Source organism: Sorex fumeus, unplaced genomic scaffold (genome assembly GCF_029834395.1).
Source record: "Sorex fumeus unplaced genomic scaffold, SorFum_2.1 ptg000061l, whole genome shotgun sequence".
NCBI lineage: Eukaryota > Metazoa > Chordata > Mammalia > Eulipotyphla > Soricidae > Sorex > Sorex fumeus.
The window spans coordinates 27,135,633-27,423,990 of NW_026606118.1; the positions used below are offsets into that span (position 1 = coordinate 27,135,633).

The window sequence follows — 288,358 nt, forward strand, 5'->3', positions numbered from 1 at the left end:
TAAAGAATTCCTATATTTACATTAATATAAAGCAATATACTCAAATATACTGGAGAAAGACTTCTTTCAACTATTTGCTTTCCACTTATATATTATAGGGTGACAATTAAAACTGCCTTTGCATGAGACTTTTTTAGAAGAAACTCAGTGATGGTGAAAAAGAAAATTAGGGCTGAAAATAATAGAGATAACTAACCCAAACTTCGTTTCCAGAAGAGAAATTGAAGACTAGAGAAGTGAAGTGATTTGCTTAGGGTACAGAATTTGTAGTCAAGATTCCAGGTTTGTTGGGTTCCACAGCACCTTTTTACTTCATCACAGGTAGAGGACATTGAAATAATTCACTAAGTTCACTAAGGGGATACTCTGGATATTAATTTTGTCATAAAAAATTAAATTATAATTTTTTAATTTCTCTTTTTGGTTGGTTTGTTTTGGAACAAACTCAGCAGCACTTGGGGACTATTCCTGGCAATGCTCGGGGGACAATGTGGCATAAGTTGATTGGGGCCTCCTTCACGCCAAGCAAGGGCTCAGCCTGTTGAGCTGTCTCTCAAGCTCATAAATTATAATATAATTTTATTAGCTTTAGTTAAACTGCATAATAGATTATTATGAAGTGATCCTCACTATTGTCTGGTTAGTGTTCTTCATTATGCATAGTTAGAACAACTATTTTCTTGTGATGAGAACTTTTAAGATGTACTTTCTAAGAAACTTAAATGTACGTATAGTGTTTTAAACTGAACCTACCATTTGCTAAATATTACATTCTCAGGACTTATTTTAGAACTAGAAGTTTGTTCTATTTGATCATCTTTTTGATCACTGTTACCCACTTTCCCCTTTTCCTGAGGAGCTGGCTCATTTGTGAGATACTGAGTTTGAGTCCTGGCACCTTAAAACAAAACAACAAAACCTCCACAAGTACAGAGAGGAGAAAAGGTGTCAGGAAATTTTTCCTGACATCCATTCACGCAGAGTCTCCTGCCCCTGTGCCTGACTGTCCTCGCCGGGGCCCCTTGGACGGGAGCGGGTTGAGTTTCCTCCCCCTTCCCGACCAGGGCTCCGGCAGCTGAAGACCTCCAGAACCAGCCACCACCATGCTGAGACCACTCTCAACACGCATGAAAGTACCAGCAGAGGAACAAAGGCATGCGGGTCCCGGGACTGAGATCTCCAAGTCTACTTGGATCGGAGCTGAGCGTCCTCCACCCAGATCCTCCAAATTCCAGTAGGCAGGGGTCACACCCACCAACTGGCCCCCTGGCGCCGTGTAATCCCCTCAAGGGCCAAGACTCAGAGACAATAAAACCCAGCTCCTGGAAGCGCGGCTGCATTTGCAGCTGCGTGACATTTTATTATCTCATTCCTACTTTGGACAAACTGGCAGGCTACCGAATGTAACCTGCCCACATGGCAGAGTCTGGCAAACTCCCCGTGGCGTATCCAATATGCCAAATACCAGTAACAATGATGGGTCTCATTCTCCTAACTCTGAAAGAGCCTTGAATATGGCACTTTTTAAAAAATCTCAGGGCTAGTATGAAGGAGACGTTACTGGGGCCTGCTCAAGGCAATCGACGAATAACAGGATGGTCGTGATCGTGATTCATTCACGCATGGCTTAATTTTCACTGTGTTACTGTATCACTGTCATCCTGTTGTTCGTCAATTTACTTGAGCAGGTGCCAGTAACATCTCTATTCGTCCCAGTCCTGAGATTTTAGCAGCCTCTCCTTACTCGTCTTTCCCAATAATTGGAGGCTCTTTCAGGGTCAGGGGAGTGAGGCCCGTTATAGTTACTGGTTTTGGCATATCGAATACAGCACAGGTAGCTTGCCAGGCTCTGCCTGTGTGGCTAGGATACTCTCGGTAGCTTGCCAGGCACTCCGAGAGGATATATATATATATATATATATATATATATATATTTCTCTCTATGATCTGTTGCCTACTGTCTGAATTTCAGCAAACATGTTGTGGTAGTTATAGATTTATTTTTAAATCTTTATTTTTTTTTTCAGATTTCACATGTATGCTTATCATGTTTAGAGTACATATAGGTTGAATTCTCTCTCTCTCCCCCTCTTTTTTTGTTTTTTTTGGAGGGGGGGTACCTGGTGCTCAGGGCTTACTCTTGGCTCTGCACTCATGAATCACTCCTGATGGGGCTTGGGGGACAACTGAACCCTGGTTGGCCCACAGGCAAGGTCCACAGGTAAGGGTAGGGCAAATAATATGCTCTATCCACCGTATTCTTTCTCTAGGCACCCATCTGTAGGGTGTTTTTTTTTCCCCCAACACTTAGTGGTACTCAGGGTTCATTCCTGGTTCTGAACTCAGGGATCACTCCTGGAAGTGTTTGGGAACCATATGCAATGCCTGGGATTGAACCATAGTTTGTTACATGCAAAGCAAATGCCTCAACTCCTGTCTATTTCTTCAGTCCCTGTTTTATTATTATCATTTTTTTAAAAAGCAGAAGCAGTAAAAATTCTGAGATACATTTTTTCTTAGACATAATTTATTTATTTATTTAAAAAAATTTTATTGAATCACCGTGAGATAGTTACAGCCTTTCATGTTTGGGTTACAATCACAGAATGATCAAACACCCATCCCTCCACCAGTGTACATTTCCCACCACCAATATCCCCGGTATAACCTCCCCTTTCCCACCCTCCCCCTGCCTCCATGGCAGAAAATATTCCCTACACTCTCTCTCTACTTTTGGGCATTATGATTTGCAATGCAGATACTGAGAGGTTATCATGTTTGGTCCATTATCTACTTTCAGCACACACTGAGATATATTTTTGAAACTATAAGTTTGGAATGTATGTGAATTGGAATAGTTGAATTTGGAGTTTAGGAAAGAAGACAAGGCCATGAATGATGGTGAGAACTCATTTTCAGAGAGATAGTAATTAAGACAACGACTTAGTAAGGTCACCAAAATAATGTGTGCCTGGAGCGGCAGGAAAGAGTGAGAGGCCAGTAAAATAGAAAAGGATTCATAATGTATGGTGTCCGAGGGAAGCAAATACTTCTAAAAGGACGGAGCAGTGGTCTGAGAGCTATTGTATGATCAAGTAAGATAGTGAATGAGATTTAGTCTTAGATCAGATTGGGTTCTTTGTTGTTATGGTAACAAAAGTGGGTGTCATTGGTCATTGGGAGAGAAAGGCCCAAATGGAATATGTTGGCTGAAAAACCAAATCCTGGTGGCATTATAGTACCAAAAGATGTTTCCCTGAATCCCTGGGAATTCAGACCCAAGGAGTATTGGATCTGTGTGCCTGTGTGACAGATCAGGAGCACTTCTGTGCCCCCCAAGCCAAAAGAGTGGGCTTAATTCACATCAGGTTCACCTCATGCATCTGCTTTCTAGGCAGCGTAGTTCTGAGTGGTGGAGTTTGTCAGGGGAAATAGGTCAGATTTCAATCTGGTCTGAGGTGTCCAGTTTTGGTTCAGTTTTGTAGGTGGGTGCTGCTGGCATGGTTGAACATAGAGGACCCCTTCACATGCCTGGGGCCAGACCCTTACTAGCCTCCCAATCCTGTTTTTGGGACCCAGCCTCAAAGGATTCAGAAATATTTCACAATTCTTTTTTAGTGATTACTGATGTCCTGAGATAATGAAGCTATTTTGCTGGAAAGGGGAGTAAAGAAATGAGACAGTAGCTGCAAAAAAAAGGAAGCCAAGAGTAGTGTATTAAATCAGAATAGGTTAATGATGCTGGAGAAAACTAAATCTTTCTAGCCATCAGCCCTTAACAATTCCATCCACTTCTAGGAATTATTCCTAAAGAAAGGAATGATTACTTGAAGGTAAGTACTTTTGAAAGATGTGTTAACACATTTTGGATGTTTTTCCTAATTAACAACTGGAAGTGAAGGCCACAACATGAGTGGAATGTAAAATACTGCATCAGGACTTCCAAGATTGTTGATTCCTTCTGTTACAATGGGGAGAACACAACTGATTTTCAACCAGGGTCACCATCTACCTGCATTTTCTCCATTTGCTCCGCTGACTCCACCCATCCCAAAGTTGTGACTGCTACAGTCACCGGGTGTCAATTATCCTGTAGTGTGTGAAGCTTCCTCGGTGGTTCTTGTCTTGTGCCCTGAGCAGCTGAACCCACTTGACCTGAGCTGGAGTAACTGGATTAGGAAGCAGATGAATGATTACATGTGATTGTTGAATATTAGAAGTGTTGGGGGTAGGGTAGAGTATTTGTCTTGCACATGGCCAACCCGGGTTTGATTTCCAGCATCGCATATGGTTCCCTGAGCATTGCCAGGAGCAATTCCTGAGTGCAAAGCCAGGAGTAACCCCTGTGTATCACCGGGTGTGACCCAAAAAGCAAAAAAAAAAAAGTGCTGGGGATCTTCAATTTAAAGTATAGTGATGTTTTGTGGTCAGAAATATGTCATAGGAACTTCATTCTTGTTTCTATCAATTAGCCTATGGTGAAATTTTTTCATTATACATTATTTCTCTTAAAGCTGTCATTTTTTTAGAACTTATCTGTATCAATGAGGACTTCCTATATTGCCTGAAAATATATCCCATTAATTTTATTAATTGTAATGACTTAATTTTTAATTGACTTAAAAAATAACTCCCAACTTATGAGAAAAAAATCTAAACCTTCTCACTGTATATTAAGAACTTGTTAGAAAAACTGCACATTTGTCATAAATTTTTATGTCTGCATATAGAAAAAAAATCAGTAGTAAAGGTATTTTTTCTAAGTGGTGTTTGTTTATGGGAATATGGTTCTTCTTTTTGCTGACTAACAATTCATAATTTTTTACAAATAGATATTATATAAGACAGAATAATTTCCAAGCTTTTCTCATCCTTAAAGACCCACATAAATATTATAGTTATATATAGTTATGGTTATAACCTATAATTTCCTGCCTTCCAATCAAATTAGGAATGAATCACAATTTCCTCTCAATTTCTAGCATATACTTGATTGCTAATGTTATAGCATTTGTTAGTCAGCTTTGTGTTGTTTTTAATATGATTTAGGAGATTGTGAGTTGACTTTAGAGAACTCAGGGAAGAGCTGCATGAGAAGATCTCTGGGTGATATCCGATGCTCAAGGATGTGCTTTCCTTAGAGAGCCGCTGGTCTGACTGGAATGTAACGGAATTCTCTCTATTCAGCCTGCGGAGTCGATATGCACAATATTCGCTCTGTCACTTGCCGGCGTGTGCATTTCACCATTGGAGTTAATGATAGAGAAAAAGTCCCTGAAAACTCATGGTCAGGAATGACTCAAGTAAAGTAGAGATGTATATAAATGACCCCTTTTTTCACATTTAATTTCTAAACTGGTAAATACATTTGAATTGCAGCGAACTGGTCAGTGTACTGTCTCATGATGCTATTATACGAATTACATGAGCTTCTATTTGATTAGGAGGACTGCAAAGCTCCCCAGGACACAGGCAGCACTGTGACTAATCACTGCCCGTAACTGAGTCCCATGGAGACCCGAGGGTCAGCTGAGGGTCAGCACATCTAGTTTCTGATTTTGCTTATTTTTTGTTATTGTTTTTTTTTTGTTGTTTTTTGCTTGTTTTTTATTTTTGTGCCATACCCACCAGTGCTCAGGAGCCACTCCTGCCTCTGGTGCTCAGGAATGACCCCTTGCTATGTTCAGGGAACTGCATGTGGTACTGGGAGTTGAACCAGGTCCCTAGATGCAAGCAAAGTGTTTGACTAAATCCACTGGCAATATTGTCTGAAGGAAAACAATATTCTAGAATGTTTTATTTATATTTTAAGTTTTCTTGGGGTGGCAAACTTGGCGATACTCAGGGATTACTCTTGACTCTGTGCCCAGGAAGCACTCCTGGCAATTTTTGGGGGGGACCATATGGGATGCTGGTGACTGAACCCAGGATGGCTGCATTTAAAGCAGGCACCCTACCCTCTGTACTATCACTCCAGTCCATCTAGAATATTTTATTTTAACCAACCAGGAGCGATAGCACAGCGGGTAGGGCGTTTGCCTTACAAGCGGCCAACATGGCCGACCCGAGTTCGATTCCTCCGCCCCTGTCGGAGAGCCCGGCAAGCTACCGAGAGTATTCGATATGCCAGACACAGTAACAATAAAGTCTCCAATGGAGACGTTACTGGGCCCGCTCGAGCAAATCGACGATCAACGGGAGGGCCTTTACCTTTACCTTTTAACCAACCAGGAATGATCATTTTTCAAATCGAAAAACTAAGAGTACTTATTTATTTATTTTTAAAAATTAAATTTGTTTTATTTATTTTTAGTCAGCGTGAAAGGACAAAGTTGTTCATGATTAGGTTTCAGCGTACAATGTTACAGTACTAATCCCATCACTGGCCTCTACTTCCCTCTACCAATGTCTGCTCCTCCCCCCGCAAATTGCCTTCCTCTCAGCAGTCTGCTTCTACTAGAGGATCATTTTTTTTTTATATAAATAAGAGACAAACTAAGTGTACTTATCAAACTAGAGGTTTAGGTAAAAAAAAAAATTGTTTCTTTTTGGACTTCACCTGTGCTACTGGGAGGATCATGCAGTGTCAAGAACCGAACCCAGGCCTCACGCTAGCAAAAGTGCTCACCAGCTCTTTGTCTTAGGTCCCCAGCATAAGATTTTCCAAAGCATTCTGAAGGGTCCGTGATGTGGCTCAGAGCCCAGGAGTAGAACAGTGGAGGGCCTTGGATGACACAGGGCTCGGGTGGTACCACGCATACGAAGTGGCTCCTGTATACACAGTGTGCACTCTAGGACTTGAACTCTCTTTCTGGTCTTAGTCTGTGTGATTGTTGTTGTTTAAGTGTTCCACATGTAATGCAAATCCATGACTTTCTTTGGTCATTGGTGATAGATTTTTGAATATGTTCATCATGTTATAATCAATTTTCCCTCCTAAATACAAAGACCTTGGATCACCTTTCCCCTATTCCCTAATTTGAATGAACTTTTGAATTTGAATGTATTTTAATTCTGTTTTTTTTTCTTTTCTTTTAAATCTGTAGACTTGGTTTCTCTAAGTTGTTTTAGCTATATGGGGATGAGTGACGGGGGGAAAAAGAGCTAATAGTAAAGAATTTACTCATATTTCTTTAATTGCCCTGACTTCACCTTAATTTTAAATTTGCATTTGTGTTGTACATTTGTGGTAATGAATAAATATTATTTCATTCATATTAGTCCACAGTTTGATTTTTTTTTACGGGGTCGGGGATGTGTGAACTTTTGGGATCACATCCAGCTCAAAGTTTATTCCTGACTCTCTCTCAAAAGGAACCCCTGGTGGTGCTCTGGAAACCATAGGTCCATATGTGATGCCAGGGATGAAATCCCAGGTGGGCTGCATCCAAAGCAAGTTCTTTAACCCTTGACTGTAGTGTGGGAGAACAGTGAGATCGATTTTATCAACAGTGACAGATATAGCTACTCTTCTTGATTAGGGGAATATACTGGGTCCTTTCTCAGTAGTTAGGTTTGGTGAATGTGGAAACTGTATACTCTGGAGTATTCCTGTTGAAATACAGAGGGGCCTGGCTTTAATAGTAAGCTCATGGCCCAATTTATCCAGATGAAAGGCTTTGAATTGAAATGTGCATTATTTATCACTCCTATTCTTTGACAGTCAGGCAGGATACTGTTTATTTAATTTGGCTACATTGGATTTAAGATGCCAGCTTTAATCTGGATTCCCATTTTAAAGTTTCACTTTTTAAAAAATAGCGTATCTCAAGAGTTTGATGAGACCTACATTTTAATTCCTGCCTTTATATTTTGCTTGTACTTTGAACTTGTTTATAAAGCTTTTTACTGCTAGTTTTCCTTGAAAATTTCTTGTTATTATTACAAGAAACTACTAATGAGATGAAATTTGAAACCGTTTTATCTCTCAGTCTCTGAATTATAAAGTACTGGAGCTTGGTGAATTCTTTAGTTGTAGTTGTGAATTCTAAGTTCAGAGCCCCCAATTTTATTTATTTTATTGTTTCATATTTTGGGGTCATGCCTCTAGTCCTGGTTTATTCCTGGTTCTGTGCTCAGAGATTACTCCTGGAACTGCTTGGGGGACCATATCTGGTGGTATGGACCAAACCTGAGTCAATGGCTTTGCAAGGCCAGCCCCTTATCCACGCATTATCTCTCCAGCCCAAAGAGTCTCAAAATTAAAAATTGCCACCAAGTAAATGGTGTAGATCTTTCCAAATTGGTAATATTTTTGTGTTGTTCATTGAGCAAGCATTTCTGAAAATAGATCTTTAGTTGAAACTAAGAATGATAGTAAATAAAATTGCAAGAAGAAAACAAAGGGCAATTATTTTATGATTTTAGGTTTGGCAAAGATTCTTTAGATAAGTTACAAGTCATGAAACATTAAAAATTGAAAGTGACATTATTGACCGTAAGACTTAAATTTTTTTTCTTTTTTTAATAGCTTTATTTATTTATTCTTTCTTCTTATGTTTATTTATTGAATCACTGTGGGAAAGGTTACTAAGCTTTCAGGTTTAAGTCTCGGTCATACAATGATCAAACACCTCTCCCTTCACCAGTACTCATTTTTCCCCACCAAGAGTCCCAATATACCCCCCTGCCACTCCTCCCAATGCCTGTGAGGCAGATGATTTCCACTTAACTCTTCTTTACATTGATTACATTTATTATTTCAACAAAAGATGCACCATTATTGTTTAGAATTCCCCCCTCCCCCAACAATCAGAGTTGCTGAAAAGGCATTGTGAAATACTTTGTTTTCTATAGCTTGTTATGAGAATCATATGATGATTTTAGATTTCTGCAAAGAGCCAGATAATTACAAAATGGGTTTCTGTACATCTGGTGTTACGGCTGTACCGGAGAGCCGCTCGTGGGGGGCAACTCGTGACCTCAGTAGGGCGTGAAGGAGGAGCCACTACTGGCCCCCTTCCCATGAGACTGCAGTTGCCCCATCACCGCTGGCTCATACCTGGCTTTCCTATAAGCTCTGAGGCGGTGGCCACCTTGCTGCCAGGGAAAAAAAGGCGGAAGGAACTGGTGGAGGGATGGGTACTTGATCATTGTATAACTGAAACCCAAGCACAAAAATTTGTAAGTCTATAACTGCACCCCGTGGTGTTTCACTAATAAAAATTAAAAAAAAAAAAGAACCTGGGTAAATTGAAAAAAAAAAAAGAAATTTGTAAGTCTGTAATTGTACCTCACAGCAAACTAAAAAATATATGAATTTTCCTTGGAGTGCAGATATTGGCAGGAATATGGACCTGCCTGAATTATCAGACTAGCTGGATGCAAAATTGTATTACCATTTAGGAAAACAAAATCACATATTTTGGTTTCATAACTATTTATTAGGGCTGGAGTGATAGCACAGCGGGTAGTGCATTTGTCTTGCACGCGACCCACCCGGCCGACCCGAGTTTGATTCCTCCGCCCCTCTTGGAGATCCTGGCAAGCTACTGAAAGTATCTTGCCTGCACGGAAAAGCCTGGCAAGTTACCTGTGATGTATTTGATATGCTAAACACAGTAGCAACAAGTCTCACAATGGAGATGTTACTGGGCCCGCTTGAGCAAATCTATGAACAACGGAAGGACAGTGCTACAGTGCTACTACTATTTATTATCTATTTCAGTAGTTGTACAATATTTTTTAAGGTGAAACTTGGGGCTGGAGAGATAGTACAGCTGGTCAGGCACTTGTCTTGCACTTAGCTAACCAAGGCTTCTATCACTCCCATATAAGCACCACCAGGAGCGATTCCTGAGTGCAGAGCCAGGAGTAACACTCATCACCAAGTGTGGCCCAAAAACCAAACAAAAAGTGAAACCTGACAATCCAGGAATACATCTTCTAAATATTTATACAAGATCTATGAAAATACATATTCACAAAAAATGATTGTTCACAGTAGTTTTATTCATAAAAGTCCCTATTGGGAACAAGGTAGGTATATATGAAATAATAACTGGCAAACATGTTATAGCAGTAGATCTGTATACAAACAATACTCAGAAATTTAAAGAAATTAGTTACCCAAAGGTCTGACATGGGTTAATCTATGGCAGCCATTTCCTTCCATTTCCTGTCAGTGTGACCCCAGTTCTCCCCTCATTTAACCGGTCATCTGTCTACAGGGAGTGAGAAGGTGAAAGAAGTATGGAGAGAGTGGCCAGTGACCTAGACAATGGAGGGGAGCACTTCATGAAGAGTTTCAGCTGCAATTGTTCTCTGCTTTCTTGGATGTATGAGACTTGTTCTGTTTTAGCGTACGTGCTCCTTTGCCTCCTTGGCTCTCTCTGTAGAATTTATGGATATTTTCCTAGTCAAATCTGAGTGGGAAAGAGAAGACAAGAAGTTGTAACAGTTCTTGGAAGCTGGGCCCTCTCATTGGCATATACTCCACTGCTTGCTACAGGGCACGGTTCCACCTGGATCCAGTTGCTAAACTTATTTTTAAAGTTTAAGGCCTCTTTCAGCTCTGCTAGATTCTCAGAGGCCCTCTGTGGTCTTTTGCTTTATTTTGACTGCCGGTCCCCTTTTATCAGAGGACAGCTGTCACTGTCACTGTTCTCCCATTGTTCATTGATTTGCCCGAGCAAGCCCAGTAACACCGTGAGACTTGTTACTGTGTTTGGCGTATCGAATATGTTATGGGTAGCTTGCCAGGCTTTGCCGTGCAGGCAAGATACTCTTGGTAGCTTGCTGGGCTCTCTGAGAGGGGTGGAGGAATTGAACTCGGGTCGGCCATGTTGGCCGCGTGCAAGGCAAACACTCTACCCACTGTGCTATTGATAGCACTATAAAAATTACTGAAGTGTTCCCCCCATACCTGCCTGCCCCTGAGCATGTGCTGTGGGATTGCTATACTGGCAAAGATCTGGTCACACATTGTGCAGAAGTCACCATTCAAGGCTAAGTTGGGTTTCCGGTTGCCTTGATAGAAGTACTCAAGTCTCTTGGGCAGTGTGAGCTAGAAAGCCTGTAGAAGAGAGATTCCTGTTTTCATTAGAAAACTTCATGATTAAAAGAACCTTTAAAATTAATCTCAGATTCAAATTTTGGTACCCTGTGACTACAGTTGTTTTCTGCTTTCCTGGATGTATGAGACTGGTACTGTTGTAATGCATGTGCTCCTTTGCCCCCTAGTAAAGGCCATTCTTACCCATGGGAAAGACTGTGGAATTGCAAAATGGGACTTTGGCTTCTGTCTAATGTATTTGTATATACCTTTATAAAGCAACTTTAATGATTTGGATTGATTTTTATCTCGTATTTCAATCTGATAACAAAATTATAAAGGTTCTGAAAAACATGTTATCAGCTCAGTAGCTGATAATAAATTTATAAAAATATTTTGGGAAAAAAGAAAAAGAAATAAGGTCTCAAACAAAACAAAACCTTATAGGGAGAAAACTTTCACATATGGACCTTTTTCAAGTTTCTGAGTTTCTGATGTGACTCCTGTATTTTTTAAGACAACCTATGGGTATGTTCACTTATTATATGATAGTGAATGTGACCACCACATTTTTTCCAAGGGAACGTTTCCCTCCCACTTTATTTAAACACCATGGTTTGCAAAGTTGTTCACAATGATTTGTTACAGGCATTCAATATTCAACACCAATCCCACCACTACTCCCCTTCCCTCCACCATTGCCTGCCCTCAAGCCTGCCCCCTGGAGCAGGTCCACAATAATTTATTTTATATTGCTTGTTACCGTTAAATGGCCAATAGAATGATCAAAAAGTTATTTCTGTAGAAGAAAATTTGTGAAATTTGTTGAATCTCACCAAGTGGAGATTCAACAAATGGGGACATTAAGTCCTTGTCTAAGGTTTAACTAAGCTACTGTTGTAAGTTAAGCCTCTGTGTTAATGTTTTTGTTAGTTAACATTGGTTCGCTTCTGCATTCCATCCTGTCCAATCTAGTATGTTACTAATGGGATGTCAGTATTGTAGAGTTTGGGCATGTGACTCCAAAAAATCCAATAAAATTTCACTGGTCAGTTAATTGGCAATTAAATTTATAACTGGTCATGGCTCCTGGGTCATTTGGAAGTATGAGATAGTACAGTGAGGTCATCTCCCCTCCCCCCCAACTTTAAGAATTCCTGAAGTTTTCAGCAACAAACACCTGTGTGTACCTGAAGTTTTCAGCAGATTAGGTTCTCTGTGACACTCAGTCCTGAGGTGGTGTCTGGCCAGAGACATCACAGCCACTTGGGGTTGTGGGAATGACTGCTGGGGTGGGAGGTGACTGGCCTCAGTCCCCCTCCAAAATTACCCAGAGGTTCAACGTTTGAGGTAACATTTATTACAGGTGACTTATCTATGACTTCATTACAAAAAGAGTATTTAATTTTTTTATTTTATAAAGTAGTTCACAATATTTGCTTACATTTAATATTCAAACACCAATCCCACCACCATTAGACCTTCCCACCACCATATTTCAAATGCTTCCACCCTGAACCCCAATCCCTGCCCCAAAGCAGAACTGAAATAATATATTTTATATTGTTTGTTATGAAAAACTGCTGAGAATGCTAGAAAAAAGTATCCATAGAGGAAAGAGTGTGAGGATTGTTTTATTTCACCTAGGGGCCATTAAACCCTTCTATAAGAGATCACTAACATGTTGTTAAAGGTTGAGCCTTGTGGGTATTTTTTTTCATAAATATATCTGTAAAAAAATTGTTTTTCCCTCTAAGATTGGTTGCCTCCTACTTTTAACCCTGTCAGATGTGGTGCAGTAATCTGTAATATGGGTAGAGTATGTGGTTTGAAGTATCTTGGCTGCACAGTCCAGGAATAGATGCACTTGTCGGTGATGCTCGGCCCGAGCGTGGGGAGAGTGGTCATGAGTGTGGCAGCAGCTGAGTTGTGGAAGTTTTCAGCATAACTGGGACTGGGTCCCTTGGGACGGGGAGGGCTCTCACCTGTCCCCTCTGGGGTGCCGCCAGTGAAGCAGCCTGGCGCCAGGTCTGGCGGCATGGTTATATTGAGCGTCGTGTTGCTCCACAAAAAGAATTTTAAAGTTGTTCAAAAATAAAGGCAATATAAAATGAAAGCCCAAGGGATGGAGGTTACTAGGGTGTTGCAGTGAAAAAGTTGTTCCCACATGGTGGAAAATGATAAACTGCTTTCAGATCTGGACTTGAATTCTTAACCATTTTCTAGCTGGCCAGAGAAAAGTCAGAGAAAAGTCATCTCAGTACAGTGTCTTGTCATAAGAAGACATGAGTGGAAACTGCCTGGCCAGACAGTTGAGAGTGAGTGGTGTTAGGAAATGCACAACGTTGCATGGTGTGTGGGTTTGCTCTTTACTCTCCATTTAGCTTTGTGAGCCTCCATTTAGCTTAGAGTTTGCGGGAGACTAAAGAAAAACTAAACAACAACAACAAAATTAAGTGCCCACATTTAAAAAAAAAAAGTCAATATCTAATACAAGATCAGATCATTGTTCTCAAAGATTTTGGTTTTGAATTCCGGAATAAACTGGCCTCATGGTTCCTTATGTAAGAAAAAAATGAGTGATATAATGGGTGTCTACCATTGATATAGATTTATGGATGATAAATTTGGCAATTTCTCATATCGACCCTCTTTAAAAGCTGAGGGCATAACATTAAATCTTAATTCGGTGAAGCCATTTCTAAAGGAAGCTGAGATAATTTGGTTGGAATACATTGCTTCTCAACAGCCTAACCTAATGGAGAAATAAAATTAGAAATTCTGAAGTTGTGGACATTTAAAATGACCTTTAAAAAGACTGTACTGAACAATAACTCCCTCAAGCTCTTTATATACTGCAGCTATTCATCCTTTGACATATGATGTACAAATATTTCCAGAGATATTCTTTCTGTGACAGATTAGACAAAGTAGTAGAGAATTCCTGGTTTGTTGTCTACTTTCCAAATTGAGGAGCATGTTAAATTTCAGTTAGAAGTCAGTAAATATAAAGCTACAATTCCCCCTTGTCTGTTCAGTTAGCCATTCATTTGGTGTGTAACCCAAGTAACAAACCTCTCCTCTGAAGTGAAGTTACCCGGTAGGTTAAATATTTGAACACCTGCTATCTATTTCTGGGTTTCTACCTAACTTCTCCTAATTTACGACCAAACTTGGAGCATTTTAAGTTAGATTATACATTAGAGTCTTAGAAAAGGGTTTTAGGAGTCAGAGCAATAATACAGTGAGTAAGGCATTTGCTTTGCATGCAGCTGACCTGGGTTTGATTTCGGGCATTCCATATGGTCCCTCAAGCACCACCAGGAGTAAGTCCTGAGTGCAGAGCCTGGAATAAGCACTGAAGAATCCCAGGTGTGCCACCCCGACACCCCCACCACCAAAAAAAGGAGGGGTGTGGGGAGAGAAAAAGAGAAGGATTTCAGTGCAAGACTAAACATGTTAGAATAATTTTTAGTGTTCTAAAGGCTCTTTATATCAATATCCTTTTGCAAGTTTGTCAAAATGCTGATTCCTGAGCTCTTGCATCATTCTTTTTTTCCATTTTATATATGTTTTATTTATTTCTTTTTTCTTTTTTTAAATTAATTTTTATTAGTGAAACACCATGAGGTACAGTTGTAGACTTACAAATTTTTGTGCTTGGGTTTTGATTATACAATGATCAAATACCCATCCCTCCACTAGTGCCCATTTTCCACCACCATGGATCCCAGTATCACTCCCACCCCCACCCCCACCCCCATCCCACCCTACCTCTGTGGCAGGGTATTCCCTTTTGTTTTCTCTCTCCTTTTGGGTGTTGTGGTCTTTTGCATCATTCTTACTGGGTCAGAATTTCTATGACAAAATCTGGGTGGCTACCTGCAAGTGTGATAATTCAATGGTTCTATGAATCTTAAATTATGAGACTGGATGGAGGCAAGCTAAGTGCAGGTAGAAGTGAGCTAAAATGAGAAGAGTGTAGGTGAAAGTGGTATGTTTCTGATAGAAGCTGAGTCACACTTTTGTCCTGAAACACTATTTTTCTAGAAACATATTATTACAATATTAGCATTTGAAGTATATCTTTAATTTGCACAGAAAACAATACCAAAGTTAAAAGACTCTAGGTTTGAAATGCAATTATCATAAAAAGATACCTATTTGATGAAGGGAAACTAGGTCTGTGCAAGTAAGCACTATGTACATAGATATATCAAAATAGGATGCTGCATATGTACATAATACCAAACAAGCTTAATTTATTTAGGGTGTGGGGGGCCACGCATGGCAGTGCTTAGGGATAGGTTCTGGCTCTGTGCTCAGGGAGCACTCTTGGCTCCACATATGATGCTGGGATTGAACCAAGGCGAGCTGCATGAAGGCAGGTGCCTTACCTGTTATGCTATCACTCTGACCCTTTAGTTTGACCTTAAAAGAAATCAGGGAACACTCACAATTATAATTTGATAGAACTGTTGAGTTTGATTAGAATCCTAGGAGAATGGAAGCTGGTTTGCTTGCTGACGTGCAGTGGGGTAATTGCATGCACTGGTGAAAGGGAGGGAACAGGCCTAAGTTCACCTGGAAGCAAATAGAAGAGGCCATGGGATCATATGTGGGGGTGGGGATACACAGATTCAATTTAGTAGCCCCAGTGGGACACGTAGTAGAGAGAGCTAGTCTCCCTCCATCAACAAAGCTCCCACCTTTAGGAGAGTTGGGGCAAATTCCTTTCTGACATTTGACTTTGGAAGTCTTATCAATTGATGGCTCTATTTCCATATTTGTGAAGATAACTTTGGGTTTATTTTTTCATTTCATTTCATCATCCTGTTATTCGTTGATTGCCTCGAGCAGGCCCCAGTAACGTCTCTTTCATCCTAGCCCTGAGATTATATTCAAGGCTCTTTAGGAGAATGAGACCCATCATTGTTACTGGTATTTGGCATATTTGGTACGCCATGGGGAGTTTGCCAGACTCTGCCCTGTGGGCAGGCTACATTCGATAGCCTGCAAGTTTGTCCAAAGTAGGAATGAGATAATAAGTGTCATAAAAAGATGTCCTGATAAGATGTCGCACAGCGCAAATGCGGCCGCGCAGTTCCGGGAGCTGAACTTTATAGTCTCTGAGTCTTGGCCGTTGATGGGATTACACGGCGCCAGGGGGCCAGGTGGTGGGTGTGACCCCCGCCTACTGGAATTTGGAGGATCTGGGTGGAGGATGCTCGACTCCAATCCGAGTAGGCTTGGAGATCTCGGCCCCAGAACCCGCGTGGATTTTTTTTTAATTTATTTATTTATTGAATCACCATGGGAAAGGTTACAAAGCTTTCAGGTTTAGGTCTCAGTCATGCAAATATCAAGCACATTTCCCTTTACCAAAACTTATTTTTTACCATGAAGAACCCCAATAAAACCCCACCCCCCACCCCTCCCAGTCCCTGTGGGGCAGATGAATTCTAGTTAACACTCTATCTGCTTTGATTAGATTCATTGTTTCAATAAAAGATTCACCACTATTATTTAGAGTTTACCCCCCCCCCCCAAATCAGACATGCTGACAAAGCATTGTGAAGTGATTTGCTTTCTACAGCTGGGTTCAAGAATTATATGTTGGTTTTGGATTTCTGCTATTTTACTTATTGACCCTGGAAGTATTTCTACTGAAAGTCAGATAGTTAAGAAATTGGTTTCTGTGCTCTGGAGTCGTGGCCGTGCTGGAGAGCCATTAGTGGGGGGCAACTGGTGGCCTCAGTAGGGCGTGAAGGGCGGACCGAAACGCCCCCCTTCCCATGAGGTTTTAGTCGCCCCCAGTCCCCCCGCTCATACCTGCTGTCCACAAGGCTCCCATGCGGCCACCATCTTTCTTTCCAGAGAGGAGAGGATGACTGGGGCAACACCCTTTCCCCTCCGGACAGACCTGATGGCCTGGATTAACGCATAGTCCGTTCAATTTTCTGCTCCAAGCTGCCGGGTTCTGCATTAAATCCTTGTGCTTCTGGGGCCATGGCCGTGCTGGAGAGCCGCTCGCGGGGGGCAACTGGTGACCTCGGTAGGGCGTGAAGGACGAACCGGAACGCCCCCCTTCCCATGAGGTTTTAGTCGCCCCCACACCCCCGGCTCATACCTGCTGTCCACAAGGCTCCCATGCGGCCGCCATCTTTCTTTCCAGAGAGGAGAAGGCGACTGGGGCAACACCCTTTCTCCTCCGGACAGACCTGATGGCCTGGATTAACGCATAGTCCGTTCACTTTTCTGCTCCAAGCTGCCGGGTTCTGCATTAAGTCCTTGTGCTTCTGGGGCCGTGGCCGTGCTGGAGAGCTGCTCGTGGAGGGCAACTGGTGACCAACAGCCCGCCCCCCAGCGCCATATTTACAGCATTCAGCCGAAGAGAAGGACAACATGGAGGGTGGGATCCACAGAACCCGCGTGGATTTGTCCCTCTGCCAGTACCTTCATGTCTGCGGAGAGTGGTCTCAGCATGGTGGTGGCTGGTCCTGGAGGTCTTCGGCTGCCGGAGCCCTGGTCGGGGCGGGGAGGAAAGCTCAACCCGCTCCCCTCCAAGGGGCCCTGGTGAGGAACAGCCAGGCGCGGGGGCAGAAGACTGCACTGTTCTTTGGGTTTATAGGGACAGTTAATTCCCTCACTCCTCATTCCAGTTGGCTCAAGAAAACACACACACACACACACACAAACACACACACACACACATGCAAACACACACACATACATGGGCCAGAGCCATAGTGTACATCTCATAGGGCACTTGTCTTGTATGCAGCAGACCCAGGTTTGATCCTCGGCATGCCATATGATGCCTGAGCACTGCCAGGAGTGATTCCTGAGCATCGAGCCAGGAGTAACTCCTGAGCACCACCGTGTGGGGACCAATGCCACACCCCCACACATCAAATTCACCTTCAAACTAAAAATCCCAAACCCCACATGCATCAGAAGTTTTAGATTTTTCACTACAAAGCAGGTAATAAGCCTTAGTCAGTCCATCTGGTAGTGTATGAAAATTTAACTTTCTTTTCTCTGGCTTAACCAAAAAGTCTGAGTTTCCACTTGGTGACTCATGGTGGTTCACACTGCTGTTTGTGCACCACGCCATGGCTAGAGGTGTGGGAATGTTTCTGTTATCCTCTTCCAAGTCCAAGGACTGGAGCTTGGAACCTGGCCATATGGCCAGCCTGTGGCCATAACAGTATAAGGACAATGCCAACTTTCTCTAATCTCTTACAATTTTCCTAATGCAGGAATCCTCTCTGACCCCTACATTTTCTATGCTGAATCTTTTCTCCTTTCCTTGGAATTTAGTTCTAGTCTAAGTGATAAAGTCCTCTCCCTTCTTATTCCTATCTAGAATTATGATATGCTCTCTATACCATTAACATTTTATTTCAAAACCCACCACTAAGCAAGCATATTTGTGTTAATAAATATATGAATAATATATAAATAAATATGTAAAAATGCATATATATGCATGTATACTATTTTGGATTATTAGAGCCAGAGAGTCTAACCAGCCACCTGACTTGGAGAAAGGTATGAAAACATCCTAGAGGAGATAAGAAGATAGGTCAATATCTCAAATATTTTTTCCATGAGGTTATACCTAATTTTGCATTTGAGGAAATATTTGTATTACTGGAAGGTGGTCTGATGGCATACATTTGCAATCCTTATTTGTCTGTTTGGTTGTTTATTTTTGGGGCAACACTACACCTACTGGTGCTCAGGGGTTACTTATGGTTTAATGCTCAGGGGTCACTCCTGGCAGTGCTCAGGAAACCATGTGTGATAGGAATCAAGGTCTGCTGCATGCAAAGCATGAGATCCAGCCCTTCCACATACCTGGCTCTGCGTGCAAAGCATGTAACTGGCCCCTTTCACAGTCTCTGGATCAGGTCCTTGAAGTCTTTAAGTGATTTTTCTTGATTAGTGGCCAATCAGAATTATTCTGATAATTATTGATCCTTTGCTTGTTTATGCTTCTTTATTTACATTTGATTGCCTGGAACAGTATGAGTTGATAATAAGGCAATACATACAGTGTTCAGTGAGTGCTGGGGAGGGCAGAAGACAGGTGCCTGGCAGGCGAGACTTGTAAGAAGCTGGCGGAGAGACCTAGAAAGTAAGAAACGCTATTTTCATCTCCATGCTGGGCTGTCATTCCCAAAGATTTTTTGACATTTCCCCACAAGAATAAGAGCTCAGTTAGAATTACCAACTGAACAATGTAAAATTTAACTCTCTAAATCTGTCACAGGGGTACTACCTTCTGTGTCAAGAGTACTTAGAACAAATGTCAGCTATGTTTAGTTTTCCAGATGCCCAGTTTTAATGGTTTTGATGGGAGAGGTCAGTAATAATATATATTCTGTCCACTTCTGTACTCACTTTTCCCCCCAAGGCAAGTTATAACAAAGCCACCTGCATCAAAGCATTTTACATCTATTTTATATTCTGGAAGCATTTTTTCTGCTAAAGATGAGGAAGAAGATATTATTATACTTTCTTACATCATTTGTACTAGTTATACTGATAGCTCAACACAGTCAGTAATGAAGATACTGATGTAAAGAAGACTAGGAATACTTACCAAACTCAGGTGATGTTTAGGTTTTGGGTTCTCAGCTTCAAACTTGTGAAGTTAATCATGTTAAAATAATACTTTTCCATGATATAGAAATGGCTTAAAATGTTTCTAGGATTTAATTATGTTGCTGTCATCCTTGAGCATGAATGAGATCATTTATTTCTCTGACAATAAGATACTTTGCACAACCATGTCAAGTTTTCAGGGCAGACCCAGGGCACTGATCACTTGATTTTTTAAATAGGAATCTATAAATAACAACAACAGGTTGAAGATAAAGATATGCTTACCATGCTCTTTCAAAGGACTGAGACAACAGAACTGCTGATCAGTATGAGAAAGCCACAATATTGCATTAGTGTTCGATCGTATTTTCTCTTGCTTATTGAACTTACCTTTAAACCAGGTGGGAATGAGAATTTTTGTTTTTTTAAAAAAATTTATTAAAAGAATGTGAAATTTTTGAGGGGGGCAGTGGGGGGGGGGAGGGATACTATCCATGGTGGTGGAAAATGGGCACTGGTGGAGGGATGGGTATTTGATCATTGTATAACCGAAACCCAAGCACAAAAATTTGTAAATCGACAATTATATCTCATAGTGTTTCACTAATAAAAAAAAGAAAAAAAAGAATATGAAATTTAAAATAGATTACTTCTAAAAGTAGGGAATAAACAAAAAAATTATTAAAAGAATGTGAATTTTTTTTTTTTGCTTTTTGGGTCACACTAAGCGATGCTCAAGGGTTATTCCTGGCTCTGCACTCAGGAATTACTCCTGGCGGTGCTTGGGGAACCATATGGGATGCTGGGGATCGAACTCAGGTCGGCCGTGTGTGAGGCAAGCGCCCTACCCACTGTGCTATCGCTCCGGCCCCGAATGTGAAATTTTTAATGAGTGATATAAAATATTCACCAAAGCTAAATTATAATAATTTGGTTTTGGCCATAAACCAAATTAGTTGAATCATATCAGTTCTCCACAGAAATTCAGGCTTACTAATTCATAATTACTGAATATTAATAATGGGAAAAATTGGCCACTGACCTATAAATCATTTCTAAAATATTTAATTAAAGATACCTACCTTCCAATTGCTGACACCTCCATCTAAGATTGGCAAAAAATATTAAACTTTCTGCATTGTGGTATATATATGGACATAAATGTCAATGCTGTGTATACATTAGAACTCAAGTATGATTTATCTTGCAAAGGAGTGGTGCTATTTGTGGCAGGGGTTATCCTCCAATGTGTTTATTAGGCAACACCATTTACAAAGAGCCCTCCAACATCGGGGAATGTTATCTTCAACAACCCTTTGAGTTAAGACTTTATGTGATTTAACAGAGTAGGAACTCTGAGTTGTGAATTTAAGGGCGATTTGGTTTTCCCACTCCCAGGAAGGTGGGGATAGGAGCTCTGATTGGACCTTGATTAAGGTCGGCAGCTTTCTCATTCATTCTCAACTGTCTCTATGTATGAACCTAGATGGTCTCTATGTTTGTGAGTTTTTTTAAGCTTTAACAAATTTCAAAAAACTGAATCACTGTGAGGTACAAAGTTGTTCATGATTGGGTTTCAGTCATACAATGTTCCAACCCTTCACCAGTGTACATTTCCCACCACCATTGTTCCCACTTTCCTTCCCACCCAATGCCCAAGCTTGTGATGCTTTTGTAAAAGGTAAGTTAGTGTCTGTTTTAGTTATATTTTCTTGTGTTAGAGAAATGATGGAATGTTAGTCATGTAACCAGAAGGTATGCTAGAATGTTATCATGATGTATGTAGAGTCTTTACACATTTCAGTTTTTTGGGCATTTTGTATATCTTTTTCCAGTGGTCATGTAGCTGGTTTTCATGATTTGGGCATTAATTCCTAGTGTTATTCTATGAGTAAGTGTTTGAAGCCATCCATATAAAAACTTTAGTAAGTAGGGTCAAGGATATGGCTCAATGGCAAAGTGCATGCTTTGCATGCATGAGTCTTGGGTTTGATTCCCAGCAAAGCCCCTGACTCAAATTCCCAAAACAAAGAAAATCCACATGAAGATTATGAACTTACAAGCAGCTTTTTCCCCCCAAATATTACTTTTGAATAAATGACTGATCCTACTAATTGAGGGGTATAATAATATATGAATAAAAGGTAAGTTTTTAAGATAAATGAGTTACATCAATATTTACTGATATGTATTGAATATCTATTTTTTTTTGCTTTTTGGGTCACACCTGGCAATACACAGGGGTTGCTCCTGGCTCTGCACTCAGGAGTTACTCCTGGCAGTGCATGGGGTGCTGGGAATTGAACCCGGGTCGGCCGCGTGCAAGGCAAATGCCCTACCCGCTGTGCTATCTCTCCAGTCCCGAATATCTATTCTTATGAAGAAAAATATTTAAAAATAGCCCACATATTCCAAAAGAAAAACATGTTTTCAAGACATGGGTCAAATGTCAGAAAATGTCTCTTTTTCAAAGTCAGAAGGGTCCCTTCTCTTTCAGATATGAAGTGGGAAGAATTTAGTTATTCTGGTAGAATTCTATAAACTACAGAGTATTTAATAAGTCATTTTGATACATTTAGTAAAAAAATTGTTTCAGATAGATTTTTTTAATGCAGTTGAATCTTTATTCTACAACACAAGCAACATAAATACAATATCTTTTAAAATATTTTCTCTTTAGGATTTTCATTTTCACCTTAGATAAAATGTACACAAAATACACTTGCAAGCTTGCTCACAGAGACCGAGTAACCAACCAGCACACAGATTCTATTATTTAAAACAGTTATATCCACGTATAAAGGAGGGCTGTTTTTAAAACAAAATTGACCAGACTGACTAAAAAAAACAAAACAAATATTGTACTTCCTTGACAAGCCTTTGGGGTAAACAAAACGCTTCAAGGCTCCTGGTGAATGGGGTTGTAGGATAACTTTTGCATTCCATAGATAAAATGGGATACTAATGCAAATCATTATGGCTATGCCAAGTTTCACTTATTTATAATGTTCAATGAAAACAAGTCAATTCTTTGGCTTAATGCAAGAAAGTCAAAAAGGGCCCTTACTACCCAGTGGCTTTATTTAGTGTTTGGGAGAAGGTAGTAGGGGAATTGTTTATAATGTAATTTATTGAGATTGACTTTTCTTTTTTAAAAAACATAGGAAAATAATAATCTTGTGGCATGTTTAGGGCAATACACCTCATTCTAGCTCCCTCATCCCACTCTCGTCAACCTGAACAAACCAATAGACAAAACCCAAGAAAATCAGTCTTTCACTCTGGGTACCTACTCCTGCCCTGATCACGGCAGACTGGATATTCGAGTACAGGGTAGCAGTAGAAGTACAGCCCAAACATCAAATGCACTCACCTTTATCTAGTTTTGCCTATGTAGCATAAACCAATTTTTATGAGCAACAACCACTTTCAACACAACCTGGGTGAAAGAACTTTAGAGGGAGGAGTACAAAGTAGCTTCGATATAAGCATGAGGTCGCCATGGATGGCCACTGGTGGCTGGTAGTATCGGAGGCCTGAGCCTCCCTCACATATAGAGAAGAAAATATAATCGTTTTTATGTTAGCTTAAGAAAAAGAGAGAGATTTGCTTTAGATTTCCTCCTCCTCCTTTTGGCACTGGTTGGTAAAACAAATTAAAAAATAGTCCTGGAGGTTAATTTTTAGTTTTAAAATTAACTATTAAGAAAACCCAATAAACATATATTCTAAGAAACAATTATGGTAAACAAAAGTGAAATTTAAAAAAATGAATTATTTCTGCCCACAGAGGCAAGTATGTATTCTTGATACTACTAACATTTTTATATATATTCTGATCTTGCTAATTCCAGTAAACAAGTCTACTGCTTTCTAGTCACAGCAATCTGAATAAATTTAAGTGACATCAAGGTACCTAAGAAATCTTCAGAGAAACTTTATTAAAGAAATAAGAATTATGTGTGATATAGTTTATTCTCTGGGATGATTTAAGATATTTAATTTTTAATCTTGATTTATTCCCTCTATGATTCTTATATTTTAATAGAAAAAGAATTTCCAAAGTGGATTAACTGAAAAAGGAGTTCAAAAAGGAGTTTAAAGATAAGCTAAGGCTCTATATTTAATACAAATTTACTGCATTTCCATGTAGTATTGATGGACTTTTACATTTCTCCCATCATTTGGAAGGTGAGATAATGATCATGATCTACAATGTGTAGTATGAGCAAAACCACAATAGATTTACTAAAAAGTCTTTAAAAGAGGCACATATACTGCTTAAAGGAGAGTTGGTTCAGTTTATGAATTTCCATGAAGTCATTTGGTAGACACTTTACAGATGTATAGGAGATTGAAATTTCGACTAATATATATCATAGAGTTAGGTGAAAGATGAAGGCATATCAAGTAGTATATCATCCTAGTGTGCTGATATTTGGGTGACACATAGGGAATATAAAACTACTGGCATGGGAGCAATTACTCAAAAAATGTCTGGGAGTCAGGAGCCAAGAATGTATCACAGTCAACATGAAAACATCCCATCAAAACTCTATGGACAGAAAAAACTCAAACACCACATACTTAAATTTAAAATCACCTTGGTACAAGTTGAGGGGTCAACGTGATATAAATAATCATCCATAAAATCAGTTATCGCTAAATACAAAGAGGAGAAGCTTACATTGATCTCATTGTTCCATAGAACTTGTACATTCATTGTCTTCTAAAACCAATTGTTATAGTATGATAAACCTGGAAACTGAGAAGACTGTGCAATAGTGAATTGCTGAATTGCTGTAGTGAATCCAAGCCCAAGCTGACTGCCCAAGGTCGAGTTTTTCTTTAGTGCTTGACGAGTTAGGCTGATCTTAAATATTGTAGTTGGAGAAGATTTCAAGGCAGTAGTTCTCAAAGTGTGATCCTCAAATAAAGCACTGCTGATCTCACCTTGCCAATTGTTAGAAATGCCCTTTTCCAGACCTGTTGACTCAAACTCTGGGTTTGGGCCCAGCAATCTGTGTTTTAACCAGCTTTCTAGGTGATTCTGTGTGTGACAGTTTGAGAACCACTGTTCTGAAGTCAAAAGATACTAGACAACCATGACTTAAGCCTTCATAATAAGAATGAACAGTTGAAACAATTCTTGGTGATTGAAAAGGCTGGAAAGGCTACACCGGCATAGGACCTACCAGCATCTGACTGAAGTTTGATCATTAAAATGTCAGTGTTTCCTCCCTGGAAATGCTTTCCAATATCCACAGAGAGGGGAATAGTTTGTATGGAGCTAGCGCTGTGAAATTTCATTTTTTTCAATTAGTAAGTGATGCCACTGTTTGTAAGGTGACCCAGCTTAAACTGTTCCCAACTGAGTTTCTCCTAGACTTAACCCAAAGGATATTTTTTGTGGGGGTCGATCTTCCCTGAAATAATAGTTGTGTTTAGTACATCTAAATGGTGCTCCAGTCTGAAATTTTGTTACTTCCACATAAAATAGAAACGACAATACAGAGGAAGGGGGTATCACAAAACTAATTTCCTTAGATTGCTCCAGCAATGGGGGAAAGAGCACTTCATTTTTAATTGAGGCATAACTATGGATTCCTTGCCAATTTTATACATCCTGCCCAATGCCAAGCTCATTTTCAATAAAAACTGCTTAAAATAGACTCTTGATTTGTTTTTAAGGCCACACTACATCTCACTAAGATTGTTTAAGGGGTATTTATGCATCTATAAGTTCTTCTGTAACTGTTTTACTCAAGTTGGATGTTCCTTCTGCCAGTTCTTGTCTACAAAGTGAATGGATGTATCTAGGTGTTATGATGCATGTTCTCTATGAATACTGACCGGATGCCCTCATACCTGGATCTGTCCTCCCAGCTGCTTCCTCTTCAGAGGATGTGTGTTTTGGAAACCAGTCATTATTTATTCTGTCTAGCCTCAAACTTTGATGGTGACCTATGAATTTAGTACTATATACTTGCAAGGGAGCAAGGAGAGGCACTGTTGGCTACAGGGCACTTTATTCTGAGTGGTTAAATGATAACTGAAAGAAGTTTACAAATCTGTTCATATCCTTCTGGACCTAGGCACAACAGTAGGGTATGAACAAGATTATTCAATAATTTCCTCCGAATTTGAAGAGTTTCATAAATTACCTCTGAGGGTCTGCTTTAAGTATAACGTTAAGATTGTTTCCTCTATTATTTGCAAACATCCAAAATATTACATAATCTTTCATCTTTCTATGGCTAAACATTATCTTTTTCTGGATTTAAAGTCCTATTAAAAAAAGTTCCCAATATTATAGACCTGGGATATCCATCAAACACTGTCAATTTATTTAACAGTTTCGTTTCTTGAAATACTAAAATATTTTCTCCATGAACTCGGGCAGGGTACAGAAAGAATAGGCATCTTAATTCAGGAATTCCTCTTTCAACACTACCTTTGTCACTTCCTGACTCTCTTGGGCTGGTTCTTCACCTTTCTGTGTTCTCATTAGAGAAAGAGGATACTACCTGTTTCAAAGGTTACCGTTAGGAAAATAAGGGAGGCAACATCCACTGTGGCACTCAACATATGTCACCTCCTCGTAGTTGTTTGCAACCTCTTGCTTTGATGCACCCAAAGAGTTTCATTCTGTTTAGTTTGATGGTTCTGACTGGAACAGATTTTCCTTCCTGAGAAAGCTTTCCTATATCCAAGGTATTGTGATACATTGGGTAAATCATAACTGCATGCCAACTTCATCAAGTTCAGGTAATTTGATTTTCTCCACTCTCTTAAAATTTTCTTTAAAAAAAAAAGCCTAGTGATATTATGATATTGTATCAAGACATTTCACTTTAAAAGTACTTTTTAATTCTGTTAACATTCTGTTATGTAGACTTAGGTGAGGAGTGACAAACTCTCATGGAAAGGAACAGAGGTCTGTCCTCAGTGGTACTTCAAATATTCTTTATTCTGAATTCCCCTCTCCTATTATTTCCCTTCGGAAATGTAAAAGTCTGCATTTCTTCTTCTTTTTTCTTGTGTATGCCATACCTGGTGATGCTCAGGGGTTATTCCTGACTCTGCATTCAGGAGTAACTCCTGGCAGTACTCAGGGGACCATATGGGATGCCAGGGTTTGGATCCGGGTCTGCTGGATGCAAAGCAAGCGCCCTATCTGCTCTATTATGGTTCCAGCCCCACGCCTGCATTTCTTTGATACCAGAACATTCTGTCATCTACACTTGTCAACTGGTGTGGAGACTAGATAGTCTGCTACCTGAAAGGGTATTTAGAGAAAAATATATTTCTTTGTGAGCTGCTACTGATGTGAGCACCTTTCTTGGTCAATCATTCAAAAGCCTAACAACAATAAGAGGCGCTCGATCTTTAGTTTCTTATCAATACAGAAGGCTGGAAAATAAGGAGAGAGAACAAGATGGTGTGACAGCAACCTGAGCATCTTTAGCAACTGAACAGCAGTTGCAAGAGTTCTGAGAACCTATGAATAATATGCCATCCCTCCATCCAACCTATATCCCTCTGGGCAGGGAGGAAGCTGATGAAGAGTGGTATGTTTGACTTGGTTGTTGAGCTGGGTATTTTATGACGCTTTAACTTATCCAGGTATGTCTTTCCTGGTGCACACTTTTACCAAGGTATAAGAAAACAGGAGTACAGCTAAATCTTAGGGTAGCATACTTTTGGCAGTAAATACAAGCAACTAAAACTAATGTGCAAAATTGCATTCCGCTTACACCTGTAAACATGCGGTAATAACTAACTACAAAGGCTGTCTTAACCTTGGTCTGACTGTTGCCACAGAGTGGACAGTGAGGAGAAAAATCCCTGACACCTCCAGATTGTGGGATGAAGAGAAAGAGAGGGAAAGGTCAAAACCGAGGCACCAGCAAGAGGGAGGGACCAACTTGGGCAGTGACCACTGGTTTGCCAAGTCTTCTACTGGTCTCCCTCTCTTCTCTACTCCTGGAGAGATTAATTTTTTAGAGATTATTGACATTAAGCAATTTCTTTGTGACCACTGCAGGTACCTTTGGGATGTATTATTGTGACCAAGTTGAGTTTCTTACTGAAATTTGATAGGGATGTGGGGGACAGAGTATGTTGGGAATGACAGTGGGTTAAAACCACTATTGATCTAACTGTGGTCTAGAGTAGTTTTTCTTGACTTTTACCCCACCATAAACATCCTCCAATGTTTTTGCTTCCTGTGGCACCCTGTCATGCTGACTGGCCCCCTAGTCTTGTGCTGAGGCTCATCATTTACACGATTTTCACCATGGTCCCCTTGAAATAGCTATAAGAGCCACAAGGGGCCATATAGCTCCTGGTTGATATAAACAACAGAGGGTGGGAAGGGAAACCTTGTATAGAATTGTAGATAAAGAGCTGTGTTCATTCTCTATTTTTAATACTGGGACTCAGGCTAGCAATAGAGACAGAGTTTATTTTCATAAACTACTCTGGGATCCTATCATAAAACATCCATGGGAGAATTCCAAGGAATTAACTCCCAGGATATGACATTCATAACTTATGACTATCCCATTTTATACTTTATAAAAACATTGTTACATGTATGTATAATGCATATGTAATGTTTTGTAATGACTCTGATTCCATACTTTGCCTTCTGTTCCCCACTCCAGTATATATGGTGACATAGTCACAGACAAGGAATCCACTTTCAGAAAAAGAAACGAAGCAGAGTGAGCCTGCTTCTGTCAAAATATATACCTGACATTCAGTTTCATTTTGCAAGGTAGAAAACGTAGCTCATTGCTTTCCCAAAGGTTTGTCAAATAAGTAAGCTGTTTCTAAACTTGAATTATTGTCTAATGAGTAAAAAAAAATGATCAAGGTAAACAGCATTTTAAGTTACTATAAAAGAGTCTTCTGGATTCTGTGGTAATCTCTAGTTCACTAGATACTGAATGACAACATTCTAGCTTTCAAATTGCCTGTCAGAGAACTCTGCTTCCTGGTTAGGACCAATTTCATCTTAGTCTCACAAGATATAATTATACATGTATCAAGAGTTTTATGTTAGGTATTTCTGAAGAGAAAATGGACATATACCAACACTGAACAGAGCTGTTAGTTTTTATTCCTCGATTCAATACTGAAGGGGTGATAATTCTTTTTAAAGGATAATGGATTTTAATCTAAGGCCTGGAAAAATTTTATGTAAATCATAGCAAATAAGTCTGTTCTCTAGAATGTATGCGGTGGGCCAGATTGAGGAATCTCAAGCATCATCATTTAAGAAATACTATAAATAATAAAAGGTTTCACACTAATTTTCTAACAATAGTTAGGAAAATAAATACCCACTTAAAATAGTGGTATGAATAAAAACACTGTAGACCCAGGGTAAATATCTTTGCCAGAGAGAAGAAATATTTCAAATCGATAAAAAAGTCCCTATATTATTCTATGTTCTCTTCCCTTTTAGTATTTCTTTGGAGACCAAAGCTCATCAAACTGACACCATTGTTTAATGACTGCTGTATAATATTTGAAAAATGATTAGAAATGACTCTGTTATACTATTTTCCCACCCTTTCCAGGTGTCTCCCTCCCCACTTCCCTGAGAAATCTGCTCACTAAGTGATCTCTGAGTTCCTTTCTTCCAAAAGTGTCTATATAATAGGAGTTGCATCTTAATATTTCATTTTTTAAAAAAAATCAAATGTTATACCTTATGTTTGGATAACTGTGGAGCATAGAACTGTCTGTGTAACAAGGGACTAAGGCACCATTTTTTCTTTCCCTTTCCTTTTTGGCCTTGGGAACAAAAGCAAAAACTGATGGAGCAGCCAGAGCAGCCCACCAGCCACCTCTTGGCAATATCCATATCAGCCAATATCAGCAGGTACTGTTTGTCAAAAGCTGCCATGCCAAAGACTTAAAACCTTGCCACAAAAGCATTTTCTTCCTTTGGAAATAGGGAAATAAAGGCACAACAGTACCTTAAACAAGAAAGTTGGTGAATACCAACCAGAAAATCTTGACAACTTAGGAACAATTTTCTAATGTTCCACCATACTTTACAGAGGAACTCATTCCTTTTCGAATTGATGCCTAAGAACTGATTTTCCCAGTTAGATTTCTTTCCTGTCAAACCCATAATCATAACATAAATTTGCCCTCAATGAATACTATCTGGGACTAGATGTCAGAGTATTTGTATATCAGCTTGACTTACTAGAAGACATTTCTTTACTGACTGCATTCTTTGTGGGAAAATTTAAAAAAAAAAACAATCATGGATCAATGTTGTGTCTTTAAAGGAATATTCCTGAAGTGACCCATTTGGGGACAATAACTTCAGGCAAAAGTCCAGGCAAATGAAGTTAAAGGGCTGGAAATGTGTCAAGGAATGTAGGCTCTTCTGAAGTAATGTGCAAGATCAGAATGTCGTGTATATCATCTAGATACCAGCCCAGTATCCAGCATGGCCCCCACGCTGAATGGGTAGGGAGGGGCGGATGGAGCATCACTGGTTTGAGTGGAACGGATGGTGGAGAGAATGTGATCAGATGGGCTGCAGGTATACTTGAACCCTCACAGTCATAATTTCCAGCAACGGGAGTCTTCTTACACAATGATGTCATAGACCCGACCCACGCGGCCCAGCCATTCTCTCACAGCCTGGCGAACCCGGATATCAGTCACGTGACAGGTCAGCTGGCTGATGCACGGGAACACAGCTGGCTGCAGGGCCATGAAGGTCGGATCTGGGAGGATCTGAATCTGATTGAGAACTGTTAGCACCATGTTGGTCCATGCCTAGGAGAAAAATTTAAGAACTATTAGTGGCTTTCTCCTGTGGATTTATTGGAATTCTCAGATGTTAATTCTTTTTTTTAATCCTTTTTTTAATTTAATCATTTTTTTTATTAGTGAAACACCATGAGGTACATTTATAGACTTATAAATTTTTGTGCTTGGGTTTCAGTTATACAATGATCAAGTACCCATCCCTCCACCAGTGCCCATCCTCCCCCACCACGGGTCCTAGCATCCCTCCCCCTCCCATCCCCCCCCATTCCCCCCATCCCCCCCTTCCCACCCTGCCGCTGTGGGAGGGCATTCCCCCTTGTTCTCTCTCTCTTCTTTTGGGTACTGTGTTTTGCCAGAGAGGCATTGAGTGGCAATCATGTTTGGTCTATAGACTACTTTTAGCATGTCTCTCCCACCCTGGGAGGGTCTTCACAACACCCTTTATTTGGTGCTCTCTTCTCTAGCAGATGTTAATTCTAAGCTCTGTCAATCTACTGAATATTTTTTTTAAGGCAAGGGGTGGAAACAGATTAATCTTTACTAGCTTTTTGTCCCTATAAATGAATTGTTATTTGACATTCATATACATAAGGACTTAATCATATAGTATTAGGAGCACCTTAATCTCAACCTTTACAAACTAAAAAAATAATCTTATTTATTCCTCAGATTCTTTTACATTATTTTTTTCCCTGGGGACTGGGTGATGCTTCTGATGGTCTCGGTGCTGGGTATTGAATGTGGGGCTCCTGCAGGCAAAGTACATCCTTAGCTTCCAGATTCCTGAAAATTTATGTGCCTCCTCATCAGGAGATTTCTATAGGCCTTATGATACTTTTTATTAGCAGTCTTCATAATGTGCATAAGAGATCTACCTTAATTTAGGATAGCTTTAACAAGCAAATCTCCAAAACATGAAAGAGTAATTTATATATGTTGTCAAGATCTGTTAAAAATAAGCATTCAGGGCCAGAGTGATAGTACAGCGGGTAGGGTGTTTGCCTTGCATGCAGCTGACCCGGGTTCAATTGTCAGCATTCTACATGGTCCCCTGAGCACCGCCAGGACTAATTCCTGAGTGAAGTGCCAGGAGTAACCACTGAGCATTGCTGGTGTAACCCAAAAAAGCAAAAAAAAAAAAAAAAAAAAAAAAAGGAAAAATATTTATCTCAGTTTGCATGCTTCTACAAATCCAATATAAGATGATTTTTGTGGCTTCTGAATGCAGGTTAGCTCTATGTTCATGAGATTTTAGTGGACGCTTGCAAGTTTCTAAGAATATATTCCTTCACAAGGCTACAGTATTCTAGAAACCAGAACCTTCTAACATGCCAACAAGAGCCTACAAGTTTTTGTTTTGAGGCCACACCTAGTGCCTGGGGGACCATGTGTCCCAGTTCTCTTGAGCTATTTTTCCAGTCCATGAACACACAATTTAAGATTATTTAAAAAAAAAAGATGATTTTTTGGGTTGGGGAGATGGCCAGAGGGTTGGGCCACATACTTTGCAAGTACAAGCCCATCCCCACCATCATCCAGAAGCCAGTGTCCCCCTGAGCACCATTAGGAGCCACTAAAAACACTGCTGGGTGTGGTTCCAAACTCACAAAGTCCACATTATTTTGAAGAGGTCCTTGACTTTCATTCTGCTTTTTCCATCTTTTCTCAAATTGAGCAAAATTATGCTTTTTCTTCTCAGGCTCATTTTTTCTTTTTGATGAGCCATAGCTAATTATTAACAATATGAAGGAATAAAAAAAAAGCTCTCTAAAGTACAAGAATTTTTTTATGCTCATGATGGGTTAAAAAAAAACATGAGCGAAAGAAAGACAATTCATAGTAATACACACTTTTCCTATTTTCATTATATAGTTATCTGTTAAAGAAAACAACTCTAGGATTCCCCAGTGCTTTCTTCAGATCATGGACTCCATGCTAGTTAACAGTTTATCCATTTGGGGTCCAAACAATAGATGAGGCACTTTCCTTGAAAGAGGCTGACCTGGGTTCAACCCTCAGAACCACCAGGAGTCATCCCTAAGCACAGAACCAGGAGTAAGTCCTGAGCACCACCAGATGTTGTCCCAAAACAAAACAAGAAACTTATTTTTTTAAAAAAATCTTTGTGTGTCTGGGTCACACCTGCAGTGCCCATAAGTGATCTGCGCTCAGGAGTGCCCCGCTGTGGTGCTTTGGAGACCACATATGATGTTGGTGATTCCAGACGTGGTCTCAGGGCTACAAAGCAAACACGTTGCCCCCTATATTATCTCTCCAGCCCCACAGGTCTATACATCTGTAATGGGCTTCCTATTAGTCAAGTGGGCTCTGAACTCTTTTTTTTTTTTTTTTTGCTTTTCGGGTCACACCTAGCGATGCACAGGGGTTACTCCTGGCTCTGCACTCTGGAATTACTCCTGGCGGTGCTGGGGGGGGGCAGGCTGGCGGGGGCAGGGAGTGGGAACCATATGGGATGCTGGTTATCAAACCTGGGTCAGCCGCATGCAAGGCAAATGCCCTATCCGCTGTGCTATCGCTCCAGCCCCTGGGCTCTGAATTCTTAACAACATGTCATGACCCATGAAAACAATTCCTGAAATTAATTGAGAAGAAAGAAAAATCAACTTTACCCAGAGCCACTGCTATGGACAGAGCCCGTTCTCTTAGGCTGGGGGATGTCCTGTGACCGTGGGACAAAGCCGGCTACTGTCTTCCACTGGGGTCTACCCAACCTGTGCATGACTGCTCTGAGAGAGGCCCTGGCAGAGTCCCCTGACCCCTGCCAGGCTCCCCCTGCCAGCCTGCCGGCACCCACCTGGATCTGCGCCTCGGCATCTCTCACCGACACGCTCAGGGAGCTGCCGGTGGAGCCCGAGCGCGGCCTCTTGTCCTGGCGCAGCAGCTCGGGGCCGGCGCTGAACGAGTGTCGCATCTGGCCCTGGTCCATCAAGTGCTGGGGCCGCTGCAACAGCGGCGAATCGGGTCCCCGCGGGCCACCGAGCGCGGGCTCCCCCTTCTTCTCCGCCTTGGCCTCCTTGGGGAAGGCGGGCAGGTTGTGCTGCTGCTGCTGCTGCTGCTTCCTCTTCTTGTACTCGGTCATGAGCTTGGAGATGGTCTTGTCGGCTGCCATGGTGCAGATCTTGTTGCCCGCGTTCTCCCACCACTCCTTCTTGCGCCCGGGCTCCTTCCTGTCGCCACCCTTGGGGCTGGGCGGCAGCAGCAGCAGGTCCCCGCGCAGGCTCAGCGCGTCGCCCAGGTGTTCCCGCAGCTGGCTGCGCTCGTCCTCGGACGGGGTGTCCTTGCCCGAGAAGCCCCCGGTGGAGGGCGTGGGCGACTCGGACTGGAAGGAGGGCAGGATGAAGAAGGGGTCGCTCTTGAAGAGCGGCGCGTCGTCCAGGCTGCTCTCCAGGTCCAGGTGCATCTGGATGTAGTGGTTGCACAGCTCCATGCACAGCTTGTGCAGCCGCTTGACCAGCCAGGCCCAGTCGGCGTTGCTCACGGGCTGCACGCTGAGCGAGGGCAGCCGCGCCCGCCACTGCCGCTGCTCCTTGCCCCGCGGGGGGCTCACCTGCGCCGTCTCCTCGAAGATGTCCTCGTCCTCCGACGAGCACGGCTGCGACGAGTCGCTGCTGCGCTCCTCGTCCTCGAAGAGCACCTTCTTCACCTGCTCGGCCGTGATGGTCTCCTGGTTGGTGAGCACGGCGCACACGAGCGCGTGGAAGTAGATGTTGAAGCTCATAGCCGACTGGCGGTACAGGTTGGCGGCGCCCCCGATGCCCGACACCTTCTTCAGCAGGCACTTGAGGCCCGGGCTGGTGTCGAACTCGCGCGCCGTGCGGTAGGAGTCCAGCAGCAGGTCGAAGATGACGGCCAGGTTCTGCATGGAGATGTAGCGGAGGAAGCCGGCCAGCTTGGCGTCGGGGCCCGGCAGGCTCTTGTCCTCGCCCGGGGACGGGCCTTTCACGAACTCCTCCAGCAGGATGTCGTAGAGGTTCTGCAGGAGCACTTGGTGGGAGAGGAGGCTCACCACGATTTCCCGGAAGGACACACTGCCAATGCAAAGAGAGGGGCCGGTGAGGGGGCTGCTCCTACCTTAGGCTTTAGGTGTGATAGTTTCTAACTGTAAATCCTCTGGACAGAGAGCCCCCCCCCCCCCCTTGCTTTAGGCTTAAGTGAAAAATAATGTGACAATAGCAAAGAGCCATATTCTAGAAAGCAATAACAAGGTAAAATTTCTGTTTATAGATATGTAACTTTAAAAAAAAGTGAAAGAAGTCCTGTATTATTATTGTTGTTGCTATTATTATTATTATTTGCTTTTTGAGTCACACCCAGCGATGCTCAGAAGTTGCTCCTGGCTCTGCACTCAGGAATTACTCCTGGCAGTGCTTGGGGGACCATATGGGATGTCCCGGATCAAACCTGGGTTCACCATGTGCAACACAAACGCCCTTCCCACTGTACTATCGCTCCAGCCCTAGATATCTAACTCTTAGACTGATAGAAGGCAAGATTTGGAGCAAGCAAAATTAATGAATCTGTTTTCAGTAAATTACACTCAACTCTTTCATGCTTTCTCTCAGCATGCCCTTTACCATGAGAACATGCTTTGTGTATTTGAGGTCCTGAGTTCATTCCCAGGCACGACCAAAGAAAATCAATCTTGACTGTATAAAGAATCATAACAAGTGGGTGTGTGTGACTGACACTGAGTTGATGAATTTATAGTTTAAAGTCTAATCCTTAAGCCCTAATAAGCTTAAGATTACTTGGATTGAGCCAGGGAGATAGCTCATGGGGGTACATGCCTGTTATGCAGATGCCCCAAGTTTAACCCCGGGTACTACACTAGTTCCATCAGTACTGCTTAGGAATCGTCCCCAAATGATTATGTGGATTGTGTAATGGTAGGGGTTTTCTGTTTCTTTCCTTCCTTCTCTCCATCACTTCCTTTCCTCCCTTCCTTCCTTCCTCTTTTTCTGTCTTCTTGGTTTTTAGGCCACACCCCGCTGTGCTCAGGACTCCTAGCTCTGCATTCAGGGATCACTCCTGGCAATCTCAGGTGTGGAGTTTTTAAGGTTTTCAAGATTTTAAAAACAAAGCCCAAATTTCTTTGTATTTAAGTGCGGCAGTTTTTTTCAGTCAAGTGTAGGGTGTACACACGAGAGCATGTTGGAACCTGGAGCAATAGTACAGTGTGTAGGGTGTTTGCCTGGCATTTGACTGACCAGGATTTGATCCCCAGCATCTCATGTGGTGTCCTAAGACCACCAGAATTATTCCTAAATGCAGAACCAGGAGTAATCCCTGGTTGTGGCCCCAAAGCCAAAACAAAACAAAACAAAACAAAAACAAAAACCCAATGAAAAACAACAAACCCAAGAAACCACTAAGTAAGCTTACAGAAGATGATACCTTGTCCAATCTTGACATCTTAGAAAGCAAGTAGCATAGTAATACGAGGTGATCCTAATTTTCTTTGCTTATAAGTTCAGCTTATTTTCCCTGTTTCAACCTTTTCCCTGTTACTTCAAAAATCATGAAAACAGTGTTGTAAATTACAGGGCCTACATTTTAAAAATTCCAGTAAGAATAGTTGAAAGTTAGACATTTGAAAATAGGATGGAGCTGGAGCAATGTTTTCCTTGCATGCGTCTGACCCAGATTCAAAACCCAGCATCCCTGATTCATTCTCAGGCCCCCCCAAAGCCCTCTAGTAATAAACCCTGAGCACTACCTAAGAGTACCACCAGGTGTGGCCCTAAAACCAATAAATAAATGAAATGAAATTGAAACTAGGAAAAGAATTGAGTGGCCAACACTGAAAAAGGAGAAAAGGGTAAACTAGCAAGGTTCTGTTCATGTAGTACTGGATATGAAATCTGGGCCTGCCACAGGCAAAGCCTACACTCAGTTGTTGGGCTCCCTCCCTAGCCCAAAGTTCCATTTCTGAAGTTGGATGCAATTTCATTAGTTACTTTAGTTTCTATTCATGCTTTTTAGTTTTTCAACCCTTCACATGCTTTTTAAACATTTTTTTTTTATTTTTGGGCCTCACCTGGCAATGCTCAGGGATTACTCCTGGTTCTGCATTTAGGAATAATCCTGGTGGTCTTAGGAGACCACATAAGATGCTGGAGATCGAATCCTGGTCAGTCAAATGCCAGGCAAACACCCTACACACTGTACTATTGCTCCAGGCTCCAACATGCTCTCGTGTGTACACCCTACACTTGACTGAAAAAAAAATCAGTACCTGGAAATTCACCCCAATGCTCATATGAATTAAACTATTTTACTAACCAGCTGAATTTTTGGAAGAAGACATTCCACTTTTTCCTTTAATATGGAAAAGATTTGGGAATGTGGATGTAGCTCATGGATGCAGTGCAGGCTTTGTATTGCAGAGATTCTAAGTTTGGTCCTCAATACCAAACCCCAGGAAAAAAGAATTCTGGCTTTCCCCTTCACAGTTGTGTCTGCTAAGTGATCCAGCCTCTTCCAGGGAATGGAATATAAGTCCATGCAATTTACAATCTCAAGTGCTTCAGTTGTGTTTGAAAACGGGGATTTCAACTCTAGAAACAATAGCCGGTGACAGGATGAAAGTTTTAGAAGAGGGCAAGGGTCTGGTGAGGTAGTACATGAGTTAAAGTAACCTGCCTTTATATCCCACAGAGGCAGGGGGGGATGGGGGGATGGGGGTGGGGGGGATATTATCCATAGTGGTGGAAAATGGGCACTGGTGGAGGGATGGGTATCTGATCATTGTATAATCAAACCCAAGCACAAAAAATTGTAAATCTACAACTGTACCTCATGGTGTTTCACTAATAAAAAATAAATTAATTAATTAAAAAATCAAAGAGAAAAAAAAAAAAGTAACCTGCCTTGCAGTGGCTAACCCTGATTCAACTCCTGATACCCCATGGTTGCCTGAGATAATCTCTGGGCCTCCTGATAACAGTTTGGGGGATCCCCATTTCCCCAAAAGAAAATAAAAAAGAGCAAGTTTCTTGTGGCAGGATACAAATATTTTTGTCTTTAAGAAATAGATTTTTGGGTCACACCAGTGGTACTCAGGGATCACTCCTGGTGGGCTCAGAGATCAAACCCAGGTTGGTCACATTCAAGGCAATGCCCTACCTGCTGTACTAGGGTGCCAATCTCTGTTTTTGTCTTTTGAAAGCTGTATTTTTTACTAATATGAGTCATGCCTCAAATTAGGTGTGTGTGTGTGTGTGAGAGAGAGAGAGAGAGAGAGATATGCCAAGTATAAAACCCAACTCTAGCTATTTCTGAAAGATTCTATGAATCTCTCTATCATCATACCCAAGTTGTCTAGCCCACAGTACCACACGATGTGACCATATTTGAGGGAAAACTCCAAAGCACTGATGGCTAAGATGAAGTCATTACAGTGCTCCCTATTCCAATATGGCTATTATCCTTATAACAAGAGACTAGGACACAAAGTAAAGGCCATGTGAAGACATCCACATAGAAGCCAAGGAGAGAGTCCTTAGAAGCAACCAAATGGACTGACTTTCAGCCACCACAAGTGTGAGAAACTTTAATGCTCTTTTTTTTCTGTCTCTTTGTACTTTGGATGGGCAGCTCCTGGCAACTCAAAACATGTGAAATGTGTGGGAAGCTAGTTACAAGACTAAGGGATTTCTATGAAAAACCATTGCTAAGTGGCCCCATAAATGTTTGTGGGATTCTCAGTCAAAGCTTGAACGGTTTTGAATCGAAGTAAGAACCAGGACCCCTTAAGCTTTCCTAGGTACAAGTTCCCTGAGCACCACTTGGCTTCATAGCAGACCTTTTCTTGGTGTGTCCATTTGGCTTCTCGTCAGGAGGAAGCTCAATAATGAGCTGACAGGACTGAGCATGATCAAAGTTGTTTGGAGTCTTGGGTGAACACTGGGTGTCCAACATAAATACCTGCACAGGGAAACAGAAGCACAGTTGAGAGCTTGTCCATTCGTCACCTGATTCCACCAGGAATTAGCTGGATGGCCCTGGGCAAGTTGCTTATTCTTTCCAGTCATATACTCCCTTAGAGAATGAAGACACTTAAGGGTTCTTACCTGGTATGTTTGTTGAAGGAATTAAATAAATTGGAATTTTTGTAAATTAGAAAGCTTTAGAACTGAAGAAATAGTACAGCGGGTAAGACGCTTGCCTTGCATATGGCTTACCGGAGTTTGATTGCTGGCACCAGATATGATCTCCTGAACCTGCCAGGAGTGATCTCTGAGCACAGAGCCAGGAGTAAGCCCTGAGCACTGCTGGGTGTGGCCCCCCAAACAAACAAAAAAGTAGAACTGAGGAATAAAAATATTCTACAAATGTGAGCTGCACCATAATACAAACAACACTACGATGTCTACCCCATGACAATTCATTCCACTGCAAATAGCAAATACTGATGTTTAATATTACTTACATTTAATATTGATTAAGAGTAAGAAAAGTAGGGCTATGTGTAAAGTGATATGCTCTGGTTTTGACAGAATGTCTGTTGGGTATCATATTCTAGCTAACTCAAGTCTGAGAAATTATTTGGCTTCTGAGGTAGCCATGCTACTCTAGTCAACAGTGGGAGAAATGACTAAGCAAACAGCAGCCTCTTCCTAGGTCTCTGATTCAGATGATTTCATTTTACATGAATTAATTTTTCTTCACTGTTCCCCTTTGGGGGGAGGGGGGGTGAGAGACAGAGAGAGAGACAGACAAAAAGACAGACAGACAGATATACAGACAGAGAGCACTCAAAGAGCAGGGGCCCATGCCTGGCACACACAGGGCCCTGGCTTTGATCCTCGGTACCCCATGGCCTCTGGCTACTACTGGGTAGCCCTAGAGGCACCTATGAAAAAGAATCTACTAACTTACCTTTGGAAGTATTAAAAAGTTTTTTGTTTGTTTGGGGGCCACACTGATGTTATATTCAAGGCTAACTCCTGGCTCTATACTCAGGGATCACTCCTGATGGGACTCAGGGGACTGTGTGGGATGCCAGGAATCGAACCTGGGTTGGTTGCATGCAAAGACAAGATCCCTGACAGTGTACTATCTCTCCAGACCATTCCTAAGTATTTTGAAGAAATCTCTTTCTTCCCTAGTCATGTAAGCATGATTCAGATTGACTAACACCGGAAGGACAATAGAGACAAGGGCCAGGATGATCACTGTGTGGTTTGGAAGCCTGACTCATGTGTTAAGGGAAAAGACATTTGGATGGAGAAGAGACCACTAAATCAATGATGGTTGGAGGAATTACTCGGGGTGGGAGATGTATAGAAAGTAGACTAAGGACCAAACATGATGGCCTCTCAGTATCTGTATTGCAAACCATAATGCCCAAAAGTAGAGAGAAAGAAGGAAAGTGCCTGTCATAGAGGCAAGAACATTGGTGGTAGAAATGTGAACTGGTGGAGGGATTGGTGTTCGATCATTGTATGACTGAAACTCAATCATGAAAGTTTTGTAACTGTATCTCATGATGATTCAATAAAAAAAATTAAGAAAAGAATGACTCAGATTGTTATTATCATCTTAAGGGTGACGACAGGCGGGAGAGACGGGATTGAGGAAGAATGAGGTAAAAAGTAAGGAGTGAAAGGTTTTCGAAATCATCTCTGCACTGCTCCCTGAATGATCGATTTCTGAGGAGGAGTCCAGTGATTTTTCTTAACCTTGCTATGACTTAAGAGACCACTGCAGGTAGGTGTGGGACTCCTTATCAGGGGATGATTATGCTCTTGGCTTCTATGTGACGGTTCCAGACCAGAATTATTGCTGTGAGGACCCACCATGTCAAGCTCTTCACTTCAGCTTCATATCATTTCTTTTTGTGGTAATGTGAGGGTTAGACAGCAGGGTTTGCTTGACTCTCCCTGTCCCCTTGAAATTAAGCAATGCCTTCTCTTGATGTATCATTATAATGATGAGAAAGTTAAAAACCTGAGTAGGTAAGCACAGGTAACCAGGAAGGCACCCAGAGGCGGGAGTCTGAGTGGCCCATTCTGGGAACCAGGCAGAGATGAATAGGTGATAAAACTGACCAGAACAGAATGGCCCAAACCCACCTGTTGCCAAGTGGAAAGAGAAGTGGGGGTCATTGAATCAACTGGTAAATTAATAAATGTCTACAGGACCTAAAACAATGTATCCACCACAGAGTTTCCCAGCAACAAGATTCTTCCACCAAGTCCCACCCGTGGGACTGTCACCCCCCATCGCTCAAAGTCCCTCAGTGGATTGTTTCTACCCAAACAATCAAAAACACCATTCTTGTGCCTTTCTTCTCTTTGTTTCACCATTGTCAGAAAACTCCCATAAAAAGTGCTCTGTGCCCCTTCATGGGGTTGCAACTTCAGGCGATTGCCTCGTTGGATGGAAGTTAAATAATTAAAACTCCTTGCTTTCGCACCTAAAGATGTTTTTGGTGTGATTGATTAAGTGAATTTATTTATAAAATTCTGCCCCTGCCTCTAAGTACTGCAGTGGTACATGCCAGTGGGATAAGCCGTATCCCCAAGAACAGATCTACTATGTTCTGGAATGTTACAGATCTGGGGGTGGAAGAGTCTGGGCTTCAGCAAGCCCTTGAGAAACCAACTGGCCAGGAAACTCCACTGATGCATACCAGTGACTGAGCCCTCTGTGTTGGCCGTCACTAGATTGGGGACAGCAGGTGTCATTACAAAGCTAAGCAGATTCTTATCGCAAATGATCCTTTTGCATCTAATCCTCAACTCACCTTGTTTTTCTAAATTTGATGTAGTTTGATAGTATGTAGACATTTATAAAAGCTTAACATTTTAAACACGTACCACAAACAGATGCTTTTACAAAACAGTAAACCCATCAATGCTTCCTGAATTTTAGTCCTTTCTTGTATTTTCAAATGATCCTTTTCCATATAATCCCCAACTCACCTTGTTTTTCTAAATTTGATGTAGTCTGATAGTACGTAGACATTTATAAAAGCCTCTTAATATTTTAAACACGTACCACAAACAGATGCTTTTATAAAATAGTGGTTAAACCCATCTATGCTTCCAGAATTTTAGTCCTTTTTGTATTTTCACAACTATGAATAACGTTGCTATCTTTGTGGGGGTCATACCCAATAGTTTTCAGGTATAACCCTCAAGTAGTGCCAGGAATTTGAATTAGGATCAGCCAAAGCAGCCCCATGCAAGGCAGATGCCTTATCTCCAGCTACCACATTTTTCTTCATACAACTATATGAGGATTTTGAGACTCTGCTTAACGATACTGCTGATGAAAACTCCAGGCAGGCTTTATTTTTTTAAATTTGTTTTTAATTAATTCTTTTTCCAAGCAGGATGCTTAAAAGGCATGCTGGTATGTCAACAACGTGTTTGGATGCATATCAAAGCCTGTGTTGGTGCTCTAAGGTCTTCTGTGATTCAGTAATTGATTGAGTCCAAAGGAACACTAGGTGGCTTCTGTATGCTTTGTTTTAGGAATAGCAAGACAAATATATGGAATATACTCTCTGCTGCTTGCAAGGAACTCATATGGTTTCTGGCCTGAATCTCAAAGAGAAAAAGCCAGTGATGGTTGCTCCATTAGTAAGTACATTTTAATGCTAATGGTGACATTCAACACCAGTATATTAAATAAGTTGTAAATGTGAAGCTCTGGGCTTCACATTTGTAATGTGAATGTGTAAGAATGTGTAAGCACACACTTCGAATAAAGTTGTGTGAAGACAGAAAAAGGGCAGTGATCCAAGTTGATCTGAGCACCAGAGGATGCAACAAACAGCATCCTTGTCCCTATCCTGTCTTGTGTTTTCACGATTATGAGTAACACGGCTATTTTTGTGGGGGTCATCCCCAACAGGACTCAGGTGTGTAACCCCCAAATTATGCCAGGAATTTGAACTCGGGTCAGCCAAAGCTGCTCCATGCATCCATACCCTGAGGTGACATATCAACATGCCTTTTAAGACATCCTGCTTAGAAAAAAGAATTAAATTAATTAAAAAGAAAGATATAAAAACCAGTTCCCGGAACCGACATCTTATTATGACATCTTATTATCTCATTCCTACTTTGGACAAACTGGCAGGCTACCGAATGTAGCCTGCCCACACGGCAGAGTCTGGCAAACTCCCTGTGGAGTACCCAATATGCCAAATACCAGTAACAATGATGGGTCTCATTCTCCTAAAGAGCCTTGAATATAATCTCAGGGCTAGGATGAAGGAGATGTTACTGGGGCCTGCTCGAGGCAATCGACGATTAACAGGATGATTTGTGATTTGTGATTTGTGAAAAAGAAAGGTGGAAAAGGGAAAACTGTTGACTGTGATACACATTTATTCCTGGTAAGGCACAGTATGGCAAAAGACATCAGAACCAGTAGATATCTGTCCTCCCAAAGGGAATGAAGGCAGTTTGGTGATGCCAAACCTACAGGTAGCACTGTAGCACTGTCCTCCCGTTGTTCATCGATTTGCTCGAGCAGGTCCAGTAACGTCTCCATTTTGAGACTTGTTGTTACTGGGTTTGCATATTGAATACATCACGAGTAACTTGCCAGGCTTTGCCCTGTGGGCGGGATACTCTCAGTAGCTTGCAGGGCTCTCCGAGAGGGGCGGAGGAATCGAACCCGGCTCAGCCAGGCTGGCTGCATGCAAGGCAAATGCCCTACCGCTGTGCTATCGCTCCAGCCCAATCTATAGGTACACCCAGTGATATCTTGAGATACGGCTCCAGTGTATCGTGGGCTGCTAGAATCCCCTGGGACCAAAGTGCCAGCCCTTACCTGTTGAGCCATGGCTCGGATGCGCCAGTACTCGGCCTCGGCACTGGGGGAGGAGGAGGGCGCAGCCACCCTCACCTGGCAGCCTTCGCCACTGAAGCTCTCAGTGCCACTGTGGAAGCAACCCAGCAGATCCTGGGGAAGAAACACAGAAGGGGTCAGTGAGGGCATCCAGGGTCTGGGTTGCAGGTCCTGCCTTGGACTTGAGTATCTGACCAATGCATCGCTTTAGCCACTATTTCATTCTCTTTGAGGTTACCTGCCTGCACTGAGCAGGAAGTCAGAGTCCACTCTCTGGCTTCACTGAGGAGGGTGAGCTCCTTCTGCCCTGACCCTCCTCTTGGACACGCACCTTCACTGGCTTGAGTGTGGCGGTAAAGGCGTCCTGCAGGGCACAGCACGCGAGTCTCCACATCTCCTCCGTGAACACTGGGCCCGCTGTCACGAGGACATACCTGTCCCAAAGAAACAAGGACAGAAGTCTCCATTCGGCCCCCAACTAAAGCTAGGCCTGCAGATACCCAGGCATCGAGAGATTTCAAAGGTTCCTTAGAACGCCTCCATATTACTCTTGCCTTTAATCCCTAGGTCAAGATATGGTCTTCTTGACAATTTTAATATAGAAGTATCAGAGGATTTGTATTATAACTAGGCCAGATACCTACACTTTAAGGCTGACATGCAAGGTTTTACATGCTCTGTACTAATATTCCACTACTCTACAAATGAAACCATGCAAACCTCTTTGGTCATTCATATTTTTATCTCCAGGCCTTTGTTTGTTTCTATCAAAAGCTAACCCCCTCAGGGGTCAGGGAGATAGCTCAAAGGGCTGCAAGGCTTGATCCAGGTCCCTGAGCATTGCTGGGGAGGGCCCCCCTTTCCACTTTGGGGAAATCTGACCATTTGCTACTACTACAAAAAGTCTTTGCTTATTACCCTACTCTGCTAGCTGTCTTGGCATCTCTCATTTTTCATATTACTGTTACATCCTTTAGAATAGGCTATACATTTTTTGAGGGGCATAGGACTTGGGTATCTTCTGGTATAGCGGAGTGTCTTGCAGAATGCCTTACACAAGGTATATTTGTTGTGTGAACCATGAAATGAAGAATTATTAGTACGGTCAATTTTTTTTGCTTATTAAAAAAATTTCAAGAAGATTGCTACCATGTAGGATAATTTAATCCACCCTGGATTTCATCATAAAAACACCAGTTTTGTGGCATTGTCTCTCACCTGATGCAGGAGCAGCCCACTCTGGAGATGGTTTCCGTGGGCTTGGCCACACAAGCCACCAATAACTCAAAGAGGTCCTTCAGCATGGTGTTGATCATGCTCTCATACCTGATGTCTATAGAGAGAGTAACATGAACATTTCTTCAAGTACTGCCAGAGAGTGGGTGGAAATGGTATTACAGGAACTCCCTTCCCACAAAAAAGGAAGTCTGATTAATAAAATAAACTCTCGGGAAAAAAATCAAGCAATAAATATAGCCATATTAGAAAAAAAACATTCTAGGGACTAGAGAAATTGCTGAAGAGGATTTAGATGCTTGACTTGAATTCCACCCTGGTTTGATTCCCAGCACTACATATTGTCCACCCAAGCATTGCCTGGGGTGGCCCCTAAGTACTGTTAGGTGCGCTTCCCACCCCCCCCAAAAATGCCCTATTAAAAAATGTTCTTAGAAAGGAGGTAAAGTGGTATACTTTTAGTAACAGTATTGTAAACTATAGTGCCTAAAAGGAAACTAAGAGAGAGAGAGAGAGAGAGAGAGAGAGAGAGAGAGAGAGAGAGAGAGAAGAAAAGTGTCTGCATAGGGGGAAGGCACGTGGGAGGGAAAAACTGGAGACATTGGTGGTAGAAAATGTCATTGGTGGAAGGGATGGGTGTTGGAATATTGTATGACTGAAACCCAACCATGAACAACTTTGTAACTGTATATTTCACAGTGATTCAATAAAAAAAATCTTAAAATGATCTTGAATACTGTTTTTGTTTGATTTTAGGCCGCATCCATTAGTTCTGAGGATCGCTCCTAGCAGAGCAGGAGGGCCATATGTGGTACTAGGGACCAAACCCAGGGTGGCTGTGTGGAAGGCAAGTGTGCAACCTACTACATTATCACTTTGGCCCTGGATTTCTTTTCTTTTTTTTTTTTTTTTTACAATTTTAGTTTACTCATTTCAAGATACATCAAAATTAAATGTGTGACTCACTTTTGAGTATTGTACATTTTTACACGTTTAAAGTACATGTTTACATCTACTTAAGCAGAACAGAACATTATATAAGAGCCTGAATACAAGTCAGTAAAAACATTTAAATTCTATTAAAAGGGGAAAATAGCTGACTGTTTTCGTTTGACTGAGTCAAATGAAATAGAACTGAATGCCTTTCATAAGAAAAACTATTTTTTTTCGTAAACTGAATCACAGTGAGATACACATTACAAAATTGTTCATGATTGGGTTTCAGTCATAAGATGTTCCAACACCCATCTCTTCACCAGTGTACATCATTAATGTCCCCAATTTCACTCCCCCTTGCCACCCCTGCCTCTATAGCAGCCACTTTTCTACTGTCTCTTTCTCTCTGTCTCTATCTGTCTCTGTCTCTCTCACTCTCTTTCCTTTTGGGCATTATGGCACAAAACTTTCTTGTCTTGCTCCCACAGGGACCTTTATAGTCTGCCTTTTGTCTAGATACTGAAAAAAGCCTGGACTGAAAAAAGTGTGACCTCCCCAAACTATATTATCTGGTCCCAATTTGAGAAATGCATCTGCATTCTTCCCCCAAATTCCTGGTGATGCCAGAGTCTGTTTTCAGTAGAACCCTTCAGGGTCCCATTCTGTGTAAGCAATGACCTGTTACTAGGCCTTCGGGTATAGTTTTCACCTACATGGAGAAAACCCCACTAGCTTTCAAATTTGCAAAATGTTCTTACTAAACTTAGCAGAGATCATTTCTTATTTCTGCCTTTTGGGGCTTCCCCTTGGGTTCAACATTCTCATTAGTTTCACTAACCTCTCCACCCAGAGGGGCCTCTTATTCCTCTTCTCTCTTTATATCTCTTGACTCCTTTCTCTTTCCTTTATAACCCTTACAAGAAGCAGTGATATTTCTTCTGCTCTCCAATTTGCAGCTCTGCCCGTGGCAAGACCCAGGAAAAACAATCTATATTCATAAGTGCTGCACGGGTTGTAAAGCTGACACAGTTGCCCTGTTCTGGCTGACTCTGTTGGAGGACGTCAGCTTACTATCCTGCCCTTCAGGCTTTCGAATCTTTTTAAAAGTGCCACACTTCGACTGTTCCCTTTATCTCTAACCTGTTAAACAACTCCTTGCCCACAACTTAGACAATTTCTAAAACCTTGCTTCTCTATTTAGCTTCCCATGGGAAGCAGGTTACAGGCCACACTTCTCCCAACAGACCTGCAGGCTGTGCATCATTTCTTCTTTTTATTTCCTACACACCTGAGTTTCAAGTATTGAAGGGATAGTCAAGACACTGCCAATGGGGGCCAGAGCAACAGTACAGCATATAGGGTGTTTGCCTTGCATATAGCCAACCAGGGTTCAAAACCCAGCATCCTATATGGTCCCCTGAGCATCAACAGGAGTGATTCCTGAGTGCAGAGCCAGGAATAACCCGAGTATCACCTGGTATGATCCAAAAAGGAAAAAAAGAGATGGTGCCATTGCTTCCTCCTGTGCACACCTATCATACATCTTAGATGTTTTAAATCATGCATTTAAAGTTGTTGTCTTGGGGTCATACCTGGCAGTGCTTGGGGGACGATGCTGAGGATTGAACTCGGCTCTCCTGATAGCTCTTCAGCCCACTGTCCTTTTTCTCACGCCCTCATACATTTATTTAAAAGTAGTGTATCAGATAGTTTGTGGGTATCAATTTTCTTTTTGGTGATCTACTATGTTATTCTATTTTAATCTTTCCTAGGACCAGTTCCTACTCTGACAATTTGCATTCGCTATTTACTAAGCCATTTGTTTCATTTTTAAATACTTGGAACTCATTTTTGATACCAATGTAAAAATATAAAAATAGCAAGTGAAAAAATTGGAGCGACAATACCAGGAGAGGAAATTATGACCTGTTGCCATGTTAGACAACGGTGCCTTGGGGTGAGAGCTACCTGAGTGGATGAAGCTCTGAATGTGCTCTACCACCAGCTCACAGGACAGGCCGATGGCATGCTTGAAGTTAGCAGAGGCCACGTCCCAGTAGGAATGGTCTTTGTGACTCCGACGGAGCCAAAGGGACATCACAGGCAGGAGAAGATGAACCACTGCATAGATACCAAACCCTGGGCCTGAAAAAGAAAAGTCAGCATTAGATTTCTGCTTTCTCCTGGGACAAAAGGGACTCACCCTGTGCATTTGTCAAGGTCTCGTTCTGAGAAGATGAAAGGAAGGTCTTACCACAAGGGCAACGACATGGACTTCAGTGAAATTTTTCTTTTGTTTGTGCACTGGTTATGCAATATACAGCATATGTTTTATTCATGCACAGATATTCAAATACAAATAAAACTGAAGTATCACTCTATCAATTCTTTAGTTCTTAAAAATAGGTAGATTCACACATACACCTAACACCCTTACTTTCTTGCTATCACACATACTGTTTACGTCAGTGGTAGACCAGACAAGCCCTTCTGACATGGGGCTAATGGCATGTGAAATCTGGTCAAAGAAGGGGACTGGAATTATGGAATAAGGCTAAGCAAAGCCAACTGGCTCATGGAGATTCTGATACCACACCCATGGCTTGACTACTGTGGGGCTCCAACACACTAAACCAACTGGCTAAAACAAATGATTTGCAAATAGATGAGTGTGGAGACATTCTAACAGGGCATGCCTTACCCGTCACTGCATCACAACCATGTAACACAAATTTATTCAGCATCTATTTTATGCATGAAGTTCCATGCTAAATTTAGGGTTATAGCAGTGAAACAGGTAGACATACATATACATGCTTTTCTGTAAATAGTAATCTGTACAACAACTTCCTTAAATATACACAGAGAAATATTTACCAGGTGTTTTAGTAACATCTCTCAACAGCTCAAAGAGTAAATCCAAGGTTGGCGGTTGGTGTTGACGGGGACAGTTGGAAACAGCTGCTGTGAGCTGTTCCAGCAGGATGATCCAGACTTCTATTAAGCCTGAAAACCATAAAACAGATCCCATGCAATCAAACAAAACAAAACACAGAATGATCATAAGGTCAAACCAAATATCACATGGAAAGAGTTCTATAAATTGCTTTGAATGTGAGATATTTCCCAGTTTGTAGCCCAAGAGGCCTAGAAACATGAACAGATTGAGATTTACATGTTTGGTGAGGTCTAGAAAAATAATGCTCAAAACTGTGCTTGGAGACTAATTGCAGCACTGGGGATTCAGCCCAGGTTAGCCACATGCTAGGCAAGCATCCTACCTGCTGTACTATCTCTCTGGACCCCTCAAATTCTTCCCAATTCTCCATCAGGAAGAGAGGGAGGTGGTATGAAAATTCTCCTATGTGGACTGGCTGTCAGATTTCTTGGTAGCTGTTGATAGCAAAAGTGTCTAACCACATTTTAGATGATCTTTTAGAAACATTGTTTTCTCCAATCTACACATCACAAAATTGTCATTTTAAGAATTTTCTTTTTGCTTTTTTTTGGGTCACACCTGGTGATGCTCAGGGGTTACTCCTGGCTCATGCACTCAGGAATCACTCCTGGTGGTGCTTGGGGGACCATATGGGATGCTGGGACTCTAACCTGTATTGGCCATGTTGGCTGCGTGCAAGGCAAACACCCTACCTGCTGTGCTATCGCTCTAGTCTCAATTTTAAGAATTTTTATGTGCACAACTCAATAACATTAATTACATGTATAATCCATTAAAAGTTCTCCCTTCTCCCTTTATTACTTTGACACTTGATAACTGCTAATCTATGAATTTGCCTGTTCTAGATCTCTCTTATCAATGGCATTTGCTTCTTTGTGTCTTATATATCTCCCTTAGCACATTACTTACAGTGCAGTGTCTATTAAAATTTCACTCCTTTTTATGGATAAATACTATTCCATTGCATGTATTTACACCACATTTTGTCCATTTACCCGTGGATGTGGTGCTGGAGACTGAACACAGAGCTCCTATGTGCAAAGTATATGCTCCAGCCCACTGAACTGTTTCCCAGCCCTGTTGGGGTTTTTTGAAGTTGGAACAGTTCAAAACAACAATCAGTTTTCCACAGAGACGGTGCCATTTTACATTCCTTTGAGGGTGCTCTCCACATCCAGGACAACACTTGTTCTTTTCCATTTTTCTTTCTAAATTATATTTATCCAAGTAGGTATAAACTGGAATTTCATTATCGGCTGGACTGGTGATAAAAGATACTGGGCAGCTTTGCATGTTGTTTGTGGCCAACTGTGGATCATCTTTTGAGGATTGTCTACTCAGGTCTGTTGACCATTTAAAACTTGGGCTGTTTATCTTTTTGCTGTTGAATGTCAGGAATTATTTACATTCTGATTCTTAAAACCTAACTGGATACATGATTTACAGATAGGTTTTCTCATTCATTAGTCTGTCTTTTCACTTGATGTCTTTCAGTACACAAAAGTTTCTCATTTTGATGAAATTTGTTAACTTGTTTTTTCTTTTGTTTCTAAAGCAAGAAAGTCTTTGTACTTCTTAGTGCATCAGTTTTTCAAGGGTACAGTGTCCATCTCCAGTTTCTTTTTATGCAATTCACCATTATTTTTTATTTATGTGTTTATGCCGTGGCTTGCAGTTCTGGTACCATTTTAATCCTATACTTATACAATTCACTCCTCATACCATGAGAAGTGGTGAGATACACAGTAGACACAGATTTATTTGCTCAGAGAATACCCGTCTTTCTTATTGCTCTTTTTCTGAGTCTTGTTTTAAAAACAAAACCCTAAGTTTTAGTGTAAGCTAAGTGGAAAGCAAGGGACCTTGTTTGTGCTCCAAACAATCCCAATTGCTGTTATTTACACCAGCAATATATGAGCCAACTTTCCTGCTCATCACTGTCCTCTGAAAAGTGTGTACAGAAGCAGAAAAGGATCCTCATATTTCATATAAAGGAGTCTAGAGGAGACTACGAGTTCGATTCCTCCGCCCCTCTCGGAGAGCCCGGCAAGCTACCGAGAGTATTCGATATGCCAGACACAGTAACAACAAAGTCTCCAATGGAGACGTTACTGGGCCCGCTCGAGCAAATCGACGATCAACGGGAGGGCCTTTACCTTACCTTTACCTAGAGGAGACTATACACAAGTTAGCATGTCTTCGTTTTTAACACTTCTAATTTACCTTGAATCAACAGTGATAGGAGGCAGAATTTTTATAAAGTAGTTCACAATATTTGATTATGCTTAATATTCGAACACCAATCCCACCATCATTACACCTTCCCACCACCATATTTTGGATGTTTCCATCCCGAACCCGAGCCCCTGCCCCAAAGCAGAACCGAGATAATTTATTTTGTATTGTTTGTTATGAATAATCCCCTGAAAATGCTCAAAAAAAAAAAACCTCTCCTTAGGGGAGAGTGTGTGAAGATTACTGTATTTCAAAAAATGGGCTGGAGCAATAGCACAGTGGGTAGGGTGTTTGCCTTGCATGCGCCAACCTGGGTTCGATTCCTCTGTCCTTCTCGGAGAACCTGGCAAGCTACCAAGAGTATCCTGCCCGCACGGCAGAGCCTGGCAAGCTCCCCATGGCATATTCAATATGCCAAAAACAGTAACAACAAGTCTCACAATGAAGATGTTACTGGTGCCCGCTTGAGCAAATTGATGAACAATGGGAAGACAGTGCTACAGTGCTACTTTATAAAAATAAAATTAAAAAAAAAAAAAACCACTGGTTTAAATTATGTAGCGCACTTCATTCTTACCTAACTAATAAACTGGAACCTCTGGCAGTATTCAACCATTTCTAGGATTTTAATTGTCTTTAGTTGTGTTATGGTGTTTTTTTTTTTTTTCTGTTTGGCCATACTTGGCAGGGCTTATCCCTGGTTCTGTGCTCAAAGATCAGTCTTGGTGGGACTTGGACATATGTTGTCATGCATCAAAACCAAGTCAGCTGCATGCATGGCAAAGTACCTTACCCTTTTTACTATTTTTACTTTTTTCTTACAGGGCCTCTGGGTTTTTTTTCTTACAGTTCTTCCTTACTAGTCTGAATTAAGCAAGCTTTTACTAATTATGATCCTTAAGGAAAAACTAAATCTTCCAAACACTCTCACAAATCGCCTTGTAACAGAAAAATCAAAGAAATAAACAAAAAAAAATTAAATTTTTAAAAAAGTTTTTTAAAAAAAGTCCTCTACAACAGTGCAAAGCCCCTTTATGCCGAGGTATTAGATTTCTTCAAGGATATAATTTTTATCCATTTCTTAGATCTAGAAGCATGTCAGAGAAGAGCCAGTAAGTACTGGTCCACAGTACCCCTCCTGAAAACTATCCCAGTTAGGAGACAGGAAATTGCACGGGAACTAATTTGAAAGTCTTTAAAGTTATTCCTTTAATGAGTCTACAGCCATCCTAGTCACAAATAGATTCTCTCTTTAGCAATGGTATAATTTCCCCAGCCTCTAACCAAATAGTCTTGTAGGAAGTAATTATGAACGGATTCTATTTCCTAGGAGAGATGGAGACAATCACTAACCACGCTGAGTGCCCAGGAACCCGCATTCCAACATGCTAAATCAAGAGAATTCAAAGTTTGTAGCCGCATGGAGTAGAATCTACAGATGGAAGATCTCGTGATGGAAGCAATCCTTTAAAAAGGATGGGTCTGAAGGCATCAGTTGTAAAATGGGCTTTGCAGGGAGCCCCTGGAAACTTCAATGACTTTAGTTAGAATCACAAACAATAACAACATAAATGGTTGAGTGTTAATATCATTACTATTACTATTTTGCTTTTTGGGCCATACCTGGTGGTGCACTGGGGTAACTCCTGGCTCTGCACTCAGGGATAGCTCTTGGTGGTGCATGGGGGAACCATATGGGATGGTAGGATCGAATCCAGGTTGGCCGTGTGCAAGGCAAGCACCCTACCTATTGTACTATGGCCTGGCCAGGGTTGAGCATTCTTGTGCTCTATGAGAAGCTACAGAACTCACAGCCAAAGCTTCTGAGAATAGGATGCAGGAAAACCTTGGGTTAGTTCAACAAACTCACCAGTGTCGTCGTCAAAGTCAGACAGGACCGACTCAATGCCATCCTCGCTGCTCACAGACTGTTCCTGAAGCCTTCGCGGCAAGCTCGCCAGCCGCCCGCTGAGGAAGATCGGCTTCAAGGGCATCTTGTAGATCTTCGCCAGTAACTAAGAAGAAAGGAGACCAAACTGCAATTTCAGATTGCAAAAGAAGCGGGGTGTGAGTATTAAAGAAAATTATAAAACCAGTAACAGAAGGATGAGGAGAGAAAACCAGAAACACTCCCAACATATGAAGGTCTGTCATTCGGATTTGTGAGATACTTACTCCACGACTTGGATGAAATGACACTCACTGGCAACAAAATAGGTAAGCAAAAATCTTCCTGATTCCATTCCTAGTATCTTAGTCCCATGTGAGTTTTATAGACTTTTATAAACCTACCATGAGAATCCCTGGGCAAATCAAGATGTTTTGCTTAAGAGACTGTAGGCAAATGAGATTTCAGAATCTATTTTTTTGGGGGGGTGGGGGGTTAGGGAATGCCTTCAAAGTTGTGCTCAGGCCGAGTGCTGCTGGGGACCACTGGGGCCACTCTGGCAATCTAGGAGAACACGTGATGCTAAGGATCCAATTGGGATCTGCCATAGGAAAGGCATGTGACTTGTCGGCATCAGGGATGGCAGAGACCCAAGAGCAAGAGGGGACATGGAGGAATTTGGCAAAGCACGTACGACAAGTTTCCAGAAGTTGCCCTAATTGATTGCCCTGGGTGCGTTACTCCTCTTACAAGGAGTCCAGGGCCTGTTACAGGGACAAACTCCCAAGGAACCTTCTTTCTCTGACCCTTTCTCTTTCTTCTCTCTCTCTCTCTCTCTCTCTCTCTCTCTCTCTCTCTCTCTCTCTCTCTCTCATTCTCTTCTTCTTCCCCCCTCCAAATTCTGACTGTACCTGTGACAGAAGATTCCTGCCATGTCTTCCAGACAAGAATCTTTTCACAAGAGAATTTCTCACATACTTGCTACAGGAAAAAAAATCTATCAGGTGCAACTGGAAAGTGTGAGGAGAGGTGGCAGGGTGATACATAAGCACCATTCTGTCTGAGGAGGTGATTTTTGTCTCAGATCAGACCATTTTGTCTGAGGAGAGGTTCTGGAAGCCTTTGGGACATGAAGGGGGTGTGAGTGGTCATGCGTGGGTGTAGTGAGAGGGGTCTGAGTTGGAGACGGAGGGAGTCATGGGGCCTGGTGGGGTCAGCGAGAGGACGAGACCTAGACAGTGCCCTGGAGATTTCATCTCTCCTTAGGGAGAGGCCACAGATGGAGGCGCAATGAGGCTGGGACGCAAGCGCAGAGGAGAGAGGAAAACATGACAGAGATGGGGTGTCGCTGAGGCCTCGAGCAAGGGCGTCATAGAGGGCAGTCATCCTGGGCCCACCAACACCGGGCACAGCTGTGGACAGACTGACCCCTGTAGGCCTGGCACAACTAAGGATACTGCTTGCTTTCTTTTTTCTTCTTTTCGGGTCATACCCAGTGATGCACAGGGGTTACTCCTGGCTCTGCACTCAGGAATTACTCCTGGTAGTGTTCAGGGGACCCTATGGGAAGCTGGGAATCGAACCCGGGTCAGCCGCATGCAAGGCAAATGCCCTACCCACTGTGCTATCGCTCCAGCCCCGATACTGCTTGCTTTGTTAAGTGCTGTTTTATTAGAACTCCTTTCTTGTCTTATTTATTTCGTCTGCCTGGCAGGAATCCTTGTTTTCTTTTTCAATTTTAATTAAAGAACCATGATTTTCAAAGTTAGTGATAGTTGAGTTTTAGGCATGTAATATTTCCACAACAATCCTGCCACCAGTGTCAACGTCCCTCTTTATTTTGTAATACCCCGTGTTATTTTTGTCAACCTTCCCCTTCCCCCACCACGTTCTAGTGTTATCAGGAAGGTTTCAGGACAGGACCCCTCCCCTATTCCCTGACATGAATTTAGGTTATGGCACTTCACGCCTGTGAATCTTGGTGAGGCGACTCAGACGTCAGGATACAATGGTGTCTTCTTGTTGACATTCATGAATGTTCCCTCCTTTGGGGGAAGGGGTGGGTGTTGAGAGTCACACTCCAAACCCAACCCCCAGTGTCCTTAGTCTACAGCGTTTCTTAGGCTTTGGCACACACCACCCAAGCCTTTGTGTAAGCTTCTGAGGTGGCTCTGAGGGCCTGGTGCTCCAGAGCCTCCCAACCCCCACCCCCACACCTGTACCTGGGAACAGCGCCTGAGATAATCCAGGGCAGGGAGGCACAGGTCTGGAGACGTGGTTCCGGGTCCGGCGACACAGTCTCCAATCTCTTTACAGTCCACCTCCCCTAAGGGATAGCATGGGGAGAGAGACAAACAAAATCACCCTGATTATCCCCTGACCACAGAAAGCTTAAGTCATCACATGGTGCTACTTTGCTAAAGAGCTACTAAAATAGAAGGGACAAAAAGTATCCCCCAGCGTTTGGAGGATCCTCCCAGGATGGGAGATGCATGCTGAAAGTAGACTATAGACCGAACATGATTGCCACTCAATGCCTCTTTTGCAGACCACAACACCCAAAAGGAGGGAGAGAACAAAAGGGAATGCCCTGCCACAGAAGCAGGGTGGGATGGGGGGTGGGAGGGATACTGGGCTCAGTGGTGGTGGGAAATGGGCACTGGCGGAGGGATGGGTATTTGATCATTGTATAATCAAAACCCAAGCACAAAAATTTGTAAGTCTACAACTGTACCTTGTGGTGTTTGACTAATAAAAATTAAAAAAAAATATCCCCAGGCATACTCTAGGGAAATACTCCAGTGTGCATGTGTGTGTGTCTGTTAAATACACTTGGGATCACACTGCACTTGTTACCAGGACTATTGTGGCATTTAACTCCCTCTTTTACTAGACAATGAACGTGTTTTCCATATTCAACCACAAAATTGTCAGCGTGTGGGCAGGGGTTCTCCTGTTCTGGGCAAACTGTCCTTCCTGTCCCCGGGTACCTGTGAAGGGTGTTGTGGGTTTTGAGATGACAAATGATCCTGGAGACAAGCCATATGCTGGGCTGGAATGATGCACTGGGTTCTGTTGGGTGAGGAACTTCATTTGCTGCCATGCTCAGTGTTAAAGAGGATTGATAAACTAAGACCCTGAGTTTGGGAAGAACATTAAGAGGAATGAAATCTATATTTTAGTGATTAGTGATTTGGTGCATCTCTACAGGGTAGTGCAGATTTTCTAATAGGTAAATAGTTAGTTGGGAATGATATTGTTTCTTTTCACGTAACGCAACTATTTTGATAGGTTTAGAAAAATTATTTCACAGCACCATTGTGAAATAATTGTCTACAATTACTGTCTACAGTTGCAGACAATTAGAATCCTTCCCTGTGAGTAAATAGATATAATTACTAGGCATTAATTAAAATTTAGAAAACAACTAAGAAGCATCTTTCTCTTTAAAAAAATAAAAAAGAAAACACATATTTCTTATGCTTTAGATCAGGGACTCACAAGTACTTGGGGAGAAGGGCAGTTAACAGAGTCATACAGTTAACCATTTGGGCTTTATATATATATATATATATATACACACACACACACACACACACACACATATATTTGTCCTTTTCTTAGCTCTGCAGCCATACACAAAAACAACCACAGACAAATTAACATGGCTGTATTTCAGTGAACTTTGTTTTTAAAATTAAACAGAATTTGACTCCAGGGTCATAATTTTCCAATCCTAGATTAGATTTGCTCGAGCACTATCCTCCTGTTGTTCATCGATTTGCTCGAGCAGGCCCAGTAACGTCTCCATTGTGAGACTTGTTGTTACTGTGTTTGGCATATCGAATATGTCACGAGTAGCTTGCCAAGTTTTGCCATGCAGGCGAGATACTCTGGGTAGCTTGCTGGGCTCTCCCAGAGGGGCAGAGGAATCGAACTCAGGCTGGCTGCATAGGCCGCATGCAAGGCAAATGCACTAACCGCTGTACTATCACTCCAGCCCACAAACAGTAAAAAAATAAAATAAAATAACAAATATACCACCCACTAAACATTTTATTTTATGTAGTATTTTCAGACAACGTTAACTGCAGATACCTGAAACCAGGAATAAGGGAGGAATACTGCATAGAACATTGATAAGAGCATGCCTAGGGGCCAGAGAGACAGTACAAGAGTTAAGGAGATTGTCTTGCATGTAGTAGCATTGCAAATGGTTCTCCAAGGACCACAGAAAAAAGGATAAAAATGTATTTTGGGCCAAATGCATCTGAAAGAGCCAACAACAGAAAAACAATTCATTTCCTATCTTGTTTATTACAGTGAGGCAGTCTGAACTTTTCTACGGAGTTTCTGTTACGTGTCAAAACTCCATGCTTGCTGGAGAAAATGGCAGCTGGGATAGCGAAGGGACCACTAAGTAAAAGATGCTTGGAGGGCTCGCTCGGGATGGGACATGCGTGCTAAAAGTAGACTAGACCAAACATGATGGCCGCTTAGTACCTGTGTTGCAAACCATAACACCCAAAAGAAGAGAGACAGTAAGCAGGAATGTGCCTGCCACAGAGGTGGTGGTGCTGGGGGAGGGGGAGGGGATGGGATGGGGATGGTGGGATACTAGGATACTGGGAACATTGGTGGTGAAGAATGCGTACTGGTGGAGGGATGATCATTGTATGGCTAAAACGTAATCACAAAAGTTTCTAAGTCTGCAATTATATCTCACAGTGATTCACTAAAAAATAAAATAAAATAAAACAAAACAAAAAAATAAAGGCAGCCATGCCTGGAGTCCAAGGTAGAAGGTAAAACAAAACAAAATGAAAAACAAAAACAACTCTATGCAAACAGTGCCCCCTGCTGTCAGGGGTGGACCAGTACACAATAACATATCTAGAAGCTGTCACCATTCACCCCAAGCCAAGAAAAAGTATCTCCACTTTATACCTCTCAAATATCTTTATATCTTTCTAGCACGCTGCAAAGAATCTTGACCTAAATGTTTCAAAGAAACTCCCAGTACCCAAATGTCCAAAGACAAAGCCCACTGCTTTTCCTGTTCCTGTTCTTGCATATAGCTAATTCTATATGACATGGGACCTTGGGAAATGAGGAACCAATCTTAACTTCTCTCAGGTCCTCACTGGAGCATCATAAATCCTCTATAGATCCCACAGATGCCAGGTCCCACCCCGCCCTCACCTGACCTCCTGCAGCATGGGCCCGTCTCCATTGTCTTTTCCACACTCACCAGAATTCAGTTCTGGTGAGTGTGGAATAATGTTGCACGTGATTGCATCCTTTTTTTTTTTTTTTTTAGCTGGAGACGTTCCTCACTGTTCCTCACATCACTGCGCTGCACCAGACCAGAAAACCTGGCCTCCTCTTCCTTTATTTTCACTCCTCATCCACTAATCTCTTGTGTCTGAGTATCTTTAAGGTGCCCTATTTTTAGAAAAGTGACTCCAGAGCTCATTTTATAAAGCTAACATGTCACCTCTTTGAGGCCGGCACATGTATCGCCTGCCAAACCCCTCCCACCCAGGCAGTTCATTTCAGATTAAGGAAAAAAGAACAACTAGCTTCTATTGAAGAGTTCATCATACTTGTCTGTAAGGACTTGTGTGCATTTTCCAGAGAGGCCAGCAGCCTTTCCCAGACGGGAAGCCCATTCTGTTCAGCTTTGTATCCCCATGGGAAGGATAGGCCCATGTGGCAGGCACTTAAGAACTATTCACTGAATAAGAGAATAGCCCTCATGCGGGTTCTTATGAAACAGAGAACTATGAAATACTAGGAAAAAGATATATGTATAACCCCAGCTCCTGGTAAAACACTCTTAAAGCCTTTGTTATTTCGAAGTGCTGAGAGCAATAGCTTTTCTTGTAATAGCTGGTCTTTGTCTCCAGTTCCTGATATGTAACCGCTCAATCTCTTGGAATTTCCTGGGTGACAGGAGTTTTTGTTTGATTTAATGACAGGACCAATGGGGTGGGGGTGGGACCCTGCTGCTTGAAAGCCCAAGTCAGCAGCGATCAGATCAGGGTCTTGGAATTTGCCACTGACTCTCCATTCTCCAGAGGCTAGAGGGACTAGAAGCAGAGGAATAGAGTGACTGATCAATCATTCCTATGGGATGAAGCATCCATACAAATCCTGAAGTATGGCGTTCTGAGAGTTTGAGGTTTAGTGAACACAGCTGTGTGTCAATCCCCCTTTCAGCATATCCTTTAATGACCAGAATTCCCTGGGTTCGATGGGTTTTCTTTTATATTTTTATTTTTGCTTTTGGGGTCACACCAGCGATGCACAAGGGTTACTCCTAGTTCTGCAATTTGGAATTATTTCTGTTGGTGCTTGGGGGACCATATGGGATGCTGGGAATCAAACCTGGGTTGGCCACATGCAAGGCAAACACCCTATCCACTGTGTGATGGCTCCAGCCCTTTGATCAGTTTTCTAACAAATTCTCAAGACCAAAGTATAGAGCGTATGGGGAACTCTTGGCAGAAGTGGTGGGGAACATGGGGCCCTACTATTTGGGATGAACATCTGAGGGGGAAGTACAGTATCATGGGATCAGGGAGAACTTTAATTTTGTTACATCTCAGAACTGAACTGAAGCAACCCAGCTGGTATCACAGGGAATGACTCAGTGTGGGGACAACCCATCCTTCTGGTATCAGAAGTGCAAATGCGCAAGAATTTGGGAGAAACACACCACAGCAAGGGTGAGAGTTCTCTCAGTAAGGCCTGCATTTTTTCTCATGCCTGCAAAGGTTCACACTTAAGGCAGGCATTGGGGGAGGGGGAAGCACTGGACAGTCCCGAGGTGGGCTGACAGCAGTGGGTGAAATTAGAGGGCACTCTCTGTTTGATTAAAGGAGGTAGATTTTGGAGGTGGAATGAGTGATTCTTCTTCTGAAAAAGGGATGGCATGCAAATCAGTTTGAGAACCTCTGCTTTAAAGTCTTCCTATGATTGGTATCCTAGATTGGCTTCTGATTCATGCAGAGCATAAAATCTGCTAGGTTTCCCTTGAAAGTAATACACTGTCAAAGAAGGTAGATGCTGCATTTCCAAAATATATTTATGATTAATAAGGTTGAGTGGGGCAATGTTAATTTGTTTAGGAACTGGGAACTCAGACTCAGTTTACTAGCTCTGTGAAATCCAGGAGAGTAGTTTCCTGCATAAGGCATTTGCCAAACGGAATACTAAATATTCCAATTCAAAGAGTCGTTGGAGCAAAATAATATATAGACTGGACGTGTTCTAAATTACAAAGTTACTCCTGGAATACAATAAAAAATATCAACCCTGGACCAAATACAAGTTGCTTTTACAGTAAACAGCACATGGTAATCCATTCATACCTAGGAAGTTTGAATGCTTGTACTGGGCTGTCAGTGGTTCCTACTTCTAGAATTTTCCATGTAAGCCATCCTGGCGGCTAGGGCCTACAAGAGCTACAAGGCACAGAAGGAGGATTCCACTTACCCAGTCCTTTGACAAACTTCATAAGGCACATGATGTAACTAGTGGCTGCATTTGCAAACACCTGGATGTTGTCGGTATTGAGAAAAGCTTCAAATACATCAAACACGGGAGCTTGGCTTTTTCCTGAAGAAGGAAGAGAGAAGAATTCTAGGAAAGTCTTCTGTCTGGTCTTAAACTATTTTTTGAAGGTCTTTTGAGGGATGTTAAGGAGACCTGGCGGCTCTCCTGATGGTTCTTGACCAACAGGCTGGTGGTGATTCAACACAAGGGCCTTCGATGTGGTTCTGTGCAGGCCCCGTGGTGCTCATCAGGCCATGTCAGTGGTGCTCAGGGCTTGTGGGCCACACCTGGTAGTGCTTGGAGGTCCCCGGGACTGTACCCTAGGATGCTAGTGAGACCATGTGGTGCTGGTAATTGATCTAGAGTTGGCCCACCATATGCCTTAACACCTATATTAAGTATACACCGTACCTTCCCAGTCTTTGCTCTTTGGTTCTTAATTTTAATTTCCTATTTATTTATCATTGGTTGTCACTATTTTAGAGTTTCATGGTTTTAGCTCCATATGTGTATAATTACCTATAGTCTCACCACTTAAGTTCTGGTGCCATCCCACCACCCAAAGAGATTCCTCTGCACAGGGCCAGATGGATTGGGCATTTGCCTTGCATGCAAGCAACCTGGTTTGATCCCTGGCACCCTATATGGTCTCCTGAACCCACCAGGAGTAATCTCTGAGCACAAATACAGAAGTAAGCACTTGAGCATCACTAGGTATGGCCCCCAAACAAAAACAAAATGAACAAAAAGAGAAAACCTTCATCTCATCATTTTCACTGACACTAGAGTGTTTGGTTATTTATTTATTCAGAGTCACTCCTGACAGTGCTCAGGGCTTGCTCATGACTCTACACTTAGGAATAACACATGGTTGGGCACAGGGGACCATATGTGGGGCCAAGGTTTGAACCTGGGTCTGCCACCTGCAAGGCAAGTGCCCTACCTGCTGTACTATTGGTCTTCCCCTACTATGAGTTACTTTGGTCCAGTTCATTTGCATTAGTAATTCATAGTCCACCAAGAAGTGAGCCTGTCTGGAAAGAAAATCTTCCAGAAGTTAAGACTCGACTCCCAGCAGATTGCCTGGAGCTTGGGATAACTCAGTGGGGAATCGCCTGGGCTACTGAGTAGACAACAAGCCTGGCAGCTCTCAGCTCTGTCTGCAGTTCTCAGCCTTGCTTGCAGGGAGGCTCCGAAGAAAGCTCAGCAGAGATGAGGGCCAAGTTGGCGGAAGGCCAGGCTCAGGCACTAGGTAGGACCCAAGAGAAATGAGGATCTTTGACAATCTCTGGACACTTAAGAAAAGTAAAGTTCAGACCAATCCCTAATGGTGTATCTTAATGCAGTCAAACTGTTGCCGAGAGGAGTAATCACAGAGTCTGAGAATGCCGTCCACAGAAAGCCCTGCCCAGGGCTCTGTCATGGTACTGTAGCAAAGCATCTGCCTTGCAAATGTGGGGCTTGAGCTTAATCTAGCATCTTCTCCCTGCCATGTGCACTGAGCATGCTCTGAACAGCTCAGCCATTTTTTGCTTGTTTGGTTTTTTTTTGCTTTTTGGGTTGTGCCCGGCAATGCATAGGGGTTACTCCTGGCTCATGCACTTAGGAATTACTCCTGGCAGTGCTCAGGGGATCATATGGGATGCTGGGAATCAAACCCAGGTTGGCCGTGTGCAAGGCAAATGCCCAGCCCCAGCTCAGTCATTTGGAATCCCCCTTGTCACAGTGTACTGTCTCCAGGGAACCGCAAGGTAGTGTGAGTGACCTCTAGCCACGGTAACAACAACTGAAAGAGATGTGAATTACTTGAAATACTTTTTTTTTCTTTTTGGGTCACATCTAGGGATGGTCAGGGGCTACTCCTGGCTCTGCACTCAGGAATTACTCCTGATGGTGCTTGGGGGATCATATGGGATGCCGGGGATTGAACCCAGGTCGACCATGTGGAAGGCAAACGCCCTACCCACTGTACTATCACTCCAGCCCCTACATGGTTATTTTTGATTTGGGGGTCACACCTGGCAGTATTCAGGAGTTGGTCCCAGTCATGCTGGACCTGAGCCTCTAACCTGCAAAGTTTGCACTTTAATCCTCTGATCTGTCTTCCGGACTCTATTTCAAACTATTTTTTAATTAAAAAATTAAATGAAATAAAATTTGACAAGCCTTCACACTTAGCAGGGTTGGCTTTTGGTGGGCATCTGGGAACTGGACTCTCTGAACTCTCCCAGGTAACCATACTGATGAAGGTGCTTCATGATGCCGGGACTGTTAAAACAACTTGGATTGTTTGCAACACCTGCTGGGAGCTGGAAGTTCTGAACAAGGTAGGCAGACAGCACCTGCTTGACCAACCCTCTGCTGGGTCACTGAACAGAAACACACACGCACATGCAAGCATGTACACACATGTGCGCGCACACACACACAATATATTTGTCCTACAGAGGCACAAGAGTTCTGGGTGGGAAGCCATGTGAGAGGGTGAGAGCCTCTCAAACCCTGCTTGTGTTTTTTCTTTTTCTTTATGATCTGACTTGTTTGTATTATGTCAACATAGTATGCATTTGCTGTAAGTCAGATAATAGATTTGCCCCATATAATAACTCTTGGCATAACTGTGCTGAGTGCCACAAATTCTGATGGGTCTCTGAAGGCAGGCTTGTCCTGGGATCCCCTGGTCCTTGAGTGAGCTTTGTGGGTGCCTACCCATCTCCAGCCAGACCCAGTCTCCCTAATTTAGTTCCCTGTGTTGTAATTCTTATCTGCTTCTCAGCAGTGAGCCTAGAGCGCTCATCTTCTTGGTTTTATGAACGAAGCCTAGACAGCTATACAAGGATAATAAGGAAAAGCTCTCAGCCCTTTTTCTAATCTCTCAATAAGAGCAGGGCATGATAATGATCAGAGCTCTTATGCTGCTGGCAGAACTCAGAACTTGTGTCTCTGCTCCTAGCCCAGATCATTTTCCTCTGATAAGAGGCTGAATATCAGTCTGCCTGAGTGTCAATTTCTCCTGATGTATAAAAATTGGCCTAAAGAATAAATGCTCTCGGCACAATCCTGCCACACATTCACGCATCCTCTCCCCCTTCCCATGCAGGTTGTAGCCAGAACAATTAGGCAAGAAAAATAAATATATACAGCACATTCAGACTGGAAAAGAAGATGGAGCAGTATCTGTGGATGACAAGGTCATGTCTTGAGAAAAACATAAGCAACCGGCTAGAAAACTGTTCAAACTATTAAGCGAATCCAGTCAAGTTTCACCATACAAAATCAGCACATGTCCTTACCCATGGAGTAATCGCCAACCAGGTACTCCTTCACCTCAGACTTGTTCCCACTGTGCACTGTCTCCAGGGCACTAAACAAGGGCCTCCATCCCGACTGGATTTGGGTGGAACACACTTCAACCAGCTCACCAATTGAGGTGACGACCTGCCAGAGACAATGGAGGTGGCACTCAAAACGCTTTCCTGAGAAGCAAGGGAGAGGACAGGGAGGAGAGTTCAAGGGGTAGAGAGCTATAAATGGATGGACACGAACAGTATCATGCAAAGTGAAATAAGTCGAAGGCAGGGGACAGAGAGAATGGTTGCACTCATTTGTGGGATATAAAAAAACACAGTATGAGACTAACACCTAAGAACAGTAGAACTGAGGGCCAGGAGGACAGGTTCGTGGTTGGAAGCTTGCCAAAAACGGAGGTTGGAGGAGAGAATAGTTAGGACAGAGAAGGGACCACTATGACAATGATAGCTGGAAATGATCACTCTAGACAAGAACTGAGTGCTGGAAGTAGTAAAGGGATATACATGATCACCTTCTAGAACCTGTATTGCAGATCATAATGACAGAGAGACAGAGAGAGAGAGACAGACAGACAGAGACAGACAGACAGACAGACACAGAGACAGACAGAGAGAGAAGAGTGTCTGACATACTGTCAGGCTGGTGGTGGGGTGGGCAGTAAATGGTGGGAGGGAAACTTGGGAATAGTCCTGGTGGGAAATGTACCCTGGTAAACCCATTCATGAACAACTCTGTGACTGTTTATCTGTTTATCTTTTTTTTTTTTTGCTTTTAAGTCACATCCAGCAATGCACAGGGGTTACTCCTGGCTTTGCACTCAGGAATTACTCCTGGTGGTGCTCAGGGGACCATATGGGATGCTGGGAATCAAACCCAGGTTGGCAGTATGCAAGGCAAACATCCTGCCCGCTTATGCTATCGCTCCAGCCCCTGTTTTTTTTTTTTTTAAGGGAAAAAAGAGGTAGTGCTTATGCCTTGCATGTGCAAGGCCCCGAGTTTGATCTCTGGCATTGCATGTTCTCCTCCTGACTCCATGACTCCCTACACCTGTAGGGTATAGCCTGGTGACCCCTGAGCATCAAATGTTCAGGCCTGTAGTCCTGGGCCTAGCCTTGATGAACATTCCTCCTATTTGAAAAGAGAGAAAATTTCTGTAAAGGTTGGTATAATATTTGGCTTTCCAAGTCTGGGTTAATTGTCCTGAAAAAGAAAAGCCAGAAGTAAATCAAAATCTCCGAACAGTCATATTGCATGAATTTGCACTTTGTTGATGATAATGCTGTTGACTAACTCTTCACATGCTCATTAGCCATTTGTACTTTTCTTGAAGAATCGTTTTTTTTTCTTTTTTGGTCACATCTGGTGGTGCTCAGTGTCTACTCCTGTTCTGCCTTCAGGAATCATTCATGGTGGGGTTTGGGGACCATATGTGGTACCAGGGATCAGATCCAGGTTGGGGCACGCAAAGCAAGTGCCTTACCTGCTGTGCTATCTTTCTTCTTTCTCCATTTTTTTCTTTCTGACTTTTTTGGGTCACACCTGGAAATGCTCAGGGGTTACTCTTGGCTCTGCACTCAGGAATTACTCTTGGTGCTGCTTGGGGGAACATATGGGATGCCGGGGGTCTAACCCAGGTCGGCTCTGTGCAAGACAAACGCCCTGGCTGTACTATCGCTGTGGTTCATCCTGGGTCCCTATTTGTATATGTTTTTCATTTTCAGAAATCGGGGCTTTGCCCTCTCATTTTTTTGAAAATGTAACAAAGAAAAAACTGAAAGCCTCTTATATTAGTGATGTAAACATTGATTTTATATGTTTATAATTATTTTGAAATTGTATTATTTATTTTTAAAAAAATTTTTGTTGTTACTGTGTCTGGCATATCGAATACTCTCGGTAGCTTGCCGGGCTCTCCGAGAGGGGCGGAGGAATCGAACTCGGGTCGGCCATGTTGGCTGTGTGTAAGGCGAACGCCCTACCCGCTGTGCTATCGCTCCAGCCCTAAAATGTCAAACTAAAAATGAACATTTTTTCCCTCTAGAAAAAAAATTCACAAGCATTTTTATAAAATACTTTTAAATTTAATTTATATTATACAACTGTCTCTACAAAATATTTGCTAAAATGTTCAATACTCAAGCTACCGAGAGTATTCGATATGCCAGACACAGTAACAACAAAGTCTCCAATGGAGACGTTACTGGGCCCGCTCGAGCAAATCGACGATCAACGGGAGGGCCTTTACTTTACTTTTACTTAAAAAATGTTTATTAGTGAAACACCATGAGGTACAGTTGTAGACTTATAAATTTTGTGCTTGGGTTTCAGTTATACAATGATCAAATACCCATCCCTCCACCAGTGCCCATTTTCCACCACCATGGGTCCCAGTATCCCTCCCACGCCCCCATTCCCCCCATCCCACCCTGCCTCTGTGGCAGGGCATTCCCTTTTGTTCTCTCTCTCCTTTTGGGTGCTGTGGTTTGCAAAAGAGGCATTGAGTGGCAGTCATGTTCGGTCTACAGTCTACTTTCAGCAGGCTGCTCCCTTCCTGGGAGGATCCTCCCAACACCCTTTATTTGGTGCTCCCTTCTCTATCTGAGTGCCTTCTCATTTTTAAAGTTACTGACTTTCTAGAATTCTTTATGTTCTGATTCGAGTCCCTCTGAAATGAAATGATTTGCAAGTAACTTTTTACTGTGTTGGACTGGTCTTTATTATTTTTTTATTAGAGTCTTTTGCAAAGCAGAAATCACATTGAAACCCAATTCATCCAATTTGCTGGGTGCAGCGGTGTGTATGTAGTCCCAGTTACCTAGGAGCTGAGGCCAGAGGGTGCCCCGAGTCCAGGAGTTCTGGGCTGTTATGTACCATGTGGACTGGGTGCCCGCTAAGCTCAGCAGCAATCTCGTGGAAGAGAGTGATGTTGAGCTTATCCCCTGGATTCAGCAATCCCCCTGAAGCAGGAGACCACCAGGTTGCATAAGGATGGTGAACTGGCCCAGGCTTATAAAAGAGCAGGTGGATTAATCCAATTTTCCTTTTTAGGTCACATTGCTGCCATTTCTATGAAATCTTTACCAAACCCAGGGTCTTAAAGACTTCCACCTATACCTAACCCAGGCTCTTAAAGACTTCCACCTACACTTTCTTCTAGAAGCAGTGTTTTCTGTCTCAGGATTTGCTATTACGAACTCCTCACAGAAAAGCAATCACATAGAGGGGATTTTTGGTAAGCAGCTTTGTTCTTTCAATGGGCTGTTTCCAAGGCTTATAACGTTTCTGTTTTAATTGATGAATAATATTTCATTCAGGAGGTACCACCTTTACATGATCCATTTATCAACTTCAATGGGGTGGGGGAAAGGGACCATGGGACAATGCTGGAGAGATTGTGACACACCGATGTGAAGGTTAGTTAATGCATGTTTTGGTCATTGTCTCTGAGGTAGAAACCATTCTGGGCATGATGAAATGCAAATGAGAAGAGGAGATTAAAAATGCATCATGTTTTGGCCCTGGTCTGTACTGCTGTTTCCCAGTACAGAAGCAAAAATGGGCTGGAATACAGGAAGGTTGGGTTTTTTACATCCCCAAAGAGGTTTCACGGGGTTGATTTACTGCTTCCTGCCTGAGGAAGCATTTAAGGGGGGGCACGAAGCATTGACCTTTAACCCTGTCTCATTAATCTCATCTGTATACCCTTTTCCCCAGAGGTTCCCCTTAGGTAATCATGGGAAGAATCCAAAAGTTTGATTGTACATGCACAAGTCAGGTGCAGGTGGTGGAACCCAGAGTGTTCAAAGATGGGAAGAAGCAAAGGAGGGAGAAATAAAAAGCCACTCAGAAGAAGTTCTTAGTCTCAGGTCAACTTACCCCAATTCCTCTGCAATGCACCTTTTTATTCCTTTCGCACTTTCTTTTTAAATTTTTATTTATTTACTTTTTGTTTTGACCCATCCTAGGTGGTGCTCAGGGATCATTCCTGGCTCTTCGCTCAGGGATAACTCTTGGCAGACTCAGTGGACTATCTGGGGAGCCGAGGCTCGAACCCAGATCTGCTTGTGCACAAGGCAATATCCACTGTACTATTGCTCCGACCCTTCCTGTCTCATTTTCAACACAATTTCTGTCCCTGAGTCTTCTGAATGAATCCCTCTCCCTTGGGAGAGAAGCAGTGAGACACATGCCACCATCCCCTCATTCCACTAGCCACTGGGTTCCCCTCAAGTGGCCTATCCATGAAGCACTGAGATTTTCGTTTAGTTCAAATGCCTACCACACACACACACACACACACACACACACACACACACACACACCTGGTCTTGGACGTCCTCATCACACAACTCCAGTTGCATGATCCGCTCGAAGGGTCGGAAGAGGGCCTCGTTGAAGTGGAAGTGAGGTGGCTCGTTCCAGTCGGTGAGGACCTCTGTCAGTATATCGTGGATGAAGGATACGGCCTTCTGGGATACATGTCTTTCCTTATGGCAGGCGGCCTGCAGTACAGAGGGAAGGACATCAGGACTTCAGGAGAGAAGAGCTTGCATGCTCAAAGTGCTCCTCCCCCACCTCATTCTAGGGGGACAGTGGCAGTAATTCTGTGAGGAAGCATTTCTCAGGGTTCAGTACAGATGCAGGGCTGGAGAGATAGCACAGTGGATAGGGCATTGCCTTGCACACGGCCAGCTGACCGGGCCGACCTGAGTTCAATTCCTCTGCCCCTCTCAGAAAGCCCGTAAAGCTATCAAGAGTAACTCGCCTGAACAGCAAAGCCTGGCAAGCTTCCCATGATGTATTCAATATGCCAAACACAGTAACAACAAGTCTCTCAATGTTACTGGGCCCACTCGAGCAAATCGATGGATAACAGGAGGACAGTGACAGTGACAGTACAGATGAACAGAGCAAATGACGTTGCATTTTTAATAATCCAACCCACTAATCAGATGTCACTACAATTTCATACCACATGTTTGGAAAAAGGCCCGTTTCCACTAATTTCTTTTTCCACCTGTAGCAGAACTTTTTTTTTCTTTTTTGGTCACACCTGGTGATGCTCAGGGGTTACTCCTGGCTCTGCACTCAGGAATTACTCCTGGCAGTGCTCGGGGGACCATATGGAATGCTGGGAATCGAACCCGGATTGGTTGCATGCAAGACAAATGCCCTACCTGTTGTACTATCACTCCAGACCCTATAGCATAACAGTTTTCTTGGGGTGTAGGATAGAGATTTGAACCTATCCCTAGAACTGCCCATGGTCTCAGTCTTAGCCCAGATCTAAAGGTAGAAAGGTTAGATGGATTATCTGTCCTTGCTCAGTGACTGGGCTGATCGTTCCACCAGCGTTCTAAGGGGGCCAGAGTTTATGCTGCCTATGTCCCCATCAGAGTCTCTTCCTACACTGACCATGGGCTTGGATGTGTGATTGGCACTGGCAGCGAATGATGGTAAATATTATCTAAGAAGAGAACCGAAGAGTAGAAGTGTTCAGGGGGTTGTTGCTCTTTCTTTCCTCTGGAACCCTAGACTAGCCATCGAACAAGCAGGGTTAATCAGACAAAGGATGAGAGATGATGGAGGGAGGATCGTTTGGCCACAGCTCCCACTCAAGGCCACTGTGAAACACTGGGATTCGGTCTTTGCACCAGCTGGCCACAACTGCCCGAGGAAGGCAGCCGAGATTAGCCCAGCTGAGTCCTGCTCAGGTTTATGACCCAAAGAATCAGGAGCTAAATAAACAGCTGTCACTAGGCTTTGGGTAAGCTTGATGAATGGCTTTCCCATAAGTCATTGTTCTTTTCTACTTCTTTCCTTCCTAAAATGTTCTCAGGTTAGTGACTTAAATCACCCACAATGGGCTGCAGAGATAATAGAGCAGGAAAGGTACCTGTGTTACATATTGCTGATGTGGTTTTGATCCTTGGCACTACATACTGTCCCTCAAGCACAGCCAGGAGTGATCCCTGAGCAGAGAGTCAGGAGTAAGGCCTGAGCACTGCCAGATGTGCCCCCCCACCAAAAAATAACAACAACAAATTACACCTAAGTACTTTATTTCATGATATATCCCTGATAAGCAGTACAGAGCTTATAAGAAAACTTACCATTGCCAAACGGGGTATTGCTTTACCCTTCCTATTTAGAAGGATTTCATTTTGTATTTATTTCAAAATTTATGAACATACCTATGGAATATATACAAAATGGAATATTACTCATCCATGAGAAAAGATGAAAAATTTGCAGTATGCTGCAGATTGGATGGGATTGTATGTCATGCTGAATGAGTGGGAAAGGACAAGATAAATATTGGAGTATCTTGCTCCTAAGCAGAATACAAGAAAACAAAGTGAGGGTTTAGAAAATCCCTGAAGGAGACAAATCCTGGCATTATATTACCAGAACTTGGAACTGAGGAGGATCAGGAACTGGAACTGGAGCAGTTGGAAAGTGGGGTGTGGGGTTGAGGGTAGAAGGGACCATGGAACAAATGGTGGAGGGTCCTGAAACAAATGGTGAATTGATGTACTAGCACCACAACTATAAACCAATGACTTCAAAACAGTTGTGAATGACAATACCCCAATAAAATGAATTAATTAAAATTTAAAAAATTTCAAAACAACAACAATAAAAACCTTCAGAAGCAGCTGACCATTGCAAACAGAGATGCTCTGATGCAGTGACCCTGTAACTAGGCACATAAGCTGCTCTGCTTTTCAGAGTGGGAAGGGTCCTGGTGTTAATTCTTTTGGGAAACAAGCACAAATACTTCCTCACCTTAGAGGGCACTGCCCTGGGTCTAATGAGCTCTAGAGAGAGTCTGGGAGGAACCAAAGGCATTGTTCTCATGTAACTATAAAAACCAAAATCCAGAGATTATAAAACCCAGCTCCTGGAAGAGAACAGCGCAGAGTCTCCTGCCCCCGTGCCTGGCTGTCCTCGCTGGGGCCCCTTGGAGGGGGGGCGGGTTGAGTTTCTCTCCCCGCCCCAAACACCCGAAGTCTTGCGGCAGCCAAAATCCTCCAGAACCAGCCACCACCATGCTGAGACCACTCTCCACAGGCAGGAAGGTACCGGCAGAGGAACAAAGCCATGCGGGTCCCGGGGCTGAGATCTCCAAGCCTGCTCGGATCAGGGCTGAGCATCCTTCACCCAGATCTTCCATTTTCCAGAAGGCAGGGGTCACACCCACCATCTGATCCCCGGCGCCATGTAATCCCATCGATGGCCAAGACCTAGAGACTATAAAACTCAGCTCCCGGAAGACATCTTATTATCTCATTCTTACTTTGGACAACCTGGCAGGTTACCAAATGTTACCTGCCCACATGGCAGAGTCTGGCAAACTCCCTGTGGCGTACCCAATAAGCCAAATACCAGTAACAATGATGGGTCTCATTCTCCTAATCCTGAAAGAGCCTTGAATCTGGCATTTTTTTTTTTTAAATCTCAGGGCTAGGATGAACAGACGTTACTGGGGCCTGCTCGAGGCAATCGATGAACAACAGGATGATCGTGATCGTGATGTAGAACAAGGCCCAGATTCAAGTGCTACTAGCAATAGTTAATTATAAAGAGGAAGGGTCAGTGAGAACACAAGGGAGCACTGTCCCTGTGGCAGTATGTTAGCTATTGGGGTTTGAGCAGGGCATGGGGCAGTGCTCAGAGCTTGGGACCGCCCACTGGCCAGCTCCCTGGGTGTCCCCCACTCACCTCCACCAGGTGTGGGGCCACCAGGCTCCAACAGCGCAGCACATGCAGCAGTGGCCGGGACTTGCTCCGCACGATCCTCAGCATGGCGTCCCCCAGGCGGAACAGGTGGAGGGCACTTTTGCGGTCTTGGGTGGATTTTACCTCTCCTACAAGGGCAGGCCAGACCGTGAGAGCGAGAAGGCTCAGACTCGAAAGTGATACAGAGAGAGGATGAGAAGCAAAGATTACTGGGCTGAGCTAGTAGCCCTACTGGGTGTGGGCTCACCCAGAGAGGACCCGTCCTGGGTTCATACGCAGTGCAGGATTCACTTTTCTCTCCGGCTCCCCATGGCCCCAAGACCTTCCAGGATAAGTACAAACCATGCTTTTTTTTGTGGCTTTTTTTCATTCTGTTTTTTGCTTTTTGGGTCACACTCGGTGATGCACAGGGGTTTACTCCTGGCTCATGTACTCAGGAATTACTCCTGGCAGTGCTCCGGGGACCATATGGGATGCTGGGAATCGAACCCAGGTTGGCCACGTGCAAGGCAAATGCCCTCCACACTGTACTATTGCTCCAGGCTCAGTGTGCTTTGTTTTTTTGGGGAAGGACCTTTCAAGAAATACTCCAGAGGTCTGAGGTCTGCTGCCAGCAATATTGGGCTCACTGGTGCGGGTCTGAGGTTTAGTGAACAGAACTGGTGATGTAGAGCTGCGCTAATGGCCAGTAGTGCTGGAGACCAACAGGGCCACACTGGAAGTGCTGGGGGCTATCCCGGCTACAACCTGGCTCTGCTCTAGGGATCCAAGACTTGGACTTGGACTGCCAACCTTGTGGCCATTTCTTCAGGAAGAGCATTACCTGGCATGGCCAGAGAGTAATCCACTGTATCCGAGACAGAGTGGAAAAGCTGAGACTGCGAGGCTTTCTTCAGCTGGTAAAGGAAACCTCCCAACGCCATCAGGTTCAACTTGTCCGTAGCGTCTTCAAAGAGCCTGGGAGAAAATGATGACATGCTACTTGGAAGCAAGCGAGCAAACTCTATTTGGCAAAATGACTATGGTAATTTTGTTCAATGTGATTAATGAACATGCTGTGTAAACACTGTCATGGACATTAGTATGTCTGTTATTACTGTGTAGAAGTCTCTGTGAATTAGGAGATTTCAATCTGAAGGGCACAGAACATATTAAAAAAAAAAAAAAACTTTCTGCCCTCACGAGTTAACTAGGCCATGGAAGGCATGCATTAAACAGGTGGAAAGAATCTGAAAGATAGCAAAGGCTTCCTCTTAGAAACAGAATAACTAGAATGGAATCATTCAAATTTGCTTCCACCTCATATGCTGTTTTAGAGGAAAAACAGTAAGTTCATTGGACCTTTGTTGGGCTATAGTAGGTGAATATTCTAGTGAGGGACAAAAAAGCAAAGGAAATTCAGATATGCATGACCTTCCCTTCCTGCCCCTTACAGTCCAAGAAACTGGTTTAGTATCCTCTGGAGTTGTGAGGTTCAGTTGGAACGACCATTTTCCAATACTGCTTTGCATGCTCTCTGTCTTTCTATTGACTGGGATCAGGCACTTCTAGAAGGAGGAGTTGGGGAGGGAAGGACACTGGGTGCTGGCATGTGATAGGGGCAGCTCAAATCTGAGGTTTGCAGACTAAGGGGAGTGGGTATCACCCTGTTCTGGGGTCATGTCATCCTCCTGCATGCCCTCCAAATCTACAGCCACTCCACAGACTTCCCAGTGGGGTACCCCAGGCTGGGTAAGCGAGAGTGTCTCCAACACAACTGCAGTAGCAGGCCCTTTTTGAGAGGGAAATACATATTTTTATTGTTTGTTTGGGGGCCATGCCTGGGCTCAGTGCTTACTTCTGGCCCTGCACTTTAGCTAACTTGGGAGACCATGTGGGGTGCTGAGGATTGAACCCAGGTCAATCACATGTAAGGCAAGTGCCCTACCTACTGTACTATCGCTCCGGCCCTGAAGAGGCAATACAAAACACACTCAAGTCTTGAGATTTGAATGGAAACAATCACAAACTATCAAAATATACATATATATTTCATATATATATCCAAATAGTTTATGATTCCAATTTTGATACCATTTGGAGTCTGAGTCATTTCATCTCCCTCCTATTTAGCAAAATAATAATGATAACAGGCCCATCTTGAAACCACTTTCTAAATGAGAGAATGTCATGCAATAGCTGACATGTTAGGGAAACAGAGAGATGGGTTACTATAGTTTGAAGAAACCAGAGTCTTGGGACCTCTTCTTGTAAACAGGACTCGTCAGCCAGTTTCTAACCTGGGTCTTCTGAAGCCCAGGGAGTGCACTCTGTACCCCAGTTGGGGTACATGTTGATTTCTCCTCTAAATTTTAATATATTGGGCATCAATAAATGTCATTATGGGGTGTGGGATTTAAAAATGCTATTCTAAACATCATTGATTTTTACTATTGGCCAAATTTTGATCCAAGGTTTTGGTTTTCTAATTAATTTGCCCTTACAACTATGCCGACAGGGCTGCTTTATGACTATTTGTGGTGGGGGGAGGGGAGGCCTCTTCAGAAATGCTGGGGGCTGCCAGGACTACACCTGAAGGTACTTGGGAGGCCACATGGTGCTGAGGATCCAGGCATGAGCTCCAGTCTTGGTTATATCCCTAACCCTATGGTACTACTTAATGATGAAGAAATTGTGAGCCCAGGGAGAAGTTGGAAGTTGTCTGAGATCAGAGAGGAAGTGTCTGACCTCCATTTAGTCAACTGAAAGTGGTTCCTTGTTAGTGTGGGAGCTGGGAATAAACAGAAGAAAAATAAAATAAAAGCAATCAAGGTCAAGCTCTTAAACTGGATCAAGTGTCCCCAGAACAATTCGGAGTTGGAGTGATGGGTGGGTGTGGAGACGGGTTGCACACACCTGTCAGCCTGCGTGGAGAGCGTGAGCACGGCCTTGGCGGCGCTGCTGCCCGTCATGAGGCTACCCCCACGGAAGTCAGAGGCCCGGCCCCGGCTGCCTTCTCTGACGAGCTCTTGGATGGACAGAGGTTGGAGCACAGGCGCCATGTGCAGTGTGTTCTCCTGCTCCAGGCTCTGCTCCTGGGCTGAGTCTTCACACTCAGGGTCCCCGAGCAGCCCAGTGCCTCCCGAGGCCTTCTGGGGCTGGCTGATGGTCAGAGGGGGCTGCGAGGTGCCGTCGCTGAAGTGGGTGTGCTCCAAGGTGCCCACGTACTCACACACCCTAGGGAGAGGGACACACAAGCAGCTATGAGGCCTCCATTCTGCAGGCCAGAGCCACGTACGCCACTGTAATCCCATTGTTCATCGATTTCCTTGAGCAGGTACCAGTAAGGTCTCCATTCATCCTAGTCCTGAGATTTTAGCAAGTGCCACATTGGAGGCTCTTTCAGGGTCAGGAGAATGAGATCCATCATTGTTACTGGGTTTTAGCATATTGAATACACCACAGGAAGCTTGCCAGACTCTGCTGGGCAGGCAGGATACTCCCGGTAGCCTGTTGGGTTCTCTTGAGAGCGAGAACTAGACAATACGAGGTCATATGGCCTCAAATGCGGCCACACACTTCTGGGAGCTTTGTTTTATAGTCTCTGGACCTTAGCAATTGATAGAATTACATCTATCAAAAACCCTTTTTTAAATGAAGATGTTAGTAAACATATAATGATATTACATTGCTGATATATGACCTTTTATTATTTATTTTTATTACTGGGGGGATTTTTAAGGCCACACAGATGGTGCTCTGGGGTTACTCCTGGTTCTGTACTAAGGACTCACTCCTGACTCTCCTGGCTCTGTGCTCAGGGGACCAAATGTAGTGACAGGGATCAAACAAGGGTCAGCCACATGCAAGACAAGCATCTAACTTCTATCCTATTTCCTTGGCCCCCTATTATTTATTTTATTGGTTCCTCATTAAATTACGATACTATGGCATCTCAAGGTTTTCATTTCAGAAACTTCAGGGTTTTGTCCTCACACCACAACCACCTTTTAGATCTACACAGTTCTCTTAGATGGCCTTTTGCCAATCATGATTAAAAAAAAAAATAAACCATGTTTCTGCCTTGGCAAGATACATCTGCCTCTCGCTCTTAACCTCAGTAGATAACTCACCATTCGCTAAATCTGTCATTCTGCTCTCCAAAATACCTTCAGTTGGGTTCTGACTCCAGCTTATTTTTGGAAAATACTCATCTGGGGTTTATCCAGACTCTGACTGAACGGACTGTCAAAACTAACTGATGTTAGGAGACCCTGGCTTCCACCCTGCCTCCTACTCCCCAAGTTCTCTGGGACAGGCGGGTGCCAGGAGAGGGGGGGCATCCCGTGAGGCTACCTGAACACGTGTGGCCAGCAGTCTGGGTTGTGGCTTCCCATCTCCAGGCCCACACTGAGGATGGCGTCCATGCACAAGACGTGGGCGGTGTGCAGCCACACACCCTGCTGCTTCCCGATCTGCTCCAGTTTCTGCTCCACCTTCAGCTTCACTGTGCCAGAAAGACAGTCATGAAATCAACATGAAATTAACAGTCTGATGAGGGCAGGGGGAAGGAAGCAAGAGAGGGTGAGAAGGAAAGCCAAGGCTGCTCTACCAAGACCCAAGGGAAACAAGGAGGTGTCAAAGGCAGCACCTCAAAGGATGGCTGGCTCCTGTGGTTGATTATGATGAATGCCCAGGCCCCTGGACACTGGGACCCCAGCTCTGCAGCTTGCATCCTGAACTAGTGGTGCAGGCTAAGTCCTGGCCTGGGTCAGGCACAGAAGCACAGATGGGCTTCAGAGGCTGAGGCTAGCTAAAGTCCCTTGGTCCCCGAACTTTTGCTGGATCCGAGGTTCCCAAATTGATAATAGAGTTTCTGACATCTGCAAGTTCTGAGTTTTATTGCAAGTTAAGGGTTGATGGGCATCTAAAGCAATGTATGCATGAACACTGACATGGCGACTCTTTATAATGGAAAATGACTAAGTTATTTCCCTCCATAAGGTTATATTTATGATCTTCAAGTAGATTTTTTTTTAAATTTTTCTGTTGGGTGATCAGTGAGAAAAGATGCAAAAGGAGGCTTAAGATATCAATCAATGAGGCACACTGCAAAGGCAGGGTCAAATGGTATTTTTCCTGAATAAAGGTTTCAAGCCACAGAGAGACAGGTCTACTGGGATAACTGAGTAATGGTCTGGAACACACAAATATAGTCTATTTATGACAGAGGAGGCTGAACTGTATGCCTGTTATAAGAGAGGGATCTCGTTTGAGGCAAAGTATAATTTGTCAATCTTATTTTTCAGTTTGTTACTGTTACTGTGTCTGGCATATCGAATACTCTCGGTAGCTTGCCAGGCTCTCTGAGAGGGGCGGAGAAATCGAACTCGGGTCAGCCATGTTGGCTGTGTGCAAGGCAGACGCCCTACCCGCTGTGCTATCGCTCGATTTCTGGTTTTATAGCTTTTTCAAAGTAATGTTTTGTTTGTTTTCAGGGGGTCATACCTGGCAGAGCTTGAGGGTAGCTTTGGTACTACCTGGGGGAGGCATGTGGTGCTGGAGATTGATTCTGGGGTTCCAGCATGCACAGTACACACACAGACCTTTGAGCCTTTTCTCTGACCAATTAAAAACTTTATCTATTTATTTATTTTTTGCTTTTTGGGTCACACCTGGCGATGCACAGGGGTTACTCCTGGCTCTGCACTCAGGAGTCACTCCTGGCGGTGCTCAGGGGACCACATGGTATGCTGGGAATCGAACCCGGGTCGGCTGCGTGCAAGGCAAACGCCCTACCCACTGTGCTATCTCTCCAGTCCACGATTAAGAACTTTAGATGTAAGGATTTTCATGTCATTTATGTTGGTACGTAGTCTCTAAAATTTTGATACTCTTTCATTAACACTGGGGACCTAGGGGAGCTGTTTTGATTTCTAGTACTCTCTTTGCTGTCTGCCATTTATCTTCCATGGCTATTAGGAAGGCTGGCTTCTTTCCCTGTATCCAGATAATTATCTGCTTCACTGACTAACTAATTTGAGGAAGTTAAAAATCAAACCTTTGTCACATTCCCAAGGCTCAACATTTTGTCTAATAAGAGCAAACTCTTCCTGAGCCTCCTCTGTGGATTTCTTTCCTCTGCTTTGTGGTCATGTTCTAGAAAATTGGCTATTTTGTCTTTCTCTCCATTCCCCAAGGACCTGGTCCTCAAATATGAACTCTGAGGAGCATGTGATCAGGTTGGAGGTGTGGACGAATAAGCCAGGTGGGTCTGGGGTCCTATAGGACTCCTATTCAGCCCGATGTGTTGTCTCTAAAAGCATCTCCTGCAAGTACTTGGCAGGGTCAGCCATGGCAACCAGACCCCAGCCTATGGCCTAGAGGGATCACACGCTCGGTGACAGCTATGTGCAATGTCTCGCACAAGAGTGCAGCATGGTGTGTGTGTGTGTGTGTGTGTGTGTGTGTGTGTGTGTGTGTGTGCCCCTTTTTCACTGTTACCTTGTGCTATGGTGTCACTGGGTTCCTGGGCTTCCTTTTCCTCTTTTTCTTCCTGCACACAGGAGGCAGCTGCCATCTGGGCCAGGGCTGAGGCACAGTTAGCTGCGACGCCTTCAGAGGAAACAGTTACTCCCGTCACTGAGTTCATTCTTTAACCACTCACCTATCACTCCAAAAAGATTTCTTTCCTTGCTAATGAAATACAACGGCACGCCCTCCCCCCCCCCCCACCCCATCCCATGGCTCAAAAATATACCTCCCCGTCCACCTTATACCTAGCGCACAGCTGAGCCGTGCTGCTTTCCGCAGCCCATCAAGGCTCATGCAGATAGCATCGCGTTCTTTTTGGTTTTGCTCTTTGATGCCTTCAGCCCCCAGAATGAAGGCCAGCCCTTTGGAGCTTCCTGCCATACGGCCAGTCAGCGGGGTTGATAAAGTATCGATCAAGTTCTTCCAGCAGCCAACTAGAATGTAGCGAGCGAACGCCACACCTGGAACATGAAGGGGTGTGAGTCACTTTCTAGGGACAAAGGCAGAAAACAAAACAAAAACCCTCCTGGCAATGACTGGCCTGGGATTCTCCGGCCCTCTGATTAGAATTGTGGAGTTGTATGCAGCTCTGCTCCAAGAAATATTGTTTAATGAGTTCTACTGAGCAGTTTCTCACTCTTGCATCTAAATAATGAATGTTGCATCATCCTCTGCATGATGCTAAATTGTACGCAACATCAGACTCTCTTCCTGCCAAGACAACCTCTTAATTCATTTGTGTCACTACAGAAAGCTTCCGAGGATGATTTAATTGCAAGGAACACAGGCAACACATGCATATTCATAAACCCAAGACCCGAGGCATTACCTGCCACAGTGGACTCATCAATTCTCCTGCCTTGGGTGAAGGGAGACTCCGGGGAAGCCGAGGCCATCAGCTGGCCACCAATTGCACTGCTCTCTAAGCCATCGATGTCTGTCATAGAGAAAGAACACAGGATTCTCCTTGATCAGAGCACTCTAGTTTAAAACAAAAATGTGGCCACAACGGTATTTGCCTTCCCTTCCCATGCACCTAACAAACAGGCAAGTCTGTAGCAATTTTTGATCAGAATTCTTTTTAACTTTTTTTTTTTTTATTTTTGGGTCACACCCGACGATGCTCAGGGGTTACTCCTGGCTCGACACTCAGGAATTACCCCAGGCGGTGGTCAGGGAACCATATGGGATGCTGGAGATCGAACCCGGGTTGACCACGTGCAAGGTAAACGCCCTACCCACTGTGCTATCACTCCAGTCCCGTGATCAGAATTTTTAATATTTAGTTTTAGTCATTTTGTCTAGCATTCCCAAATTTATTTGGCATATCACCTCCTTTTCACAAAGAAATTCATTCAGTGGCCCCTTGAAAACTAACTTCTAATTTAAGCAAACAAATAGAAAGTGCCTTCCAGTTTCACTCCAGACTACTATTACCCCTATGCCCCATCATTCCAGGGACCCCAGGAGACTAGTATCACTCACTTTTGGAAACACTGATTTAGTCCAATTTTCTTTGATTGCTATAATATTTTTCAGTTATGCTATAACATCTTTTAATTAGTTATTGCATAGTACACACACACACACACACATTGTGCGTTTTGGAATCATATCTGACTATACTCAGTGCTTACTCTTCACTCTGTGCTCAGGGATTTCTCCTGGCAGGACCCAGGGGACCATATGTGGTGCCAGAGATGAAATCCAGGTGGATATATGCAAGGAAAGTGTTTTACTGACTGTACAATCTCTCTGGACCCATTATGTATATTATAATTTGAAATAAACTAACTCTACTATCTCTGTTAGAAAATCAGTTTTAGAATAAATATTTTAAATATTTAGAATATGATCTAAGTGATGCCGAAGTAATTTAGATCTTTGAACACTCCATGTTAAATTTTGACATTACTTCCACATTAGAATTATACAGGTTATTCTGACATAGATTTCTCTTTCTAACATCCTCAAAGAATCAAGAAGCAAATATCCTCTTTGGTCAGACCATCATTTAATCTGATTTAAAGTATATAAATACTTCTGTCACACTGTACAATTTTCGAAGTGTTTTTAAAAGACTTCCCCTCCCCCCCCCCATTGGGTCTTCCCAACAACCTTAAGTAAAAAAATTAGGGTAGGTATAGTTATCCCAGTTCCAATTTCTCAGAGGAAGAAACCAATATATTTTGTGGGGGTTTTTTTTGGGGGGGCCACACCTGATGATGTTTAGTTGTTACTCCTGGCTCTGCACTCAAGAATTACTCCTAGTGGTGCTTGAGGGATACCAGGAATCAAATCTCGGTCATCTATGTGCAATGCAAGTGTCCTAACCTCTTACTATTACTCCAGCTTCAAGAAACCAATATCTAAAGGTTGGAAGTTTCCTAACATCAGGAGGCAAGTAATGAAATGAACTTGATTCAGTATTCATGTCTTCTGACTCCCATTCAAGCTTTTTCCCAGGATAGCAGACCAAGGTGATTAGGCTGGGCTTAGGATGATAGAGCTAGAGGCTTAGCTCTGATTTACATAGCCTGTGGTCCTATTCTAGGCTTTCTATTCCCTGAGTCCCCAACTCCTCAGAATAAAGGAAATGAGCATTGGAGATGTGACTTTAGAGTTGAAACTAATGTACCTGAATACAATTAATGTAGCTGAACACAACCTGGAAAGGGAATGGAACAGAGGGCAGTGGAAATTTATTCCTTGACTTGAGAGATTCACCTTCAACAGCATAAGGCTTTTTTGTATGATATTTGGATATTATTTCATTGTATTCTTGGGATTACTCCAAGAAGCTTATAGTTCGAGGGCAATACACTACTTTAAAAGTTGGTAAGTGGAAAATAAAAGTTCTTATCATAAGATAGAAAGTTTATAACAATGTGAGGTGACTGATGTTAACTAAACTTACTTATTATGATGATAAATTTGCAATATACACATATGTCAAATCATCATGTTACTCTCCCTAGACTAACAAAATGCCATATGTTAAATATATCTCAGTAACATTCAGGAGAAAACCCAGAGAGAAATGCATGTGGTTACTAAACTGGGAACAGGAGATTTCAGTGAAATTATTTTGACGTATGGTCAAATAGCCTAAAGATATTTACTAGAAATTGTTATTTATCAAAGATATACTGTTGCCTATGTACTATGTAAAAGACTAATGAATTAAAGTAATGAAATATTTCTTATGCACTGGAATTCCAAAATTTTACAGAATACTTTTACATACATAGTACCAGAAATAGAAAGGCAGTATAACACTAATGACCATATGGACAAAATTGCTTCTGCTTACATATAATAAAAATATCAGATGGAAGTTTCCAAACTCTAAGTAAAATTACATTCAAATTCACTTGTTACTTCATACCTGGAAACTTCTACAAAGACTCACAAATCTTTTTCCATTGGCTGTTGTATTCCTGTGAAAAGTCTCTTTTCCTGTCTTTAACCTAAAGTTAGATAGTTTTCCTTTACACAATGCAACCGGGCTTACTGTTCACTATGAAAGTGATGGTTGATTACTTGTGAAGACTGGTGAATAGGACTACTGTGGAGTCTGTTATTTGTTCATGTTTGCTTATACCAAACACTCTTTTTAGAAATTAAATTTCAGGTAAGAGATTCACAGAGATTCATTTTGGTACAAATGTTAGTATTTGAAAATGAAAACTGAAAGTTTTGGATTCTCAATCACATTCAAGGCATTTAATTAGCTTAGGGGCTATTTTCCTTCCCTACAGGAGACAGTCTGTGCATATAGATGGAAACCAAGTTCTTGCTTTCAAGATAAATGTCTCACAATTTATAACTGCCTATTTTAGTATTGAATTTTAATTTTTGGTTTGTGAGTCACACTCACACTTGAAGACCACACCTTCTACAAGATCACTGTCGGTGATTTTAATGCTAAGATAGAACTGAAAAGATCAGCCGAAGAACTCCACATTGGGACCCATGGCCTAGAATGGAATGAACAGGGTGACATGTCTGAGTTCATCATGTCAACCAAGACCATCCATGGTAAGTCACAGTTCCAGAAGGTCGAATCTAAACATTGGACATGGGAGTCTCCTGGTGGACGATTCCATAATGAAATTGACCACATCATATTCAATTGACGGTTTTGCCTGACTGATGTTGCTGTTGTCCCAAAATTCCAAACGGGATCGAACCACCGTCTCCTTCGTGCAAAATTTTACTTCATGGAGTGGGTAGAAAGGGCTGAAAATTTTAAGAAGAGAACTCCCAGAATGACCACCAACTGGGAGCTCTTTGGCACTACTGCGGCAACATGGGAAAATGCCATCGTTGACAACATTGACGAGGAATAGGATCGACTGGTTCAGAACCTCCATGATTGTGCGAGGAATGCCAAGAGAGAAATAGCCACAAAAAATGCCTGTCTTCGAAAACTCTTTGAGCTTATTAGCCAACGTGGCTTGGCGCAAGCCTCAGGCAACCACAAGCGAATGTCTGAGCTCGCAAAGCAGTGCAGAGAAGCAATCAAGAACAACTTCAAAGAGAGAAGAGCAGTAGTGCTGGCAGATGCAGCAGAAGCTGGGAAAAGCATTCGCCATGTCCACCTGTCCTTCGCCAACTACAAGACCAAGAGGACTACCCTCCAAAGTCCTGATGGATCTATCACAACTTTCAGAAGGGCAATGGAGAAGATTATCCATGACTTCTACTCGGATCTCTTCAATAGCCATGTCCACCTGCCCACATACCAAATTTCGCAGGATGGATATGTCGTTCCCAACGTTCTCCCTTCCAAAATCCAACATGCCATTTTGTCAGTAAAGAAGCGAACAGCACCTGGCCCAGACCAGATCATACCCAAACACCTGAAAACTCTGCCGTTGGTACTCATCAATACACTGGCTCGGCTCTTCACACGCTACCTGTCTGAACGAAAGGTTCCATCCCAATGGAAAAACAGCAGGACAGTACTACTGTACAAGAAGGGAGACATCCACGACATTGGCAACTATCACCCAATCTGCCTCTTGTCTGTCATCTACAAGCTGTTCACTTGAGTCATCCTAAATAGGATTGGCAGAACACTAGATGAAGGACGACCATGCAAGCAAGCTGGGTTCCACAAAGGATTCAGCACGATAACCAAGCTCATTGAGATTTCTTGGGAGTTCAAGATGCCACTCTGTTTAACACTCATTGATTTAAAGAAGTAGTTATCGAAGCCCTAGTCAAACAGGGCCTTCAAAATACATCAGGATCCTCCGTGAGCTGTATTATGGATTCACTATCAGGATCTCACCATTCTACAGGGAAGTGATTATCAATGTCAAGAGAGTGTTCGGCAGGGTGATACCATTTCTTTTTTTTTATTAATTAATTTTTTTTAATAGTGAGACATCATGAGGTACAGTTGCAGACTTACACATTTTTGTGCTTGGGTTTCAATTATACAATGATCAAACACCCATCCCTCCACCAGTGCGCATTTCCCACCACCACGGATCCCAGTATCCCTCCCACCCCCCAGCCCCCATCCCACCCTGCCTCTGTGGCAGGGCATTTCCCTCTCTCTCCTTTTGAGTGCTGTGGTTTGCAAAAGAGGCATTGAGTAGCAATCATGTTTGGTCGATAGTCTACTTTCAGCATGCTAGGGTGATACCATTTCACCAAAACTCTTCAGTGCCACCCTGAGAATGTCATGCAATGACTGGAATGGGAAGAAATGGGAGTGAAGATAGACGGTCGGCAACTACACCACCTCCGCTTTGCTGATGACATCGTTCTAATAACACCAAACATTAGACAAGCAGCACAAATGCTGACCGACTTCAACCATGAGTGTGGAAAAGTCGGACTCCAGCTGAATCTCATGAAGACAATGTTTATGAAAAACAGTCTCATTCCTGATGTTACATTCTCTCTCAACGGAACAAACATCTCCAAATGCACCAGTTATGTGTACCTAGGTCGAGAAGTCAACATGACGAATGACCTGGCACCTGAGATGCGCAGGAGGAAGAGAGCTGCTTGGAACACCTTCAAGAATGTCAAAGAAATAGCTAAGAGGATGAAGAACCTCCAGCTTTGGGCACATCTCTTCGATTCCACTGTTCTTCCTGCATTAACATATGCCTCAGAGACCTGGCCCTATAAAAAAAGGATAAGAACACTATTCGGGTCTCCCAAAGAGGAATCGAAAGAGCTATGCTTGGAGTATCATGCTTCACTCAAATGAGAGAAAGAATCCGGAGTTCCAACCTCCTCCATTGACGGTCAAGAATCAGGGATGCTCTCTCATTTGCCAAGGCGTCGAAAATCAGATGGACTGGACACTTAATGAGATTTGGAGACGATTGCTGAATTAGAGCCGTTACTGACTGGTTTCCATGAGACGTCAAAAGATCGCGTGGCTGCCCACCTATGAGATGGTCACACATCTTCGTCAAGACACTGAATGATTAGTTTGAGGCTCTTCATGTTCCTAGAATGAACAGATGCCACTGGGCTACACTAGCATGCTACATGGACAAATGGTGACATTGCTGGCGCCCACTCGAGCAGATCGATGAGTAACAGGATGTCAAGTGATCAGGTGAGTCACACTAAGTGGTGCTCAGGACTTACTCCAGACTCTGTGGTCAAGAATCACTCCTAGAAGGGTTTGGTGGACCATATCGGATGCTGAAGATGAAACCGTGTATAAGGCAATCACTCTACCTGCTATACTATTGCTCTGGCCCCAAGTGCCATTTTTAAAAGGAATGTAATGGTTACTAAGATTAATAAAATACAAATTGATCACTTATCTAGTGAGCTCAAACCTTAACCCAGTCTTCATTTCTCCAGTTCTACCCCCAGACTGGAACTAGGGGTAGCCAATGACCAGGTTTCTCCCTGTTGTGGACAGACTTCACTCTGGATCTTGACTCCCTACCTGGTCACTAAGGCGCCTTATCCCAATTCCCTAAGTTCCTCACTGTTAGGCTACACCTGCAGAAAGACCATCCTTCACCTTGCAACAGTTCCCAGCACCAACCCTGGACAACATAACATATCCTTTGCACAACAGTGTCCACCTCCCAGCCTGACCGTCTTGCTCCAGTGTATGAGACATTCCAGCAGATCTTTTCAAACCCAACACAGATGGGGAAGTAGCAACTCTGTACCAATCATCTTTCAGGATCTGCTTCAATGTAATACCCATGTCATACCCATGTCAATGAGGCAACCAAGTGGGAGAAGCAGAGGGGCAGAACTTCGTATGGACCCTGGCAGGCAAGACCATCACCCTTGAGGTGGAGCCCAGTGACACTATTGAGAATGTTGAATCCCAAATTCAAGACAAGGAGAGTATCCTGCCAAACCCGTAACATCTGATTTTTTCAGATAGACAGTCAGAGGATGGCTGTACTCTCTTGGACACTGCATTTGATGCTGCATCTTATGGGAACATCAAGAGTCATCGTCGCACTAGCTGACCCAGAAGTACAACTGAAAAGGGATCTGCCGGAAGTGTTATATCTGCCTGCAACTCCACACTGTCAAATGTCATGAGATGAAGTGTGGGCACAACAACAACCTGTGCCCCCAAGAAGGTGAAATAATGCCCCATACATACCACATCTGTGGGTGGCCACCTCTCAGGGTCTTGCAGACTCAATAAAGTTCCCTTTTGATTGACTGGGGGGGAAAAGGTAATACCCACGTATGTGGGGTCATACTTGAATCACTCCACCTCCTACTTGGTGTCACAGGCATTTTCAGAAAATAATAGTATCACACCACAGGTTGCCTCCCAGAAGTGGAATGTTGGCTCTATTAGAGCAGACGAGCTCTCCTAACAGAAACCTCCCAGTATCTACAAAGAGCAGCTTGCTAAACCACAACTCCTGGAGGCATGTGATCACAATCCCCAGTTGCTGCCCACGCTGACATGACTGTGACACGAAATCAGATGCTAGAATCTGTGACTTAGTGATCCCACGTTGGCTAGACCTCAGAGCCATGACAACTGCATAATCCCTGTGACCACAAAACCACTGCGGTCAGCTACTCCCCTATAAACCCAGAGTCACAGAGACCAGCTGTTTTGATGTGTGGGAGTCCTGGATTGCAGCTCACGTCAGCTTGTATTTGGGGTTGCATGCCAGTAATAGTGAAGAAATAAAGGAATTCAGCATGGGGACAAAATAGACAGATGGGGATAAAAACCTAGGAATGTCTACTCTATATTGGAACTTTGAAGACTCAAAAAACAGCAATACTTGTGATAACTATTGATATGAATAAATCAGAAGATGGAGGCATCATTAAGCTTTGAAAAAAGTAGATAGAAAAAAATATAGAATTGAAGTTACCGAGCAGGTTACCAAATACTGAACTGAAGTCACCAATTTCCATTAAGCTTTGGAAAAGGTAGATGAAAAAAATATTGAATTAAGATTAGGGAGACCAGAGGAGAGGAAGACACAAACTAGAAGTGACACTAGGACAGAGTGATGGGTCTTAGACATGCTGGTGGTGTGAAAGGGTTGGAATTGTGTCCACCATAAATATGAACAACACAACTGTAACCAAATTACATCAACTACAATCAAAAAATAAATAAAAATAGAAAAACCAGGAGAGTAAAGTCAAGTTTCAAATCAATCATTTTATATTACTAATAAATCCCCAGCAGCACTGAATGAGTAATTCTGTTAGTGCTTTTCCTATTCATTTCCAAGAATAATTCTAGACTTTGAGATTATAAAGTGCTTTATGTAATTCCAGAAGAGGTCTTTTATTTTGTTCTAGCAGACATAGGAATGAGGTAAGTTCTCATCTGCAGGATGCATGGAGGCTCCCAAGTCCCACATGGGAAAAGGACAGACAGCTCTCTGGGAGCTGAACTTGTATCATTTCCCCGGAATTGTCACCAGCTGCCCGGGGAGGTTTGTGTTTGGTGTTTCAAGGTCAGCCTGACACCCACCACTTCTAGGCCAAGGGCTTGGGAAGGGGAAGTGCTTCTACCCCACCTGGGGCACAGAGCAGAGTCACAGGCGACTGACCGGTCAGCATAGTGATGAGGGGAAGGCTGTTGTCCTCAGGGCTGCCCCAGTAGCCAGCTTCTCCCAGCATGTTCCGTTCCAGTACCTGATGGTACAGCTCCTCGATCCAGGCCTGGGAGAAGACCATCAGCACCCCGCTGGTCTGCACCTGCTTCATGAACTCTTTCTGTAGGGACAGACAGCACAGGAATGTGACAATCTTCTCCACCCCTCTAAACCAATAGCCTCCTCCATGACCTCAATGATGATGTTAGACTTAGGGGAAACAATCCTTGGTGACAGATCAGGGAAGGGGAGGTCAAGAAATCCCAAACTTCATGAAGTTCCTTTCATTCATTATATATATTATATACAGCATATGGGCTGGAGCGATAGCACAGTGGGTAGGGCATTTGCCTTGCATGCAGCCAACATGGCCGACCTGAGTTCAATTCCTCTGCCCCTCGCAGAGAGCCTGGCAAGCTACCGAGAGTATCTCGCCCGCATGGTAAAGCCTGGCAAGCTACCTGTGAGGTATTCAATATGCCAAAAACAGTAACAAGTCTCACAATTTGTTGTGAGATGCTACTGGTGCCCGTTCGAGCAAACTGATGAACAATGGGAGGACAGTGCAGTGTTACAGCATATACATATATTATATATATATATATTAATATTTTTAGAGGCCACACCCAGCAGCTCTTGAGGGTCTGGGGGCCACTCCCAACAGTACATCCTATGGTTTGGTGCTCAGGCTACTTGGTGCTTGGGGAGTCCCCAGGGATACCCTAATGGTGGTGGAGAGGAGGCAGTGCAGTGCTGGGGAATCAAACCCAGGACCCCCTATTAATTAGGCTCTTCCACTTGAGCTGTCACAAGTGGTCCCCAGTTGTAAGACACCTGGCAGAGTATTAGGGACACTATGCTCACCTTTTTTTATTTTTTTTTAAACTCTTTGATGTGTGTGAGACTTAGAAAGTGCTCAGAAATCTTGGACTTTGTGCCTGAGTAGCAGGGAGAGAATGCAGTCCCAGAAAGAACTTATGGGTTTCAAGAGCTATTTTGTTTGTTTATGGGTCACACACAGTGGCTCTTAGAAGTTAATCCTGGCTCTGTGCTCAGGAGTCACTCCTGAAGGACTCAGGGGAGCATATGGACTGCAGGGGATTGAATCCCCACAAGTTGCCTGCAAGGCAAATACCTTACTAGCCTTATTAAATCTCTAGCCTCTCAAGAGCCATCTGACTTACATTCTGGAAGCTCCCACTTACCTTTGATAATTTATGATTTACCAATCAAACAAGAGCTTATTGAGTTTCATTTCATTCTCATGCTACATGGTATGGGGTGGGGGGTGGGGTGGGCTAGTGGCTGGGGTGGGGGTGCTTTATTACTGAACCATGTGTTAAAGGTAGGTCTGGATACATTTTAGAATATAATGAAAAGCTTTTTATTGGAAATATTTTGTTCTGGATGTTTTCTGGTCACCCCTAGAGGTGTTCAGGGTCTCTGTGTGCCCTGCAGTGCTTGGGGAATCTCTCAGTACCAGGCATCAAACTCATACCTACTGCATTTGAGGCGCGCACTCAGCCCATTGCATTACCTTCGACCCCAACCAGCAAAGGGTTTGGGAACCATCTGCCTTCACTATCTGCAGAATGGATGATTTTCTACCTTCTTTCTGGTATCACCTGGGTTGGAAGTGCACTTGGGTTGGTAGGGGGTCATTCCAAGTAGTTATTTCCAGGTAATGGATATAGTGAGTGGTCCCTGTATTCAAGATTCACAACTAACTGCTCCTCTGTATGACCTCTCTCTCTCTCTCTCTCTCTCTCTCTCTCAATTTTTGTTTTGGGGCCACACCTGGTGATGCTCAGGACTCTTCACAGAGGTATCACTCCTGGTGTGCTCAGGAAACCATATGGGATACTGGGTATCAAACCCAGGTCTGCAGCATGCAAGGTAAACGCCCTTCCCATTGTACAATACTGCTCCAGGCCCTGATCCAGATTTGCCAGCAAGGGGGGACAGTCTGCATGGGGCCCGTACTTTCAGGATGCTTTCAGGACACTACTGCATGGTTCCCCTGCACCCACTAATCCTCTTTGCCCCTCAGAGGTGGGCTCAGCTCTACCCCCACCCCATACGCACACTCACCATCATGCCCGGTGCCAGAGGGGGCCGTTTCCGGTAGTAATCGGCATGCGAGAGCTTCAGGTTGAGCAGCAGAGCGCAGTGTGCGGCCGTGTACAGGCTGTCTGCGTTCATCAGCATCTGCAGGCTCAGGCTGCTGCCACCCTCAAACCCAGGAGAGCGCATCATGCCTGAGTGGAGAAAAGCCTGAGACTTGGTGGGACTGCGGGGGACAATCCCACAGAGGGATCCTGCACCTCTAAGGACCTTTCTGGGAAGCCAGAGCAGTCAGGGACCACCCCAGGGCCAGAAGCGCAGTGAGGGCAAGTCCTCTACCTGAATCTCCAGAGCAAACTCTTCATCATAAGCTCACCAGCGCCTCCAGTACAACTGTGTTATTTAAAAAAAAAATTCCCCCTAAATTTTATTTTATAAGTTACAAAATTACTCAAAGTTATGAGTTACAAAGTTATTCATAGTTGGCATTTTGACATACAATGGTTCTATCACCCATCCTGCCACCAGTGTTCCCAGGCTCCTGCCTGCCATCCTGACAGACCCCTTTTAAGTTTGGTTATTAAAGTCTGAGTCTCACGATTTTAGTGTTGTTGGCTTGTGGTTTGGATATTTAGCTCTACCATTCCTTACACAACCAATGTACCTGAATCCCCTTGTCCTCCACCCCCGTTGTTTCTTACTGATCTCCTCTTTCTTTCCCCTTCACTCTATTTCTTTCCTTCTCCTCCTTATACTCCGGGGCAGTGGGTGATCTAGGCATCCCCCATTTACACCATTGCACTTCTGCATCCAGTTATGGAACTGGACGATATCATGTTAAATAAAGTAAGGCAGCAGAAGAAGGATCAACACAGAGTGATCCCACTTATATGTGGTATTTAGAGTAACTAGACGAGGAAATGCCATATCAGTCTTGTATGTGTAAGTCTCTTTCTCTAGAAACCGACAGAATGATCAATAGTAAGTATTCTGAGTCTTCTCACCATAGCTTCCCCTCACAATAAAATAAGACCGCACTTGACTCTCCCCTATCCTCATAGTCTCCCTGGCCTGGTGCTGCCCCCTGACCCCACCACACCTGGACCCATGTACAATGCTCTCCAGAAGGGTTTACCCAGATACCTGGAGGGTTTGCTCCCTCGATTCTTTCAGGTCGTGGCTCCAGTACCAGCTTTCCAGAGACTTTCCCCTTCAATCCTGTCTCTAAGCGCATCACCCCTGCCCATTTAATCATATGTCTAAAAATGGATAAATGGCAATTTTTACATTATAGATGTACATGTCCATAATGACTGTAAACACCAAATGCACAGAATTGTGTACCTTAAATAGGTGAATGATACGGCATTGAATTATATATCAATAAAGCTGTTGAAAATAAACGAGGTGGGGTCAGGAGATATACAGCCAATAGGGTGTAGGCTAAGCCTGTGGATTTGATCCCTAGTATGTATGACATAGTACTCCAATCGCCACTGGATATGGCAGTGGATTGGGTAATTCCTGGCACCAGAGGGCCTGAGTGACACCCCATCCTTAGACCAAGACCAGTACCTTGCATTTAATGGTCCAGGGGGCCAAGAATCCCTTGTCGGGTTTCCCAGATCTCCTGAGAACCACTTGGGAGGCAAAAGAAGAAAAAAGAAAGAAAGAAAGAAAAAAAGAAAGAAAGAAAGAAAGAAAGAAAGAAAGAGCTACCCGCTCCAGCCTAGCTTCCTCCAAGCATCATTTTATCTTCACTATGTTTCCATTTTGAAGGGCTCAGCACAACTTAACTGAAACTCTAACTCATGCTGCAGAGATGGTTCACTAAAACACCCAGAGCGGGGCCTTATTTACAGAGAAATGGGACATACTATGAGCAAGTCAGTCTCTCCTGCTCTGGAATGTGTCAGTCCAGTGGCCCCATTTGTTCTTGCAAACAAAGCAGCTGTTTGAGGAGTTGCTTGAAACAGTGCAGCTTAAATAGAGGCAAGTTACGCATGCTGCAAACATCCTCAAACTTCAAATTTAGAAGTTAACAATGCTAAAATTTTCCGGTGTGTGTGGGAGGGGGGGACACAGGAAGGAAGGAAACTGGGGACACTGGTAGTGGGAAATGTATACTGGTGAAGGAGTGAATGGACTGGTGTTGGAACATTTGTATGACTAAAACCCAATCATGAACAGCTTTGTAATTGTGTATCTTACTGTGATTTAATTTTTAAAAATTAAAAAAAATTTCCTTGCATCAAAAATGTACCTCTTGGGGCTGGAGAGATAGTATAGTGGGTAGAGAAAATCCTGGTATGGTCCTCAAACAAACAAACAAAAGTCTCTCTTATATGAAATAAAAAGTTTTTTTAAAGGAGTTACCAAGCATCTTTAGAACATTTTCTTCTATCTCTAAATTTTTTAATTATTTTTAAAAGGAAGGGCATGGGGCTGGAGTGATAGTACAGCAGGTAGGGCGTTTGCCTTGCACGTGGCTGACCCAGATTTAATTCCCAACATCCCATATGGTCCCCTGAGCCCTTTCAGGAGTCATTCCTGAGTGCAAAGCCAAGAGTAACCCCTGAACATCACCAGGTGTGACCCAAAAAGCAAAATAAATAAATAAATAAATAATAAAAGGAGGGGCATATCTGGCAATGCTCACATCACACTCCTGGTGGGGCTTGGGGAACCATTTGTGATGCTGGTGACTGAACCAGAATTGGCCAAATACAAGGAAAGTGCATTAACCCCTGTACTATCTCTCTGGCCCAGTATTCCTGTAATTTCTTAAATGAATATACTAATAAGAGAATAAGGACCAAAATAAATTTTAAATTGAAAATATTTCAGGACCTTTGCTATATTTGAGGATGGCCTAAACATTGTGTGTGTTTGTGTGTGTGTGGTGTAAGTGCACATACCATTCCAATAAAACTACTTTCATCGGTCTAAAGTTAGACCTTACTTCTAGTGTTCTGTAAGAATTCTGCAGTGCCTAAAGATACTTTTGTACTAAGCATACATTTCCCTCTCTCACCCCCCAACCCCCCTTCCAGTCAATCTATACTTCTGGTCACACTGAGACCACTCCCTCTGAAGCTCAGTTTTGGGGTATGGGTCCTTCCTGGTTCTGTATTCACCAAGCTGGTCCCTTCCAGGAAGTGCAGTGAGGATGGAGAACACACAGTCAGGAAGGGAGACCCCTGCTGGGCAGATATGGAAGGTCCCTAGTCTACAAGTACCTGGAGCATTATTGGCAGGACTGCAGAAGAGAACACAGAATGTTGAAGGGGTGGGGTGCTCCAGTCTTGCCAGAGAACCCCAGTTTGCCCTGCAAAATGATAGAACTCCTGGGGAGCCTCTGAGGTGGGATGGGGCTTGCTGTCCATGTGAAAGTTGAGGAACTTCCCTGTCTGAATCCCAAGTCAGCTTCTGTCTGACCCTGGGAAAGAGACTGGTGGGCCAGACAGCTGAGAGCAAATTCTGGCCAGTAAGCCAGACTGCAGACCTAGAGTCAGATTTGTTTTAATGTAAAGAAACAGTTCTTTCATGATGCATCATACTGTTGTCTATGAAGTCTAGTACTTTACAAATATCCACCTGCTTCACATAATAAACCCCACATATGACCAAGGCATGTCCCCAAATCCTAACTGAACACTTTTACTATCAAGCAATACAAGTATCCAGTTCACTGCCTATGGCTGTGGGAGGTTGGCTCTGGCTTTTTGTCCCCAGGGGCTACCTTACACAAATGCCACTTTCTTCTCTGTAGGAACTGAGAGATGTTTTAGCAGCTTTCATGGCTCATTCCCAGCCAGGCCTTCAGAACAACATTCGTCTGCATGCTTTGAACCCTGCCACCAGTCAACAAAAGCAACATGAACTGCCTTCAGAGGTAAGCCTTCCCTTTGTTGTGGGTCATACCTGAGGCTGATCTCCATGCTCAATGAGCTTTCAGAGGACAAGGCTGAGGTTTCAGCCAGGAGGGCAAACCCTAAGGCAGGAACAACTGCTCAGTAGGAGGCTTTGGCTAAACACGATCTTTAGCTTTGAATGTGGATGCGAACAATGAGAAAAAAGTTGGGGTGTTATTCAGGAGCTCCCATTCTCTTCTCTCCTTCTGGATTAATTTTTATAACTTTCTCTTAAGGGAACAACAACCACAAATCTGCCAGTTCCCTTTCTCTTAGAGGGGCATAGATGTTTCTCTCTCCCACTCTCTTATTTTGCAGGCAACCTTGCCCTTCTTCCAAGCAGGGGGAGCTTTGGCTAAGTCCAGACAGGACAGTGCTGGCCTGTGTTTGTGACTCTGGCTGACCCCCAGTGACCATCAATGTGATGTGCTAAACTACAGCAGTAACTGAGCAGATCAGCCTTACTGGTAGCAGATCATCGAATGATGGGACTGTCTCTAGGAAACAGGGGCCAAGTTCTGACTGTCCCTGGGAAACAGAGGCCAAGTCCTACTGGGCAAAAACTCTGTGGTGGTCACAGAATTAGAGACAAATGGCTAATAAAATTGTAGCCAATCACTATGAATTTTATTTGGAAACAGTCAAAAGATTTTTAGTTTCATTTCAAGGTTTGGATATCTACATGTAAAAATTATTATCACACAACATGTTGGATCTGCAGGGACAGTTTATAGACTCATAAATTTAAGCATTTTTAGCACTCAAGGGAACACATTATAGCCCCACAAAAATCATCCCCTCAAGTCTTGTTTTGTATGTAATATAAATATTGATTTGGATGGCACAAAAACACCATAGTGAGGATTTGCTTTAGAATTAATTTAAAATCTCCTCAAATTTTAGAAAAGGCCTTGCTAGCATTCTACTTCCTAATTTTCATAGAAAATTAGTCAAGGTCTTTGAAAGTTCATCTTTACCATGGCGACAAGTCATTTGTCTGGATTACTGAGTTGAGGCTATATCCATATTTGAAGCTATCAACTAGCAGCAGCTTACCACCTACTCCACCAGAGTTATTTTCTATGGAAAATTAAAGGTAGAAGGCTCAAAAATATAATTGGACTATTTCTCGATGACTTGGGGCAATCATTTCTGCACCAGTGAGCCATTATTGAAACAGGCAGTACAGTATTCAGCTACACAACTGCCCCTGGGAACTTACCAGTATTTGCTGGACTTTCTACTGTGGCTCCTGGGGTTCCCAGTTGGTCAGGTTGGGCTTCCCAGATCTGTCCCTGTGACTATTAGCTCAGAGTCACCAACAAACAACTTCCTAAGGCAACAGCATTCCTTCCAATACAGACTATACCTAAAAAATCCTTCCCTGGAGCTCTCTCCTCTCTATTTCCAAAAAGCAACTACATCAATCTACAATTAATTAACTGATGAGAGGAAGCTGTGTATGTCCTAGCATCCTTAGCACACAGCCACAAGCAGTCTTTTTCTACATTGACTGGTCAATGGTTGGAAACTTGCCACAAGTTATGGAGAGGGACAGGTAGGAAAGAGAAGGGATCACTATGACAATGGTAGTTGGAAATGATGACTCTGGACAAGAAACGAGTGCTGAAAGTAGGTCAAGGGATGTACATAATAACTACTCAGCATCTGTATTATAAACCATAATGCCCAAAAGGAAAGAGGGGAAGGGGAAGGGGTAGGGGTGGGAGTGGCGGGAGGAAACATTGATGTACACTGGGGAATCATGGGTGTTAGAACATTGTATGACTTAAACCCAATCATGAACAACTTTGTAACTGTGCATCTCATGGTGATTCCGTTAAAAAATGAAAAAAAGAAGAATACACCTAAGGTTCATAAGGATGCCATGAGCACAAGCCATAATGGGCATTTCTGGGCGAAGGGTGGCCCAATGAGGCGACAACTGCACAGTCTCAATGACCAGATAGCCAAAGGAAAGGTGAACCCTCTCTACAAACCTGAGCAGAAGGTTGAGGCGAAGCTCTGGAGGGCCGCGTCCACCTCTTGCACGCTGGGAAGGGCCAGCAGGCGAGGAAGGAGGCCTTCCAGTGCCTGCACGAAGAGCCGGGCACTGTGCTGGTCCGCCTCCTGGTTCTTCAGTAGCTTGAGAGACAGGGCGGCTGTCCGCAGGGAGCGGTGGCCCAGGCAGTCCCGTGGGGTCTGCTCCTCGTCGGCCAGGGAACAGTTGTCGGAGCCGATGTCCGACACGTCGGACCTCCCGGAGTCCTTCTCTGCGGCCATGGAGTACTGGTCGCAGGAATCAAACTCGGTCCGCGAGAGGTCTTGGTCGTCCACGCTGAAATTGCTCTCGCTGTAGCGGGACCCATAGGACCTCATTCTGCAGTCCACCGATAGGAAGTTGGTGATGTCGGGATAGGCCACCACGTGGCTCCGCTGCACCACGTCGGGTTGATCGACGGTGGCGTCGGGCTCCGAGCCTTTGCTCAGTGCCTCCTTGCCCTCCTGCAGGGCCGGAGACTTGAGGCTGTTTTTGGGGTGGTCCTCGGGGGTCGTCTGACCCAGCTCGCCCTCCAGCGTGGTCTGGCCCGTGTCCGTGGTCACACTGATGCTGATGTCGGGGCTCCGCTCGTGCCCCGCGGCCCAGGGCGTGTGTTCCGACGACAGCACGCGCCGCTGCCAGCGGAAGTCGGCCTCGTTGATCTCCACCGAGTCGCGGCTGGACTCGGCCCCGTCCTTGAGCTCCTCGAGGCGCAGAAGCAGCAGCTGCACCTGCCCGTCGCTCATGCCCTTGCCCTGGCTCAGCTCGTCCAAGGCCCCGAGCAAGGTGCAGACGCAGGACACAGCGGCGTAGCACGCTTCGATGCCGCCCTTGACGCACGCTTCCGTCATGCCATCCATGATGCTGAAAGGGTGCAAGGGAGAAAGGGCAACCACGGCAGGTTAAGAATGGGGGATGACTACTCCTGGGGGTTGAGATAAGGACCAGGTGGATGACTCCGGCCTCACATGCTGGGGGAAAAGGCAGCTGAGATAGAGAAGGGAGCACCTGGTGAAGGGTGCTTGGAGGGCCCACTTGGGATGGGAGATGCGTGCTGAAAGTAGACTATAGACAGAATATGATGGCCACTTAATACCTGCACTGCAGACCACACCACCTTAAAGGAGAGAGACAGAGAATAAAAAGGAATGCGCCTTTGGGGGAGAGGGGCAGGGGATGGAGGGAGGTATACTGGGAACATTGGTGGTGGAGAAAGGGCACTGGATGGGTAATTGATCATTATATGACTGAAAGATAAGCATGAAAATTTGTAAGTCTGTAATTGTACCTCACAGTAATTCATTAAAAAAATAAATTAAAAAAAATGAGGGGTTGGAGCAATAGCACAGTGGGTAGGGTGTTTGCCTTGCACACGGTTGACCAAGGTTCAATTCCTAGCATCCCATATGGTCCCCTGAGCACCTCCAGGAGTAATTCCTCAGTGCAGAGCCAGGAGAAACCCCTCTGCATAGCTAGGTGTGACCCAAAAATAAATAAATAAATAAATAAGAATGAATGGGGGGGGGGGAACGTGCCAGTGCATGCAAGAACGCTCAGACTGGTGAGTGGCTATCCAGCGAGACCCTCTCTTTACTTTGTACAAAATTAAATGAATTGGCAGAATCGGAAAATGAACAATAAGTGACTGAAACACACCCAGGCTCACAGTGCTTTGCAAACCAGGGCAACTTTTGATTTTGCTTCGAATCACTCGCTTTCTGGCTGGTTTTAATCTAAGCACAGTCAGAAAAAAAAAAAATCTAGATGGGAATCCGTAATCTTCGCATGCACACCCACTGGATTATCTCACTTTTCTACTGCTGAGTTTTCAAAACAGAAAATATAGCCATCATGAAAATATATAATAAGCATATTTATGAACAGATGCATGTGAATACAAATATTAGGCATCAGATAATCTTCAGTTTTGGTGGGGGTGGGGTGGGGTGGGGAGGAGGGCATAGTCACAATATGCTAATTCAAAAAGCCCTAAAAAAGGGGGTAAGTGAGATAATACAGGGGGTAAAGCACTTGTCTTGCATGTGGCTAAACTGAGTTGGATCCTCAGTACCCCATTTGATACTCCAAGCATTGCCAGGAGATCACTGAGCACAATGTCAGGAGTAAGCCCTGAGCATTGCAGGTCCTGGGTGGTCTCAAAGCAAAACAAAACAAAACAAAAAACCAACTCTCTCCTCCAAAACCCTAAAATAACTCCACTGAACAATTTTTAGACATTTTGTACATTCCACTTTAGTCTAAAATTACGCAGACAGTTCAAGGCCCATTAGCCATTTAAGCCCGTCACCCCATTCCTTCCAATCCAGCACCATTGGGTGGCCCATGGCCCCCAGCACTTCAACATATGGCCCTGGTGGCTCCTGAGTACCATCAACCATACTGGGGCTGGGTTCTGTTGCAAATGGACCAAATGAAAACTGGAAATTTCTATGAGCATTATACATTAAGATAGGAGTTTTCCTATGACGTAGGAGACACTATTTAAACAATCACCTTCTGGATAACACAGACACGTAAATACTTCAGACATGTTTAGAAACAAGGTCAGGAGCATTCAGAGAAAGAGACAGTCAAACAGAAAATGTATCCTACAGTTTGAGGAGATCCAGATGAGACTTCCTTTTTGAAACGGATCTTTTTCGGGACTCTGGTTCAGTGGAACTGGGTCCTGCCAAGTCACAGAGACGCTGAGGGCTCCCAAGCAGCTTTATGAAAAGAAAAACAAAAACAAAAACAATATATATATATATATAATAGTAAAGTATCTCAGGAAAACACAAGGTCTTAAAATAATGAGATCAAATAGACATGTACTTCTTTTATTGAGTGAGAGACAGTCTAAGGAGAAATACAACCATTTGAACAACAAATCTTAGCAAAACTGATTCAGTTATTTTTTTTTAATTTGTAATATTTTTAGACACCGCACAGCGGGTAGGGCGTTCGCCTTACAAGCGGCCAACATGGCCGACCTGAGTTCGATTCCTCCGCCCCTCTCGGAGAGCCCGGCAAGCTACCGAGAGTATTCGATATGCCAGACACAGTAACAACAAAGTCTCCAATGGAGACGTTACTGGGCCCGCTCAAGCAAATCGACGATCAACGGGAGGGCCTTTACCTTTACCTTTACCGTGAATTTACAAAGTTGTCTTTTTGACATTGATAATACATTGGATTCCCAGCTACCCACTTGAGGGCTGACTTAGACCAAGAAAATAGTCTGATGGATTATTTTTAAAAATTGCATTGGGTTTGGGGAGATGGCTCAAAGAGCTGGAGGCCCAGGCTCAATCTGGGGCACTATATGGTCCCCTAAGCACTACTGTATGTGGTCCCCAAGTAAAAAATTAGAAAATAAGTTGCATAGCAACAGTTACTAGGAGACAGATGCACCTGTGAGCACAACTGGTCTGCAATGTCCTTTCTATAACCCCCTCTGCCTTCCTCCGCTACCAAGATGACTTAACTTCAAAATCTGGTCCATGTGATATTGAGGATCAAACTTGGGGTCCCTGACCTGGAAGGTATGCCTTTCGCGCCACCAGACACTCTCTCTGATCTGCCTGCTACTATTGTTCATATGAAAAGATTTAAACTTTTACAAATTAAATTTCCTTCAAGACTATAGGATTATTGAGGCTCTTAATTTTTTCTTGAGGCGAGTCTTGAAGATTGTTACTTACCAGGGATTTGTTTATGTTTTTTAATTTACTGGTATAAACTGTCTTGGGGCTGGAGCAATAGCACAGCAAGTATGGCGTTTGCCTTGCATGCAGCCAACATGGTTGACCTGAGTTGGATACCTCCGCCCCTCTCGGAGAGCCCGGCAAGCTAGCGAGAGTATCTCGCCCGCACGGCAGAGCCTGGCAAGCTACCCATGACAGATTCAATATGCCAAACACAGTAACAACAAGTCTCATGAAGGAGATGTTACTGGGCCCGCTCGAGCAAATCGATGAACAACGGGAGGACTGTGACCATGACTGGTATAAACTGTCTTAATACCTTTAATTAAGTTCATGTCTGTAACCTCCTTAGTGATATGCACTTTTCTTTATCTTCCTCCAAATCTTGGTATTTTTCACTTCACTGAGTCACAAGATTACACACTGCTAATTTTATATATTGTTACTTTTTAATATATATTTTATATTTTGTTTATATATTATTTGTATATTTATATATTTTATATATTTATATATTTTATATATTGTTACTTTTATATTTTATACGGGCTGGAGCAATAGCAGAGCAGGTAGAGTGTTTGCCTTGCATGCAGCCAACATGGCCGACCCAAGTTCGGTTCCTCAGAGCCCAGCAAGCTACCGAGAGTATCTTGCCTGCACGGCAAAGCCTGGCAAGCTCCCCGTAATGTATTCAATATGCCAAAACACAGTAACAACCAAGTCTCACAATGGAGATGTTACTGGGCCACTCGAGAAAATCGATGAACAATGGGAGGACAGTGATATATATTATATATATATATATATATTACACATCCAACATCCATCCATATTTTATATATTGTTAATTTTTTGCTTCTTTGGTCACACCTGGCAATGCACAAGGGTTACTCCTGGCTCTTCACTCAGGAATTACTCCTGACGGTGCTCCGGGGACCATATGGGATGCTGGGAATCGAACCCGGATTGGCTGCGTGCAAAGCAAATGCCCTTTGGGCAAATGCCCTACCCGCTGTGCTATCTCTCCAGCCCCTATATTATTACTTTTAATAACCTCACTTTCTGCTTTTCTCTTTATGTTTTCTCCTTTCTATGTTCTCTAATCTGCTCTTCTTTCCCCATCTACCTAAGTTGGCAAGTTAGAATTAGCTGTAGGGGCTAGGTAGAGAGCTGGAAGAACTGGAGCTTATGCTTTGCATGTGGGAGCCCCACTTTTAATCTCTGACACCACAAGGTCCTTGACCAGCTCCCCAGCACTGTGTTAGAAGTGGCTCCTGAGCACTATTGGGTGTGGTTCCCAATTCAACCTCTACCAAATTCCCAAATTAGATTTAGCTTACCTATTTTGTTAAATCATTAAACAATTAAAAGGAGTAATAGCCATCTCTGTATGGCTTTGGCTGCATTCCATAAATTTTCACAACTATTCAAGATTTACTCATTTTGAATTCTTAAATTTATTTTAATTTTTAATTCTATAAGGACTTTTTTAGAAGTTTTTACAGAAAATGTTAGCAGGCAATTACATTAAGTTTACATTAGTTAATTAATGGCTTTGATACTGGAATAGACATCCTATCACCATGTTCATTATTACAAAGTAGTTTATACTCAAAGTTTATTAATAGGAGAGGTTATGTATGAAAGGGAATACATTATTTTCTTTCCTTCTCTTTCTTTCTTTCTTTCTTTCTTTCTTTCTTTCTTTCTTTCTCTTTTTCTTTCTTTTCTTGTCTATTTTCTTTCTTTCCTTTCCTTTTTTCTTTTTTTTTCTCTCTCATATTCTCTTCATTCTTTCTTTCCCTCAAAGCTGGAACTTCAGAGAAAAAGAAAGGAGGAGAATTTTATTTCTCTCTCTGTCTTTCCACTGCATTCAAATGCACAGGTTAGGTCCATGGGCATCTACTCTATCTCTTTTGAAATGGGCATGGGCACTGCAGGAGGCCAGGAGGGAGATACCACGTGCTTTGGGGATTCTTTCACGTACTCCAACAGTAATAAACTAGATGACATATTATGATTCCCACAGGAATCTTACTCCTTAATTGCTTCTGAATCTGGAGGGAAGAGAGATTATACTATTGAACTTCTAAGGAACCCACAACAGGGTGAGAGAGAGAGTAGAATGACACTTGCTTTGCATGAACCTGACCCTGCTTTGATCTCTGCCACTGCTTATGATCATCCCCTGAGAACTTTTAAGAGTGGTCCCTGAGAAGTTAAATTCTGAGCACTTCTGAATGTGATCCCCAAAATCAAATTCACAAAAGAATACCCAACAGTTTTTTGTTTGCCCTCATAATTTCATTCTTCCGTTTAAAAAGAATTCAAGCTTTTTTGAATTTAATTTTCCGTGCCCCCAGGAACATTTATTCAAAAGGACATATATACACCATTATTCATTGCAGTACTCAGTACAATGACTAAGATTTGGAATCAACCTATATTTCCAATGACAGATCAGTGGATCATGAAAATGTGGAATATACACACAATGGGATATTATGAAGCTATAAGGAATAATAAAATGTAATTTGCTGCAACATGGATGCAACTAGAAGATATTATGTTAAATGAAGTAAGCCAGAAGAAGGACGGATAGCAGGATGATATCACTTAGAGTGATAGCACAGCCGTAGGGCGTTTGCCTTGCACGCAGCCAACATGGCCAACCCGAGTTCGATTCCTCCGCCCCTCTCGGAGAGCCCGGCAAGCTACCGAGAGTATCTCGCCCACACGGCAGAGCCTGGCAAGCTCCCCATGACGTATTCGATATGCCAAACACAGTAACAACAAAGTCTCCAATGGAGAAGTTACTGGGCCCGCTCGAGCAAATCGACGAACAACGGGAGGGCCTTTATTTACTTTACTTTGGTATTCAGAGTAACTGGAAGAGGAAACGGGTTAGAGTGGGGGGTGTCTCGATCACCCTTGGTCCCAGAGCACAGGGAGAAGGAAAGAAATTGAGTGGTAGAGAGGAGAAGAGATAGATAAAACTGCCAAATGGGGCTGGAGTGGTAGTGTGGCAGGTAGGACGCTTGACTTGCACAAGGTTGACACAGATTTGATTCCTGGCACCCCATATGATCCCAGAATTCCATTAGAATCATCCCACCAGGAATGATTCATGACTGCAGAGGCAGGAGTAACCCCTAAGCACTTCTGTGTGTGACCTGATCATCCCTCTGCAAAATCCCTGTACCCCCCCCCCCCGCCGCGCCCCCCCCCCCCCACACACACATAAACACAAAAGAACCCTCAACAAATTCTTAAAGAAATACAAGGCATGGTGAATTCCAGTTTCTCCAGGTGTGAACAAGGAATGTGGTGTCAGGGATTGGGGTTAGAGGGAGTGGGTCACAGACCTCACTACTACTAGGCCAAGTCTACCAAAGCCAAACAGCAGGAGAGAGAAAAGGAAGCCACATAGATGTCTGGATTACAGTTCCTTTTGGAGGAAGGCAGCAACATAAGAGAAAGCACACTCTGGAAACAAAACAAAATGTCCTGTGCACCTCTGACGAACAGAACAGACACACAGCCCATGTGGCAGGGAGACAGACTGGAAAGAGCACAGGGAAAGAGCCCAGGAGGCTTTCCAACTCCAAAAGGCTAAGCAAACATCCTGGGGGGGCCAGTGGCTTTCTTCCTGCACATTAGTCCTGCGCATCTGTTTCCTAGGTTACTGATTTCCCCAAATGACGAGCATTGTGGGATGAACAGGAGCTATTGCTTTTCAGAACAATGTGGCCCACTGTGAAGTGAATCTACTGTGCTTGGTGGAGGAGGGGCACTGCTCAGGTGAGGCTGCCATTGCAAAACTGCCTGGGAAACCAGCACAGCTGGACAAGCACAGAAGCAGGGCTAAGTTTATTTGCTCTCACAAGGTTGTTACTGAAAAATATGGCTTTTTTTTTATTTTAGGGGCCATACCTGGTGGTGTGCTTGGCTTTCTCCTGGCTCAAGGCTCAAGGTTACTCCCAACAGCACTTAGGGGACCGTATACAGTGCTGAGGGCTGGACCTAGCTGAGCTGTGTGCAAGACAAGTGCCTTCCTGCTGCACTGTCCTCTGAAGATATAGTTGAATCTCCCAATGTCCCACATGCAGAGCATTAACTTAACATGTGGGCAACAGGAGGGCTCTATGGAGGTAGCAATAATTCAAGTGTCTGATTCTGGATAGAAAAATCAGGCTGTTGCCTGTTATAAAATATTCCTTTGCTGCCCTGCCACAGAGGCAGGGTGGGATAGGGGGTATGGAGGGTGGAAGGGATACTGGGACCTGTGGTGGTGGAAAATGGGCACTGGTGGAGGGATGGGTATTTGATCATTGTATAACTGAAAACTAAGCACAAAAATTTGTAAGTCTACAACTGTACCTCATGGTGTTTCACTAATAAAAATTAAAAAAAACAAAACAAAACAAAACAAATATTCCCTTTGCAGGTATCCTGTCGAGGATTTTGGTAGGTATAATTAGAACACCTGGGTTTATGTTTCAGATGTACTACTGATAGGGACTTCAGGCAGGTAATGGCTTAGCTTTGAGCTTTACTTTCTCTTTCTCCTTCAGGAAGCCTGTAAATAATCCAATGTCAGGCACCACCTATATCTGATCCATTGTAATCAACTGCTCAACTTTGTCAAGTGGAGATAGCCAACGGGAAGAGAGACAGCGGCATCTGGATAGAGCAGAAGGTGGGAAATGAACAGAACAGGGCCAGTCAGGGGGCAGGAGATTTGTTTTTATTTCCTTGAGGATAGTAAAGTATACACTAAATTATTGTTTAGCACTTTGTACTTACAAAGCACTGGCACAAACTGTGTTTCATTTTGAACTCAACACTTTTTGCAAATTTATAAGAAATAAGAGATATCTGAGAAATAAGGGGGGAGGAGAATGATAGAAGGTTCTGGAAATGGGAAGAGTACTTCAGACTTCGCTGAACCTGGAAAATTTGTTAATATTGGTCATTTACAAAACAAGCTTCAGAAAGACAAAAATAAGCCAGCTGGTGGACAGGAGACAAGAAGACTGGCAGAAATGAGCGGGTTGTTCTAGGCAAGAGCTAGTAAGGGCCTGCTCATTCCTGCTTCCATGTATTTTATTTTTATTTCCTTGAGGATAGTAAAGTATACACTAAATTATTGTTTAGCACTTTGTACTTACAAAGCACTGGCACAAACTGTGCTGCATTTTGAACTCAACACTTTTTGTAAATTTATAATAATTTATAGGTGAGAAAATTCAAAGTTGGGAGTTAAATGATCAACCACTAAAATCTAGCAGTAAGTATCAGAGAAAGAATTCAAACCATGACTGTTAAAATTCTGACTTATATAAGAAATATTTAAACAAGTGATGGCCAAGGGGCAGTGAGAATCACTACTGCAATCTGAAAATCAAATTCAGGATTCAGTGTGGTACAGGAAATGACCCTGGGTGGAAGGCAACCTTTACCTTCACAGTAACCTTGGAGAAATCACTTGATTCCCCCAAAGCATCAGCTTCTTTGTTGGAAGGAAAAATAAACAACCCTTTCCCCTGCAGCAGGAATCTATGGGATAAAGTTCTGAGCTTGTCTCCTCCCTTTCTCTGACTTCCTGTTGAAAGTAGAGGGTCCCTGGTCAGACTGGTAGATGGAGGAGAGGGGCTGAGCTGCACTGGCTCCTTTTCCTGGACTCTGCTATTCAGAGAAAGCCTGCAGTGCTCCTGCAGGCTCTACGCTGAGCAGAGGCAGGCTGGGGCCCCAGGGAAGCTACAGCCATGGAGTGGACCAGTAGTCTATAGTCTCCTTCTTCCCCAGTGCTGGACCATTCCTCAACTGGACCATCAGTCATTAAAGCTGCTCCTTTCATCTCAGATTCCTGGAGTTTGACTGAAGGCAAAAGGTCACTTTCTTGGGTAGTGGGGGAGGTCACATGTAGCAATGCTCAAGGGGTTACTTCTGGCTCTGCACTCAGGAATTACTCCTGGTGGTGCTCAGGGGACTATATGGGATGCCAGGAATCGAATCTGGGGTTGGCTGCATGCAAGGCAAATGGCCTACCCACTGTACTATTGCTCCAGCCCTAAAAAAAACTTTTTTTATTACCCAACTTTTTGGGTAATAAAAAATGTTGCAAAATTATAATGAATATTAATGATAATGAGGAACAGTGCCTATGCCTGGTCAATAATAAGTGAGAAAGGATAGTATTTCCACTCCCCCACCACCCCAAAATGAGGACATAGAAAATAATTCCTAAATATATCACACCAAATGTGTTATATTGGTTGGTCACACCCACCAACTGGCCCCCTGGCGCCGTGTAATACCATCAACAGCCAAGACTCAGAGACTATAAAAACCAGCTCCCGGAAGAGAACAGTGCAGTCTCCTGCCCCCGCGCCTGGCTGTGCTCGCTGGGGCCCCTTGGAGGGGAGCAGGTTGAGCTTTCCTCCCCGCCCTGAACAGGGCTCCGGCAGCCGAAGACCTCCAGGACCAGCCACCACCATGCTGAGACCACTCTTCACATACCTGAAGGTACCGGCAGAGGAACAAAGGCAAGCGGGTGCTGGGGCTGGATCTCCAAGCCTACTCGGATCGGGGCTGAGCATCCTCCACCTAGATCCTCCGAATTCCAGTAGGCGGGGGGTCACACCCACCAATTGGCCCCCTGGCGCCGTGTAATCCCATCAACGTCCAAGACTCAGAGACTATAAACCAGCTCCCGGAACCACGCAGCTGTGTTCGCGGCCGCGCAACATCTTATTATGACATCTTATCATCTCATTCCTACTTTGGACAAACTGGCAGACTACCGAATGTAACCTGCCCACACGGCAGAGTCTGGCAAACTCCCCGTGGCGTACCCAATATGCCAAATACCAGTAACAATGATGGGTCTCATTCTCCTAAAGAGCCTTGAATATAGCACTTTCTTAAAAATGTCAGGGCTAGGATGAAGGAGACGTTACTGGGGCCTGCTCGAGGCAATCGACGAATAAGAGGATGGTTGTGATTCGTGAAATATATCACTAGTAAAAGAGTTTTGTTATTTTGATTCTTCTTGTTTTTAGGTAACAGAAGCATATTTAATCTTGATGAAAAAGTTCCCAAATACAAATTTGACAGTGTCTTCTCTCATTGGTTGTGAGAGAAATCCCTGGACAAAGGGCCTTCAAAGCTGCCTAAACCTGTCCTTAAAACCATCAGCTAGCACTGGGACCTGCGTCCCAAGCCAGACAATATCCACTCCGGGGTTGGGAAAAATGTGGGAGAAATGAATCATAAGAAAGAACAGAACTAAGGGGTTTCTATTAGTCACAGAAATCAGCAGTGTTGGGTTTTTTTTGTTTGTTTGTTTATTTGTTTGTTTTGGGGGGAGGAGGTGGGGAGGGATAATGTACAAAGTAGACATTTTGAAATCCAATTTTGATGAAGATGAATGAACACCAATATCCACACTCATCAGACACTTGGAAGCCCAAGCCATCCAGATACAGTGGAAATGATCAGACCGGGTACATTGCTGCAGTTGTTGTTTTGTTCTGGGGCCACACCCGGTGGTGCTAAGGGTTTACTCCTGGATCTGTGCTTGGGGATCACTCCTGGTGGGGTTCGAGAGATCATATGCAGTGCCAGGGATTGAATCCGGGTTGGCTATATGCAAGGCAAGTGTCTGCCCACTGGACAACACGGTGAAGCAAGTTTGTACTGGTGAGCACCTACTAACCCTGGGAGTCTCCACATACCCCACATGCCCACCCACCATGATATCTGCAAACCACACGGATTCTGCGCACTTCTTGTGCAAGCCGTTGCACTCAGCACCCACGCAGTGCCCACCCAGACCAACGCACGTGGGCCATCTCCCGGGCTCCTCACCTCCTTCATGATTTTGATGGCCTCCACCCGGTGCTGGGGAGGGGGGTACAGCAGCATGCGGTGATAGAGCGACTGGAGCACGGGCTTCATGGAGTCCACCGACCCCACCAGCCGGACCAGCTCTGCTGCGATGTAATAGATGGTCCGCGCCACGGGCCCGCTCAGGGCTGGCGCGGTGGAGGAGCAGCCCGAGCCGCGGCCGTGGTCAGACACCCCCGGAGAGGTCGAGTCTGACTCCAGGCTGCTGCTGGTGCTGCTGCTGTGGGCAGAGGTGATGGTTTTGTCGTGGACCGGATTCCCCAGGATGACAATGAGAGCAGGACAAAGATTTTTCCTAGGGAGAGATGGGAGCAGAAGTTGGTGTCCTGCAGGCCAAATGAGAGATGAGGATGACTACTACCCAGGTGTCGGAAGTGCACTGCGGAGACCCAACAAAACTGGTGATGCTGAGCTCGCTTATGGCTCCTCCTGGCTCTGATCTGTCCATTTCCTCAGCTATTGCCCTCACCCCTGGGGATACCCACAAGGCTTTTCCACAAATCTCAAGCTGGTTAAACCATATCAATGTCACGAGAAATAAAAAAAAGAAACCATCATCCCTGAAAAAACAAAACAGTAAAAATACAAGATTGCTTGGTCACACAGTTTCATTTCACTATAAATAACAAAAGCATCGTCTGCTTCTCACTTGCTAGGATAATTCAAAATTCTGAACTGCATCTCCAGAATGAACAGTATGTCCTACTCACATACAACTTCCTCCTTCCCCAATAGGTCAGGAACCGCCCTGTCCCCTGTGTATGGCTCATGTCTCATGTTCATGCGGTGGCAGATATTCAGCTGGAGGAGGCACTAGGCCCAGGCTCAGAAGGTTTACGAGTTCTTGGTTTGTTTTTGTTTTTGTTTTTCATTTTGGATCACACCCAGCATTGCTCAGCAGTTACTCTTGGCTCTGTACTCAGGAACAACTTCTGGCGGTGCATGGGGGACCATTAGGGATGCCGGGGATTGAACCTGGGTTGGCCACATGTAAGGCAAATGCCCTACCTGCTGTTCTATCACTCTGGCCCCAGGTTCACTAGTTCCTGATACCTACCCTCTACCTACCTGCCGAGTCAACATTCTGGTGCCTTTCAATGTTCTGACAACCAACAAATAGTCTAGAAAGCAAATTCCTGGTTCCCAAGGCTCAGAACCTGATGGTATAAACAAAATGAAACTTTGGGAGCTATGTTCTGCTAAAATTGTCCTTAGTTCTTGGTGTATTTCAGTCTGGGGCCTGTAAGCAAAGCAGGTTCCCTCCCAGACATTTACACAGCAGGCCCTGGAGACAGTGGGGAGGAACCACAGCTGCAGTCAGAAGGAGCAGGGGTGGGGGTGAGGTGGGGGTCACTCACCAGATCAGGTCCGTGAAGCCTCGGTGCAGGTGCATGCAGGAGGACGAGCTGCTGAGGATGGAGAGGATGCATTCCAGGTACAGGAGCTGAAGCTGCTGGCTATTGCTGTGGGACACCAACAAAGCCAAGTTGGATTAGATGGGAACAGTGCAGGACATGGCAGAAGCACTGATGGAAGAGGGTGGTGTGTAGGGTCCTGGGCTGATCTGCATCCTCCCCTCAGACTGCTGTGCTGAAATTCTAATCCACAGTACCTCAGCATGGGACCCTCTTTGGATATGGGGTCTGTACCCAGGTAAACAGATTACAGAGAAGCCTTGACCAAGGGAGGTTTCAGTCCAAAAGGATAGCATTCTTTATTTTATAGAGGGTGCTCCCAAGAAATGTATCTGAGGTCCTGGTTGGTTCAATGCAGTGATGCAATCCTACTGGGACCCAGTGGTGCTGGAGAGCCTCCAGGACTATACCTGGAAGTGCTGGGGACCTGTGGTACTGTGAGGCCCCAAAAGCACGCTCCTCAGCAGCCATGACAGCCTTTTGCTAACATTAAGTCTCAACCAGGCCTTAGTTTCTGTTTTCCCAAAGTAGGACTTGCAGTTTCTGGTAGACTCCCAGTTGAGTAATTTGCCTAGATAGGGAATTGGGCAGTTGGGTCTGGCTGGTCATGAAGGGTCACTCTACCCTCCTTAGAAACTGTTGCTAACCATTGCCTAGTTGCTGACCACCAATGTAAGAGGGCTAATGCTAAAAGGTATATAAAATGCCTCTTAACTTTGAACCCTATATAAGCTGCTTGTGATTTGGAGTTGGGGTCCTTGTCAAGACTTCACTGTGTTGGATGAGACTTGGACCCTAGCTCAAGCTAGTGCTGGCTTGGGCTATTAATAAAGTTCCTTTGCTTTTGCATTATCGTGTGTGGACTTGGTCTCTCCACAGTTGGGGATCTGAAACTTGGACATAACATCAATCCATGCAAACATGTGCTCCAGTCCTTTGAGTATCTCCCTAGTTTCACAAAAGTATTTTTATAAAATAGGACACTTGGAGTGCAAAGATCCGTACAAACAAGGGAAGGAAGTATGAAGGAAGATGCTGCACTCGGCAAGCTCAGGAGAGATTGCATTTATTTATCTTTATTATTTTTTTTTATTAGTGAAACACCATGAGGTACCATTGTAGACTTACAAATCTTTGTGCTTGGGTTTCAGTTATACAATGATCAAATACCCATCCCTCCACCAGTGCCCATTTTCCACCACCACTGATCCCAGTCTCCCTCCCACCCCCCCATCCCCCCATCTCACCCTGCCTCTGTGGCAGGGCATTCCCTTTTGTTCTCTCTCTCTTATTGGGTGTTGTGGTTTGCAAAAGAGGCAATGGGTGACAATCATGTTTGGTCTATAGTCTACTTTTAGCATGCTTCTCCAATCCTGGGAGGATCCTCCCAACACCCTTTATTTGGTACTCCCTTCTCTATCTGAGCTGCCTTTTCACCTAGCATGTGAGGCTGGCCTCCAAGCCATGGAGTAAACCTCCTGGTACTTATCTCGGCTGTTCTTGGGTGTTAGTCTCCTATTTTGTTTCTTTATGTTTCCCAGATGAGTGTAATCTTTCTATATCTGTCCCTCTCTTTCTGACTCCTTTCACTTAGTATGATACTTTCCATGTAGTACCACTTGTATGTAAATTTCATGACTTCATCTTTTCTAACAGCTACATAGTACTCCATTGTGTAGATGTACCAAAGTTTCTTTAACCAGTCATTTGTTCTCAGACACTCAGGTTTTTTCCAGATTCTGGCTATTGTAAAGAATGCTGCAATGATGCACGATCACATCCTCTGAAGGGAAAAGAAAGAAAAGGGGGAAAAAAGAAGACTGAGTTCCCATAAATGATTACAATTTGCCAAGAGCAAGGTGGTAGCTGGATGAAGAGGAAGGAGAAATAACTAGACTTTCTTTGACCAGGTAAGGATTTTGTTTCGCCCACAAGTTTCTCTTCAATTTTGAACAAGACGTAGTAGTTCCTTACCAGAAAAAGCACATCCTTCATTCTAGATAGGTCTAGAGAGGTGGCAAGTGGATATAGCACTGGCTGGAAGCGTTAGAAATATATTGTTTAACAAGGATATATGAGAGCAGAGGAGTAGCATCGGAGCCTTAGAAAGATCTAGAAAGAATTTCCAAAGGAAAGGATTTTATTTATTTATTTATTTATCACCCCTGGTGGTGCTCTGGTGACTTTGTGTGGTGCTGGGGATTAAGCTGGAGTAAATCACATTCAAAGCAAGTGCCCTACCTGATCTATAATCTCTCTGGCCTGGGATTGATATTTTAGCTGCTACATGGTGTACGGAGGCCTTGCAGAAAGGGAGTGTGGGGGAGATTGTGGGAGAGACCAATCTGTGGTTGAAATGAGTGTCAGGGTGTCATTAGCAAGAGGGGAAGTCAGATTAGGGTCTGGCCAGGAGCCAGGACAGGAAGGGACTTGTGTGCCAGGCAAGGACAGCTAACAGAAGAGTGACATAAATCAATTTGTGGATTTTCAAGAGTCATCATTCTAGATGATGCAAAAATGACTGGAGAGGGAAAAAGGGGACCATAATATCACTTATAAGCCAGATTTTTTTAAAAAAAATGATTAGTTCTGAAATGGCTGTTTTTTGTCCATTTTTAAAAAATCAATCCCTTGACCATTACTATAAAAAGTAGCTATTAAATGTCTGAAAATGACATTCCCCGTGTCTAGCACCACACACCGAAATAACTATCGGCACACAGAATTCTCTTTTTCTAGAGAATTGCACAGAAAGGTCACCAGCAGCCTGGTATCCCGTGATTATCTGGGCAGTGTTCCCTGCGCCAATGCTGCGACCTTCATGGCATCAGACAGGACAGGAGGGCAGTGAAGAGGCGTGGCCAAGCCAACTGGCCTGGCTGTCTCCTTGGAGACCAACTGCAGCAGCTTTTCTGTGGGCTGCTAGGAAAACGGGTGCTTGAGTCACGCCATTGATGGAGCTTATTGAACTGCAAGTGCCTTCTATCATCCATGGCCCTCACTCAGCACACACATGCAGGCGCAGTGTGTGTGCATATCCTGTCTGTCTGCTGTACTGCCTGCTACGTGGCATGCACAGGGCAGGAAGGAACAGAAACCAGTCCACTCTCAAAATGCAAAGGGGGAATATTTGCCTGTTAGGAGGGTGGTGGGTCCCTGTGTCTGGCCTTTAGTTTGGGCATCTCACTGCTAGTCTAATCTCTGCATTTCTTTCCAGTTGCACAATCCATGGTGAACGAGTTCTGTGAGTGGACTTGTTGAATAACACTGCTTTGTCCTTGTGCCTCCTGCAGGGAGCGTAGGTTTACAGAGTTACTCCCACCACAGTGCTCCGGAGGCACACCCGGTTCCATCAGGCACCCCTTTCTCTGTGTTTGGCTTTAAGTTATCCTTTGTGCTCTTCTGACCCTATCTGTGAATTACTTATATCCCCAAATCAGACTCTGTAACTTATGAAATCAAATCCTTCTGGGGACTTTGGATTTTGTACATGTAAGTGAAATAATGCTTTTCTCTTTCCTTTGTGGCCGTTGCATAGTTTATTTTAGAGCAAAAAGAGGCAACTTTAAATAAGAACCCTGCTGGGGTTTAGGAAAGACTAACCTGGCCTGAAGACTGTAGTCTGAGATGTATAGTGAGATGTCCTCAAGAAAAGTCAATCTTTAAGCTTGATATATCTCTTACTGTGTTCATACAAAATAACTAGAAATATTAGCAAGAAGGAAATTTAATATGATTGTTTAAATGGTTTACTAGCTAAGATATTAGTAGCACTGTAGCACTGTCCTCCCGTTTTTCATCGATTTGCTCGAGCGGGTTGTTGGGACAACTGAATCCTAATGTTAGGTCTGCCATTAGACATTGAGAGGATTTGTACAAGATATCCAATCACTGGGCTTGTTTCTTATTTAGATGCTGTGTCAGGAAGCCACAGACAACCTCACTCTCAAATTCCATTTTATTTTACTGTTGCTCAAAATTATGAGCAGAGATAGCACTGTAGCACTGTTCTCCTGTTGTTCATCAATTTGCTTGAGCAGGCCCAGTAATGTCTCCATTGTGAGACTTGTTGTTATTGTGTTTGGCATATCGAATACATCACGGGTAGCTTGCCAGGCTTTACCGTATGGGCGAGATACTCTCAGTAGCTTGCCGGGCTCTCTGAGAGGGGCGGGGAATCGATCCCGGGTGACCCGGGTTGGCCTCGTGCAAGGTACATGCCCTACCCATTGTGCTTTCACTCCAGCCCAAGATATTAGTAAGAAGTAAATTTAATATGATTGTTTAAATAGATTAGTAGCTAAGGAAAGGAGTAAACAATATGCCCTTAGATGAATCCCTCCCTTGAGTGGATCTCCTAGTAATCTAGAGTGCTGAACCCCTAGAGGAGATTTTGTCCCAGAGTTAATCTCCTAGAAGAACTTCCTCTGAAGGAGGGGCTTTACATCTGCTTATTGTTACATAATGTTCAGTCATAATACTGACTCCTACTTTGGACAAACTGGCAGGCTACCGAATGTAACCTGCCCACATGGCAGAGTCTGGCAAACTCCCCGTGGCGTACCCAATATGCCAAATACCAGTAATGATGGGTCTCACTCCCCTAACTCTGAAAGAGCCTTGAATATGGCACTTTTTAAAAAATCTCAGGGCTAGGACGAAGGAGACGTTACTGGGGCCTGCTCGAGGCAATTGACGAATAACAGGATGGTCGCGATCGTGATTGTGAATGTTCAGTCACACCTATCCACAACCTTCACAATTTCTATATAACTAGCACTGTGAGACTTGAAAAAAAAAAAACGGGTCACTGATAACCAACCAGCTTTTGGACCTGTTTCTTCATTCATCCATCACTGCTGGCCAGCCAGGGGGACAGTTCTGAGCCACTGACACACCTACACTTAAACTCACATGAACCAGGGGTCGTAAAGGCCAAGCACCCCTTTGCCTAGGCAAGACCTCTGCAAGGACAATGTGATTACCTGTTCAGAATTCCTAGAGCTTCTCGAAGTTTGTTTCATTTGGAACTGTTTCGACTTTGCCTCACTTCAGAACAAATTTGAATTTAGTTAAAAAGGATCACTGTGTCACTGTTATCCCGTTGTTCATCGATTTGCTCAAGCTGGCACCAGTAACGTCTCCATTCGTCCCAGCCCTGAGATTTTAGCAGCTTCTCCTTACTCATCTTTCCCAACGTATTGGAGGCTCTTTCAGGGTCAGGGGAATGAGACCCGTTATTGTTACTGTTTTTGGCATATTGAATATGCCACAGGTAGTTTGCCAGGCTCTGCCATGCAGGTGGGATAGTCTTGGTAGCTTGCCGGGCTCTCCGAGATATATTCTCTCTATGATTTGTTGCCTACTATCTGAACCCCATCAAATATGGTGTGGTAATTATGGAAAATGGATAGAAAGTGTCTTATGATGTGTCCAAGAATATGTTCACTCCTATGTGAGGCTTGGCCGGAGCGTGTGGAAAGTGGCCTGGAGCATGGTGGTGGTTGGGTAGTGGAGGTCGGCTGCTGGGGCTGGGTCCCTTGGGGCAAATGAGAGCCCTCCCCGCCCCAAGGGTCCCAGAGTTAAAAGAATAGAGGGCATTAATTGTGTGGAATGGTATTAGCGGAGATAAACACTAGCCTTGCCTTGTTGAATTCATGAAGGCTTTATTCTGGGTTCTTCCTGGCTATTCTGCCATGGGGAGGTGAGCAGAGAGGGGAGAGGCTGGTGGAAGTCAGACAGGCAAAGACTAAGTATCTTTCTCAGTCAATTACCCTTCCAAAAGTTCTTGGATTTAAACAGCATCGTGCAGCTCAGCTTACCTAATATAGAGTTCTATTAATACCCTATCTCCAAGACATGGGAGTGATTCTGCCTACGGGAGTGCCTTTTGTCTGTAGGAGAGTGAACATATGAATGAATCCAGAGCCCTACTGAGTGAAAAGCTTAATGAGGTCAATGGGGGATGCTTTTGGAAATGATGGTGAAGGGCAAATACTGACCATAGTGTAATTTCAGAGGAGGAAACAAATAGAAGGAGAGAAGGTAGTCAAATGAGAAGAAACTGACCCAGTGTGAAAACTTAGAGTGATGACAGTCAAGGGCAGGGGGTGTCTGCTCAGTCAGACTTCAAGGACCCCGTCAATGTTGCAGTGAGCGTGCAGCGGGCCCGCTTCCGGAGTCACAGATCCTTCCTGCCAACTTGGGAGAGGGAATCAGGGTAGGAAAGACTGTCATGAACAGTCTCTGGGGGGCAGAACTATGGCAGGGGGGTTTCATCAGAAAGCCAAGCAAAATGAGAAGCACTGGTGACAGAAACTAAGATGCCTGATGCGAGAGGGGCTTCTCCTTGCTGCCAGTGCCCAGTGCTAGGAATATTCTCTTCTCTTTCAACTCTCGATCAGCCAAGTCATGCTGAGACCCTCGAGCAAGTCTCTGAGCCCCCTTTGGTTGGGTGTCCCTGAGGGTACAGGTGACTCACTCCAACACATTAATAAACCTGCACTTGATTTGTTCACCTCATACATTCCTGGTGATCACTGTCGCCTGGACATCATCAGTGGATTAACTAAATCCTGGCATTGGACTCGGAGATGGCTCAGGAAAGGGGTGATAGGGATCAAACTAGGGTAGGCCATGTGCATGAAGGCAAATGCTTTAACCCCCTACATTCTCTCTCTCCAGCCCTATAATAATAATCACTGTATCACTGTCCTCCCATTGTTCATCGATTTGCTCGAGTGGGCCTAGTAGCATCTCCATTGTAAGACTTGTTGTTACTGTGCCTGGCATATTGAAAATGTCACGGGTAGCTTGCCAGGTTTTGCCGTGTGGGTGAGATACTCTCGGTAGCTTGCCGGGATCTCCGAGAGGGGCAGAGGAACCGAACTCAGGTCGGCCGTTCCGGCCCCCTGCAAGGCAAAAGCCCTACCGCTGTGCTATGGCTCCAGCCCATAATAATAATAATAATAATAATAATAATAATAATAATAATAAAGTAAGTAAAGTAAAGGCCCTCCCGTTGATCGTCGATTTGCTCGAGCGGGCCCAGTAACGTCTCCATTGGAGACTTTGTTGTTACTGTGTCTGGCATATCGAATACTCTCAGTAGCTTGCCGGGCTCTCCGAATAATAATTTTTAGGATATACAAGTTTTGTGTGATCTTTGCCTAAAGTTGAAATTTAGAAAGTAGAAGAATAGGGGTTTATATAAGGACTGTAAGAAAAGTAAGGTTTTCTGATGTGCACAACAGACTGTGAGATTCAGCTCACATAAAACTCAGTTTACCAAGAGGGTAGGATGGGAGGCAACCTGGGGATGCTGGTGGAAGGACACTGACACTCTGGTGGAGAGTGTGCTGTTGGAATACCGTGTGTCTGAAAGTTTATTGTGAGAAGTATTGTAAATCACAGTGTCTCAATAAAGATAGAAGGGGGAGGAGACAATTTGATGCAAGAGCTGACTCTTCTAGGGCAGAAAGGAGTTGTGCCAAGGCGAGGACAAGTGAGCTCTAGAAGGGAGTGAAATCCTGGTCACAGAAGCGAGCCGTAAAAGTATGACACAGGCCACCCAGGACACCTGAGAATAGAAGGTCATTCTAATCAAACACAGCAGGCATAGGCCTGACTGAACCGTGGACATCAGTGTGAATGGAGCACTGGGATGGGAGCACTGAGTTGGCGTTAAAGCTCTCAGTTTTAGTTAACAATCACAGTGGGCCCTGTGCAGAACCATCATCTTGTCTGCTATAAAACACTCCTTTCTAGGGAAAATAATGCCCAGGCATGTGGTCAGCCCAAGATGGAAGAAACATGAGACTGTGGAAGAAAGTACTATTTCTTGTCTTTCTTTTAAAATTACTGTGGTGCCAGGAATTGAACCCAGGTCTCCTGCATGCCAGGCTGTATTTTGACACTGAGTCCTTTCTCCAATCCAAGTGCTACTTCTTTTTGCCTAGTGTGTGCAATGCCCTCAGTCTCATCCCTGATATCTCATGGCCTCCTAAGCACTGGGTATAGCTCTAGTGTACCCTGAGCACCACTGGGTATGGCTCTGGTGGCCTTCAGCGCAGTCAACCCAAGCTCCACTGATTGATGTCAGGCAAAATTCTGCTAGAAGTGGCCCAGGGACTCCTGAGTGCTGCTGGGTGTGATCCCAAGGATTTTTATTTTTTAAATTCTACAATAATTTCTGAATTCTCAAATGCTCTAGTTATCAGTAAACTATAATCTTTTTTAGTAAACAATAATTTACGCATCTTTCATAATACAATGGGCACTTCAGACTCATACTGTGTTGTAAAAATTTTCAATTAAATATCTACATAGCTGTTAGAGACTTAAAAATTCTTCTTTTACACGATTTGTCTTTACTATAGAGACAGAAGTAGTCTTATTAACTTCCTGCACAAAGAATTGGAGCCAAAGACCTCACCTAAATGAACTAATGTGCCAAAAAAAAAGTAAAAGGACATAAAGGTCATAGTAACGTGTGCTTTTTAGAGCTAGGTTCTGTTGGCAGGAATATTGTCTGATTCAGCTTCTGTGGAAAATAGTATGGAGACATCTCAAGAAATTAAAAAGGAAGCTACTGTTTGACTATTAGTGATTTCCTTCTTGGCATTGATCCCAAGAATAAGAAAACATAAGTTTTAAAAGTATATATATATATATATATATATATATATATATAATATGCCCATTTACATCTATTGCAATGCAGTTTACAGTAGCAAAGATCTGGAAACAATCCAAATGCCCAATGGCAGATGAGTGGATAAAGTAGTTAGTTATGCATATACACAATGTAATGCTACTGAATTATTTATAAGAGAAATCTTCCCTTTTGCTACACCTTGAATGGAACTAAAGGGTATCACACTCAGTGACATAAGTGAGAGGAAGCAGGACAAATGTTGGATGACCTCACGCATGTGTGATACACAGAAAAAAGAAGGGAATGCACAGTATCCAAAAAACACCAACTCTTGGACACTGACACGTTGGAGTGGAGAGAAGAATTAGAAGATATGCATCCGAGCAAGGGGTTGAGGTGTGGGGTGGTGAACCAGATGTGGCACAAGGTCTGTGGTGGGAGATCTTTGGCATTTTGGTAGTAGTAGAGGCGTAGTCACTTTGTACGCCAAAAGCATGAACATTATTATAATATGCTACCACAATAACAGTATTTTAAAAAAGATGAGGCGTGTGAGCATGTGGGATCAGAAAAAGTTAGAAAAAATAGGGACACAGGGTTTGCAGTGACCAACCCTGTCACTGAACAGAGGAGGAAGGTGCGACAGTTTGAGGAAAAAGATTCATTTAGAGTCACTTGGCTAGGTCTTGCCTAGGTGCAGACTAACCCTGACCCCCTCAACAAGTTTTGGGCCCACAGTATATCCTCTTGGGGAACGAGTGATTCTTTGCAAGGTCTGGGTTTCCATTTTTCTCATCTAAAACTGATATCCTTCTGGAAACGGCATCTGGCAATGGGACCTGCCTGAAGTCACTCAGGAACGACAGGAAATGCTAATGAGGAAAGGGCAAAGTCTCTGTCCCCAGACTGAATAACCAGTGATGCTTTGGACATCAATTCCTTCAGAGCCAGACCCAGGGGAAAGCAGAGCACAAACCTGAGAGCACTTACTTGATGGCAGCTTGGAGCTTCTCACACAGAACTGTTAGCACAGAGACAAGATCATCGGAGAGAGCCTCCACGGTCAGCCCTTCAAACAAAGGAGGCCACAGGCATTAGACACTCAAATCTCCGGACTTCTGCGTCTTCTGGGAAGATTGGCCTTGCATCCCCGAGAGATAAAAGAAGGCAGTATGGCGGAAAGATGGGCAGTTTGAACTAGGAGGTGAGGTAAACAGGGTCAAATGATGCAGCCTCCACTGACTTAATGCTCAAGGTATGCATGGGTTTCGTTAATGGAGCAAAAGCCAAAGTCAGAACAAAATCATTTCTCCTCTAGGCACATTTGTGTCCAGAAATAAGCGACGAAACTCCCACAAAAGCATGGGAAAAGACTGAAATACAGTGCCCCAACTTACTGATTTCTTGTGCTTGGTTAAGCTTTGTCTTTTTTTTTTTTCAAAATGGGATAAATGTCAACTACTTGTCCACAGACCTATGCTGATCTACAGGTGTCAAAAGGTTGATAAATGGGGGATAAATAAAAGCAATCTCACACAGTTGTTGATTCAAGTTAACTAACCAGTGGAAGCACTTTTTAGTTTTTTGTTGGTTTGTTTGCTTGTTTATTCTGGAGCCACACCTGGCAGTGCTCAGAGCTTACTCCTAGCACTGTGCTCAGAGATCACTCTTGGTTGTATTTAGGGAAACAGATGTGGTTCAAGTGATCTAACTGAGGTCAGCACATGCAAGGCAAGTGCCTTAAGCCCTGTATTATTTCTTTGGCTTCAGCAATTTTTAAATAACAAAAAATATAAAAAAATAACAAAAAAATTTGTAAGCATGCATAAAATTGTGGCTAGGTATTTTGTAAGATATAAGGGACTGATGACAAACACAAGGAGATGGTAAAAAAAATCGTGAGAGAAAATTAAAATAAATATCAGAGGAGGGAAGGGGAAAGAGGAATAAATGTCTTGTTTCCAAAATGTAGATCTTAAACTTGGAAAGAAAATAGAAGTGGTAAGAACAACAATGAACTATTTAAGTTAAATAACCCCTTACATAGTCCTTAAACTTGTATAGCTAGATTTCAAATGAGTTCAGCAATTTTCTACAAACATAAATTCTTAAAGATGTATCCCTGACCAAACTACTTTGGTCTCCTTTTTAGTTTATAAAATCATATTTCATGACCTGAACAAAGCTTAGTGGTAGAGCATTTGCCCGAGTGTGAGTTCCTGGGTTCAATCTAACCCCACACTCACATATATGTCCTACGATAAAGTCAAAATTTGGGGAAAGTGAAGGAGAGAGCGAGAATGAGAGTGAGTAAGAGCAAGAGAGAAAGAGAGAGGGAGAGATAGAGAGGGAGGGAGGGAGAGAGAGAAAGAGAGAAAGGAGAGAGAAGGAGGGAGGAAGGGAGAGACAGGGAGAGAGAGAGAGAAGGGGAGAGAGGGAGAAATGTCAAAAACATTACTGATTACTGAGCACCCAGGGACCAGGGATACTACATGATACATCTCTAACACCATCTCCAGCAATGCCTTAAAATTAAGTTCTCAAGCATTTCTTTTTCCATTTCCTTCACTTACTCTTTTCCTCCTAATTGTGACTGATGAGCTGCTTCTGTCTATCTCTTTTCTTTCCCCTTTTTTATTAGCTCTTTACCTCACCTCTTTCTGCCTTTTATTAACTAGCAAAAATGATTGAGAAGATTTTCCAAGTATTTTAATCTTAATTAAATGCTTAATAAAAATTTAGTCAAATATTTTATTTTTGATTTCTAAATGCAATCTAAAAGTACACTTCTATTTTTATTAATCAGATGAATAGAATTATTTGTATCTTTCTCAGATAAGACTATCAAGTCTTTTTTAAAATTTTTTTTAATTTTGGGGTCTCACCTGGCAGGGCTTAGAAGGCTACTCCCAGCATTGTGCTCAGGGAGTTTCTCCTAGCAGTGATTGAGGCACCATCAAGTACTGTGATCAGACCCAAGGCTCCGCATGCAAAGCATTCTTTTCAGACCTCTGAGCAATCTTCCTGGCCCCAGTTTCTTTCTTTTTTTTTTTTTTTAACTTAAATAACTGTTTGTTAGTTAATGTGAACTTCTACTTGATTTGTGGATCAGAAGCAGTTCCTTACCTGGATTTCAGTTACTATCTGAATTGAAACATCTGTCCTTTGACAAGATCCCTGTCTTATGACTCACTTTTTATATTAAAAAATAGTATTTTATAGGGGCTGAAGAGATAGGGCAGGGTTAAAGCTGAACCCGGTTCAATTCCAGCACCCATATGGTGCTCTCCTGAACATCTCCAGGATTGACCCCTGAGCACAGAGATAGGAGCATTTCAAGGTGTGTTCCAAACCCCCAACCCTCCCCTCTCCCCTGAAAGATAGATATTTTATTAACATAATTCTGGTGCTAGAGTACTTCATGCCAATCTGATTTCTATACCCTGCAATCCATTTCTCATAGGATTAACGAATAAAACCTGACTTGATGAGGAATAAGTTAACCAAAAAATCAGTTTTCAATGAGGAAGCTATGGGAAGAGAGATTTTCCTCACACAGCGGGGACAGGAACAGGTACGATCCACACGAAGCAGATGACAGAGCTAAGGGAAGCATCAAGGAGACCTGTCAGTAACCCGGGGCCCCACCCATCAAGCACCGAATAGGCATTCTTACAACCACACTTTCAACTGAGCCAGCAAAAAATCAGATCCAGTACCTTGATTCCTGAGATCCTGAGGGACATCCGGGTTTTCGATTATCTAGTAACGAAGATACACACAGGACAGTTAGGAGACTTGGGCATGAAAAAAATCCTCAGTCTAAGACAGTGGTAAATTCTAGGAAACAAATTGTGATTCTGAGTGCTTTGGGCTCAACTGACTTACCTAAGTGCATCATCAAGTGCTTGATAGCATTTCATTATTCAGAGCATTGATGAAAACACTGACCCTGGAACTGGCCTTCTCTATTCCCAAAGCTGTTCATTCCCGGGACCACAAACTTCCGGGAAGTGAACTATCCATCCTTCCAGGTGCTGACTATAACCCAAGGCAACACTAACTTGCCCAAACAGGTGAGTTCCACAGACAAAAAGACATCTCAAGGTCCCAGATGATACTGTGCTGGGCACTGAGTGAAGAGACTCCTTAGTCCTGACGAGGGATCAGGTTTCTAGACTCCCCAGTTGATTAGAGGTCAGAGGCTCCTATTTGATTAGGGGAGCAGGCTAACTGCGACTGTCTGGCTAGCGCCACCATTCTAGGTTAATTAGATCTAAACCTGTCAGGACAGGATTCTGGGACAGACAGACCTTGTGAGAAGAGAGATTAGGAAGGGAAGGACATTTGCTAATAGTCAGGTCTACTTCCCACAGCATGGAGACGTTAGAGACAGACTCCCTGAGCTGAGTGGGAAGGAGGTTCTTAGGTCTCCCAATTCCCAAGTCGAAGAAGAGGCTATTTTCATGCTCATTAACTATCAAACCTGTAAATCACCCCAGGGCCCCCTTGTCCTGGCCCCTCCTACCCCACCCCCCTCTATATTATTATAGCACGTATTCTGACCTTTCTCTTTCCATTAATTTGCAAGCTCCACGCCACCACAGTTGCAGCACCGAGAGCTGCATCAGCCTTGAGAGCTCAGCCCAAGCTGTTACAGAGCAGTTATTTTCTGGAGGAAATTCCTCGGAATCAATTTTCAGGATGAAAGACCCCCAAAGATTTACCTGTGGCATTTCAGCTTTTACAATTTACAACTGAACAATAGCTTCGGCCAGCTAAATCATTTCATTAAAGGGCTGGATAATAATCCTCATGTAAGGGTTTTTGCTGCCACAAAATTAAATTGCATCATCTGTCTGGAAGTAGTGTGAGCTAGGGGAGAGATAGTAGCTTGAAGACATATTTCACACTAATGCTTTTGACATTCTAGATTTATTGTCGTGCTGTTCTATTTAAGTCTGCCTAATTTTGAGATGTCTGCCGTGATGGGTCACGCCACACACAACACTCATCATCCCCTAGTAATGCTATGTGTGCCAGGGAATACACAAAGTCCCCTTAGTGCGAAGCTCATCACCTCCCCTTTAGTAGCTGAAAAATAACCTTTATTAGGTGGCAAAATATATGACTCCCTGTAGCAGATAACACATGTGCTTCCAATCCTGGCAGACTGAGAACTGTGTTTGTGGAACACGGAAACCTCTCCAGGGGCTGCATGAGGAACAGAAAGCAAATAGCAGGGAACACAAATGTTCTGCTACCTCACTGGGGATCTTGCCTCCCATATGGGTGAGTCCAGGTGGTCGGTGAAGAGCAGAGCCAGAAGACTGATTAGACTCAGATTACAGGGCTCAGAGGCAACAACCTTCAGTTTTATCTACATCTCTTCAACTATTCCTGTCATCATCTCGCAGAAGAACACTGGGAGCTTAAAGGCTGAGTCATTTTCTCGGAAACCCAATATATTCTTAATTTTTTTTTAAAGATAAAATGAAGGAATATCATTGAAATGCCTTTGAAACTGCCATGTTTCATGTGAATGGTACATCTATGAAGGCACCAATAACTCTACCTGTATTTTATCATTCTGCTCTTTTGAAAGGCTGGACGCTGATGTAGTACATTAGTAAGGCTTCCCAATACCTTGTGTTATTCCTTTTAGAATTATGTTGTTTGTGTTAATGTGTTTTTTATTTACCAATCTGAATTTCTCAAATTTAAAACTAATATCTCAACCCTGGCTTATTAAACAGCCTTGTTTGTAGTGAAGGGTAAGTGAAAATAATACAAATATAACATGATAAAAAAATTTCAATAGATATTTGGGCTCTGGGCAGAACAAACATATAATGAATCACTATTTCTGTTTTCAGATTAATGCTGTTTTCTCCACACTGGCTAACCAGTGGATGTGATTAAGAGAGTCAGTTGAGCAACCTGGGATTTGGTTCTGGCCCTTTCACAAATAAGCTCATTCATTTTAGAATCCAATTTCATGTCTCAGGGTTGCATTTTCCTCCTTTTTAAAAATGAGTAATAAATAATTTGACCGGATAATCCCTACTCAACACCATGGTTTTCTCGAAAATAATGCCTGGTGAGAAATAGGGGAGGATTGCAATGAAAACCTTGAAATCTTCATTTCTGTTAAATTAATTTCTGGGATTACTGTGGACTACCGCTGAGACTTTCTATCCCAAAATGGGACAAAGTATGCATTTCAGAACACGTCTTGCAGATTTTAGAAGAATTTTCAGCTGAATTATCATAGAGGCAGATTTAAAAAAAAACACAACCCACTAATTTTGAAAAGAAATCATTACTCCCTTAACATTCCCAGAAGATAATATATGCAAGAAGCCAATTACATTTACATTTTTTTTCCAGGAATGCTCATTTGAGACAATCTGTTCACATTTGAAAGCATAAAGCTCTAGTGGGCTTTGAAGGGAGAGAGCAAATCCTGGAGACATTCTGCCCCAATCTTTTGTTAATAAAGGGAAGCGTACCCAAAAGCTCAAAGCTCGTAAGAAACTTCATTTTTCCCCCTCTTATTTTGAATTTATTTCTGGTCTGTGGCATGATACACCACAATATTTTATTTACTTATTTATTTATATGCTTTTCTGGGGTCACACCCAGTGGTGCTCAGGGGTTACTCCCAGCTCTGCACTCAGGAATTCTGGTGGTGCATGGGGGACCCAATAGGATGCCAGGGATCGAACACTGGTCGACTGCATGCAAGGCAACTGCCCTACCTGCTATTCTATCACTCTGGCCTCTACCACAATATTTTTAAATAAAAGTTTTCAATATGAGAAGTTTTCTTCAAACAAATAAAAAATCAAAAGAGTGGCTTTGAAACTATCAACGGAAAATTTGACAGAAACCAATCTAAAAAAAAACCTCAAAGTTTTAGAGTAAAACAGGCAAAAATAATTTCTACAGAGATACGTTCTTCTAAACCCAAGCAAGTCCTTCCTCCTGTTTCCATAGGAAGCAGCCCTGAGAGGACCGTGTTGGATTAGGGACAAAACAGGCATGCAGGGACCCCAGCAAGGCTGTGAGGAACGGGTGGAATCTGCAAGGCTCACCGTATTCTCCTGCCTTTGTCGTAACTGTAAAGTCAAGTCACTCAGCATTTGACTGAGAGTTGCCCGCACAGCAGTGTTTATGCTGCGCTGGTGACAGCTACATATGTAAGTTTCAATGCACACCTGGTAAAGAAATAAGATAGCAACACACATACTCTGTAGTATCAGTCCGGTTATTAACATGCTTCAGAATGAACCAGAGAGGACATCAAATCCCTTTTCAAAAGAAAGTCAGCCTGATTTAGGACTAGTTGAGTCTCCAAAATATTTTAATTCCCTGGGAATTTTTTTTTTAAGCACAGAGAATAAGGACTGTCCCCCTACACACTTCCACTCTTAGAAGTTTATTTTTCTGAGCATCATAGGAGAATGTGAATGAGTGGTTTTATAGATATGCCTAACAATCTTATCTAGGTCACGCTCAGGTGGCTGGGAATTAATCAGGTAAATCTCTCTCCATGGCAAAATAAGAACAGAAATTTGTCAATTGCTGAACAAAGAGCTCTGGGAAAAGGATTAGTGAAACCCTTACTTCTGTTCTGTAAACAAGTTTGACAATGGATTAACTCCATAGCAGTGTTCTTCCAGAAACACAATAAAGAAGGCTAAAGGTCAGTTATGTTGCTAGGCAGCTGGGCTGAGGATAAAGACCTTCCCTGATTGCTAAACTGCATCTGAACTGGAAAGATGTGAAGGAACCATCTGGTAGGAATGAAAGTTTGCCTTTCCCTGGGTGCTGTGACTCCTGTCATTGATCCTGTCTTCTGAGGGAACTCTGCAAGTTGTTTTCTTGAACTTATTATAGAAAAGTTGGTCCTTAAAGACCAACTAGGCATCTACCCAAGGTCTCTGCACCCACTGAGTTGGATCTAACTTGCTCCTAGGCTGGCATGTGAGAGCCAGATACCAGCATGCCTGGCTCCAAGACTCCTTTGACAGACAAATGCCTGTCACTGTCGCACTTCTGCTCAGTGTCTGGGAGTCTGCTAAGTGAAAATAACATCAGTTGTGGCCTCTGTGGGTCTTGGGAATCTGAATGTCAGTTAGCAACCTATGCCAAATGTAGGGAGCAGTCCCAATTAAAAAAGAAACCCTCATTTGATGAAGGTGTTAAAATGTCATGATGGTGCAGATTTTATTCCATCTGATTCTTTGGGAAGTTTGAAGGATGGGTTGACAATGAACACTTTAAGCCATTATTTTTTCATGCCGTAAAGTTAAATAACCCTTTCAATTTCACAAGTATATTTAGTCCTATGGAAAGAAAAAGAAGACATTTAATATGCTTGGTTTTTTCCCTAGGAATTGCTCCAAGATTATTTACAATAAAATTACTGTTTTTTTTTCATCTCTGTAGCAAACTTAATGATTGATAACTGAAATGAAAGAGAGATAAAATGGCAACCTTTGTTACTGATATTACTTAAGCCAGAGTTTTTCTACTAGGAATTACTGTAGTAACCTTTTTGGTAAGATTAAATAAATGTAAATATTTTCCAAAAGTTCAACTTGTTTCTTATAGAATCATGACTATTACAGATGACCATTTAAAACTCAAAATTGTATTTGGAAGTTGGCTTAACTCATTTTAAGTTAAAAATATAAAAGTTAGATCCAAAATGTTTATTTTTCAAGGCTGCCATTTTAGGGCATATCAATTTTAAATTCCTTTTTTTTTCTTTTTTGCAAATGATCAAGAATTACATGTACTTAATGGTACCATTTATACATATTTAGGGGGAAAAGTGCTTTAATACTGAGAGACATATACTTTTACATGAAATGATTTTAAAAGCTTGGAAATACATCTAAATGAGTGTGGTGTTTCACTCTGATGAAAATCAAATTCTCTACAGTGTAATTAGGCATATGAGTATACTATTTATATATCAGAATTTAGCAGTTTTTCCTAAATCTTATATTCTCCCAAGAAACCTTTTTAATGGTAGATACTTAAGATATCTGTGCTCTGACATTATAAATCTAAGGGGCAATTTTAAGCCTTAGCAGCATTAAGGATAAGAGTGGCTATTTTGAGAGCTGAACTATATACTATACAATCTCTCTTAAAAATGATATCAATCACTTTAGACCCATGAAAGAAAGCATATATGAGGAAAAGTCTTTTATGTAACACAGTGCTGTAAGTACCTAGGAATTGCTCAAATACCAAATGCATGGTTTTTAGTTTTAATGTCACCAATATTTTTAGTATTTTTTATTACTATAGAGTATAACACTGTCAATAATTTATTGAAGAAGATATTTAATTAAAAATAAGGTAGGCATCTATTCTGTAAAAGTGAAAGGATTAATCTAAAAAGCTCTTTCTATTAAAGTTGGGACTATAATTACTATGACAAAGGTTGTACTTTAAAATAGAAAAATGACAATGTATCTAATAATATTACTCTCTTTAGATACCCAGGAAAAACGGTTTATCAGCTACCTTGACATTTTCTAAAGAGAAGTTTCTTCCTTGTTTTTATGTTCAATTTTTTAAAAATTGGACCACACCTAGACGTGGCCAGGGCTTATTCTTGACTCTGTGCTCAGGGGTCACTCTTTGTGGTTGCTTGGGGGACGATCATTGGAGCCTGATATCTAACTCTAGTTCGCTGCCTGCGAGGTAAGTATCTTCATCCCTGTACTGTCTATTTTTGCCCTTAAAGTGAAGCTTCTCAAACTTACTATAATAATAATAACTTGGTAAACCAGTAAGGTTCATAGCTTATGGTTTCCATTATAGTGCTGACTGCCTACTCTCTGTATAAATGCTTTTCTGTTTCCTGGGGCAGTGCTCAAAGGAGCACATTGAATCTGAGGGGCTATGAGAATACCAAGTCCAAAGGCAGGCTGAGTTTCTGAAAGGGACTCATCAATTTCTTTTAATATCTCCAATATCTACCTCACCATGCCCTCTGCTTTCACAGTGCAGAACTGAAACTTAAAAAGCTTCAGTCCCGCTTCTTTGCCAGAGGCTCCAAAAGCCATGTCAAATACCTTGTGAAAAGCCCCAGGCTCCTTGTGGCCTGGGAACGCGCGATCACACAGGGCAGTGAGGAGTTTCACAATAGACATTTTGATCATTTCATGCATGTGTGGACTTCCAGCTTTATGGCATGCTAGACACAGCTGAGAGTAAAAACACAAATTGTTAATGAAGCAAAACAAACCAGAAGCAGAGGGAAAAAAACAAGAAAATGCCATGTGCCTCTGAGCCTCACAGAAGCAGAAAGTTTCCATCACCGTGTCAATAGGCTGATAAATAACAGTACTTGGTTAGACCCTGGAATCATCATTGTCAAATAGGAAGTAGCATAGCTGAGTGTAGCATACATCTAATAATATTGATTCATGTGGAAACAAATTTTAAAGAAGCCGCTCCAATAGAAGTTTGTTTAGCATTGCAAAATACATGTAGCCTTTACTTCATTAAACCGTGCCTTTACCTTCTCTTTTCTAATTGATTTAGGGTTAGTGAAACAACTTTGCTAAAACAGTATAAGATATTGTGTGTTAAGTTTCAGAAAGGGAAAAGCCAGTATGTCTGCAGTTGTAAAATGCTTATGAAGATAAAAAAAAATGTATGGTGATGAAAAGTAGAAATGTTTATAGAGATGAAGCTCTAAGAAATATGAATAACTGTGTTTTTATGGAGACAATGAATGCTTTTTGATCACAGTAGGAGCAAAGACAATTTTGGTCATCCCTAGAAGACCAAATTCTATGTTGAATCTCTTTGATATCTCAGTTAACACTCTTTGATAACTCAGTTAACAAGCTGTTTTCTAATTCTCTCCACAAAAGCTTACTTTATAGACAGGTGGACATCTGTAAAATCTGGGTATAAAACACAGCTGAACAGAATTTTGCACACAACTGAACATATCCATACAAACTTTCAGCTTAAAAGAAATTTCTTTAAATGATGCTCAAAATTGGGACTGCATATCAAAACAATAATGAGATATCACCACATACCTGCTAGAAGGGTCATCATCAAAAAGCCAAGAAATAACAAGTGTTTGTAAGGATCGAAAGAAAAGGCAAACTGATGAGAATCGAAATTAGATAAGACACTCTGAATTTCATGATGGAGACTTCTCAAAAGGTTGAAAATAGAACTACCATATTGGTCACTAATCTATATTCGTATTTTTTTTAAAAACCCACAGACAGTAACCTGAAAAGATATGTACATTCCCATGTTCATCACATCATTGTTTATAATAGCTAAGATGTGAAAACAAACAATTTTTATTGATGAACAAATGGGCAAAGAAAATATGGTATATATTATTCAAGCAATATTAACTAATAAACTCTTATAATTTGTGACAATAGACCACAAGGACTTTATGCTAGATGGGAAAAAAGGATTAGATAGGACTCTGACTTCAAACTATTTTACAAAGCAACAGTAAATTAAACCCTATAGATGGCAACAAACACAGTCATATAGACCAACAGAACTGAACAGAACTCCAAAATAAATTTGTACAAATACGAACATTTAATCAACAACAAAAGAGCTAAGAGCATACAAATGAATAAAGTAAATTCTCTTCAATAACTGATGTTGGAAAAACTGGGCAGGTACATTAAAGATATCAAACTGGATCACTATTTGGTATCACTCACAAAAATTAACCCAAACTGGATTAAGGATTCAAGACCAAAAAACAAAAGAAATGGAACACAGATGTTATATCCTAGGACCTCATATCTCGGATAATTGGGTATGCAAACTGAGTATCAGCAAGAAAAACAAAAACAAGAATAAATAAATGGCACTATAGCAAAAGGCTGATAGACAAAAAAGATTAAAGAAGCTTCAACACAGAAAAAAGGAAACTACTACAAAAACAAAAGACCCTGTTAACAGAGAAAAGCTGTTCTCACTCTGTGTTTGGCAAAAAGTTGTCTAATATATGTCTAATTAAAGCAAGCAACCATATTTTTTAAAATGGGCAAAAACTTGAATAGACTCTTCTCCCAAGAAAACACACAAGGTGGGCCCATAAATACATAGAAAAAATGCTCAGTATTGCAATTCTTAGGGAACTGCAAATTAAAATCACAGTGAGGTAGCACATCAAACTCATAGAAAGGCCTATTAATTAAAAAAAAGGTAGAAAGCAATGAATGTTGGCAAGATGTGAGGATAAAGGAACTCTTGTGCACTGCTGGTGGGAATGTAAATTGTTCTCTATGAAAACAGTATGAAGATTTCTTAAAATATAAAAAGAAACATTCCAATGATCCATCAATACCACTCATAGGCATTTATTCAAAAGCTATGAAGACACTAATTCAAAAAGTTATTTGGGGGCTGGAGCGATAGCACAGCAGGTAGGGCATTTGCCTTGCACGCAGCCAACATGGCCGACCCAGGTTCAATTCCCAGCATCCCATATGGTCCCCCGAGCACCGCCAGGAGTAATTCCCGAGTGCATAAGCCAGGAGTAACCCCTGAACATCGCCGGGTGTGACCCAAAAAGCAAAAAAAAAAAAAGTTATTTGTCCACAGCAGCATTATTCAAGAGGGCCAAAACAACACATAGCTGGATAAAGCTATGGTACATATATTCAAGGGACTATTAAAATGATTAAATTGTATGATTTGGAACAAAATGTATGGACTCTGAGGTGATTATGCTAAGTGAAATAGAGAGCAAAGGAGATCACGCAAAGGGCTGGAATGCATGTTTTGCATGATGGAGCTCAGGGTTCATTTCTGGCAATAGCACTTGAGTACTGCCAATGGTTGGAAGGAAGGAAAGAAGGAAGGAATAATTGCTGGATGGTGTCACTCATAAGTGAAAGATAAATAAAGCAAATGAACTTCAATAAAAAGCAACAAAACTAACTCCTAGATTTGGTAAAAACTATGATGAGTTGGGTGGGTGGGAAGTATGGGTAGAAGGACATTTTAGGCTATAAGATGGCAATGGAACTTTGGTGGTACGTATAGCGAATCCTATATACATATAGAGGCTTTAACTTATATCACTGACATAATAATGTAAACTAATGAAAATCAACAAGAAGGATAAGAAATAATGTGGGAAAGACAAAGACTGTATAATTTTTTTCATATGTAAAGGTAAGGTAAAGGCCCTCTCGTTGATCGTCGATTTGCTCGAGCGGGCCCAGTAACGTCTCCATTGGAGACTTTGTTGTTACTGTGTTTGGCATATCGAATACTCTCGGTAGCTTGCCGGGCTCTCCGAGAGGGGCGGAGGAATCGAACTCGGGTCGGCCATGTTGGCCGTTTGTAAGGCGAACATCCTACCTCTGTAATATAAGGTCATAGGTAGAGAGCAAATTGATGGATCCAATGGTAAGGGTGGAGGTAGGGAAATGGGTGAAGGAAGTCAAAGATAAAGAAGAAAATCAATAGTGTTTCTTTAGGGGCTAGAGCAATAGCACAGTGGGTAGGGCATTTACCTTGCACGCAGCTGACCCGGGTTCAATTCCCAGAATCCCATATGGTCCCCTGAGCACTGCCAGGAGTAATTCCTGAGTGTGTGAGCCAGAAGCAACCCCTGTGCATCGCTGGGTGTTACTCAAAAAGCCCCCTCTCCCCAAGAAAAAAAAGTGTTTCTTTAACATCGTTTTGTCATTTCCCCCAATTAACATTGTTTTGTCATTTCTCATTTTCCCCATAGGAAGAGTCCTCTAGTACTTACTGACATTTTAAATAAATGGGAAAAAAGAGGACTGGAGTGACAGCACAGTGGGTAGGGCATTTGTCTTGCACACGGCCAACCAGGATGATTCCTCCATCCCTCTTCAAGAGCCCGGCAAGCTACCAAGAATATCCCGCCTGCACAGCAGAGCCTGGCAAGCTCCCCATGGCATATTCAATATATCAAAAACAGTAACAACAAGTCTCACTGGTGCCCACTTGAGCAAATCGATGAACAATGGGAGGACAGTGCTACAGTGGAAAAAAAGAAAAAAGTGCCCAGATAATACAGGTAATAGGTAAAATTTCCCAAGCTTTTGTATTAAGATGATATATGACACTAAAATCCACCAAGTTCTTGTTTGTTTGTTTGTTTGTTTTTGTTTTAAGATCACACCCAGTGATGCTCAGAGCTTGCTCCTGGCTCTGCAATTGGGAATTACTCCTGTTGGAGCTTGGGGGACCATATGGGATGCTGGAGATGGAACCTGATCAGCCATGTGCAAGGCAAATGCCCTACCCGTTATACTATTGCTCCAGTCCCAAGTACTATGCTTTCTGAAGCAGAGCCTTTTACTTGGTCTTAATGGGTCTACCCAGTGAACCAGCCTAAAATAAAGTAGAGAGTGTCTCTGCATTGTTCAACGTCTCTTCTAACTCTAAATATGTTTAAGAGTTGGTGGTGGGGGTGGGGTGGGATGGCAGAAAAGGAGACAAGTCAGAGGTTAAAAAGAGGTGAAAACAGTTCTTACAAAAGGAAGTTTGCTGAAAGCCCATCCAGTAATCAGCAGTCAAATGAAAGAGACCTCTGAGAGTCAAAGCAGAACCAATAGAGACTACCTGACATGTGTTTCTGAAAGCAAAACCTAGAGTGGATCCTCACCTAGAGTGAATCCAGATCCTCACCTCACTGGCCTCACTTTCAGTCATGAGTCCAGCTTTCACGGCTGAGTATTTACCAAGATGCAGAAGTGCTCTCAGTCTTCTCAAGAATAAATGAATAAAATGCTTCCAAGAAGAATGAGTCAGGTCATCTAGATAAATTTTTTTAGGGACAGCTAGAATGATGACAACTAGAATTTTTTTGTGGCAGGTTTTCCTAGAATCCCACTTAGAACTCCAGGACAACTAGCCCAACTAAATCGAATTAAAACTCTTGATTTTCTCATAAGAGAATGCTAAAGAAAGATAATCAATATGTAAAGGTAACCAAGAACATGATATAAGCCTAATAGTCACTTGAATTTGTGGTGATAGTGAAATGTATGACTGCATGTGCTTTAAGAACAAAATGCCAAGTTAAATAATTTAAAAATTATTTAAATGCCTTGGCAAAAGTCCCATGTGACTAAGATTAAGAATTTTACTGAGATGCCAATATTACTACAGGTTCTAATGACATTTCCTAAGACCCGGAAGCATTACTGTGGTAATATACATAAAATATGTAAAGCCTAGATGTGAATAGTTTGAGAAATTCAGGCAAGCACATTTACCTCACTTTCCTATGGCTTCTTTATCTCCTTTGGTTGAGGCCAAAGTTAAAGGAATAAATACACAATGCTATGTGTTGATAAGCATAGGAATTCAATGATGAGTAGTTAGGATAAATAACCAAGGCTCTGGATATAAAGAGTGAAAAAGGGAGCCTCTGAAAGTAAGAATTCTTAAGATTCATGATCTTTGAGACTTTGCTTGAACCTGTTAGGAAGTGACAGAAAGACTGAAAGTTTTCATAAGTCTCTAAGATCAAACCAACCAAGGGCACATTTACAAACTAGGTTTTCTCACTTGACAAATCCCACAAAAGAGCCTCTAGCAGGTAAGAGACAACTCTCTACCTGCCCCCTACCCACATATGGCTCAGACTCATCATCCTTAAATCAGCTTCACAGAGCTTCTGGCAAAGGTCCATCCCTCTTCCTTTTCCCCAAGAGTCGAGCAGTTTCTATTGCCAAAGTCCTTTACTTTATTAAAGTAACTGTCCTTGGGAAACTCAACACATTCACTAGTTTGGATATAAAATAAAGAGTAATTTTGGGTCCAGCATTTAACCAAAATAAAGAGGATTTTTTTTATATCCATATGGAGTTTTAGTAACAGAATCATGAAATTGAGGTGATAAACAGGTTGATATTTCATAACTGTCCATTTAAAAGTTTGGTGATATTTCTTATACTCTCCTTATTTTTAAAGACCCTGTTCTGAAAAACTTTCTTTAGTGCAGTTTTATGAAGTCAGACACACAAACAAAGGCTGTCCTCTTCATTGCAATTTGAGACTCAGTGACCTTTCATATTCTCATTGGTACCTGGGAAGGAAAAAAAACTCATTTTTCATACTTAGCTTCACATCCCATTTCTAGATCCACAACTTTCAGGGAGAGCACTACTCCCGATATTAGTCAATGGAGACTCAAGTAAAAATGGAGAGAACATTTGGAGTCCTGCATGCAACTATCACTATACGGATGAAATGGAAGTGTATCATGTTGAGTGAAGTCAGCCAGGAGAGGGTAGATATAGAGTGATCTTTCTTCTATACAGAAATAAAGAAAAAGAACATGGGAATAACACATGATCAAAGACAACAAAACCTGAGACCTGACGACTTAATGGATGGTGGTTAGGAGGGGACGCTGAGCTAGTGATGGAAGGAGGCCAACGGCCAGGTGGGAGTGTGTGGTATTGGAACATTATATGTGGAAGCCCTATTATAATGTTTTTATAATATCACAATGTTACAGAAATATTACAATATTTAAAGTATTATAAATTACTGTGCTTCAAATTAAGAAAAGTACGTAGAAAAAATGTCTTGGGGCCAGAGATATAGTACAGAAGATAAGGCATTTGCCCTGCACCCAGCTGTCCTTGGTTCAGTGCTTAGTACTGCGTATGTTCCCTCAAATACCACCAGAGTGACCCCTGAAACAGGAGTAAGTTCAGGTGTGGTCCCCCTCCCACCCCCACAAAAAAATTTTATAAAGTGGTTGTCATAGCTATTTCCAAAGTGACAATAGGAGAGAATGCACTGTTAGTTGTCAAGTTACTGACTCTTTTATACAAAAAATTCAAAAATAACCCCCCAAAGCTTCCAGGGGCAAAGTATAGTTTCAGCTTAAAATGTCCTACTTTAAAAATAAAAATGCAAATTTTGAAAAGCGAAATTAGCAGAGAAAAAGCACTTGAGAACCTGCAAAATCACTGAATTCCAGTATCTAAACTCTTTTTTTTTTTGTGACAGTGAAACTCTCTTGTAATTAGTTCTTTTTTTGTTGAGAATAAAGTATTTCTTAAGTAGTTCTCTGGTGAAAACCAAAAGGCTCCCAGCTATTTTGGATGTCTGAAGAACTAGAAAATAAAGACCAGTTAGGAAAAGGTTTATTTCTACCCTATTTATTCTACCCTATTTGTTTATCACACTCCAAAGCAAGCAATGACTTCAGATCATACTTGAGATCATTCTTTCTCAAGTTGTCTATACCTCTAACAATCTAGTAGTAGTGTACTGTATGTTTATTGTCTGCTGCTTTGCTTTTCACATGAATAATTCACTCCTCACATGTCTTATGCTAAATTACGTGAATGAATTAGGGTGGTATGCTCCTCATTTCTTGATAGCTGAAAGTAGGCTTATTGGTGAAAACACATATTCAGGAAGGGCGAAGGAGAGTGGAGCTCTGCAGCAGATTAGTCTGCTAAAATTTTCACTTAAGTGATACACTGGATAAGTTTCAAGCACAGAAAATGTCTGAAGATCATTTAGCAGGAGAGTAAAATTGAAAGACATTAGATAGATGAAAGGAAACCAAAGTTTGCACTTTTAGGGTTACTACAGACAGGAAGTAGCTGCTTAAACTTGGGACCTCAAACTTGGGTGTTCTGGGGGGTCTCATCAGATATGGCAGGAAGCAAGGGAGCTCTCCTCTGGGCTCTGCACCAACAAGCATGGCAGAGTATCACCTTAACATGACCTCTCATTTTCACAGTTTTTATAGTGCCTGCACTCATCAAACTTTAATACACATCTGTACATCTGTATTTGCCTGACAGATTTTAGAACAAGCAGATTCTTCCTGGTGGTCCCAGCTGGAGTCTGAGGTCCTGCATTTCTAACAAGTTCCCAGGTGCTGATAAGAATCTGTTTGCTGGCCATGTGAGCCCCAATAGCTCATTTCAAGAGTTTGACACCAAAGCTTGACAGGAGGGATGAGGAATCATGGAGTAATTATTCTCCACTTGATGTCTGTAGTAGGATTACTAAGCTTTTACAAAATTCTAAGCCAAGTTCCTCCAATACCCCAAATCTTAAAATTCTGAGAGCAACCCTTGGCATCTTATTCTTGTTAACAGTTGCCAAGCCAGTTCAATGTGTACTCTCAGATGAGAATCATCAACTCTAAAAGTAAGTCTCCTGGCAGCTCTACCTATCCCCTGTGGAAATCAGTTTTAGGAGGATAAGGGGGAAAAGACAAAGTTTAATTAAATAACCACTGAAAATGTCAAATTTACACAGGAACCTATGAAAATTACATATGCCTGTATCCTATTCTGGACTGTAATCAGTAGCAATAAACTGATGTCTGATATTCTCTGAACCTAAAGAAGAATGTCAAAGACAAAAATTCTCTGAACTACAGTGCATTAGTGTCTAAGCATGCTTTGGGATGAAAGGGAAGATTCTGAGAGTTAGCAAGATTAACAAAGAATGAGCAAATGACCTTTTTGCTTTTTACAAGGTGAGCTTTCATCAAGCAAGTGAATCACTCTAAGAGTCATATGACAGCGAGTGCGACACGGGGCAGAGACCCAGTGCTCAGTCCAAATGACCTTGCCTCCTGGTTCCAGTATTTCCTAATTGTATAAACTTTTCCATATCAGTTCCCTTACTGGTAAAATCTGGATGACAATATTTTTTACTTCTTAGTAATGTCATGTGGAGTGTGTGATTAAACAGTGATATTCCTCAATAAATAACAAGGTTACATGCCTCCCACCCCCAAACCATCTAAAGTTGAAGATATGTTAAGTGGCTAGATTAAGAAGCAGTAGTATAATGCCCAATAAATTGTGTGCATTTAAAAACATATGGGATTGTTGTCCTATCTGAGAAAAGATGAATGGAATATGAGGTGATTGTGGAGTATGTCGAAGACATATTACTCATGGCTTTAATAATGTGTGGAATAGAAATAACTCAAGCAAATGAACTAGGACACAACAAAGTAATTCCTCCACTTGGTGAAAACTATGGTGGTTATTAGAAGGGATGGAGGATGTATGGGAGGAATGAGGAGAGAGATTTTGGTGGTGGATATGACACATTCTACACACATATCGAGGAATTATATGTGTACTCCTGAAATTATTTATGTATTATTACTGAAATTCTATAATGTTGTAAGTTAGTGATCAATCTGTTTTAAAAAGAGAAAAAAATAAAAAAAGAAGAAAATATCTTAAGTCAAAAATTGTTTGGCTGACACTGTCCAGCATTATGAGAACACCTTATTGTCCTTTCTGTTGAATGAGTATTACTTTTACTCCATCTTCATTCAGGTTGGTACAGCACATACCAAGCCCTCACACACAAGGGACCATTTGTACAGGTGAAGTTACTAGAACAGTGCCTGGGCCTGCATACATGCTAAATAAGGATTAGCAAAAGCTTTATCACACAACCTTTGAGTCTACTGACTTGTCTCTGGCCACAAGTGACTGAATATGTTTGCATGCCCTCTCACCACTACTAGCTATGAGAGGGAACAGCACAGGGAGGCAGGAATCTAGCTTATGCCCCCATGAAAATGTGCAGAATTGCAGCTCCAGCTGATGGTTCAGGATCTTCTGTTCTCAGCAGGGGCAGCATCCCACAGGGCATCTCAATTGTTGGCTTTTTGATCCATGCAGCGGGGTGGAGTGCACCCCTGGCTCTGCCATCTGTGAAGCTTGTCACTCTCAGGGATCACTCAACCTCTCAGTACATTGGCTTGAGAATGTCCTGACTCATGGCTGGACCAGATATAAGGTGACACTTTTACATTTTGCTTTCTGGGAACTGATGTCCCTTGGCAGGTCCCCACCAGCACAGAGGAGCCAGGCTGCACCTTCTACTTATCAAAAGGCCTTTGCCAAGGAGGCTCTCATGGTTGGTTTGGACAATGTCTGCACCCCGACGCTGCAGGGGACTCTTCCAAGATGTCCTGGCACAGGAGAACTGGCAGCCTGTGTCCTTCATAGACTGCCAGGCGGGAGGGGCAGTGTGTGGGCCTACAGCTTGCTTCTGGGAGATTGCATGCAGGAAATTCAGGAAGAAACATGCTGGGTTCAGATCTTCGCCAAGTCTTTCCCGCAGAGGAAAGTATCCCAAGCCTTTAGTGCAAATGAGAAGAGCTAAGGAGGAGGTGACATGCTTTTTCAGGGGGTGGGTTGGTGGAACCCATTTCCTGATCACTGCACTGACTTTCTGCTGGGAACTGGGGGTCTGCAGTTCCAACCAGGAGCTATAGGCCATACCAAGTTGGATAGCAAGCTGGTTGATCAGAGCCCTGGCCCAATGGATGGCCAGGGACTGACCCAAAAGTGGGGAACCCCACCTTTTCAGGGACCAACCCTGTCGAAATCTAGGCAGTGTCACCAGTCTGTAGTGACCTGACAATGACAACTCACAGAGATGGAGCAATTTCCTAGGTGCTTGCACCTGCCTTAGGGCTTATCACAATTTTGTTTTTCCTGGTCTAACTGGCACAACCCTGAGATGAGATGGTACAATTAGCACCACTTTTACCGAGAACAAACAAGAGGCCCAGAGTGGTATCCATGACAACTTCCCTGGCAGTGGGGGATTGGGGGACCTGGGATTGATGTCCAGTGTCAGGGCTCCAGCATCCCGACTTTGCACCACCAACTTCAGCTTTACATCACCCTGGGCTGGTTGTTTTTCATCCCAGGGCTAAAAACACTCACTATAGTGAGTGAGTGTTTATGTGTTTGTGTGTGTGTGTGTGTGTGTGTGTGTGTGAGAGAGAGAGAGACAGAGACAGAGAGAGAGAGAGAGAGAGAGAGAGAGAGAGAGAGAGAGAGAGGTCAAAATAGACCCCTAGTTCCCTGCATGCAATTGTTAGTCTCAGTTTACCTCCAAACCATGCCCTGGGCCTCTTGCACAAGTTTTGTTAGAACCCACCATGCTTTGGCATTTCTCCAGTGAATGCCCTTGATGTGGCTGATCATAGCTGTATGTCTGCTCTTTGGTTTGCCTGATTATTTTGTTTGGTTTGGGAGCCACACTTGGCTGTGCTTCTGGGCTAACTTCTGGCTTTGTGCTCAGGGGTTACCCCTGGCAGAAATCAGGGCACTCTGTGTGATGCTGGGGACTGAATCCAGGTTGGCTGCATGCAAGCAAGGACCTTACCTGCTATACTGTCTCTCTGGCCCCATGTGTTTACTGTTTGGAAATGCATCTTGAGTCTTTCAGATTTTCCTTTATACTCTGGTTCCTGTGAGGATTAGGAAGGCAACCTACTTTTCTTTTAAGAGGCAGTTTGGGGGATCCTGGTACCCGCCTGGAGGCTCCTGTAACACCTGTGCACTCTGCCTTCCCCCTAGGTCAGTAAGAGTACTAGCTGGCAGTTACCACCCTAATCCTGCAGAGTCAAAAGGCCAAAGGCCTTCCTGTATCTTTGTGAGATCAGAAACCACAATTACCCTTTGAAAACCAAAACTATAGGAAGTATTGAAAACAGTCAAACTTAAAAAAGCTGAGAATGAAAAGTGATGGATGGAAGGGTAGGGAGGCGGAGTAAATAAAGGCTGACTACTTAGCTATTATAAAACTACAGAAAAGCTAGAAGACAACATGCCCTGTGGGGATGCTCAACCGGTTTTCTGTTAAGTGGTAAATGGGTGTAGTGAAAAAGTGCACTCTTGTGCGTGTGCTCTCTCTCTCTCTCTCTCTCTCTCTCTCTCTCTCTCACACACACACACACACACACACCACACACACACTTTGTATTTGCACTTGCACATGCAAAAATAAGAACAACCATTGCAGCCCTTCAAATTCATTTAGAAATACTGATATTCAATTTCTTTACTTATGCAGAGTAAAAATGTTAAAGAAAAGGGTTCACTCTATCTATGAAAATGCTGACTGATTTTTAGTACTGACTGATTTATGTTAGTGAGGTCAGCAAATTGCTGCTTTTTCTTTCGACAGACATATAACAATATAACAAAGTCATAATTTTCATTCTTATCCCAAACACTGCATAACACATGTGTCACCATCCACTATAAATACCACTCAGGATCATTTTCACTGCATGCAGTGACAGATATTCACAAGCTTGATTGTGGTGATTATTTCAGTGTGTGTCTGCATCAAAACATCCAGTTCTACATTTGAAAAATACACAAGTTTTATTAGTCAATGATACTTCAATAATGATGAGAAGAAAATGTACCCAAAGTGTTTACTATCTTACTTGTCTTAGTCATTAAATGGTAATTAGTATCATAAAAACAAACAGCACAATAAATAACTGCCCACGAGGGCTGATAATTGGGCTTTCTTTCTCTCCATAAACTCAGTCTCCAGAAAATGCTTGCCTCTTCTCAAGAAAATATGTGTACTCTCATCAAAACTTATGAATCCTGAAGATGTTCAAGAAATGAAGGGAAAAAATATCCTAATTTTAGTAAAGCGAAGCTTCAGACTGGTGGTGTTCCAAAAGTCAAGGGCGTATGTTTGATGATCAAGAAGCCACATTTTCTGATGGACACACTTTGCAGTGTGCTGGGAGGTACCTGTTATCCAAAGCGGCAATGTAGATGGAAAAGAGAAGGCTTCCCAATGACGGGTACAAGACACATTTATTAGAGTTTAGAAGATGGGGTGATCTGTAATGAATAAACATCTGAGTCCTTATACTTGGTCTCTTATAAGCATATTTTAAAAAAAATATGTTGAATAGAAAACAACAGGTAGGTGTAGCACACACATACCTAGGTGTAGCAGTGTCGGGTGAACCAGTACTGTTATTTTCATGGCTAAAGCCTCTAGCCAAGCACATCAAAGCATGCAGAGCACTGTGAGTGAATGAAGGACCCCAGAGCCTGCTTCCCACGGATCAATTCCTCAGAGACATTACCCACAGTAATGATGCTTGAGAGCTCACCCCACTATTGAGACTTAGCTCCACCCTGAAGCCTGAACAGGCAGCACACACAGAAGCGCGTGGAAAGGCAGGGGAGACACCCCCAGACTCACCTCTGCGATCTTCAATACTGCACTCCCATTCAGGTCAAAGGTTGGGGTGTAGGTGATGCACAGTAAAACCTGTAAAAATCAAGTGAGGGAAGAAGGAAGAGAAAGAAGGGATCACACATTGTGAAGTACAGGTTCACTCCATGCCATCTGAACAGTGTTCTTTCCAAGTCTTCTTTGCTCTTGGCTTTCGATAATGTTTCTTTCCCATCCTCCCATTGATCTCTGTTTAATGGTGCCATGTTGCCCAATACAATCAAGATCAAAACTCTAAAAGCTATATGCTGCTAAGCCAGGCACCGGATACATACTGTCTAGATTCATATATCTAGTATAGGCCAAGATTATTGCTCTCATTCTGCAGCTTCTGGGCACAGGGAAGCTAAGAGATTAACTTAACTGTTCAAGGTCACATAGTAGGAAACCATGGGGCTGAGATCTATGCCCAGAGAGTCCAACTTCATGGTCTTCACTATCTCTACCTCCTCCTCATCCCAACTCCCACTGTGGTTTTCTGCTCCTATCCCCTTCTCAAACCCACATGGCATAGAATTTTTTTCTGAAATACTCTTCTTCCTTCCCATAATTTCCTCAGAATACTGCCCAGGGTTGACTCCTTTGTTATTCACGGTTCCCTTACTCTCTGAGACATTGGCAATATGTGGCTGACATGTGCAGGATCTTTAAGGACTATTAAAAATTCCACTTTCTACTTGTAGAGCTATTAGGGAACAGATCAATAAAAGTCTGGAGCATTTTAAGAAACACTTCTAAGTCTGGAGAGGCCAGACTCCTGCCCATCTGGCCTCTCTCTCAAGTGGTCCACTATGTAAATACTGGTGTTTTTCTTCCCCCCTCCCCACTCACCCACCATGTTGTACTGTCATCTGGGTCTACTGGTGACAGTCCCCTGGGTATCTTTCTCTCCCCAGTTCATGCAAAAGTGCAGAAGTCTTGCAATTGACTGCAGGCAGGATGTACCCCTCCTACATCAATAGGCCCCAAAGTGCTGTTGTATGGCTAAAAAGGAAACCTACCCACAGATTCTGTCTTTACAAAAACAAACAAACAAACAAAAAAACACCAATAGTTTCTCCATTGCAGAAAGCATTGAAAGAAAGAGAGCAAAGTTGTTTATGCCAGTTTAGATAAATTAACGAGATTAGGTAACTTTAGACCCCCTAAATTATGGGTCTATTCCCCCTTCTTTGACCCTTAAGGTGGTGGACATCCAAGCACTGGTGTTTGATAAGAAGCTACCTCCGTGGCACACTGTTTGAAGGTAGGGCGCTGCCCTGTGGCATTTCTTTTGGTAACGACTTTCTTTGGTTATGAGGGTTTGGCATGCAAGAAGGAATATAAGCAGAGGACAGCAGAATGCCCAGGATTCAGCCATGGTGGGAGGTTCCCATGACCCTGTCTGGTGTCGACTTTCCTGAAACTCTTCTGTCCCAGGTGTTTCTTATGCTTGTTCCACTTGTTGTACATCTGGCTGGTGACTTTCAGGTCACATCTCACAGATCCCAAGTGCTGTTAAGAGGGGTATGGTCTACTCTCACCACCCTCTCAGCAACAGCCTCTGGTTTCAGGGACTTCACACATGCTATCACTTCCGAAAGGACATGTGGACTTATTTATTGATCATTTTCCCACTGGACTAGAGCAATTCAACTTGTCTGACCTGAGGCCCTCTTTCAGAAAAAGAAAATCATGCAGCATACCCTTCCTATTGAAGCGGAACAAACAGAGGGTACTCCTACCCACCCCCCCCACCCCCAACCAGCACCTCCCAGGGGGCCACACTGCCCACTTCAGAAAACAGTGGCTATTGTACCCTCAGCAAAGCCTGCAGGGACTCTCAGATGACGCTTCTGACTCTGGAGTCTTTTGTTTGGGGACCACATCTGCTGGTGCTCAGGGGCGTACTCCTGGCTCTGCTCTAGAATCATACCTTAGTGGGGCTCAGGGGATCATATGGGGTGCCAGGATTGAACCCAGGTTGGCCATGTGCAAAGCAAGTGCCCTACCCTCTGTACTAACTTTCCAGCTCTCCGCCGCACCCCCCCAACACACACACACACACACACACACACACACACACACACACACACTCTGATATATTACCGAATGTCACTTTCCTTCCTTGATTGTTTAAAATGCTGTTATAAGAAACCTGAGAGAATATACAGGGATTATAGCATTTACCCTGCAATGCATCTCTGGCAGAGTGTATATGGTCCCCTGAGCACTGGCGGGTAGAGCCAACCCCCCTTCCCCTCCAAAATTTAATAAATAAAGATAAAAAATTCATGCTGCTTCATGGCAGGAGAGTGGGCGAATGGCTGGAGGTGGTGTGGGGTGATTTATAGAGGTGGGGAAATGAGATAGTCCATACGGGCTTCCGATCATTTAAGTTCTTACAGTAAAGACTGGCAATACTTTGCAGCGTGAAAAGAATAATGCTAAGTATTTGAATCTGAACTGGTTAATTATTAATGTTACTTATGGATCTGACTATCATGTTTCTTCCATTGGTCCAAACACTCATGGGGGGTGAAGTGGGGGGGCTAAGGGTAGATCAGGAAAGACATATTTGAAACCCCATCCCATTCTCTGTCTGTACAAGCTGTTTGTCCTAGTGACTGGAAAAACTTTGATATTGGTGAAGGGAATGGTGCGGGAGCTATTTGGTACTCAGAGTCTCAAAGAGGCAAGGAACTTAGTTCTGGTTGTTACAGAGAAAGCTAACAAATATAAGGGGCGGGACCTGGCTCCCAGAGAGAGGGCAAAGATCACTGTCCCCAATCAAAGCTAATTGCATTCATCATTTTTTTTTTTTTACATTTTGAAAATCTTTTAAAATAAGAGAAATAAGGGGCAGGCAGTTTTATTTATTTATTTTTTTGAGGTAGATTGAAATTTATTTATTTATTTATTTTTTAGTGAAACACCACCACCAACCAATCCCAGTATCCCTCCCACCCCCCTCTCCCCCCATCCCACCCTGCCTCTGTGGCAGGGCACTCCCTTTTGTTGTCTCTCTCCTTTTGGGTGCTCGATATGCCAGACACAGTAACAACAAAGTCTCCAATGGAGACGTTATTGGGCCAGCTCGAGCAAATTGATGATCAACGGGAGGGCCTTTTTGGGTGCTATGGTTTGAAAAAGAGACATTGGGTGGCAATCATGTTCGGTCTATAGTCTACTTTCAGCATGCATCTCCCATCCTGGGCGGAATTTTCCAACACCCTTTATTTGGTGCTCCCTTCTCTATCTGAGCTGCCTTTACCCCTAGAGTGTGCGGCTGGCCACCAAGCCATAAAGTGAACCTCCTGGTATCTATCACAGCTATCCTTGGGTGTTAGTCTCCTATTTTGTTACTTTATGTTCCCCAGATGAATGCAATCTTTCTATGTCGGGGCAGACAGTTTTAAAAATCAGCGTTACAGGTGTACATGCTAACAGTGTTCTACAATTCCATTTTGTATACGTATAAAATACTTTATACAAAATTATAGTGTTTTCATACATAAAAAGAATAAAATAAAAGCATTCAGATATTTCTATGATCTAACAGTGCAATCTGCACATACTTGGAAGAAAAATACTGATTTCCTGAGCAACACTGTTGTAATTTAACTAAAGATTCCCACCATAGGGCACCATTTAAATACAGATTTCTAAGAAGTTCACCTTTACCCTATAACACTTAGGCTGGATCTTGCTTGGTGATACGTCTATAAAATTCTATCTTTATGTTTCCAAGTAGGTAATTTTAGAAGTACTTTTTATCTTTAAAGGAAGCTTCTCTGGTGCCAGAGCAAGGGTACAGCGGGTAGGGCATTTGCCTTGCACAAGGCAGACCCAGGTTTGATCCCCAGCATCCTATGTAGATGCTGCCCAAGCACTGCCAGGAGTAATTCCTGAGTACAAAGCCAGGAGTGACTCCTGAGCATCGCTGGGTGTGACCCAAAAAGAAAATAAATAAATAAATAAATAAAGGAAGCTTCTCTATACCCAGTGTCTGCTACCAGCACTGAGAAATAGGTGAAAATGAAACAAGGCCAAATAATAAAAGGGGAAGAACCTTAAAGGAAGGGAACTCCTTGAGTGTTTGCTGTCTGTGGTGCTGAGAATACAGCAGGTTTTAATTGCAGGCTGACAATGCCCAAGGCCCCCTGTGACTCACAAGAAACAGAAAGGGCACAGACTCCAGGGAGGATGCTGTGGCAGACAGAAAGGATGTATCAGAAGCGATTACCCGGGAAAGTGCAAGTGCGCCCAGTCCCCAGGCAGTATCAATTCACTGGATTAAAACACAGACTTGGGGGGGAGGGGTGATGAATCTTGGGGCCACCAGCGACCAGTTAATTGAAAGTGTCTGACTCCTGTTGCATGATGAGAAGGTGAAATGTTTAGATTCACATTCTGTGCATGCTGGCCTCAAGGAAAACAGGAAGGAGCGCCTAAATGGGGGTGGCAATTCCATTAAAACTACATCCCTGGCAGGCACATTAAAGCATATTGACAACATTATCATGGAACAATAGGAGCCGGAGTGACCGGGTCTTGCAAGCTAGCTTGCTGGCACTGTGTCCGTAAATGAGCTAAGAGGAGTGGGAGTGGGAACAGGAACATAGGCAGGGAAGCCAAAAGGGAGACAGGGATCTGAAGGCTAATAAAAACCCGAGTCACTGCAAAACAATGACTGATGGCCTACTAAGTACCAGGAGTAATGCATCCATTAAAAACATGCCCAGAGACCCTGAACGATCAGACTGGAAAAGAGAAAGTGGTACTTTATAAAAGTTAGTAAGAACCAGGCACCGTGCCTAGAATTTGGGGCAGAGGTGGAAAATGAAAACGAGATGATGATGGAGGTAGGCAGGCAGATAGGGAAGCCCCCCTCCCAAGGCAATGGCAGTAAATTTCCTGGGAAGTAATAGCCCTGAAGTTGCAAAAATCCAATCTTGCAGAAAGCAGGAACTGATAAGTCTTGATAAGACTTTCACCAGGCCGGCAGCAGACCCAGAAAAGGCTGGACACCCCCTCCCCAGAGAAGCTCCAGCAGAAACAAAAGGCCAGGGAAGGAATTTCAATGAAGACGATCACCACTCCCAACCCTAACCCCTATTGGCAACGCCTTAGCAACGAACTTTTTCCTAGATAGAAGCCCCAGGTTGGGGCAGGTTGGAAAAACCCTATAAAAGTCACCCTGAACAAAGGAAGGGTGCACATATGCTGCCCACGTGTTGCTTGTGCCCATGTGGTCTAGCATATGCAGTATCCGAGCACATGTGTCACCTGTATCTTCCCTCTTGAGATGTGCACGTTCATGCTTCCATATCTAATGCTGGGATGTGTGTAGGAACTCTCTCTGCCCTTGGAGAAGCCTGAGTTCTCTATTAAGCACATTACTCTCTCTCTCTCTGTCTCTCTGTCTCTCTGTCTCTCTGTCTCTCTGTCTCTCTCTCTCTCCCCCCCCTTCAAAAATCTCCAGATAAAATCTGTTTAACTCCACTGCTCATCTACTCCTGAAATTCCTTTCTATGATGTTAACCCAGTAACCCTGGGTTCCAGGTGGCAGAGGCAGATCAGGAGAAAGTGACCGTCTTCTCCTCCCCACCCTCCCCATTTCACATAAAATGACAGGTATGTTGCTTGGATTAATCCTTCTCTAAGAGCACTTCATTGACATGATGGGGTTCTTCATCGGGGACATGCTGTCCTGAGACCATCTTATAGAGCAGAGTTGTGAAGTCAGGCCTAACATGTTTCTTTTGATAGTGGCAAAATTGGGGTCTGTGATTCCATGGTTCATTGGGGTGTAATTTTGTTCAATATCCCTATCCCTTTCCCCTGAAAACTGCCATAAGATGGAGAAGAGTGAAGGAGTGGTGTGAGGGTGTTAAACAGAGTACACGGTGCCTGCCCTCCTGCTGCCTCTTCGGAGAGATTCAACAAGTCTCTCATGGATCGGCATATTTTAAGTAAAAGGGCATAATCTTCTGCCACTTCACTCTATCATTTATCTCAAACCCCATTTCCTGGTGCCAAAGAGAGGGGGCCCTCTCTGCTACAGTTCTACTTCCTCCCTCATTACGCACGCTTGACTTTCAGGCCCCAATTCAACCCAAATCATAACTAAGTTCTTGTTGCTGTAGGGTCACAAATATAAAGCAAGAACAATCCCTACTGTCAAAACCAAATCAAATAGGATGGGGGGATGGGGAACGGGAGGGATACTGGGATCAGTGGTGGTGGAAAATGGGCACTGGTGGAGGGATGGGTACTTGATCATTGTATAATTGAAACCCAAGCACAAAAATTTGTAAGTCTATAACTGTACCTCATGGTGTTTCACTAATAAAATTTAAAAAACAAATAAATGATTGCACTCATTTGTGGGATAGCTTATATCCAAGGACAGTAGAAACAAGGGCCAGGAGGATTGGTCCATGGTTGGAAGCCTGCCTCAGGTGTTGGGGAAGAAGGCAGTTGGGATGGAGAAGAGACCACTAAGACAATGACAGTTGGAAATGATCACTCTGGATAAGAACTGAGTGCTGAAAACAGGTAAAGGAACAAACATGGTAACCTCTCAGAACCTGTATTGCAAACTATAATATTGCAAAAAGAAAAGAGAAAAAGAAGAAAAGTGCCTGCTATAGAGGCAGGCTGGGGGGTCTGGGGGATGGGAGTGACTGGAGGGAAACTGGGGACATTGGTAATGGGAAATGTACACTTGTGAGGGATGGGTGTTGGAACACTGTATGACTGAAAGCCAATCGTGAACACTTTTGTAATTGTGTATCTCATGGTGATTCAATAAAAAAAATAAATAAGTAAATTCCACCAAGCCAAACCCAAACCTCATCATCCCCATATACTTCACAAGGTCGTAGATGCAGTATTAACAAAATCACATGTTTTATAGAATGCATGCCTTGTTTAAAATGAATACTCTAAGATAATACTGTTATAGAAGTGGCTACCAGAGAAGGAGGAAAAAATGCAAAGGTTTTAGTCTCTGGGATTTATGTAAAGCAGTTTAGATACACAGCTTGAATGTGGGTGTCCCCACCATCCTTCATTAGGCTCAGAACCTTCTAGTAGTAAGGCCTGACTTTTGGGTTCACACCAGGTGTACACAATTGGGTGCTAGGCTCTGGGATGTGGGAGTCTTGGCCCATGCTGGTGCCCATCCTGCTATGTCGTATAAATCATCAACCACACACTGAATCCACAGCACTGTGGATTGCCTCTATGTGCCCAATTATGATTGTAAAATAACCAGATAAGGTGATAAGAAAGCTTATGAGGTGCAGAAAAAAAAATGTCCTGGGAAGCTGAATATCACAGCCAGGAGGTATGAATGGCTAAAAGGCAGTTTGGGAAATCAGAAGAGCTGGCAGGGAAATCAGAATTCAGTAAGCCTTCTTTCAGGATGAATATTCTAACAGAACCTTCCTTTGAAAGGGAGAAAATCCGCTCTACTAACCAGAGGGTGTCTCCCACGAGATAGATGGCAATTCCTTGCCTGACAGCTTTCATTGTGCTCTGCACTCAACACAGACAAAGGTACCATCTGAGAGCTTCTCATTTCTGCCAAGGTTCCAAATGTATCCACTATTAAACCATGTCCAGGGACTCTGGGAGGGAAGAAGCAATTCCTGAACTTACATTAGAAAGCAATCCGTTTATATCCACCTGGGTGTGCTAATCAGACTCTCGTTCTCTCATCCACTGTGTTTATTGAGATGTGATTAGGAGTTTGACTAATGCCAAGAATTAAGCAAACAGTAGCACTGTAGCACTGTCCTCCCATTGTTCATTGATTTGCTCGTGCGGGCACCAGTAACGTCTCCATTGTGAGACTTGTTACTGTTTTTGGCATATCAAATACACTATGGGAGCTTGCCAGGCTCTGCTGTGTGGGCAGGATACTCTCAGTAGCTTGCTGGGCTCTCCGAGAGGGATGGAGGAATCAAACCCGGGTCTGCCACATGCAAGACAAATGCCCTACCCGCTGTGCTATCGCTCCAACTAGTAGTCAGTGAAAAAGACAAACCTGAGCTTTTGGTTACACAGAAGGGATTATAGTAAGTTGTGATGAGAATGATGACTGGGAAAATACCCCATCCTTAGGGTCTAACACTAGATCTCATCATGTTCTCTTCTCTTCATGACACTCTAAATTGAACATTTTGTGACTCATATAACTAATAATCACACCCAAGGAAGAAGACAGGGATTCCGTGAAAAAGTAAATACAATGCGCATGTGGAGCATGTTGAATAAACAAGAATTGTTTTTTTTACCTTTTTTTAAAAAAATTTTTATGGGAGTTCCACCCAACAGTGCATGGGGAGGGTCACAGTTGTGCTAGGGATCAAATTCAGGACTTTGCACATGCTAGGTATAAGCTCTATCACTTGAGTTAGTCTTCTTGCCCCTACTCTTTCTTACGTTATTAACATTATCTTAATTTACATGCACGTTTCTGGAGGTGACTACACTTTCATTCTCCCAAACATCAGATGTTACGTACAAATCACACTCACGCCAAAACATCCTACGAGGGCTCAAAGAAAATGGTAAAAAATTTAAATCCAGCCTAGGAGACTTTCTCTTGCCTGGGACATAAAAAGAAGCAGACTCTTGAATTTCTGGCAACAGGCACATTTGACTATGCTGCTCCTCCACATGCTCTGGTTCTGACGGAAAATTCAGTTTTGTGATTGAATGCTCACTTTTCTTTCTGGCCTTTCATGTATACTAACTTGAAAATTCATGAAATTAAAAGTGGTTGCATAATTTTCATTCCTTCTAAACACCCCCAGCTCTTTTTTTTTACTGTCTGGATTGCCAAAGATAGAACAGAAAATTCTGGCACTGAGGTGCCATATGATGTTCTATGGGTTTCAGGGCATGAGCCAACCCCTGCAGGTGCAACGCAGGGGAGTATGATGTGCTCAGATGTGCCTCTAAGGTTATCATGGAAACAGATTCTTTCTCTGAGACTCCAGGCACTCACAACAGAGCAGGCTCGAGCTTGCCAATCTTCTGTTTAGTTTCTGGGGCTGGGGATGGAACCCAGGGCCTCAGGCATAGGAGGCAGGTAGCTCTACTGAGAGTCAGTGGCAGTCTCCTGAAGATAGCAGAATGTTTATCGAGGGTGGTGGGAGCAGGGAGTGAAGTAAACGAATTTTAGGGGAATTTTCCTATCTAAATTTAAAACACGTTTATGCATTTTTAAAATTAAACATGTCAGGTTAAGCCTTGTATATTAATATTTTCATAATCGAGATAGGTTGCCTTCTACTTTACATCAAACAAGATCTTAATGGCTCCAGGGTGAGATACCATAATTGTCACACACTTTCTTTTAAGGAAATCTATTTTGATCATTTTTAGTGAATTAATCATAATAAGCAATGCAAAATAAATCATTCAGGGCCTGCTATCTGGGCAGACTTTGGGGGATGGTTGGGAAAATAGGAAATTGTGGTGATGGGAAGGTGTAACAGTGGTGGAATTGGTATTGGAATACTGAATGTAATAAATCACTGTGAACAATTTTATATAAAAAATTAAACCTATCTTTTCCCTTCTGCCTTCATTTCATCAAAAATTTTTCAAGCTCTGTATCACTGCCTTCTTGGATCAAATGATTCTTGGGAGCGGGGCGGGGGGGGGGGGGAGACAGGGTATAGCTGTCTTATGCATACTATATAGGATGTTTAGCAGCATTCATGCCTTTACATGGATCCAGGCATCAACATGTCTCATGTAGGGCAAAAGGGTCCTCTGTTCAGAACCACTGCTCAGACCTCTACTCCTGCAGGTGCTTTATGGGCAGAACTGAGAATCAACGTCTCCTTTTGTCCATTCTGAAGTTCAGATCCAGGACTTCGAGAAGGGACCATGAGAGTCTTTCAACCTGCACCAAATTTTGTAGATCCAGGGGTGAAAGTAACATATAATAGGAGTTTTGTTACAACCCCAATTTAAATTTTGATCCAATGAAAATGGGCAAAATCACTTTAATGCATGAAGTTTTTACCACTCGTGACTAAAATGGACTTACTTCAGGCTCACGTGATAGATAATTAGAGAAATCCCTTTCTGGTAAATGGCTATTCTGAGAGATTTGTTTTTCTAGCCAATAGAAGATTGCACTAAAATTCCTGAGCACCCACTTTAGAAAACAATGCACACGACTCACTGACTTATGGTCATGGCTTAGGATTTTTTCTGGTCTCTGTTGCCACTAGTAGTAAGATTGTGATTTGTTTATATTTATCAAATGTGCTCTTAGAAAACACTGAACCATTGATATCCACAGAGGAAACATGTATTAATTTATCAAGAACCTAGATAACTGGCACGAACAAAGAAATGACAATTATTCTCTTCTCCCTCTAAGTTCTAGTGCTTGACAAGCTTTCATTATTGATCTCTATTCAGAAGTCTCACAAATTTATTTTTGGTCAATATTTTCCCAACTTCTAGTCCTAAAGATGAGTTGCTGAACACCACAAAGGAATATATGCAAATTCATAAAAAAAAACACCAAACTCATTAAGTCTCTAATATAGTAAATAGCAAACACTACTTCCTACTCTAAAATTCTTAATTATGCAACTATTAGACTATATTCAAAGGAATAGTCACATGAAAAATATGTATGATCTAAAATAAGTGAAATCTTAATTTTATACCTAAAAAAATAAAAATCCTAGATATACGTTATAACTATAATATAAAATGACATGTTTAAAAATAAACATACAAAAAAATGAAACATGAAAATGAAATATATCATTAACTTTTTCTATTTTGAAAGGTCCAAATGTGCTACATTTCTTTCTGTTCTTTAAACTACTCCTTCAAAATATAATTATTTCGCCTCTGGCAACATGAACACACTACTTACTTCACAAGTTAACCTCTGAAATCCTTTAACTCAGAAAGTCTAGCATCAAGTTCTAGAATCATCCTGGATTTTCCTTTTTTCAGCTATACACTGCCAATGTTCCTGATTCTCTGCAAATCAGATTGGTGCACTTGGCTGCTGGATTTCTTCCTACAGCCACCAACCTGGAATGAATCCTTGGAACTGTTGTTTAGGTTCTCACTATATTGTCTCCACTAGGTTCTGCTGATTCCCAAGCCATCCTACAGAACTCTTCTCCATGCTCTACACCTAAAACCCAGGTCACCCCATGTCACTTTCTCGCTTACTCTGGGCAGACTTGCCATTCCTGTTGCTTCCCAACTTGGGACACTAGACTTCAACTTCCTCTTGAGGATCATCTATTTCTCCCAAATCCTGATTCATACTCTGCTTTTCCATCTCCAGAAATTTCCTTCTCTATGAAGAATGTGTTCTTCCTGGTGTAAGTGTCTGATTCCACACAACTTTCAAGTCCAATGCAAGCAGCATCCCCTTCTTGAAATATTTATCAAATGCTGATGAGCATAGCTTCTCCTGAATTTTCCTATTGAATTTTTCTTCTATTGCAACATGCACAACTACCTTGAGGTATACAATCTGTATGGATCTTTATGGCTTTCTTATCAGATTATAGACTCTTGTCTTTGAACGGTTTGCTTTTATTCCTACAAATTTTTATATATTCATGATCACGACCATCCTGTTGTTTGTCGATTGCCTCGAGCAGGCCCCAGTAACGTCTCCTTCGTCCTAGCCCTGAGATTTTTTTTTTTTTAAAGTTCCATATTCAAGGCTCTTTCAGGGTTAGGAGAATGACACCCATCATTGTTACTGGTATTTGGCATATTGGGTATACCACGGGGAGTTTGCCAGACTCTGCCGTGTGGGCAGGTTACATTGGGTAGCCTGCCAGTTTGTCCAAAGTAGGAATGAGATGATAAGATGTCACGCGGCCACGTGCTTCCGGGGGCTGAGTGCGATAATCTCTGGATCCTGGCCGTTGTTGGAGTTACAGGGCAGTTGGTGGGTGTAACTGTCTAGCTACTGTCAGGTCCAGTCCCAAACCGTGCAGGCTTGGAGATCTCAGCCCCGGGTCCCACACACCTGGGTTCCTCTGCCAGTTCTTTTATGCGTGAGGCTCATCCAAGTGTGTGGAGAGTGGTCCCAGCATGGCCTTGGCTTTTTTTATATATTATTTTATATATTTTATATATTATTGGTAATAAAATACAGTAAATGAACAAACCAATGAAAATAAAATCTAAGTTAAAAATTAAAAGTAAAATAATATCTCTTTTTAGGTTAAGTTATAACAACATGTTTTCATCTAATCTCACAGCTGGATTTTCAAGAAGTAAATTTCCTCAATCTGTTCCTTTCTCCTTTTTTTCCCCTCTCTGACATTCTCCAGGATGGCCATCTCATCGCAGATGTTTCTGCTCCTATATATATGAAACTTTTGATAACTTTATAGTCAGTTCTTTTAAGCATTGAAGCTCTTCAAGAGAGATGTTTTAAAGAAATAACCCAGACTTGATTCCCTAAATGTTAAACATTTAACAATTATAAAACTTACAGAATATCCAAACTACCTACTTAAAAAAATGGAACCGAAACTTATTGGCACAAACTAAGTAGTAGGTTTTCTGTAGATTCTGGAATAATGGCTAATGGTTAGAATCCTAAATATATCTGGTGGCTTAGCTGACATATAATAATTTACAAAACTCTTCCTCTAAGCTAGAGAACCACATTTCAATAGTAGTAAGTATGATTATATTTTTTGTTTTGGGCTCATAAATATGTATGAAGGAACACACATTTTTCTCTATTATTGAAGAAAACTACCTGTTAGAGGCTGAGTAGAGAGAGAATATAGAAGAGATAAGAGAAGATTCTCTGGATACTAAGGTATTTCTAATGCTTTGGGTCATAATTTGAATGAGTTCAGGTGTGTTCATTTATTATGCAACAATCTTTAATAACTTCAACAATAATGAGAGTTAGTACTGGTCACATTACAGGTTCTAGTCATTTTTGCTATATCAACTTATTTAAGACTCATTACAACCCTAAGACATATTTATCATAGTTACTCACATTTTAGAGATCAGAAAACTGAGATGCAAATAAATTATTTTCCCAAAGTTACCAAGAATTCTAGCTCCAGAAGTTGTGCTCTTGACACTTTGCTACCAAATATTTTGAAAAGGAAAAAAATAGGAAGTTTAAATAGGACCTAATGCTTGTCTTGTAAGGCATTTAAAATATTCTTTTCTCCAACTTCAGCAGACAAAGTTGACCACTTAAAGAATCCTCCATGGAAACTGCAACAATACAGTGGATTGGGTGCTTGCCATGCACAAAGACAACCTTAACTCAATCTTGGGCATCCCAGATTGTCCCCTGAGCCCCATCCAGAGTGATATCTGAACACAGAGGCAGGAGTAAGGCCCCAAAACAGAACAAAAGAATCCTCAACGAATTTTTCTCTGCTGTAGAGACTTCCACTCTCTCCTCATATTTCATTATTTTCATAAATTCTATTATTCTCATGAATCTTTCAGTTCACTAATCAGAGTCTGGCAAGTCTTTTCCACCTACCTAAAATCAAAAACCACACATGACAAGACCAGATATACTCAGCCTTGTTACGAAGACTTCCCAGAAAAAATGTAAGTAGCTGAAAGGGAAATTCTATTGTCAACAACTGTCTGAACATGTTCTAGTATCCACACCATCTCAACTTCAACTTACGTATTAAAAAATAAGAACCTGAAGATATGTGAGGCCTATTCCTCTCTGATTGTCACATCCACACTGCCCTTTCTCTTTTTTGAAGCCACCCAGACTATTTTCTACAATCCCAATTTTAGGTTCTTTTGATTGTCATGTATCCTGGTGGGCCATTGGAAACCACTCCATGTGTTTCTTTCTCTTCTCCATTAGTCAATAACTAAATTACAAACAATTAGCAAGCCATGTGCCAGATGCTCAGTTATGCACCAACGAGATAAAGACAATACTAACAACACGTAATGAGTTTTCATTTACTAATTACTTTGCAATCTTCCAGTTGTACCCCAATCAATAATTTAAGACGGATTAGTTGGGAAGACTGCACAGTAATTTCCCTAAATAGGCCACTTCAGGTAGATCAGTAGGCCTCAGTTAGCTTCATACTCTCTGAATGCTTCCTTTCCCCCAAGAAAAAAAGATAATAATGGTAGAGATACGCTAGCCGCCTTCAACATGGAGGGAAAATCATATTGGCAGTGATCATCTTGTGGTGTGTAATCATGGATCACTGCCAGTTCTCTCTCAACCCCATTCTACTCTAATCTTTTCGAAGACTAGAACTCCAGGCACATGACTACCCTAGGGGCTGGAGCAATAGCATAGCAGGTAGCATGTTTGCCTTGCACGAGGCCGACTCAGGTTCGATTCCTAGCATTCCATATGGTCCCTTGAGCACTGCCAGGAGTAATTCCTGAGTGCAGATCCAGGAGTAACCCCTGCGCATCACCAGGTGTGACCCAAAAAAGCAAAAAAAAAGAAAAAGAAAGAAGGAAGGAAGGAAGGAAGGAAGGAAGATAGAGAGAAAAAGAAAGAAAGAAAGAAAGAAAGAAAGAAGAAAGAAAGAAAGAAAGAAAGAAAGAAAGAAAGAAAGAAAGAAAGATGGCTGCCCCAGAGGAGGACCAGGCCTCCCAACCTTTCTTACAAATGAGTAGTACCATGTAACTAAGATTTGCTCAAGGCTCAAGGAGATTCCAGCAAAAGTGTCCCTCTTTCCTAAGCCTCTTCCCTAATCCTGTTCAGCCAGAATGTGACTGTGCTGGCTGTAAATGGGGAGCCCACTCACAAGTCCTTCAGGATAGCCTTAGAAGTCAAGGTTCAATCTCAGGCTAAATTACAGTTCAAATAATGGCCTTGCCATTTCACTAGCGATGATCTTAGGATAAATGTATTTATCAGAGTGTCCGATGCATAATTCATAGTAAATAATTAGCTCATCATTTCTCCTTTGAAAATGTAAAGCGCTCACCAATATTTATACTCAGTATCTAAAGAGGTACATAACAATAAGACATCCAATAACCATAGTTATCATATGCTTTCTCAGCATCCAGGATTGAATTTTTATGTATTGATCAAGCCTGTCTTCCCTCCCAAAATTGCTCACAGTTCTGACATGCTCAGAGGCAGAGAGCCAGATATAATTCCCCTTAGACTTTGAAGACTCAGCCAGCTGTATCAGTTTATAGCTCCATTAAAGGTTATCCATCATAAAGAAGGCTTGGAAAAGTCCTAATTGCTACAGCCAGAGAAGTCACTAGTGACGTACCGAGCTCCTGCTTCTGCAAAAGGCAGTGATGGAAATGGCATACACATGGGAAAATGTTACCCAAGCACACCATTATGTAACCTAAATATTAAGGAGTTCACTATTAGCTACTAAACCCTTTCAAAGGCAATCTATTTTTTGCTTATTTTGCTTATTTTTGCTTATTTTTGACACTTTATTTGTCCAAACTATAACATTTTTATTTAGATTCCACAGCCCTTTCAATGACTCCAAGTTGTATTTTCTTTCCCTCCTATCAGAGAGTAAAATCATGCAGAATAGTTCTTTGACTAAATGGTCTAAACACTTTCCCATTTAATTTGTCAGAAAGATTATTGATTTTTTTAGCCCTCCAACTGGAAGTCCACAGCCCTTTCTAAAAAAGAATACCACCACCTGAATCTTGGACTTCATTATTAGCTAGTTTCTCTTCAATCTTGGGAAAATCTTTAAAAGGAGAAACCATATTATTTTCTCTCCAGGAATTTAATACAAATGCTTCACACTCTTGAGAGTGTGACAAGGTTCAATTTCTCATGTTTATAAACACTGGCAGATAGCAAAACGTGAATAAAATGCATGATACAGCTCTGTCAAAGACCTAGCATCAGTTATAAAAATGTTCTACACTGTGATTAGATAGACATGCATAAAACATACATGATGCAGTTGATCTCACCTGAATGCTCAAGGCAAGATTTGAAATTGTCTATTAGATTTCATTTTAAAGATTTTCTATAAAAGTCATTTAAACCATTACCAAAAATATTTATAATATAGCATGATGGGAGGATTTTTATAAGACATATTTACTTGAGATAAGTTGGCTCAGAAATAAGTTATGAGAAACACTGAGAATAAATAAACACACCCTTCATAGGTAATAGAAATGTAGACTTTAAGAATAGTACAATATTTTTGGGGGGCTGGAGTGGCAGCACAATGGGTAGGGCGTTTGCCTTGCACAAGGTCGACCCAGCCAACCCGAGTTCGATTCTTCTGCCCCTCTCAGAGAGCCCGGCAAGCTGCCGAGAGAACCCCATCTCCACGGCAAAGCCTGGCAAGCTACCCATGACGTATTCGATATGCCAAACACAGTAACAAGTCTTACAATGTTATTGGGCCCACTCGAGCAAATCAATGAACAACAGGAGGACAGGGACAGTGACAATATTTTTTCAATTTCTTTATCTAGGACAATCGGTGTCCAAAGCATTTTCATGTGACAGTGATGTAAGCAAATAAAAATAAATTTAAGAGTTTTTGCCAGTTTGTGTTGTAATGCCAGGGGAGGGGCCTTAATCCAGGCCCTCGTACCCCCAAGGTATATGCTCTGCCACTGGATCACATACCAGGCTCTAAAAGTTCCTCTCTGGGTCACTATGACTATTAAGAAAATATCAAGATAAGAGGGACACCCATTTGAAGATGACCAAAGTTGGAACAGAAATTCTTCATGCTAAGAAAAATGGCATAAAATGTATAATTTATTTTCAGTAGACCTATTATAATGTATAATCCTTAATATATTATACATAATATATTATAATGCACTGAATTGTTGAGTGCAGGCTGATTATATCAGTGACAAAAACATGATCCTAGGTCAGTGGGTAAATCTAGTATTTATTATTATAGTAAGACTTTTGACCACTCAGATTGCAAGAAATGTAATATCCTCTGCCTTTCTATTCATATTCTCTTTATGAAAGTTTTCAACGTCCTTACTTTGGATCTACTCACCCATTTGAAACTATATTCTTTTGAAACCAGAAATACTATAATCTGGACACCTTTATACTAAAACAAACTAGCTACTTATTTGGGGTCTTCCACGTAGTGCTAAGGCGGAACCCAGAGAACAATCCTGACAATATTCAGCCAACGTGGCCGGTTCCAGTGATGTGGCACTGCTTTTGCAGTGGTATTGGTGGTCACCCGGCACGCCCCAATGTGCTCACAGGGACATGAGTGCCGGGATTAAATTTTAAGTGCTTGTGCAAGAAAGTTGCACCTTTGACCTGTGATTTAGGTTTCTGCTCCCTGCCCCCCTCCCCCCTCCAACACATCGTTCAAACCTCAGAAATAAGTCACAGCACACTAATTTCTGGGCTATCCGAGTCACACAGCCTTTTCAGAAGTTTTCTTCAACACTTAAAGCATCACCTCTATCATTTCTAGTTAGTTCATTCAATTTTTAGTCAATGGGATACCAAACGTTTCCCTATAATAAAAGTATGCTACAAATAAATTAGCTTAAGGCATGGCTTGATGTGAATTAAAATCATTTCCTCCCAGTTCCCGCGTTTAGTTTAAGTTTCATACCATGTAGCAGTTTGGAGCAATTCCCAATTTGGGGTGTGGGGGGTTACACCCCTGTGGTGCTCAGGGCTTACTTCTGGCTCTACACTCAGTAATTACTCCTGGTGGTGCTCAGGGAATCATATGAGATGCAAAGGATCAAACCCCAGTTAGACCTGTGCAAGACAAGTGCCCTCCCCACTGTACTATCTCTCCGCCTCACAACTTTCTCCTTTTAGCATCATGAAACTCTAAATTTTAAAGAACAGCAAGTCAGATTCTGACTTCTCAGATACTGCTCACGCATACTATGGTAACTGCTGGTGTCTTTACCAAATGTGTTAAAACGGGTGCTCAATGGTTTTCAGGATTTTAACATGTGTCAATGACTTTCCTTAGCAGGGCTAGCAGAAGGCACTGTGGGCTGGTCATAGAAAACAAATCTAAGTTTTCAAAGCAGGTGTTACTCTTGACATAACTATTAAACATCTTGCTTTTTTGCTTCTCTAAAGTTTGCAAAAAATTAAAGAGTAATTTCTCATTTTAATTTTAATGCAAGATCCCATGTTTCATAAAGATCTGGATTCTCAGAGAATGATAGGAATCTGTGAAGTATGTCTCTTAGTATGACACCCAACTCTCCAGTATATAGAGACCTGAGAGTTGAAGAGAGATTCAAGAGATTACGTTTAGAAGTCACAAAAGCAATTACACTCTCTGTAACACTCTTGTCAATTGATAAGAAACTGAAAAGCCCAATTTTTATTTAAAAAGAGCATACACACACACTTATCTAAGAGTGTGCATGTGCGCACGCACACACACACACACACACACATACCCTTATCTTTAACTTCCTGTATTTTCTGTAACACAAAGATCCGGTTTTCCTATAAAAAAATAAAAACACCCACAAAATGAGCCCTAGTTTAATTAGTAATATACTAAGTTCCTCCCCACATGGGGAGTTTTTCTTTCTACTTTCCAATAAACTTTTCTATTTCTAAAAAAGCAAAACAAAAGCAATTAGCATGGCAACCAGCCTTGCCTCTGCAGGGGCAGCACGCAGTCAGAAGAAAAATGAGTCTAGAGGTAGTTATTTTTTGGTTTCTATGCATACATATTTATCAAATTTATGTGAAAGGCTGATAGTGGGATGCAATTTGATGGAAATAGTATGGAAAGCCTTTCTATAAAACATAGAAATGAAGCCAGGGAGATAGAGCAAAGGAACTCAGCGCATTCTCTGCCTGAGGTGTTCCTAATTCAGTCCCCAGTAGCTCATACTCCCCCAGCACTGCCAAGAAATACCCCAAACAAAGACCGAAGAAAGAAATACCATACAATACAGAGCTATAACTCCCATTTATCTGAAGAAATATGAGAATACTAATTCAAAAGGATACCCATATACACCAGGGAGGGTGTGGTGTCATGGAATTAAATGCATGGGAAACCATTAACAGTAGTGTAAATCACAGAACCCCAATCAATTTTTAAAAGTTAAAAAGATATCCATATGCTTCTATGTGTTCCCCATATTCTCATAGTAGCATGATTCACTACAGCCAAAAACTGGAATCAACCAAACACTGATGACTGGATAAAGAAGTTTTGATATATATATATACACCCAATGTATACTCTGTCATTAAAAAAAACCGAAATCATGCCATTTGGGACAAACTGGATGGAACTTGAGGTTATTATGCTAAGGAAATGTCAGGAAGTAAAAACAAACTATCAGATTGTTATATATATATATAATATAAATAACAGAAGCAAACAAAGATGTGGAAAAAACTATGGTGGCCACAGGATAGAAAGAGGATGGTGAGAGGAAAGGGCAGAGAGGATTATTTGGTGATGAGTGGGCATTAAAAATTTGATGGCTGGTGTGATGAGTCATAAACACATATAGAAGTGTTTTTATAATTTTGTAGTAATACACGTTGTAGAGTAATAACTCAATTAAAATGGGGGCAACTTTAACAAACTTTTAAATGGAGGCCAAAGGAAAAGGGAAACAATAAATACATTCTAACATCAAATAGGGTTAAAGAGGATTGAGATCTATCTGTCAGCTAGCTGGGCGATTCTCAATGTCTGCTTTGTGGAAGGATATTTCTGGACTCACCCACACAGATTGTGAGTCAGCAGCAGCAGGTTGTAGTGGCAGGAGTAGGAGAAGAGTAGTACAGTATAGAATTCATATGACGCACCTGCTCTTTGCCAGAAACTGTGCTTGAAGCATATTGAACCATATGAAATGAGATGAGAATCTTTTCGACAATGTTAATCTGGTAGGTGCAACCTACCATTTTTTCTACATGAAGGACTCAAGACACAGAGTGGCTAAGGGCTATTTGTGTTCAAGGACATCCTGCTAGTAAGGATTCAAATAAGGATTCAAACCCAGATAGGCTGACTTCAGCACACTCTCAGTCACCCCACAAAATTACCTCCCAATAGGGTCTGGGAGGAGAGTTAAGGGGTAGTGGTTATTGCAATGTGGATGATAAAGTTCATATAATTTGAGGTGGTGAGAAAGATGTGACTCTGATATGGCTCCCAAGGATAGCCTTCCCTCCCTTAAAATGACTATTCTAAAACCTCAGTATTGTGAAAGAGTCATTATGTCTTCTCTCTTTTTTTTTTAAACAAAAACAGGTAGTCAATCCTCCCAGAATAGCTAGACCTACCCACAGATGTTTCCTTAAAGGCAATACATCCGTTTCCTAATAGTATTTGATATGCCAGATCAGGTCAAAAATTCAGATTTATTGAAAGTGTACCTTTTTACTTATTTATCATTTCTGTTTAGTATTCAAGGTAATTCTGGGGAACAATCCTCCAGAAGTATGCTCAAATCACCAAATCCAAAAGGAAGGGAAAGCTGGCAGGGGCATAATGGATTGTGATGATAACTAGGAGGGCAGGTGCATGCCAGTCCCAATGACATCACTCAGTGGCGTCAAACCAACCTTCATCACTTCCACCTGCAGGTCCTCATTGAGGGATGGCGTCACTTTCACAGCATTCAGGATTTGATTGAGCAGCTGCTTTTCATCGGAGTCGGTTTCCATGGATACAAACCTCTCTTCTGCCAGAAGCTTCTGTAAAGAGGCACAAGGCAGCCATCAGAGATAGGTTTTCCCTTGCTGGTATCTTAGTAGTTTCTGAGGAGAATGTTCTTACTAGGAGGCAGAAGCCTAGCATAGACCATTAGGAAAGAACCATGTGGCCATGTGCCAATAGAAAGAAAAACAAGTTCAACTTTTGGTAAACCATTTTGGATATAGATTTCCTCCCCTTCTCCCCATTAGATAACCCGTACTAACTGCATAAGTCAGGATGGCTGAGCGGTCTAAGGCGCTGTGTTCAGGTCGCAGTCTCCCCTGGAGGCGTGGGTTCGAATCCCACTCCTGACAGTTTATTAGGGGCTGGAGCGATAGCACAGCGGTAGGGCGTTTGCCTTGCATGCAGCCAACATGGCCGACCCGAGTTCGATTCCTCTGCCCCTCTCGGAGAGCCCAGCAAGCTACCGAGAGTATCTCACCTGCATGGCAGATCCTGCCAAGCTACCCATGACATATTCGATATGCTAAACACAGTAACAACAAGTCTCATGATGGAGACGTTACTGGGCCGGCTCAAGCAAATCGATGAACAATGGGAGGACTGTGACCGTAAACTGCATAAGTTACACATGAGCATGGAAGCTGTGTAGGTTATCTGGGTGGTAGGGATGGAAGAAAATATGCCAGATCAGGCCAAAATTTTAGATTTTTTTTGTAGTGCCCAGAGGAATCTATTTCCTCACAGAAGTCTCACACATAGCCCTTGTGATCCCTGAGCATAGAGTCAAGAGTAAGATCTGAGCACTACTGGGTGTGGCCAAAAGGAAAAAAAAAACAGAAGAAACTACCTTGAGTATAGCTAGGCACAGCTTCCAAGCACTCAAAGCCAGGAATAGCCCCTGGTTACTAGGTGTGAACCCCAAACTAAATAATAATAATAATAATAATAATAATGGAACTATAATGCTAAGGAAAAAGGAAATGTAAGAGATAGGTCAAAAAAAACAAAACACATCCCCCACCCCCTACCCCCAACACCACCACCACCAAGCTGAGCTCTCTTTCTTCTCTATAGTTGGCTCTACCATTATCTTCAAGGACAAAAGAGTTTTTATAAAATTATTGATGGCGTTTTAAATGACTACTGCTATATTACATATTGAGTCATGCATTATAGAATTCTAAGGCACTGGGGAAAAGAGTCGTAATTTTCTCACCCGAACATATTAACTCTTAAAGGCTAATAGCATCTCCTCCGAAGTTAAAGAGGTGCTGATGAAATAGTACAGACCAATGGGAAAACACAACTGACAGATGCCACCAATAATGGTTAGGCAAAATAAGCCCCCACAGGCTGTGACTCTGCAGTAAAGGTCACTTAGAAATGGAAACACTTCAAAAGTCTAAGTATGTCTACAGTGCCCTGTGGTTTCTGGATGCTGTTGTTCATGCACAGCTCTCCAGTGGATAGAAGGGGCCAGAGTGATTCTGTGATTTATGCATATTACTGTTCTTCCTTGGCAGTCTCCATAGCCCATTCACTGAGACATGGCGGTAATCTATATACTCACGTTACTGGACAGTACTCTGTCAGTCTAAGTTTTTGGTTTTTGTTTTGGCTGCACCCGTTGGTACTCAGGCCTTACTCCTGGCTGGCTGCTCAGGGATCACCCTTGAGCTATCATATGCTTTGCCAGGAATCAAACCTGGCCCATCACATGCAAAACAAACTCCCTGCCCTCTGTACTCTCCAGTCCCCTGTAACTATTTCTTAGAGTAATAAATTTTATTTCTCTTGCAGGAAAAAAAAAGTCTAAGTATGTCTACAGTTATCACCTTTGTGCTGTTGGAAGTAGACTTAATGTGGAGTAAGAAACAAATAAGAAAATGCTTAGGGAAGGAAGTTTGTTCAGGGAATATGGCATTCTTTATAACACCAAATTTCTTTTTTCTTTCCAGCCTAACTCCAGAAAGAAAACATTAATTTGTTTATCTCCCTAACTGTAGAACATAAATGTTCTATAGGTTTACCGCAATTATCATCCCATAAAACCAGAAATATTTTGAGGTATCAAGACCTTTAAGTTGTGGTGCTGGATAAATAGTACAGCAGGCAGGGTGCTTGTCTTGCACACAGCCAACTCACAGTTCGATCTCAGGTACCCCAGATGGTTCCCCCAGCCCCATCAGGAGTGATCCCAGGGGGCCAAGCCAGGAGTAAGCCCTAAGTACAGCTATATGTGACCCCCCCAAAAAAAAAACAAAACAAAAAAGCAAACAAACCTTTAAATTGTATATAATATGATTCTTAAATTATAAAAGTTATAAAATATTTACGTTAGTCTATCTTCTGGAATTCCAAACTCTTCTAAAAGCCGAACATCGCCAGAAAAAAAAAATTGTCACTTCTGTATAGACTAGCTGCATTCCCTGGAGTGAGTGCTAGGTGACAAAGTGTCAACACGAGAACATGGTGCACAGAGAAATGCTTGTAAAGACAAGAAAACTCTGTTCTTCATGGTTATTACCTAGTTAAATCAATTTTCAGTCCAGGTCTTTAAACAGTATTTAAAGTGTTCACTATTTGCTCCTCAATCCCAACATAGCCTGTTCATTTCTGCCACCCGATTGCACTCAGCGAGAGGTGTACCTGTATTCCTGCCAAGGCATGTTGGGCCAGCTTCACGTTCTTGGATTCCAAAGCCAACTGGAGAGGCAGCAGGCATTTCTCCCTGGCAAACACAAAAATAAGGACAGCATGTGAGCCCAGCAAAGCTGGCAGTTAGTGAAATAAGCCTTATGTACACAGACCCTCCAACCAACACCAATCATGAAACTGCACATGGGCTTAAAAAACACACACACACACCAAAACATGCAAGGCAGAAATAATAGCCTATGAGCAGCTTGCCTGCTTAGTATGGGTACAGGAGAAACAAGGACTCTCAAACACGTGCTCTGCTGCATTAGTTATCATACGGCAGGATCCTCAGACATGTCTTCATCATTCCTAAGTTAATATCTTGTACCCAGGATAAGATCAATAAGTTGTGCTGGAGAGACAATTGCAGAAAGTTCTAGAGTAGATTCCTATGCCTTGCTCATACATCTCCCTGACCTTGACAGTTACCATTATTACCTTTATTATTCTATTATTCTGCCTCATGGATTAAAAACTGAAATCCTATTTACTATTTAATTTCTCCCCTAGCTCAAAGCAGCCAGCAGATAATCTGTTATAATTTTTAAAAGTGCTTTTCAGTCTCCATCTGGTAGGTCAGAATCTAAACTTTGTGACAGTTTCTGAATAAACACACCTCCAAGAAAGAAATACAATGAACCAGCAACAGCTTTGACCAATGAGAAGTACTTGGTGTCATGGGACAGATTAAACAAATATATGGGGACAAGAGTGATAATACAGTGGGTAGGGAGCTTGCCTTGCCAGGAAGACGTGGGTTTGATCCCTGGCATCCCATATGGTCCCCTAGCACCACCAGCAGTGATATCTGAGTGCAGAACCAGGTAAAACCCCTGAACATCACCAGTTGTGGTCCCCAAACAAAACAAAACAAAATACCAATATATATTGAGACTTACTTGGTTATATTCAAGTAATTTTTTAAGGACATTGGAAGATGGTAAGAACATGCCAAAAATGCTACAAAGAGAAACAGATCTTTTTGTCAGAAGCATTTACTCTAAATTATTCAGCAGGAGAGTAAGATCATTATTTCCCTCCTTTGACATAACAAATACAATGTGATTTAACTGTACCAGGTTCCTCTGATGCCTGCTTAAAGCAGAGAAGTCCCTTTCTCATCTCTCTTATAGTTCCAGCACTAACAGAGAGTTTCACTGGCTTTCTGGAGTGTGCAAGCCACAAGGGAAAATTACTGATTTGGATAAATCAGGGCCACTATTGTTGAATACAATGCGACAGAAAGTCAATTATAGCTCTGACTTCTTCCTGTGTGCCTTGCAGTTTTGCTACATTAACATGAACTCACCCTATGTGCAGGTCCCTGACAGATGAAGGGAGCATCACAGACACTCCCTAACACCAACCACAGAGGCAAACACAGACTCTATCAGGAGAACATTCACTATTTCAACCTTCTCCTCTCTCCCCTCACCCACCCACTATCACAATACCCACTTTTCTATGACAATTCATTACACTGCAGTCATTTTTCACTAGAGACAACTTTTGACAGATGGATAAATTACCCAACTGTCTTACTTCCAGTTGGGTGGCTATAATTTTGTCGCTATATTGTTATTATCAGCTTGTCACAGTTAGAAGGAAAACACGACTGTGTAGTCAATTAAAGCAGGAATAGCTGACTTGTCCCATTTTGTTTATTTTATTTAATTATAACCAATTTATAAGCATGGAAAAAATTAATTGGTAGGGTGTGAGTGTGAGTTGAATGGGAAGTGTGAATAATGGGCAGATGGACTATTAACAGGAGACCCAGAAAACTTCATTTGTAGACCCTAGAAACAAATTCCTTCAGGCTTTATTCTCTGTGAAACAATGTGAGTAAGAAGTGTGATTCAAAACTCATATAATCTCTGAGCCCTAAACAGAAAAGGCTCTGCTAAGTAGCTCTGTGCTGAAAACGCACAACTATTACATCTTGCTCATCAAGGGCATCAAACAGGAGTGAGTGCCATCTTACATAAAACAAACCTTCCTGAAGATGCTGAGCCTGCCAACCCTTTGGAAAGAGCCAACAAACTGGTCCACAAACAAGTGCTTTCCCACCTCATTCTGCTATCGACAGTATTCGTCCTAGAAACCCTCACTCCAGCCAGGATCACCAGGCGGGGAACAGAAACATGGAACGGGTTCAGCACAAACTGCATATCTATCTAGTGGAAAGAGCATGAACTGTGAAAGGATCAAGATTTGGATGGTAACTCAAACTATTTAAGACAGAAAATGTCAGAAAAAGAGGCTATCAATAAAACTAAAAGACTCCCAATGAAATGGGAGGAAATAACTGCTCCTCATACATCTGACAAGGGGTACCTGTCCAAGAAGTGCAGAAAAGAAAGCAAAAAAAAATTCCATTAAAAATGTGTAAAGGACGTGTGCTAGGTGAAAAGGAAGCTCAGATAGAGAAGAGAGCACCAAATAAAGGGTGTTGTGAGACCCTCCCAGGGTGGGAAAAGCATGCTAAAAGTAGTCTATAGACCAAACATGATTGTCACTCAAGGCCTCTCTTGCAAAACACAGTACCCAAAAGAAGAAAGAGAGAACAAGGGGGAATGCCCTGACACAGAGGCAGGGTGGGATGGGGGGGGATGGGGGGTGGGAAGGATGCTGGGACCCGTGGTGGTGGAGGATGGGCACTGGTGGAGGGATGGGTACTTGATCATTGTATAACTGAAACCCAAGCACAAAAATTTATAAGTCTATACCTGTACCTCATGGTGTTTCACTAATAAAAAATATTTTTTAAATAAAAAAATAAACACAAAAAATGTGCAAAGGAGAGCAATATACATATCTCCAAAGACAACGTGCAGATGGCCAACCCAAATGGAAAAAAGTACTTATTAATCCTTGTTAAGAAGATGAAAATTAAAACTTCGATGAGAAGTTACTTCACAAATCTAAGAATGGCTTAGGTCATAAAAATCAGAAACAGTAAGTTCTGGGGGAAAAGTAATCATCATGTACTGTTGGTAGGAATGTAAGCTGGCTCAGCCTCTATGAAAAACAGTATGAAAATTTCTAAAATTACTTTTTAAAAAATAGACTTAGCATGTGAATTAGCATTTCTACTCACAGGTAGCTATCCAGATAACTTTTTTATCCAGATAATTTTTTAAAAATTCAAAAAAGGTACACACTTTCCTATGTTTATTGAACTTCTATTTATAATAGACAAGATAAGGAAATAACCCACATATCTCATGATGAATGATTGATAAGCTAAAAATATGATATGCACACAAGTGGAATACTGCTCAACTACAAAAAAAAATGAAACTTTTTCTCTTGTGACAACATGAATAGAACCTTAGAGGGTCATGCTAAGCTAAATAAGTCAAGAAGAGAACAACAAGTACTGGATTTCATTCATATAGTGTAGCATAAAGAAACAAAGCAAAGGAACAAACAGAACATAACTAACCAAACTCTTGGATGCTAATCATGGAACTGAGGTTACAGAAGAAGACAGCGGATGAGTTATGAGCAAAGGGTGGAAAATATTCAGTAGAGTCGAGGTGGAAGGGTACTGGTACTTTGGTGGCAGGTATGGTGTGGTAACATAATTTGAAGATGTATGAACGTGTATTTCTTGAGTAGTGTGTAAACCAATGTTACTTCAATAATAAGTTCTTTAAAAGCGTGCCGTTTCAATCAACATACTTCATTTTGCTAGATCTTAGCTCCCAGATCCTTTAAAGGGGTTTCTGAAGACAAATCCTGCAGGGCTGTAGAAGGGAATACTGACATTTTTCAGGAGGTTCTAAATTTTTCCCATAAAAAGACTGAGAATAACAAATATTCTAGGCTTAGATGATCATATACGGTCTCTGTCCTAATTGGTCAATGCTGCCACAGTACAAAAATGGTCACAGACAATATGGAAATTGATGAGCTAACAAAGCTTTAGTTTCAAAATGAGACAACAGAACAGATTCGGCTGTATAGTTTGCCCAGCCCTGATATAGACAAAAGCCCAGCAAATATCATGGTTTTCAGCACAGAATGAGTATAGCTGATCATGTTAAGAGTATCCAGAAAGGTTTTTCACAGGATCTGGGTTAACTCTCTTGGAGAATCTCAGCAAAACCAATTATAGCATCAAAATCTCTCAGGGAATGTTTTGAGGAAGCAGTTTGATATTTCATGGGCACTCCATCCACCTGTCATACATTCAACCAACATGTGAGTGCCTAGGATGTACAAGGCATCATGATGGGTGCTTGAGAAGATATGGCAAGGAACAAGACATCACTGATACTGACTTTCTTTATTCACGGGATGAAAGAGGGGGAAAAGTTAGCAAAGATAAAAGCTGTCATATTTTTATTTGGTCTACCTGTCTTGACAAGTTTAAAATTGCCATTCTTCCCCTTATTTTGGTTTCTGTTTTCTGTTTTGTTTTGTTTATGGTTTCTGGGCACTGCTCTGGTCTTATTTCTGACTCTGCTCAGGGATCACTTCTGGTGGGGCTCAGAGACCCATAAGTAGTATTGAGGACCAAAGCTAGGTTGGGTTACTTGCACAGTAAGCAACCAACCGATTACATAATCTCTCTGGTCCCTCTTCCCATTGTTCACAAAACGGGGTACAGAAAGACTTCATTGCCTGCTGGAAATCAGTTGATGTCTGCTGAACACAATTCTAGCTCAAATCCATCTGACCTTCATGACCAAGTCCCCTCCTTAGGTTTCAAAAGAGATCAGAATTAAAATGGAATAGATATTTTTCTTATTCTTTAAAAGAAATTATCAATACAAAAACACTGAAAAAGACTCTCTAGAAGAGTGCACAAATCATTTCCAGGATCATACCTAAACTTTATATGGATTCCAACTTGAAAGTAACCGACCTTGACATCCCACAGCTATCGCCATGTAAACTCATCTGCCCAGCTTTACAGACTCATGACTAATCTTGGAAGGGAGTGATAACTAAGATTGATAAATTCACAGGTACACTGGACTTATGGCTGAAAACTCTGAGGAGCACTCTGGAATGGGTTAGGCTAAAGTCCCCACCTTCCCAAAGTCCCAGAAACTGTACTCACACCCCACAACTGCCACCATGTCAATGGCCCAACTCCACTGCGCTATGGCTAATCTTTGCAGAGATGCCAAACAGTTGAAAATTTCAGGCACACCAATTTTCAGTGTGAAAACTCTGGGGTCTTCTGAGGATAGAGGTAGGGAGTCTACCCCTCCCCCCACTCCCTCTTTCCTATACTTCTGAAACCCCTGAAGCCACAGACATATCCCACAGCTAGTGCCATATAAACTCATTAGCCCAGTTCAACAGATCTCAACTGTGACACCTTCAAATTCCACAATATTAACATCCCAGTAGGTGCACACCAGATTAGATGGGAAAGTAACATAGTAGTCACCTAAGCTCAATAAACAATAATAGTAACACAGAAGACTCAACTAGCCTTGGTAAACCCTCAAAGACTTAATGACCCTATATTAAGATAAAATAATTTTTACAAATTTTCTTTTACTGAAGTATTTTTTTATAATTTCACTAGCATTTTGTTGTAACAAGAAATATAAATTCTTTCTAAGGGGGCCGGCTTGGAGAATGTGGCAACTGAGAACAATGGTGGAAGGAAGGACAAACTGGTGGTGATAGTGGTATTGAAACATTAAATGCCTGTAACAACCACATTATGAACAACTTTGAAAACCACAGTCTTTAATTAAAGGGAGAAAAAAAGAATTATTGGCCTTCCTTTGGGCAGAGAACCTCACCTATTACGACAGAAATGTCACTGTCTCTGAATTTAATGTCAGTGTTTCCTCTGGATTTAAGGTTTATCTGCTTGGACCCTGATGTGATATTACACTAAATTCTGGAGCAGGGAGGTAATTTGTGTGTGTGTGTGTGCGCGCGCGCATGTGCACTTATGTGTGTGTGGAGAGGGAGGGGAGGGAGAGGGAGGGGGAAAGTGCTATAGTATAGGGGCAATAATTAATTCTCCTTAGCTGCAAGGTCTTTCAACCCCTTGACCCCACTAGTCCCCTAACTAAATGTTGCAAAGCTCAGATGTTCAAAGGAAATTAACACATGCAGAAATTAACGAAGCTTTTGGGGCATAACCCATTTCACTGTGATAGCATGAAAACCTTGCTGCATTAAATTTTTATGATATTTTTAATAAAAGAGAGTAACAGGCCTCCTAATTGGGGCTCAGAATGAAATTTGTAATGAGATGCAATGCGACACACACGGTCCCCTTTGCATATACTATGTGGGAATAAATTACTCTTTTGATCTTTCTAGCTCTGCCTTATTGGGAACAGGGCATTCTAAAAGCCAGTGTACAATTACAATAAGTGAATGATTTTAATGCACAAGCATGTGCAAATTCACACATGCCTAATTAAATAATGACAGCATCCCCCAGTTCCATGTCCTGACATGCCATTATCTCTAGACAAGTAATTAGCAGAGTTGCAAACACATGAGGAAGCCCTCATCCCGTGATACCATTCCTCGTTGTGTCAAGGCAAAGGCCTATTTCCTTAACTACTTTGTCATGGTTCATAGACCAGTTTTATGGGGTTGGAAGACAGTAACTGACAAGGAAAAATTAAAATAGATGCATAGGGGAAAAGCGAGGATTCACCAAAATGCACAAGTCAAAATGCTGAGCACGAATGTGAGCTCCCCCCAAAATTTTAATGCTAAGCTGATTCCTCTTGGATATAGCAAGTAAGGGACACCTTAGAACTTTTAGGAGGATACCTTTACTTAAATTTACACCCACCAATTCCAAGTTCTATGATCAATAACTGTCTGGATTCCTTTGCATAATTACTCTGGCACTGGCTGAAAATTGATGGTTTATAAATGCAAAGTATCAGGCTTATATTTATATGTACAAAATATCAAGTTCATATTTAGTGTTCTATTTAATCATAATTGGAAGATAGATATTAATGGTCACCAAAACAAAAAGAGATTAGTTTTTCTATCTAGGGCATCATGTTTGTAAAAGATAGATATGTTTTAAATTTGGCCTGTCTACCTTCATAATCCATGTTCTCAGGCCTCTGGCACAATACTTAACTTATGTACAATTTTTGTACATCAGATGCTTTAAAAGTAGTACATCTGAGGGGTCTGGAGCTAAAGTACAGTGGGTAGGGTATTTGCCTTGCATGCACGCTGACCTGGGTTCGATTCCCAGCATCCCATATGGTTGTCACCTGAGCACTGCCAAGAGTAATTCCTGAATGCATGAGCATGAAGTAACCCCTGTTCATCGCCAGGTGTGACCAAAGAAAAACAACCAAAAAAAAAATCATAAATAAATAAAAGTAGTACATCTGAAAACAAATTTGCACCAAGTTCAAACAATAGGGCGAGACACCAAACAGGTCCTGAAAATTACCTGAAATTGAGCAGTTTTGTAGAAGAGTTATGAGAAGTATAGGCAGTTTGGATAAATGAGTAAAATCTCAGTTTAAACCCAGAACATATTTCTGGGTTCAAATTACAGTTTTTACCCCTTGTTGTGGTACTCTTATACTATTTTGCATGTCTATGAAAAATGATATGCTAATAATCTGTATTAATTTTGGGGTGGGGGGAGGGAGGGCATTAAGCTTTTGCCAGAGCCAATTCCAACAAATTGTTTTCGGACTTGATTGTCTTTGTAGTTCAGTTAGGATGTTTCAATTTCATTTCTATTTTACTGAAATTATCTTTATTCAGTAGACATTTTTTATTTTTGTGCCTCACAGAGAAAAATTAGATTTCTTCTTTAGAAAGTATGTTAGGCCCGTGGGGATAGAACTGTGAAGGATATAAAATTTATATTTATGAAACAGAATATCCCTTTTCTCCTGCAGGCTTTCAAGCTTTCTGAGCAAGCCTACTACAATTATTATGAAATTGCCGTATTATAGAAGGCAAAACAGCAACAATATTATATAATTCAATCTCTTAAAAAGAAGCCCCACTAATGTGACTATGTATATATTGCACCTCAAGATGTAAACTTTGGTTTTCTACCCCTTTATTATGAATGACATATGTGAGTATAAAAAAGACCCAAACAGCAGCAAAGAATATAGAGCAATAAAAATTAAGAAGCATCAAAATATCTAAGAAACTTCACATTCCATGTTGATAAGGGCTATTTCAGGATAGTGACCAGGAGTTCTTTTATTCTTTACATACTTTATATTTGAATCTTTATAGAAAAACACTCTAATATATTTGTATCATCTGAAGAAAACAGTTTTCAAAGGCACAAAAATGACCACCATAGCATTTCTCATACACTAAACCTAGTTGGGACCTGTACGCTGAATCAATGGCATAACATGACTACTTATAAGCATTAGACTGAGAGTCTATCCTCAGAGCTACCTACATGAGACCACTGCTGCCCTACAGTTCTGTGTCTTGGCTTTCCTGGTGCTGCAACAGAGTGTGTTTGGGCACTGCAGCCTTGTCTGTGAACACTACAACTCGAGTTGTACAAGCAACACAACCAGGTGTGCAACCCCCAATGAATATATGCATGTGAGAACGCTGGAGAGCACTAGCCAAGTGTGGGAGCACTACAACTAGTGTGCCGTTTCTGATGAACACTACAACTACAACATGTGAGCTCCACACCAGCATGTGTGTGTCCTCTGCAACAGGTGTCACGACAACAACAACAAATCAGCAGCAACGGGAAAGAGAAACAGCAACAAAACTATGCAGGGTGATGTGTAATTAGCCTGAATGAAGTAATCAATTCCATAAATATAAAGAGATATATTTTATGTGCCTATATGCACATACATAAAATCTCCATACCACACACCTTAGACAGATACAATTTAACGTGTCAAGTCTTCTCAATCTGAAGGAAAGACCCTGATGATTCTTCACATTTCAGAGTTACCCCTCTGTCATCTATTAAAAGCTCTGCAGTTCTTTCTCCATAGGCATCAAAAAAATCACTCGCAGCTGTCAATGTATAGAATATAGAGATAACTCTTCATAAGCAATTCAGCTTGGCAGGAAGCATCAGACAGACAACAATGATGTAAATTTTTATTTTCCCATAAACAGCAACTTCTGCCCCCGCCATCAACTGGCATTTCCACAACTGAATTTCCCAACAGATTCTGCTCTGCCAGCACTTTTTAAAAATAAGTCTTGGATAAAAGCCAAAAGGAGGCTGGTGTGCTCCTTTTCAGCCTCTGCTTTAAACCTATTACAGATTCTCTTTACTTTCCCAGTGCAGAGTAAAGGAGGACGATCAACAGCCACCTGCCACACCACAGCCTGAGGTGGTGCATGAGTTGACGTGGGAACTGTGGGTGGGTTTTAACAGCGAGGTTTGTGTTTGCCCACTACAGAAACCCTTGTAGTAACCCTTGTAAGCTGCCTTAGAAGCCAAGCACTGCAGGGAGTTGTATTTACAACATAACATTTGCAACAGGTTGCTGAAACTTGGTCTATTTTATAAGTTAATTTTATAAGTATTTTATAACATGAAGGTCATGAAGGAAAACTACTGAACGTAAAACAAATATGCCCAGCATCTCAGTTATGTGCATTCAGTAAATAAAACAAAACAAAGGGGAAGGCAAAACAAGGTTAGCCTTATGCAAGGCAAGCATCTTCACCTTGCCTTGAGATGTACATGGGTGAAGATGCTTGCCTTGCATAAGGCTAACCTGGGTCTGGCTCTTGGCATTACATTTGATCTACAGTGCGTACCAGCAGGAGTGATTCCCAAGCACAGAGCCAGGAGTAAGCCTTGAGCACCACAGAAGAAGAAGAAGAAGGAAGAAGAAGGAGAAGGAGGAGGAGGGGGAGGGGGAGGGGGAGGAGGAGGAGGAGGAGGAGGAAGGAGGAGGAGGAGGAGAAAGGAGGGAGGAGGAGGAAGGAGGGAGGAGGAGGAAGGAGGGAGGAGGAGGAGGAAGGAGGGAGGAGGAGGAGGAAGGAGGGAGGAGGAGGAGGAAGGAGGAGGAGGAGGAGGAGGAGGAGGAGGAGGAGGAGGAGGAGGAGGAGGAGGAGGAGGAGAAGGAGAAGGAGAAGGAGAAGGAGAAGGAGAAGAAGAAGAAGAAGAAGAAGAAGAAGAAGAAGAAGAAGAAGAAGAAGAAGAAGAAGAAGAAGAAGAAGAAGAAGACAATGACAGTTGTTGCCTGATTTGCTACTGAAATGATTATGATTACAGACCAAAACTCAATGAAGCAAAAGCAGTAAAAACTGCCTGACCACAAACTCTGGCCAGGTCATGCATGACCCCAGGATTCTCAGCTAGGAGTTCTAGCACATGCCACTGTGTAAGCACACTGCATCTTACTCACACCCCTTCCATCAAAGCGCATGCAACACAGTCAGCTATAAGCACGAAGGTACACCCGAGGATCCCCCAAACTGGTAAAACAAGCTAAGATCCTGAAGGTCCATATTCATGGCAGGCCACTGTCCACATGGAAGCAGGAGAGCTCTGTCAACGAGCTGGACAAATATATCCAGCATTGTAAATAATCCCATTAGTATTGACTGCTGTGATTATTATTGGCAAAATCCCAGGAATGGTATCTCTCGCTGTATAAGGGTTAAAAAAAATGGAGCTCTCCCCACACCTCTCTCTTGTGATTGGTAGAAGCCAACCCTGAATTGCAGAAAAGAGAATAAATGACTCAGCCACCTGAATACTCTCTGAGCAGTGAAGATGTCTTGTTACCAGGGTGACTCGACATGTTTTTGGCATCAGTGTTTTTCCCAGAGCGTCAGAAGGCAGCGAAGTTCTCTCTGTGCCAGTCTGCAGGGTGTGAATTGGCTTAGCAGGGTCAACATAACCAGAAACTCTGCTGCTCTAGGTCAAACTGGGTCTAACCAATTCTCCTACTCAAGCCTCTGGGCTTCCCACCACTCCACCTCGCCTCATAGCCATGCAGATGGCTGTCTCTTCTCCCAGCAGATCCATGCCTGGGAGCCCACGGCCACACCAGAGAGTGGGCTAGCAGTGGGCAGACTCTGCGGGAGATGACAGGCTCAAAATAAAGGCAGATTCTGGTACCTGGGAAGACTTTGTGCAATGATTCCCCTTAAAATCCTTTGACTCTGGTCAGCCAAGACAGAACCATTATAACACTCTACGCAGTCTCGTGTGCCCAGCCAGGATCATTGATCACTGGGGAACAAAGGAAATACGTCTACCCAATTATAGATTGTAAAGGCAAATACATGAGTGAAGTCAGTATCTGGGGCCAAAGTGATAGTACAATGGGTAGGGCATTTGCCTTGCACACGGCCAACCCGGGTTCGATCCCCTGGCATCCCATATGGTCCCTTGAGCACCTCCAGGAGTGATTCCTGAGTGCAGAGCCAGGAGTAACCCCTGAGCATTGCTGAGTGTGACCCAAAAAGCAAATAAATAAATAAATAAATAAGTTGGCAGTATCTGGCAGGCTTCTGTTCTGTGGTGCAAGACCATCACACAAGCCTCTGTGGCTCTAAGGTTAGTGTCGTAAAATCTAACTGGGGAATCTTCATTCACAGCAGGAAAAAGGCTATCGTATGCACTTGTGCATTTTTGTGTGTGTGGTTGGGCGGGAGGGTGGGGTGGTGGGGAAAGGAACCTGGCAGCCCCACTCCTCTGCCCCTATACCATGTGAATGCCACAGATGTCTCAGCTCTCTTCTTACTGTTTTGAGAGAATCACCAAGCCCTTAATTTACAACTTTATCTCTCTATCCTGTGGAACAGAAAGCAACATAGATTGGCTAGAAAACACACTTGGGAGAGGCTCATAATGCTGCCAACTGTGACCTTATTCTTTGGGCTTTGCTCCATCACCTAGACCTTGAGGGCCATGGGTCTTGGGGACCATCTGGCCCTCTCAGGCCAGATGCTCTGGGCTACTAGTGACAGCCAATCCCCTCCCTAAGAAATAAACTCAGAGGTGGGCTAGCTGTGGACAGAGGGGCACCATTGCGGTCGTGTGTCAGTTTCTCTCTGTCTTTCTGCTCAGCTGCCCTCCGTGTGGCAGCAACACCCCGTCCAGCTCCCCACGAAGCTGCTGAAGAACTGTTGATGCCAAGCATGTCAGAGAGAAGCAGTTTCAGAGGAAAGAAAAACTTCATCTTACTACATCTTAATCGCTTTCCATCCAGGTGGGTGGGATGCAGAGTGAGCCTACAGCCACACAGAAAGTGGGCCGGCAGTGGGCAGCCTCCGCCAGAGACAGGGGCTCAAAATAAAGGCAGATTTTGGTACCTGGGAAGACTTTGTGCAGTAATTCCTCTTCAGGAACCACTCCCTTATAACCTCTTGTCTCTGATCAGCCAAGACAGAACCACAAAAACACTCCTGTACTGAAAAACATCTCGGACCCAAGGTTGGGCAGTTCTAGACTGTAGAGACTGCTCAGGGGAGCCCCGCTGCACCCCTACTCACTTCTCCATCACCTTACTAAATAACTGCCCCCATCCCCCCACCCCCGCCCAATGTTCTCCATCACTTTCTCTACATGTGATAGATATTTGGTTTATGCTCCTCAATGGCACATGATCACCTTCTCCTCATGAATATGTATGAGTTTCCTGACCAACCACTAGAATATGCATCAGCTGTTATACCACACTAGCTCTGCAAGGGTGTAAATCCGGTCCCTCAGTTCCTCCCTTTGATGCTGCTTCTTCAGCTTGTGCTGGTTAGACAATCTTCCCAATTTAAGTTGTCTTCTTGCCACGAAAAGCCCCTTTTTATCATTCAGTTTTCCTGTGCTGTTTAGGATGATCTACTCTGGTTATATTTGGGATGGGGTGTTGTACATGAGATAGGTCAGTCGTTTTCAACATTTTTTCATCTGCATCTGAGTAAAAATAGGAGAAATATTTCATGAACCACTAAGGAAGAAATAACTACTTTATGTATCATTAGAAATTTATAGAACAATATCAGTATTTATAAAGATACTTTGACAGAATCCAGAAGTACCATGTATTAAAAGGGAGTAACTTTTTCATGAGTCAGCAGTTGAAAACCACTTAGGATGAGGTGTGTACTAGAGCCCTTGTATTGCATGTGCGAGACCTTAAGTTCAATTCCCCATTCTGCATGGTTCCCTGTGTATTGCAGGTAGTGAGCCCTAAGCAGCACCAAACCAGGAGTATCTTCTGAGCATTAGTGGGTGTGGCCCCAAAACAAGGAAATGAAAGAACAAAGGAAGATCACTGGGATAAGCAACCAATGGTTTGTCCAGAAGAAAATAATAGAAAGACCTGAGAATTCACAAGTGACAAAAACTTACAGCCTAAACGAAGAAATCCGCTGCAAGTCTTCTCTGTTCAAAAGCAAACCAAAATGTTCTGTGTAGGCAGGGCTGTGTGTAGAACTACTGGCAATGTGGTGTATGAAATTTATTTCACGGACTTGCAAAACTGCTACACAGGAGTTTTCCAGAATCTGCTTGCTCAGTGGATTTGTATAAAATTCCCAAGGACCAATTTAGCCTCTGCATACTCTCAGGGATCAGAAATATTGTGGCTTAACCCCAGATTCTTATTTGCTCCATGACTTCCCCAATGTTGCTCTTTCTAAAAAAAAGCAGGTTGTGAACTTAAAGAGAAAAACAGAAAACCGTCCTATTTCTGGGCAGCAAACACCCCAACTCTATGAAGCTATTTTTATTTTGTTGTTGTTGTTTGGCTTGGTTTTGGGCCACACCTGGCAGTGCTCGGGTCCTGGCTCTGGACTCAGGGATCACTGCTGTTGGGTTCAGGTGTGATGGAGTTCTAGGTACTGAACCCTACTCACTGTACTATGGTTCTGACCCCCATGAAGCCATGTTCTGATGGAGCTGAGATTTCACATGAGCCTTCCTGTACTTTCTCCCAAGTAGCTGGCTTATCAGTTGTTTCTTAAGAGTCTACACTGCAGGGTTCCTGTAGAACTATTTACAGCATCAAGAATGGGAGATGTATGTGGCGGTGACCAAGTTACACTTCCACAGACCTGTGAGGCAGGAGAAAGTGGTCACCTCCCTTCCAAGAATAGAAAGATTGTGCTGGAACCTGACATTGGGACAACACAACTATTGGTTGGACAATGTCCCTGATTGGGTAAGAGGAAAGAAGTCTAGTGACATTGAAGAAGAAATGAGAGTCCAGAAGGCACCACTATTCTCATCCTCAATCTCTTAGATGGTTACCACAGAACTAATAAAGAATATCCACCATCATCTGAAAAGGTGATGAAAATTCCCTCTTGGCACATTCTCCACCATCACCTGCATCTAACCTGAGACATGCACTCTCAGCTCTATCCCCTCTGGAGAAGCTGGTTTTGTCTCTTGAATAAATCTCTCTCCTATTTCTCCTATATCCTCTCTACTCTCTCTTCTCCACTTGCCCCCGCCCCTCCCCCCACCACATTACTCTAAATAAAATTACCTAACTTCAACAAAAGAAAAATAAAATTTTGTCTCGTTTTAAAGCACCTAATTATAGAGACCGGATTTTCTCTTTTTGAAAAAGAAAAGTATAGGGTTTACTCCTGGCTCTGTGCTCAAGGATAACTCCTGGCAGGGTTCAGGGAACTACATGGGACGTGGAGATCAAACTCAGTTGGCAGTGAGCACGGCAAGAGCTCTGCCTGCTACAATCTCTCTCCTGCCCCCTGATAACTGCATTTTAAAGGCAAATAATTATAACAAGTGGACCAGAGAAGCAGAGCTGAGGATCCAGCTCTTTCTTAGTCCTCAAATTACTAAAAATGCTTAAGGTATTTGCTATCTATTTACACACACACACACACACACACACACAAACACACACACACATATACACACACACAGAGAGAGAGAGAGAGAGAGAGAGAGAGAGAGAGAGAGAGAGCACTCATCATTTTTTGAAAGTAGTAGCTTTTCATTAAAAACATTAATAAAAGAATTTGTCTACTTGGTTTGGGACTTCCAAGAAATACTTCAATAGGGAACAAATATAGTCAACTCAACAATTTTATCAGCACTTTAGCATTTTTTAGGTTAAAGTTTAAGGTAAATAATCTCAATAAATCAGAGTGGGGCTACTGTGCTTTTATTTTGTTAGGGATGAGCAGGTTTAAAGAGTACATAGCTGTGACAATATTAATTTAATGTACTTAAACCTAGGCAAAAAGATTCTGCACATAACTATTACTTGACACTTATAGCTTGGAGTCAAATATGTGTTATGTCCTTTCCAGGATATAAAACTGTTCTTTTTTAAAAATCTAACTTGACTTTAAAAGAGTCTAAATCCCAGATTTGGTCTCAACATTCACCATTCATAAGAAACAGACCTGTTCCATCCATACAAACTAAATATAACTAAACAAATGCATAAAATCCAAGGTGAGGTTAGACATTTTTTTAAAAATTCAACTAATATTATTTGAGCAAAAAAGCATATTAAACCCATCTTGATTTGTAATATTTTAAATTGTGACATTGAGGCACTGTGGCTGACGAACCATATAATAACTTGGGTTTAATTTCTTGTATTCACTCAGGCAAGCAGCTTTTTTACACAAAAAAACTGTAGAGTGAAAAAATTTCAATTCTAGTGTTCCAGACTAAAAAAAAAAGTAGGAGTGGGGCAGGAGAGATGGGACAGTGTGTGAGGCACTTGCCTTGCCTGACCAGAACTCAATCCCTGCCACCCCAGATGTTCCCCTGAACCCACCAGTAGTGTCCCTTGACAGCACTGGCAGATGTAAGTCCTGAGCACTGCCTGATATGCCACTTCCCCTCAAAAAAAATTCAGAATGTCTTTCATATTTATATCTAATGCATAGTACATTTTAATAAAACTTGACTTTTTAATTTTTTAATAGCACTGTAGCGCTATTGTTCCTGTTGCTCATCAATTTCCTTGAGCGAGCCCAGTAACATCTCCATTGTGAGACTTGATACTGTGTTTGACATATCAAATACGTCAGGGGTAGCTTGCCAGGCTTTGGCATGTGGGCGAGATACTCTCAGTAGCTTGCCGGGCTCCCGGAGAGAGGTGGAGGAATTGAACCTGGGTCCTCCAGGTTGGCCCTGTGCAAGGCAAACGCCCTACCCACTGTGCTATTGCTCCAGCCCCTGTGCTACTTATACATACAATGTAAACTTTTTACAGCTCTTTGGGATTCTCAATACATCTGGGGTGTTTAAAAGGACTGGGGCCCAGTTGCAGTTATTACTGGGCAACTGGGCCATGAGGCTCAATGGTAGGGCCCAAGGATATGGAATGGTTCAGCCCTGTAGAACACAAGTGCACCCTAGCAGTACTCAGGGGGCCCCCAGGACTATACCTGGCAGTGCTGAGCGGGGGAGGGGGGCATGTGGTGTTGAGGATTGAACCCTGAATGCAGAGGACCCACAGGAAGGAAATCCGGTCAGAAGGGGTTATGGTTGGGAAAAGATAGAAATCTCTGAACTGAAGCTGCCCTCCTGCTGGGATGCTAGGGAGATGGGAAGAAAAGTCAGAGGCAGAGCAAGTGACCTTTCTCTGCCAGAGTTCACCTCCCAGGGGCGGGTCTCTTTTGTACCTACTCCTCAGCCCATGACTAAAAGGTAAAGGTAAAGGCCCTCCCGTTGATCGTCGATTTGCTCGAGCGGGCCCAGTAACGTCTCCATTGGAGACTTTGTTGTTACTGTGTCTGGCATATCGAATACTCTCGGTAGCTTGCCGGGCTCTCCGAGAGGGGCGGAGGAATCGAACTCGGGTCGGCCATGTTGGCCGCGTGCAAGGCAGACGCCCTACCCGCTGTGCTATCCAGCCCATGACTAGCTGGGGGAATCAGAGGTGCCTCTCCACCTCAGGGTGTCTGTCTCCAGCCTGGAGGACTAGCTGGGGCATCAGAACCAGCACTTGTACTACCTGTTGTCCCTCTGGGGAAGGCTGCAGGTTGCCTGCTGGGCTCTGACTTCTAGGACACATACTCCCCTCACCCCAGAGCCCTCCCTTCCCCAGGCTCTGGGAAACACAAAGGTTCAGCCTTTGAAAGTGAGCTACAAGGCAATCATCCTGAACAAATATTTATAGAGGCGCCCAGCAGATTGGCAGCCTGGGCTCACACACCTTAAACACACAATTGTTTCCTTTCTTAGTCAAATAACTTATTGCCTTTCAATGGTGCCTCTAAATTCGCAATCTGGGTAGCCATCAAGTGCTGCCTTCCCTTAACTTTCAGCAAATGCCCTGTTACTGGCCTTGTCTTCCTCATCCAAATTGATCTTCAGGCAGAAGGTAGACTTGCTCACCCCTGCGGGGTGGGAGGGAACAGGGATGGGACAGGGGGTGGGGTGGGGGGGATGGGAGTGGAGAGACACTGGGATAATGGCAGAGGGAAGTGGACAATCTAGTGGGCGGTGAGGTGTAAGGTACTGGAATGGGTTACACATGAAACCTTACAACTAACAGAATTGTAAACCACACTATGTATACAGCAACCTACCTGCTTGCGTGATAGTACAGCCGGTAGAGCATTTGCTTTGCATGAGGCCAACCTGGTGGGCCCAGGTTTGATTCCTCCGCCCCTCTCGGAGAGCCTAGCAAGCTAACCGAGAGTATCTCGCCCACACAGCAAAGCTTGGCAAACTACCCGTGATGTACCCAATATGCCAAACACAGTAACAAGAAGTCTCACAATGGAGACGTTACTGGGCCAGCTCGAGAAATCGATGAACAATGGGAGGACAGTGACAGTGACATAGCAACCTACCCCACCTTTCAGCCCTCAGCTGGATTGTCTGTCTACTCCCCTCGGCCTCCTCTCCCCCACTCGCCCCACGCACAGCTGGACCCAGTTTCCCCTGGCTCCGCCTCTTCTCTGGTCTCTGAAGCAGGCATACAGAATTCCTCTGTGCAGGATTTCTCTCCCCGTAAACACAGAACAATAAAATGGGGCTCATAAAACAGAATGAGCAATGGGGAAGATACTGTGCAGAGGGGAAGCACATCTTTGAAATACAGCCCTTTTTCTCTCCAGACTTCGTTAAATTAAAAATGAGCCTCAGTCTGCTCCCACTCAAGAACGTGATCTATTCCAGATTCGCTCCTTTCACTTAGGCCTAAAAAGGAACCCTCAGAAATTCTGCAGGTTCGCTCATCTTAATCTTCTTAGAAAACGCTACTGCTTAGTGATTCTCTCAGCTGAGTAAGCAGGAATGTGGAGAGTTAAGGGTTAGTAATTAATGACATAATTACTCAGGTTTCCCCAGTGGATATTCACATCAATTTCAGACCCTGGTCTCTTTTATCTTAAAGTCTTCTGCTGCACAAAAAGAAAAGTCAATTTAGGGCTTTTTCCTGGCAAAGTTCTGCATATACACCAGTTTCCGTAGCTGTAATTATTCCTGGCTCTCCCATCAGTCTGAATATAGGCCATCCGCTCTCTGGAAAGCTCTGGCTCTTTGTAAATAGCATTTAAAGTTGTTTCAATAGAAAGTAATCATATATCCATACTCCTACATTAGTTAAGCTGTAGCGCTCAGGAATGAGCAGAGGCTAAACACAGAAGCTTTTCCAAGAATCTTTCCAGTAACGGTGCTTTTTCATCCAATGGTTTACTATGTAAACGTGAGGTCCTTTTTTTTATGTACTTCAACTCTCACAAATGCTAGAAATAAGAAAAGTTGAATTTCTGTGTCAGCTAGATCATGAGAATGGGAATTAATTTGCAATGGGGTATGATGGGAACTCTGAAGTCTAACAGTTTTTACTCTGAGCCTCGGGAAGTCCCCTGCTTCAGAGAAGAGCTTATGAGGGTTGGGTCCTCAAGGACAGCATGTAGGAGTTTTCCTGGCAGTGAGTAAAGATTTCAAAATGTCAGCTTAGATTCTTCTATATCCCAAATTTAGGAAATCTGTGACTGATAAGGCTAAGAAGCATCAGATTCACAGAGCACTTGGAATGGGATCTGGGTCAAATTTATTGAACTTAATTCCAAAAAAGTACATCAAGGGATTGTGTGATCACATAATCCTACTGACTTATAAAGAGTTCAACTCAGAGAAGTATGCAGTAAAATAGAATTTTATAAAAATATGAAATATTCCATAAATGCGGTGTCAGGAAAAAAATCAATCAAAGGATTGTAGACCCTGTGGCATACCTTCTATGGACGGAAAGTCTTGAAGGAAACTTTTTCAGAAGTCACCAATATAAGCAATTTTTTGAAGGCATTTTTGGGAATTAAACCATGAAATTTAGACCTAAGTTGCTGATATGGCATAGCTTAACTGTGAAGCCAAATGAAAAAAGTTCATCCACTGCACCCCATCCCGCCCCAGAGCTCCCCAGAAAAAATCCTGCCTTCCTTCCACTGGAAAGGAATAAAATAGGCCTAAAAAGGAAAATTCAGGGGCCAGAGCAATAGCACAGTGGGTAGGGCTTTTGCCTTGCACATGGTCAACCCAGGTTCGATCCCCAGCATACCATATGGCCCACTAAGCACCACCAGGGGTGATGAATGCAAAGCCAGGAGTAACCCCTGAGCATCACTGGATGTGACCCAAAAAACAAAAAAAAATCATAATTGAATTGTTACACTTTTCAAAAAATAATACCATATTTCTCTCTAACACTTCCCTTTAGGGCCAGGTGTAATAAAATAAAGACATCAGCTACTCATCATAAGGCGTGCTCCCATCCTAAAATATCAAACACTACACACAGATATCAATCACTGCTTAAGAGTGCATGCACTTCTTTAATCGACTGCATCATTTAAAAAGTGCTTCTTGGTCCAAGGCTATTAAGAAGGAGAAGCTTTGTAATTGAGAGCTAATTGTAGGTCATCCTTATCAAAGGGACTGGAACACATAAAAACCACTAGGACTGCTAGTTAGCTGACAGGTAACAAGCAGAAGTAGTTGTCTCTAAGTTAAGATACAGTACATGTTAAGACAGGTGGCAATAATATTCTTTGTCTTCCACAGCAGATCAAGGAAAAGGAAAAATAAGAGCCTCACCTTGATTTCTTACATGAAGTACGACCTCCTCAGTTCTAACAGTGCACTTTCTTGTTGCAGACAGGCATTTGTTAACTGCCTGTTTAGAGCAAGCTTGATATCAGGATGCAACAACAATTAGACCTACTCCACAGCAAGCCCTTATTCATTAACCTTGGAAATGGTAGCCACTGACCTCCAGCTACGTTCCAATGTCTCTTGGCATATTTCTTTTGGGATTCCCTGAGATCAGAACTTTTTAGGACGAAATTATGCCAAAAATGTATCTGATATCACTATTATTCTCTTCTGCTCTTCTTTGGTGCAGAACTAGCAAAAGATCAACCGAGCCCAGATACATGTTTGTGTGCCTCTGCAATGTCAGCTGAGAGGAAAAGCAGGACCACCAAGACATGATGACTTAAGGTGAGTTTACTTTTAGAAAAAGCACTGATGCTTGCAAAAGCACCTGGAATGGTATGGAAGGTTCAACAGAAGAACTTATACTGCATGTAAGCTAATACCCTCCAAAGAAGAGAGCAAGGAAGGTAGCTCCACATTTCTCTACAACAGAAGAAAGGCAGAAGCTACAATGAAAAGAGCAAAAGTGCCTGCTCCCAATACAAGAGACCACTGCAGTACTCATCCATTTTAAGTTACACTCAGTCCTTCTCAGTTGACTTATATTTCTTCAAGTGAAAATCAAACAAAAAATTCACACATCCCGCAGAACTTTCTCCAGGGCTCAATGCACAGTGCTAGGGCACTAAAATAGATAAAAGCTGCAGAAAGCAATTAAAATGAAGCTAGACAAAGAATGGGAAGCAATTATGGATGATTCTCTCCAAGCATAAAATGCTGATGAATATGACCCACCCTTTAGAAAAGATCATCCTGCCCCCAAATGAAGGCAAAGAGGAACATAATAAGGTGATATAATAAGTGGATCAGGCAGGCAGAAAAAAGTGAAGCAATGGGCTGGGCAGAAGCTCAGTTAGAGCTGAGGAAAGATGGGAGAACATATGCAAGAACAAAAGGGAACAAGGGCTATTAGAGACTTTTTGAAACTACAACTGGCAGAAGAAAAGTATCTAGGCTTAAGGGTGACTCTGAAATCATAGAGAAGGTAAGCAAAACACTGGCTGAACCATGGCTGAAGTCATGTTTTGAGCTGTTCCCAAAAGGGCACCAAGTAATGCCAACAAGATTCCCTTTTAGGAGCATAACATGAAGACTGCCATAGCCATGCCACCAGACTCCGCACTAGACTTTTTCACTTGGGGCACCCCAGAGGGGGTGGCTGAGAACCCTACCCCCCCAAGAGGGACCAGCCCTGGCAGTCAAACACCTCCAGAACCGAACAGCCACCATGCTCAAGGCTGCTCTCCACATGCTCGGGCCGAGTCTCACGCATGAGTGAATATATTCTTGGACCACATGGCCACAAATGTGGCCACATGACACAACATAAGACACTCCCTACCCATTCTCTATAAGTACCACATATGATGGGGTTCAGATAGCAGGGAACAAATCATAGAGGGAAATATATATACACACATATATACATATTTTCATATATATACATATATATGTATATATATACAAAAGCCTACATCACTCAACCTTTAACAATGTGTTAGTGATATCCTAAAGAATGTCTTAATGGCTCCTGCCAAAATAGAACAATATTCACACTGTTTCCTATATGAACACTTTTTTGTAAGCATTTTCAGTGGTTCTTCATAACAGACAATACAAAATATATTATTTTGGTTGTGCTTTGGGACAGGGATTGAGGTTGAGATGGAAACATCCCAAATTTGGTGGTGGGAAGGTGTAACAGTGGTAGGATTGATGTTTGAATATTAAATATAATCAATTATTGTGAACTACCTTATAAAATAAAAAAAATTGTTTAAATTCCCTTCCAATTGTTGCCTTTTAGCTATAGGACTGTCGTGGCATTTTTCGTCATCTACATCCAGATAAGTTCTGGGGCAATTAACCTGGGAAAAAATAAAAAGGAAAATCCTGGATTGGAGCAGAATGGAGTGGAGGTTCTTTTGGGATTATATTTTGAACATAATACTCCAAGTCAAATTCATCCTGGGGTGGGATAGGCAGGCAGTGTGCTTCTTCCTGGTGAGCTTATGAGTCTATGAGAAGCTAATGAGAGCAGAAACTCATTTTTATGATCAGTGTTCCTTGACATGGTACGTTAAACACAAGCACCCCCAGCTCCCTGTCCCTGACAAAACACAGACATCACACTAATCAGAGTTGAGTAAACAGTAAAGGATTTAGTAATTTTTTTTTGACTTTTTGGGTCACACCTGGTGATGCACAGGGGTTATTCCTGTTTCTGCACTTAGGGAATTACCCCTGGCAGTGCTCAGGGGACCATATGGGATGCTGGGAATCGAGCCCGTGTCGGTCATATGCAAGGCAAATGCCCTACCCACTGTTCTACTGCTCCAGCTCTGGGATTTAGTAATTTAAGACTACACAAGCTGAAACTTCAACCACTTCAACTACTTCACAACGTCAATGAACTGGAAGCTGTGTTTCTGAACACAACTTTGGAATCTACTTCTTTACTCAATGAGATACTACAGGTTCTCTTGCCAATATCCATTCTGGCACAAGCTCTTCCACACGCTCTTGTTTTACAAGAAGCAAGAAGGTGGCAGAGTCTCCATGGGAGCAGGAATGCAAAATCTGGAGAGGCAGTTTCATCCTGCAACATTTTGAAGATACTAAGTGAGGGGATACAAAGGCCAATTATTTGTAAATATTAATGTTTCATTGAGGAAAGAATCAAAGAACAGAATGCTGAAACAATAATCAACTTGATGGATAAGTGCCTTGGAAGAATTTTGTTAATGTATGGTGAGGACCCAAAGGGGAGAAAACTGGCTTCTACCAACCTCAGCCCAGTCTTTAAGGATAAGGGGAGGAGGAACTGAAAAAGGCTACATGTTCTGAAAAACAATTTTTATAGAAAAGCAGCTCAGAAAATGTAGCCCTGATACTAAGGAGTCATATCAAAGAGAAAGTTGAATCACTAACCAAACATTCTTGTCCTATTCTTCTGCTCTAAGCTGTAGTATGCAGAAGGGAAAGAACTCACAATTATGTTCTATTTCAATTGATGAGGTGACCCCAGAAAGAAGGAGAAGGGATTGTAAAGGACTGTTAGTAAAACCTAGTCATGGGACTAAGGGACTTATAAACAGCCTTGGTTGGGAGAAAGAATTTGAAGAAAGATAAATACACATGATCTCACTCATCTATGGTTTAGGGAACAGACAATATCAAACAATGAAAAACCCTTGACCAGAATTTAAAAAAACTCAGAATACTAGGCAGAGGAGAGGAAGAGTAAGTAGGGGAGAATGAGAGGCAGACCACAAGTAATATAAGGACATTGGTCTTGGGTACTTTGAAATGGTGAGGTGCAGAATTAGGTATATCAAAACCATAAGCATTAACATTATTGTAGACATGTGACCTAAACCAAAATTATTTTTCTTGTTGTTATTCTGGGGGGACACAGCCAGCAGTGCTCAGGGGTTATTCCTTCCTGGCGCTGTGCTCAGGGATCACTCCTGGGGGGGGGACTTGGAGACCATGTATGGAGCTAGGGATCGGACCCAGGCTAGTTCCATGCAAGGCAAGCTTTTTCCCCACTGCACTATCACTCTGTCCCCTAAACTATAATTAGTTTTTAAAAAATGTTTAGCCCCCACATTCTAAATGGTCACCCAAAAGGACAAAAATGCTTGAGGGGATGTTTACTTTGGTTGCATGTTTTCTAACTAGTCAGAAGTTGTGGCATAGTAGGCCAGGAGGCAGTAGAGGTGGTGAAGAATGTGGGTGACAAGTCTTTCAACACTCCCCATCCTTCTCATGATGGATTTGCAAAGTAGAACAGGTTTGGTACAGAGAGCAGTTACTGTCAGGTCCTTCCCCTACTTCCTACTTGTCCCCCCCGAATGATGGCAGCCCCCACAAAGCAGAAGAAATCACTCCATTTTCCATGCAGGTTTTCAATACATTTGTCAAAAAAATTTAAAAAGCAAAAAAACAAAAGGCAGAATTGTTCCTGAGTGGAATATGCTGCTAATGTTCTACTCAAGACAAAACAAAGCTTGATTTAAGTGCTGATAGCCAAGCAGCTGTGAGAACTTTTTAACAGGTTAGAGTCCAAGTACCAAAACCAGGATAGGACGAGTTAAGCAAAATTTAAAGAAGCACTGAAAAACCGTAATCCAAATGAACAAGTTATTGATGCTGTTTTAAAAGTATAGTGTAAGTCAATGGAATACTATGTAGCTATTAGGAAAGATGAAGTCATGAACTTTTCTTATAAGTGGATGATCATGGAGAGTATATGATAAGTGAAATGAGTCAGAAAGAGAGGGACACAGAATGACTGCACTCATTTGTAACAATAACATAACAATAACATAATATGAGACTGTCACCCAAGGACATTAGAGACAAGGTCAGGAATATTGTTCCATGGTAGGTAGCCTGCCTCATGAGCTGGGGAGAAGGCAGCCAGAATAGAGAAGGGATCACTAAGTCAATGATGGTTGCAGGGATAGTTATGGATGGGAGATGTGTGCTGAAAGTAGACAAAGGACCAAATATGATAGCCTTTCAGTACCTATATTGCAAACCATAATGCCCCAAAGTAGAGAGACAGTATGGGATAAATTGTCTTCCATAGAGGCAGGGGAGGGGTGGGATAAGGGGGGTATACTGGGGACACTGGTGATGGAGAATGCACACTGGTAGAAGGATGGGTGTTTGATCATTGTATGACTGAAACTCAAACATGAAAGCTTTGTATCTCATGGTAATTCAATAAAAAATTTAAAAAAATAAAAAAATATAGTGTAAATAATGTGGCTACAACAATGTTCCATGTTTACAATGCTACTTTTTAAAAATTCAATATTAACACCAAAAAGTCATCAAATGCATCAACTTATACGAATTTAAGTAGTACAGAAGATGTGGAACTTCCAGGCAGATATAAGCCAGGAAGCAGCTCTCTCCTGAGGCAAGAATGGTCTCAAAAAGACATACACCTCAGCTCTGAAAATTTGTAACAGAAATCATAACAGTAAGGGGTTAAGGCATTTGCCTTGTATACCGCCAACTCGGGCTTTAATCCCAGCACTGCATGTGATCCTCTGAGCACCACCTGGGACGATTCCGGAGCACAGGACCAGGAATAGATTCTGAGCAGTCAGGCGTGGTCCCACTCTCCATCTCCCCAAAATAACCCACAACAATATGGAAAACTCCATAAATGACCGGGCTGTTTTTTTTTTTCACCTTATTGCCAGAATCACTGAGGAAAAGTTAGGAGGTATTGGAGGTGAAAGTACAGAGTAGAAGGATGTCAGAGAACACTAAGTACTTCATGCTATTAATTACTAGTAAAACCTTATCATAGCTTCTGTATCTTATTTATCATTTGGTTGTAAAACTAATGGCAAATAACAATGTCATCAGTGACTATGTGTGGCAACTTGATTTGGTGTCTGTCTGTCTCTACTAGAGAATATAGCAAGATACCTTTGCTTGTAGCTCCCTGCGACGTATTCAATATGCCAAACACAGTAACAACAAAGTCTCAAAATGAAGATCTTACTGGTCCCGCTCAAGAAAATCGATGAACAACGGGAGGACAGTGACAGTGGCCTTTACTTGTAAAATAAGGACTCACAAATGGTAACCCTAAAATACGCCTGGGCCAGGGATCAAACCTGGGGCTCTCACATGCAAAGCATGCACTCCAGCCCTTTGTTATAAACATGAACACTCCAAGCCATCTCCTTAGCCCTCGATGGCTTCTTGAGGACAGGGAGACCATGACAGCCCACTAATCCACAGTCTTTACTCAACTCTGCGAAGACACATGGAAAACTGTGACGCATGTGAAGAATGGAAAAAGGTGCAAACTATGAAGATACAAGGTTCTCATAGGAGACACTTAAAACTTAACACTCCCCCCGCAAACCAAAAGTAAGAATGAGTATAGAAAAGCAGAAAGATTTTCGCATAGCTACTTAATAATATCTCTGAGATAGTATCAGAGACCTAGGCCCTACAAAAACAGGATGAGAATGCTATTTGGGTCTTCCAAAGAGGAATTGAAAGAGCTATGCTTGGAGTATCACACTTTACTCAAGTGAAAGAAGAAATCCAGAGTTCTGACCTTCGTCAATGATCGAGAATTGGGGATGCTCTCTCGTTTGCCAAGGCGTCAAAAATCAGATGGGCTGGACACGTAATGAGGTTTGGAGATGACTGCTGGACTAGAGCCATTACCGATTGGATTTCATGGGGCGTCAAAAGATCGTGTGGCCACCCACCTACAAGATGGTCAGACTTCTTCATCAAGACCCTGAATGAGGTTCTTCGTGTTCCTGGAGCGAGCAGACTCCATTGGGCTACACTAGCACTCAAGAGGGACAAATGGAGACATTACTGGCACCTGCTTGAGCACATCAATGAGTAACGGGATGTCAAGTGATCAAGTGACTTAATAATATAGAACATTTTTTTCCTAAAAGGTTCTGGCCTTTTTCCATCCTTGACCTTGAAGCTCTCCAAGACAGTCTGCATCAGTCCCTATCTCTGTTGGATAACTGCCCATCATATCAATAGTCAGAGTGGCTATTTGCTCCAAGAGCCCAAGACAAAAATAAGCAATGTCTCCAACCACCCCTTAATTCCATTAAAAATGTGTTATTGGGGCTTCTCCCCTAGAATGTCTTATTGTGACTGAATCCAGTCACTAGTGTCACCATAATCATTCATGTCACATGCATGAATGATGTGTGTGAAGGAGTGATTAATGGGAAAATAACACACAATAATAACACAACCTTAGGTCTTTTAAGGTTTTTTGTTTTCTTCCAATTTCAATATCACTGTTAATATACACTATTGACCAAAATAACATTTGTAATTATCAGAATGCTAATCTATCTAACATAAAAAGCAATCAATGGTAAAGGAAAAAGAAAACATTGCAACAGTTTTGAGATTTTAATAACGCCTTCCAAAGCCAATAATTTTAAAAACTCTGAAAATAATTACTTCTAGGTGATTATGCTGCAGAAATGGGAATAATCTGAATTTAAAAAATCAGGAGAATGTAAGAAATGATTTAGGAATCTGTTTCTTATATACTAAATATTAATGGCAGAAAATAATATTTTCAAATTCTTAAGAGCAAATATTTATAAAATGCCTAGATTTGGGGGGGGTGTTGGTTTTGTGGTGACACCCTGTAGTACTTGGAAGTTACTCCTAGCTCTAATTAGGATCACTCCTGGTGGTGCTCAGGGGACCAGATCTTTTCTGAGAAGTTTCTCAAAGATCCCATGGATAATAAAATAACAAGATTAAGAAGGTGTGATATAGGTTTAAAATGCCAGGAAGATGAATCAGAGAATGGAAGGACCGACAGAAGGAAGTGACTGACATAGGGAAGGCCATTACTTTAAATCTCTTTATATCACCTCCCTAATAATAGAATGAAATGACAATTGGGTTTATTGACTCTATTATGTTTTAATTTTCATGATAATTTTTCTGATACAATGCAAAAGCTTTCAAGGTTTTCATCAATAGCAATAACACAAAGGAAAACTTTCTAATATATAAAATTCTGCATAAGTTTGTGCTTGCTACCGCATACTAGAGTTCTCCAATTGTCTTCCTGCACCTCCTTCAGCATACAAAACCTCTGAGTCAAAGTTTGTGGCTGTTATGTCTCAATCCGATGGCTCAGTTCTCTATACAACGGTGCTCTATTGAACAACTGCACACCTAGAATTCAATAGCACGTGTCCTTGATAGACAGGAATGTATGCTTTATCATTAGGATAAACACTCTGAATTCTATTTCTAATACTGATGAAGCTACGTAAAATACACCTGTCTACTTATCCACACATCCATATCTGAAATCCCTCCCATCAATTGTGTGTCTACCTTCCATGAGTTATACAACTTTCCTAGGTTGTTCTAATGGTTAACTAACCCTGGGGTTAATTCCAAGACCATGAATGAGAGTAAAATTAAATGCCCAAACAGAGAATGAAATATATGCCCTCAAGTCCATTAACAGTATACTGATTTACACACAAACACACACAAGGTGGGAAATATCAGTTGTCTCTTGATGGACATTCTCAGTCAGTAAGCAGACCAGGAGCCCCTTCTGGTCTCATTCCCTAACACTGCAGGCAGACTTCTACCACAGAACAGACCCACAACCTTAAAGAGCCTAGCGGACTAGAGAAATCGTTCAGTAGGTAGGACGCTTGCTTGATACACCAACCCTGTTCAATCCCCAGCACCATACACGGTCCCCTGAGCCGGGCCAGAAATGATCTCTGAACAGTGAAGTAGGTGTAAGTCCTGAGCACTGCTGGGTGTGAGTCCAAAACAAAACAAAATTGTTGTAGGCTTATCCATCCGTTGGATCACAAAACAACCTTTTACCTCACATAGACAGCTTCCAAATTTTTTCAGTTGTGCTTATCACACATTTTAAGGTACATTTTATACTTCACCATAATTTTAGTTACAAAGAGATACACTCTGGCATATTGGAATTGCTTAACATTTTAACTAAACTATAGCACACATCTAGATGTACCTAGTGAAATCTAAATACCACACACCTTCACCCATCCCAAAAATATGTGACACTCTTTTTTAGCAGTAAAATATGCTGCATTGTTCTTTGTTTTTCTTGAACGCATACATCCATTTCATTTCTTCTACAGAATTTTCTCTGTGTTTTAATGCTTGAGAGGCTTTTATTAATCTTCCTATTATATTTCTCTGCAATAAAATGAACAGATTTTTTTCTAATTTCTGGCAGCCGTAAGGTTTAAAAGTGTTCAATTTTCCTCTCGTTTGAACTATCAGCATTAATGCACACAATTGATCCAAAACACCATTAATAATTATTTATAAGAATGTTAATATAGTTAACATGGAAAGGAGAACTTTATTGGAAATGCAATTATAAAGAAATGGATAGGACTCTTTTTTTTCTCCACAATTAATTCAAATACCTAAAGCTGGATAATGTCTGTTGTGATCATAGGATGGGATTTAGTATCAGTTCCTTACTTTTACTTTCAGTTGTGTAGATGGTCACAGGATAAACCTTGTTTATATAAAGAAGAGGATGAAAGAGACTAATTAAAAATCTTTTGCCTGAAGTCTTTTAATTGGATCGGTTCTCTTTCATTTTAGCTGAAAACCAAGGAGCAAAAATTAACCTGCCAAAAGTGCATGGCCTGGAATTAGAGTCATTCCCTTTAACACTTATGTTTTCATAGTTCTTTGTTGGTGGCAAGAGAATTCTGCATCTCATAGCCACACATTGCAGTAAGACCGAAGGTGGAATGGGTATGAGTTGAGCTTTTCCTTTGTGGATGAGAGGAAAGAAAAGGTAAAGGGTGAGATGGAAAAGGGATGTGACAAAATCTGATAAGGAAACAATCAGTTTTAAGAAAAGGGACCCATAGAACTTGAGTATCAGGAAATGGTCTCCTTCATATTGTTCGTGCCGTCATACCACTGGGGAGAGTCTTCACATTCTCCCAAGTGTTCTCGTTCCCCACCTGGTACATACCCCGTCTAGGCAACAAAGTGGTTATCATTTGAAACTTTATACACACCAGAGTATACTGGAGTGTTTAAGACATGAATTTTCTTATAATTCATCCACCTGGAGCAGGTATTAGAGGAGAGGTAATGATTTTTTTTAAAAGACAGAAACATAATGCTTGTTCAATCTACTTGAGAAACAAGAAAATTCTTAAAAAATCAGCATTCTGCCAATATTATTTGTTGTTAGGGGCTAACCTTTACTTTATCCTTATAATCAGAAGCAACTTTCTTATTTATTCCCTCCAACTTTTCCACAGCAAGCTTGTATTTTTCCCTTATAAAAATGTTGGTGCGGAGAGTGGGAGAAAATCAGGAAGCTGGGAGTTGGTGGCAGCTGGCTATGGGGGACACAGCTTCTTGTTCCAGGGCTCAGTGCTGATTGCAAATGTCAGCTGGTATACAGGGACCAGTGAGAGGTTAAATCCCATGATGTAAGACTGCATCCCCCAATTCCATTGTTTTCCAGAAAGGAATATCCTTATCTGTCCATATCCTCGTTAAGGTTTTGGTGATTTCTCTCCTTAACCAATTTTACTGTCCACATCTGACTTCAACAGCTGATTGCATCACAAACTTCACACAAGTCACAGACAGGTGTAAATCAGTGAAATCATGTTTCTATCATGCTAACTCATAAAATATCCCCCTTCACTGATACCACAGACATCATCGATCAGCAAGTAAAGATTCTATAAACTGATGAGGTTATTTGAGCTTCCAAAAAAAACACAGTGGACAGTTTTCATTTGTGCTATACAGTGCCAGTCTCCTTACCTCAGCAAGTGTGGCGGAATCTTGACAATAGTATCCACACCACCCAGGGTTTCTGTAAAAAAATTTATGAAGTTAGAAATAGGCAAAGACTGAAAATCTGCATTGTATGTTGGTTTCTTTTTTTCCCCTGGAAATTCCTGTAACTGTAAATTGATCAAGTCTCAATTTTCTGTCTGCAACTCGTCTATATTCAAAACCCCCCCTTCCTTGATTTTGACTCCTCAGGAAGGTTAAAAATTGGGAAGAATTTTTCTATAAAGATGAAGAACAAATAGTAAAACTCCTAAAGTGAACTAGAATGCTGATTTAATCTAGTTACAAGAAACTAAAATGCACAACTTGCTAAAATGTCATATTCTTGCAATAAAAGCAGAGAAGGAAAGCTATTTTCTTGAAAGTATCATTTTAACACCCGTAAATAATAAGATCGTTTTGAAAGCCTTTTAAGTTCCCAAGTACTAGTACTAGTACATCTCATTATTCTCATATTTATGACATAGTAGATTACTATATGTCAGGGACACTGACTGGAAAACATCCCCCAAATCTTATTATTCCAATCTGGAAGTTGAGTATGTTATCACAGCTGTGGGTTGTTCTCAACATTGCTATCTACAACTGTGCCAATGATGAAAAGCTCACTATTCTCTTGCCCAAACACTGTTCTATCTCCATAATTCTAAGGATCTACCTATAATTTCAGTGTGTCTCTGCATGTGTATGGGGTGGGTAGTAGAGGTGATTCACCATATGAAACACACAAACAGGCAATTTCCTAACACCCAAATGGGTGCCCTACAATTTAACTCCCACAGTTTTACAACCCCCCAGGTCAAGGCTTCAGTCATGAAAATCTGGATCTCCCTATTTCAGATGCCAGTCCAGGCTGGCATCTCAAACCCAGATTATCACATGAGTTTCTGTCCCACCTGTCACAGGTTGGAAGTTCCCAGGACCTCTTCTTTGGATTCCACTAATTTGCTAAATTAGTTCATGGAACTTAAATATTTTACTCAGTAGAGTCCGAGTTTATCATAAAAGAACGTAATTCAGGAGCAGCCAGGTAGAAAAGACATGTAAGGCCAAGTACGGGGAAAGGACCAAGAGCTTCCATGCTCTCTGAGCTATAATTCTCCCCAGATCTCCATGTGCTCACCAATCCAGGAATTCTCTGAACCACATTTTTAGTTTTTGTTTTTTAGTTTTTGTTTTTTGTTTTTTGTTTGTTTTTTGTTTTTTGTTTGTTTGTTTGGTTTTGCTTTTTGGGTCACAGTTGGCAATGCATAGGGGTTAGTCCTGGCTTTGCACTCAAGAATTAGTCCTGGTAGTGCTTGGGGGACCATATGGGATGCTGGGAATCGAATCGGGGTCGGCTGTGTGCAAGGCAAAAGCCCTACCCGCTGTACTATCACTCCAGCCCTTATTTGGGGTAAAGGTAAAGGTAAAGGCCCTCCCGTTGATCGTCGATTTGCTTGAGCGGGCCCAGTAACGTCTCCATTGGAGACTTTGTTGTTACTGTGTCTGGCATATCGAATACTCTCGGTAGCTTGCCGGGCTCTCCAAGAGGGGCGGAGGAATCGAACTCGGGTCGGCCATGTTGGCCGCGTGTAAGGCGAACGCCCTACCGCTATGCTATCACTCCAGCCCATTTATTTGGGGGTTTTTGATAAAAGCTTTATTACAATGTATTACAATGTATGACTGATGAAGGCAAGACATTGTCTATCAGTAATTAAACTCAATCTTAAACCCCTCTCCCTTCCCCCCTTTTTATCAAGGGGAGAAATGCAGAATGCCAACCCTCTAATCATAAAGTTGGTTCTCCTAAAACCAATCTCAACCACAGGGTAGGGCCATAGGCCACCTAATTAATGTAACAAATGATACTTGTCATGTTATCACTTTCATCACTTAAGAGATTGCAAAGGTTTTAGAATCTCTGTTAGGAATACTGATGAAGATCAAGTTTATTATAAATCACAGTATCACAAGCTCCAACTTATCTCTTTTCATCTCAAACTTCATTGACTTCGCTCCTCATTGATTAATGTCAACAAGCTCTTTCAATATGAACCATTTTCACTAAGAAAAAAGAAACATGCCTCTTAACTCTACTGAGAGACCAGAGGAACAATAGATACCAAAAGGATCCATGAGACTCAGAGGCAAGAACAGGCCAAAATATGGCAATAGAAATCTGGGACTGCTGTGGTTAATGGGGCAAAACAATAGGTGAAAGCAAGAAATGAGCAAAATAAAAAGATCAGATAGGTAAGATAGTGCTGTGTGGTCAAAGGGCCAAGAAAAGAGATGAAAGGACTGAGATTAGCCTAAAAGTGACCCAGAAGCCAGGGAGCTATTCCCAACCCTGGTTCCATCTCTAGCACTATATGGCCCCACTAAGTGTCACAGGGTGTAGCCCTAGAAGCCTCCAGCATCCCTGGTAAGACCCTGATGGCCCTTAGATGGCCCTTAGACTACAGATGGTTTGGCACCCTTGACTGCGTACATTGAGCCGCTGGCCTGGTTGGCTGAGAGTCAACAGGTGAGTCACCGAATCCCCTGGCTGTAGAGTCCAGCAGTCAGTACCCAAGGGCAGTGCCCAAGTAAGCTTCAAATGGGAGCATTTGCCACTGAACAGTGAAACCATGGAGGCTTTCCTCATGAGATGGAAGATTCTCTATTTGCCTCCTGAAGTGTAATACTCCTTAAAAAAAAAAGCCGAGAGAACTAGAAGAAAGGGTCAAGAGCGAGGAAGTCTTTGAGTAGCTATAATGAGCACATAACATCCAAGGAGAGGTGCTCCTGTTGGTCAAGTGCACAGGGGAGGGAACCCCATCAGACGAGCGACTTCACTCCTGCTAGCTCACCAGGAGGCTGTTGGTGGGTCCTTGCGCCTGGAGAAGTCAGGACTGGTAAAATCTGCTTGAGTTCCTGCATGACAGAAACACTGTCGTGACAGAGCCTCCTGCCAGCCTCACTGCCCCTGAGACCCCCTTACTCTATTGCACCTAAATAAGCCCCGGTATGGATTTCTGGGAGCTGAGGTGTTCAGGTCGAGGCACTGTCAGGCTCTACCCAGGAAAAGTCAGTCCCAACCTCCATCCAAGTTCCAGGTTTCTTGTCTTTGCAGCAGAAAAGAATTTTAGGAGAAGACAAATATTAAAACAAGTTAGTTTCTTTATGTATGTGTGCAGCGGTTTTGGTGGTAGTGATGGGTGGATGGGGGCAGTTGGAGACTAATTCTAAGAAAAATGCAGGCTTTTCCTGAGAGAGAGGAGTCATGAACATAAAGAAAACTTCACACCCTCAAAAAAATAATAAAGGCAGCCTCAGAAAGGAGTTCTGGAAAAGGAAGGAGAAAAATTCTGCACCCAGATTTGGGCTGCAGGCAGCTCCCAAATGGAGTGCTCACAGAGGAGAGAAAGATTTCACAAATTTAATTGGGCTGCAAGGAACTCCTGAAGTAAGTTGCTTGGGGAAGTTAATGATATGGTTTTATTTGTTTATTTTTCCAAACTCCCTTAGTTTGGGTGAAGGGTCAAAATTATGGTGTTTTGGTCAAGGAGGACTTTTATTTATTTATTTATTTTATTTTATTTTTATTAGTGAAACACCATGAGGTACAGTTGTAGACTTACAAATTTTTGTGCTTGGGTTTCAGTTATACAATGATCGAGTACCCATCCCTCCATCAGTGCCCATTCTCCACCTCCAATGCTCCCAGTATTCCACCCACCCCCATCCCCCATCCCACCCTGCCTCTGTGGCAGGGCACTCCCTTTTGTTCTCTCTCTTCAAGGAGAACTTTTAATGCTGGGATCTCTTCTGGACAGGGTCTGGCCTATATCCTGAGCTGCCCACAGGTTGACTCCTTTTCAGGCTATATCTTGTGTCTGCAAACGTTATTTGGTGTTATGTCTTCCCTTGAAACGTACAGTCAAAGGGCCCCTACCTGAGGGTCTGCTCCGTGCCGAATAGGCAGCTGCTTGGAGACGTGGCTGTCAGAGCATATAAAAATGTGCGCATTTTCTGCAACGAATCTAAAGCTGTGGGCATGCCTGTGTCCAACTCCGGGAGGGTGGGAAGTGGGAAAAAATAGGGCCTCCTCCTTTATCTTATGTACCAGAAACTCAAGTATTCTGGGGAAAGGAGTTGGACCTGGAAAAGAGAGCAGCTAAGAAATGTGAGGTCTGGGTGTGGTACCTGGGCTACAGCGATGGCTACCTACATCCAGGGTGACCACAAAGATGTGTGAGACGAGGATGAGAGCAGGGCTGCTAGGATTGGGGACTATATGTGCTATTATCCCTCAATAAATAAGATAATGAGAAAGTCAGTGACAGCAAGATGATGAGAAGGATGGGAGCACTGTCACCACAAACTCCTCCCCCGCTTTTATTTTTTGCTTTTTGGGTTAGTGCTCAGGGCTTACTCCTGGCTCTGTGCTCAGGGATCACTCCTGGCAGGGCCTAAAGAACCTTAGGGGTGCCAGGAATTGAACCCAATTTGGCTGCATGCAAGGTGCTACCTGACCCGCTGTACTAACAAGCAGTTGGCTATGAGAGGTCAGAAACTGTGGCTGAAAGGAAAAGCAGGTGGAAAGAGAGAGGGAAGGAGGGTGCTGGGACAAAAAACAAAAAAAAAACAAAAAAAAAACCTTCCCCATTGTTTATTGTTCTGGCCTCTTAACTTTCTCCTCTCCTTCGTTTTCCAAATTGTTTCCACTTACCTTCCCCAATGCATGTAGAATGTGCGAAGTGTGTAAATTAGAACAGCTGGTTCCTTCCCCTGTGGTGGTTCTGCTCTGCCATTCCCATCCCATCCTGCCATGCCCAGCTCAAGGGCCTCCAGCCCTGCAGTTCCTAAAGACAGCAGCCGGCTATTGTTTCAGGCTCGCCCTGGCCCCTCCCAAGTTATTTTCAGTTTCCTCCTCAGACCATTTCCTCACTGACTAATAAGATCCTGCAACCTAGCTCACCCAAACTAAAGGAAAACTGTATTTCTTGTCAGTTAAGACAGTTGTTAGGAAACCTGATTTTCCAAGAAGCATTTTTTTTGATAGCGCAGAAGAAAACCCTCAAGTTAAAATAACAAACAAATTAACGAAACAAAAAATACTCCGATCTTCTGCCATTTTCTGCCATATCCCTGAGCAGAGGGAATTACTCCAACAGCTGGGTAGCACAATCATGGGTGATTTTACTTTTGTCTTTATGCTACCCGAGCATTTTCCAATATTCTAAAATGAGCACATACAAGTATAAATAGAAAAAAAAGATAATATCGCTTCCAACTCAGATCAGTCATCAAAGTATTGATTTATGCATTGAAGATTTGTCTCTCAGAGTGCGGGTGCAGGGGGGCCCCCAGGGAAGCATAAAGGATGAAGGAGCTTCCTGGGATGAAGAAGCTGCATCTACAGAGCCAACATTAGTTGTTTGGGTTGCCCAGCACTCACTCTCCCACTGTCTAAGGCAGCACGCAATTTTTACTTGGAAGAAACCATCCTTTCCCTGACTCTGAGATTTTCAGGAGATTGGTGGTCCAGGTCTAAGCTGGATAAGTCATGGCACTGCTGACCATGGCATTGCTTATCAAGACCAGACTGGCTCGGGGAGAGATGTGTGGCTCATGAGGACACAGAGAGAACAAGTACGATCAAGGAGTAGGCAGGAATGATGAGACAGACCTACTAAGGTCGTGAGTGAGGTCTCAAGGAGGAAGAACCTGAAGGTGATTCTGACACATTACTCACTCTCTCCTCTGACAGACGAATGGGAGATGGATCCACTTTCCAAGGATGCGCTCGCCATCAGCCTCTTTCTCCTCTAAGTGTCCCTTCCTTTAAGATGCACCAAGTATAGAAGCTCCTCTCTCCCCATGATGGCATAATCGAGAGATGACTCCTTTCTTGAGCTGGCCTAAGTGTGGATGTCTCTTGCTATCCTTCTCATGCAGAGCATGCCCATCACTCTACAAAAGAACTAAGTACTGGAAAGGATGTTTCATACTGGAACCAAACACAATCCACAATGAGTCTTTCAGGGGGATGGGGGGGGGAAGGGTTCCATTAACAGAGTGACTAGATTCCCTTTTGCATAAGTCAGCCTGAATTCATGCTTGTGCCTCAGGTCTCAATGATGCTGCTCCAGAAAGTCATTTTTTTAGAGCGACAAGCAACTATGACCAAAGCAGAAGATGCTCGTGGAGTCACGACAGTAGGGCCCTGCACCCAGAGGAACAAATAATTCAACTGAGGGGCTCAGGGGAAGCTGTGATTCTCAGTTGAACCTTGGGAACCTGGAAAGGAAATTCCTGGCAGAAGGATTAGCATGAGCAAAAGCAGGGAGGAGTTCACTGCATGTTCCAGGAAGATAGTACTAGAAGGTTGAAGGCTGGAGTGGGTGCAGTTATAAGAAAGGAGACTGAGGCAAGTTTCTAAAGCTGTTCAAAGGAAATTCCACTCTGTAAGGAAATCACAGTGGGGAGAGGTGTGATGGATGAAGAGTAAAAACAGTGATGAAACAGTGGGAAAGGACTGATGTGGGAAATCGAGGAAACTGTCTCCTTTGGTACAGAGTCCTTCTGATGAGCTCTTCCAACAAACTCCTTAGTGGAAGGAGGCATTTCCTTTATTCTCATATTCCTGCTGTTCAGTTAATGGGAGGTCTTCCTAAATACTCACCAAGTAGTAACAAAAAAGTGGGGGGAGAGAGAAAGAGAGAGAGAGAGAGAGAGAGAGAGAGAGAGAGAGAGAGAGAGATGGCCCCACAGCTAACACAGTCTTCACATCAAATCTCTTACAAAAACCCCACCAGTTGACAGCAATCCTCCCCAATTCCTAACCCACTCTTCTGTGGTCTATTTTCTTGGTTCTAGATTTAACCATACAATAACTGCCCTGCATTAGTATTAACTATTTCAAGCCCATCATCCTCTTGGTAAGTAGAGAAGGTACTGGAAGATGAATCACATTTTCCCTAACAATCAGCCTGGGAGGCCTGGTTCAACACAGCTCTGATTTTTTTTTTTTTAAGCTCTGGCTTTCTGGAGCAGCTTTAAGGACCTAGACTCAGCCCCAAGAGGCTGAGTGTCAAAACTGAGCCCTGAAAAATACCAGCTTACTCTCCTCCTTGTTATCTAAATCTGCTTAATTTACAGAAAGAAAAAAAGAGAAGAAGAAAAAGAATCATGCACACAAGGAATGGCCTGTTCAGAGTGGAGTCAGGCCCTGCTTTATTATGTTACTCAGCCAGCTGTGACCCTTCATTAGAACCCAGCTCTCAAGGGCTCTGCTGAATGACAATAGCAATGCAAAAACAGTACTGTAGCTTTAAGGGCCTCACTGCTCACTTATTTATCTAGTCCATTTTTGTTTGACAGTAAAATTAAATGATCACGTTCTGGTTCAACCTACAAGATAAACTTCTTAGACTATATTTGAGGTAATTTTAGGAGGATATTCACAGGTATTAAAAAAAAAGAATGTTACTGGGATTGCACATCTAAACATTTAAATATTAAGGGAATCCCCCAAACGCCACCAGAATTCTACATTTGGTGTCAATAATATTGGCACTCATCTCTGTCTAGTCCCCCCCCCCCCCCCATACAATACGGCGTCACAAGTGCCGATTGTTTTCTGGATACGGGAAACGGTTTAATTGAGCTGCAACTGGGAAATCAATTGCAGGCTTGAGCAAGGCCAGCCACCGCCAACCAAGCTGCCTGGTCCCCCCCTCCCCACTCCCTCGCTCCCTGAATTTCCTTCCACGGAAGGCATCCCTGTCTCCCAAACTCCCTCCAGGACCCTTTCGCTCGCCCCAGTTCCTGCCCAATTTTCTCGCCTTTCCGCTTGCTCCGAGGTGATGTTGTGCCACCTGAGCCTGATGGGCAAACACAAATTCGCCACCTGCAACTTCTTGCAAAGGCTCGCACCGCTCGGGGATCTAGAATCCCACCTGTCTGAAAGGCGAAGCACATCCCAGGAGCAGCGGTAATACAATCCCTCTGTGTGTTTATTTTTTCAGAGGCAACCACCACGTAAGCTAACATTTAACAGGCTGGCCTCTGGGGAAAAAAAAAAAAATCTAATGAAATCCTCTCTCCCTGCCCGGCGGCACTCGCCAGCATTGGGTGATGGGGGTAACTTCCCTCTAACCCACGGTGCCACCAAAGCAGACCCCTCCCTGGGTGGTTCTCCCCAGCTGGGGCTGCCAACTCCGAGACGGAGGGGGGTTGGGGTGGGGGGTGACCCCAGCCCATGGAGCCGGAGACCCGGAGCGCCGGGCCGGCCAGAACCGAAGGCAGCGGTTCTCAGGGAGGGTCGGGTTTGCAAAGAGATGGCAAGCGAGGAGAAGCGGGGCGGCTGTCACCGCCCGAAGCCAGAGGCTCGGGTCGCGCATCCCGGCGCCGAGTCAACTCCTGGGTCCGCGCCACCCGCCGCCAGCCCCGGGGACGCGCGGCCTCCCGCGGCGGCGAGCAGGTGCGGCGGCGCGCGCTTACCCAGGGCCCAGGTGCTGCTCTCCTTGATGGCTTTGTACTTGCTCCCCGACGCTTCCTTCTGCAGCTTCCTCAGGATCTCTTCCATCTTGCCCTCCGCGGGGGCCCGGCCGCCGGGGCGGAGGCTGCGCTGGGCGAGGCCCGGCCGGGAAGGCGGACGCCGCGGCTGCTGGTCCCGGGCGCCCTAGGCGGCCGCCGCGCTCGCCCCCATCCCTCCCGCCCGCCCGCGCCCGGGAGGCTGCACGGCCGCCGCCAGCCGCCGCCACGTCAGCCCCGCGCCCCGCCCCGCCCGCCGGTCAGGTGCGCCGAGCGCGGGAGCCGGCCCGCAGCCCCGGGAGGCCCGAGCGAGCCCGCGGGGGGCGGCGGGAGGGGCCTCACGCCCGCCTCTGGCTGCCGGGAACCCCGTGCACCCCCCGCTCGCACTCCCCCACCCCCCCAGGTGCCTGCGGAGGATGTTCAGTGAAACGCATCTCCGGATGGGGTCAGGGCCAGGCTGGGTGTCAGGATGTCAGGAAGGTGAGCCTGTGAGTGAGTGAAGACTGTGACCCGTGACACTGTGTGTGTGTGTGTGTGTGTGTGTCCATCATATACATGTGTGTTGGTAAGGGTTCATGTTCCCATCCTACACATGTGTGTTGGTAAGGGCTTTTTTGCTTCCATCAGGCACATGCATTGGGAGGGATTCACGGTCCAGTCATACATGTGTGTTAGAGGGGCTTCATGTTCTATCATACACGTGTTTGTTGACAGGGGTTCATGTTCCATCATATACATGTGTGTTGGTTTATGCTTCCATTGTACATGTGTATTAGTAGAGATTAATGGTCCCATCATACATGTGTGTTAGAGGGGCATCATGTTCTCATCATACACATGTGTGTTGATAGGAGTTCATGTTCCACCCTACATATGTGTGTATGTTGGTAGGGGATCATGGTCCACCATGCACATGTGTGTTGGTTGGGGTTCATATCTCGTTAACACACTTATGACCCAGAGGCAAAGCTACTTCACAGAGCAATGATACTTAAATTCAAAACATTCTCAAAACAGAAGTCTTTTTAAAAGATATTTCTATCCTCTCCCTCCCTCTCTTGCATCAAAATATTCCTCCAAAATAAGCTGCTGCCCAGAAGCCCTCTGCTCACAGAGGACCAGTGAGGGGAGGGGCTCAGGAAGGTGTCCCCAGGGAAAACGGGAGAGCAACCCTGGGAACAGAGAAAGCAGTGTGAGCCTGGACCTCGAATTTTCTTCATTTTTAGATCGAGGTACTGGTTTACTGGTTTCCCAAACTACGTCTGAGGATAGGTTCGCATCCTGAGTAAGATCCCATGTCTCTTAAGTCTTTATCAGGAGGAGATCCTGGGATGGTGACAGGAAAGAGGAAGGGGAAAGTGAGTGGCCTGTCAGGGAAGCCGTGACTGGGAGCAGGAAAGGCCATTAAGCATACACAATTTTTCTTCCAAAAATGTAACTGGAGACTGGAGCGATAGTATAGCAGGTAGGGCATTTGCTTGCAGGGACTGATTCGGGTTCAATCCCCAGCATCCCATAGGGTCCCCTGAGCTCCTTCAGGAGTAATTCCTGAGTACAGATCCAGGAGTAACCCCATGAACATCATCAAGTATGACCCAAAAAGCCAAAAAAAGGAAAACAGAAAACCCTGTATTATCTGGGGAGCAAGCTCAGAAGGCCAGAGCTCATGCAAGGGAGACTCCCAAGTTCTGATTCTAGGCACTGCATAGACCACCGCACTGCTGAGTGTAGACCTGGAGTATTATCGGGGTGGTGCTCACTATCACTACCTCTAGGCTTGAGCAGTTCCCCACTACAGAGCCCTAGAACTGAACCAGCTCACATATTTGGCTGCATTTCATATGGAGTGTCCCTTGGGTCCCTGAGCATCATTTGGGAGTCCCCTCCCCTCCTCATGTAGCTACAATAACAAGAAAAGATAGTAGAAGGGCAGCTTAAAAGGTACTTAAAAGATTCTGTAGAAGCCTAGAAATAAGTTAGGCATAGGCCAATTGTACAATTCTATTGTAGTTTTGAAAAGACTAGAAGAAATGATGGCAGGAGATCTTTTTTTAAAATTTATTTATTGAATCACCCTGAGAACAGTTAAAAGGTTTCAGGTTTAAGTCTTGGTCATACAGTGATCCAACACCCATCCTTTCACCAGTGCATATTTCCACCACCAAGAACCCCAATATACCCCCCATCCCACCCCTCCCCATGCCTGTGAGGCAGATGATTTCCACTTGACTCTCTCTCTACTTTGATTACATTTATTATTTCGACAAAATATGCATCATTAGTATTTGGAATTTTCTCCCAACAATCAAACCTGCTGAAAAGGCATCGTGAAATAATTTGTTTTCTATTGCTGGTTATGTAGACCATATGATGTCGCACAGACGCAATAGGGGCCGCACAATTTTGGATTTCTGATATTTCTGATATTTATTTTAATTAAGTCTGGAGAGATTTCTGCCAAAAGCTGCATAGTTCCAAGATTGGTTTGTGTGCCTCTGGGGCCATGGCCATGCCGGAGAGCCGCTTGTGGGGGGCAACTCGTGGTCTCGTCGGGGCAAAAAGGGCAGGAGATCTTTAAGGAGTGGAAATGGTAGGATTTAATGACTTGAGAGTTGAGGTGACATATGGGAAGATTTCCTGGTTTCTTATTTGCAAAAAATGGGAGAATGACCCTGTACTCCAAGAGAGGACAAGATGGGTTTTGAAATGGAAAAGGGGTGTTTACGAATACCATTTTGAACAGGCTCAGTTGTTGTTTGTTTGTTTTTGCTTTTTGGGTCACACCTGGTGATGTACAGGGGTTACTCCTGGCTCTGCACTCAGAAATTACTCTTGGCGGTGCTCAGGGGACCATATGGGATTCTGGGGATTGAACCCAGTTTGGCCACATGCAAGACAAATGCCCTACCCACTGTGCTTTCGCTCCAACCCCCCAGGCTCAGTTTTAAAATGATGAAATGCCAACCAGTTGGGTATTTTGTTTCTGAAGAATTTGGAGCCAACTTTGATAGAAATGAGGGTCTGAAAGTCATCAAATATAGAGATTACTGATGCCTAGAATTTTGCAAAGGTTGTGAAGAGGCAGTGAATGGGAGGGTAAGGTAGGGTGCCAGGAAGGGAGAGGGAAGGAAGGTTTACCCTCAGATGAGGAGCAGAGGAATAAGCACAAAGAGAAGCTAAGAGCTGGGAGGAACCCAGTGTAAAAGGGCAGATTAGAAAGGGGGTTCAAAATGGTATCCAAAATAACACATGCAACTACCAGGAATATCACTTGGGGGTTCAAAAACACACAAAAGAAACACCATCTGCACTTCTATGTTCACTGCAGCACTATTCACAATAACCAGAATCTGGAAACAACCTGAGTGCTTGAGAACAAATGCCTGGATAAAGAAACTGTGGTACATCTATACAGTGGAATACTACACAGCTATTAGAAAAATGAAGTCATGAAATTTGCCTATAAATGAATGAACAAGGAGAATATCATGATGAATAAAATATGTCAGAAGGAGAGGAATAGATATATAATAACTGCAATCATCTGTGGTATATAAAAAATGTATGAAACTAATATCCGAGGCCAAGGAAAAGAGGGACCAGGAAGATTGGTTAATGGTTGAAATATACCACAAGTATGTGGGGAGCAGAGGGTAAGTAAGATATAGAAGGGACTAGTATGACAATAATAGTTGGAAATGATCACACTGCTGCATCGGCTTCAGCCCCATCCTGTAACTGAGATCCAAGTAGGCCCATGGGGACACCTAGAACTCTAGGACACCTAGTCCATCTAGAGCGCTAGAACTCGAGATGAACAGGGGGATGGATGACCAAATACATCGGTTTCTCTGACTGCAGGGACAGAAGTCACAAACAGCAGTGTAAAACCGCAAGAGTTTATTCTTGGACAAGTTAGAGGCCAGAGGTCCAAAACAGGGTGTTGACAAGCCATGTCCCTCTGAGAGTCTGTGTAGAACCTCCCCTACCTCGTTCTGGCATGTGGTGGTAGCCGTCTGCCCTCGACGCTTGTTGGCTGTGGCTCCATCCCCCTCAGCCCTACCTGTTAGCTCCTGGCCTTCTGACATCTGTCCCTGTTTCTTCTCCACTTACATTTGCTCAGCATCCACCTTAGAGGGGCTGGGATGCAGCTGAGTGTCAAGCACAGGCTTTGGCTGGATGAGGCTCTGGGTTGCGCGTTTGGATCCCAACACTACCCCCCACCCCCAAAAGAGCTCAATACAGGGAGTAGGCCCTTATTTTAACTAGTTATATCTGCAGCACCCCATTTCTAAATTATATCACATTCTGAAAGAACTGGCAGAGGAACCCAGGCATGCAGGTCCCAAGGCTGAGGTCTCCAAGCCTACTCGGATTAGGACTGGGCCTTCTCCACCCAGACTCCCCATCTTCCTTTAGATAGGCATCACACCCACCAGCTACCACCAGCGCCAGGTTGGTCCCATCAATGGCCAAGACGCAGAGACTATAAAACCCAGCTCCTGGAGGAGAACAGCACAGAGTCTCCTGCCCCTGTGCCTGGCTGTCCTCACCGGGGCCCCTTGGAGCGGGGAGGGTTGAGTTTCTCTCCCCACCCCCCGCCCTGAACAGAGCCCCAGGAGCTGAGGACCTCCGGAGCCAGTCACGGCCATGCTGGGACCACTCTCCACCGTCCAGACGGGCCTCATGCATGAAAGAACTGGCAGAGGAACCCAGGCATGCGGGTCCTGGGGCTGAGGTCTCCAAGCCTACTTGGATTGGGACTAGCCTTCTCCAACCAGATCCCCCATCTTCCAGTAGGTAGGTGTCACACCCACCAGCTGCCACCAGCGCCAGGTTGGTCCCATCAACAGCCAAGATGCAGAGACTATAAAACTCAGCTCCCGGAAGTGTGTGGCAGCATTCGCAGCCTCACGACATCTTATTATCTTATTTTTCCTTTGGAGAACCTGGCAGGCTACCAAAAGTATCCTGCCCACACGGCAGAGTCTGGCAAACTTCCCGTGTCATACTCAATATGCCAAATACTAGTAACAATCATGGGTCTCATTCTCCTAATCCTGAAAGAGCATTGAAATGGCTCTTTTAAAATCTCAGGGCAAGGAAGAAGGATACGTTACAGGTGCCTGCTCGAGGCAATCGACGAAAAACAGGATGATTGTGATCGTGATCACACTGAACAAGAAGTGAGTGTTGAAAGTAGGTAAAGGGATAAACATGATAACCTTTGAATATCTCTATTGCAAACCACAATGTCCAAACAGGGAGGCGGGGAGTGTCTGCCATGGAGGCAGGCTGGGATCGTGGGGTGGTGGAGGGTCGTGGGAAGGAAAATGGGGACATAGGTGATGGGAAATATACACTGGTGGAGGGATGGGTGTTGGAACACTGTGTGGCTGAAACTCAATCATGAACAGCTTTGTAATGGTCTATCTCATGGTGATTCAGTTAAAAAAATTTTTTTAAAGTACAGGTAGTGGTCACACTATTCCTTAAAGCCTCTTTAGAAGGTACTAACTCTAAGACCACCTTTCCCTCATATTCACATGCCTCATAATGCAATCAAATGCAAAAAGGCTTCTAGGACTTAAAACAGGTCAAATAGCCACAGATATTAGAATCTTCTTAGACAACATTGTTAATGCTGGGAAAATGTAAAAAGAGAACAACTTTATACTATATGGGAAATTAAATTACAAATATGTTAAAGAGTTCCAGTCAGTTGTCAAACCATAATATAAAAGATGAAGAAGGAAAAACAGTGAATATGTTTTTCTTAATGGATCAAGATTATTTCTAACAAATCAATTTGAATCCAAGAAAATGAAAGGCAATTGATGAGACTATTTGAATATGCTGAATATGTCTGCAGTTCTGTACAAAATCCCATTTCATTAAATTAGAGGATTTGCCTTGATTTTATCTAACCCAGATTCAACTCCTAGAACCCCATATGGTCCCCCAATCCCTGCCAGAAGTGATCCCTGAGCACAGAGACAGAAGAAAACCTTGAGATTGGTGGGTGTGGCCCCCCCAAACAAAACAAAACAAAATCCCAAATCAAATTATACTCTGTGGTGTGGAAAATTGAAGGAAGAAAGTGTAACTTAAATTTAGCATTTATGTGAACTGAGATTTTCACTTCACTTGAAAGCATTTGTTATTCATTTATTTTACATAGGTTTACCTAAGCTCGAGAGGTCATGGGAAAAAAATGACCATTTCAGATATATGGCTTTGTTTGCTTTGTTATAAAAAGTTATACAAAGTATTGAAAATCTGTGCATGTTTAATAAAAACAATCAATTATTATTAAATGGATATTAACAATATCTCAAAGGAAGAAATGCAATAACCTATGCCTATGAAAAATATAGGTTTTCTAATCAAAAGAATACAGAAGGTTTTTTTTTTTGGTCTTCCATGCAGCTCTCAGAAGGCACCAGGAGTCCACTCAGCAATCTCAGTCACCTGGACTGGTTGTTCATTGTAAAGGACCTAGGATGATGGTCCGTCCGCTCAGGCCCAGCAGAACCCAGGATTGTATGCCACCCTGGTGGGGAAAGAATACAAACTTTTAAATAAGATAAGTGATTTTTTAAATTTGCTCTGGCAAGAGATTTTAAAGATAATTGCCTGAAATTAGTAAGGAACAGGTATCTCAGTCCCCTTTTATCATGGGGAATCAGGTGCCAGTTGATATCTCGGTCTCCATGACCCCTTGGGATGAATGTGGTGTGTTGGATGACATTGGCTTGCCCTTCCTCCGTGGCCACAGGGAGTTTGGGTTGTTGATTGCTACCCCAACCTGTCAATTCCCTTTGCCTCCTGATCAGACTCTGTTGACTTGTAAATATTGTTTTTCTCTTCTCCTTAATGACGTTTGTATAGTTAATTCAGAGCAATGTCCTTTTTGTATGGACATAGGAAGACAGTTAATGCTATACTTTTGTAATTTGGGAGTTTATTGAGTCTGAATGATATTCATTCCTGGGCATCTGTTCTCCTGACTTAAGCCCCAGTTGCCCTTACTTCCTACTACCCCAAAAGCAGGGTCCCAACAAGGGACTGGATGGACCCAGGGCAAAATGTGAGCTACCCTGGCATCGAAATGGGCCTTGTCAAAGTGTCATAATACTTAACTATAAGTGAAGAGCATGGTCATGGACAGATTCTGTTATGGTCCAAAAAGTAATGCTAGACTAGGACCCTGCTAGGGCTAGATAGGATTAATCTGGCCTGAGCACTGTAGTCTGAGATCTATAGCAAGATATCCCTAGGAGAACTATCCTAGAAGCTCAATGTATCTTTTACTGTGCCATACAAAATAACTAATATTGAGAAGTAGAATTAAGATGTTAATTAAGATGTTAATTAGGTTATTGGACTAAAGAGAGAAGAATCACCCCTGGGTGGTATTTCTGCCCTTGAGCCTGATCAGGAAGGGCTTTTGATATGTTGGTGGTGGCTACCCCCAATGTGAGGAGCTAGGAAGAGATGAGAGATATGAGAGAGAGAGAGAGCGAGAGAGAGTGAGAGAGAGAGAGAGAGAGAGAGAGAGAGAGAGCAGGGCAGCAAGGGGGACATAGGGATAAGAATGTAGGGGAAGAATGCAGGAACAGGCACGTGGAAAGATGAGAGAGAGAGACACGACTGTGAGAGGGAGAGCGGAGAGATGAGTGGGAGAGACAGGAGGATATGGGAATGAAGGGCAGTCTGAGACTAGAATGGGGAGCTCAGTGAGACTGGAACAGGTGCGTGGGGAGAATGAAATAAATGGCAGCTGATCACCAACCAGCCTAGTGGCCTCGTTTCCTCCTTTGTTCCGAGTGGCCAAGTGACTCAAGTTCACCAAACACGGGGGGGCGAGAGAGAGCCGAACAGGCTTTCCCTAGCTGCCTAGTGATTGCACAGTGGTGAGGGCATTTGGCGTCCTATTCCTGGAACGATTTTGATGGTGCCCACAGCAAAAGGTAGCGCTTGGACTCGGCAACTCCACTTCCAGGAATCCATCCCACGCGAGTGACTGTATGAAAATAAAGATTTTTCTACAAGGATTTTAAAAGTGTTTTTCAATTACTAAAAAAAAAAAAAAAGCCCTGAAAGCTATTAAATATTAAAAAATAGACAGAGATAAGTAAACTATAATGTGTTTATCCATGAAACAGTATTTTTTAAATCTTTTTTAAATGTAGGAGTACTGCTATTTATTCAGCCACTGATTAGCTGATTGAATTGGGCATGAACTCCACCTTACTTTTTTTTCATAATTTTATTTATTTATTTATTTATCTTCTTACATTTATTTATTGAATCACTGTGGGAAAAGTTACAAAGCTTTCAGGTTTAAGTCTTGGTCATACAATGATCAAACACCTTTCCCTTCACCAGTACTCATTTTTCACCACCAAGAACCCCAATATGACCCCCTTCCCCCTCCTCCGAGATTCGTTTCTGATTCTCTGGAATCATGGCCGTTAAGCAGTTCGATCAGGAACCAGAGAGGCCATGCCTCCAATTATATAGCTGAGCCAGAGGTGGTTTGTAGATGTGTTTCCCACATACCTAACTTTTGGCCATTTACTTTCTTGGTAAACTTTGTCCCAAGTTTTTGGGGTCTGGCCAAAGGCACAGCAGCAATTTTGGGGTATCTGAAAGTCTAACAGTTCCATCAGGCTGCTGATGCACTCGCCTCACAGGTACAGATTGACCTGCTGGTGGCACCATACCCCCAAATCTTTAAGGAATAATGTGCAAGAGAAATATTGTCTAAGGTAAAAAGTGGTTCCTACTATATAGTTAAATGGAATAAAATGGTTGTAAAATGCTCTGTACTCCTGTACACCAGATGATTCCAATTTTATTAGTTAAATATCTACTGTGGACATCCCTAAAAGTTTGAGCATAAATAAGTGAGGAAAATATGAAATATTAACCGTGATTATCTTCATTTGGGTGATACATGAGTTTATCTTTTCTTTATACATTTTTGCTTTTATAGGTTCCAGAAGTGCTATCTTATGATGGTGAAAAAAGTGAATTAAATGTACTACCTAGACCTGGCAGGCTACTGAGAGTATCCCGCCCGCAGGTCAAAGCCTGGCAAGCTCCCCGTGACATATTTGATATGCCAAACACAGTAACAACAAGTCTCACAATGGAAACATTACTGGGCCCGCTTGAGCAACTCAATAAACAGTGGGAGGAAAGTGCAGTACAGTGCAGACCTAGACCATAAGGTCAATGGCTCTGGTGGAGATCACTATAAACCAAAAAGAGGCTGGAATGGTTGCATGGGGTTGCTGTGGAAACCTACTAGAGCAGTGAGGGGCAGATGAAGAGCAGGTAGCAATATCATACTAACATTAGTGAAATGTTAATGTTAACATTTCAGTGGAAAATGTTGACAATAAGGAAACGGAGAGAACAGTTAAGACTTCTTTGGTGAGGGAAACCTGGTAGTGGTCAGGGGCTATACCTGGAATTCTTTTCAGAGGTCACACCTGGCAGAGCTTAGGTAAGTATTTGCAGTGCTGGTACTTAAACATTTCTTTTTTTTCTCACACAAATATTGTTTTTCAGTTTATTTTGTTGTTATTTTAGCCACTTCTCAGATAAAAAGGAAACTCAGCAAGAGTTTTTCCTAAGGTACTTTTCTAAGTACACACAGCTATTAGCTGGCAGAGCTAAGCACCCAATTCATATCTGCATAGGCTTAAAACATAATTTTTCTACAATATATCACAGTTATAAATGATTACTTTTGAATATTTATTTTTGTTGACATAAAATTGTTTTGCGGCACTAAGGATTTACCATTTTTTATCTTCTCAACTCAGTAACTGTATATATTATGTGACTTTCCACACAAAGTTCTGTCAACATCCACTGCTGAACAATTGACCCTACTACATTCTTCACCCCCCTTCCCCATTGCTAACCAACAATCTATGATCAGTCTGTGATTCTTTTGGTTGTTCATTTGATTTATTTCTTAATATTTCATAAATAAATGCAGTTATATGGTATTTTTAAATTTTCTAACTTAGTATAATTCCCTCATGTTTCATCCATATCATCAAAAAAGTAATGTTTTATCTTTTTAGAACTAAGTAGTGTACATATGTCACACTGTGCATATATATATAGCATCTTAATCCAATAATTACCCCCTGTATGATTAGCTTGTTTCCATAGCTTGGTTATTATAAGTAGCACTGAAATATACAGGAGTGTATATATACGCTGGAGCGATAGCACAGCGATAGAGCGTTTGCCTTACAAGCAGCCAACATGGCTGACCTGAGTATATATACATATATATATACATATATATACATATATATACATATATATTCAAATTAGTGTTTATGCAGTCTTCTATTAAATAGGAATAGAATTTCTGGATCATACCATTAATACACATACACACAGACACACACACACACACACACACATATATATGCATTTTGAAGAATATCTAAGTGACTGTATATCCATGGTGGCTATATAAATTTAGAACTTCACCAGCAATCCAAGAGTGTTTCTTCTCTTCCTCATTCAAGTTGATGCTCATTGTTCTTTATAATCGCATTGTTGCACTGTCCTCCTGTCGTTCATCTATTTGCTCGAGCAGGCACCAGTAACATCTCCATTGTGAGACTTGTTGTTACTGTTTTTGGCATATTGAATACGCCACGGGGAGCTTGCCAGGCTCTGTCATGCGGGTGGGATACTTTTGGTAGCTTGCCAGGCTCTCCGAGGGGGGTGGAGGAATTGAACCTGGGTCAGCCACATGCAAAGCAAACGCCCCTACTCGCTGTGCTATCACTCCAGCCCATTCTTTATAATAGCTATTCTAATTTGTTTGAAGTGAAACCTTCTGCATTTTCCTGACAATAAGAAGTTAACATCTTTTCTGTGTCTGTTAATCATGTGTATGTGTTCCTTCATGAAATTCCTAGATCACTCAAACATTTCTTATGGATGCACAGGGCAAGTATCTTAACCTCTGTACTATCTCTCTACCAAAGTCTTTTAATTTCTTTCCAAAAAGTAGCAGCTCACAATTGGAAAAACCCTTTGCATTGTCTCCTAGTATAAGCTTAGGTATACACACACACACACACACACACACACACACACACGCACATATATACATCTACACATACATATATGTATACATATACATGTGCAAATTCAAAATTCAAACAAAAGTTCTAGTTATAAAACTTTAGAAGTATTAAATATAATAAAATTATTGTTGATTATAACTTTATTCATTGTTGCTGGGACCTTGGCCTATTCTTAAATTAGTTGTTGGCTAAAAACATTACGACAATGGTCCTTGCATAGCCTGGGTGTTTTGGACTTTGATACCAACTTCTTTCTACTCTTGGCTCAAGATTCTGAATCACACAAATCAGTGCTGTGGATGCTATTAAAAATAACAATACACTTAAAATTCTTTAATCCAAAATGGTGATGACCTTACAATCATTCCTCAACATATTTGAATAACAAAGTATCATAATTGCTGTTCTTTTTTTGAGCATCAAACTTAACTCCTATATGGATTCAAAATTTTTGAAAAACATGAATTTTTTGTCCAGTACTTTCCTATAATATCTCAAATTTCCTTTTTGAAGAAGATCCCCCCATCGTCCAGTATGTAGGCGTTACACCCACCAACTGCCCCTGGCACCATGTAATCCCATCAACCGCCAAAACCCAGAGATTATAAAACCCTACTCCCGGAAGAGAACAGCGCAGTCTCCTGCCTCCGCACCTGGCTGTCCTCACCAGGGTCCCTTGGAGGAGGGTGAGTTGAGTTTTCCTCCCCACCCCGAGCAGAGTTCCAGCAGCTGAAGACCTCCGGTTCCAGTCACAGCCATGCTTAAGACAACTCTCCACACACACACTTGGATGAGCCTCACACATGAAGGAACTGGCAGAGGAACCCAGGTGTGGAGGACCCAGGGTGTAGATCTCCAAACCTGCTCAGATTGGGACTGGGCCTCCTCCACCCAGATTCCCCCATCTTCCAGTAAGTAGGCGTTACACCCACCATCTTCCACCAGCACTGTGTAATCCCATCAACGGTCAAGATCCAGAGTCTATAAACCCAGCTCCCGGAAGACATCTTATTATCTAGTTCTTACTCTGGAGAACCTGGCAGGCTACCAAAAATATCCTACCCATACGGCAGAGTCCGGCAAACTTCCCATGGCATATTCAATATGCCAAAAACAAGTAACAATGATAGGTCTCATTCTCCTGATCCTGAAAGAACCTCGAATGTGGCACTTTCTAAAATCTCAGGGCTAGGACGAAGGAGACATTACTGGTGCCTGCTGGAGGAAATCGACGAACAACAGGATGACAGTGATACAGTGATACAGTGAAGAAGAATTTTAAAAGACTTACAATATAATTAATAATCTTAATTGTATTCAACTCAAAGTATCTTTATTAATAAAGAATGTTGTGTTCCATGTTGCAAAATGTAGTGGAAAGATAGTAACCATGGTGATTACCTAAAATGAATTTTGTGACTGTTGGGTATATTCAAGATGGCAATAACATCTTGAAATATATTATTCAGATACAAATTCAGTTACTAAAAAAAAAGCAAAAGTGTTCTGCAAGCCAAGTTTTTGCTGAAATATCTTCAAAAATGTTAACCAATGAGATTTCTTTTTAACAGAATGATGTGACTCTCATTTTTGATTCATATTATTTAATTAGTAGTTTCTTCAATACTAATAAATAACTGCAGGGTTATAAGATATACACACATATTAATCAATGGACAAATGAAGCTGCTCTAACAAAGACCCAGCAATAAAGAATACAGAATTTCATTTCTCACTTAAAATTAAGTCCAAGTCCAGGCTGACACAGCAATTACAGATCTTTTAGGGGTAACACATCTTACATCATACTGCTCCCTCTTCCAGTGCCTTTGTGTCTTATCTGTGAGCCTAACCTGGTTGTATTCTAGTGCAAGGGAAGAGGGAAAGAGTATGAGTCCTTGCCTCAGAGGGAGAAGTTGTACATATTCTCTCCTTGTATTTATCACTGTATCACTGTCATCCCATTGTTCATCAATTTAGTCGAGTGGGTTCCAGTAACGTCTCCATTCATCCCAGCCCTGAGATTTTATTTATTTTTTTAAATTTTTATTAGTGAAACACCATGAGGTACAGTTGTAGAATTACAAAATTTTGTGCTTGGGTTTCAGTTATACAGTGATCTAGTACCCATCCCTCCAAGTCCTGAGATTTTAGGAGCCTCTCCTTACTCATCTTTCACAACGCTGCTGTATTGGAGGCTCTTTCAGGGTCAGGGGAATGAAACCCATTATTGTTACTGTTTTTTGGCATATCGAATACATCATGGGTAGCTTTCCAGGTTCTGCCATGTGAGCAAATCCCTCTATGATTCATTGCCTACTGTCTGAACCCCATCAAATATGGTGTGGTAACAATAAAAAATGGGTTGGGAATATCTTATGTATCACTTTTGCGGCCGTGCGGTCCAGAAATATGTTCATTCATATGTGAGACTCGGCCCTAGCATGTGGAAAGTGGTCTGGAGAGTGGTAGTGGTTGGGTAGTGGAGATGGGCTGCAGGGGCTGGGTCCCTTAGGGCAGGGAGGGCTCTCACCCGCCCCCCTCTGAGGCTCCTGAGTGAAAACAGCCTGGCACAGAGTTCGGTGGCATGGTTGTGGGGTCCTCATTATATGCTCCCGTCTAGGAGAAGCAGCCATGAGTTCTGGAGAGTGGCTGACAAGGAGATTATCTGGCACCGGCAGGAGGTGGCTTATAGGTGTGACCCCTGAATGATCGCTGAAGACTGGATGAAACAAGCAGAGGATCTCTGCTCCTGAGTGTCGTTGAGCCCAGAGTCCAAGTTCATAAAGTTCTGCATTCATAGTTATAGTTAAAGAGACACAACTGAGTATAATATCACTTCACTTGACATCCCGTTACTCATTGACTTGCTCGAGTGGGCACAAGTAATGTCTCCATTTGTCCCTATTGTGTGCTAATGTAGCCCAATGGTGTCTGCTCATTTTAGGAACACCAAGAGCCTCAAACCCATCGTTAAGGGTCTTGACGAAGAAGTCCGACCATCTCATAGGTGGGTGGCCATGCGATCCTTTGATGTCCCATGGAATCCAGTCAGTAATGGAGTAATGGCTCTAGTCCAGTGGTCATCTCCAAACCTCATTACATGTCCAGCCCATCTGATTTTTAACACCTTGGCAAACAAGACAGTGTCCCTGATTCTTGATTGCCGACGGAGGTTGGGACTCCGGATTCCTTCTTTTATTTGAGCGTGATACTCCAAGCATAGGTCTTTCGATTCCTCTTTGGGAGTCCCGAATAGCGTTCTCATCCTGTTTTTGTAGGACCCAGGTCTCTGAGGCATATATTAATGCAGGAAGAACAGTGAATCAAAGAGATGTGCCTGGAGCCGGAGGTTCTTCATCCTCTTAGCCGTTTCTTCGACGTTCTTGAAGGTGTTCCAAGCAGCTCTCTTCCTCCTGCACAACTCAGGTGCCAGGTCATTTGTCATGTTGACTTCTCGACCTAGGTACACATAACTGTTGCATTCAGAGATGTTTGTCCCCTTGAGAGTGAATGGAATGTCAGGAACGAGACCATTTCTCATAAACATTGTCTTCATGAAATTCAGCTGTAGTCCGACCTTTCCACACTCAGGGTCGAAGTCGGCCAGCATTTGTGTTTCTTGGCTGAAGTTTGGTGTTATAAGAATGATGTCATCAGCAAAGCGGAGGTGGTGTAGTTGCCAACTGCCTATCTTCACTCCCATTCCTTCCCATTCCAGTCATCGCATGATGTTCTCGAGGGTGACACTGAAGAGTTTCAGTGAGATGGTATCACCCTGCCGAACCCCTCTCTCGATGTCAATGATAACCTCCCTGTAGAATGGTGAGATCCTGGTAGTGAATCTGCAATACAGCTCATGGAGGATCCTGAGTATAATATAATCTATTTGAATCCCAGTACCCCAACCAACTCAGATACAATGGCAGAAGGGAATTTGGTAGGTGATCATAAATCACTGCCTCAGATAGAATGCCTGAACAAAAAAGAGCAACACATAAAATTTCCCTTAAGGAAATTAAGTGACTTTTTACTACTTTGGTTTTCAAAAAACATAATAGAACTTTCAGAAAGCTAAATCTTGGCACCACATGAGTCGTTCCAAATTCTAGATAGGAGATGATGGTCTCTAGTATCCACTCTGCTCTACTCTTGTCAAAGTTCCTTCATAATAACTATTTTATAACAACTTACCAGCTAAAGTTAGGCCTTTTAAAAGAATGTATTCTGAGGTTTTATCAATTTACTTCAATGAGTTATCATTAAGTAATATTTGAACAACACAATATATCTAACACAGTCTTTTAATACATATTTTTTGTATAAGCAAAGTGTAAATAACTAGAAACATTAGTGGTTTCATTAGGTAAAGTCATTTATCCTGTAATTGTTCATATCTGTCAATTAATAAATATTAATTCTATTTTTTAATACATTTATTTATTGAATCACCGTGAGAACAGTTACAAAGCTTTTGGGTTGTCATACAATGATGCAACACCCGTCTCTTCACCAGTGCACATTTACCACCGCCAAAAGCCCCAGTATACCCCCTATCCCACACCTTCCCCCTACCTGTGTGACAGATGATTTCCACATTACTCTCTCTCTATTTTGATTACATTCAAAATTTTGACACCAGACCCACCATTATTAATTGGAATTTTACCCCAACACTCAGACCTGCCGAAAAGGCAACATTAGACATTTTGTTTTCTATTGCTGATTATGAATAGCATATGATGTTGTGTGGCCACAGTAGCAGCCTCACAATTTTGGAATTCTGAACTTTTAATAATTAAATCTGGAGGGATTTCTGCCAAAATCCACTGGGTTCCGAAATTCATTTGTGAGTCTCTGTGATCATGGCCATTAAGCAGCTTGATCAGTAGCCAGAGGGGCCATTTGTGGGCAGCGACTCGAGGTCTCATTGGGGTGAGGGAGGACAAGGGGGCCAGCTCCATCCCCCATCCCATGAGGCCCTGAGTGTCTCGTCACTACTGGCCCATACCTGACTGTCCAATGGCCTCTGGAAGATGGTGGCCACCGAGCCGCCAGGGGGAACAGGTGGAGGGACGGCATCTTTTCCCACCTGGGGCAGGCCAGCACCCATAACCTAATGCAAAATCTGGATGCATTTCTGCTAAAAGCTGCTGGGTTCTGAGGTTCGTTTGTGAATCTCTGGGATCATGGCTGTTAAGCAGCTTGATCAGTTGCCAAAGTAATTCCATTTTTAAACAAAAATTTTAATGAATTTTTATTGAGGTGGTATAGTTTACAATACTATGAGAATCATTGTTTTACAATTGCAAATCTCCTACAGCAATCTCTCTATCTGTGTTGTTCTACTCTGGTATGTTTAATAGAACTACAAATTTGTTGAGAATGCCTTATCACTTAGAAGCATAACATTAAATTTCTCACCTGATTTGTCACCAAGAAACATAAGTAGCATATGGATATATGCTGATAATGTTGTTTTCAGCAACTGTGACTATTTTTTTGTCATAACGATACAACTAAATGTGAGAGTAAACTTTATCATAGACTTATGGGAAATAGTATTGACAAACTGATGTCTTTTCTCCTTTCTTCAAAAACTTATGAAGACCTTATCAAAAGAAATTTGGCTGGCCGATTTTCTAAGTTTTCCTATTTTGAGGGACCTCCCCAGCATTGTTCTGGGGTCCAGAACTACTCTCTGTGATACTAGCCCAACAGTGCCAGGGGACCAGGGCAATTATAAGCAATTCCTTGGAAGACCAAGCAGTGCTAGGGGTGGAGGGCTGAGGTGGGTGTCAAACTTGGGGCCTTGCACTTGTCAAGAGCTATATGTCAATCCTCTCAGCTATTTGTATGACCCTTAAAGTTTCCTTTGAGGAATTGTAGGTGGATTTGGGACTCAGAAACATTAAGGATCTATTATTGGCTCTGTGCTCAGGAATGACCCCTGACAGTTATTGTGGAACCAAATGTAGTGCCAGGAAATCAAACTAGTGTCGGTGGGATGCAAGGTATAGACCATAGACCCAGAAGCATCATCTCTTTAGCCTACCCCCACCCTATCAATTCCAAGATTTACTTGAAATCATTTGTTTGCAAGAATATAATTGTAGATGACACATTTTCAGTGGAATTGACCATTTCATAAGGTATATGTAAGTTTTATTTTTTCTCTTTTGTTTCTTTTTTGGGTCATACCCGGCAATGCTCAGGGGTTACTCCTGGCTCTGCACTCAGGAATTACTCCTGGCGGTGCTCAGGGGACCATATGGGATGCTGGGAATCGAACCCGGGTTGGCCGCGTGCAAGGCAAATGCCCTACCCGCTGTGCTATTGCTCCAAACCCAGTTTTATTTTTTAAGGTTTGCATTTTAACATGAAACAAAAGTAAAAATAAATAAGTGGACCTATTGAAATTGAAAAGTTTTTGCCGGAAGAAAAGTGCCACAAAACCAAAAAAGACAGCCTATAAATTAGAAGACATCATACATTCAGCAAGTAAGTGATATATAAAATACATCAAGAATTTACACAATTGAACAACAACAAAGCAAGCAACCTGATTTGAAAAATGAACAAAAAGAAAGCAGACTCAAACAGTGGAAGTATTCTGGGCCCATAAAATAAAGGATGGAAAACCTAAATAGACTTTCCAAAGAAGACATACATATGGCCCACAGACACATGAAAAAATGGAAAAATCACTTATTGTTATAGAAATGCAAATTAAAACCACCAGTGTCAATGGCCTAAATACAAAAGATGGAAATAAGTGTTAGTGAGAAAGAAGAGAAAAAGGAACACTGGGACCAAAGAAATTGTACGAAGGGTAGGTGAGTGCCTTGCATGAGACCAGTCCAAGTTTGATTCCCAGAACCACATATGGTACCCTTAGACATTACAGGAATGATCTCTGTGTGTGGAGCCAGGAGTAAACCCTGAGCACTTATGGCTAAGTGTAGGCCAAAAAATCAAGAAGAAAAAGCAAAAGCAAATAAAAAGAGAAAGAGACAGTGGTGAAATATAAATTGTTGCAGCCTCTCTGGAAACTGGTACAGAAATCCCTTTTAAAACAGAAAAATTGAAATGACAATTGATTCAGCAATACCACTCTTGGGTATTTATCCAAAAGATATGAAAACAAATTTAGTATATTTTTACCCTTCTATTCATAGAAACATTAATTGCAGTACCAAACAGAATCGACTTAATGCTGAACAGATGATTAGGTAAAGAAACTGGCGCATATTTTCAAAGGAATACTACTATTCATCTGTCAAGATGAATTGTGGTTCTTGACAAGATAGATGGAACAATGCCAAGTGACATAAGTCAGGAAGCGAGAGATAGATCTTGGAAAGTTTCACTCATGTATGGAATATGAATAACCAAACCAAGTTGATTATTTAAAGATTATTTAAAGATTGTGAACAGCATTGCCTATCACTGTCACTGTCACTGTCCTCCCGTTGTTCATCGATTTGCTCGAGTGGGCCCAGTAACGTCTCCATTGGAGACTTTGTTGTTACTGTGTTTGGCATGTCGAATACATCACAGGTAGCTTGCCAGGCTCTGCCATGCGGGCGAGATACTCTCGGTAGCTTGCCGGGCTCTCCGAGAAGAGCGGAGGAATCGAACTTGGGTCGGCCTTTATTGCTGCGTGCAAGGCAAACGCCCTACTGCTGTGCTATCACTCCAGCCCAAACCAAGTAAAAATAACCAAACCAAGTAAACTAGCAAAAAGCAAAAAAGCTAACTCTAAGACTTTGAAAACCATGTTGGTTACCTGAGGAAAAGGGAAAGTAGGAAGAAAGAAATGGGAGAGGGATCTTTTTTTTTTTTTTTGGTGTTTTGGGTCACAGCTGGAAATGCACAGGGGTTACTCCTGGCTCTACACTCAGGAATTACTCCTGGCAGTGCTCGGGGGACCATATGGGATGCTGGGAATTGAACCTGGGTTGGCCGCGTGCAAGGCAAACCCCCTACTCGTTGTGCTGTCACTCCAGTGCCAAGAGAGAGAGGGATCATTTTGATAGTGGGATGATGCTGGAACTTTGGTGAAGAGTACAATGAGACTTGTGTACATACAGTGATGTGATACTGTACTCCTGAATTCTAATATTTTCCGAACCAGAACAGAATCAATAAAATTTGAATTCAAGAAGGCTTGCACTTACTTACTTTCATTTTAGCACACACTTTTAAAAAATGTACTGGGTTGAAGATGCATTTCTCCAATAAACAGAATTGCAGGAGCCCTCAGCTCTTGAGAGGCGGTTTCTATGCCTCATCAGTCACCCCTCTGTCCCATTTCCAAGCTTATATTCCCTCTGTTCCCTCTCCGTTTGCTTTATCCTTTTATACTTAACAAGGTTTTCTGTTTTCTTGACAGACAAGTTTTGTGACTATTTACAGGCTCAAAATCTGGCAATTCAACAAAAATTCACCTCTTTATTTTCGCCATCATCCTTTTAAATTTCTTTTTATAATAAAAATATTTTAAGCACAATTTGGGCTGGAGCCATAGCACAGCAGTAGGGCCTTGTGCGCAGCCAGCCCGGCCGAGCCGGGTTCAATTTTTCCACCCCTCTCGGAGAGCCCGGCAAGCTACCGAAAGTATCTCACGTGCACGACAAAGCCTGGCAAGCTACCCGTGATGTATTCAATATGCCAAACACAGTAACAAGAAGTCTGAAAATGGAGACGTTACTGGGCCCGCTCGAGCAAAATCGATGAACAATGGGAGGACAGTGACAGTGTAAGTACAATTCATACAAGTTTGATTCACTGTATCACTGTCCTCCCCTTGTTCATCGATTTACTTGAGCGGGCGCCAGTAACATCTCCATTCATCCCAGCTCTGACATTTTAGTAGCCTCTCCTTACTTGTCTTTCCAAAAAATTGGAGGCTCATTGGGGTCAGGGGAATGAGACCTAGGGTCAGGGGAATGAGACCTAAGGGTCAGGGGAATGAGACCTGCAAGTTTGACTAGAGAGTATTATTATTGTAAAGTGAAACATGCCTAACTATTATGCCTAATTAAAAACACTTTCCAAGGGGATTGCCCTGCCACAGAGACAGGGGGGATGGGGGGATGGGGGTGGGAGGGATATTATCCATGGTGGTGGAAAATGGGCACTGGTGGAGGGATGGGTATCTGATCATTGTATAATTGAAACCAAAGCACAAAAAATTGTAAATCTACAACTTTAAAAAAAATAAAATAAAATAAAGGGAAAAAAAAAAAACACTTTCCAGTATGCCAGAGGACCTATATTTTACTGACAGTGCCCGTCTCCAGGGCTGGAGTGATAGCACAGCGGGTAGGGCATTTGCCTTGCATGTGGTGGAACCGGGCCAACCGGCTTCGATTCCTCCACCCCTCTCGGAGAGCACAGAAAGCTACAGAGAGTATCCCGCCCGCAAGGCAAAGACTGGCAATCTACTGGTGATGTATTAGATACGCCCAAAACAGTAACAGCAAGTGTCACAATGGAGACGTTACTGGTGCCCGCTTGAGCAAATCCATGAACAATGGGAGGACAGTGACAGTGATAAAGTGAAAAACAAACACATCAATAATTATTAACTCATAACTGGAACTTGATGGGATATTTTGTTGCCTTTGCCAAAAGGGGCAAAATTGGTCTGAATTTCACCTCATAATTAATAGTAAATTACGATGACCAAAATAAAACTGAATATTAACTCTCATGATACAATTGTGATCAAATCCAGAAAGGAGACACCTGTGGACCAGAGTGTCCTGTGGTATCCCAGTGAACACTATCACTCCATCTCTTTTACTTGCTGTCATGAGACTCAGTTATGTCAAGAATCTAATGCAGCACGAACAATTCTCATTTAGAATGTGTGTTTCACTCTTCTATTGTAGGATCCACATTACTCATTTCTAAAAGAATAGAGTCTGGTGAAATGGACTCAGTGATTTCACATCCCACTCAGAGATAGAGAAGTTCCCAACTTTTGAAAAACACAAGAATATCATTCTAATATCACTCTGGATAATAACTGTGCTGAAAGTAGGTAAACCTCTCAGTACCTGTATTGCAAACCATAATTCCCAAAAGGGGAGGGAGGGAGGAGAGAGGAGGAGAAGGGAGAGAGAGAGAGAGAGAGAGAGAGAGAGAGAGAGAGAGAGAGAGAGAGAAGAGAAAGTTGGCTGGAGGGGTAGGGGGTTGCGGGAGGGGGAAACTGGGGACATTTGTGGCAGGAAATTTACACTGGTGAAGGGACAGTTGATGGAACATTGTATGACTGAAACCCAATCACAAACAGCTTTGTAATTGTGTCTCTCGTGGTGTATCAATTAAAAAATATAAAAAAAAAAGTAAAACACCAGTATAGAAGGTTTGGTCTGGTGATTTGAGATTCAAGAGTCTATTAGCATGAAGAATGTTTTTGCAGTAAAAGAAAGGAAGAATATAAAGGCAAAAGAAGGTAAAGAGGTAGAAAGATACCAACCTAAAGGAAGGAATAAAATGAGAAAGATGGTACTTAGATTTCAAATAGAACTCATTCACCCAGGGCTGGAGAGATAATATAGAGGGTACAGGTGTTTGCTTTCCATTACTAACAGCCAAACACAGGTTCAATCCTGCATTCTATAAAGTTCCTTGAATACCTCCAGGAGTAATTTTTAAGTGCAGAGCCAAGAATCACCTCTGAGCACATTCAGGTGTGGCCCACTCCCCCAAAAAAAGGAAGAAGAAAGAAAGAAAGAAAGAAAGAAAGAAAGAAAGAAAGAAAGAAAGAAAGAAAGAGGAATCAGTGGCCCAGATGCGGGACAAAGGTCAGTCTAGATGAGGAAGAGCAGAAGGGTAGGCTCCAAGAGCATTTTTGTTATTTGTTGATACAGGGACATGAATTTATAGGACTACACCTAATGGCTTCTATGCCCCTTAGGAAACAGAAAACCTTGTTGAGCATAAGAAGATAAAGCAAACAGAGAAGGAACATAAGCTTGGAAATGGGAAAGAGGAGTGACTAATGAGGCGTTGAAGACTCCCTCAAGTGCTGAGGGCCCCTGCAATTCTGTTTATGAATATAAGGAAACAGTCCCAATTCAGAAAATTTCTCACACTGGTTATATCTAGTAAAATTACTGTTGTTTCAGATATTGACTTCCTGGGTGTAACATGTTAAATTCACATTGCCAGCTCCTATGACCCTCCAAATGATTTACCTGACATTCAGGTCACTGATATTATCATATCCTCTGCTGCTTAATTGCGGAATACTAAAGAGACTTGTTTTTAAAATTGTTTAGCCCTATTTGCTCCAGTAATAATCTGATCGTAAAAAATATATACCTATTTTATATGAAATAGAACCTACAATTTTAAGATGACTCGGAAAAATACTTATGATCTTTGAACATTTTTAAATGATTAGTTTTCATGTAAGTATTTTTGTGAATTATAGTAGCATACCCTAATCTTTTTATTTTGATTTTGGGCCATGCCTGGTAATGCTGGGGGGTTTCTGCTGGCTCTTCACTCAGCAATCATCCTGGCAGTGCTCAAAGGACCACACGGGATACTGGGAATGAAACCTGGTTGGCCACCTGTAAGGCAAATGCCCTACACACTATACTATGGCTCCAGCCCCAAGTATTCCCTCATTTAAAGCACTATGGCACTGTAGCACTGTACTCCCATTGTTCATCGATTTGCTCGAACAAGCACCAGTAACGTCCCACACAACTTGTGAGACTTGTTACTGTTTTTGGCGTATCGAATACATCACGAGGAGCTTGCCAGGCTTTGCCATGAGGGCGAAATACTCTTGTTAGCTTGCCGGGCTCTCTGAGAGTGGTGGAGGAATTGAACCCAGGTCAGCTGCGTGCAAGGCAAAACCCTACACTATACTATTGCTCCAGCCCCAAGAATCCCCTTATTTATTTATTTATTTATTTATTTATTTATTTAAATTTTATTTCTTTTTTTAAATAGTGAGACATATGAGGTACAGTTGTAGACTTACAAATTTTTGTGCTTGTGTTTCAATTACACAATGATCAAACGCCCATCCCTCTACCAGTGCCCACTTCCTACCAACACGGATCCCAGCATTTCTCCCACCCCCCAACCCCCCATCCCACCCTGCCTCTGTGGCAGGACATTCCCCTTTGCTCTCTCTTATTGGGTATTATGGTTTGCAAAAGAGGCAATGAAGAATGCCCTTATTTAAAGAAAAGATTAAAACATCCTCTAAACTGATAATAAAAATGACTAAAATTGAAAACCATTTCCTTCATTTCTAAAACAGTTTTTAAAATTTCAGCAATACTTACGTAGTAAACCTAAAAAAATTTGAATGTTTGCTTCTGTACATATGAAATAGCTTATATTTGAATAACTTACCGTTAAAAGCAAGTTTAAAACTGAATCCAGCGTGGGGCTGGAACAATAGTACAGCAGGTAGGACATTTGCCTTGCACGCAGCTGACCCGCATTTGATTCCCAGCATCCCATATAGTCCCCCTGAGCACTGCCAGGAGTAATTCCTGAGTGCAAAAAGTAACCCCTGTGCATTAGCGGGTGTGACCAAAAAGTCAAAAACAAACAAACTGAATCCAGTGGCCAATGTGCCTGTCTTGAAACCTGAACCAGTAAGGCTGCAAGCCCAGCACCACCCCATAAACCAGTGTGAACCCTCCCAGGATGGGAGAAGCATGCTGAAAGTAGACTGTAGACCAAACATGATTGTCACCCATTGCCTCTTTTGCAAACCACAACACCCAATAAGAGAGAGAGAACAAAAGGGAATGCCCTGCCACAGAGGCAGGGTGGGATGGGGGGGGGAATGGGGGGTGAGAGGGATACTGGGATCCGTGGTGGTGGGAAATGGGCACTGGTGGAGGGATGGGTATTTGATCATTGTATAATTGAAACCCAAGCACAAAAATTTGTAAATCTACAACTGTACCTCATGATGTCTCACTAAAAAAATTTTTTAAAAAAAGTGTCATCTCTTGGCACCACAACTAAGTATGTATGTGAGCACAGCAACAAGTGGGTGCCACTTCCGGGTATCACAGCGAAAAAGGAAGTGAAACAAATAAATAATTTTATTGCAAACAAAACACCAAAAGTTGTCTGACAGAAACAGTGAGGGCAGCCAGCAATTGAAGGACCAAGCTCCTGTAGAAAGAGTTGGGAGGAAATGAGGTAGTGCTCCCTACCTTGGAGTATTTGCTAGTTTATAACCTCAAAGAATCAAACTGAAATTCGTGCCCTAGAGATGACATTGTTCAGGGTTTGGGAGGTCAACAACTAAAGTGCAGAGTTGTTACAACAGTAGGAACTGAGAATCCAGGGGCAAGGGTTAAGGTAGCTTTAGCAAATTAGACGCAATAAATTAAATAATCCCAAAATGATAGATTCCGGCTCATGAGTCAATGTCCAATGAACATCCCTTCTCTTGGCCATAATACAGCTGTGAGTGTATATGTGTATAATTCTGTGCACATATGGGTATACTTTTATGTATATAAGGAGTGTTAACATACTCTTATACATTATGCTTATTCTCATTCAATTGTTTGTTCAAACAAGCTTTTCTTCTTACTGGCTGTGGATGCCATCATATAACTCTAGCAAACTTTATGAAATCAATCCATGTTGTGAATTTTATTATAATAAAGTAGACAGCAGTAGGGCGTTCGCCTTACAAACGGCCAACATGGCCAACCCGAGTTCGATTCCTCCGCCCCTCTCAGAGAGCCCGGCAAGCTACTGAGAGTATTCGATATGCCAGACACAGTAACAACAAAGTCTCCAATGGAGACGTTACTGGGCCCGCTCGAGCAAATCAACGATCAATGGGAGGGCCTTTACCTTTACCTTTACCTTTTAAAGTAGACTTCAATGAATATCTCTATAATTTTGTATTATTTCCCTATTAGACTATCTTTCTTAAACACAATTCTGGAAGTGGAAGTGAGACAAATGGCAAAATTGTTGGAATATACCTCCACATATTTCAGACTTAACATTGGTTTGCCCTTTCCCTTTGCAATAAGGAACTCAGGTTTATTACAGTGCTCCTGAGGCACTTCCATTCCATTGTGTTTATCTGTAAACTCTTCCCTATGCTCTCCTCCTCCCCCAGTTAATCAGCTTTTCTGCTAATCAGCATCTGTTAATTTGTAATGTCAGATACTTCTAGGACACTGACATTGTATTGTAAGTTAATATTGCCTTTCTTCTCTCCCTATGTCTTTTGAATGGCTTGCTTTAAAGCAATGTCCTCTTTGTATAGTACAGAAAGACAGTTAATATTATGCTTTTGTAACTTAGGATTTAATTGGTGTTGAATATTATTCACTCCTGGGCATCTGCTTTCTTGACTTAAGCCTCAGTTGCCCTTGGTTCCTAACACCCCGAAAGCAGGGTCCCGATGAGGGACTGAATGGACCCAGGGCAAGCGGTGAGCTACCCTGGCATCGAAATGGGCCAGGCTAAAGTGCCACGATTCTTAACTATAAGTTAAGAGTTTGATCATAGACAAATGCTGTCATGATCAAAAAGTAACAACGAGACTAGGACCCTGCTAGGGATAAGAAAGACTATCTGGCCTGAGCACTGTAGTCTGAGATTGGGATGGCCCTAGGAGAGCAATTCTATAAGTTTAAGGTATTTCTTACTGTATCCATACAAAATGATTTAAATTATGTATGCTTATATGTTTGTTGGACAAGGAGAGGAGAAACACACCCAGGGGATTCCGCTCTAGGGTCGGTAGATCTGATAATGAGAATCTGTCCTAGAAGCTTCCCAAGGGAAAGAACTCTACCCTTATTGATTATGACCATACCTATGTGTAATTGTTTTCTCACTCCCTCATGCGGTAGGATTTAACTAGACTGTAAGAGTGGGCAAGGAGAAGCAGAGGAGAGATAGGAGTGAATGGAGAGAGGATTGGAATAAACTGCAACTAAGACCAACCAGCGTGGCCCTCGTTTCCTTCCTTTGCCTGCCCATCGCCAGCCATCAACCCCCAGGGTAGGGAAAATGGCGTGAGACTACTGAACGCGAGCAGTGGGAGAGATAGACTGCTGCTGTTTTTTTGAGTTTACACAAAAATCATTTTATTTTATTTTTTTTGTTTGACTATTTCAGGTTCCATGTAAGTGATGCATACTACTTTTATTTGTCTAATTTAGCATAATATTCGCAAGAACCATTCTATTTGTTACAAATGGTAGAATTTGTTACAAATGGTAAAATATTCCTTTTGGGGGATGAAAGATATTCCATGTGAGTGCCACTTAAAAAAATACATTTATGTGTATTTGAGTTGTTACTATAGCTCACCTATTATATTTAATGCTGAGTTAAGTGGCAGAGCCTGGCAAGCTACCTGTGGCATATTCGATATGCCAAAAACAGCAACAATAATAGGTCTCATTTCCATGACCTGAAAGAGTCTCCAGTATGGCAAAGTTGGGAAAGACGAGAGGAGAGACTGCTAAAATCTCAGGGCTGGGATGAATGGAGACATTACTGGCACCCACCAGAGCAAGTCGATGAACAATGGGACGACAGTGCTACAGTACTACAGTACTGAGTTAAGCATGGGCGTATATACATCTTATTGAAATACTTTTTTCATTTCCTTTGGTATATAACCAGAAAAGAAATTCTGGATCAAATAATATCAGACTCTAATTATGTAATATGAAAATTATCACCACAAAGGAAATCATGTAAAACATGTAAATGTAGCTAAGTAAAAAAATAAACAACTTAAGCTTACACAGTATTTCATGTTAAATTTATCCACCTAGGGATTGGAGAGACAGTACAGTTTGCAGGGCCCTTGAGTTGGATCCCTGGAACCCCAGATGATCCTTTAAGGCCTGTCAGGGGTGATTCCCAAACTTAGAACCAGGAGTAAGTCCTGAGCACAGCCAAGTGTCATCAAAAACAAAACAACAAAGACAAAAACTAGATTTATACAATTTTTAAAGAGTGCAATATCATAAGGCAGGAGACGTAGTGTAGGGGTTAAAGTGCTTGCCTTTTCCAACCCAGACCTCAATTTAATCCCCAGGACTGTGTATCATTTCCCAAGCACTGCCAGGGATGATCTTTATAGGCAGAGCCAGGAAGCCCTGAGCACTGTTGGGTGGGGCCGTAAAACAAAAAAGTGAAAACTCATACAGACTTAAAAGGGTTGACTACTTTTTAACCAGTCTACACTCAAGGAACACCGATGTTTGCTTCTACCGACAGGGCAATAAAAAAACCTGTTTACCTATCCTTCACTATCACAAAGTATTGAAAATATTTTTTTAACCTTATCAAGTAAGTGAAAAAGTAGTGTTTAATTTTTGCTTTACTTTATGACTCAAGTTACAATACCTCATTTCTGTTGTTTCATATCTCTCTGTTTATGTCGATTAATCACAAAAAATTCCAAATTCCAGTAGGTGGGGGTCACATCCACCACCTGGCCCCCTGGCACCGTGTAAACCCATCAGCGGCCAAGACTCAGAGACTATAAAATCCAGATCCCGGACGAGAACAGTGCAGTCTTCTGCCCCCGCGCCTGGGTGTTCCTTCCCAGGGCCCCTTGGAGGGGAGCGGGTTGAGCTTTCCTCCCCGCACGGACCAGGGTTCCGGCAGCTGAAGACCTCCAGGACCAGCCACCACCATGCTGAGACCACTCTCCGCACACATGAAGGTACTGGCAGAGGGACAAAGCCACACGGGTCCCGGGGCCGAGACCTCCAAGCCTACTCTGATTGGAGTCGAGCATCTTCCACCCAGATCCTCCAAATTCCAGTAGGCGGGGGTCACACCCACCACCTGGCCCCCTGGCGCCGTGTAAACCCATCAGCGGCCAAGACTCATAGACTATAAAATCCAGATCCCGGAACCGCGTGGCCGCATTCGCGACCGTGCGACATCTTATCAGAACTTTTTTTTTTATGACATCTTATTGTCTCATTCCTACTTTGGACAAACTTGCAGGCTATCAAATGTAGCCTGCCCACAGGGCAGAGTCTGGCAAACTCCCCGTGGCGTACCAAATATGCCAAATACCAGTAACAATGATGGGTCTCATTCTCCTAAAGAGCCTTGAATATAATCTCAGGGCTAGGATGAAAGAGACGTTACTGGGGCCTGCTCGAGGCAATCGACGAATAACAGGATGATGAAATGAAAAAATGAAAAATCACAAAAAATACCTAGGGTATCTATGTTGATTAATTTGTAAGAACTGTTTTTATATTCACTATAGTGCGTGCTTGTCACATTGCATTTTTTTATATTTGTCGTTTGATTTTTCACTTTGCTCATGGTTAACTACACAAAATTCAAAATTCACTGCATGTGCGAATTTGGTGGCAGATTCATTAAATCTCTTAGCTTTTAAATAGCGTTGGGGCACATCTGTCCCATAGCTCATATAAGGTCTGTGAAATCACGTGGTCTGACCCTGACATACATACATGACAGTACAGACATGTATGCTTCTTGGGCAGCTCATGTCCCTTCTCCCTATTATGGATGGTCTGCAAATGATGTTATAAATATCTAAATAATCCGTGACAGAAAAAAAAACACCACTGCTTTAAAAGGACACTGAAAGGGCTTCTTCTCAGAAGAAGCTGGAGATGATATTCTATTTAGTAGCAGCCCTTATAGACAAATGCATGAAGTATCATAATAGGTGATGAAGAAGTAGAAACAGAAATAGAAAAATCCTTGGAAGAAGAGAAATATTGAAGATGTGGAAGTTTCATCCTCACTTGGAGAAACACAGTCCCTTAGAATGTACCACACCTAACCCCACCTAGTCCTGATTTTTTTTGAGATATCTAAATTAGCTTTATTGAGCAAATATATGCTTGTCAGACTATAGTGTTCCCTAGGTTTGTGTGTTATTACACTTTTTTTAAACAAATTTTTATTAGTGAGACACCATGAGGTACAGTTGTAGACTTAGAAATTTTCGTGCTTGGGTTTCAATTATACAATGATCAAATACCCATCCCTGTACCAGTGCCCATTTTCCACCACCACGGGTCCCAGTATCCCTCCCACCCCCCACCTCCCCATCCCCCCTGCCTCTGTGGCAGGGTATTCCCTTTTGTTCTCTCTCTCCTTTTGGGTGTTGTGGTTTGCAAAAGAGCCAATGAGTGGCAATCATATTTGGTCTATAGTCTACTTTCAGCATGCTTCTACCATCCTGGGAGGATCCTCCCAACACCCTTTATTTGGTGCTCCCTTCTCTATCTGAGCTCCCTCTTCCCCTAGCATGTGTGTGGCTGGCCTCCAAGCCATGTTTTTAATTTTTAAGGAACCCGCAACTGACTCAAGGAGATTTCCCAATGGACTTGGAACAGGAGCACCCATAGTTCTGATATTATATGCACAGCAAAGGGAGATGTGCTCTTAGAGTTTTAATTTGAAATGAAGAATAAATTATTCTGTAGACACACGATTATATATGACAACTACTTATTAAGTAAAACTTGCTGTGGGTAAAAGCCTGTATTAAGGCAATTATAAGTTACTTGACCAACATTTGACTATCCCAGCAATTTGGGAGGAATTGATAGGAAAATAAGAGATCAAATCTAATATGTTATAGAAATTAAATGTGAGATCTAATTTCCCTCTCAGCATGGCCATTTGAATTCTTAGTTTGAAGCAAATACCCAGAAAAAGAAATATGAGGGGCATAAATTCAAATTAAATGCTTTGTCATTGTGTTTACTCAACCATATACTGAGAAAGGTCCTAAGTAGCACAGTGGAACAAAAGAAGTGGAAGGATTGGCAAAGAAATCAATGAAATAAGTGATATGATTATTTTCATGGAAAATTCAATTGAATTTACAGATAAATTATTAGAATTAATGCATTTGACAAGATTTTTAGATGTAATATCAATATAAATGATAACTGGACAGTTTGCCAACAAAAACCAAAAATAAAATTAGAGGCATAAAATATAAGAAAAATTATAGGTAATAATACTAATAATACTAATTCGTAGCCTTTCTACGAATACTCTACCTTTGTGGAGAATCTTAAGAAGAATCAAGTAAATGGTGATACGCATCTGACTTGTGAGTAGAAGATGATCTATTGAACAATAAACAATTCTAGTGTAATTCTCAATAGGTATTTTCATGGATCACAGAAGATTAATTTTAAATTCCCTGGAAAAAAAGTAAAGGGCAAGGAAAACAAAACCATTTCTGAGAATGAAGCACAAAGCAACAAGATATATGTCATATATATCCTACCAGAAATCAAGACTTGCTATCACAGTATCTATCGTAGTTATCAAAATAACATGGGATTAGTATAAAATAAACCAATAGGCCACTGGGGCAGGACCCAAACTCCTAACCAGATCGTTGCATAAAATAATTTTTCTTTTACCACTTTTATTGTTTATTGTATTTACAATGCTGTTAATGATACTTTCTTGCATACATTATTTCAACATCACACCCAACACCTCCTTTCCTCCACCAGTGTCCCAAGGACCGCTCCCATTCACTCCCTACTCCTCCAGGTAGGCAGTTTTGCCTGTAGTTATGTAGACAAAATCTCCAATTCTGATAATAAAAAGAAATTTAAGATAGGACATAACTGGCATTGTGGATTCATGGGAAAATATGATGATTTATCTGTCAATCAATGATAGCAAGAAAATTGAATATGCGCACACAAAAAATAAAAATCAACTCATACTTAAAGGAAACCAACCAAGTAAAAATGCAGATACATAAGGATATTGGAAGAGACATAAATTTCAAAACTTTAAACAAAGTAGAAGAAAATCTCTCTGATAACAAAGGATAGACTTCTTTAAGAGCATGCTAAGATTTTAAAATGTAAAGAAAATTTACTACATGTAGACAAAAAAATCCTGTACATCAAAACTGCTCTTAGGAAGTTGAAAGTAAATTTAACTTGGGAGAATATTCTTGGAATATATAAACAGATAAAGTGCTCTTTCATGTGTGTGTGTGTGTGTGTGTGTGTGTGTGTGTGTGTGTGCATGTGCAGCACACACAAAATTCCTCCAAATCAATTTGGGAAATATAGAGTACCCAATGGAAGCATCTGAGAATAATGGACAAAAGACCTGAATAGACAAAAGACTCAAATCCCTATTGCAGAAGGGAAAATAGGTATGACCCACAAATATAAGAGAAAATAGGCATACTTTGCAGTATTCAGGGAAATGTAGTTAAATATCGACTTAGGACTGAGCTAATAAAGAGATGATACGGTGTGTTTTACTTACTTACTGAGGATTTCAACCACCATTTACTTACCGGGGATGTTCAACCACAAGAAAAATAATCCTTGTTGATAGGAATAAAAAAACTTTAGAGTCATTTTGGAAGACAATTTGCCCTGTTTTCACATTCCCTATTGTCTAGAAATTCTTCAATATAGACCTTCAATAAATCCTAAAACACATGCACCAGGAAGCATGGAAAAATTATGTTGATTGGGGTTGAGATGATACTTCAATCAACAGTAGAAAAGATAAATTAATTCTGGTACATTAAAACAATAAAATTGTTCAATGTAATTATGCAATTTCCTGCAACCTGATTAGAAGTGGAAGATATCATGTTGAGTGAAGTAAGGCAGAAAAGGAATGATAAATTGAGGATGATTTCACTTATCTGTGGTCACTGTCACTGTCACTGTCCTCCCGTTGTTCATTGATTTGCTAGAGCGGGCTCAATAACGTCTCCATCGTGAGACTTGTTGTTACTGTGTTTCACATAATCACTTAATCACTTAACTTCCTGTTAGTCATCGATTTGCTCGAGCGGGCGCCAGTAATGTCTCCATTTGTCCCTGTCGCGTGCTAGTGTAGCCCAATGGCATCTGTTGGCTCCGGGAACATGAAGGGCATCAAACCGATCGTTCATGATCTTCACGAAGAAGTCTGACCATCTGGTAGGTGGGTGGCCATGCGGTCCTTTGACATCCCGTGGAATCCAGTCGGTAACAGCTCTAGTCCAGCGGTCGTCTTTAAATCTCATTACGTGACCAGCCCATCTGATTTTCGACACCTTGGCAAATGAGACAGCGTCCCTGATTCTTGATCGTCTACTAGTAACTACAACTGGTCTCATTCACCTGACCCTGTTACTGTGTTTAGCATATCAAATACATCATGGGTAGCTTGCCAGGCTTTGTCGTGGGGATGCCATGGGGATGAGATACTCTCGGTAGCTTGCTGGGCTCTCTGAGAGGGGTGTGGAGGAATTGAACTTGGCTAGGCTGGACCAGCTGCGTGCAAGGCAAACACCCTATTGGATGAAGAAATGTAATGCAGTAAAAGGGGGATGCCTATATCACCCTTGACCTCAGTGTAGGAGAAGAAGGAGAGAGAAGGAAAGAAATCAAGGGAGGAAAGAAGAAGATGAAAAAAGAAAAGTAATAGGAGAACAGAGGTTGGGACTTCGATCAGACTAGTGATGTGGGAGAGTGGTATAGTTATATAGTCATATACAGAGTCAACAGTACAGGAAAGCTGCAACCACCAAACATAGTAATGTATCTATCAAGGTAGCGGGAGGTTGGGGGGCGAGGGGCAGGTGAGAATGGAGTGTAGGAACACTGGTGGAGGGAAGTTGGCAGTGGTAGAACTGGTGTTGAAATACGATATGCCTAAAACTCAACTATCAATAAATTTGTAAATTAGTTATTCCATTAAATAAAATGTTTTTTTCTTTAAAAAAAACAGTAAAGTTGTGGAAGTAAACACATTTTGAGTTTTCACATTAATAAGGATGACTCACAAAATCATGAGTTCATCATGTCTGTCTGAGTTCATCATGTCGACCAAGACCATTCATGGTAACTCACAGTTCCAGAAGGCAGAATCTAAACGATGGACATGGGAGTCTCCTGGTGGACGATTCCACAACGAAATAGACCACATCATATTCAATCGACGGTTTTGCCTGACTGATGTCGCTGTTGTCCCAAAATTTCGAACGGGATCGGACCACCGTCTCCTTCGTGCAAAATTCTACTTCACAGAGCAGGGAGAAAGGGCTGCAAAGTTCAAAAAGAGAACTCCCAGAATGACCACCAACTGGGAACTCTTTGATACTATTGCGGCAACATGGGAAGATGCCATTGTTGACAACATTGATGAGGAATACGATAGACTGGTTCAGCACCTCCATGAATGTGCAAGGAACGCCAAGAGAGAGATAGCCACAAAAAATCGCCTATCTTCGAAAACTCTTGAGCTAATTCGCCAGCGTGGTTTGGCGCATGCCTCAGGCAACCGCAAGCTAACATCCGAGCTTGCAAAGCAGTGCAGAGATGCGATCAAGGAAGACCTCAAAGAGAGAAGAGCAGAAGTACTGGTAGATGCGGCAGAAGCCGGGAAAAGTATTCGTAACGCCCGCCTGTCCTTCGCCAACTATAAGACTAAGATGACTGCCCTCCGACATCCTGATGGATCCATCATATCCACCAGAGCAGCAATGGAGAAGATTATCCATGACTTCTACTCAAATCTCTTCGATAGCCATATCCACTTGCCGACATACCAAATTCCACAGGATGGATATGTCGTTCCCAATGTTCTCCCTTCCGAAATCCGACGCGCCATTTCGTCGGTAAAGAAACAAATAACACCCGGCCCAGACAAGGTCAGACCTGAACACCTGAAGAACCTGCCGTCAGTACTCATCAATACACTGGCTCGGCTCTTCACTCGCTACCTATCTGAATGCAAGGTTCCGTCCCAGTGGAAAACCAGCAGGACCGTACTACTGTTCAAGAAGGGAGACATCCATGACATTGGCAACTATCGCCCGATCTGCCTATTGTCTGTCATCTACAAGTTGTTCACTCGAGTCATCCTAAATAGGATTAGCAGAACACTAGACGAAGGACAACCATGCGAGCAAGCTGGGTTCCGCAAAGGATTCAGCACCATCGACCATATCCACATGATAATCAAGCTCATTGAGGTTTCTCGGGAATTCAAGATGCCGCTCTGTTTAACGTTCATTGATTTAAAGAAGGCCTTTGATTCTGTTGAGACGGAAGTGGTCATTGAAGCCCTAGCCAATCAGGGCATTCAAGCCCAATACATCAGGATCCTCCGTGAGCTCTATTGCGGATTCACTACCAGGATCTCACCATTCTACAAAGAAGTGATCGTTGATGTCAAGAGAGGGGTGCGGCAGGGTGATACCATTTCACTGAAACTCTTCAGTGCCACCCTCGAGAACATCATGCGATGACTGGAGTGGGAAGGAATGGGAGTGAAGATAGATGGTCGGCAACTACACCACCTCCGCTTTGCTGATGACATTGTTTTAATAACACCAAACATCAGCCAAGCGGCACAAATGCTGGCCGACTTTGACCGTGAGTGTGGAAAGGTAGGACTACAGCTGAATCTTACGAAGACAATGTTCATGAGAAACAGCCTCGTTCCTGACGCCCCATTCGCTCTCAATGGAAGGACCATCTCCGAATGCAACAGCTATGTGTACCTAGGTCGAGAAGTCAACATGACAAATGACCTGGCATCCGAGCTGCGCAGGAGGAAAAGAGCGGCTTGGAACGCCTTCAAGAACGTCGAAGAAATAGCTAAGAGGACGAAGAACCTCCGGCTCTGGGCACATCTCTTTGATTCCACTGTTCTTCCTGCATTAACATATGCCTCAGAGACCTGGGCCCTATGCAAACAAGATGAGAACACTATTCAGGTCTCCCAAAGAAGAATAGAAAGAGCTATGCTTGGAATATCACGTTTCACGCAAATAAGAGAAAGAATCCGGAGTTCTGACATCCGTCGATGATCAAGGATCAGGGACGCTGTCTCATTTGCCAAGGTGTCGAAAATCAGATGGGCTGGTCACGTAATGAGATTTAAAGACGACCATTGGACTAGAGCTGATACTGACTGGATTCCACGGGATGTCAAAAGACCGCGTGGCCGCCCACCTACCAGATGGTCAGACTTCCTCGTCAAGATCATGAACGATCGGTTTGAGGCCCTTCATGTTCCCGGAGCGAACAGATGCCATTGGGCTACACTAGCACGTGACAGGGACAAATGGAGACGTTACTGGCGCCCGCTTGAGCAAATCGACGACTAATGGGAAGTTAAGTGATAAGTGATTAGTGATGTTGCAGAAAATTGTAATTATCATAGAAAGGCAAGATAGCAATGCTGGCTAGGCTTTTGGGAATAACAAACGTGGTGAATTATAGAGAAAAGCAACTTCTTAGTTTTATCTGAGATTAGAGAAAAGGAAGGAAAAGACTCAGAAGCTTACTCGAGGGGCTTCAAAATCATGGTTTAGCAGTAACTACAAAGGTGTCCCCTTTCTTAGTCTGTCCTGTCCTTTCCACCTGTTGTTCATCAATTTGCTCGAGTGGGCCCAGTAACGTCTCCACGTCACACTTGTTGTCACTGTGTTTGGCATATCAAATATGTCACGGGTAGCTTGCCAGACTTTGCCACGTGGGTGAGATACTCTCCGTAGCTTGCCGGGCTCTGCAAGAAGAGCTGAGGAATTGAACCTGGCTTGGCTGGGCCGGCTGCACTCAAGGCAAACACCCTACTGCTGTGCTATCGCTCCAGCCCTTTCTTAGTCTTAACTCTACGAAAATGCTAGGATCCCAAGGTTTCTTTTTCAAGACTTCATGAATTTGCATGTTTTCCTTGTACTGGGACCATGCACATCTCTTCTGCATCTTCTACAATTTTACCATATGTGCTGCCAAAATAAGCTTTTAGCAATTCTTTACACGTATAATTTGTCCCCCACAATTTAACAAAATAAAGGAGCAGGGAAAAGTTTGGGGTTCACTCCTGCACTAATGCACTAATACAACTTTAGCACTGTTTCACTGTCATCCCATTGTTCGTCGATTTGCTCCAGTGAGCACAGTAATGTCTCCACTGTGAGACTTGTTACTGTTTTTGGCATATTGCATACACCATGGGGAGCTTTCCCGGCTCTGCCGGGCAGACAGGATACTCTTGGTAGCTTGCCAAGCTCGCCAAGAGAGACAAAAGAATCAAACCCGGGTTGGCCACGTACAGGTAAATGCCCTACCCGCTGTGCTATCACACTAACACAACAGGGACACATTAAAAGTGACAACTCACAAAATTATGATTATGATTTTGTACCCTTCCTCTGGAAAAAATGATGGGGATGATGCAAGCGTGTCAGATGGTTGATTAACTTACCCCTCACCTAGAGATGTAACCTTCAACTGTTCCCTCAGTGATCTGTCTCCTTCAGATCTCTTCTGTTTTCCAAGCCTAGTTCTTCAGATTTTCCTCGAAAATTCTATGAGAGATCAGATATCCTTCTGGAAAGGGCATTTTCTGCTTAAACCAATCAGACTTGGTTGCTGCTGTATACAAGTCAGAAAGAGTATGGCCATGGCTACTCCGGGGAAACCATGCTTGCTGGAGCACAGAGTGCTGGTTGAGTTGGGAACCTCCCACCGCAGTGCCACTTAAACTTGGCCCTGAATAATGAGTGGAGAACAGCCAGGTGAGAGAAGTGGATGAGGTGACAGGCCCTCCCAGCCCTCTTCCTGAAACCTTTAGCAATATAGTTTGTTTTATTGGCAGTTCCTGCTTTTCCTCTCCTACCCGTCTCTGTTTATAATACCTTAGACAAGTCCTCCACTTCCTTGTCTTTTTTTTTTCAATTAGCATTACTTGATCTGCAGCAAACTTAATTTAATTTAATTTTTTAATTTTTTTTAGATTTTTATTAATGAAATACCATGGCTTGGAGGCCAGCTGCACATACTAGGAGAAAAGGCAGCTCAGATAGAGAAGGGAGCACCAAATAAAGGGTGTTGGAGGATCCTCCCAGGATGGAAGATGCGTGCTGAGAGTAGATTTTAGACAGAACATGATTGCCACTCAGTGCCTCTTTTGCAAACCACAGCACCCAAAAGGAGAGAGAAAACAAAGGGGAATGCCCTTCCTTGTCTTTTTAACGTTTGGTGACACTGACCATTCTTGCCTTGATACGTAGTCCTTGACTGATTCTGTGCAGCCACATTTCTCTTGTTTTCTTTCTATTCTTATTTTTTGGCTGTATGTTGTTTTCTTTACTTGCTCTCTCATTAGAGTAACCTCATCCCTCAATCCTAGCTCTCTCCTCCTCCCTCTTTCCCTTTCTCTTTCTTTCCTCCCACCCCCACTCCTTTCTTCATTCTTCCTCCTCCTCAATCTCACCTGTAGAGACTATCACAACCTTCTTCAGATAGAACCATTGTGCTGATCACTATCTGACATAGGTCTGACCATCATTTCTTGGGTACAAATAGTTTAAAGCTAAAAGGGAAAGAGGGAAATACTTACACCAGCTTCATTTACTGTTAAATGCCTAAAATGTAACATAGTAACTGGAATGTACTAGATATTCTCTCTCTCCATATATATACATATATATAAAATGATAATATATTTGAGAAAGTGAGAGCGAATAATTTTAGTGATACCACCCCAGATATCTAAATATACTTATATTTATTGTTATATTAGATGCTTTGGTTGATATTATTTATTTATTGTGGTGTTAGGGATTGAATCTAGGGCATCAACATGCAAGGCAAGTACTCCTTTGGCTTATGGAAACAAATCATTTCTAATAACTTTGGAAGTATAAATCCATCCTTTAAGCTAAGGATTTTCGTTTAGGTGGCAAACTCTGAAAGACTCAATTCACTCAATGGTTGAAAGGAAACAATTTTCTTTTGGAATTCAGGAGTTGATCCGGGAACCATCCTAAATAGACCTGTCCTTTTGAATCTCACAGGACCCTATTCTGGAGCTGGTATGGAAGTCTGAAGTAACTGGAAAAGAGATTTGGTATCAACCAGACAGATCTGACCAGGGCGGTACGCAATGTACTTCTTGATTACAGTTCTGCCGGGTATGGTTCAGATGGTAGGACTTCTGACATATGGCAAAATAATGTCTGCCCCCTCAATAATAGTGATTGAACTGTCTGGAGGGCTAGGACAGGTTCTAAAGGTGAAGCATCCTAATTGTAAATCTACTTCTTGGTAAAGAAACTCTTGGTTTTAGGAGTTCAAGGACAAGAATATTGCCTGCTACACAGGATCTTTTCTCGTGCATTGTTCTGATCTGCCTTTGTCACACATTGGAAATTTATGCTGCTCCAGTGTTCCAACAAACACTGAAAAAAAATTGTGAAACAATTCAGAAGTGAGGAAGGCTGAATGTTTTCCTCTGTGATTCAGTTACTGTTTGATGTAGGGAGAACAATATGTATATTGTTTTATAATAGATCATGCCCTCTCAGAAGTCTGTGAGTTTAATATGCAAACAAAAGTTGAAAGGAATCAACAGACCATGTGTTTGAAGGGAAAATAAATTCTGCTTGCTTTTATGGCTGGATGATCCCATGAGTTTGCTGCAGGCATGCCCAGAAAGGAACACTTCCCTTTTTTTTATGCTTGCAATTGAAATGGGTTTTAGTATTAAAGAGAATGTGTGCATTTGATTTACAATTCTATCAAGTAAAACTAAATTAATGTAACTGTTAATGTTCACCCTGAATAGCTTTACTGCCCAACAGATAATTGTCTATGAAAAGGGAATGCCCTGCCACAGAGGCAGGGTGGGATGGGAGTTGGGGGGTGGGAGGGATACTGGGATTAGTGGTGGTGGAGAATGGGCACTGGTGAAGGGATGGGTACTCGATCATTGTATAATTGAAACCCAAGCACAAAAATTTGTAAGTCTATAAATTATTTATGTACCTCCCATTATTTATGTACCTCGTGGTGTTTAACTAATAAAAATTAAAGAAAAAACAGATAATTGTTTGAGAGAGAAAGAGAGAGAGAAAGAAAGAAGGAAGGAAGGAAGGAAGGAAGGAAGGAAGGAAGGAAGGAAGGAAGGAAAGAAAAAGAAAAAAGAAAGAAAGAAGGAAAGAAAGAAAGAAAGAAAGAAGGGACCTAGGGACATCTTAAATAAAGGGATAGTGACATTCTAGTGGTGGGTGCAGCACCATAATATTTTTTGCCTAAAGCATAAATATTAGCATTATTGTAAACCACATACCTCAATACTGTAGCACTGTAGCACTGTCCTCCCATTATTTATCGACTTGCTCGAGCAGGCAACAGTAACATCTCCATTGTGAGACTTCTTGTTACCATTTTTGGCATATCAAATATACCACGGGGAGCTTGCCAAGCTCTGCTGTGCGGGCGGGATACTCTCGGTAGCTTGCCGGGCTCTCTGAGAAGGATGGAGGAATCGAACCCAGGTTGACTGCGGGCAAGGCAAACGCCCTACCTGCTGTGCTATATCGCTCCAGCCCTTTATGTATCACTCAGTACATATATGTAACATTTATAAATATTTTAGTTTAATTATTCTAATTGCTAATATTTGATAATTCATTCAACAGATACCAAATAAAGTTTTAGAGATGCATAGATAATAAAGGATGGGATGGTCTTCAGATTCCTTGTACCACATCTCTGGATTGAGATTTGCATTTGACAAGGATTATGGAAGACTTTGTGAAGTCTTTGACAAGTATAAATTTGGGAGAATTGGAAAGTTCAAACATTTTTATTAGAGGGGCTGGAGTGATAGCACAATGGGTAGGATGTTTGCCTTGCATGTGGCCCAGCCCGGATTCAATTCTCAGCATCCCATATGATTCCCCAAGCATGGCCAGGAGTAATTCCTGAGTGCATGAACCAGGAGTAACCCCTGTATATCGCTGGGTGTAACCCCAAAACCAAAATAAAAAACCCCAGTTTTATTAGAGAGTGGTACATAGATAGTTAATATCACTTAAAGTATCAGAAGGAACATTTGAGAGGCTGGAGTGATAGCACTACGGTTAGGGCCTTTGCCTTGCATGCGGCCGACCAGGGTTCGATTCCCAGAATCCCATATGGTACCCTGAGCACCGCCAGGAGTAATTTCTGAGTACAGAACCAAGAGTAACCCCTGTGCATTGCCGGGTGTGACCCAAAAAGCAAAAAAATAAAAATAGAATAAAATAAAAATAAATAGTTACTCTCTTTCTATAAAAAAAAAAGAAGGAACATTTAAGTGAAAATTTAAGACTATTCATTACTTCAATGAGATGAGTTCTCTTTTCTATCCATTGTGAATCAGGATGAATATTCTAATTGCTTGGTAGCAGCAAAGAAAATTTTGCTGTTAGTCATTTTATTAAAAAAATTGAAAGTCAATAAATAAATGATGATGTTTAGACTTTACATAAGTGCAAATAATTCTATAGAAAATTATAAACCTAATTAAAACCAAATGACAAAAAATGAATATTGGAGAATGGTGGAGAAAAGTATCTATTATATATATGGGAAAGTTTTTTGTATTCATAATAATTGGATATTATATGGATAAAGTAAAGTAAGTAAAGGCCCTCCCGTTGATCATCGATTTGCTCGAGCGGGCCCAGTAACGTATGGATAAATAAAAATGTAACAAAATTAGGCAATAGGCCATAAAGGAAGAAATACAAAGAACCAATAAAGCTATGAAAAAAACTTCAATCTACATGTTCAAAATGAACACAAAATGGTAACAAGTACTGATATCCTTTTTCTTCATCTTAAGAAAAATATATGTAAGCTATATTTATATAGTGTAAAAATACACTATTAAGCTGGAAGATTCTTTTTTTTAATTTTTTTTTACCGATTTAGAAATTTTCATGATTACATTTCAATCAAACAATGTTCGAGTACCCATCACTCCACCAGTGCCCATTCTCCATCACCAATGTTCCCAGTGTCCCTCCCACCACTCCCACCCCTTCTCACCCCTTGCTTCTGTGGAAGACACTTTCCCTGTTACTTTCTGTCTCCTTTTGGATGTTATGGTATGTAATATATGCACTAAGCAGTCATCATATTTCGTCAATAGTCTACTTTCAGTACACAACTACCATCTCAAGTGAACCCTCCAGCCACCATTTACTTAGTGATCTCTTTTCCATCCCAACTGCCTTTTCCCCCAGTACATGAGGTTGGCTTGCAAGCTGTGGGGCTATCCTCCTGACTCTTATCTCTACTATCCTTTTATGTTATTCTTCTATTATGTCACTTATATTCCACAGATGGGTGCGGTCCTGCTCTTTCTAACTCATTTCACTTAGCATGATACACTCCATGTTGATCCACCTATGTGTAAATTTCATGGGTTCATCTTTTCTAATAGCTGCATAGTATTCCACTGTGTAGATATACCACAGTTTCTTAAACCAGTCATCTGTTCTTGGGCACTCAGTTTTCTTTCCAGATTCTGGCTAGTGTAAATAGTGCTGCAATTACTCAATAAACATACAAAAGTACAGTGCAGATGTCATTTTTACTGTACTTTTTGGATCTCCAGGATATATTCCCAAATGTGGTATTGCTGGGTCAAATGGGAGCTCAATTTCTATTTTTTTTGAGAAACATCCATATTGTTTTAAACTGGAAGATTCTTATTTCTAATTTGTTTATTTGAGGGGAGGGTGGGTATGCCAGAGTGATTCAGTGACTACTACTGGCTCTGTGCTCAGGGATCACTTCAGGTGGAGTTTGTGGTGTCTGGGTTGAACATAGTTCTCCTGAGTGTGAAGCATGCCCTTGGTCCTGGGCCTGAACCATTTCTTTTTCCCAATGGAAAGGCTTTTAGATGCCCTTTATTGGGTTGAGTAAGTTTCCTTTTCTTAATATTATCAAAGTTTTAATGCATTTTTGCATTTATTGAAATAATTATTTTTCCTCTTTGGTTCTAATGTGGTAAATAACTGATTGATCTTCAAATGTTAAAACTTTTTTGGGATAAACTCCAATTATAATCCTTTTATATATTACTCAAAATATTTATTTATATTTAATTTGTTTGGGGATGACACCCGAAAGTAAGGGGCTTACTCTTGGCTCTGCACTCAAGGATCTATCTCTCTTGGCAGGCTCAGGCACCATATGAGGTGCTAGGAATTGAACCCAAGTTAGACACGTGCAAGGCAAGCATCCTGTTCACTCTCTATGTCTCTGGCACCTCTATCACTCAATTTATTTTTATTTTTTAAAAATTAAATTTTTAAAAATTTTATAAGGTAGTTAACAATATTTGATTATAGCATTGGGAGAGACGAGTAAGGAGGGACTGTCAAAATCACAAGGTTGAGACAGATGGAGACATTACTGGTGACCGCTCCAATAAATCAATGAACAACGGGATGACAGTGATACAGTTATTAATATTCAAACACCAATCCCACCACCATTACACCTTCCAACCACCAGATTTGGCATGTTTGCATCCTCAGCCCCAAACCCTGTCCCAAGGCAGAACTGAAATAATGTATTTTGTATTATTTGTTATGAAAAACCACCAAAAATGCTACAAAAAGTATCCATAGAGGAAAGAGTGTGAAGATTATTCTATTTTAACAGGGTCCATTAAGACCTTCTATAAGCTATCATTAACATGTTGTTAAAGGTTGAGTCTTGTGAACTTTCGTATATATATTTATATATCTGTATATATGTATGGATATATTATATGCATATATATATATATTTCCCTCTATGATTGGTTACCTACTATTTGAACCCCATCAAATGTGGTGCGGTGCTCTTGGAGTATGGGCAGGGCATATCTTATGATGCATTTGTGGTTCTACGGTCCAGGAATAAGTTCACTTGTGTGTGAGACTCAGCTGGAGCGTGTGGAGAGTGGCCTTGAGCCTGGCAGCAGTTGGGTTCTGGAGGTTTTCGGCTGCCGGGGGTGGGTCCCTTGGGGTAGGGAGGGGTCTCACCCACCCCCCTGTGGGGCAACTAGAGTGAAACAGCCTGGCATGGGGTCTGGTGGCATGGCTATGGAGAGCGTCATGTTATGCTCCCTTCTGGGAGAGAAGGAAGTGTGATCTCTGTATCATTCAATTTAAACTGAGTCTATTTTGCTAAGAATTTCTGTATCTGCATAATTGATGAGTTTTGAGCTGTAGTTTTCTTATAATGTATTCTCTGAATTTAACACCTGTTGGAAATCTTTCTCAAAACAGAAACCCCAAGGTTGAGATAGACCCTGGTTAAAAAAAAAACCAGTTTAGGTCTTTTAAAATATAGAGGGCATTCAAATATACATGCAAGGAAGTCCAGGAAAAAATAGAATGGATGAGGGTATGCAAACCAGGAAAGGACAGAATAAAACAGTTTAGGGTCTTTTAATTGTGGAGGGCAACATAGGCAAAAATAGAATAGTAACTTGCTGCTTTTATTCCTATAAAATTTACTCTATAGTTTAAGGGTACCTGTTATTTGGCTATGTAAAGTATCCTGAGCTGCGTAGGAGGAAGAGAGCAGCATGGAACACCTTCAAGGGCATCGAAGAAGTTGTTAAGAGTACAAAGAACCTCCGGCTCTGGGCACATGTTTTTGATTCCACCATTTTTCCTGCACTAACGTTCGCCTCAGAGACCTGGGCCCTACGAAAACAGGATGAGAACGCTATTCGGGTATCCCAAAGAGGAATTGAAAGAGCTACACTTGGAGTATCACACTTCAGTCAAAAGAGAGAAGGAACCCAGAGTTCTGACCTTCGTCGACGATGCTGCCTCATTTGTCAAGGTATCGAAAATCAGATGGGCCAGACATGTAATGCAATTTGGAGATGACCGCTGGACTAGAGCTGTTGCCGACTGGATTCCCTGGGACATCAAAAGAATGCATGGCCGCCCACCTACAAGATGGTCAGACTTCTTTGTTAAGACCCTGAAGGAACGGTTTGATGCTCTTTGTGTTCCTGGAGTGAGCAGACACCATTGGGCTGCACTAGCATGCAACAGGGACAAATGGATACTTTACGGGCGCCCGCTGGAGAAAAATCGATGAACAACAGTATGACAAGTGACAAGTGATTACAAAAAATCCTAACCTTTGCTTCTCCTGTACCTATTGAACTTTGACGTACTTACCAACTGTCCTTCATATCTCTGTCAACTTGATTGGCTCATATATTGTGGTCCAGTGTGGGGGAGCGATTTGTAGTGAATGAATTGCCAGCCCGCGAGCTTACTGGGGCTGCCCAGGTAACTCTCAAGCTTGGGCAGTCTTTATTTCTTGGTTTGTCTCCTTATATGTTTGTTTCATTCTCTGCCACTGAACCCCAGTGGAAAGCGGACAGGGGTCAAAAGTGCCCAAACTATTGCCTTTATTGTAATATATTGCTACATAGATACCAATGTAATGCTGACCGCATTAAATTAAAAAAAATTCCTTCCTTGAGAAGATAGCATAAAATGGCAGTTTTTTTAATGTTTGGTTGAATTCATAATTTACTATGTCTGAGACTGATGTTTTCTTTGTAGAGAGGTTTATAATTATAAGTGTGATTGCATTGATAAATATAGTCATTTGGATTATTTCTGTTTGAAACAATCTTGATAATTTATGTTTTTCAATGAATTTCATTTAAATAAATTATACAAGCTGATTATACACTTAAAGTAATTGATATTTTATGTTTATGAAGATTTGATTAATATACCATGCAATTGACCTATATAATATATAAACTTTATTGACTTTTTCATATAAACATTTATTTTATTCATCATCACAATGAATTTTTAAAATCTTCATTCCACACTCCAGGAGAGACAACTCTGGGTGGGACTTGCCCAATTTCTATTTTCCCCTTCTTTCCTCATGGCAAGAGGATACCCTAATAGTCCCATTCCTTTAGCGAAGGGGACAAAGTATTTTAGCAACCTCCCCTGGACTTCTGTTCATTTAGATATCAGTTCCTCCACAGGGAATGCTGTATTCTCTGTCTCCACCTCAGGAAAGGTCTAAGGTGGCCCCACTGGGCTGTGACTTAGGTGACAGTTACACACCCAGATTCAATGAAAGACTCTCAGCTCCCAAGTCCAGTTTCTGTTAGTAGTGAAATTCATATTTGTTTTCCATCTATTTGTCTCTGGCTTTGATTCCCTCATTATTTCCAAACTCAGAAAAGTTTTAAGATTGCGTTGTACCAGGAGGATTATTCCATAGCTTAGAGGCCAGCCGGGTATTCTAGGGGAAAGGGCAGTTCAGATAGAGAAGGGAGCACCAAATAAAGGGTGTTTGGAGGATCCTCCCAGGAGGAGAGATGCATGTTGAAAGTAGACTATGGACTGAACATGTTTGCCACTCAATGCCTCTTTTGCAGACCACAACACCCTAAAGGAGAGAGAGAACAAAGGGGAATGCCCTGCCACAGAGGCAGGGTGGGATGGGGGAGGGCTGTTATCCATGGTGGTGAAAAATGGGCACTGGTGGAGGGATGGGTATTTGATCATTGTATAACCGAAACCCAAGCACAAAAATTTGTAAATCTACAACCGTACCTCACGTGTTTCACTAAAAAAAAAAAAAAAAAAAAAAGATTGCGTTGTTCGGTAGTCTCTTAAAATGTCCACTTTGGGGGGGAGGGGTTAGGCCTGTGGAAGGAGCTTATAAGTGATGCTCAGGAAGTCCAAGGGCTCCACTGTCAATTCCTGACCAATGGAGCCAATGGTTTAGTGCAAGAGTCCAAGGATGTGATGCTATTTAGATGCTCTGATGCCAGTGATACCTGGGCTACCGTGGCAGTGCTGGAGGTCTCCAGTGCCACACCTGGTGGTGCTCAGTGGCCTCCAGACCTGCACCCTGCAATTCTAGGAGGACCATGTGGTACGAAGAACCCAATCTAGGTAGCTGCTGTAGTATTTCCTAGCCCCAGGGCACTGCAATTTCTAAAGAGAAGAATCAGAATGAAAGTTTGCCTGAGGTTTGGGGACCAGGAGGCACACTTGAAAATTCAACTTGAATTGAGTGTAATTAGTTAATATAAAAGACTTCAACTGCACAAAGACGCTTGCATAGTTTTAGATGATAGGTTTACTTACTGGAGAGTATGAGTCTGAACCCAGGAATCCTGACACTTTTTTAATCCAGTGCTCTTACCCTAAGATGCTCTATTGTCCTTGCTTGTTCTGCACCTGTTAAGAGAGGTGGGATACAAAGCTTCCATAAATTCACCTATGTGATGTTGTTTTCTAGCCTTCCAAAATCTTTTGGAGAGGAATACTATAACCACAAATAAAAAAGTACACCCAGAGATGTCGTAGCAATAGTACAGTGGGTAGGGCATTTGTCTTGCACACTGCCGACCCAGATTCGATACCAGCAGCCTACATGGTCCCCTAAGCACAGTCAGGAGTAATTCCTGAGTTCAGAGCCAGGAGTAACCCCTGAGCACTGCCGGGTGTGACCCAAAATGCAAAAAAAAATGTACTCCCAGAAAGGGCTGGAGCCATAGCACAGCAGGTAGGGCATTTGCCTTGCACGCGGCTGACCCAAGTGACCCGGGTTTGATTCCTCCACCCCTCTCAGAGAGCCCGGCAAGCTACCGAGAGTATCTCGCCCACACGGCAAAGCCTGGCAAGCTACTCATGACGTATTTGATATGCCAAGCACAGTAACAACAAGTCTCACAATAGAGATGTTACTGGGCCCACTAGAACAAATTGATGAACAATGGGAGGACAGTACTACAGTGCAGTGCTACACCCAGAAAAGGGAAAAAAAGAAAACCTTTTAAAATAATATGCCTATTTCTCAAGTACTTTGAAACTATTTTAACATAAGCCTTTATAAAGTCAATTCTGAGAGCCACCATTTAATCCAAATATAGAAAGAGATAATTTGAAGTTCCTAAGACTTGATCTACTTTTACTATGATTCATGTAAGGCTAGTCAGACTGTGCTATTATAACAACTTTGGAAGTTGCATCGACTTGAACATTTTCACTCCACACATTAAAGAAAGCTACTTTTACAATCTTGGATTAAATATAGAGACACTGTTTGAAAGGTTTAAAGAAACTGTACACATCATCCCATTAACTGTGTGAATTGCAACATTTTGTATGGTCATTGTGCTTAAGGGGTGTAATATACTGTTTCGGATGGTGACTGCCACTGTTCTTGCTACTGGGAGCCTGGCAGGGTGCAGATCCCTATTTATAGAGTCAGTCGGGAATGCTTCCTCATTCCAAGCCTGATGGGGCAATGACTCTTCAGGAGCTGGGCTGTTTCCTTGCTCCAAAACTGCAGATCTTAAAAAAAAATTAGTAGTATTTTAATTTTTTTAAATTAATATAATACTAGCTTGCAATAGTGTAAATATTTATATGTTTTAGGTGTGCAGTGTTGCGGTACCACATGGATTGTCATGATACTCCTCCCCCTACATGATAGTACCTAGGACAGCGCCTTCACTGCCATGTTCACTGTGTGCTCCAACACCTACCAGGGTACTCATCAAACTTGAGCCCTGTACTTCCTTTCCAATTCTTTCTCCAGTGCTTTTCCCTCTGTTGGCCTTAACCTTATCTTCACACTTCTCTGGTCATAGATCCTTTATAGATCCTGCCTCTTACATCTGAATTCTCATCAATTGAAATGAAATCTGGCTACACACCCCACATCTCTAGAGTCTTAACCTCAGGGTCTTTTATTTTAATTGCTAAAAACATTTTTTTTCTGCTTTAACGCAATGGACTTGCTGAGCCATAAAAAAGAAGGATTGATAAGTAGCTTTCTTTATTTTAAAAAATTCTTTTTTTTTAATTGAATCACTGTGAGATACAGTTAGAGTTGTGATTGGGTTTCAGTTCCAACACTGTTCCAATACCCATTCTTCCACCAGTGCACATGTTCCACCACCAGGATCCCATGTATCTCTCCTGCCACCCTGTATCCAACCTCTAGGACTTTTAAAAAAGAAAATATTCATTGTTGCCTTCCTAAACATGGATTCCCAAAGTCTCAGTTTCCTTTGTTCCCTCTAACTCAAGCTCCCTTTCCCTACTGCTTCTTATTAGGCAATGGGGCATTACAATGAAGCTGCATCAGAGAGAGCTTAAACTATTATTTATACTGCTCTCCTTTGGACCTGAGGAAAGGAGAGTAGACGCCAGCTGAGAGTGAAGACACAATGTGTGTGTGTGTGTGTGTGTGTGTGTGTGTGTGTGTATAGCTGTCTATGGACTCAATGGATGTAACAGACTCACTGAACCCTGACCTAAGAATACAGTATTTTCAATAATGAATGAAAGAAAGTTTGTGACACTCAGAAGACCAAGTTAACCAAACTTCTTAATTTCTATGTGTTTTGGGGTTTGGGGGTCACACACAGTAGTGCTCTGGGCTTATTCCTGGCTCTGTACTAAGGGATAATGTCTAGTAGTGCTTAGGGTAAGTCCATATGGGTGATAAGGAAAAATTGTGATCTGCTGAGTGCAAGGCAAGCACCTTAAGGCTTGTACTATCTTTCTAACCTCAAATTTTTTGTTTTACTGAACTCTGCTTCACATTATAGTGGGGGCAAGGCCATACTCAGTGGTTCTCAGGGCTTACTTCCGGCTCTATACTCAGAGATCACTACCCTTGGTCATGCTCAAAGGACCATATATGTGCTGGGGAATGAACCAAAGCCATAGCCAAGGAAGCTGCATGCAAGGTAAGGGCCTTAAGCCCTGTATTCTCAATACATCCCCCAATTCCTATGTTTTACTGAACTCTGCTCTTCTGAGACCCATCCCTGTTGATTTATGAAGAGCCCTCGGGAATAAATGAGTTCATGGGAACTGAGGCCTTTCTCTTAAAACAAACTGTTCATAGGGAAGTCAAGGTAAAATCTAGTCTAGTCTACTGTTAGTGCAAATATTAAGTGAAATAATATATAAGGAAGAACTTTATAGAGTTAAATGCTTCTTGGTTCCTATCTGAGGACCTATAAGCAAATGAGGACAGGTATGCTGGGGATTAAAATTCACATCATATGGTGGTGACTGACTATGCTGCCCCAGTTTTTGTGTGTTCGGGGAAGGATGTTGGTCTTTTTCAGAGTATTAGAACTTAGGGAATGGAAATAAGTCAGTTTTTAACTAGTCAGCTGTTGTTTAATTAATGTAACCCTGTACTGAGTTCAAGAGTGTCCACCCCAAATTTATGTCCACTGAAAACTTCGGAATATGACTTGTTTGTAAAGAGGATCTTTACAAAGGTGATTAGCTAAGATAAAGCCATAGTGGATTACAGTTGATGCTAAATTCCAGGCCTGGAGTAGAGAGAGAAAGAGGGAGAAAGAGAGAGAGAGAGAGAGCGAGAGAGAGAGAGAGAGAGAAAGAGGGAGAAAGAGAGAGAGAAAGCTAGAGGGAGGGAGGACCATAGGCAATGGGCAATGGGAGCAGAGTGAGAGAGTTACAGACTAAGGAAGTGTAAGGATGGTCAGTAGTTTCAGAATCTAAACTGGAAAAGAAAAAAATTTTTTTCTTTTGAGTCTTTAGGTGTTTGGCCAAACACCTTTCTTTCAGATTTGCAGCCTTCTGAACTGTAAGAGAATATATTTTTGTTCACACAAACCCTCTCTGCTTTATTAGTCAACTCTAGGAAATGAATAAATTCACTTCAATAGGTAGAGAAACCCAGGAATCTTTGTGCTTTTGGATGAAAAACTATTTCACTTTTTAGAGAGTTCTCGGTTCTCTCTCTGAATTTTCCTCTCACTGCCTTCTCCCACTCTTTAATTTCATAAAAACTACCCTGCATGGAAAAGCTGTTCCTTGTTATCAGTGGTCACTGGCCCCTGATTGCCCAGGGCATTCTTGGTTCTTGAACTGCAAGCCTCATATCCTAGGAAAACTTTCAGAATCAGGTGAGTAGGGGTGCTTCATCACACTCTACCTGAAAGGCTTTCTTTGCTTTGGGACATTTGCAGTCAGTTCCCTTCAGGCAGAAACACTTCCTAGAAGTGCTTCTGGCTGTCTTGAGGGACAGCGAAGATTAGTTCACTCAGGAGGATTCCCACTCCCTCCTCACAAGAATCATGTAGAGTTTTTGGTAAATACATACCCAGACCTTACTGACAATGCCACACGGTCTGGTTTGTCCAAGATAGACCCCATGTACTCAGAATTCCATTAAAAGATAAATTTTATGTCTCTTCGCTCATTATAGGGACATATTCTCCAGGTATGGATCCTAAGAAGTCTATGGATTTTATTAGCTCCCATTATTGCCAAAGCATAGCTTAGCATAGAAAGGATTATGCCAGTATTTGACATACCAGGGAAGAATGATTTTTCCAAGAGTAAGGGACAAAATCACTTGCCTGAACAGGAACAATGTAAAAATCCTGAGACTATGCCTTTCAATAGACTTCAATCCATTGTTCATAGCAAGAGCGAGTCACAATAGAAATGTGGTGATAATGATGACGACTGTGCAAGTCTGCAGAGTTTATGTCCATCTTCCAATCTCTCCCCTCACAAAAATTTCTTTCATCCTCATATTTAAGATAAACACAAAGTCAATGCAGCTGAAACTACATCAACCTCAGTGTCACTGACCCTCACATAAGCATCATTTCTTAAAGTTTTCTCTTTCAGGTATGACTTAATGCCCAAGGGACCATGATCATTTCAATATATCGCCCAGCATCATATTAGCTTTAGGAAATCTTTAGTTCAGAAAATAAAGTGTTCTGTCATGAAGTACTGGTTCATTATATAAGTGATTCCACAATCATGTCTTCTTAGCATTTTTTAATGAGAGAAACATATTAGGCCATTTAAATCATTTCTATCTGTTATGTGTTTGTGAGTCGTTCACCCTTTGTTTATAATTGGTGGGTAGAGCAGATGGCAAAAACTAAGCATGTGGTAATGTAAAACATTCCCCTCATCAAGCAGAAATGTTCTTAATTGGGAAGTTATTTCATTTATTGAAGGGTGTTTTTCACTCCATGAAATACATTATGACATAAGAGAAATTCTGAAAAAATGACATAAGAGAAATAAATGAGAAGTTATAACATAATAGAAAAAGATATTCTTGCAGCATGTAGTTCAAAAGATTAAGATGGTACTGAAATGTAAGTTAAAGAAATTCATAAATGTTTCAGAAAAACATTATAGATGAATTATTACCATAATTTAAGAATGGCAGACTGTGCAATAAAGTGAGATTCATTGCCAAGCCAAAAGTATTTTTCAAACCTCTGACATATTTAGATAGAATTTTTATGCCAAGTCAAATAATTAGGAAATTAAAAAATTGCTTGAAGAAATGCTTGGAATTTATGCTAATAAGGACTGAACTCCAGAGGACTGTTTTTCTCTGTGAAAATATTATGCTTTATTATTCTCTTATAAGCTTTCAAGGTATATAAGCATGGCAAAATCCTTATAAGAAGCTGGGGTAATGGGAACTTATTGTAAATACTTATTCAATGGTTCCATTAATAACTTATTCCTTCAGCAAGTATCTACTGAATATCTGTGCCAGGCACAGGACGAATTGCTGGGATTATAGCACTGAAAATACACTTAAAGGGTGGAGAATTTCAGTCAATAAAAGATAAAACATTTCAGACTCTGCCAGTGAGGGTTAGGGCATCAGGCTCTGGTTGTTTAAACCCTGCACATTACAAAGAAATCTAATTTCCTGGAACCAGGCCTTGGCCAGTTCCTGGGAGTCAAATTTCAGATCCTGCCTTCTGTCTGATAAGAGTGCTCTCAGCTTCTGGAGGTCTTGGGGCAAGGTGTGTGAGTCTCTGTTATTCTCATTCAATAAAACCCTGGATGTCAAGACTCTGGAATGAGTCTCTCAGTGGTAATACTGTATTTATGTTCTCACAAATAATTCCTGGGAAACTTAGGACCTCACTAGGTGACTCTTGGGAAGGGCATCTGGAAATAGCACCTCCCTTATCCTGGATTTCACACATGCATAGTTCATGTTGCTGATTTTGACCTGTGTCCTTTTGCTTTGTAATACTTTGCTTGATGCTTTATGCTTAGAAGCACTGTCACGCACTGCATGACATTTTGGTCAACCATGATGGTCAACCAAAATGCCTCTCGACATCACAGTTGTCATAGCATTTCATCATAGTGGCAGCCTTTTGCATCTCTACTGTATTCGCACAATGATTCACCTAGAGACTCATTCCTCAGAAAGTTTCCTTGTCATTAAACCATGCACGTCTATCCTTGAGCCCTAATGATTCCTAATAGCAAATTATTGAGTCTGAGTCTGGTCTTTTGGACCTTTGACTCACAGACTACATTAGATGAATTAAGTACAGTAATGTATTGAAGTAGCTGACTGGGGGTTGTGGGAGGAGAGAGATACTTCCTTCCCATTTGAATCATCTAGAGAGACCCTAATTCTAATTAAGTTGGGAGAGAATAAGATGAGAGAGGCAAAGCAGGTGCGAAGCTTAGAGAGGTGTGTTCTAGGCTCTGAGACAGTGGACTTGGAGTATTGGAAGGACAAGCAGGAGACCACAGCAGAGACTAGTGAATCAGAGGCCATATGGCACTTGTTAAGTGAGATACTTTCAAGCCTCAGGGGAAAATTCATGTGTGTGTTTGTGTGTGTGTGTGTGTTTGTGTGTTTGTGTTTGTGTGTGTGTGTGTGTGTTCATAAGCCAAAGTTACACCAGCCCTGCTCTTCATGGTTTTCCCTTTAAAAATTTTTCCCTTTAAAAATTTTTTTTCACTACCTGGATAAATATGAGACATTATTATGAGTAGCTCTATAGTGAGGTTGCAGAAGATGTAAAATATTGCCAGGAAAAAAAAACAGCAAATAACACTGCAAGGGCACTGTGGCCTCTGGTTCAATCCAGAATTCACTACTAGGAGAGGTTTCTCCATGTTTTCTGTTCTGAATGACACTCATGCTAAGCTCAGTGCTTTGTAGAGTCTTTGTTTTCAATTACTAAGAAGTACAAATACCCCATACACAGATGTTCCATCTCAGTCAAAATGTGCTCAAGTCAGGACAGAGAGAGAGCAGGGGGCGCGGGGGGGGACAGCGGTTAAGGTTGCCTTGCATCCAGTGATGTTTGAGCCTTTGGTATGACATATGGCACCACCACTAGGCATAAATCCTAAGAAGAGAGCAAGGAATAGATCCTTGGTACTGCTAGGTATGACCCCATGCCCCCTCCCCACTGCCAAATGATGTGAAAAGTAAACCAAGAATTTATTATATTTTCCCCCCATGGGAAATTGACAACAGTCATAGAAACACCATATTGTTGGGGCGTGATTAGAAGAGGCCTATCCCAGCACCAATACAGTGCAGAGGAGATCCTGGTGGCACTGCCATTGTGATTCCAGGAACTGTGGCAAGTATGAGACCACTGCCTCCAAACATTACATAGCAACAGTGACAGACAACAACAAAAATAACAAAGTCAGCAGGAAAAAAGAAATGACTAAGTAATCATGGCAGAACACACCTCCTGAAATAAGTTTGTCAGGTTTGAGGAGATGGAGAGAGGCAGGGAGAGGCAAGCAGACATGGGGGCCACTGGCCTTTCCTATGACTCTGTCTCAAGAGCATAATGGGGCTCCAGAATGCATGGCACAAGATTCCCACCATCTGTATAGGAGAAACAAGGCCTAGATGTCAGTTCTAAGGGACAAGTTCCATCTAGCAATTGAAGATCTAGGGCACATGGGGTCCCTACTTGGACCATTTCCTATGTCCTTTCAGAGGAACAAGGAATCCATAAGGTCAAGGGAACATGACCATCCAGACTCCTTCTCTGCTCTTTCTGAACCTCATTCTGGGTACCAGTGTCCCACACATTCCCAATATAATCAACCCAAACAGGGTTACACTCCATCAAAGTTCTAAAATTGGTCAATAAATTCTTCCCTCAACCCACCCCACAAGCTGTTCACAGCAGGATTGGCCAGCTCTTGGCCTGTGGGAGGGCATGTGCTCACTGGGATGCATGTGTTCCTGGCAGGACAGGAAGGAGGCACAGGTAGGAAAAGAAAGGAGAAGAAAGAGTTGGGTGTCAACTTCCTTTTGCTTTTAAATCCAAACCTGTTATTCTAGATTCTTATGAAAAAGTATTAGTCAAGATAAAACCACAGAACATGTTTCCTTTCAGCATCTGTGCTTTGATATGAAATTTTAAAATATGTATGCAAATGTTTTTGGCCTCTACTCCTATTCTCATCCCACATATTTCATATGTTTGGTGATAGTTTTATTGAGTGTCATATTTTTTATTTTTTGTCATCAATAAATTTTTTTCTCTATGTTGACTGAGTTTTTTTGATATTTTTGATATACAGGCAAACTTTTACAATTACCCAGAAAACCCTTTGGAATCATCTCCAGCATGGCTGCCCCAGTTTCCCCGATATATTAGGAGAAAGTGCTTTAAGCCCAAGATTATTTGAATCATGGGGGCTGGAGTGATAGTACAGCGGGTAGGGCGTTTGCCTTGCACGTAGCCGACCTGGGTTCGATTCCCAGCATCCCATATGGTCCCTCAAGCACTGCCAGTAATAATTCCTGAGCAAAGAGCCAGGAGTAACCCCTGTCCATCGGTGGGTGTGACCCAAAAAGCCAAAAAGGAAAAAAAAAGATTATTTGGATCATGATGCACTGTATTTGTAGCTCTGTTAGTTATCTGCAGTTTTGTCAACAAGGGAAAAGGAATTCCAGTGAGACATGAGGTCTTTTCCAACGTTATATAATTCATTACAAAGGATAAAGTCTAGGTTACTTCTCAGAGACCCTGGATAAGAAGACTTTAGTGCATGACCAGACACAACTTGAGCCAATAGCTCTATAGAGATATGACCTAAGCTAAAAGATTTACTAGTCTTAGTTCTCACTTCCTCCCCCCACACAAAACAAACCAGATCTGGTCACAAAAAAGGAAGAATGTCTAAAGTATACAATGAGCTTTTTCTAGTTTCTTATCTTTAATGAAGAGGGTTAGAAAATAATTATATTGTAAACCCTCTGTGCAAAACAGATATTGAATGTTTTCTTGAACAGAGCTGCCTTAAGTTAAGCTATAGAAATGAAAACCAAACCTCTAAAGGTTTCGGTGCAGAGAAATCTTGCAGAGAAATCTAGTATGCAGAGAAATCTTAAGGCTCTCTCCTGGAAGTCTAGATTCTAAATTTTCTCAAATTCAACTCCATTTTGTTGTTGTTGTTGTTTTGAGGCTATCCCTGGCTGTTTTCAGGGACTATTCCCAGCTCTGTGCTCAGGGATAATTTCCCAGGGGACCATAAGGTGGATACAAGGGATTGAACTTGAGCCCCCTGCATGTAAAGTATGTCAGTCCATTGAGCAATCTCTCTGCCCCTAAATAATCTCTTTAATAAGCTTTGTTTTAAATTGCTTCTCATGGGAGATTATTTCTATCCATGTAAAAGTGGTCCCTAATAACCCTCACCCTATGTGCATGGCAACCACAAATGCAGTCACTCCAGTGATGGGTTGTGCGACTCCAGGGCAGAGGAGAATAATGTGGGGGCACACTCCAATTGTGAGTCCATTACAAGTATAGTCTCTCCAGTGGGCCGCAGAGGAGGAAGCTGAAGAGTTAGGGAATGTGAGAAGGGCACCACGAACTGTTGCTGGTGCTGAATAGTGAAAGGGCCGAGGAACAGTGAGATCCTGGCTGAGAAAGTGGGACTCAGAGGTCCAGACTCAGAGAATTAGACTTTGCCAGCAATGAGATGATCCTGCAAGAGATATTCCCTGAGCTCCTTAAGAGCTTCCTCCAGCTGGTTATGTGGTTTCATCTGGGTAGAATCTACACAGGCACAGTAGGAACAGAATTCAGGGATAAAGATCTTTGTACCTATGAACAACTGTTGTTTGAAGTCACTGAGTTTGTGGTTGTTACACAATTTACCCTGCCTGCCCCATAACTCTCCTTCAAACTTTCCTGTGGTGATGGCTCACCATCTCTCCACTGGGCACTGTGACTGTCCTCCCATTGTTCATCGATTTTGCTTGAGCGGGCCCAGTAACGTCTCCATTTTTTGAGACTTCTTGTTACTGTGTTTGGCATATTGAATACATCACACGTAGCTTTCCAGGCCTTGCCATGCGAATGAGATACTCTCAGTAGCTTGCCGGGCTCTCCAAGAGGGGTGGAGGAATCGAACCTGGCTCTACCAGCTGGCTGTGCGAAAGGAAAATGCCCTACCGCTGTGCTATCGCACCAGCCCCACAGGGCACATAGTCACAAATACTACTTAATGGTACATTTTCATTGTATATTCTAGTACAGGTTAATCCTCAACTTAAATTTAAACTCAAGAGAAGGAGACAAGGCCCGTGTTCCTTTCGAGTTGCCAAATGCAACTAGTAAAACGCTTGAAGAACTCATAGTACTTTTAATTGCTCTCTTTATTTGGGGCCTCGGGAACTCCGTCAGAGATTCTTGGCTACCTGGGCTTGGTCCCATTCAATGCAAGGGCCTGATGATGTGATGCAGTTCAGGCTCTGCAGGGCTGGTGATTCCTGGGCCACCCTGACAGTGCTTGGAGGTCTCCAGGACCACACCTGATGGTGCTCAGGGACCTCCAGGGTTGCACTGTGAGATATTCAAGGGACCATGTGGTGCTGAGGATGAACTTGGATCAGGTGTCTGTTAGGAATACGTCCTAACTGTTGTACTGTTTCCAGTATCCAAGAAATTTAAGAAGAAATACTGTTTTAAATCTTTTAAGAAACACTAAATTTTCTAGTAATAAAATAACCAAACTTATAACTATATACCAGTAGTAAAGTATTTTATAACTTATAAAGTGGCTTGCAAACACCAATAAAATAAAACACTGGGGGCTAGAGAGAAAATACAGGAATAAGGTGCTTGTCTTGTGCACAATCAACTTCAGTTCAATCCTTGGCCCCACATATGGCTTCCTGAGCACTGCTCAGAATAGGCCCTGAGTACTGCTGGATATGTCCCAATCATGCTGACCCCAAATAAAATTAAGTCTTGTCCAGGGAGGTAGCTCAAAGGGTTAAGCGTATGCTTTACTTGCAGGATGCCTGGGTTTGATGCTCTGCATACATGGTCTTCTGTAATCCTTTGGAAGGAACCCCTTGGAATGCTTCCCTGAGTAACCCTGGGTACCACTAACCATGGCCTCCAATGTCCCCCCCCCCAAAGTAATTAGTTAAAACCTCTCAATAGTTACGTTCTTTTGGGATTTACCCTTTGAGATTTTAATGACATACTTTTAAACCTGCTAGTGTTTTGCAACTACATGCTAAAACTACACAAGACATGAATATTTCTATAAATCAACTAACGGTGCACAGACACACACACACACACACACACACTTCTTAAGTTCCTACTAAGGATTAGACGCTTCAAATCAGGAATTTATCATTGATTTACTCAGCAAAGCATTTTTTATTTCACATATTACATGTGCATCCTTGTGTGTGCAGGTATGTATATAGGTAATAAAATAATGTGAATGAGAAATGTGAATGAAAAAAGGACTGAGATATTCTGCTTCACTAGATAAATGTTCACTTGAGTCAATGATTGTACAACATCAATATGCAAAAGCCTATGACTTTTTATGTGCAAACAATGAAGTAGAACAGAGAAATAAAAACAGTAACATTTGCAATTGCACCTCAAAAAACAAGTGTATGGAAATTAGCTTAACAAAAAGAGAAGAAAGGTTTATATAAAGAAATCTATAAGTCACATTAAAATGGAAAAAAAAATCCCCTGTTCATAGATGGGAAGGATTAAGACCGCAAAAACTGACCATCCTATACAAAACACTACACAGATCTAATGCCGTTCATATAAAAATACCCATGACATCTTTTAGAGACATAGACCAAACGAAGCTTAAAATATTATAGAGTAATAAAAAATTCCAAATAGTTAAAATGATCTTTTTGTTTATTTTTGTTGGCAGTGCTCGGGGGACTATATGGGATGGTGGTAATCAAATCCAGGCCAGCCTATGCAAGGCAAATTCCCTTCCCGCTGTGCTATTGATCCAGCCCCTAAAACAGAGTTTTTAAGATTTTATACACCCCCCCATTTGGTTTTGTGGTTCCAAAGGATCGGGACCTGCAGTTTAAGAAGCTAGAACCCCTGCATTGTAAGCATATGATCACTTCAAATCCCAGTGTCCACAGATCCTGACAGCTCCGCTCTTTGAGCTCTGGTATCTGCAAAGGATTTCAGGCTGCATTACAGATGATTATGTGTAAGTGCCACATAGATGTGCAACCACCCGCCCTGCCCCAGCCCCCATGGGCAGAACAACTAAATAGATGTGAGAGTAATGGGCAAGAAGGGCAGTCCCTGGCGGACATGTGCACAAGCATCACAACTGGAGTTGTGCAAACCTCTGTGAGCAAAGTGTGAGCACTGTGACCTGGCAGCAGATGTGTCTGGGATCCCTGCTCATTCAACAGTTCCAACAGCAATAAAGGGAACGGGGAATGGCGGGGGCGGAGGGCGGGAGTAACACAGCAATTTGAAAGCAATGCTTATTTCTGACAAACAAGACATGCAAGACATCAGAAAATTTACCAACTGACTTCACCCCCAACCCTCCAATATTTTTAAATCCTCAAAAAAAAAAAGAAGTTGGGAGATAGTAAAGTTGGGAGATAGTGAAGCACTTAGGACATGCCTGATGTGTGCCTAGCCCAGGTTCAATTCCCAGCACCACTTGGTTCCTCGAGCATCCCTGAGTGCAGCCCTGGAGACCCCCCAGGGCTGGACATCCCCAGCACCTGGGTATCCCCAGCACCTCAGTATTGCATCCATAGCTTGTGTGCTAAACCACCATTGTATTGCAGTGGAATCCTTAGACCATCTGAGTACCTCCTGAGCGATTCTACCCCCCTCAATACCCAATATTATTCTGCAAAGCAAAAGGCCCGTAATAAATAATTCTAAGTGGTTTTCAAATTCTCAACTTACCTATGATGAAGTAGTAGTCACTGTCACTGTAACTGTCCTCCCGTTGTTCATCGAATAAAAATCATTTTTTATAGCCTGGGCAAGAATTTAGGTCTATTGGTTGTGTTGATATTAAAAGTAAAAGAATTTTAAAATCCCTATATCCTTTCTACATTATTTATAAAACATGATATTTAAAGGAAGGGCAAGTATAAGAAAGCACTAATAAAAATAGTGACAGGAATATAACCCACCAGATTCTTTATGTCCTATAAATATCCACGCCTGGCTCTGGAGTGGTAGTACAGCAGGCAAGGCATTTACTTTGTACAGACTAACCTGGGTTTAATCCCCAGAATCCCATATGGTCCCCTGAGCACTGCCAGGAGTAATTCCTGAGTGGAGATCCAGCAGTAACTATAATCCCTGAGAATCACTGAATATGGTCCCCCAAACAAACAAATTAACGAACTAAATAGGTACCCACACCACTCTGAATATTGCAGAGTTGAGAAGACATAAAAACAAAAGAACATCACCAGAAGAATGGGTGAAGGATGGATGACTTCTACAGGAATCATAAAGATTATAGACTCTTCCATCCCACATTTTAAACTCAATGATAACAAAGTGACATATGGCTCCTGAGAAAGAACCAGACAGCTGGAGGTGTAAGGCGGGCACAGTGGGAGGTGGTGGGAGACACAGCAGGGCAGGGTAACCGGAAATTAGGTCACTGTGTGCCTCTGGGATGCCTAGACTTGAGAAAGAGAGAGGCTGTCTCAGAGCAAGAACACTCACAGAGGCTGGACATGGGACAGCCCAGCAGGACAGTAGGATCTGGGCCAAGGTAGGGGAGGGTAGCAGATAGATGCCTGTCTGGCAGGGGCAGCTGGCCAGCCAGCGCCTAGGACCAGGACTGAGGGGAGAGCTGACCGCCTCCCCTGCTGCTTAAGATCCAAGACCTAAGATGGTTGCTATGGCTACAGTTAGGGCCCTTGTCCCGTTGTAAGGGTCACTGGGAACTCCGCCTGTGTGCCCGGGTGTGGGCAGCTGGGGCAGGGGCTGGAAGGGAACTTTTGTGGAGTTCCGTGTGGGCCTCACTCACACTCCCTGCCTGTGTCTCAGCCTCTGCACAACACCCGTGAGAGCTGTGCTGCACACACTCTCTGCCTCCAGCTCTGAGCAGAGGCCACTGGTAAAGCAGGAAACTTCTTTTAAACACTGACTCCAGAACCATTTTCACTGTCTCTGTCTGTGGCCGCTCTCGAGACAGTGTCCTGACCCATGACCAGGACTCTTGTCCCTGGGCACTCTTTGTCCAGGTGCTGCCTCTGAAAGAGTTGAGGACTGACAGATCAAGACTAGATCATCGCAGAGACAGAGGACAAGCTCAAGCTGCTGACAAAGCCTGGATGACAGAACCATGATGGAAGAGAGGGTGGTCACAATTCTCCTGTGCCCTGGCAGCTAGTACAGCAGCAGACACATTGGAGGGCACGTGGCACCTCCAGCAGTGATCTCTCTCTGCTCTCTGCTGCTGAGGCTTCTATCTTCCTTTGGATCTAAACCTCCAATTGTTATAGCACAAAAGTGTCGCCTATATAAAGTATCCTGAGTAAATATTTTAGGGTTAGATCTGCAACTGACCAATTTGATAGGTTTCTATAGCACACCAAGGGAAGGCAGTAACTCAGTTCAGTGCACGCTAATTAATGTAGGGTACCAAGTAAAATAAGGAAACAATGGCATTTGCTCTGAGGGCGGGGTATCATTCTCATCTACACAATAGGAAATGACATGGAAAGATGTTGACTTGCCTCTGCCCATACAGTTACTAACTGCCAGAATCTACATTCAGATCCAGAATCTACATTCAGATCTACAGTTTCTTCCGCCTGTAGTCTCACATAGGAAACCTTCGCTCCAGTATGCCTGGGTGTGTGAGCATGTGTGTGTGAGCGTGTGTGTGTGTGTGTGTTGGCGTGGCTTTTGTTGCATTCACCTCCCTAGAAGATGTAATAGAGGCTGAACAGCATGCAATGCCCAGGTTTTGCTACAACAACCTAAGCTGCCCTGACATTTGTGTTTCTGTGTTCATTGCAGCCTATTTGAATAATAGCCCCAATCTGGAAACAACCCAAGTGTTCAAGAACAGATGACTGGATAAAGAAACTATGACTTATATACATAATGGAATTGTATTGGGATATAAGAAAAGACAAAACCATGCAATTTTTACCAGATGGATGGATCTGGAGGGTAATATGCTGAGTCAAGTCAGCCAGAAGGCGAGGGGGCAGAAGCAGAATGATCCCTCTCGTATGTGGGGTATAAAGAAGGTGGCGAGGGAAGAACAAATGGTCAAAGCAACAGAACTGAGAGGTAGTCTACAGAACTGAGTTTACTATGATAGGAAGCATTTTCAGTAGGGAGTGGGGGACCCTGAGACAGTGGTGGACAGAAATGAATGCTCTGGTGGCGGTTGTAGAGTTGGAACATTTTCTACGTGAAACCCTTATCATAAACGGCATTGCAACTCATGGAGACTGAAACAAAATTAGAAAACCAAGACCAAAAAAAGCTTTACTATCATACTGGTCCTGTATCCTCTTCCTTTATGTTACTTATATATTATACCATATATATATGTATACTTATATATACCTTATATATATAACATACAATAAAACACCATTAATGTTTTATTTCTATGATCACAATTTTTAAAACCTCAAGAGAATCATTTATTTTTTTTTAAATTCCAACAATTACTTTCTATTGTTTTTTCCTTTATTCCCAAATGCCTTAATTTTTCTTGTGGGGCAATTTCCTGCTGTCTAGAGAGTCTCCTTTAGTAGTTCTGTGCAGATGAGGTCCCCTGGGAATTAATTCTCATTTCCTTCATAGAGGAATGACTATTTCACTTTACGCTTCTGAAGGATGCTTTTCCCATGGGATACAGAATTCTGGATTTGATGTGATGTGTTTCTTTCAGCTTCCTTTTAAAGTTCTTATTTTATTTTTAATTTAGTGTTTGAGGGATCATACCTGATGGTGCTCAGGGCTTACTCTTGGCTCTATAATCAGGGATCACACCTAGAGGAGCTCAGGGGATTATATGGGGTGCTGGGATTGAACTTGGGTCAGCCACATAAAAGGCAAATGCCCTATCCACTGTATTGGTTTGGCCTTCATCAGCATAAATTTTATGCTCCAAAAATATATAGTAACTCCAGTGAAAAATAGTTACATTTAATTTTCTTTTAAATCAGAAGGAAGAACATATTATAAAAATGGGTCTTTCTTGATATATCTAACTTTCAAATGACTGAGACAAATTTGTCAGAGAAATAATTATATGCCTTCCCCAACATTAAATACTTGGCAAAAACTTTCCAAGATATATGCATCTCTTATTCTATTTCCAGAAAATAAAGGCTTTCTAACTGAAAGCAGTTCCATTCCCAGCTCTCTAACATTAAAAAGAAAACAATGTCCAAAAAACTATTGTTTGGCTTTTGAATAGCTCACTTAGTTACATAAAGTATTTTCTGTCCCAACATTTTCTCAGACTCAGAAAGATATTTCCTAAAAACATAACAGTCTTTGTTTCAGACCATTTAATCCATTTCCATGGCAACACAGTTGGATTCTGGGGCTACCACAAGTTGCATTAGTTGGCTGGAATTTCTGTCTTTACATCTTAAGCTTGGGCTGTTCTATATACCACTGCCAGAGATGCTGAAAGTACACATTAACTATGTAAAACTAGATTTTCGGTAATTTAGCAAATTTATGGTTGGGTGAAAATTTCCTTCCTACTATTGTCTTGCTATATTCCTTCTGAAGGGCCTCTAAGGAAATCACATTTTCAGTTTCCAAGTCCCCAGCGATAATATTCTGTAGGTTTAGTATTTTATGGCACTTTCAAATATCTGTGCTATGGACAAAAACTAAATGAATTCTACAAGATCCGTCTCAAAGATGGCCAGTTTAGTACTGTGTTAAATCCTGATGTAGACTTGTGAAAAGGATCCCAGGACTAGAATTAGATATTTTTTTTCTATTTTTGATAGATATTTTTGAGATCAGGTCCTAAAAGAATGAGTTATATTAGAAAAGGCATAGAGGGCTGGAGAAACAGCCCAATGTGTTGTCCTCATATTTTGCATTCAGCTGGTCTGGCCCAATCCCTGGTACGGCTCAAAAATTAAAAGAGAGAGGGAGAGAGACAAAGAGATAGAGATGACAGAGAGATGGACATACACACAGAGACAAGAGGAAAAAAGAAATAAAAAACTTAGAAGTTTTAGGATCATTTTTCTTATTTGTGAAATTGGAGTGGTAATGATAATTTAAAAAAAAAAACCCTCAAATTCCTTGCTTGCCACTGGCCACCACCTAAATCAAACCAAATAGATCTGTCTAAACTTGATTTTTTTAAGGTATTTATACTTTGTTTACATCAAAATTTTACATTATTTCTCTCTCTCATTCTCTCTTTTTTGGGGGGGGGGGGCGCTGGAGCCATAGCACAGCGGTATGGCATTTGCCTTACAAGCGGCCAACATGGCCAACCCGAGTTCGATTCCTCTGCCCCTCTCGGAGAGCCCGGCAAGCTACCGAGAGTGTCTCGCCTGCACGGCAGAGCCTGGCAAGCTACCCGTGACGTATTCGATATGCCAAACACAGTAACAACAAGTCTCATGATGGAGATGTTACTGGGCCTGCTCGAGCAAATCGTTGAAAAACGGGAGGACCATGACGGTGACCGAAAAAAAAAAAAAACCTTTCTATTGAAGACCAGTTCTCATGCTCTTTGTTTCTGTTGCCTGTGGACATTTGCTATTCACCAGCCATGTTTCTTTATACTCCAGTGATATATATGCACAATGCCCTACCCGCAACAATATTGTGATAACAGTGTGCTTAAAAGAAAATTAAAATAAAAGAAGGAAAATGTGCCTCTAATAGAGGTGGGTGGGGTAGAAATTTGGGACAATGGCGGTGTGAAGTGCACACCTTGAAGGGATTGGTATTGAGACGTTGTACACTGAATTCAATCATGAATGATTTTGTAACTCTTTAGTACACAGTGATTCAATTAAAAAGAAAAAAATTTTAAAAGTTAAAATGTCATGGCATCATTTTCCAACACCAATCTCACCCCCCACCCCCAGTGCTGATTTCCCCCCCCCCCCCACCAACTTCCTGCTTGCCAATCTGATTTTTTATTAGATAGATGATACATAAGTTTTAAATAAAAGAGTAACTGATCTTACAGTAATATTCAGCAGCTCATGGCATTCAACTTTACCTTGTCCAACTGACTTGAATTCTTTCAGCCTTAAAATTGCTCTCTTAGCATTGTTTTGACCCAACATTGTATAACATTGTATAATGATTTTGAAAACAAGCCATTCTCGTCTTCATCATCTCACTACAGCATGGGTAGCATAAAAGAATACTTTTTCATCACAGTTTACAGAAAAATATTTTAGGTCCTTAAAAAACAATTGTATCAGCCATGGGGTCATACAAAAACTGTATAAATGGCATTGTAAAAGTCAAAGCTTCGTGGTGAAAATAATAAATGAAGTTCAAGACTGAGTTTTATTTTCTTTTTTCCCTTTTTTTTTGCCCACACACAGCAGTGCCCAGGGTTTACTCCTGGCTCTGTGTTCAGGGATCACTCCTAGCGGGGCTCTCATGGGACCATTATGGGGCACTGTGAATCAAACCCAGGTTGACTGAATGTAAAGTAAGAGCCCTACCTGCTGTACTATCTATCACTTTGGCCCTCAGGCTGAGTTTTCTAGTGGAATCATGATTTAGTACCAGAAATATATGATATAAACTAATTTTCAATACAAATTGAAAGAAATTAGAGAGCCAGGAGTAACCTCAAAGCACCACTAGGTGTGCTCCCTCAGGGGGAGGCCCAATAGAACTAACAAAACAAAAGTCAAAGAGCAATTGTTTATGAGTGTCTTATTTACTTAGCCATTCTATCTTTAGATTTGTTTGTTTGTTTGTTTTAGTTTGGGACCCACACAAAGCAGTTTTCAGGGCTTTCTCCTGGGTCTGTGCTCAGGGATTACTCCAGGTGGGCTTATGGGAACTATATAGGGAGCTGAAGATTGAACCCAGGTCAGCCACATGCAAGCCAAATGCCTTACCTATTATACAATCTCTCCAGCCCCATCCATCTTCAGATTTCTCTAAAGTGAATACGCACAATCACAACAAAATCACAACCATCCTGTTATTCGTCGATTGCCTCGAGCAGGCCCCAGTAACATCTCCGCCCTAGCCCTGAGATTTTTTTTTTTTAAAGTGCCATGTTCAAGGCTCTTTCAGAGTTAGGAGAATGAGACCCTTCATTGTTACTGGTATTTGGCATATTGGGTATGCCATGGGGAGTTTGCCAGACTCTGCCGTGTGGGAAGGTTACATTACAAGTGAATGAGCAATACATTTATAATCACAACAGAATGATAAATTATCGATGTTATTTACTTCTGCATTTAAATAAGGTCAATTATTGAATACTGAGAATTGTTTTATTATTTTAGTTATTATTTTGGTTTGGGGCCACGACTGGCTGTGCTCAGGGCTTACTGCTGGCTCTGACCAGGGGTCGCTCCTGGCTGTGATTGGGAGATCATAGCAGTGCTGGGGATGGAACTCAGGTCAGCCACAGGCAAGCCAGGACTTTTACCCTCTATCCCATCTCTCGAGCCACCTGAATATCTAAAACTGTTTTAAATTTGAGATTAATTATTGATATTGGAGTTCTCATATTTACTTTATACACAAAAATAATCAAACTGGTGTTTTCAGAATTTTGTGTGGTGAATCATAATTGACTATAAAAGCATTTTAGAGATTAACTCTTAGAATGGCTTTGAGGTTTTAGGAAACTTGGGACAGTGAAAGTTTATCATGAGCCCCTGTGTCCAGTTTTTTCTACTATTGACATTTGCCACTAGTATTGTGCCTTTGCTACAGTTAATGAGCCCAAACAATTCTTTTGTTATTTAAGTATAGAGAGAATACAAGGAAAATCATTCTGTGATATAAGCTTTTAAGTGACTATTTGGTCCTTTTTCAGTGTTGTCATGCTATGCTGAAAAGCAATGTTCTGCTGCCACCTACTGTTCTGAATAAATATATTATTAAATTATTTCACATCCCCCTCCCCATTTATCATTTATCATAGGATCTCAGAAATATGTTTCCTTCCTGTTCATCTGTTAACCACCTCAACAAATAGATGCTGGTGTCAGGGACATGGATCAGTGGTAGGGAGCTTGCTTGCATGTGTCAGGGCTGGGTTAGATCCCCAGAACCTCATGGTCCCCTGAGCACAGCCAGGTTTAACCCCTCTCCCCCAAAACAACCAAACAGAAAAAAAATAGATGTTTATTATGAAGCTCAGAGAGGCCAAGTTTCACAGGAACTATTGAATAATCATTGATTTATTCGTGTATTCATCAAGAAATTACTTTGAAAGATGATGACGATACAAAGATGAAAAAGACACAGTCACATGCTTCAAAGATCTCACAGTTCAGCTTGCTCTTCAAGCCTTCATTTGCTCTTGAACACGAATTTTACTTGCTTCTCCCTATGTCGCTTTGATTCAACTCTGAAGAAGCCCATGTTTTCTCTTGAACACATATTTCCTCTGTCCGTCTCTCTGTCTGTCTCTCTTTTTTCCTCTCTCTCTCTCCCTCTACCTTCACATTCTTCAATAAAAAATATCCTGCTTCACCAAAACGCAAACAAACAAACAAAAAGCCTACCAAGCCCCTCACAGTTTAGTGGAAATGTAAGAATGATGCTCATTAAGCCATATAATGAGTACAAATGCTTCAAGTGATCTGGAAGCCCAGACAAGAAGACTCAGTTTTCTCAGACTGAAGGTGGAGTTCATGACAGCTTGGGAGAGAATTGGAGGTGCTGGTATGGACGCTTATGAGGGGAAGTGAAGGAAAGAAAGGAGGAAACTATCCCAAATACTTATGAGTAATCACGATATTGAGTAGTGCCAACTCTGGTGTCAGACCGCCTGCAGTGAAGTCTGGCTTTGCCACTCAGGGTCTCTTTGCCATAAAGAAGATAGTGTGCAATCCTCAACAGGGCCACAGGAAGCACCTAATCACACATAGCCAACTCCCAGCAACTTTAAGAATGATACTATTATCATTCTTACATTAGAGGAGAGCAAAATACTACAAAGAGTTTTATTTTTAAAGAATGCATAATGCTTTTTGTTTGTAATACAGTAGTTCTCAATGCCACATTGTTCAATATCATAACACTGATAAGTAAAATATATGACCCCCTGCCAATATTAATGCACATAAGTTTTCCTTATCCTTTTGCTTAAAGTCTAAAGCCCCGATTTCTAATATGTACTGTCTACATTTGGCACAACGGGTAGGGTATTTGCCTTGCATGTGGCCAACCCGGGTTTGATTCCTCCACCCCTCTTGGAGAGCCCGGCAAGCTACCGAGAGTATCTTGTCCGCATGGCAAAGCCTGGCAAGCTACCCATGATGTATTCAATATGCCAAAAACAGTAACAACTGTAGCACTGTCCTCCCATTGTTTATCTATTTGCTCTAGAGGGTCCAGTAACATTTCCATTGTGAGACTTGTTGTTACTGTGTTTGGCATATTGAATACACGATGGGTAGCTTGCCAGGCTTTGCCGTGTGGGCGAGATACTCTCGGTAGCTTGCTGGGCTCTCCAAGAGGGGTGAAGGAATCCAACTCGGGTTGGCCATGTCGGCAGAGTGCAAGGCAAACACCCTACCGCTGTGTTATCACTCCAGCCCCAAACAAGTCTCACAATTTGTTGTGAGACGTTACTGGTGCCCTCTCGAGTAAATATATGAACAATGGGAGGACAGTGCTACAGTGCTACTGTCTACATTAAGTGAGAACTTTACTTCTTTACTTGCTTTAACTATACAATATGCTTCCAATGCTTACCTATAACCCCTCTGAACACTCCAGCATTGCAATCCCAATGCTCTCCAGCAGGTGGACTATTCAATTCTTCTATCCACTAAGAGCCATCTTAATTGTGATTACAGACAAATTATTGTGTCGTCTAAGACAACTTAGTGATGTTCAGTGGGTTCATGTGTAGAACCTGTCCTCAATAAATATGACTGGTTCCTTTAGAAGCCAATTAAAGCAGAAAACTTGAACAACCTCCTCCTCAACCACCCTGTTTTTGTTGCTTACCATATCTTATATCCTGAGCACATTATCTACTCTACCTCTTTTACACAGAATTAGTGAATTACAACAAAGGAAGTGCACAATGTTTTAAGATGAGGAAACTGAGTCTCCAAAGAAGTGAAGCAGCAAAAAGAATGTGGGTCAAGCAGTATGAAATTAGACTAAAGTCTGAGTTTACAGTTTCTGCTCTGCTAATCACCTGTTAGATACTTTATTCTTGGCCCCCATCGGACTTGATTTAGTCTTTTATGGAAATTCTAAGGAGCTACTTCCCTTGATTATACCTCAGAACCATTCCTCAGTTCAACTAGAACAAGAAAAAAGATTAATATCTTACCCCCAAAGTTCTTCAGCTATCAAGACACCAACAAAAACTTCCACTCAGCTCCTATTAATAGCTGCTGTGTGGTAAGGATCTGCCTTTTTCTTATAAATATCTTATTCACAGCTAATTAAATATTTTCACTACTTTTGAAAACCCTGCCAGCATATTTTCTTCACACAGTTCACACTCTGTGCAGCCAACTCTCCATAGAACACAGTGAGATTCTTGGACAGTGAAACAAACTATGTACAATGAGCTTGCGGAAGGAAGCTGAAGAGATTTTTTTTTCAATGTGATTTAGACACTTTCTTAACATTTATATCCATTCTTAAAAATTACCAGGGGAATATTCTAGGGGAAAGGGCAGTTCAGATAGAGAAGGGAACACCAAATGAAAGGTGTTTGGAGGATCCTCCCAGGAGGGGAAATGCATGTTGAAAGTAGAGTATGGACTGAACATGTTTGCCACTCAATGCCTCTTTTGCAGACCACAACACCCAAAAGGAGAGAGAGAACAAAGAGGAATGCCCTGCCACAGAGGCAGGGTAGGAGGGGGGGTGGGGGGAAATGGGCACTGGTGGAGGGATGGGTATTTGATCATTGTATTACCGAAACTCAGTCACAAAGATTTGTAAATCTACAACTGTACCTCATGGTGCTTCACTAATAAAAAAAAAAAATACCAGGGGACTCTGCATAAAAGCCAAACGTTTTGCTTCTATCAAGTAGAAAGGATTCCATGTTAACATTGTGAAGTATCTCCACTTACACTAAATTACTAGAACAAGTAAGTGATTCCGGAGAAATGTTGGGATATACAAAGTAAAATAGGACCTTCGTCGCCAGTTTTTCCCTGATTTGCCCGAGGCCACCGAAGTACCTGGTGCTGAGAGAAAACTCGTTTCTCCTCCTTAGGCCACTCCCCTGTCCCGTCCCACCCTTGCGACCACACCTGAGGAATCACGCTTGGCGACAGATGTAAGGGCAGGGCTAGGGGTGGAATTTTTGGTACTGCTTTACTGCTGACACGTACATTTTATTGGGAGAAAACTCAAAACAGTCCCTGAAAAAGAAAAAGAAAAAGCAGATTTAAGCCGATGACCGGAAAGGGGACAGCCCACCGCGGACTGCATGCGCTGCAACGTGGGGGAAATTAGGCCTTTTCCAAGACAGAAGCGAGCGAGCGCCCTGTGCTTATCCAGAAAACACTCTCGGCGCTCAGACCCGAGCAGATTGCCCGGACCCCAGAGATTAATAAAACCTGCCGTCTAATCGCCACCGAGAGGGAACGGCGGGCCTATAGATAGATAGTGTCGCTGTGCAAAGTGCAAAGGTGGCGCGTAGGAGGACGAGCAGAACCTGCTTTTGGGTCCACTCCCCTGGAGCGCGCCAGCACAGCGTGGCCCCCAGGGCAATCTGCAACGCCGGTTTCAACCCGCTAGACACGGAGGGGGTCTCTTCGGTTGCAGAGGGGACCTTCCTCCGACAACGGGGGTTGGAGGTGGGGGGTCTTGTTGAGTATTGACGTGGAGTGGCTCGGATGACACAGTGCAACGTTGAATCATCAGAAACCGTCCTTGGGTGCTGAAGGAGGGCAGCGGCGTGGGGGGAGCGCAAAGGTGCGCGCGCGCGCGGCCGGCTACCTTCGGGGGGTCCCCGCATCTGCTCCGGCCACTCCCGGAGCAATCGGGCTGGGCCGCGGGTTAAACTAGCCTACACCGGGCGTAACCGGAGCCCGGCCCCGCCTCTCCACCCCGCGCACCCCAGCCCGGCCCTGCAGGTCGGGGCGGTGCCCGGGTGACTCACGGGAATCGAGGAGGGGCCCCCGGCGCCCGGCCCCCACGACGCGTCCCCGCCGGGAGCCGCCTCCCCCCGGGCCTCTTCCCTTTTGTGGCGCTGCCCGCGCTCGCGGAACACTCTGTGCCCGCATCTGTACCCCGCGCGCGCTCCTCCCGCACCCCGCGCGCTTCTCCCGTACCCTGCGCGCTCCTCCCGCACCCCGCGCCGCCGTCGAGATGCTGCGCTGCGGCCTGGCCTGCGAGCGCTGCCGGTGGATCCTGCCTCTGCTGCTGCTCAGCGCAATCGCCTTCGATATCGTGGCCCTGGCCGGCCGCGGCTGGCTGCAATCTAGCAACCACATCCAGACGTCCTCGCTCTGGTGGCGATGCGACCACGAGGGCGGCGGCGCCGGGTCGCGGGAAGATGGTTGCGAGAGCCTCATGGACTACGGTGAGTTAGTTGTCAGCCCACCCGCTAGACGCCGAAGTCCGCCGGCCTGCGCCGGGCCTGTCTTGCACCAGCGTCCTGGGAGCATTGGATCCTTGGTCCAGCGTCCGTTGTCAAAATCAATGATCCCGGGGGAAATGGGCGATGAAAAGAAAAATCTATTTAGATTTTATTTTGGGAGGGGGAAAAATATAGATCTTATTTCAATTTATAGATCAGATCTGAATGGCTAAAGCAGAAGCGACGGGAGCGGCTCAGCCCAAGCTCCAAATGGGAAGACTAGTCCTTTGTATGTTTGTGTGTTTGTAGAGCTGATCAGTTGCGGGCAAAGGTGATCTCAGTCACTGATAAGGTTTGGACCCACAATTATAAAAAAAAAGTATGATGTCTTGAAAGTCTAGAGAAATTTCTTCCCATTCACTTCCTCTTCTGGCTCTACCTGTGATTCAACGGGAGGGCCTGTGATTCAAATGTCTTAAAATTGATCGAATTCTAATTTGCACTGTAATCCTTCACCTTTAACTAAGTGAAAGCAAATCTTCCAGGAAAAGGGCCCTTTCAACCAAAGTTTTAGCAATTATGATTTCAATTCTGGAGTATATTAGATGTCCAAAGAATTCTCGTTAGCTTTTTATTTTTTTGAGTGTCTTTTTTGATTTCTGTGCGCTTAGAAAGCATATATGTTTTAATCTTATTTGAAACTACAAAAGCAGGCATATATATAGTCTACATCAGTGAAATGAAGCAGGCTTGACAAATTTAATACATTGCAGCTGGAGTTTTTGTTGCCATCATTTTTCAGCATAGAGAATACCTCATCGTGTGATTTATAAATCTACCCACCTCATTGGGGTAGGTGTGAAGAAATTGGGTGTCTATTATGATTAGCGAAATGGAGAGAGGCATGGGACCACTTAAGTCTAAACATGATCTGAATCTGTGAATGACAAATATTACTGAATGAAGCTTTACCAAATGAGTTTATGCATTTTAAAAAAGAAAGAAGGCTACCTGCCTTTCTTCAATCCCTGCCTACACCCCTGACTTCTTTCTTTCCCCACAAGTAACCCAGCCTCCCTGATTCTTTGTGTCTCTGGGGACATATGTTGGGGGTCTTGATGCTTTTTCTTATCTGCTTTGGAATTGTTTGGATGTTCCATCCTGAACTTTCACCCCAAAGGAGGTATAGTTCTCAGCAGCATGTAATAAAATGTGTATGGGTTTTCTATCTCCTTTCAAGTGTGTGGTTTTCCTCTCCTTCAAATAATAGTCACTTGCCAATTTAATTCCAGATCTTCTAGTTTTTTGTGTATTTTTTTGTGTGTTTGTTTTTAAGGGATGCCATTTCTTTGAAAGAACGGTTTCTAGCTAAAATTCACTTGAAGTTGTACTGAACTTAGCAAATCTGCTTGAACAGCTATGTTTTTAAAACAGACTTGAATGATCCGACCTCCCTACAGACTCAGACAGACCCACCTAACTAACACTCAGCAACTCCTTACATGGAAAGTGTGAGTGTTGGCCTGTGCTCTGGGGTGAGGGTGCCAGTAAGCCACATCTGCACTCTTCCTGGGACGTGATGGGGCCTGCCAGGCACAGGCCTTCTCCCCTGCTCTCTTGGGAAACAGGCACAACACAGTGGTTCTTCCTGACTTGTGGGTGAGCTCACCTTCTCAGGGTGTGGCTCTTGCAAGCTCAGACTGATAGTGCTTTGTATTTGGAAGGGAGGAGGCACGCTTGGATTCATAGGGTCATTTAAAAAATTAGATACAAATCAAAAGAGTTTATTTATTTATTTTTGTCACCACACCATGGATTCTCAGGGGACTCTGATGGCAGGGATTGAACCTGGGGAATCTTACATGCCAAGCTGTACCCCAGCCCTCCCTCCCTTCCATAAAAGCATTAATATCTTTTAAATAAGGGTGAACCGTCTCCCTCCCTTCCATAAAAGCATTAATATCTTTTAAATAAGGAAAATGCTGACTGCTTTAATTTGACCTCAAGGTTGCTTTTTGGAAAAGTTCACTTTTCCAAGTGAGTCTTAGAAAATCTAGTACTATCTTATTGATGTGGCCAAACTTGATTTTCATATATGGGTGGTGGCCTTCATGTCCCAAAGTCTTTATTCTTCTGACCTTTGCAAAGATCTAGTGGCAGTAAAGGGTGGGACATAGATTTTGCATCCAAGGTCCACTGTCAGGAGGGGTCATGGGAAAAAGACAAGAAATACAAAGTCATCAGAGACCCTATTCTCACTTTGTTGTCAAGAAGCTGCATTTGTCACACTCGCACTTGTCCCCTGTCATGCATTGTGGCTTAGTTTTGCTCTCAAGTGTGGAAGTTGTGGATACACTCTGTGGGTTGACAATTTAGGCATTGTGAGCTCTTGAGATTTTCATTTGTTTATATGAGGTTTACCTTTGCTTAAATGGAATAAGAACCTTATATACACTCTTATGTACAGACAAACATCTTGTGAAATAAGCAGTAAGGTTACTGGCTCTCATTAAAATAATTTCTCTAAGTGGGCCCCGCGAGCTACCGAGAGTATGGCAAAGCCTGACAAGCTACCTGTGACGTATATGCCAAACACAGTGACAAGAAATCTCAAAATGGAGATGTTACTGGGCCCAGTCGAGCAAATTGATGAACAACGTGAGGACAGTGTTTGGGTACTTTATTAACTTACTTAAACCATTAAAATCACCAATACATAGTAGAAAATAAATGATGCACCACTGTAGCTGTTAAAATGAAGAGTTTTTTTTAATCATAAAATTCATTTAAAAAAGAACTCCCAGCATCCACATGGCCCTCTGAGCGTTGCCAGGAATGATGCCTGAGCATAACTCATTCAAATTTCATATAATAATAAAATGCAAATTTTAATGCAGATTCAAACATACTGCTTTCCCACTACCAGCAGCTTCTTTTCTAGTTTTGAGGAAAACTGTATTGGGAGGATCCGCCATATAGATTTCAAATCCTAAGCAAGTCCCAACTTATTTGGGTGGAGTAGGATGGAGACAGGTTTGTGAGCTCATAAAGAAAGTGGAGCATCTCTATGACTTCCCTGAACTTGAACCCAGAAGTGCTGAGCCACATTTCCTTCCTTCCTTCCTTCCTTCCTTTCTTTCTTTCTTTCTTTCTTTCTTTCTTTCTTTCTTTCTTTCTTCCTTCCTTCCTTCCTTCCTTCCTTCGTTCCCTTCTTCCTTCCTTCCTTCCTTCCTTCCTTCTTTCTTTCTTTCTTTCTTTCTTTCTTTCCTTCTTTCTTTCTTTCTTTCGCCAAGGAGACCCTTTAAGAACTTTCTGAATTTTTTTTACACTAAATCAACCTTTGGTAGGTCAAAGAATTAGAGTATCACATAATGTTTTTAGGTCAGTTAGCCCCACAATTCTTATATGTACAGAAAAAAATAATAACTCCAAAATTAATGGGTTTACATTAAGCTAAAGAAATTCATTCTGAAATCATGTTTATGTAGCACTCATGGAATAAGGTATTTAAATATTATTATGCTATGACATTAAGCTTGAATAGATACCCTTTAGACTTTTGTTCACTTCCCTACATAGCAAAATTAAAAAGTTGGCCACTCTCAATTGATTTTCTTGACTTATTCCGAACTCTTGTGGGGGGTGGGGGGAGAGTTGGTGCTGGAGATCAAATTCAAGACATCATAGATGGAGTCATGTTTTGTGCCACTGAACTACATCCCTGACCCCTGAAGTTTATAGTTGAAATATATTACACTTATTTATAAAATCAGAAACTATAAAAGCCAATAATCTAGTGCAGTTTGCTCTACTTGCTGCACTTAGCAGTAATAACCTGAGAGGCTTAATCCCTTTTAGTGACCTAACTTATTATTTTTTTAAAGTGACCTAACTTGTTTGAACAGGATGAAACTCCTAGGCTGCCAACCTAGGAGAGAATGAAAACGCACCTTTTCCAACACCCACGACTAATCTGGGGCTCATTCTTTGTACTGCACCTTCATTCCGTTTCCTAGACTGTTGGTTTAAAAGTATTTCCCTTATACCAACTGCCGCTTGCTTCTCAGTGACTTCTAGTTTGCATCCTTTTCCCATCAGACAGACTTTCAAAGATCTGAAAATTCTCAGCTCACTGCTGGTTATCTTATCTCGGTTTAAGGTGCAATTTTCTGCCTTCACATCTTCCCATGTAGGCTGGTTTTCCCTCTCACACTCCAAAAGATCAGAAGGGCTGGCAAGCTTCAGGGTGGTGCAGGTGACTTTTGGGAGCAGGGAGAAGAGAGGTGCAGCCTCAGAGGATCCTACTCTCCCACTTTCTTTTCTATCCATGTCAGTCACTTAGGGAAGTTGAAGGACTGATGAAAGTCCTTGAGTGCCTGCAAGGTACGGACCTTCTCTCACTAGCTCCACTGCATCTGAGTCACGCTTGTCCTCCCCAGCAAGGGAGATGATCTCTGCCACCCCAGGGAAGCTGTGGAACTGAGGTTGCAGTGAGAAATTACTCTTTGCAGGAAAAAAAAAATCAGTCCTAATTTCTACCTGAGGTTCTTTTCAGCACCAGCCATTACCTTTGCAGAAAAGAATTCCAGGAGGAAATGAATAGCGAAATCAAATCGTTTTACTCCGAGGTGATGAGGAAGGAAAGAGAGAAACACATTCCAGGGACAACGAGAGCCTCTCCAGAGGGCAGAGAGCCCTGAATGGCTTTGGGGTTGGAGTTAGACGTGGGTACATATGAAATTGCCTTGACCTGGGGTTTTCTATAGTTCATTCCAATATTGCTGATTGGAGAGGATGGTGGCTTTATTGGGTGACGGGTTGCTCTCTGCAGGGATAACACTTTAGGTGAAATTGGCCATAGACTGCTATGATCAGTGTTTGTTTGGTGTCCCTGTGTAAAACTATACAGGAATGCAGAAAATCCATTTAGAAATGACTGACTTTGAAAAAATACTTCTTTAAAAACAGTCTACCAGAATATTTGTTTTTAAATATTAGCACTGCATTCCTTATCTTAAAAAGTTTTCATTGTTGTTATTGTTTTCACAACCCTTAGTTTGATTTATGAATTCTAAGCTGGACAATCAAGGGATTTATTTGCTTTTACTCTTTTGCTCTTTATCAGTTGATCTTGCTGATCTTTTCCCTGCCATGTTTTCCTTGTTCTATTGTGTTCTCATCTCACCCACGGAGCTGGTGGAGGGCTGCAGGTGGTGGAGGGCTGTGGAGGAGACCGTATTCTTGTGCAGAAAACTGTAAAGCACTGAAAGATTTCAGTAGGGACCCCTGTCTGGTTTGTATGTTGTTGATTTAATGCTGACTCTTTGCTTGGGATTGCAAGATTTGTGAAGTCATATTTCCTCTAACTGGATTTTTAGTGAATTTTTTTAAAAGGAGATTTGTAATGCTGCTTGTTCTTTAATAATATGGATTTCTTTGAGTGGCACTTTGAAAATAAATTTAGAGCATCATAGATTATGTATATAAAATGCCAACAGGATTGTCATTTAAGGACATGACATAGAAGAACAAAAACATTGCCAACCCGAAACAGCATCTGTTTACTTGGTGTATGGCATGTTTTTGTGGGCACTTCAGAGAACAATCATCGACTGAGAATTCTTTATGCTCTTCCTACACACACACACACACACTCACACACACACACACACACAACCACACACTCACACACCACTCCTACAAAAGGCATCGCAATGCAATCACAAATAACAATGTAAGATATGTTTGTTCTCAGAACTATCTCCCTTTAAAGAACAGAGGCCCACCTGGCATATTAGGAATAAGTGGCTTGAGAACAAGTTTGAAAATTTGCTATTTTCCATTGAGATTTGTAAATATGTTATCATTTAGACCACAGCAGAGTTGAAAGATCAAACGAGCTCTTAAAAGCATGTGAGTAAATTTGTCAATAGGAAGCTCATTCTGAGTAACCAAGTGAGATTGAAAGTATTTTGGATACTGAACTTTTCAAAATGTGATCTTGCCCCTCTGGGATAGATTATTGGGCTAGGAGGACCCAGTCCCAACACACAGGGGCTCTGTCATCATTTGAGAACAAAATAGTCATTGACATGAGCAAGCAGATGGCCTTACCTGTCATCCTTTCTCAAAAAATTTAAAATGCCGCCAGGGTTTCTGCCTTGAGTGACTCAGGGCGGGCGTTTCTACACTGAAGAATCAAGTTTGACATGTTCTTTCAAGGCAGCCTTTTTCAAGACACAATGTCTCAATTCTCCACTTTGCTGTTTGAGGGACTCAGCATTTTAAACGCACAGGGCATGAATAGAATTGACTTCAGCTTTTTAAAGTGTATGTTTATATTCATGTGCACCTCTTTCCATTAGATTAGGTGAATTGCCTTACCATTTTATTTAATTCCTTCCACGTATTAGAAACCAAGTCTATTTACCCCTCAGTGTGAATACTGGGAAAGTATTCGGAGTTATGCTGTTTGAGTTATTCTTCCTCAAGTGAGTAGGAAACATAACTTATTCCTTCGTAGAGCAACACCCTCCATTCTTCAGCTGTGCTTTAAAAACCTCCATCTGTGATTGTCCAAGTTTGGTTGCTGAAAGATGCTCCTTTAAGCAGGGTTTATGTTTTTATTGAAAACTCACATCCTGATGCGCAGTTTTCCTTTTTTTGTGTCTCCATGCTTGTACCGGTATATTGCCTTTTATTATAGTTTCCGATATGTGCACTCAGCTTTAGAGGTAACACTGTTTCTGCTGATTTGAATTTAATGGTAGGATTTAATTGAATGGAATGTTTGTATTTAACTGTAATGGAATGATTGGCAGTAGCTGTAAAAACAATAATGATGAGATTTAACATTGCCCCTGGGTCACACGCTGGAAGTGCTGCACCTGTTTTTATAAGGAGATTTAGCATGTTTCATAGCTTGTATTCACCTTTAGGGTATGTGGAAGAAATACCAGTAAAATGCAGCTACTCTTAAACTCAGATTTGTGGGTCTGAAGAGAGGCACCCAACTCTCTGTATTTATTTTTCTTGCTTTGGGGTCACACCTGCTGTGCTCCTGGGCTAGTTTTGGCTGGAGGATTGCTCGTGGTGGTGGTCTGGGGACTCTGGGTGTTGGGAAGCAAACCTGGGCCTCATGCATGCAGGACCAGTGCTGGCCCACTCAGCCACATCCTGGCCCAGCCGTTTATCATTTGACTCAGCACTTCGGACGGTTCTGACTCAGTGATCTACGGACTCAGCTTCATTCAAGATGGTCTGATCTCGTATTCTTTCTAAAATGTCTTCCCTAAATTTTTGAATTTTACCTGATGTTAAGACAAAACTTAGAAAAGAGTCTTACACACTTCACATTTTGGCTTATTTTTTTCTTTAGGGTAAGGTAAAGGTAAAGGCCCTCCCGTTGATCGTCGATTTGCTCGAGCGGGCCCAGTAACGTCTCCATTGGAGACTTTGTTGTTACTGTGTCTGGCATATCGAATACTCTCGGTAGCTTGCCGGGCTCTCCGAGAGGGGTGGAGGAATCGAACTCGGGTTGGCCATGTTGGCCGCTTGTAAGGCGAACGCCCTACCCGCTGTGCTATCACTCTCGCTCTATTTATTTATTTCAGGGGCCATACCAGTGGTACTTTGGGGACCATATACAGTGCCAAGGATCAGATTGGTCTTGGCCTCATGCAAGGCAAGCGCCACACCCTTGTACTTGCTCTTATTTCTATTTTAATATAAAACAGTTCCTGTACCTAGAGTTTTCCGTGTACCTGATATGTAAGTTTTCCATGGATCTGACAGGGAGAGCCATCAACTTTGGAGAAAAGAGAAACTTATAAATAGAAAGTGTGATCTTCTAGTGCCCTCGCAAGCTCGTCTCTAAAGGGGTAATTTGTGGGGAGAGGTGGGATTTCTGTGACGTAGGTTAAAATGAGCCCAGGTGCCCCAATCATTCATGAATTTCAAAGGAAACCTTTAAGCAGGCAAGGAACCTTGAGAAGCAAACAGAGGGATTTGGGATTGTAACAGTTTATGTGGATACAGAGAAACTGTGGCACAGGCATCAAGGAGGCAACACAGCCTCCTGGAGATACTAGAGCAAGTCAGAAGCTTCCAGAACGGGTTTTTGGCACCCCGAGGACTGGAGAATGCAGAGCTGCAGGACTCAAGCAAGAAGCAAAAGCTCTTACCTTGCCAGTGCTCCTGAAGTAAGTCCTGCTGAACCGTGGGTAACAGGAGGACTCACTGGCAGCCAGTTGGTGGCAGCGGAAGTGGATGAGTGAGGTGCAGTTGGCATCAAAGTCTCTTCCCCACCTTCCTTCTTTGACTTTGACCTGTCAAATAAATGCCAGAAGTTAAGTGAGGCTCCATTTATCAGAGAGGCAGTGGAACCAGGGCAGAGGTCATGTGACTTTAAGTTAGGAGGGCTGGTCCTCGGGAATGAATGAAGAAATGAAAGGGGAAACAAGATAGACTATCCACGCACCAGACATTTCCAGGCACGAAGAAGGAATGAAGTACAGACTCACTGCAGCATCGATGAAGCTTCCAAGAGGACTAAATGAAAGAAGACAGCCCTCAGAGGCACAGAGCATGGGATTGCTTTTGCATATAAGATCCACAACAGGCCATTTTGTCAAGAAGGACACAAGATATGGACACAGTTTAAAAACACTGACCATTGAAACTATTGTTTGCGTTGTTTTGATCCCATTCATGAATCAAAGTACATTATCATCGAGTGGAACACAGTTTCTTTGCTTTTGTTTTTCCTCAAATTTTATTCTGGCCCTTTTCAGGTCATTCTGTTTGGGATGATGGCAGTTTTGGAATTGTATATGTTGTGTCTCTCCACCTTTGTGGACACCCCAAAACGATATACTTTGAAATGGTATATTTAAAGATATGTTGATCAAATCTGGGGGAAAAAAGACTCATGTCTTGGGGCTGGAGAGATAGCACAGAGGGTAGGGCGTTTGCCTTGCACGTGGTCAACCTGGGTTTGATTCCAGCATCCCATATGGTCTCCCCAGCACTGCCAGGAGTAATCCTGAGTGCAGAGGCAGGAGTAGCCCCTGAGCATCACCGGGTGTGACCCAAAAATAAAAAAAAAAAGACTCATGTCTAGATTCAGATAGGTTTGCATGCTGAGAATTCAAACAGGATCAGCTACATGCAAGTGACCTGCCCACTTTTTAGCTCTCCAGCCCCCCTAGTCTGTGTTTTCAATGATTCTTTTTGCACAGAGGACCAGACAGTACAGAGTAATAATCTTCTTAAGAAGCATTTATCAACTGGGCGCCATAGGCCACAGGGATATTCCACGGGAACCACAGCTGAAACTTGTATAAATGGGGGCACACAGCAGAGTCTGGGGGCAAGCAGAAGGACAGCGCAGGTCACAGGAAGGGAACAAGGTTGGAAGGGGGCCATGATTAGAAAAAGGATGTGAAACTATTCTAGAAGTACTTGACATTTTCCTAAGGAGATTTTAATTTATGTTGATTTATGATTGTGTCAGGACTTGGATAAAACTTTTGAGTGCATTCATAAAGTTTAACTTTCATTTCTGAGCTAGAACGTCACCTCCAAACTGAGGGGAGGCTGCATTCCTCCGTTGTTCCACCAGCCCTTCCTATGCACTTTCTATGGAGATGCTCTGGCATTGTCCAGTGATGATCTGCCCTTCCATCCACATAGAATGAGAGGGAAATGAAAATCCCACTGATGTGTTGGACATGTCCCTCTCCCTAATGACTGTTCTTTCTTTCTTTTTCTTTACAGCATGGGGAAGGGCAGCAGCTGCCATGCTCTTCTGCGGCTTTATCATCCTGGTCATCTGCTTCATCCTCTCCTTCTTTGCCCTATGTGGACCCCAAATGCTTGTCTTCCTGAGAGTGATTGGAGGCCTCCTGGCCCTGGCTGGTAAGACTGCCTACTGATACCTTTATTCATTTCCTCTAGTGGATTTCAACTGAGTAACCAAGAAGATCGCTGATGATCACAGTTCCTGTTCTCAGAAAGTGTAACCCTCAAGGGCAAAAATTACTGAGATGTGCTGTAAGCTCTGGCTCCACTGTCCATTGCCTTCTGGGCCTTTGCAAGGAATGTGGGCCTCTCCTTCCAGTACAGAGTAGAACTCTGCATGTTGCCCTCTGTCTGGTGACTTCAGGTCAAATTCAATCCCCATACTGAGACCCAGGGCTGTCTGCCCCAGAAGTGTGTCGATTATAGTCCCTCATGATTCATGCAGGCCTCCTGGGAGTACCACATGCAGTGAAGACTTATTGAAGCAGTTTTATGTGATCTTATATCTTTGGGTCATGAAAGGATTTTCTGCAGTGTGAGGCAGGCATCTCTAGAGTGCCCAAATCAGAAAATATCTCAAAGCATCACTGAACCTATGTTGGGGGACAGGGCATTTAGTTGTAAAGTAGATGGGGATCCAAGTGAACATGTATTAGTGAAATAGAAGAACAAGGCATCTAGTACAAGAATTCTTGAAATCTTTAGCAGATACCTGGCATAAGGGAAGTTGGTGAAAGGATCAGGGCATGGCCGCAGAAGAGGATTTTGGAACCAACTGGGTTTTGGTGAGGAGGAGAAAGAGACAAGTGCCAATGGGGCAGAGTGAGCCCACAGATCTTTCCTTAAGCTACCAAATTCAAAGATTATGGAACTGAGACTGATTTGGAGGAAAGACCAGTGATCTTGTGAGTTGAGGGGCTCTGTAATTCAGTGTGAGCATGAAGAAGACCACTTGCACTTCCTGGCCTCAGGAAGGGGGCTTGCAGAATTGAGGGCAGGGAAGAGAAGAGGTGAGAGGCCCTAAAGGAGAGGAAGGAAGAGTAGCCAGTGCTGGCCTATCCCTATCCTGAATATGTAAACATATCTCTTGATTAAAGGTAAGGTTTCCTCCAGTGTTCCTTTCATTTCAAAGTGTGCCCTAAGGATATTTAAAAATCAGAAGTGGCTTGGTGTCACAAATATATGCCGAAGCTTGTTGAATCCCATCTTACTTTTTGACATTTTATAGTTCAAATTCATAAGATCCTATGAAATAAACACATATGTATGACGTCCTTTATTATGTTTTATACAGAAGGATGGATGCTGGTTTAAATCACCATTAGAAAAACACGGAAAGACATTAACATTTGTGAGACATTCCCAGTAAATGCCAAAGTCAGTAATTCTACATTGAGTTATAGTATAAAAATAATTGAGAGGAGGGATTTGAACAGACATTTCTGATGAACAACCAAAGTGTTCACCAACAGAAAAAGGATAAACTGTAGTGCATATCTATAGTGGAATATTGTTCAGCCATAAAAAGAAATAAGGTTCGATATATTCTCAAACTTGTAAGGATTAGGAAAATATTATATTGAGATATATGCAAAAGAACAGATAGTACATGATATAAAGTACCTGGACTAAGTAAATTCATAGGAATATGAAGGAAACTCAGGCTACTAGGGACTGACTAGCTTACTGGACTGACTAGCTTACTAGAGAGAGGTAAGGGAGATTTATGTTTGAATGCCCAGAATTAACAGTGGGGATATTAAAAAAGCTTTAGGAATAGGTGAAGTTGATAATTGCACAACGCTGTGCATATACTTAATGCCATCAATTGTATACATAGATTAAGATGCTTAATACTAAGTTGTTTATATTGACCATAATAAAAAGCAATCCTAGTGAAGCATGTTTATCTTAATACTAGTACATTCAATTCTAGTAATAGCCATTTTGAGCTGACCAGGTTTCAGGAATTATTGTTGTAAAGAAATTATTTTTAATTTGACTATCAACAGATACCCAGCCTTCTGTTTGACTTGTAACTCTAATTTCTCAATTAGGAACATCTACATCTTTTATAGTAATTAAAAAAATTTAAAAAAGAAAGTGACTTTAGTATAAATTTGTGAAGATAGTAGGAAAAATTAAGATGAAAGAAAAATGATAGTGAGGAATATACTTTTCCTGATGCTTTCCAGCATGCACAATCAGCTGGTTTCTCTTGGTCAAGAGTAAGTTTTTGATATGAAAAGAGTTAAAATTGTCTTTATGGAAATGGCAAAGTCCATATTAAGTTAAATTTCAGAAGATGGTGTGATGTATATATGTTGTCATTATAACTTTACAAAAGTATTCCTGTTTGTGAAAAAATTTGACTACAGTAAGAGTAGCTTTAATAAAATTATTTTTAAAGTAGTTTAAAATTATAACACAATAATTACCAATAACTGTATAAGTATAATTTATATCAAAGAGTATAGAAACCTTGATATCTTTTAACCTCCTTACACTTTCCTTAAAGCATTATTGTCCTTTCTTTGAGTTCTATCCTCATAATATTCAATAATTTTCTTTTTTCTGTCTTACGATTTACTAGGTTACCCCTTGTCCCTTTCACTAGCATTATGAGTTTAAGACTTATTTAATAGCACAAATTTTGTGGAAGTGGTAATATGTTTTGCTATATGTATATTTACTTATTCATACATGTATGAAATCATTTAATGGGATTCCCCCCCCCTTCTCTCTAGCTGTCTTCCAGATCATCTCCCTTGTAATCTACCCTGTGAAGTACACACAGACCTTCAATCTTCATCTCGATCCTGCTGTCACTTACATCTATAACTGGGCCTATGGTTTTGGCTGGGCAGCCACCATCATCCTGATTGGCTGCGCCTTCTTCTTCTGTTGCCTCCCCAACTATGAAGATGACCTGCTGGGCAATGCCAAGCCCAGATACTTCTACACGTCTGCCTAAGAGGGGGAAGTTGCTGAAGACTGTTCCTACTGCCAAAATACATCCCAGAGGAAGAAACTGTCTTCTCTAGCATACTTTAAACCTTTTTGGGGACAGTGCTTAGATACTAATTTTGGTAAAATATTTTTAAATTGTATTACAGTTTCATATTCATCTTTTCTGTTTTGTAGAGTTTATTGAGACTTATCTAACTGTAATTTGGCAATATTTCATTTGTATCCATACCATTTACACTGCCTTAATAAAATAATAGGAATGTCAAACTTACCACTTTATAAGGTAAAAAGGAGAAGGTTTCAAAGATTTATATAATCTGATCAAATCTTCCTTCAGTGCCCACAACTCTATTTTTTTTAAGCCAGATGGTATGGTCTGGGTTGTTAAGGACTAAGGGAAACATATCTAAAAATTGATTAAAATTGACCAGTGACCAAATACTCTAAAATAAATACAAAAAATGTGTGTAAGCCCTTTTCTATTTAATAAAGCAAAGTTTTCCTGAATGCATATCATGTGTGAGACTTTCCGATTAATATCTTGAACAAGTGACTCTTTGTTAAGCTCACATTAACTTGGTATGTTGTATAAAAAATATTTTTTTTCATGGCTTTGGCCTATTATAATAGTAAGGACTCCTTATGTAAGACATATTAAGATGAAATTTTCTCTTTTAAGTGGTCTGTAGGATTGGGGTATAGGGTAAACTCTATATTAATAGATATGTGCTATTTGGAGTCTATATGCTCACAACCAGAGTAAACAGGCTGGAATATAGATTGACTCTAATTTATCTGGACTGATACATAAGAGTTTTAACAAAGCATTCAGAGAGCTATGACTGTCATAAAGTTAATATGTAAACGGCGTTACAGGTAGAAATGGCTTAAATTTTCATCTCAGGTTTTACGGGGCTCTGAACATGTAGACGCAATTTCTAATAGATAAGTAACTGTAAACAAAAACTTCATTGTAATTCAAAACCTGGTCTCTTTGGTCAACTGATTTAAACTATCTAATGTTAAAACGTGCAAATAATAACATGTTATTATTATTATTTTTTACGATTTGTACTTTCATAATGGAAACCAATTCATTTTATATATCAAATAACTATTTTGTAAGTTGAAGAATAAGCAATTGATGTTTTCATTATGAATCTTTCCCAATAAACCAGGTATTCTAACTCTTGTTTCTGGTTTGGTGTTTTGGGGGATTGTTTTGAAATCTGGAAAGGGAACTTTTCTTTCTGTAAAAATATTTTTAATTTTTTTGGTTTGCAATGGTTTTTCATGAACATAATTCCAGCACCACAACCATAACCAGTGAGCACATCTCCCTCCTCCAAGGAATCCAGCCCTTCTTCTCATCCCCCCAATTCAATTGTGTAGGTCAGTTGCTCTCTTACGTTGCCTTTGGATCTTTGTTTCTACCTAGTTGTGTATCTTTAAGTCCCACACATGAGAGAGATCATTCTGAATTTGCCCCTTTCATTCTGATTGATTTCACTCATTCATGATATCCTCTAGTTCCATCCATGTTGCTGAAAATTGCATGATTTTGTTCTTTCTTAAAACTGAATAGTATTCTGTTGTGTGTATATATACACCACAACTTCTTGTTCCATTCTTCTGTAGTTGGACATTTGGGTTGTTTCCATATTTTGGCTATTGAACTAAGTGCAACAATTGAACATACTTATGCGCTTGTCATTTGTAATTAATATTTTTGTGTTTGGGGATAGATGCCAAGAAGTAGGAAGGGAATTTTTAAAATGTGCCTTTAATAAGAAAGTAAGAACATTGGATAAAATGGAAAGTGGCCCTTTCTTCATTTTCAGCGTCTTGCTCTTCTTAAGTGTTTCATCACAATTTTAATTGAGAGAGGCTAGGCCTGGACCACTTACCATGATACTCAGCCAATCAATACTAGGTCCTATGATGCAGTGGAACACCAGACCACTCCAGCTGTGTTGGGGATATTCAGGGCTTCACTGGTTATTCTTGGGAGACCATATGGTACCAGAGGTTGAATCCTCTGGGTGCATACTAGACATGTGCTGTAATTACTGTACTATCTCCTGGAACCAATAACAAGTTAAATGCATTTGAATAGATTCTCATAGCCTAGTCTTTAAACATCTTCCTCCATGAACAGTACCCTATAACAAATACCAAACAACAATTATTTGGCACAGCTATCAGAGGGAAATGGACTGTGAGATTTATGGTTAGGCTGAATGTCAGACTGTTGAACAACTTCCTCTTGAAGAGGGGACCTCCTGCACTCAGAAGAGCAGCCAGCATTCTCATCTTTCCACCATTTCCCACCTTCCTGATGGATTGATTCCCCCAACTCTCACCTTTGGTCATAGTTCATTTCTACTTTGGTGTGTTGAAAATTAAAGAGCTACTGCAGAGCAATGTGGGGGAAGATGGAGAGAGATTCATGCTCGGTGTTCACTTTTGGCCAGGGGGACCCTGCAGTGGGGTTTTCTCCCATGCTTTCAAGTTCTGCAGTGGATGTTTCTCGTCATAAGTGCAGAAGAATACAGTTTGTATGATTACAGCACCCTAGTTAAGAAAATCAAATCTGGGTCTCTCTCCTTCTCATTTCACGTAAGTCACCTCCAGGAGGCATGCCTGATATGTGGAAGCCCCACGTTTGATCTCTGGTACCACAGGTGCCAGATGAGGAAACTTAGGAAACAGCAGAAAGTGGAAAAGTCTGAAAAGAAGTGAGCAACATACCAGAGAGCTATGGGATGAGTTCAAGAGGAAAAATATATGAATTATTGGAATCTCAGAAGAATAGTAATGCAAATATAATTAAGAAACAACAGTTAAAGAAATTATCAATAAGAACTTCCCAGAGATCCAAGAG

The 288,358-nt window shown here is 42.3% G+C and overlaps 2 protein-coding genes and 2 non-coding genes across 4 annotated transcripts; 3 read left to right on the forward strand and 1 right to left on the reverse strand.

Annotated features, from left to right (window-relative positions):
* Window positions 1-30,073: 30,073 nt before the first annotated feature.
* On the reverse strand, window positions 30,074-202,058 carry ARFGEF3 (ARFGEF family member 3). The gene is made up of 34 exons (XM_056125974.1): window positions 201,850-202,058; window positions 193,342-193,393; window positions 162,822-162,903; window positions 160,076-160,207; window positions 139,489-139,557; window positions 123,525-123,647; window positions 120,147-120,189; window positions 117,418-117,496; window positions 107,715-107,819; window positions 106,318-106,651; window positions 97,352-97,464; window positions 94,698-95,602; window positions 88,811-88,977; window positions 86,675-86,840; window positions 78,454-78,561; window positions 77,870-78,085; window positions 77,595-77,705; window positions 75,447-75,597; window positions 74,007-74,327; window positions 71,935-72,068; window positions 71,094-71,239; window positions 67,691-67,870; window positions 63,350-63,494; window positions 59,997-60,119; window positions 54,719-54,822; window positions 52,479-52,623; window positions 48,292-48,420; window positions 47,383-47,559; window positions 44,461-44,575; window positions 43,574-43,676; window positions 43,225-43,356; window positions 38,237-38,358; window positions 33,227-34,460; window positions 30,074-30,417 (listed from the first exon to the last, which is right to left on the reverse strand). Exons 1-34 carry the CDS (start codon window positions 201,932-201,934, stop codon window positions 30,226-30,228), a joined length of 6,543 nt encoding a protein of 2,180 aa, XP_055981949.1. The 5' UTR covers window positions 201,935-202,058; the 3' UTR covers window positions 30,074-30,225.
* Window positions 160,440-160,522, forward strand: TRNAL-CAG (transfer RNA leucine (anticodon CAG)). Its single transcript has one exon. It is a non-coding gene; the product is annotated as a tRNA-Leu (tRNA).
* Window positions 161,592-161,723, forward strand: LOC130034875 (small nucleolar RNA SNORA84). The gene has a single exon (XR_008794189.1). It is a non-coding gene; the product is annotated as a small nucleolar RNA SNORA84 (small nucleolar RNA).
* Window positions 202,059-272,370: 70,312 nt separating the features above from the next.
* PERP (p53 apoptosis effector related to PMP22) lies at window positions 272,371-286,666 on the forward strand. Its single transcript, XM_056126187.1, has 3 exons — window positions 272,371-272,706; window positions 282,481-282,621; window positions 285,252-286,666. Exons 1-3 carry the CDS (start codon window positions 272,493-272,495, stop codon window positions 285,476-285,478), a joined length of 582 nt encoding a protein of 193 aa, XP_055982162.1. The 5' UTR covers window positions 272,371-272,492; the 3' UTR covers window positions 285,479-286,666.
* The last annotated feature ends 1,692 nt before the right edge of the window (window positions 286,667-288,358 follow it).

Bases quoted from the DNA above. Each gene is read 5' to 3' on its own strand.
- ARFGEF3 (XM_056125974.1), bottom strand. From the start codon at position 201,934: ATGGAAGAGATCCTGAGGAAGCTGCAGAAGGAAGCGTCGGGGAGCAAG. The intron at 43,677-44,460 runs GTGAGAGACAAT...TCTTTGGGACAG, and splicing joins GTGGGCTGCTCCTGCATCAG to GTATGTCCTCGTGACAGCGG. The intron at 34,461-38,236 runs GTCTGCTATGAA...TTGCATTGGCAG, and splicing joins AATGGACACACCAAGAAAAG to TGTGTCCTTCCGGGAAATCG.
- PERP (XM_056126187.1), top strand. From the start codon at position 272,493: ATGCTGCGCTGCGGCCTGGCCTGCGAGCGCTGCCGGTGGATCCTGCCT. The intron at 272,707-282,480 runs GTGAGTTAGTTG...TTTTCTTTACAG, and splicing joins CGAGAGCCTCATGGACTACG to CATGGGGAAGGGCAGCAGCT. The intron at 282,622-285,251 runs GTAAGACTGCCT...CCTTCTCTCTAG, and splicing joins AGGCCTCCTGGCCCTGGCTG to CTGTCTTCCAGATCATCTCC.